The sequence below is a fragment of the Lepidochelys kempii genome, chromosome 7 (assembly GCF_965140285.1).
Source record: "Lepidochelys kempii isolate rLepKem1 chromosome 7, rLepKem1.hap1, whole genome shotgun sequence".
NCBI classification, from domain to species: domain Eukaryota; kingdom Metazoa; phylum Chordata; order Testudines; family Cheloniidae; genus Lepidochelys; species Lepidochelys kempii.
In genome coordinates, this window is record NC_136386.1 from 55,542,526 (window position 1) to 55,830,883 (window position 288,358).

The following is a 288,358-nucleotide window of genomic DNA, read 5'->3' on the forward strand; positions in this document are numbered from 1 at the left end:
GTGCCACTGACCCCCTCTGTGACCTTGGACGAGTCATTTATTCTCTCCGTGCCTCGATTTCCCATCTGTAAAACGGAGGGGAACAACACTTCCACAGTCTGCCTTGTCTGTTTAGACTGTAAACTCTTCAGGGCAGCAGCTACCTCTCACTAGGCATTTGTACAGCCCTTGCCACAAGTGAGATCGTGGCCTCTTGCCCCAAATAACAATAATCCCAAAAACAAAAAAGAAAAGGAGTACTAGTGGCACTTTAGAGACTAACCAATTTGTTTGAGCATAATAATCCCACAGGAAACTATTCCCTTTGTCCCCAACCCACAGGGAGCATCCTTCAAACACAATCCACAGACAGACAGAGCCAGTAACAATTAACTGGGTCAAAGCGATTTCTTTTCATTCATAATCCCCAGTCTCTTACATGGGTGTAAATCAGGAGCTCGGGTAAGAAAGGTGAGAATCAGGCCCTAAGTATTTATATTCTCCATTAACATGGGGACATATAGATGGCATTAGCAAAGCCCATTCTTGAGTCACGCCGATACCCCAGGTTGAACTAGAGAGGGAAAGAGACAGCTTTGTAGCTTGGAAAATAAAGAAATAGTAATAAAATAATGATAATAACAGACCCTTCATAGCAGGCTCTCAGAGCACATTACTTACCTTCATTCATTAAACTTCCCAACCCCCATGTGAGCTGGGTAAGTACCATTATCCCAATTAGAAGGGTTCGGCCCATCCCATACCCAGGACAGGTTGGATTTCCTATACAGGGAACTATAACCCTTCCCATTAGCTGGATAATAACATTTCCTCCTCACTGCGCAGCACAGTCTACCTCACATCACCGCCAGCCGTCTAGAACACACCTCCTTTCTGTGCCTGGGCTGCGGTCTGAACCTCTGGATGGGACACAGTCTCCAGGATGAGTCAGTGCTTGGAATACGCTGTGCTGGGAACTAGAAAAAGGGATGCAACTCTGTAAGCCAAAACCGGCTACCCAGCCCCACTCTTAGAGTAGTCTGCTTCAGAAGTAGCTAGTGTAACTGCATCCTTGGCATAGGCTCACCCATCACTGGGCTGTGTTATTGTCCGCATTCGAGAGAGGGGCGCTTTAGTGTGATTTTGTGGGAGATGGGCAGTATTTGGTGGGATGGGTTGATATCACTCAGGAATATTTGGTATGATACATCAGTGTCATGCAGGGTTTCTTTAGAAAGCTACTCTGAGTTGGACAGAGCTGGATGGGAAACGTTTTTGTGAAAACACACCAAAAAATGAGATTTCAGGAGTTTTCCCCATTCTGAATTGGGACGAAAAGTCAAATTTTTTCATAAACCAAAAAGCCCAAAAAAATCTTTTGTTTCACATCATTTGAAATCTTTCAGTTCAATAATTTCGAAATATTTTGTTCTGATTTTAACCATGTAAAACAATTTTAATTACACTTAAATTAGCTTAAATTTCAAGTAATTTCGAAACAGAAAACGGATATTTTTAATTTCAAAACTATCCAAACAAGACCTTTCAACAGATTAGTCATTTTATTTTTCCAAATTTCTTCAAGTTGAGACAGTCATCAGAATTGAACCTTTCCCATGAAAAGTTTCAGTTTAGCCAAACCTACATTGTTCTGGATAAAAACCAAAACCATTTTGTTGAAAAATGCCCAACTGATTCTCGTGCTGGTGTGCTATAGGGGGGACTGCGGGAAGGAGGTTGGCACCAAAGGTCAGGCTCTCTAGTAACGTACATTGGTGTGTACCAGGCTACTAGGGCCTGGTCTACACTGGGTGTGTGTGTGTGGGGGGGTCGATCTAAGTTATGCAGCGTTAGCTACATGAATAATTTTGCTGAAGTCGACATATTTAGATCTACTTACCATGGTGTCTTCACTGTGGTACGTCGTCTGCTGACGCTCCCATCGACTCGGCCTACGCTTCTCGCTCCAGTGGAGTACCGGAGTTGACGGGAGAGCGCTCGGCGGTCGATTTATCGCATCTTCACTAGATGCGATAAATCAACCCCTACTGGATCGATCGCTCCAGAGGTAAGTGTAGACATGCCCTAGATGAGCTATGCTATTATATTGGTGTATTGGATGAGCATGGCAGTGTTATGCCGGGGTACGTAATGAGACATATTACCATGGGGTGAGCCCTCAGTATCACAAGCAGGTATTAGATGAGATACATGGGGATCTGGTATGGTTTAAATAGCTGTTGTAAGATAAACATTTACAGCCCGATCCTCAGATGGCATAAATCAGCCTAGCTCCACTGAAATGAGTAGAGCTAGGCCCATTTACACCAGCTGTCTTCTCAGCATCCACAAGCTACAAACAGTTCTCGTCACAATTGCCTCCCTTCGCCCCCCACTCCCTAACATTATGGGAAGCAAAGGAGCAGGAGAGAAACTCAATGGGAAATTGTCTTGTTCTTTAGCAGTCCCTGGTTCATTGTGGGCAGACAGCTCCACTTGACAGCAAATTGAAAAAGAAGCTGTTTTGGGTTTGTTCTGTCTCCCCCCTTCCCTGCTTTTCCTCTCAAAAGTTCTTAAGTGAAATGTATCACAGATTTGTGTCCATAAAAATGGGCCTGGTTTGATTTTAATTTTGAGAACAATTTCAGTGCCCCTTCTGAGGGAGAGGAGGAGGAGGTGGGATGGGGTCATCCATCGTGCATGGCAGACAGAATTCCAGCTGCCAAGCTCTGAAATGAGAGACTAAATGTTGATGAAGTTGGAAGAGGAAGGAGCTCCACGGCGCTGCTGCGAGTGCGTTTTCGGCGGTTCTCCCGAGACAACGGGGAAAGAAGCAGGTCGGTGTCTCAGGGGAACCCACACCTCCCTCAATATTCAGAATAGTGAATATGAAATGCAGGCGGAGTTATCAATCTTACTTTGACGGCACAAGGAGCTTCATTTGTTAGTGCGGGACGTGAAGGGGGCCGCTCAGATGCATTCGCTGATTCTTCAAAACACATTTAAACAGGGTGGCTTTGCTACCGCTCATTTCACCGCAATATCAACTCAGCAAGAAGGGAAAGAGGCACGTGTCCACACAGCAGAAAGAGAGCAGGAGAGAGGCCTGGGTGGGCGGAAGCATGAAATATACTATTACAGTGGTATACACTTGGTGTACACAATTGCAAGCATACTGTACTGATCAGCAATACTTAGGGCCAGATCCTAGCTGGGGTAATGCAGAGTAAGCATCTCTGAAGCCAGTGGAGCTAGGGCAACTTACACCAAATGACCAGCTAACCCTTAGCATTCAACACAGTGAGCCAGAGTCTCATCTATTCTCTATAGATTCTTAAACTGCACTCACCACTGTAGTATCTGAGGCCCTGGAGCAGCTCATTTCCTCCTACAAATGGGCAGAGCTTTGCTGAAACCAGTCGAGCGGCACCGTTTATACCAGCAGAGGCTCTGGCCTATTTTTGTTTGGGTTCGGGGGGTTTTATTATCGTCAGCTAATTAATCCTCACCACACCCCCATGAGGATGATCACTACTGCCATTCTTCCTATTTTACACATGGGGAAACTGAGGCATGGAACGGTAACCAGCCTGTTTTTGCAGCAGGCTGTACCCCCACAGCTCTAACTGCAGCCAGCTGTCACCACAGGGGCTCAGCTCTTCTGAAAATCAGGCTCAAGGTGACTCAACCAAGGCTGCACAGCAAGTTGGTGGCACAGCTGGGATTTCCTCTTTAAATCAATGGAAAATAAAGATCCTGATCCAGGAACACAGAAGTCACTGGGGTCACCACCTAAAACCATATCATTGCTACAAATGATACTTGCAACACAGTCAGAGCAACAAGGAAGTTGGACAGAATGGCTGCTCTGTCAAGGTCTTCCTCCCCTTCCCAACCGGTGGTTAAATATAACAATGTTTCATGCTGGGGTCAGCCTTACAGCCTCTGGATTTGTCTTTATTCCATAGCACACAACCCACAATTGAGGAGTTGTGCCATTTATCCCTAATTCCACATCACAAACTGCACAAGCGTTAGCCCCAGAGTTTGGAGAAAGATCTCAGCTAGTCCCAAAGTCAGGCGTGTCCAGATGGGAGGTTTAGATTCAGGCCCTTCTCTAAGATGTGCATTGGGTTGATAGCTCTTTTTTGCTGAACACCACCACCGAACTAAACACCATAGGGCCTGGCATGCGGGCAGCTCCTTTAACGTCAGTGAGGGTACTTCCAGTTCACACTGGCTAAGTGAGAGGAGGATCAGAGCCCTTGTTTCAAACATTTGAATGATACAGTAGTTTATGTGCGACATACTGGCCAGAGAGTACAAGAGCTAGTAGTCAGGGGACAAAGATCATGAGGAAGACCTCGAGTTTGAGCTGCTGAAGGAAGACAAGACAAAGGGTGGTGTCAGCTTGAAAGATGCACTTGAAAGGGTGGTGTCAGCTTGAAAGATGCACTTGACAAGAACAGTTGACAATGAAGAACAAGAGCTATTGACCCCAACTGATGGAATAGGACAAAGAGAGAAGAAATAAGATACAGTGGTTTGTAACAGATCACACTCCCTAGCCAATGTGATAGCTCAAGAGTTCCAAAGCTGGGTGCTGAAGGCTGGGCTCCCAAATCCACACATTGGCACCTAAATAACAGTGGCCTGATCTCCAGAAGTTCTCTGAATCCAGCTCTCCCGCTGAAGTCAATGGGAGCTAGCAGATGTCAGCACCTTTGGAAACCAGGCCAATTTTATTTCAGTGCCTACATATTAATTTAACATCCTCAGCTGGTGTAAATCAGCATAACACCACTGAATTTGATGGATCAATGCTGTTTTACATCAGCTCAGGGTCTGCTCCAAAAAGATCCTAATTTTACTCAGCCAGGTTTGAAAATATTGTCCCTAACGACGAAGTTTCCCACTGACCTAGAACAGTGAAATTTGGTGTCCTCATTTAGGGTGGGCTGATGTCTACAGAAAATATCTCAGGTCTGTAACTTGACCTTTCAGAACTCACTGAAAAGTCATCAACGATTTCCTTTGACATCAACCAGTCAAGTGTCTTTACGTATGTATTAGGAGTAACAATTTACCAGTTATATTAATTTGTTAGTGCAAGCCAGTCATGCCAGGCACAAGACCTCCATTTCAGTCTGAACTCATGAACTGGATTTATCAGTTTTTAGCCCAGAGCATTTTCATAGCTATGTTTGTTGGATCAGTGATTATCAGAATTACATTAATTCCAGTGTTATATGCTGGTGTCCAGAGACAATGAGTCAGATCCTCAATTGTTCCTCAACTGGAGTAAATCAGCATGGGTCCACTGAAGTCATAGAATCATAGAATCATAGAATATCAGGGTTGGAAGGGACCCCAGGAGGTCATCTAGTCCAACCCCCTGCTCAAAGCAGGACTGATTCCCGACTAAATCATCCCAGCCAGGGCTTTGTCAAGCCTGACCTTAAAAACTTCTAGGGAAGGAGATTCCACCACCTCCCTAGGTAACGCATTCCAGTGTTTCACCACCCTCCTAGTGAAAAAGTTTTTCCTAATATCCAACCTAAATCTCCCCCACTGCAACTTGAGACCCTGTCAGTCTGCTGATTTACACCTGCTGAGGATCTGACCCAGTGTATTTACTCTTGGACTTGTTTGGCCCTGGGTTGATATTGGCGTGTCAGGCAAATGGAGCTGATTGAATAATACAAAAGTAATTGGTGAATATTCTCATTTGGGGGCTGTGATCCAGGGAGCCCCTCCATTCCAGCTGGCAGGAGACCCCCCCATACTGTAGCTCACATCAGGCCTGACACACGCAGTACCCTCAACACAATGTTGTCAGAATATGTATCTCAGAGGTGTCATGTAAGCTATTGTATGTAAACTGGTGACAAGATGGTCCAGAAAATTTTTGTGTGATGTATGTACGGGTGTGTAGAAGGAGATCTGTATGTGTGCTGGAAGTACGCTCTTAAAATGTGTTTGGGAGACAGCATACATACCAAGTCTTCCCTAGACAAAGGAATGTGGGTTACATGCCTGACCAGCTTGGTTACAGACAGAGAACAATGAAAGTGCATTTACATATAAGATAAACAAAGCCAACAAGCAGCAGAGGAGACAACCTAGTAAGTGTGCCAGGGGATGGAGTCTGCACCCCAGCAAGCCCTCCTGGCTCTTGAGGCAGAGACAATGGACTTTGGGAAATATAAGCAGAGCAACAGACATTTTAGTTATCCATCACTTTAGGGACAAGAGAGACCAGTGCTCTTGGAACATGTGGAAGGTGGATCCTTCACCCACATGGGTTGAAGATGCTGAGAACTTGATGTAAGAGAGAAAACTGCTTAGGCAAAGGTTGTGTCTGTAAGGGATGGGGGCACAGGCAGTCTGACCTAGCAATCACACCTGGGCTGGGGACTGCCCACCAGAGACAGTAATCACCAGGCAGGTGTTGGAGGAATCACAAGAGCCAGGTTCTATAACCAAGAGTCAGAGTCAGGCCGGGATCAGAGACTGGTGATAGTACCAGGTTAGAATTGAGAGGCAGGAATCAGGGTCAGAGTCAGGCTGGAGTTGGAGACTGGAGATCAAGCAAAGCCTGGCATGGCAGCAGACCAAAGTCCATAGGCAGAGCCATCCCTTTGGTACAGCAAATCGGGGCGACCGCTCCGGGCTCCGCGCTTTGCAGGGCCCCAAGGGCCAGTGACATTGGCCGGCGTGGTCGCTCCCGGAAGTGACGGATTCGTCACTTCCACACCAGGCACTGCACCCCCCTAAGGATGGCCCTGTCCATAGGATTGCCCAGACAACTTCCTGGGGCAACTCCTGGGGTTAAAGAGGGCACCTGGCCAATCAGAGGGCTCCAGGGTACTGTCACTCTGGGGCTCTTGGGCAGTACTTCCTACAGCGTGCTCCTTGGCCAGGGGTGCTGGAACAATGTGTATAGTGAGGGTGCTGAGAGCCATTGAACAAGACTGTAAATCCTGTATAATGGAGTTCACTTCAAGCCCTGGGTGTGGTAACACCCACAGCACCCTAGTTCCAGCACCTATGTCCCTAGTTGCATAGTTATATAGTGGAATCATGGAGCTATCAGCTGTCCCAGGCTCTTCTGACCTGGGTTCTAGTCACTGGGTCCTTGTATCAGCTTGCTAAAATTAAGTTTAGTCACTAGAAAGCATGTTTTATTTGTAACTAGCCCTGCTTCTTTTTATTTTGCTTAGTGTCACTTAAACCTCTGTTTTTTATTAATAAACTTATTCTTCGCTTTACTGTAAACCATTTCCATGCTGTGATGATGAAATTGAGTATGAGTCCTCAAAGAAACTAACAGACTGGTGCGTGCTCTGTCTCTTCGGAAGCAGATTTCCCTGTGAGTGCCCTGTGAGAGGGACTGGACATGGCAGGAAGACGTCTCTGGGGATCCTGGAAACTGGAGTTCACTGTATGTTACCTGCAAGGCAAGGTTTAGACCGGCAAAGACTCCAGGAGTTTGCTAGTGAAGCAGATAGACTGGGTGGCAGGGACCTGACACACAGTCTAGTCTCCACCAAAGCTCTCACTTGCTGACAGAGGGATAACACGATCGCTTACAGTACTGGGTGTCCTGAACAGAACGTCACAGGGGCCGGTACTGTCCATCACTATGTACATATACAGTGCCTAGCACAATGGGGTCCTGGTCTCAGCTGGGGCCTCTGCACTCTATTGTAATAATCATAAATGAATGTGATATGTATGTTGTTATGATACTACAATAACCTGCCCAGTGGGTTTTACAGAATAGTAAGGGATGCTGAATTTACACCATTCTATTTCCAGCATACATCTGAAGAATCGTAAGCAGTGTTAGCAGGAGGATGCTCACGCCATTCCAGCTCTCTTAGGCTGGATAAAAGGGCTAGGGGTCATAAAGCGGCCTCGGAGGAGCATTGCCCCGGAGCAGGCTCTGCGAGAGACAACCGTACCGCTGCCTCCCGAGGACTCCCTGGCAAGCCCCGATGTAGGATGCATGCAGGTGGTGGTGCTAATGGCAGGAGGGGCATATTGGTAGGTTCCAGGTAGCGCTTCAGCCAATAGCATGGCCCAGGGAGGCTGCCATAACAGACAGGCCCCCAGGGGGCCTCTCCAGGCCCTGGAGCTGCCCACTATTGCTAGGGTACAAAGGTGGTTTAAAGCCACCACAGCTTTCCCTCCTGCTGGGCTATGAGTTCTGTGCTGTGCCTCCTAGAGCCAGCAGTGCTTCCACCCCGTGTGCCCTCATGAATAAGGGTGAATGATCCAGGCAAAAGCTGCCTTTTAGCAATCACCATCTCTTCTCTTTGATTAAAATGATAAAATTAAATAATAGCACGGTGCTGGTGAAGCCAAGGTGAGTGAGTAGGACCCAGGCTTCGATAGCCACATCTAACCACAGGATGGTCCACTGTCAGCTAGTACATAGCTCCCAAGTCATTGTCACATGGCCAAGGTGCACCTCGATCGATGGTGTATTATTCATTTTCCTCCTCTCCCCCCGTGCACTTCAATGTGTCCATTTGTTTCCTGACAAAGAAAAATGTCATGTTCAGATCTGAATAATAAAGAAATAAAATGAATGTGTATGTAATTCTCACTCATGTTCAGACACAGTGGAAACTGCAGTTGGAGGTTCCTCATCAGTTTCAGCTCACAGAGATCTCAACAACATCCTTACCTACCTCTTGTTTCATGTGGTTCCTACAGGGTTTAGGGTCCATTCAGGCCTGATTTGGTGCAGGTTGGCGTGCCAATGAAGCAAAATCAGTAATGTTGCACTCAGTGCATGATTACAAGTTCATTAGGCTTCACTCGGTTTCATTTGAAACCAGAAGTGGGCATAACCTCTCTTTGGAGCTGCTCTTAAGCAAAAGAGTTTTGGTCTTTTCCCTTCAACTCTGAGACCAAGAAGTTTCCTTTTTAAAAAAATAATTAAAGTCAAGGTTTTCGCAAAGCAACATGACTCCAGGAGCTGGGGCTTTAAGAAAAACACTAACAATCACGAGACTTGCAATAAAATCATGACAGCAGGCCACCCTTTATACCCAGAGTCCACCTGGTCTGGGTCTGTCTTGTCTATTCAGATTGTCAACTCTCTGGGGGCAGAGATTGTCTCTTATTCCATGTCTGTACAGCGCAGAGCACAATGGATCCCTGATCTTACATGCGGTCTCTAGGCACAATTATTATACAAATAAATAATTTACAGTAAATAATAATAATACGAAATAACCAATTCACAGCATATGTCCTCAGCACAGGCCTGATTCTCATCTTACATCAGTGTGACTCCGTCAAAGTCAGTGGAACTATGCTGATTTACACGAGCAGAGGAGCTAGCCCACTGACTTCATTGGGATTCCTCCTGATTTACCCCAGTGGACGTGAGATCAGAATCAGTCCCTACCTATGCTCAGTGTCCCTGCTCAGAGTATCTCTCACAGGCCCACCCTCAGGGGATTTGCACACTGTACTTTAGCAGATTATCATTAGACTTTCTAGTGACTCTGGGAGAGCAAAGTAAATGGCAACTATGCAAATACAGCATGCCTGCAATATGGCAAAGCCTGGGTGAGGCTGACTGCAGAAGTAGCTGTATTATTTTTATGAAATTATTATTTACTATCCCAAGCAGGAGTGATGCTGCCTCCAGCAAGGTGCTGTACAAAGACACACAAAGATGTCATCCCCTGTGGCTTTGGCCACAGAGTAAATGACCTCTTCTCTGGTCGCTCGTTGCCTTCTCCCAGCTCCTTCCTGGTTAACAGAAAAGCAGAAGGAAAGTTAAAGAGCAGCAACAGCTGCTCCGGTATCTTCCCAGATGTTCAGCTACTTCCAGCCCATTAATGGTTTGAGAAATCATTCTTCAGCGCAGACTTCGCCCCCTCGCCAGCTTCGCTCAGAGCTAACATGATGCCAACAACAGAAGTGAATGGCCCTGCCACACTCAGCACCTAGAACCCTCCTGTAATTCCCTAGCCCCAAATGCAGTTAAGGTAAAAATATATATATATATATATATATATATATATATATATTTCACACCGTGAAATATAAACCTGCAAGGGCCTGGACATTCCTAGCGAGGGGGGGCAGGAGTATTAATGAGAACTTTTCTACCTTATTTGCATATTTAATAAATATGAAACATTAACTCAGTCCTTCTGGGTTTCATCTTCTAGCATATTGTAGTCCTGCCAGTATGACATTCTTCTGTGGATTATAACTCAATTACCGTTATGCTCCTCAGTTGACTGCCAGGGTCAGTAATAGGGAGAATTACAACAGCTTAGTGGCAATGTCCAGATCAGTGGTATGGCTAATATTAGGGCCAAGCAGACTGCCCCTGCTCAAAGCTACAGCAGGGCGAATGGTGGTAGCTAAAGGCCAGTTAAAACAGGTCAACATTAGGACTTCTTAATAACAGCCAGTATGGAGGAACTAGAACTAACCCAATTACAGGAGTTAATTGCAGGAGGCTATAGCCAGAAACAATTGCAAGTACTAAGAGCCAATTAAAATCACAGGGGCCAGTAAGAGGGCCAATATTAAGATTGTTAATGGGTCAGTATCAGGGACGATTTACATCAGCTGGCCCAGCAACTTTACTGTGTCCACGAAATGGCTCTCTTAGGGGGTGGCTTTGATGCTGCTGGGGATGCAGGGAATGGGACCTGGGGTGCAAGGAAGGTTTGGTTACTCTTCACGGTGGTGTTAACAGCCCTGTGTTTGTAAATGCCTGCGTGGAGTGGGGTGGGAGGAGGGTCTGCATGCTATACTTACAAAGGAGTCACTTCACATGTGAAATCTAGCCTTCCGCCTCCTTGCCTTTGGGGAGGATGATACTGGAGAGCCTAGCAGCCCTGGTTCTGATCCCTTTCCACGGTTAATTACTTGTCTTACTTGTCGATACAGTGGCACATTATGAAGAGTGTGTGAAAGCCCTTATCAGCTTGCTGAATAACCTCAGGGTTTTCACTCCATCTCTACAGCTCACACATTGTTCTTAGCACCTCGCCCCTGTTCCCAGCTAACCTGTGCGATTGCATCAGCTAGACAGACATCCGTCCCTCCCAGGCCAGGCCGCTTCTCGCACAGCAAGGTGGGCAGTGAGAGCCATCAGAGGAAGGGAAATGCTACCCCCATGAAAGCATGCAAAGCATGCCTCTGCCACACTTTGCCCTCTAAGCCAATTCAGAGGAGCATGTGGATGAGGAAGAGAGATTAGAGTACCAGACAATGCCACATGTGACCACAGATGGAGATTTCTCAATGGGGCAAACCTTGATTCTGTTAAAGTCAACATCAAAAATTCCATTGGCTTCAATGGGCCTGGGATTAGGACCCAAATTGTTAAGCTGCTCTGGATCATTTTATAGGAAGCTTGTTGGAAGGTGTAGAGGAGTGGTATATGCTCCATTCTCTATCTGTTTTGCTCACTCTTTGGATAGCTCGTTAGTGCCCTAGGTTAGACTCTGGAAAGTCTGGCACCCTGCCCCTCAGAAAATAACTATTACCCATTGGCATCACATACGTTTCAGCCAGTAGGATGTTGGGCAAACTGACCATACTGTATTCACAACCAGATCTGGGGTGAAGCACATGGCAGCTTGTAACAGCACTAATCAACGTGAAATATACATCTAATGCAACTGCAGCTCTTGGAGAGAGCGGACTTACCCGGAAGAGAGCATAGCTAGGACTCCAGACTAACAGTCATACATTGTCTACAATGCCATTGAGCCAGCCATTAGCATCACCCTGCACTTGAAAGGCAGCACAGTACCCCTAGCAGGGTGCTGTGGGAGGGGATCAATACCTCCTAGCACACCAATTCATCAGCACCACCTGCTTTTCTCTTGAAGATCTCCCCTCCAAGTTCTGGCCCATGGTAGCACCACTTAGCTAAGAGAGGCATACGGCGCAGGTTTGTATGGCCTTAGGTCCGTAAATTACCCTCCCCTTTCCTGGCTCTAAGACATTCCCCCGAATCCAAACTGCAAGTCCATCTCCATGATGAAACAGCCAGTCGAAATTCTGCCGGCTTTCCAGCACACCTCAAAGAGGCTGATGCAAATCCAAAGAGACACTGGCTTACCTGCCACAGAGCTACCTCCATGACTGCCAGCACGGCACAGGGACTGGTGAAAAATGCTGTAAATTAATTAACATCAGACCTCTTGTAGCTGTTCATTTCTGTAAACAAACATTTTAATATGCAGTAATTAATTATATCTGCCATGCTGTCCCCCTCCTCCCATTGATCTTTCTTCAGTTTTCTTCAGCGCTGCCTCATCTCTTTTCGCTTGGTAAAACAGATCACACAAGAGACACTGCGCTCCCATTAGCCTGCCAATTATGGCCTGCTTCAAAGGAGGTTGTTTTACTCTTCTTAATCAAACATTGCCTTAGTGCTTTCTGTGGCTGGCCTGGGTCCCCCATCCTTCTATCCATCCCATCCCCACCCCTTATCCCTCCATTTCTCTCTCTGCCTAATTCCCCTCCTAGCACCTGTGCAGGAGGGGAGGTCTGACCCAAAGGTTCAGTGAGGGTGGCACGTCACCCTCTTGCGTGCAAGGCCGGTGGAAAAGGAGCATGGCAGTGGGCATGGGATCTACAGGAAACCCAAATCCCAGAGCTCCATGGCCTCCCCATGCATAGCACCTAGCCCCTGTAAGCTGCACAGGACCCCGCGCTCCCTTCTGTGGCCATGCAGCTCCGCTCCCAGCCATGGCTCCACCCTCTCCAACGGGGTTTGTGTGGCTCGGGGGGATGGCAGCTGCCACGTGGCGCTCCGGGAACCTACACTACAAACTGCAGCTCAGGCACTGAGGCTTCGGGGGGGTTGCCTGTCATGGCACAATCCCTGCTTCCGTATCCCTCACCACGAGCAGGCCAGGCCCGGTGCAGGCGATTACACAGTGAGGGGGAGAACATACCCACTTACCGACTTGTCTCCCCTGCACGGATCCCAGACTGCACATTATTGTTGATTACTCTTGTTTTAGTATACACATATGCCTTAAATCTCCGAGCTGCTTTACAGAACACAGAGAACACCTGCTTTCTGCACGCCGGCCTTCTGCACAGTGTAGGGGAGTGGAATATGCTCCATTCTCTATCTGTTTTGCTCACTCTCTTTGGATAGCTAGCTAGATATAATTTTAGTCTCTCTCTCTTTTTTTTTTTTTTGTGTCATTGTTCATCTCCTGTCTGTCTGTCCATCCACCTCCCCTGTATCACAGCACCATAGAAAGGGCTGATTTGTCTCTTAGGGTCACAGTGATATAGCCGCAGAATGGCCTCTTGCTTTTTAAAATTCAGATCCTTTCCACAGAACAGTTTATCCCCTGCTCTCCCCTCTCCACTCTCTGAGCCCCTTACCCCCACTCTGCTCCCCATAACCGCTTCTCCTTGTTACACCTTCCTTTATTTGCCTATGTTTCTCTGTGCTCTGTTGTGAAACAAGGAGCCGCTGAGGCGAACCCACTGCCGTGCCTAACTGTGCAGGAGGAGCTCCAGGGAAAGCCGCCTTCCTGCCCGTCATGAAGGTCTTGGGAGATGTTCTCTTGGCCCCCATGGCTGTGTATGTCTGACATGTTTCCATGGGGCCGACCAGTCAGCTGGTCTCAGCGCCTTTCCCAGGAAGAGTTTGATTTAGCAGCAGCAGAGGGCCAGGCAGCTTGTCACTGCATGTCACTCTGACAAGCCCAACAGCTACCACCTACGGTCCCATCCTCTCCTCTCCAGCCCTGCTGGGCCAGCTCGGCTCCTGCCAGCTGGAGAACACAAATACGGCAGAAGTGCTCCACAGGAAACCTGAGGCCAGGTATCTGGCAGCACATTTAACAGGAGGATGCAAATTTTAGAGCAATGGCCCTGTCTCTGAGCACCCCCCACCATTCACCTCAAGGGCCCCCCTTCCTAGTAAATGGGGTTCCAAGCAATGCTCAAGCAGGGGCAGCCATTGGTAGCCCCTAGTGGAATGTGCCACTGTCCCAGCCAGTCTCCAGCATTGCAAGAAATGGCTACAAAAAGCTTCTGTGGAACTGGATCTTCCTATGGCAACAGAGTTAATGCACCAGGAGAGGAAAGGGCTCAAGATAATATTGATGATCTTTCTGCCAGGGAGATCCCAGCTCACACACGTGTGTGTGCTCACACCAACACACTTGCACAAACGCACACATACATGAATGATTACCCAGGAATTCACACACCCACACAAATACCTACACTCCAACTCCCAAATAGGGATTGGCGCATACACAAACACACACTCACGCATACCACACCATTAGCATAGGTAATCACACACATACATTTGCACACACATGCCCTATTACCCCAACACACACACACAAACATTCACCAACAACCTTTCACACACAACACACAAACATTTACAGATACACTCAGAGTCACCAACCCTGTAGCACCCACAACACACAGTCACAAATAACCAAATATACATCATCTGCAAATACACCTGTTTGTGTCCACACAAACATTCATACACACACCACACACACACGTGCACACACGCACACAGAGCTTTTCACAGATCCTCCCATATTCTCTCTCCCACACACAGACTCACACATCCACACACATTGTTAATTAGCAGCAGCCAAACATAGCAGGGCCTTTGATCTGTGTGTGAAGGGTTAAAAAGGAGAAGCAGGTTGTGGCAGGAGTGTCCCCATAGGGAAAAAACCATGGACCAATGGTGCTCTTAGGATGTAACTATTAATTATAGAGGTGGAAAGGGCATCAGAAGAGCAGCACTGGAGCGGAAGGGGTGAAAACAGAAAAATGAGACCCTCTCTTTCTGGTAACCTCCCATAATCTCTCTCCACTGCCAGCCCCAGTCAGTGTCACCCACTGAACCCACAGCCAGCCCAAGTGACAATGTAACAGAGGACAGGATTCCCCAGTGCTGAGCAGCCCAAGGCCCCCATGGAGGAGCCAGCTCCCCAGTCATGCCACCCGCTCAGTTCTGAGCGACACTGATGCTTTTCAGGTGCTTATCCCAGTGGAGCCTTTCGCAGGGGGCTCATGACAGATGAGTGCCACTCCAGGCCATCGGGCAGCAGATGGGAAACAAATAGGCTGGGGATCTCAGGAGACCTGAGCAGTGCTGCAGAGGGGATGGCCAATAAAGAGCTAAACAGTATTCGGGGGCAGAGGGGGTTACTTTAGCTCACTGGAGCTTGGCAGTAGGGCTGGGATTCCCTCCCTCAAATTACTCCAGCCGCCTCTGAGCCTGGCCAGAACACACAACATCAGCAGCCACGGGTTTGCCTCCTGGGCAGGGATCTGTCTAGGTACCACAGGCCAATGACAGATCCCCATTGACTTCAGTGGACTTCCAATCAGGCCCCTTTCACTCGCAAGGAGCGGTGCGGGGCCGGCGGAGTTGTAGGAAAGAGATCTCTAATGAGCAGGCCGAGAGGCCGGGGTTACGTGCTGAAGCTCTAGTCTGTGTGGTAGCAGCCTAGCCCCAGTGTCCATCCTTGTGCCCTCGGTATCATCCTGAACTAGGTCCCCCCAGCAATCTGGCCCTCTTCCTCCACTTCAGCTTGTCACGCGACAGCCGCAAGAGCCTTTCTCATTGCTGCTTCTTCACACTGACCTGAACATTCAGGCTTGGATTTTAATGGGGTCAAAAGGAGTTAGGACACTGGCAGCTGGGTGCCCCACTCCCTTTGGCTCATTTGTAACACGAGCCTGGGTTGCTTTCTAAGCAGACTCGGTGGTAAAGGTGAATGGGCCAGAGGCTGCTCTAAGTTACACCCCCGCAGCCCTCTGGACATCCAAGTGCGACAGGCAGAGAATGTCACCTGCTGCATCTGGTAAGCCCAAAGGCAATCTCAGGGTGTTCCAGGGATACCTTCTCTTGCCAGTGTCACAGTGACCAGATGCCCGGGTATAGCACAGGTTCCATGCAGCGTGCGCAGTGGCTGATTGTTATTCATCCAAGACGGAGTGGGGGCAGGGGGGGAAAGAGGGCTGTATAGGGTGTGGGATGGGGATTCATGTCTCCCCCAATGGGTTTTAATGTCAATAAGACTTTGCATTTCCATGGCACCTTCTATCCAAGGGCACTTTATAAACACTGGACTAAGTTCTACTCTCTGTGTCACCCCAGCGCACCTGTTAGTTTTGGTGGAGTGGGTTCAGTCTGAGCAGCAAGTAGTATTAATATCCACATTTACACCTGGGTAAATTGAGGTATGGAACGCTTTGCCTTCTTAGCCACAATCACCCAGGGAGTTAGTGGGGGCCAGGCAGAGACCCCAGGAATCCTGACTCCTAGGTCCCTTCTCTTACAGCTTGATAATAGTCTCATAGCCTCCTAAAGGATAGATTATCCTTATAACTAATGGATCCACTGCCAATATCTACCCTGTGCAAGAAAGAAGGCAAGGCTTATTTTATTACTCTGGGGCACTCTCCTATGGCTGACAAGCCGCTGGGGAGTGAGCATTGCTGCCCACCTTTGACAGGTGCTAGGGATGCTCTGGACCTTTCAAACTATGGGCCTGATCCTGAGTGGTGTCACCACTCAAGTCAATGGGAGTTGAGGACACGGCACGCCTCTCAGGATTGGGCCCCACATTTGCAGTTTTATTATCCATTTTTCTTTTAATGTCCTGCACACTTGAGAAACTCTCTACAAGAGCGAGGGAACAAGGGAGAAGGAGAAAGAGAGGGAGAGGGAGCTCATCACGCCCATAAAAGGGATGGATTCTGATTAGCTGAAGTTATAAAAATGATTTATACCCGCAAACATTATTTCTACTTGTATTGTTTGCCTGTGAGTGTTTGCATCATGTCACGGACACTGTAGCCAGCCTTGGCTGTCCCTGGAGACAGGACAGATGGCTAACATCCCATTTGGATCAAAGAAACCCCAAATGCAGAGTCGGGGTGACCAGAAGAAAGCCTGTCAGCAGCTTGGAGCCTCATAGCAAGGTTCAGCCCAGAACAGCTAGAGCAGAGACCTGGGCATCAGAAAAGGGATTCTGATGTCAATTTCTTTTCCTCTTGCAGGGCCAGGCTTTACATTTTCTGATCATGGGAAGCATGCTGAGTCCTGCCCATATTGTGTGCTTTCCCCGCCTCCCCGCCAGCCCAGATCTGGGTTTATTTCCTCATCCGTGATTATTGTAAAGAGGAGCAGAATGAAATGCAGATGCAAAACATGCTCGTAAGAATTTCCTCGCTCTCTCCCCCATCTGCCAGAGAATAGATTTTAATCTTTAATCCATGAGCAATCAGCGAACACTAGCGAATTGCAAATTACAGATGTTTTACTGTCTTTGGCATTTTTAGCTTCCCCACTGCCACTCAGTGTCTCTCTCACATCCTCCCCTCTTCTGCATTCATCGGATGCCACGCGCCATCACCAAAACCATATGACACTGTCATCATTTGGTAATTAAACCTTTACTCACTTTAAATACGCAAAGCTGGCTAGGGGAGCGGTACTTAACCCTTTCTTGACGAGCTCTGCCTGCCTGTTGGTGTCGGGGAGTGGGGCGGGAACGGAGAGGTTGAAGTCACAGCCATGTTTAGATTTGTTTCATTGAAAGCACTGGGACACCTGGAGACGCAAAAATAGGTGCTGATGGTCACTGTTCGCCTGTCAGGACTGGGGATGTGGGCAGTCAGGCCTAGCAGTCAGAGCTGGTGTCAGTGGCCAGGAACCGTGCTGAGGGTCAGAACCCAGAGTCAGGAACTGAGCAGGGCTGGGAACAAGGAGCGATGACAGAGGCAGGCAGAAGCATTGAGCAGCCAGCAACCTGCTAGCGCTGCTGGGCTCAAGAGCAGGCTGGCTGGCTCCCTGCAACCAATCAGGCAGTTCTGCTGTAGCCCATCTGGGCTCCGAAGTAGGCCTGGTGACTGAACTAGCTAGTCCCAGGTCCAGCCGCAGGCCCTCATTCCTGGCTGTCCCGGCCCACTCGCCTCCAATTGTTTCTCAGGCTTCACGCATGTGTAGCACCTCTGCCCAATACAGGCGCCTCAGACAACAGCCGAAGTGGCTGCTGGGAGACGTGGGAAGGCCCAGATGAAGGTCTCCAGGAATGTGCAGGACTAATGTAGCCTGCTGGTTCATGTGTCTTATGCAGCTGCTCGGTGCCGGCTCCACAGAGGCTGTGGGATTGACACAGCCCCCACCCCCTAGCAGCTCTCTCTTCAGCTCAAGCTCTTATGATGCCTGCTGTCAGCTGTAGAGGTCCCCGGTTCAATCCCCAGTATCAGCCAAAATGGCAGGCTGTCATGTTACCAGAGATGCTGCAAATGGATGTGCTTCTTCTGTTCATCTGCCCGGAATGGTGTTCCTAACTCCCCTTGGCAGACAGGGCATCTTCCAGCCATTAACACTCGAGGGGGGCAAGCTTACAGGTGTTACAAGCTGCCCTGCTGCCACCTCCAGCTGTGACCTGATCTGCTTTTCTGGGCTAAAATGGATCAGCATTATGGCTGCATAGACGGGAGAGTTCCAAGGAAAACCCAAGTGCTGCAGGAACAGGGATGGGCCACCTTATGGCAGCTCTGCAGCCAGAGAACAGTGGCTTTGCCCTTGGCGTCCCCAGGATCAGGGCAGTTGAGATGGCGTCTTAGAGCCACCCCCTGGTGCACCACACATGAGCTGAGCACAGCTGAGATCCTGGCACATATTCTAGTCCTTGCCTCCCCTGGCAACTGTCATTCTAAGCACGTAATAGGAGCCCGGGCTATGGAGAACTTCATAACTACTCCAACCCCCATCCCTTCGGTAGGAGCTGAGTGATGGTTTCGGAGGCAATGGCTCTGAGGAGCAGAACATTACTCCAGCAGAAGTCACTGCAGCACACTGTGAAGGAGCGTTATGGGCTCTGAGCTCCTTGACTCTACCAGCAGGAGTTGCTTCAGGAAAGCGTGTAGGAGGACTGGCTGTGTCGGGGGACCTCACAGCCACTCCAGTCCCAGCCTTTCCATGCTACGGGACGATGACACAGGAGGAGGCCACATCTCAGGGAGGCTCACTGCTCTGCCAACCCCTGCCTGTCCTAGTGGAAATCCCAGGGTGATGTGGAATACGTGATGGGTGTTTGCATTATCGCCCTGCTCTTGATGAATCTGGTCTTTTCCCAGCAGAGTTTGGCTTAGAGAAAGTTACATGTGGCGCGAGAGAGGGGACAGTAACCATTTTGCAGAGGATCGGCGGGCCTGTTTCCCTGTACGAAGGCTGCGACATTTGGGGAAAACATAAACAACAGCTGACAAGAGACGGCACCGCAGAGACAATAATTGTTTCACCTCTCTCCACTCCCCTCCCAAGAAACTACCTTTTCTATTTTAGCTGAGGGGCATCAGCGCAGGCCCCCTCCAGCCTGCAAATAGCTAGAGCTTAATCATTTTCTACAAGTTTGTCAATGTAACAAGTGTTTGCCCAAGGGGCACCTGCCTCCTTCTTTCCTTCCTGCCTTCCTTCCTTCCTTTGTTTGTTTGTTTGTTAGATGGAAGGTGCATTCCAGCCACACCCACCCACCTTCCCCTCCTATCAGTAGGCCGGGAGACTGATTCCAGTTCCGGATAAGCAGAGATGCAAACAGGATGCAGGTGTGGGGCATAGCTATGGCTGCCAGCATGTGGCTGATCAGAGCTCCGTGTTTGTGCCCTTCATAGATTAGGAAGTGGTGCTCTGTACTCCTCTCTCTGTCCTCTCCCTCCGCCCTAGGGGAGCTTAAGCCTGTGGCCACAAAGTGACAATTCTTCTCCTTCCTACTTACTCCGCTCAGCTTGTGCCATGCAGAGGGGAGGGAGCAGAAGGCCCTGGCTGTGCTGGAGTGAGCTGGTCACAGCCAGGACACAGAATCTGCTGCATTCTCCCTGCAAGGTCATGAAATGACTCCCAAGGACCTACAGAAAGCGTCAGGGACTCCAGGAGAGTGGTCGAAAAATTTTTAACAGAAAAATGCTTTTTTGTTGAAATCTAAATGTTCCACACAGATATGTCAATTTCATAAGAACATAAGAACAGCCATACTGGGTCAGACCAAAGGTCCATGTAGCCCAGTATCCTGTCTTCCGACAGTGGCCAATGCCAGATGCCCCAGAGGGAATGAACAGAACAGGTAATCATCAAGTGACCCATCCCCTGTCACCCATTCCCAACTTCTGGCAAACAGAGGCTAGGGACACCATCCCACAACATTTTTGACTGAAAAGTGTCAAAACCAATCATATCGACAGCCTCCTTTCGGTTTGATAATGTTGAAATGCTTCATTTTGATACGATAAAAATGTTTCAGTTCGACAATCTGGTTTTATTTCAACTTTGACGTGACACTCTAACATTAGTATTGCCTAGAGTATATGTTATATTTAAGACATTATATTACAATGTATCATGACCAAAATTAAACATTTTTATGTTTTTAGGTCAACATCTTTCAGAATTTCCAGGCCACAAAAAAATTCAAAATATCACCTCTCCGTTCCAGTTTGAAAAGAAAACAAATTTCCAAATGACCAGATTTCCCTTCAGATGGAAGTTCTGCTTTCCAGCCAGCTCTGATCTGGATTCTGCTGCAGGCCAATGAGCAGCTCTGTCACTCCTGGAACCCTGCACTGGGATACAGTTACAACCTCGGCAGTTCCATGGGCTGTTGCAGTTATTTGGGCCCCAATCCTGCTATGTGCTGAGCACTGTTTAGAGACACTGAGTGCCCTCAATTCCCATTGATTTTAACAGGAGATCTGAGTGCTCAGCACCTGGCAGGCTTAGGCCCTGTATGGGCCTGATCTCCATATTCAGAGCCATCAGCAGTGGGAGCTGCCAGTACCCATCACCTCTGGGTGCCAGGACCAAATGTCTCCTGGAACAAAACCTGCATGCAATAGATTGTCTAAGCGCAGGGCTGTCTAGCTGACATCCTCTCCCCCACAGTTATGCTGGGAATTCTTCACAGAGGGGGAGCCTGGAGTAAGAATTAGCAACCCACAAGTTTAATAACTGTCTGTACAACAAGGAAAGATGGAGAATTGAGGGATCCTGGTCAAGGTTCCCCCACAATTTGAAGCATTTGATGAAATCAGAGGAAGAACGTAGAGGATCCAGCAGTGTTACTGTTAGCCAGTGAAGACACACTGACATCAGCTGGAGAACATGCGGACCTCAGAGCTCTGAGAGCTTCCCAGTAAATTCAGAGCTTTCTACCACCAGCAGCACTGTTTGTCCTTGTTTATCCCAAGGATAAACAGAGCCCTGGAGGTTTCTGCTCAGGTAAGTCCTAGACAAAGCTGACCTGGAAAGGGCAGGAGAAACTTCCGCTTTGCATCAGAGGGTCCATGTTCTTTTCCCTGCACAAACTTTGGGTTTTGCAGATGGAAACAGGCCAGCGGTGAAGTTGGAACCTATTCAGTCGAATGAACAGTCAAAGCCAATGGAAATACACCTCTACCCCGATATAACGTGACCCGATATAACACAAATTTGGATATAACGCGGTAAAGCAGTGCTGGGGGGTGGGGGGGCTGCGTGCTCCGGTGGATCAAAGCAAGTTCAATATAACGCAGTTTCACCTATAACGCGGTAAGATTTTCTGGCTCCTGAGGACAACATTATATCAGGGTAGAGGTGTATTAGAGTAATCCTCTTCACGATATTTACCCAGTCCTCATCCCCATAGTAACTGAGCAACTCATAATCACTAATGAATTGATCCTCAGAGCACCCTGGGGGTTGAGAAGAATTATCCCATTTTACAGATGGGCAGCAGCAAAAGAAGGTAGATTAAATGATTTGGCCAAGAAAGTCTGTAGCCAAGCCAGGAATTGAATCTGGGTCTCGGCACAGTTCCCTGACCACTGCGTCTCGCTCTCATTACACACCATGCTTCTATCTGCGTGCGCCCTATGGGCCTTTTCAGTACTAGGGCCCTCACAGCTCACATCCTGACCATGTGCAATCCCATCCACAAATCAGGACTTCATCTCAAGGGACCGGCCAAAATGGGTTGCCGACGGCAGAACTGATTTTCAATTAAAGGTGAAACCAACGTGGACTTGTATCCTGGATAGATACGTAAGGAGGCTATTCAAAATGGGGAGAGGGTGGGTTTGATCTCTTGGAGGTGCAGCTTTTACTGCACAAAGAAGTTGCACAGTGAGCACAGGGCTGAGATCCACATGGTGGCCTGGCCTTATGGCCCCTGCCATCTACTGGGCAGCACAACTTCCGGATGCAATGCTCCCTCTTGGCTGCAGCCCCTGGCGTGAAGAGGAGGCAGTGGGGGTAAACGGGCTGCACCGCAGAGACTGTCATAGGCTCCAGCTTGGTCACAGCCAGCCACGGGTGTTAATAAAGGCTGAGAAAGTGCTGAGCATAACCCGAAATGTGGCTCCATTTCTGTATCGCCCTTCTCTCAGCAGGGCCGGTAAAGGTTTCTGCTCTTCCGTTTGCCGCTATCAGTCGAAATCTCCACGAGTTCCCCCGGCACCACGGCACTAGCTGCAGCTCAGCCAGATTGTAAATGACCCCGGTGAGCTGCTATTCACCAAGGGGAGAGACGCTCTTGATAACGTTGGCAGGTGTGGAATGCCCCAGTGAGCCTGCTTTGGCCCTGTCCATCTCCGTGTCAGATTGTAAACACACTGAGAGCTCGTCTGCTTCCATCTGAGTAGCTCTGGGCTCAGCTCCAGGGCCTTGTTTACAGTATGGGAAGTGGACTTTCCAGTTTCACTGCTGCATCAGGATGTGTGAGACAGAGCGTCCACTCCTGTCCTCCCTCCCCCCGTCAGCCCTAACGGTGATTAATAAGGACACATCTTTCTAGGGGTTTGCACCCATTTTTCTTAAAATACTGCCTGACAGTGGGAAGGAAGCAGAGACAACAAACCACCGCTTACATGCCGAAGGGCCCTGGGGCAGCGGGTCTTGGAAACGCTGTGATGGTGTTCCATACACAGATAGGGCACTGGGCTACTTCCAATGACAAATTCTGCTGTCAGCCTCGGATTTCCTCATGCAGTCGAAGGAAGGCACTGGAACGACTCCAGAAGCTCCTTGTGTCGTGGAACCATTGTTATTCACATGTGAAAACTTCTAGGAGATGCCAATCCGAGCAGCAGCTTCCATGGTCTTCTGGCATTCCCAAGAAACCCCTGAAGCTTCCAGCAGAGGGTCAAGAGGTGGCACAGGGAGGATTCCCTAGAAGATCTCTGGGGCAGGAATCCCATTTGTTCCTCAGGGGGCAGCCAAAACTATCCCAAGGGCAGCGCTATCTAGGGACACCTCTGTCAGTGCACCCTGAAGAGATTCCTGTCCCCGGGGCCCTTCCCAGGGACTTCATTGGCAGAGGGGTCCATCTGTCCCAGTGGTAACACTACCTAGTAATAACCTTATACTTACATTGTGACTTTTGTGCCAAGAGATGCCAAGGATATGTGCATAGTAATTTTTGTTTGTTTCCCTTAAATAAATGAAGGAGGCTCTGGCACAGAGGATTATCAAAGCGGGTGGCTGGATATGCGCAGTCACAAGCAATGGACTGCATCGTGGGTGTGTGGCCCTGGAGCAGAGGCAAAGCATGGGAGGGAATGCGGGGTCATGTGCCACTGGCCGACCTCCCCCAGATTTGCTGCTTGGCTTGTACTGAGCATGCTCAGTAACATCTGCTGAAGTTACTGCCCTCCCACTATGGGCAGGTACAAGTCACCTCTGCCCCGGGGACAGGCACTCACATCCTCTTTTCAGCATTCCACGGTGATCTCTGTCCAAGGGCTGAATCACCATCACAGATTCCTGGATTTCAAGGCCAGAAGGAACCACTGTGGTCATCTAGTCTAACCTCCTCTATGACACAAGCCAGGGAACTGCCCCAGAATAATTCCTAGGGCAGATCTTTTAGAAACACATCCATCTGGATTAGAAATTTTTTCAGTGATGAAGAATCCACCATGACCCTGGGTAAATTGTTCTAATGGTTAGTTACTCTCACTATTAAAAATATATGATTTATTTCCAGTCTGAATTTGTCTAGCTCCGACTTCCAGCCATTGGATCGTGTTCGATCTTTCTCTGGTCGATTGAAGAGCCCATTGTTAAATATTTGTTCCCAATGTAGATGTTTATAGACTGTAATTAAGTCAACCCTTAACCTCAGAGATGCTGGAACTAGGGGCGCTGGGGGTGCTGTTGCACTCCCTGGCTTGAAGTGGTTTCCATCATATCCAGGGTTTACAGTTTGGTTCGGTGGCCCCACCATACAAATTATTCCAGCACCCCTGATTAACCTTCTCTTTGTTAAGCTAAATAGATTGATCTCCTTGAGTCTATCACTGCAGTCTATCACCTCTCTGCCTGGTAGGTGCTTGACACCCCGACCCCCACCCCTGTACCACCTCTGGCCCCGCCCCACCCCCATTTCCCCCCTTCCCCAAAGTCCCCGCCCCACCCTGACTTTTCCCACCCCAGCCCCGCCCCCTTCCTGCCCCCATTCCACCTCCTTCCCCCAAGCCTCCGCCCCTGCCCTGCCTCTTCTCCGCCTCCTCCCCATCCCTCCCGGAAAGTCCTAAGCACCACCAAACAGCTGTTAGATGGCGGGCTGGAAGCACTGGGAGGGAGTGGGAGGAGCAAGGACGTGGTGCACTGCAGGGGGAGAGAAGGAGGAAAGGAGCGGGGAGCTTGACTGCCGGTGAGTGCAGAGCACCCGCTAATTTTTCCCTGTGGGGGCTCCAGTCCTGGAGCACCCATGGTGTCAGCGCCTATGACTAGAAGACATGTTTTCCAATCCTTTAATCATTCTTTTAGCTCTTCTCTGAACCCTCTCCAATTTATCAACATCCTTCTTGAATTGTGGACATCAGAACTGGACATGGGATTCCAGCAGCGGTCACATCAGTGCTTCGAGATTCCTCTGTTCTTGCATCCTGGGATCACATTAGGCTCTTTTGGCCACTGGGAGCTCATGTTCAGCTGATTCTCCACCATGACCCCCAAATCTCTCACAGAGTCACTGCTTCCCAGGATAGAGTCCCCCATCCTGGAAGTATGGCCTACATTCTTTGTTCCTAGATGTATACATTTACATGTAACTGTATTAAAACACATATTGTTTGCTTGTGCCCCCTGTACCAAGCTATCCAGATTGCTCTGTATTCGTCTGTTTCATTATTTACCACCCCCCGCAGGTTTTGTGTCCTCTTCCTCTCCACTAACCCTTTCACCGCCTGTATGAGGTAGACACCCCACCAGGGTCTCTCAGGCCATGCAAATTACTCAGAGGCCAGAAGGTATGAGCCAGGATTGACGGGGCAAGTAGTTTCCCATCACCCCTCTGCTGGTTACCCGGCCATCCAAAGAGGCAGCTGCGGAGGCACAATGGCATAAGTTCCTCGCTAGCAGATGTTTTCTCTGGTTGCTCACCAGTATGGTGTCCTGACCATTGGCCCCCTGGATGCACAGGCCTGCTGCTGCTCCCTTGAGCCTCGCCTAGATGACACCATTCTCCAGCTGCCCTTCACACGGAGGTCCTTCCTTTTCTTCACAGTCTCTTCCACCACCCTCCTGTGGCCCCCACTTTGATACCGGGGGCAATTACTTGCCACGTCCTTGCATAGGGACATAGAACTGGAAGGGACCTCCTGGGTCATCGAGTCCAGTTCCCTGCCAGGGCAGGCAGCTGACTCCTATAATCCCATTCCCAAACAAGCCATGCTTTCCTTCTGAGCCGCATTCATCCCGGTAGGGATTGGGGGAGGCAAGAGCACAGATTCCTGCACCCGCATTCCCACCTCTGGCTCTCTACCCTACTTCCCTGCATGGATCTCTGAACAGCTGGATGTGCCTTAACCCACCCTGCTGCTTGGCCTGCCGGTAGGAAACTGCTCTTTCCCCTTTTCTTTCTTTGGATTACAGGTGGGGCTCCAGCTTTGCAGCTCTAGCTCCTTTGAGGGCCGGGGAGCATCCTGCTCTAGAGAAGAACCCAGCAGGCTAGTGCTTGGAAGCATCTGATCCAGTTGGGCAGCAGCAAGTGATTGGGGTTGATGATTCCCAGCTCGGAGATACAAAGGAGGCCCCAGCCTACGGCCAGGAGAGGCTGGCCATGCACTCAGATGTGGCTGCAAGGGATGGTTGTGAGAGATCAAGCAGGCCCATAGACTGGGGCAGAACTGGACCAGTCAGCTACACGGGGCCAGAAGGCCCCACAATCCTGGTTGGGAACAGGACTGTTACTTGATGTAATAACATCTATGTTTCTTTTTCTTTGTGTTGAAGAATAAGCATGGCCCAGTAGCATGGGCAGCAGATTAAGCTGGGTGTGGGTCCCCCAACCCTACGTTCCTGTTCGGGGGAGTGCTGGCTCCAAAGTAAGCTAGGATCCTAGAGCAGAGAGACAGGGTGGGACAAGTGGGCCTAGGCACCCAGAAGACTTTCATCCAGACCTGAGTGAAAGCTTAATCGCAGGAGTCCTTCCAAAACTAGCCTGGCCAGAGCATGGGGGATGCGGAACATACCGCAAGCGATGAGCCAAAGGTGGGCTGGCAAGATGGGACTTCCAGGGAATTTCCAGCTCATATATTGGTGTCTATAAGTGTCCAACTTTAGCAGTCTTTGCTTCATCTCTGACTGGCCTCCTTCCCCCCTATGGAGGCGACAGGACAGCTCCTCACCACACTTCGCCTGAGGTCTGGCATTTCCATTCAGGTCCATTTGTGAACCATGCAGCTGGGGTGTGGGCGCCGCCCGGAAAGGCAGAGCACCCTCCCAGCCTGCACTGCTCTCTGACATGCCCTCCCTTACAGCACAGCTCCTTTGGGAACGGCAGGCAGGGAGCCAGCTGGGGAGAAGGGGCTGGGCCTTGAACTCCCTCAGGAGCACTGAAAAAACATATGGCATGGGAGGGCTGATAGGGCTTAACAAACAGAGAGACGCCAGGGGGTTAAGTGCTGAGGAGTCCTGGATCTCCAGCCACCTCCTTCCCTTTCACTGTCATGTGCAACCCACTCACTTGTCAACTTCAGTTACTCCCTTAGGGCCTGATCCAGCACCCAGCCCAATCACTGAAAAGACACCCTCCTATGGGTTCCAATGAGCTCTGGGCCAGGGCCTTACAGACAGTGTTTGCCAGGCACATTTCCATTGTGGAGAAGTGCTGGGGCGGGGGGGTGGGGGCGCAGAGTGGGAGATCAAGGGGAGGTGGCTGAACTTAATTATTTTAAGCAAGGTAGTGAGCTAGGGCAAGGGAGTGGAAAAGATGGGAGGGGGCACAGAACTCTGTAACCTCAAACCCTGTTCTGGGGTGGGTAACGGAGCAGGAGGAGAGGTGAAGAGCATAGTAACAATTAACAGATAGCCATTAATAATACAGATACTTAGTCCTGCCTTGAGTGCAAGGGGCCTGGACTAGATGACCTCTCGAGGTCCCTTCCAGTTCTATGATTCTATGATTAACAAGTCAGTAGGTGCCACCAATTACTCCTGTGTGGTAGCTGAGACATCTGCTTCCTCCTCCACTCTACCAGGCATTGGCTGGGGTTTCTCAGGTGGTACTACAAGGTAACCGTGCACAGTTCAATGGCGATTGCTGTACTTTGATGGGCACTTTTCATCAGCCAGGCACTTAGCAAATTGATATACCATTTGCACGTAAGGGTAGTTTCATCAGCCACTGAGATGCAGCCAGCTCTAGGGCAGTTAAAAGCACCCTGCATGGCAATGCTACAGGGTGGTTTGAAACAAGAACTGCTGTAATCTCAGAACCAAGCAACTGTGCAATGAGATGGTGCTGGAATAGCTGTTCACAGAAGACTGGGATAGCCTAGCTTGGGGAGCAAAGGATAGTCCTCTGGGGTGGTGCACAGCCTTTCTCAAGGCCATTGGGCCAGCATCTGACATAGACGCCTCTCCCAGACATCCACATACCATGTCCATTCAGTGCTCACCATAGGCTGCAAGATGAACCTCTATGCGGCCAACCCTGTAATCTTTATTAACAACATTTGCAAGGCAGAAAGGACAAGGTGAAGGAAACACCGTTCAGGTGGAATGCACCGTGACCTCAAAACACTCGAAGGAGAGCATGTAGCTTATCTCGCCATGTGCTTGGGAAATGGCACCTGCCAAGCAGTCTAATGGTGACTCATCCCAAAGTCCTGAGAAGACCCCATCATTTCACGCTTCGCTTTGCCAGCTGCTCCTTCCCCTGGGATGCAAGGTAGGGACCTTCACACCACTTCGCTTCAGCCCCTCACCTCTATTTCAGGGCAGTTCATTCAGATTTCTCTCTTTCAGACTCCAGGGTCAGATCCTCCCCAGTATAAGGTAGCAGAGCATCACTGAGGTCAATAGATGGCACCAGTTTATAGCAGCCGGTGATCTGGTCCCCTTGCCCCAGGGGCCTGCTTCTCCACTTCCTTATGGAGCCACATAAACCAGTGAAGGGTGGATGTCAAATACTATTAAGTCAGAATAGTGACACTTTTCACCTGCTTTGCCTTAGTATAAAAAACTTCACGCATGCCAAGGAGTGGGGAATCCGATCTATGCACTGAAATCTGCTCAGCTCTCGTTTCAAGTCTCAATTAATTTTAAAACGAAAGGAGAAACATAAGTTGCAAAGACCTATTGCATCACAATTTCCCTCGGGGTACGGGGACAGCCATCTCCAGAGAGTAGGAACCCACTTCCAGGCAGAGCTGACAGATCTTTCCTTCCTCCTGCAGAGCTGACAGATCTTACTTTCTTCCCCCACTGACAGTCGGTTTGTTCAGTACCCCTCCCTACTTGGCATGCTCCTGGGATCTGCGCTCCACGCGCCCCGCTGCTCGCACCTCCAAGCTTCAGGTTGAGTGCCATTGGTCCAGACAACAAGGGAACAATGGGGTTCTTGTTGCTGCAGATGTTGGTTTAAAAACAGAAGAGGAAGGGGAGACTTGGAAATATTAAACATAGCAGTGGGTGCAGGTGGCTCCCATCTGGGTGTGCTCCAGCAACTGATGTGACCATGGGCAACTCCCTTCTCCATTCTGTGCTCCTGTTTGCACTCCCAGCCTTTGTCTGTCTTATCCATTTAGATTGTAAGTTCTTCATGGCAGGGGCTGTCTCCTGGTATGTGTATGTACAGCGCCTAGCACTTCGGGCCCTTATATTGGTTGGGCTCTCTAGGGCTACTGTAATGCTAATAACAAATAACACCAGTAACCACTGCATGTCACTTGGGCGGAAAGTCATGGAGAACTGAGGAAACACTGGGACAGGCATGACCTTCAACAACCAGCAGAGAGACCAAATGTTCCTGTAGCTTTGTAGCGGCCCTTGGAAAAGCGTCTGGCAAAATCCCACTAGAAAAACAATGTCAGATCAACTTGGGTAGAAGCAGGATCATGTGGACTGAAAACAGACTGCTGGATCAGAAAGCAAGGGTCTGGTACACATTGGTGCACCGAGCTGAGGGAGACGCCCATTCGGGAACTTTAGGGTTTGGTGTTCAAATATTGAGAGGGAGTGGGAAAGGGAGTGAAAAGTGAAATGAATGAATGTGTGGATAATACTAAGAGGGGACAAGCTGCAAAAGCCAGAGAGGACAGATAAATAATGGGCTTGAAGACAATGGGAGCCCTACCGTTGACTCCAATAGGCTCAGTAAGCCAAAGCAGCCAGGAGGTTAGAAGCATGATCAAGAGATGGTCAGATGAAGTTAGAAACCTGTTCATGAAGAGTCTGCCAAGTGAGACAGTGGTTGTCAGTTTGGCCTGTTCGTATCCCTGTTATTTGCTGTTCATGGACCTTCGGGTAACCAGATACGGGCCAGCAGCTCCCAGAAAGTGGGTGTCAGGTGAGTCACCCAGATTCATGTGATCAGCAAACTAAATGAGCTGGGCTGCAGAGCTGGGATAGACACGGGGCAGTTACGAAGCAGGAAGAGAATGGGCCTTCCCTAGCAGAATGAACAAGAGCAACAAATAATGCCAGAGAGTCTTATAGGAGCAGTTCAGGAGGGCAAGTTACAAGAACTAAAGGGGCCCGATCCTGAGCTAGTGCAAACCAGCATAGTTTGGGTGACTTGTCGGCTGGCCAAGGGGGTATCAGGGAGGAAAGAGTCTCTGCAGGGCATCCAGCACAGTGAGGAGCCAGATGAGTTATTTAGGGTCTTCCACAGGGGTGACGCTAAGAGTGATGGGGCGGAAAGGAGCAAAGGGAAATTTGAGCTAAATATCAGGAGAAACTTCTTGGCAAAAAGTGAGATCTCTGTGGCCGTGGAACAGCCTCCCCATGGAAGCGGAGGAAGCCTCGGGGTTTGAGTCATTTACAACTCGACTGGACAAAGCACTGGAGCATATACTGAAAAGCGCAATCCAGCGGTGGCCCATGGGGAAGGGGGTGATAAAACAACCTACCAGGTCTTTTCCATCCCATTGGCAGATTAGGAGATAACAAGGTACAACTTACAAGGCGTGCAGCTCTACCACAGAGGGGAGCATTGCAGCGCATCCAAGCGAAAGCCAAACTAGTGATTAGGATGCCTGTCAGGACCCCCAGTCCTCGCCGAGAAGTTTGGCTCATCAGCCCACGATGTGAGTTCCTTCCTTTGCCCAAGCAGCCTGCTGATTAACTAGGAATTAAGCTGGCATGAGACAAGAGCTTGTTGATGTCTCTATAATGCTTCAGTTGATAGACAAAAATAACTTTTGTGACATCTATTCTGCTTCATCTTCTGCAAACATGTCCCACGCTGCTGGGCTGTCAGCCAAGGTCCTCCTGACAGTGCAGCATTATACTTGTACTGCAAAAGGAAGAGATGTGTACACTCACTCGCACATCCAGCCCTGCGTACTCCCACAGATAACGCACAAACATGTCCCCCTCCCACACCAAACATATATGCACACATTCACACGCAAAGACTGAGGCCCCCACACATTTGTGTGCAAATGCAGACTTACACACTACATGTGTGCGCATCAGTGTATGTCTGTGAATGTGCATGGTTGTGTACAGGGGTGTGGATTTGAATGTGCAGGTCCCTGTGGATTTGTATGTTCTGTGTGTGTTGGCCTGTGGATCTTTGCACACTCTAGCACCCACACATCGATGCACAAGTACATAGATAAACACACACACATGCATATGTGCAAAGATGCACAAACGTAAAGCTACACATTCCCACTCACACACACACTGGCCTATAAACATGTCTATGGATGCACACTAACACCACACATACTAAAGACATACAAACACATATATACCGGCAAAGATGCATAAGTATCTACACACAAACACACTCACATACGAACATATTTACCTACACGCACATGCAGGGACACACACACTACGTACATATTCAGACATGCCTGCACAGGCTCACAGCGTGCATGCAAACCCCTAGAGAGACTCTGGCATTTTCAGAGGCACACTTACATTCATGTACATGTCCGAATGAGGATGCGCTGGGAAATGAAGTGATTCCAGTCCCATGAGAGAGGGAACAGAACTTCCCTTGCTAGGAATCTGCTCCTTGCTGCATACCCCTTCAGAGCCAGATTATTGTGGCAGGAAGCTGGAGTAATTTTTTAATTGAAGGTTTTTCTCACCATATTAAGCAGCAAAGAATTTAATATGAGTGTGTCTAAAAGTGTTTTCTCTCCCACAAACCAACCTCTGGAAAAAGGTAGAAATGCCACCCTGTTCCTGGTACATGCTCCCTTTCCCACTGCTTCTCGCCTGCACCTCTGTGAGCAGTGCAGCATGACACCTTTCTCCCCTGGACCTGACACAGCACGCCACCCTGCACTTCTGGGCCTGACACTGCATGAGAGTAAATGACTGGTGTAAGCCCTGTTTTGCACCGGTGCAATAAGTCTGTTTGCACTGGTATAACTATGAATATAGTTCCCTCGTCTAGACAAAAGCATAAGGCTGCCAGGCCTAAAGGCCCAAGATTGCAAGTTCAAGTTCTTTTGCTGACAAATACCTAATTTTCTCTGTCACACAGCCTGTTCTCCATGGTTGGCTCAGTGACACAAATCCAGCCATCCTCTACAGATTCCATTTCCCCTCCACCGACTCCCTATTGCACACTGGGTTCTCTGCAAACTCTCTGATGCACACTCAGTTCACCACAGATGTTCCTATGCGTGTTTACTTCGCCACTGCGGTACCTGCTGCATATCTAGTTTTTCAGTCGCTGATGCAAACGCTGTTCCTCTCCAAAGTGGCTGCTTCATAACCACTCCATTCACATTAAAAGCTTTAATAACTTTTGAGTTGGAAAACAATTTCCTTCAAAAGTAGCCAATGCACCGGCTAGTAGGAAAATCTAAGAGCATGAAAAGTTCAAATTTATTAAACCCATCTGTGTTGGAATCAGGACACCCCAAAAATATGTGAGAAGCTAAGCGGAAGTCAAAAACAGGCTTCATTTTCACGAAACACAGGTGGGCACAACTGCTTCCCAATAGCCACAGGGATCATTCTCGGGCTTGGCACTAAGCCCCAGCCCTTTCAGGACAGGAGCAGTGGGTTTGGGAAGAAAAAGTAGAGTATAGAATGGAACAGTTCTTACCACTTTCATTGTGATTTGACTGTTCAATGAAAACTGAGGCTATCCCTAGAGATTGCATCCGAGTGAAGTATAGCCTAGGCTTTTAGGGTTTCCCCTTCAGCTGACCCCATTGTCCATGGCTTCTACCTTCACTTGGTACCCAACAGCAGCCGGCCAACTTCTTATTTTCTTTGAAACAGCTGAAAAAGCAGGTTGGCTGGTTCTCGTGGTAACTAGGAAACTAGTAACAGGACATAGAGTCTTGCATGATTTCATCGCCACCACTCTGAGTACAACCCAGATCTACAGAATGTGAAAACTGTTACCATCTCGTGTCTGCATTTCACTGGTCTCTGTGAAAAAGGTCTCCCTCCATGCTGGACAGGTGTCCTCATCACACAAACCAGCACTACTGATAGGCTTCCTCTTCCACGGTCTCTACAGCAAGGCCAAGGACTGAATGGGCCACCCTTACAGCTGGTCCTTCCAAGCCAGACTTCAGGACATGGATAGGGACAGCACAGGGAATTTTGCACAGTTTCTGCCTGTGGATAAATGAAAAGCATGTGCCTGCCTCATTACTGTGTTACTCCTGTTTTATGCCAATAGACAGTTATTATTTATTTGTGTTATTATTAATAATATCATAAGCAGCCAGCAGGCAAACTCTGAATATCAGCTCTGTGCCCCAAACAAACCCCACATAGAACTAGAACCCATGTTAGGTTCTGAGTTCAGTGCATTGGTTATTAGAGTCCGAGTTCAATGCTCCAAAGCCCATTGAAATGGGTGGAGAGATTCCCACTGACTACAATGGACTGTTCCTGAATATATCAGCAATCCCTTCCTGCATCATGTCCACCTTCCCCTCTTTCCTCCTCGAGGTGACTCTGGACTGAGTCCCTTTCTGAGATAACAGGAGTTGTTGGGGATCATATTCCTGCACACTCTCCTCCTCACCTTCTTCTTTCTCCAGCATCACCGTAATCTCTGCCAGTCTTGCCCCTTCCAGTGGTGCTTCCTGCAGCTGTCTGTCAATAGATCTATTCATCTGCTCGGTCTTTGGCTGACACGGTCACATCCCTTCATGCAGCAGAAGTCTTCTTTGGCTTCATAGCAGAACAGGATCCCAGTGCATCCTCTGCACTGGCCTGCCCTCATTCTGTTGCCCACTAGTCTGTCCTGGTATTGCTCAGCTTCGCCTTGTGGCTATGCTCCCTTTTATTTCTCCATGCCTTCCAGGAGTTATTGGGGCAGGAACTGTCTTTTTGTTCTGTATTTGTATAGCACCTGGCACAATGGGCTCCTAGGCCATGACCGGGGCTCCGAGGTTCTACCACAAAACAAATAATAAATGATACTCATAATGCGGCAACAGATACTTCTGCTCTTCTCTGTAAGGCCAGGGCACCCACCGGGGACAACCTGCAGGACTGGGGCCTTAATATGAACCTTCCACTGTAACTGAATTAGCAGCATCCCCTTTATGGCAACCAAGCCCTCTTGTCACCTTCTACTTTGCCCTCCTACTTTGTAACTCCAGGTTAACTATATCCCTATGTCCCTCTGCTAAACCCTCAGCCTTGTACTCTAAATACATATATTCACTGGGCTTGAGGGCAATAGCAATCAATTATTGGCCAGGGTTTAATTTAGCTTTGGTTGGGCTTTATTTATTTCACTTAAGAACATAAGAGCTCCTATATTGGGTCAGACCATGGCCCATCTTGCTCAGTATCCTGTCTCTGACAGCGGCCTGTACAGAGCTTCAGGGGGAGTGTACAGAGCAGGGCAATTATCAAGTGGTCCACCCCATCTTTCACTCCCAGCTTCTGGTAGGTAGAGGTTTAAGGTTGCCCTGAGCGTGGTTGTGTCCCTGACCATCTTGACTAATAGCCATTGATGGACCTACTCTTCATGAACTTATCCAGTTCTTTTTTGACTTGCTAGTAACAATAACTACAAGCCATTAGCCAAGAGAGAGTCATTAGCCATTGGAACAGCTTAGCAGGGCTGCCGGCCATTCTCTATCACTGCCCATTTGTAAATCAAGATTGGATTGTTTCTAAAAGCGACGTTCGAGTTCAAACAGGAATTATTGTGGGGGAGGTTTCTAGCCTGTGTTGTGCAGGTGTCAGACTTGATGGTCACAGTGATCCCTTGTGGCCTCAGAATACGTGAATCGATATTAAAATCACATTCGGACAAGGCGGGCTCAGCACCTTCCATTCAGGTTGCAAAACCACCAAACCACCAAGCAGCAAATCCAACTCTAACCCCAGCAATACCCCTATAACTTCATTCAGGATCACAGCTGCTATTTTCCACTTAGCTCTAAAACTAGAGGTAAAATCCCCTGTGTTAATAGGCTGGGCTATGGGCTCTACTGCACTAACAGTGTGATAATATACAGCCTCGCACCAGAGCCCTGAGATTTGGCCATCAGCACAGAACCAGCTCTAGGCACCAGCAAAGCAAGCCCCTGCTTGGGGCGGCACAATTCCAGGGGTGGCGTTCCGGCCTCCCCCCCCCCCTTTTTTTTTTTTTTTTTTTTGCTTGGGCAGTTGTGCTCTCGGAGCTTGGGGTGGCAAATTTTTTGCTTGGGACGGCAAAAAACCTAGAGCCAGCCCTGCATCAGCCTCTTCCGAAGATTGTAACTCCTTGGACTACCATTCCGGGGTGAGGAGATCTCTGACCTGTAACGCTGGGAATGTGAACCCTGGCACCAGATGCTGGTGTGGGGATCCTTCTGCACCCTCAGACTTGGCATTCTGGAAAGGCTCTTTCCTCTCCCCCCCTTCCCCTGCTGTGTGTGTGTGTGTGTGTGTGTGTGAACATCATGTTGAATTAGCACAGTAAGATCCACACTTGCTTAATTCTGAGGAGTGACTTTATTATTTGTATTGTTGCAAAGCCTAACAGACCAGGATGCCCAGGTGCCAGGCACTGGACAAACAGAACAAAAAGATAGTCCCTGCCCTAAAGAGCTGACAATCTCAGTGTGATGTTGTCACAGGCTGGCTGGCCCTTTACAGCAAGCTGGGCTCAGTCTTACCTCTGACCTACCAGCCAGCCCCCAGCTGATGGTGATATGGCAACTGAATGATAATTTGTGACCCACCTGTGAAAAAGTAGGGAAAAGACTATACAAACCCAGTGGAGAACTTGCTAGGAGGAGACCCAGGAGAGAGGAACTTGGTGGGTTCCCTGTCTAGGAAATGCCTGAGTACATCAGGCTGGAAGAGACCCATGGACAGTAGGTTTGGGTCCTGTAGGGGCAGGGAGACCCTGGAGGTGAAGTGCTGCAGCCTCCTGGGGAAGGGAGGCAGTGGGGGAATCCTGCTGGGGAAGAAGCAGTCTAGGAGGCATTCTGCAGGGCCCAAGGGTAGGGGCAAAGCAGTAGGCTTTAGAGCAGCCTGAGAGGGGCAGGAGAAATTATTAGCTTAGAGATTGATTTTGAACTAACAGTGGGACCTTTGTTACTCGCCAGGGGATTGAACTTGTAAGTGACCTAGCCAGAGGCCCAGGCCACAGAAGACCCATCAGAGACAGGCAAGGGTGGGGCCAAGGAAGTGGCCACCAAGGGCCATTAAAGACAAGGATCCCCTGCAACATCTTGCCATGCTCTGCAAGGACCCAGCCATAGCAGATGTATTCCTGACTAAAGTGCTCACAGGTGGTCTGAAATGGGGAGGGGGAAAAAATGCCTTGAGCCCTTTTGTTTTCTCTAGGATGGATAAAGATGGCCTGGAAAGCTTTTGACCACAAATAAATAAATCATCTTGGGGCTTGGCTTGTTTTTCAATTCATTACTAAAGCAGGTCTCCAATACCCTGGGAGAGTCTATGGCTTCTACATAATTAGTGAGACAATGACATCACAGGAAACTAAAAGCTGAGAGGGAGAAGGATTTTTCCTCAGACTATGTACAGTTCTTGGGTTTTGTGAACACCTATTGAACTCTGATGGCTATTGAACATGTGCGAGAAAGGACATCTTTGTTAAACATTCTACACTCCCTGTGTCTCCAAGTCAAGCTGCGACAGATCACCAAAACACTGGTGAGATCCCAAATAGTCCTCCGGCAGAACCAGACTTCCCCACCTTCAGGCCTTCTTTGTGCAGTATAAATCATCAAAAACTGGGGGAGGGGAGCCCTTCTGCATCAAATGTGCCCCTCGGCAGGCAGCAATTCTGTGCCTCTGGCAGTCGATCTTATAGACATGGAGGGGCTTCGTCAAAAAGGGGCAAGGCCAACCCAATACCCAATTCCTGCATAGCTTTCTGTGCAGAAGGTCACACCACATCGTGCATGCTAGTTTGGGCACTTCTTGAGGCAGAGTAGACAGGGCTCACACGAGCCCTTCGCTAATGTGGAGCTGGCAGGAGCCAACTGCCAGTGTATGTTTGTGCAAAGGCATTAGCTGCTGCAAAAAGCCTGATGCAAACTAGTGCATCCAGCAAACATGTTCTTGAGCTTCTTCTTTGTTTTATTTATTAACTCATTAACAGACTTTAAGGCCAAAAGGGACCATCATGATCATCTAGTCTGACTTCCTGCACATTGCAGGCCACAGAACCTCACCCACCCACTCCTGCAACAGCCCCATCATCACCTCTGGCTGAGTCACTGACGTCCTTAAATCTCCCCTCCTGATGCAATGGAAAAGTGGCCTGACCTTGCCCAGGGCACTTCCCAGACAATTAAGACATTTCATTTTATAATCCCTTATAAAATAGTAGGGCAAAAATCATGAAATCCAGCATGAGCACCTGACTAAGAAACCAGAGAGGGGTTTGATCCAAAGACCATTTAAGTCAATGAGAGCCATTCCACTGCTACGACTAGGCCCTTAGAAAGGAAGGATGGCCTTGTGACTTAGGCACTTGTCCACCCGGACTCAGGAGAGCTGAGCTAATTCCCAGCTCTGCCACTGACTTCCTATGTGACCTTGGGCAAATCACTTGACATCTTCTTTATGTCTCCGCTCCTCAGCAATAAAAAGGGGATAATACTCCCTTTTTATGCCTTCTCTGTTTAGACCCTGATTCAGGAAAGCCCTTAAGCACATGCTTAACTTTAAGCATATGCTAAGTTCTGTTGACTTCAATGGTGCTTAAAGTTAAGTAAAGCAAAACAAATGGTCTTAAAATGAATCACGTGCTTTCCTGCATGGGGATGTTTTCCTCAGTAAGGGTCTTGGACTGCAAGCTCTGCACAGAAAGGGATGTCTCTTATTAGGTGTTTGTGTGGTACCTAGAGCAACAGGGCCTTAATCTTAGATCAAGGTGCTACTGTAATACAAATAAATAATAATAATAATAATTTGGTTCCACTAAAAGATTATAAACCCTCTTGCTTTTTTAAAGAGAAATTTGCAGCTGTGCAATTCATTTGCTTTAAATTAAGAGCATGAAATAAATAACAAACACCTACACTGTTACAATTGGACTTGGAAAGATTAGATTTTTATTGGTAAATGTCGATTTTACTGCACACATACAAACCAACAAAAAAATATTTCCATTGATAATAGCAGAAATTTACAGATAGAGAAAGTAAGAACAATGCTGCTTGAGAATTTAGTAGGGTTTAATTTAAATCTATCTACTCTTGACATTTTAACACGTCATGTTGCCAACGGCTTTAAAGCTTTAACTTTTTGAAATCAACGTCGACTGTCTTTAAATATTTATTGTCTGATGCCTCCAATAATTTCCCCAACTGTGAAAATTTAAATTGATAAATAAATGTTTAAAAATAGACATCAGTATTATCTCTCAAAATTATAATAAAACCAAAATCTGCCAAACATAGTTATAATAAAAATAACAAAAATTAAAATGAGAAATCAGGAAAATTGTATATATAATTAAACTGCTTTTGCTTGTTTTGTTTTCATTTTCAGGTTATTCTTTAGACTCTGAACTTAAAACAAATTATGCATATGCATCAACTAATAGCATTCTAAATTACGGAAATTATCTTTGCCATTCAGATGACTGAAATGACCTGTTTTGTATTTGCAAAGAAGGTAGAAGCTGTCTTAATAACTCTATAGCAACATAGCCAACCCCAAGCATTCAGAAATAACACATCAGACCCCTGAAAAATCATGAAATTTGCTTATTGATTATGAAATGTTAAAAGAATAATAATAAAATTTGGATTCTTTTTATTTACCTTCTGGTTTTTGAGATTTTAGGTTCCATTTTGGGTTCCATTTTCAAGCTTTTTTCCTTTAACTAAAATGACAAGCAACACGCTTTTTAATATACAGGAGAGCTGGGATTCTCGCATAACCACTTGATACCAAGAGCTTTAAGAAAAACACCAAATATTGTGAGATTTGCAAGTTAGCTGCTCTAGGGGACCGCAGCCTGAGATATAGCCCTAGCTAGTAGCTGACTCCTATTCATGCCGCTGTCATGAATATGCAAGCAATGCCTATATTGCCATCTCAGCCACAGTCTAGGCTGAGTATCAGAACAAAGTTCTGAAAGACTAACAACCAAGGGAAATACAAACCATCTCATCAAGTTAGAAATACATTCAGAATTCCCCATTCACCAGGGGTGGGGGCATTCGGTCTGTTATTGGGATAGGATTCTTTTTCCTGTTGGGTGGCCATTTTCCATTGCAAGTCTAATTCATCATCATGGCACCAACAGCTTTTTGTCTGGGTAGGGTTTTATTCCTATTTAAATCTAAGGAAGTATGGGGGGGCAGTTAATATAATAGGTTTCAGCACATTATTAACTGAAAATTCACCTCTGCTAGGCTGGTATGGTTCTAGATCCTGTACCATCCAGCTCTACTGGTGTCTAGGGCTTGGGGTCCTCTGGGGGGCTCCCCAAAGGTACTTACACACCTAAGTCCTATATTTAGGCGCCACTGTGACCCACAAAACTCTCACTTAGCTGCCACCTACCCTGCAGGTGTCTAAACGTGCTCGTTGCCTAAACATTTGGAGTAAAAGGTCCCCAGGTGCCTGCGTTTCTGCCTCACTCTAGGTGTCCAGACACCTTTCTCTTACCTGTACTTCACAGCAAGTCACAAACCAGGGAAGATGAGCATTCAGCCACCTAACTCATGTGCAGAGCCAGGTCTGTTAGGCATGCCCAGAGGCCACCTATCAATCGGCCCCTGCGTACAGGTCACACAATACAGCTCTGAGGAAGAAGGGGCAGGAGGTGCTCGCTCCCTCATAACCATTAGCCTGGGGTCAGGGAACTGAACCAGATGTAGGAGGCCCCTAGTTCAAGTCTCCCCTCTGCCTGATGAGGACAAGGAATCTTCCACGTCTCCAGTGAGTGCCCTAACCACTGGGTTATAGAGTCCTCCTAATGCTTTCTCTGGCGCAATGACCAGTTAATTATTTAAATAAAACAGAACAACTTCCATGGGAGATGCATATCAGAATAGCCCCCAGCCATGTGCAAAAATGGCCCTACCCCAAAAAAATCCTGGAAGAGGCTCTATTGAGACCTGCCAACTTAAGACACTCAGCAGTGCAGGAGGATTAGCTGCTCTGTCCCTTTCCCCAGCAAATCAGGGTCAGGTGAACTGGATAGAGCTTGGATAGGGAAGGAAATGGGACTCCTTATTTCACACCCCATCATGTGGGGGAATAAACCAGATCTAACAGAGGCAGCACAAGAGACTGGGAGAATGGAGACTTCTGAATACCCCCCCCCCTTCTCCCTTCGAAGGGAAGCTGAAATAAAAGGCAGAGGGAGCCTTGTGTGTGTTTTTATTATTATTATTTCTGATTAAAGAGGAATTCATTTCATCTCTGCCTCCTGCCAGGGGCTGAGGTGCCACCATTGAGGTTAACGGTGCGGAAGAATACAAAAAAATTTCATTGAGGAGGATTATAAAAGTTACTAGCTGGAACATTAACAGAAGAGTAACTTGTAAAAAATGCAATATTACAATATTCACAAGGACGGTAGAGCGTGGTAAAGCCATAAAATTCAACATTAAAATCTTCTACAGCCTAGCTAACCTAGTTAACAAACATTGTATTGGAACTACTTTTCTGCAGGGCTGAGGGATACGCTTGGCCCAGGCTGGAGTGCTGGGACCAGTAGGGAGAGGAGGCAGCTGGTGGGATGGGTGCTGGGGCTGGGTGGCCAGTGGGGTCCTGGGAGGGACGCTGTGGGGTGGGGTCGGTGTTTCTAACAGTGCATGGGAAAGGCGAGAGGGTGGGAAATGGCCTGATCTATGGATCCCACTTGGGCCAGGGCTCCAGCCCCACGGCATGACCTCTAAGGCGTGGCATGCAGCGGGGTGCTCGGTGGAGGGCAGAGGGGCACTAAGGATGCCCCAATTGAACATCAGGGGGACCCATTCCCCAGTCCCTCCAGGGGGCTCCTTACCCCGCCGCGCAGCGCCTTCGGTCGCAACGTCTGCGACCCCCCCCCCCCCCCGTCTCTTTAAAGCCATTCCCCGGAGCTAATTGCATTTGTAGGGTTTGCCTAGCTCGCCCAATTTACGCCCCTCCCAAAGGTTACCCAGTGGTCCAAAGAAAACGTCCAGACGGCCAGTTCGCTTCTGGTGGCAGGGATTGGGGGGCGGGGATTGGGGGGCCGGTCGGGGTTGGGGTGGGTGTCTCCCGTCCCTTTGCAATGGGCTTTTCCCCTATCGAGGGTCCCTTTCCTCGGGGGATGATGCCAGCACCCAGGAGAAGGCTGGGGGGGCAGCGGCTCAAGGACGGGGAACCCCACTGTTCCCCCCGCTCCCGGCCTGCCCGCTTCGCCAGGGCCATGTCCCAGGCCCCTCGGGGTGCACGGATCTCCGGGCAGGGAGAACAAGGCACAGCTGTTGCAGGGGGGCGCGTGCCCGAGGAGGGTCGGGAGCCAGGTCTCGGCTGGAAAGGGTCATGGGAAGGGGGAAGAGGAGACGGAGATGCGGGAAGAGTAGGGGTGCGGGTGGGGCAGAGAAGGGGAGGAAACCAGCGTGCCAGGGGGTAGGAAGGTGAGGGTGGGATCTCTGCAGTGGGTCCCCGCACGACCCATATGTCAGCCTCCTCCCTGGAAATGGGACTGCAGCGATTACAAAGCCAGTGTCCACTGCACACGTGGAGTCGGGAACCATGGGGCTTGAGCCCCAGAGCCACAGGGCTCCAAGGTCTGGCAGGCAGGAGGGGCGAGCATCTGGGGATCCGGAAGTGGCACCAGGCCTGGCTATGCTCAGCCTTGAGTTATTTTGCTGGTGGCCACAGAGGGAATTATTATCTGAATGTGCTGGAAAGTTACTTTAAACCGTGAGGCCAGTTGTATCCGCCCTAATTGAATAGTTAGATCCACAGAAAGGTGGGATCTAGCCATTATAAAATGGATAGCCAAAGAAAGAAAGAGAAAAAGAAAGAAAAAGACAATGCAAATTGTATAGCGAAGGAAGAGGAGGGGGAGGGATAGCTCAGTGGTTTGAGCATTGGCCTGCTAAACCCACTTCCCACAGTATGCATCCGATGAAGTGAGCTGTAGCTCAGGAAAGCTCATGTTCAAATAAATTGGTTAGTCTCTAAGGTGCCACAAGTACTCCTTTTCTTTTTGCGAAATACAGACTAACAGGGCTGTTACTCTGAAACCCAGGGTGACTAGTTCAATCCTTGAGGGGGCCATTTGGGATCTGGGGCAGAAATTGGGGATTGGTCCTGCTTTGAGCAGGGGGGTTGGACTAGATGACCTCCTGAGATCCCTTCCAAGCCTGGTATTCTATGAAAAGCAGTAATGCGGGAGTGGAGTTAGCCCACCTGTGCATTATCTGATCAGCTAGGCGCATTAATGCCCTGGGTCACCCCAGTCCAATCTGCGCCTCTGGGTCATTTGGTTTCCCTCTTTGCGAGGAATATGGTCTTTACCCAACAATTCCTCGGGGGTTCAGTGGGGGCCCTGCACTGATGCGGAGCCGATGAACTTCTTGTCATTCGCGCGGCTTGGGCAGTGATTTGTCCGATCCAGAGCAGCAAACCCAAAGCATCGATTCGTTTGATTTGTCGCCAGCCCGATGTGCCCAGATAAACGGCAGCCAATATATTTTGCAGCGCCGACTGAATTTTTCACGCCAAAGCAGTCGCGGTGTTGTAAAGGTTGCACGGAGGAAAATCAGGTTATTCTATTATTGTGTTATTCTATTACTGACTTTATTAAGCGTTATAATAATAATAATAATAAATAATTAATTGAGAATTAATCGGGACAGTTCTGTTGTAAATACTCCCAATTAAAGGGAAAGTACTCCGGCTGCTTCCAAAACTGTTACTGACAGTTGTGTACTGTTACGGCATGAGGCGAAACTTACTTCTCTTGCAACGGGGGGGGGGGGGCTTTCCCTGTTGTCTGTCGTTTTAATGTTGCTTGTGGCTGCATCTCTCTCTCTTCTCCGCTCTCTCTCCATTCTCAAGGCTGTTGAGATGCAAGAAGCAGGGAGTGTGAAAGGGCCAGAAGAAAGACAGAGGAAGAAGGGGGGCGAGGGGGGAGGATGGAGAGAGAGAATTGCCATGAGCCGCTATGGAGTGAAATTCAGTTCCCTGGGGAGTTAGCAGACAGTTTGTGGAGATGTTACTCCAGAGTTTCAGACTATGATAAATATGATAATTTGTATAAAATTTGAATGGGTTCTTGTTTTCAGGGAGAATGCCTCTGATGATGAATGTTCATGATTTTCAGATAGATGGCTGATAAAAAGTGTATTGAATTGTTGAAAGCGATTTTAATTTTAATTCTCTACCTGCAGATGTCTGCTAATAATAATGTCTCCTACTAAAACAGGAAGGTGTCAGTTTAAGCAGCAGTATCTCGCTTCACTTCATCCTTCCTATCCCCAGACTGTGGCAACATTAACCTCTTCTTATAAAAAGGCACATAAAATTATTATAATTACAGAGTTATTAATTTTAAAAAGAGGGTTAGCAGGGTTTTTTATTATTATTAATAGAGCTCACACACTACCCCTCGAAGTAAATCCCTCTGTGAAATGATGGAACCGATTGCTAATTCTATTATTAGATATTGCCAAGGAATTGCCTTTCGGGTTTTTAATTAGAGCCCTTGAAACCCAAAGAGGGTGGGGCTAATTATTTTTACCCCCCCCCCAGCGTTTGTTGTTATTTAAAAGCCACTGATAATTCTCCTGCACTCAGATTTCCACCAAAGGGGAAATACGGTATGAAGATCGCTGCGTGTGTAGGTTTTTCTCCCAAGCAGCGTGTGGATTGCGTTAATTGGGTTCTGTGGGATCGCCTAGACAGGGGTAGTTGGGCCAGGGATGCCGCTTTGCACCCGCCTCCAAGGGCCTCTGATCTGGGCTGAAATTTCACGTCCAAAAGCCAACCAAACAAACAGGAAAAAAAAACAAAAAACCCACCACAGCTCCGGTAACATGAAATCAATGACCTGGCAGTTACACTCCAATTAGCGCCTCCTGCGAAGCAGCCCTGAGCCAGTGCAAGAAAATCAAACACAACACAGAACTGACATTCTTCAAAGGGTCCAGCCCCCTGTCTGGGCAGCCCAGACACAGCCAGAAACTCTTTGGGTTCCTTTCAAATAAGTTTGCGGGCAAAAAATGTATTTGCACACACACAAACACACAGAGAGACAGTATTCAGCGCTATCATATTTGGGGCTGTGGATTGAAAATGAATCCGTTTAAACCAGCAAAGCAAGAATCAAACCCACTCCGATCCCTGCGAGGTAGCCATCAAATAGACCACGATTGTCGTGTCCTTTGCAGGGCTATTCCCCCCACCCCGCCGAAATGCACAGACAAATGTTACATTCATCAGAGGCTGAAATGTGACGCTTGTGGTTAATTCAAAGTCGGATGATACAGGACAAGAGCTGGAGAAATTATTCAATATTGTGTATTAGTATTTAGGGTGACAAACCCCTGAAACAGGAGTTTCTTTGAGAAATAGGAGTGTTGTTTTAGCAACAACAAAATCATCTTGCGAAAGAGTAAAGAATTGTGCAGATCGTATCAATTCTTTATACGACGACATCAGGTTAATATTTTATATACACATGCCCAGAGAAAGCGATATCCATATAAACACACGGAGCTATATACACTTATGTCTATATACTTGTGTACCTTTCTGTATGTGTGTGTGTGAAATATTAACTTGGTGTCTTAAAAATAATTGGTTATCTCCGATAATACATTTACATATTAAATGTTTTATATTTTATAGAGAATTGGTTACTTATATATTTCACTGGACACATATATACAGGTCTATCCAGAGAATCAGAGAACTGGTATACAACGAGTTAGAATTGATAATATAAAGAACTGTCATAGATAGTCATATACAAAGAATTGGTAATATATATTATAGTGTATGTATGTATATATATATATATATATATATTCTCAATTCTTTATATGACTAAAATAATATCCACAGCGATGAACATATGTATATGTGTGTATGCCGGTATGATATATAAACACACGTGTATAGAAACATATGTCTTTATATAGATTCTCGAGTCTTTATATGACTATGTAGAACTATGTAGACAGGTTTCCACTCGGAATTAGAGCAGTTGTAGGTTTCTGACCACTGCGCCATCGAGGCAATTACCAGCAGGGTTCAGTTGTCTGGTCACCCCCAGCTCTGTATTCAGGGCAATTAGGGAGCAGATACCGCTTCAGAAAAATGGGTATGGTAAGGGGGAAAGGAGTTCAAATTATTGTAAAAAAAAAAATGCACATAAACGATCCCAACAAAGTAGGGAAGCAGAAGCAGCTTGGCGTGCAAGGTTTCATACTGGAGCTGCTTCTGCTTTAGACCTCGGGATTAATCAAAGAAATCGGTGCATATGATGAGGAGTTATTCCGCAGCTGAGCTCTGGAAAACTGCATCCCTGCTTTCTTTATACATTTTATTCTTTTCAATTGGGTTGAAAAATTAGGAGTGTTTAGAAAAAAGAAATACACATTTCTTCTTCCAGCGGACTGGAAAGCTTTTATTTATATTCCCCCTCTTCTTGCCTTTCCTTCCTTTTCTATTCCCCTGCCTCCCCCTTCTTCCCTGTTTGGGAGGTGGGGGTGAGGGGGGGGGATGCATTTGAGAATGCCAAAGAGTGGACTGGATGTTCATGTCCTAACTGATACTTGTTCCTGATTCTAGCCTCCCGCTCCAGCATTCCTTGTGCTGGTTTCGATTTAGAAGCCCAACTCTCTGCTTGGCCCCTCCATGCCAATGGGTGCCAGAGAGATGAAGGTGGCACACTTTGGGCTAAGCATGTCAGCTTCCTTTTAAGTTTCCTTAAACTTCTCTCTCTCTCTCTCTCTCTCTCTCTCTCTCTCTCTCTCTCTCTCTCTCTAAAGGCTCGGGCAATGTCTCTGTGTCGGGGTGGTGGGGAATCCCTCCACGACTCTGCAAAACTTTAGTCTCAGGGCTTGCCAGCAGATTGAACGCCTGGCCTGGCGACAAATTATCCCTGCAGCCAGCGGTGCCCATCACACACCGCCCTTAGCAACTTTCTCTGCTGAAATGTGCTTCCAGGGCTGGTAGCCGATGGGCGGGTTGCCTTCTTTTGCTAATGCAGCTGGTTGTTTGTGCGGGACCGCGCTCAGAAGCTGCCCCCCTCACTTGGCTGTGCTGGGGGTGCAGCAAAAGAGATCTTGGAAAGGGACACATGCCCAAGACCCGAGTCCTGTCTCGCAGTTGCTAAATTCTGTCCTTGCTTGCACAGGGATCGCTTCGGAAACAAGGGAGCTTTCCTACTGATTGGCTGGAGAAAAGCAAGGATTTTTTTCCCTTCCTGCTGCATGGGAGTGGGTGGAGATCTTGAGCCAATTTGTCAGTTATTAAAGGACCCTGCCTGGACCTGGAGAGCTCAGGGGCATTTCTCATCTCAGCTCCAAATAGGAGAGAAAAAAATGGCAGTCAGCTATCTGTGATCATTGACTCGAGGGCACATTTCACATCATCTCTCAAATCTGCATTTTGTATGAAGTGGCCAAAACGTGTGCTGGGTGCCTAATTTTCTCTCCCTTATAGACGTTAAGGAGACTAATGAGAAATCGGCTTGAAATTAGCTTGTTCCTTCCCCTGCAGCCTTTTCCCTCCCTGGGGGAGATTGGAACCCCCCCTTTATAGCAACTGGTTGAGAGCCGGCCGTAACAGGGTTAGGAGACAGACCTGCAACTTTCCTTTTCTCTGCAGCTCCCAGACCATAGCAGGGACACACGGTGCTGGTCCTGGGATAAGGTGGCAGGCCCAGGAGTTAAATCCCCCCCGCCTCTTCCAGTCTCTAGTGACGTTCTTAGCCTCCCCCTAAACACAAAAATCTTTGTCGCTCTCCGAATATGCAGAGAGAGGCTTCACACAGCAGAGCTCAGCCAGTCCGGAGCGGCGAGTGGGGGTATTATTACAATTATTTCTACTTATAATCATTTGTTTTCCTAGAGCATGTCTAATCCTCGTCCATTCAAAGCAGTCTGTCAGGGGAGAGTACACTGTATTTGGAACTTCTACAGTTCTCCACACTTCCAAATCCCCACACCTCCAAATCTTCTTTTCCCCCGCTGGGAGGGGAGAATGGATTCCAGGCTATTGAACCTGCAAGTGTGGTCACATAAACCACCGAGGGTGCAATCCCGGCTCCATTCAAACCAGCAGCGGGCCCGGATTTCATCCCTGCTCTTTTAGAAATCAGTTCCCTGTGGAAGGTGGCTGTTTATTCAGCTCTCTATTGGTTTTCAAACTGCTACCGCTACCAAGCTTATTTTTCCTCCTTGGGTGTGAGTCCCCTTGGGCAACTGAACTTGTAGTAGGAACGGTATCAGATGCGGGGATCTCTGTGTTAGCCACCCAGTTCTGGCTCCGGAGAGAGGCAAGCCACTGAGAAATACCAGACTGTGCCCCGCTATGTCCTCTGGGGGTTATATTCAAAAGCCGAAGGCTGTAATCGGCTCAGACCAAACTTCCTGGCAAAGTTTTCTGGGAAGTTCGATTATTGATTAGTATCTTGTATTATTGTTTCGTTGTGGAGGGTGGAAGAAGGGAAATGAACTGGCATAGATATAAATGGGATCTCCTGCGCCGCAGAAGGACAGGAGCAAGGCCCGATTCCCTAATCAAATCCCCAGCTCCACTAAGAACTGTCAGGGGGTCACTTTCTGGGAAAAAGGGAGCGTTAAACACTCTCTCTCTCTCTGTGTGTGTGTGTGTGTGTCCCAGGCGGGCGTGTGCACACACACACACACACACAAACTGAAAGAATCCTAAACCGAAGAATAAAAATTCAAGCTAAAAAAAAAAAAGTGTGGCAAAAAAAATCTTAAACTTGAAAAACAATTTAAAACAGCGATTTAGGGGCTTCATAAAATCCCAGTGTAAAAACCACCTCGTCACGATGTGTGATAAATGTTGCCGCTTTTTCTGTCTCATGCTAATATCCACCAAGAGTTTGACTTGCCCTTAAAAAATCTCATCATGTCTCTGCTTCCCTCCTTCCTTTCTCTCTCCCCTCATTCTCTTGGTTTGTCTAATTTTTTCTTACTAATAAAATACTATAATCTATCTATTCACCCTCTTTTTCATTTTCTCATTCAGTTTGCCCCCATTTTATTCTCTCCCTTTGTCTTTTGTTAGTAATATATAGATATATCTACATCCTGGTTTTTATCCTATCATTCACTTTTATCCTGCTCTTATGTTCTCCTTTTCCTTTCTTTTTCATGCTACTAAAATTTCCTCACTCTCTTTATATCTCTCCCTCCTCCTTTTGATTTTCTCTCTGTTTCCCCTTCCGTTTCTGCTAAGGACCTTAGCCCCAACAAATTCACACGGACAAATCCAGGCTATTAACTTTATAGTAGGTGTTTCCCTCCACCCATCCCAGGCTGTCCCTTACAGAGGGCAAACCCAGCCCACCCCAGCTGACAGCTCCTCACCTGGCAAACCCGATCTCTAGCGAGAAACTATTCAGAACCCACCCGGAAGAAAAGTAATAATAGTTCACCAAGCCATGTGCTTGCACCCTGCCCGCTTCCAGCAACTCCTCCACACTTTCGTGCTCTGAGCAGCTACCTAGGGGAGTTTGATTGCATCTCAGAGCCACTTCGCTGGGTTTTGTTCTCGGCTGGGTGGGGGCTCTGTGTGGGGAGCGGCTGGGAATGGATCTTGATTTATCGCTGAGCTGCAGGGGGTGTCCAAAAATATCGCCCACTCGTCCGTGCTCCAGAGGACCTGGCCTGGGGGAGACACCGCAGAAGAGAGCTGCAGCCTGCAGGAGTTTCTGGGTGGGGAGTAGCTCCCCGCCCCGGCCGGCTGCACTGCCCCCTCTGGTGAACGGATCTGCTCCCAGTGCAATGTCCGAGCGGAGTTACTGCGGGGGCTTTAGCCTGAAATAGCAACCGGCTAGGGCAAGCGTCCTCCTCCCAGTGCCTGGGTCAGAATCGACAGGCATCGGGTATTGCTTTCGGGAGGAAGTTTAACCCGCGGACGTTTCAGAAGGGAGAAAAGTCTCCCTTTAGCAAGGATGGATAGAGCCGCTCCAACTTTGTGTGTGTGTGTGTGTGTGTGTGTGTGTGTGTGTGTGTGTGAGAGAGAGAGAGAGAGAGAGAGAGAGAGAGAGAGAGAGAGAGAGAGAGAGAGAGAGAGAGAGATGGTTAAAATTCCCTTTTTGCGAGGGCAGGTGTTTGAATTGCACATGTTCTGAACAGTTTGGTTAATCATTTCCTGGAGCTCCAAACGATGATGCTAAAGATACCCCTCAGCCCAGTACTGCAGCCTGGGCTGAATCCGCTCTGCTGTGGCTTCCAAATGGCCCTGCCCCACACGCCCATTTACTCCGACTGCAACTTTAACCCCCGGCCCAGCCCGTTCGCTTTTTCGCTCCGCTGCGTCCCTGCCTTGCACCCAGCCATGTCACTTCACGTGTGTCCCATGCAAATCCTAGAATGACGCCCCTCAGAACTCCCAGACGCTCGGCTCAGCCCAGGTCCTGGCCCCAGGGGGTCTAGTCACTAATCCCTCAAGGAACAACGCACTGAAATCCCCACAGGCCAGGCCAGGCCAGGCCCGGCCCAGTTCACCCAGTAACCTGGCCTGCCTTGCCCACATCCTGGTCCTGCCCCATGGCAGCACCTCTACCTGTTCCCTAATCGCCCAGGTCCTGTGGGTCCCTATTCCCTGGCCTACCCCAACCCACATTGCAAACCACGTGCACCATCTCTGCATCTCCCTATAGCATCAGATGAGTATCCTCATCTACCCCACTCCTAAACCCAAGAGCCATCCTCTTGCCGACTCTCTACAGCCCCAAGCATCCCTGAACCCTAGCGTTCCCCGCCCCACTTCAGCCCAAACCTCTGGCTCAGTCCCAGCCCCGCAGCTAATTCCAACCCAGCCCAGTCCCGGCCAACCCAGCCCATGCATGAAGCCGGCCCAGCGCTAATCTCACAGCAAACCAGCTATAGTTGGATCCCAGCACAGTTTCACCCTCAACGGACTCCTCATCCAACCCCCCCCCCCCCATCCCACTCCTGCTCTAGGTGGGACCTACTGCAAACGTGGACCCCGTTCCCACCCGTTCCCTCTGCAGTGAATCCCGGGATCCAAGACAAAATCCCGCAGTTCTAGTCTGACAGTGCCCAGGAGCACCCCCTTCTTCCTTGCTACCCCCATCACACCAAACACCACCCCAGCGGCAGGTTCACACACAGCCCCTGAACCAGAGCGAATTCCAAACCACTCTGCTCCAGCAAGCCTTATTCCAGATGCAGGCTCCTCTCAATCTACCCCTTAGCCTGGGCGGTCAGTGCCCAACCCACCTTAAAGGATCAATGGCAACCCCAACACCCAGCTAACCTCCCTGCACCCCTGTACCAGCTCACCCCACTTCTAAACCCGGAGCCCATCCACTCCAGTCCCCTCGACCAGGCCAGCTCAAAGGCGCCTGTCCCAAGCCAGCGCTCACCCCCAGCTACCTTCCTCCTCCGACACTCCCTGCTCAGTGTCCGGGGAAAGTACCCGGAGGAGGTGGGGAGAGTGAGCCCTGGTTTGTGGAGCCTGGTTGCTAAAAGACATTGGACTAATCAGTAGGCAATGGCAGGAAAACGGAACGGTCTCGGCTTCCTGGCGATTCTCTACAGGAAAGCAGGCGAGAAGCCTGCATTTTCATTCTACACCAAAATGTACCAGCCCCACCCCAAGGAAGCCAGTTGCTTGTGACAGTGTTGCCCGTTGCAGTGAAATCTTTCTTGACCTATGGAGAAGGTGATTTGTGCCATCACCCCCCGTCTCCTCTATTTCTTTAAATGTTGGCTCCGTGATTTATTTCCTAAAACGACCAGAGTCAGCTGGTGATCTGAGCCCGGAACTAAGGAGCAGATTTCTCCAAGAGGGGGTTTTATGAACTGAATTATCGCAGTTATAGGAATGAGTGCCAGGTGCTCACACTTTGCAGGGGAGAGTCGCTTCTCTCTCGCTGCACTTCCCTGGGAACTTTCTCTTCTAGAGTTAACTATTAACTGCTGGAAAGCTAGCAATTTTCTTCGGAATGTAAACTATTTCCTTTATACGGGAGATAGACGGAGTGATTGATTAATCTGAAAATAGATATTAAAATTAAATCTGGCTAATACGTGTGTTCATTTTAGATATACCTCGCCCAGAGAAATACAAATATAGATCTATGCAGACCACAGGAAAAGAAATTAATTCATGCATTCAAAGTGATTCTCTCTTTTATTTGTGTTTGCAGGGCGGTATTTTAATTGTTTAATATGTGCACTTACTAATGTAATTATGTACTATAGGAGATTATGTACTGCATGCATGTTATGACTTTTAAACTAAACTTTGTACTTTGGGGTAATTTAAGCATTAGACCCAGATGTACAAACACTCTTTCCTTAACCTGTGTATTAGATCATTTTAACATTAGCTTTATATTTAAAACAATATACATTTAGATAGATAAATAGATGTTTATAATACATTTTTAAGAAAAAGACTGTATAAACGTATACAGAATATATGTGTGTGTACTGTTTGTTGCCTATAAAGGGATAAAATATAGAGAATATATATAGTTCGTGTGTCTTTTTCTAGCATCTAACTATATATTTACACGTATATCGATTTGAATGTAGATATATAGATATAGATATATACATTCAAATCGATATGCATATATATATAGATATACACACACACACATACACTATGTAGAAGTATATGCACGTGTATAGTCAATCTAACTAGATATTTACACACATATAGATGTGAATGTGCACAGCGTGTAAATATATATATAGTGTAAATATCTAGTTAGATTGTATATACACATGCATATACTTTTACTTACACGTACTATGCATAAATATATACGTGTGTACCCTGTTTGTCCATATAGGAAGAAAATAAATGATACAGCAGGTGTGTCTATATTTCTAGATTCCAATTATTGGTATATCCGTTTAGCAAATATAGCTGATATTTCTGTGTGTGTACATACATAGGTACACACACGTACACAGACGTGTCTGGCACTCAGGGATTTACGGAAATTATTTCGGTAAGCACTTTTGCTTTTTGTTTAAGAACAAAGGATCCGTGCCCCCTTGCCTGACCCCGATAGGAAATGTTACATCCCGGAAATCTGGGAAGAGAGCGATCAACATCAATCCGGATCCTTCCATGTGTTGCTTTTATCCCTCCGCCAATCCCGCTCTAATTAAATGGTGCCTATTTGAATGAAGAGGAAGAAGGGTTCTTTGCAGAGAAGCGCCCAGCCCCACGCTGCACCTGAGACACGCGCGGGGCTGTGCTCCCCGGTCCTTGCCCAGCAGCGAGCTGGGACTGCCCGGTATACAGCACAGCCCCACAGCCCCGGGCGTGCGGAGACACCGCACGGGTCTCCCTGCGATACTTGGAGCCCCTCTCTCCCCCAGCCAGGGTTGGCACAAGGACTCCCCCCCCCCGCCCCCCGCGCTTGTCGTCCCACTCTGCCTACCTTTCTCCATTGCTCACTCTCTGGTTCCCTCTCCCTCCTGTCCCACCCCTCGCTCTTCTCCTGCCCCCGTTCGCTGTGTCTCTCCCTCGCCCTTTTATTTTCTTTGCTCCCGCTATTTTTCTCTTTCATCGCCCTGATTTTCTCTTTCTCTCTGCCCTCGCCCTGGGATCTCCCCCTGCCCCTGTTAGCCTCTCTTTCTCTCCCCCTTTCTCTCTCTCATTCCCCACAGGCTCCCTTTCCCTTCCCCTGCGTTATTGCTGTTTCCCCATCTCCCCCCAAGTACCCCAACACACACCACACCCCCCCTCCCCGTTTGTTTGTCGGGGGGCCCGGGCAATGCCCGCGGTGAGCGAAGTTCTAACTGGTTTGTGTCAGGCAGTTCTTTCTCACTCCGATGTAGCCTGGCGTGACGGATTAAACATCAACTAGTTAAATAAAAATTAATATCAACTGCCTCCAAACTTCTAATGTCATGTTGTTTATAACTAATGAACTGATTAGGGGATAAACACATCAGGAAGACATTTCTGCTTCCCTGCTCTTTTGAGAGAGGTTTGCAGAACTCAAAGTAAATCTCCCAGGGTCCCTTTTGCTGTGTTTTCCCCCCACACTAGCTGGGGAGGGGTATCCTTCGGCGGCTGTTGGGGACGGGATTGGAGGAATCCGGGGTGCGCGTGTGTGTTGGGGGGAGGTATTTGGAATTATTTAACTATCTCCCCGTGGAGGCATGTTTCAAAGCAGCGATTCTGCTTTGCTCGGAGCAGGATTCTGCCCGGGTGAGGGAGCTGGTGAATTTCACTAGACAATAACACAAAGTAGCCTTTGTGATGATGACTTCGGAAAATAATCATTCCTGCCATCATTGACTTCTTATTGTCTCCTATTTTAATATTTAAAGGGCAACTTTTTTCTTTGCTTGAAGCTACAATCGATTATTTTTAACTGTGATGAAACCAGCGTCTCATTCCACCCCTGTATTTTATACAATCATCTACTTCGCTGCAATTGGTCCCCCTGTATCTGGTGTTAACATTTTCCTAAAGACTTTAGGGAAAAAACAACAACTCAGCCTCATTGTGGGGGAAAACAATCCCAAGCTTTTAAATACTGTTTGCCCAGTACTGTCGGCCCTGACAAGACAAAAATAACAGGGGAAGCTTTTTAAAACCAATTTAGCAAATGCAGAAATGCAATTTTAATGAAGAATCGATAGGAGAATGGTTCATTTTCCCTGGGACTCCTTGTTGGAGCTGAGAGAGATTTTCAATCAATGCAAGGATGGAGGGGGGAAGCGAAAGAGAGAAAGAAAAACATTCGCTCGGGGGTGTATTTACCCCTGGGGATTTTTCTTCACCGCGCTTAGGCTTTGAAACCGTGAGGTCTTTAGCAGGGCTTCCAACATGGGACAATCGGATATAGATAGATAGGTAGACGGGTGATTTAAAACCTCTCGCTGAAACACACAGCCAAAACTCCATCATATCACACAGAGACTTTACAAAACTGCCTGCATATGTACCCAAAGTGAGCTTCTCCCGCTAAACGAGCGAGCCCCGGGATGTCTGGAGACTGAAGGGGCAGGGTAGCCCCTCAGGCCAGCCTCCAGAGTTGGCCATCTGTTTAGATGAGCTGCATTGAACCCCGTCCTCCTTGTCCACTTCCCAGCCTCCCCACCCCCTTTCTCTCCGGCCGGGAAACCTGCCTGGCACCACGCCGCCTTCCCTTCGCTTGCACCCAGTTCTCTCCCCTCCCCCGCTGGCCCAGCACCTCCCTGTAAACTTCCAGGAAGTTCCTCCGCAGCCCTGCCTCACCTCGCGCCCCTGTCCCTGCCCAGCCCCGCTGCCGGGGTCAGGTGAGTCCCGCTGCACTTTGAGAAGCGGCAGCGCTGCATTGGCGTCGGTTGTTATTTGTCCCCCCCCCCCCCCCCGCGCCTGCCCCGGCTCAGTGGAGCGGCGGCTCTCTCTCCGGGGCTGGCTCTTTCTGTGTGTGCGCGGGGCGGCTGGGTGCGCGCTCTTATCGAAACCGTTTAGTTGTGGGTGGTTGCGCCTAGATCCTGCGAGTCCGCGGGGGAAAGCGGGACACCCAAGCGGGGAGGAGGCGCAGCAAGCCAAGGCCGCGGCGGATCTCCTGGGCTGCAGCCGTCCCGGGGAGACGGACCATTAGGCAAAGGATCCATGGCTCAGAGCTCAGGGAGAGCAGGTAAGGGGGCGGGGGCGAGAGGGTGCAGTGAGGGGGCGAGCCCTGAATATTCAGGAGGGAGGGGATGAGCCAGTCACCCCAACTCCCTCCCTTGGCAGGAGGCAGCCGCCTCACCGCCTGGGCCTCCTCTCCTCCACCAGGTCCCCCAACACTTCCATCCCACCTGCTAAATACCCCTCCCCCCGCACACTTCCTACAGCCTCCGCGCTTCAGACCACGTCAGGCTTGGTTTCTCACCTTGTTTAGAGTGGGTGCTTTGCAGGCAACCCCCAAGAGAACGTCCAGATGGGTGTGAGAGACATACACGCCTCCACTGTGTCTGTGTGTGTGACATGCATGCACTTTGTGTGTGTGTGTGTGTGAGAGAGAGAGAGAGATGCATGCATTGTGTGTGGCTGGCACACATGCACTCCGTGTGTGTGACATGCATGCACTGTTTGTGTGACATGCACTCTGTGTGTGTGAGTCTGTGACATGCAGTGCGTGTATGTGTGTGTGTGAGAGAGAGAGAGAGAGGGAGAGAGAGAGAGATGCATGCATTGTGTGTGGCTGGCACACATGCACTCCGTGTGTGTGACATGTATGTACTGTGTGTGTGTGATGCATGCACGCTGTGTATGTCTGTGACATGCATTGTGTGTGTGTGACTGTGCGTGCAAAATGTATGGATTGTGTGTGGCTGGCATGCATTCACTCTGTGTGTGTGTGACATGCATGCACTGTTTGTGGAACATGCACTCTGTGTTTGTGAGTCTGTGACATGCAGTGTGTGTGTGTGCTTGTGTGTGTGTGTGCTCAGCACACTGTCTGGACTCCTGGTATTTACCCTCACTCGCTCTCCCCTTCCCAGTCTAGCTGGCTGCGTCTGTAGCAAACTGAACCCCCGCCCTACCCAGTAAATAATTTTACTTCTGAAACTTCTACTTTTCCTAGCACGAGTTTTGTCCCCTCTGGAGAAGGTTAAAGTCACTGTATCCATCTCCTCTCGGACGCTTTTCCCGTGGGCTGCTTGGTGCGTGTGTTGGGTTTCCCGCGTGTGTTGCAGGTTGTTTGCGCCTTGCCAGTGGGAGTGTGGGGTGTGAGGAGCGAGCAGTTCTCGCGTGTGTGTGTTGTGAGCCCTGAGTGTGCTGAGCTTCTTGTGAGTCAGTGCATTGGTTTGGGGGAGCGGCATTGGAGAGTCCAGGTCTCAGCGCTGGGATCTGGAGCTCGGAACAGGGATTGAGAGGTTTACACTGGGAGCTAATGATTTGGCTTCATTTAGCTACTTCACATCCACCTCCTGCCCCCAAACCATGCCGTGACAGGGAAATCTTCTTTTCCCATTGACGGTTTTTTTTGTTTTTGTTTTTTGTTTGTTTGTTTATTTTTTTATTTTTTACTGATTTGCAAACAAAGCTTCAAACAACCCCTTCTGTGCAGGAGAATTTCCTCGGGGCTCCTGACCGGCTGATCACGGGCTAGGCGCACAATTGTGCAGTTTGATTCTTTCAAACTACATCTAGAGCTGGGGGTTTTAATTTCATTGTGAAAAACAGAACCCGAGTTGAGGTTTATGTGACAAACCTTGCTGTGCGCCAGAGCTGACTCGTTTGCTGTCTTAGCGTCTAGCTGCTGCTAAGAGCCAGGATTTGGGGGGGGGGGTGGGAGGGCTGGGGGGGGGGGGAGGATTCCATGTTACGTTTGGTAACTAATGTTTGTTGCTATGATTTTCTTTTGCCATTTCTGATCGAGTCATAAAATGCAATATCCAGGAGCTAGGAACCTGGGAATGCGGACGCGCATGTATACAGATCTAGGCAGAGAGATAGAGAGATACATATACATATATACATACATATGCACACACCCCTCTGGCAGGTCTATTACAGATATATGAGTAGGATTATATATATCCATAATATAGGTACGTTCATTGTGCATATATAGTGGATTTGATTGTGAATATATACCCTGTGTTCCTTTTCCCTTCTGTGTTTTTAAAGGGTCTGCCGAAGTCCCTTTGCATCTGAGGTTTAAGTAGGGAGATCAATAGCAAACAGTTGTAATGATCTAATTAATTATGGCAAAATTAAAAGCGAGTAGAAAATCAATCTCTGATGGTGTTGAAGATGGAATTAAATTGATAGTCCATCTGTTCACCTCCTAGACCGTATAAATATGCAACCCAAGGACGGAGCTAATGGGATCAGGCTGCCTGGGAGACTTTCTCTCTCTCTCTCTCTCAATCTCAATCTCTCTCTTCTTTTTTACTTCTCTCCTTTCTGAAGTGCAAACCTGTAAAATCAGCCTCCGCTGCGCTTGCCCCTCTGCTCTGTGTTGACACCGCACATTAGAGACTCGCAAAAGTGGCTTTTGCCCCACCACCAAAACCAGGACCAACGGCCACCGTCCCTGAGTGTAAAAAAATAAATCTCGATTTTCAGGGTGAAAGCACGTGCAATAATATGAATTTTCTCGTTCGCTCCCCTTTCTTAAGACAGGCGGCCGGGTTTTTGTTATTATTGTGTATTATTTCTTTATTTAGCTATTAGTAGCAGGTTTCTCGGGAACCTCGCGCTCTGTTTTAAGGGTCCTTTTGACTGGCTCAGCTTTGAGAAAAGTGATCAGTTCCTTTAGCACTATTAGTCTGAAATGGCATGTGAGTGCTTCCCTGGAGGGAGGCGAGGCTGGCAGGAAGGGACTATGCAGATAGTTGTTGTCTGATTTTGTTCTGGCCATATGGAGTAACCTGGAAATGTAGCCAGTTAGGGGGCTTCACCACCCATAACTGCCCCGTCACCCACCCTCTCCCACCTCCACCACATACCTGCACCTGTCCCAGCTCCGCCATCCTCCGCCAAAGGGGCCGCTCGCCTGGCTGGGAACTTCTTGTGGCTTCCTACAGCTACACAAATATTCACAACATTTGTTTTGTTTCGCATTAGCAGCGTCATTTCAAAGAAAGGAGACCCGATGTCACGGCTACATTACAGAGCGAGCATCAAAGTCCTACGACACAATCCCGTATGCTCTACGTTTACCCGTTTCTTTTAAAAAATAATAAAGCCACTATCCCCCCCCATTTCCCCTCCGATTTGTATATGTGGAGAGCGTAGCACCAGGAGAGAGAGCAACCAACCCACCTAGGATGGATTGCCAGCTTGGAGGAGTTTGGTAGCTTCCTGGCCTCCTTTTAATTATGAAAAATGAAACCTTGGGGCTGCCGTTCACTTTGAAATTAACCGAACAAAACCGATGATGTTTATTCCCCGGGTTAGAGTTGCGTGGCGTGGGGAAGGAGAGGGGGTGTAGTTTAAATAAGTGCAGGCTAAATATAAATAAAATAACGAGGGGAATTTACAGGCCCTGTTCTAATCGCGTGTGTATACACACACACACACACACTCACAAAATATTCGCCACTGAGCTATCTCACTAAAGTGTACTAATTTAACTACACGGGAGGCTTAGAGACTCATCCTGAAGGCTCCACTTCGGGAATTCTCTCTCCTTTTCATCACCCCCCCCCGTTTTCTTTCTTTCCCTTCCGTTCTTCTGTGTCCCCCTTTCTAACACCCGGCTTGTTTCCCACCGGCCAGGGCTTTATATTGGCTCCCCAAACCTTTGCCTCGCCTGAGATCTCATTCTGGTTTTGGCTGGGAGATCCTTGTACTTATTTTTAAGCTCAGGATCTGAATGCTTCTCAGGACATGCCTCGAGGAGGGGGGAAAGGGGTCTGGCTGCTATTTGAGGACAGTTTCCTTCTAACTTCGCCGTCCCCACTCACTTACCCACCCCCCCAGAGAGGTACCTTGGAAGCGCTGTCACCAATCGGATTTATTAATTGGTGTATTGAAAAGGATTGATTGGCATTTCCTAATGGAAAGTACAACCTAGTTTTCTGCCGGACGCTGCGCTCCCGGCTATCCCTTAATAAAGGAGCCCTGGAGGCGAAAGGTAGATTTTCATTTAAAGTGGCCCCGACCTCAATGTCACCGAGTAGATACATTTTAAACACACCAACACACACTCTAAATTAGTGCTAATTTAATTAGAAACCAAACCTTGGCATACATGTGTATTCTCCCCCAAAGAATGAATGCCACAGTCTTCCCCCTCAGCCTGGTCAATTAAAGATTTCTTTCGGTTAATCACAATTCATATAATTTTTTAAATTATTGATTCTGTATATTGTTAACAAAATCCACAGGGGCTGTTTTGTTTGCCCACTTTGGGGCGGCAAACCTGCGTGTCAGAAATTAACTGATCCCCTGCTGGTTGTTTCTCTCCCTCCCTCCCTCCCTCCCTCCCAGAGAAAGGATACGCTTACAAAGAAAAGTTTGCATAGAAGTAGAAGGTTGTAATTCTGAACTTACAGGTAGTGAACGAGTCGGGAGCGGCAGATTTGGGAGTCCGGCCGGTGAGGATCACACACACACACACACACACACACACACAAACACACACAGCGAGAGGCTTATCGATTGGTGACGTTTTGTTTGTAAACCTCAGAGAGAGGAGGACGGAGGGAAGGGAGCAGGGTGGCAAAGGAGAGGAGCGGCAGGCGAGGTGGGCAAAACCTTCCGCAGCTCAGTGGAGATCCTTTCTTCCTTTGCCTGGCTCTCTCTAGCCCGGGTGGTTTTTCCCCCGATGTCTCTCTCGCTTCTCTGATCCTGCAGAGGCAAAGGGGGGATGGAAAGGGTTGGTACCTGCTTACAGTTTAGATCTGGGGAGCCGGAGTCTGCCCCCCTCATCCTTCCCTGCCTGCTTTCATCCAGTAACTCCTTTTGGGGGGGGTTCGTTTCTCTTTCCTCTCTCTCTTTCCCCTTCCCCCCCCCCCCGCTCTGTAAATTCTCCTTCCCTTTCCCAGTGGCTCTGATTAAATCCGTTCTCGCCTGCTTCTCTCGACTCCCCTCTCTCACAGTCCTGTCCTCGGAGTCACTAGAACTGCGAGCCCGTTAGCAGCTGATGCTAAAGATGAATGACTCTCGCTGCCACTCTTTTTAATTAGGCGTCAGACTCGGGCTTTCGCTCTGACCGGTGGTGGGAATCGTCACCTTCAAAAAAATAAAGACGATCGAAAATCGCCATTTCTCGCTGCTTTCCCAGAAGGAAAGTGGGGGCTCCCCCAGAAACTTACGGCCCGTTTGTGCCCGGACCCTGAAAATGCCCCCATATGCAAATACACTCCCTAGACCGGAGCCCCTGACTGCTCCTGGCAAATTTCCCCAAGCCCTCTCCTCACCTGCGTCTCCCTCACTGGGGAGGGGGATCCCTTTGTTGGTTCGTTTTCATTCTTTGTTCAGTGGCGAAACTGGGCCTTCCTTCCCCAAAGAAACTCGCCCTCAGATCCCCTCTGGTTATAAACCCAGCCAGTTCCGAAACGGGACCGGGGAGGCGGGGGAGAAAAAGTGTGGAGGGGGGGTGGGGGAGCGGCAGGGTTACAAAGAGACTGGAAAGAGCTGCTAGAAATGCCACATTTTGAAACTTTCTTTCTTTCTGATGGATTCATTTACCTAAAGAATTGGCCTTTACGTAGCTAAGAAAGAAAGAAAGAAAGAAAGAAAGAAAGAAAGAAAGAAAGAAAGAAAGAAAGAAAGAAAGAAAGAAAGAAAGAAAGAAAGAAAGAAAGAAAGAGCAGTTACTGGGAAATATGTTACTTTCTTACGAGTGTGAAGAAGTCTCCACCAAACTTGCTCGCCTGGCCCTGTAACATGGGGAGCCGACTGTGGCGCCGGACGCAGTCGCTGCCTTTCTGTCCTCAGGTCTCTTTGTGCGATGATTTTTGGAAATGAATTCCAGGCAGTCATTACCCACCTCGGCCCCTGGGACTGCTGGAATTACCCTTTCCAGGGACTTTAATGGGAGAGCGAAGGGGTTTTCGCTGATCCGCAGCACTTTTCGCTCTCTCCCCGTTTTATGGGTGCATTATAGTGGGGTTATAGAAATGGGTTTGTGTGTGAGAGAACTGTAAATCCGAGCATTTGCAAATGCCCCTAAGGCAAACTAGCCTTGGACAGGCAGAGAGAGAACCAGAGACGAAGGGGAGAGAGGGAGGGTCTCCCCTTAACGCTGATTAGAAGGAGACTTTAAAAAGCGTCTAATTCAGTCATCTGGAGTTTTATGGAGAAATTAGAGGAGGACAAAAAATACCTCCAGCGGGGGAAAAAAATCCCAGGCCCTACCCCTACCTCCTGCCCGGAGCAAAGGGAAACCCAGCACAGGCTGGCTTTATGGCTCCCAGAGCTCCATACCAAAATCAAGATACATTTGGACCCAGTTTGTCTGGGACAGCCGAGCAGCGTCCACCTCTCTCTCTCCCCGCACATACTTATAAGAAGCACCCTCCGTCCTCCCTATATCCCCAGGGGAAGGAGAAATGAACTAGGATTTCAAATATTTTGATATTCAGGGGAAATATAAGAGATCCGGCAGGGTTTTATCCCTACATCTCCAGATGCCACAGCTTTGGGACTGTGGGTATGCTGTCTGCCTCTGCATGCATGTTTGCTGTATGTATGTGCAGCAAGGGGTCTGTCTAGATGCATGCAAGTTTGCAATCTGTTTGCAGGTATGTCTGGTATCTGTAAACATTTCACCGTAGTCATGATAAGTACACACAAGATCACAGTCAGCACCCCTCTCACATGCATGTGGTGTCTGCATGCATGTTTGCCATCTGTTCGTGTGCGGGTGTATTGGTGGTGTGTTTGCATGAAAGTTTGCAGTCCATCTGCGTGCATGCACCGTGACGAAGTGCACACATGCATGAATATTTACAGTCCGTCTGTGCACACGTATGTTTGGTGGTGTATGTGCATGGTGCTATTGTCTGCAGACTCTATGTTGATGGACGTTTGCAGCCTGTGTGTCTGTCTGCGCGTTGGCGGTGTGCCTGCATGCATGTATCTCTGCTCTCTAGATGCACGCTCAGTAGGGGGTTATATCCATGCACGCAAGTTTGCACTAAGGCTGTCCGTATGTCCATGGCCTGGGAGGCTACTTGCTGTGTTTTTTCAGCCCTGGCCAGGGTCTGCCTCCAGCTCTGGCCGGCCCAGTGCGTTAAGAGGTGGCTTTGTTGCAGAAGTGTCTCTCCACAATGTTGGCTCCCCCCACCCCCGCCCAATGAGGCTGTAAAAGGTCTCCGGCTTGTCTCGTTTTTGTGGCAAACGCTCTCTTGTAAAGAGGAGAGGTTAAAGTGTCGGTTACTGAATAAAAAGCAGCACACGTGGGCTATTACCATTCAGGGCAAACAAATGCAGAGAGGGGAAAGCCAACGGTAGCAGCGGCAGGCAGAGCAAAGGAGCAGAGCAAAGCCCCTTCCTTCCTTTTCTGCCCAGTGCCAGGATGCCCAAGGAGCCTGTCCCCCAGACATGGAACCCACCCATGAGTCACAAAAGAGAGAAAGAGAGAGGGGGTCTTAGATGGGAGGGGGGAAGAAAAAGAAAGAAAGTAGCTTTAGGGGGAATGTGCTGTGGAGTGTGAAATTGCAGCCCATGGTGCTCCATATTGTACCAGAAGCTCTCCAAAAAACTCATCCTCCAACGTGACCAGAGGTGCTTAGAGAGAGGGGGGCTCGGAGACACACGGGGGAAGGGCCGAGACAAATATTGGGCGTTTTTAATTGTTCGTTTGAAGCTAACATTATTTCAAAAGGGAAGGGGAAAAAGCAGTGGCCTCTTGTCTCCCCGATGCATCGATTTCGGGGTCTGAATGAGAGAGCGCCAGGGACTTTAACCAGCACCCCCCCCCATTCCTTTCCCAGGGCCCCTTCTCTGCTCCAGCTCCCCTGAAGTCCGGAGTCCTCCCTTTGAGCCGCCCTTAAATTTCGGAATTTCTTGAATGCAATCCTCTCCCTACCCCCACTCCCCCCAAAAAAAACCCCCCGAGGGCAGCTCCCTAGTTGCGTTGTTGCAAAGAAAGAGGAGAAAGCAGATAAACGAAAAGTTTTGGGTTTGGGAGTTCTCACACACCCCTCCCCAGCGTGTGTGAGGGGGATACGGGCCGGCGTGGGGGGTATCAAGGACAGATCCAAGGTGTATCCCCATCCCTACCCCTCTCAAATCAGACTCTAACTCGGGGGATCAAATCCAAGTAGCCACACAATGGTTCCATAAACCCTCAAACACTTCACCTTGAGGCAACCCCCTTCCTCCAAATTGACTCTCTCCCCAGAAGAAACCTACAGGATCGGGTTTTCTTCTTCCTTGGGAATAAGGTTCTTGACCCTCCTTTTCCCACTTGGGGTGAAAGGAGTTTGCAGAGTTTGGGAAGGGAGGGAGGGTAGTCAGGGTGGATTTTAATGTAAAATCATAAAGCGTGTGTGTGCGTAGGCCCCCCGAAATAAACCATCTAACAACGAAGGGTATTTACAATGACTCATTTCACAAGCCTGCAAAAACAAAAGTTGATTTTGTGGCGCTCGGGAGTTCGCAACATTTTTCGATAACATAAATATGAGAATTGTCCCCACAACAAGCCGATTCCGTAGCAGTAGATTCGGCGCCTTTCCAACCCTAGAGCCGTATATACAACGACGAGACAACATGGGTGCGGGCTATGGGTTTGGATGTAAGGATCCCAGTCAAAACTATTTTTTAAAATAGGCCCGAATCCTCAAGAGAACTGGACAAAAAGGCTCGGGTCATGAGTCCCACCCTCCTCGCTTTCAGATTCGCAAATCGCTTCCGCTCCCCACTTTTGCGGGACGGGGAAGAAGCGGTTGTCCAAACTAACGTTTCATTAACTCCCTTCCAAGAGAGACTACAAACCTGCCACCCTTGAGGAACAGCCCCAGAGCATTCAGCGAGAATTTTAGGGGAGCTGAGCAGGGCATTGGGGGGTGTGCGGGAAGGGGGGGGATGAGTGGGATCAATGGGAAAGATTTGGGCTTGATCAGTCGGCGAAAAGCAGCTAATGAAGCAAATCCAAAGATCGGTATCACTTCAACTCCTCCAAAAGTTTATTTTTCTTGAAATTTCCGCAGAGAGGCGGTCGCCTCTTTTGAAGTGTAAATGTTTCTAGCTGGGGGGGGGGGTTGGGTTAGGGGAAGGGGAGAGACTCTCTTTGGAATAAAAAAAAAAGAAAGAAAGAGACAGAAAGGTTCATTTAAAGTCGGACGGGGAAAAGCACCCAACCCTGACTGAATGGGAGCCCGGTTTGGGGGGGGTTTCACCTAAAAAGAAGAGTGGGAGCTCTCAACAGACCCTACAGTTCTGCATTGTTCCTGATCTCGAATTATTAAACGTGCGCGGGGAATATTCTCATAGATCCTCGTGGATATTCCCCCCCTCCCCCCGCAAATAGAAATTGTTCTGTGGATTTGAATGTTGACAAAGCAATTCTTCCAGGAAGCCGGGGGAGGGAAGGGGCACCAGGTGACGATGCGATATGGGCAGGGGTGTGTGTGGGGGGGGAGAGCTCTCTGAGATTATCTCCTCCCCTCTTGGGGAAGCAAAAGACTTCCTTGTCCAGATGGGAAAATTGACCCGATTTAACTGGATCAAACACTGGTTTCGTTAAACTGGGCGAGCCGCTGGCGCCGACGCGGCTCCGGAGTCATTGCTGGTTCCTGGACCCCTTTCTTAATGCGGGGACTGTAGTAGGGGAACAAGGTCAAAGTGACAACTCCCGCAGGCTCGGGGGGAAATTCGTCTGCTCCCCCCCCCCCGCCCCACCCGAGGAAAGTTGCTGTGTCCTTAACACACAGCCAGGAGTGATAACGCCCCAAGAGCATCTGCGTCGCGGAAGCTCCCACAAAGGACTCTCCGAAACGCTAATGTCCCACAGCAGCGGAGGCCTTTGGGGCGCGGTGATCAAGGAAAGGAGCTATCAGACAGGGAGGCAGCGGGCTAAAACTAGGACAGTTACTGGGTCTCCCAGTCCCCAATGCAAACCGAAGTTATTGGAGGGGGGAAGAGTTCATGGCAAATGTCTTTGTAATTGTGTGTTTATCAGTCTCCCTCCCTCCACCCCTTTCCCTTTCCTTCTGCCCAGCGCTGGCCGGTGAGTGTCAGAGGTTTGTCAGCCATTTGCTAATATTTGCTGCGGCTACTGGGTGGCAGATTAAGTTCAAATCCGGTTAGTCTGAAACTTTTCCCCTGCGATAGAAGTTGATGTGTATCAATTTGGAGCCGTAGAGAAAAAGCAAACCGGAGAGCGCCATCTACAGGCAGTGGGAGGGAAAGGAACGCCCTCCCCCTTCCCGCACACCTTACACGCGGGTTGATTCTGGGCAGCGAGGCCCGCTTCACCTGCAGCCGTCCAGTCCTGAACGCTGCCCCCTTCCTCCTCCCTGCCCGCCTCCCCCACATGCTCCGTGCGTGAGCGGGGAAAGGATTCCTCTTTGATCTACCACCTCAGCAGGGCGAGTGGAGAAAGGCAGCTAGCAAAGTAGGAGGCAATGAAAAGAGGGGAGGTTTAGGATGGATGGCAGGGGTGGGGGTTCAGCATGGGGAGGAGTGAGTTTGCCGGTGGCAGACTAGGGCTATGTGAGCTGCAGAGGGGAGAAATGAATTCTCCAGAAAGGGGCACAGATGCCCCCCTCCCCCAAACCAGAAGCAATAATGCTCAGTACGGAGTATTTCCCTACGCACACACAGGGGCTCTGAACCAGAACCTCTCACAAGCCTCTTCCAAACTTTGCACCTGGTGGAAATTCAGTCCTGGGATTTTTCTCCAAAAATCAGGGAGGGAAATCACAGTCATGCCGGGCTTGATAACAATAATAATGAGCATTCATAAAAATTAGCATTAATTGTAGCAGCAATAATAATTATTATTACCGATCCGACTACAAATACTCCAAACCCCCCATTAAAACAGAAGAAAAAAGTAGCCTTCGGAGGGGGTGTTTGGATATTTTGGATTCCGCTGGTTTAACCTTTTTCTTTCTTTTTTTTTTAAATGTACACACTGGAAAGAGGTATTGTTGTCTTTCTCTGCATTTAACCATATATAGTGTCGGAAAGATTTTTAAATCAGGCTTTGCAAACTCAGGGGAAAGAGAGAGATAAAACATCAGCTGAAGTGCCAACATGATTTATGAGACGGTGGAAAATATTTCATAAAGATCTCTGGGAGATTCTTTACTTAACCAGTTAGAAAACAAAGGGGGTATTTTGTGACAGATAAGCAAAGGGGTGGGGAAGGAGGGACCAAGAAAGGAAGAGGGGAAACGAACAGCGTTTCATATGATGATAATAAACACATATGGAAACAAACATTGAGCTCACTGCAAATTGCCCCATTTTCACGTGTGTGAATTTATTTATCCCGAGGTAGGCGTTTCTCTTCTGCTCTCTTGTTAGGTCAAAGCCGTCTCTTTTACTTCTCGACCCGTTTCCGAAATACTTTGTAAATCCTCTGCCTGAAAGGAAAAAAAAATAAACAAATAGTGGGGTGGGGGGAGACCCGGGATTGTTTTATTTTCCTTATTTTGAGACGCGCGCGCGCAAAACCAGAGAAACTTTGTAACCCCCGGATTTGTCATCTCCCAGTCCCAAATATGCCACTTCAAAGCGATACTACAGCAGGTTTTTTTTGTGGGTTTGTGTGTGTGTGTGTGGTTTTTTTGAAGTTAAACACCGAGAAAGCTTTGATGTGGATCAAATCCCAGCCGCTTCAGCTCGAGAGATCTCCTGGATCCGGAAGGCGGAAAGCACTTTCATCGGCGGGTGAGGGTGCAAAAAAAAAAAAGAAAAGAAAAGAAAAAAGAAAAAGACAGAAAGAAAGAAAAAAGAAAAAGAAAAAAGGCCGATGAAACTGACAAGCGCCGTGTATGCGTGGGGGAGAGAATGTGCTTAAATAGGGGAGTTGGAGGCGCCGGAAACAAAGCAGGGAATCAGGCAGTTTAAGCTCAGCGCACCCTCCCGTGTCCCCTCAATTTCTGATCCCCGTCCCCGCTGCAGCCCTTATCTGGAGTTTGTCTTATCCGCGAGTTTCGTTTTTCTCTGTAGTTTTGTCCCCCCCTCCCCGCCCCCCAGCGCCCCGGCACTCCCCCCTCCCCCTCTCCTCTGCCCGAGTGACAGAAGCACGGACCTCCTCGCCCGGGCTCCGTCTCCGCGCGCTGGCGAATCAGAGAGTGTTGGAATCTATTGCCTTTGTCTGACAAGTCATCCATCTCCCGGCAAAGGGGGAGGGCGAGGAGGGGTGGGGGTGGGGGGTGGGGGGGGAGAGATCTGGAGGGGGCTTTGCAGCTTTTAGAGAGACACACGCGGGGAGAGGAGGCTCCATTCTCCAGCCAAAGCTCCTCGCAAACACATCCCACCTTGCCAGAAAGTCTGCCAGGAGCGGGACCCTCTGCCTGGGGAGCAGAAGGAGGCGAGGGGGCGCAGGGAGGGGGCTGCCGGTGCTCAGAGATCCCGGGGATTTCTACTCCACTTTGAACTTAAATGAACTAGCCCCAGACTTGGCGGAGGAAGAGGAAGGAAGCCGCATCATCCTCTGCCGCTGCTGCTTCACCACCACCATCATCATCCTCACCTTGCTTCAGACGCGCCCAAGCCTCCAGCCCCTTGCTGACCCGGCTGCCAGGGATGATCTGACCCGAGCGCTCCAGCCATGACATCCACCTGCCCCCCGGCCGCTGCCTCTCGCTGCCCGCTGGGACCCTGCTGACCAGAACCATCAGGCTCCGCTTGCTCTGCCCCAGCTCGAGCCAGCTCCCCGTCCACGGCCCCCGGAAAGTTCTCCGCTCCCCGGGCAGGGCCGAGCGCCCGCCCCCCGCCTCCCCTCGCCCTGCTGGCTGCTTTTTTGTTTTCTCCCCTAAGTCTTGAAGTTGAGTTTTAGAGGCGACACGGCGGCTTCAGCCGACTTCTTCCCCTTCCTTTGCCTCCCCATGGATATGCACTGCAAGGCAGACCCCTTCTCAGCAATGCACCGTGAGTACCGGAGCCCAGCTCCTTCTCCTGCATCCCTCCATGCCTCCTTCCCCAACCCTTCTTCCTCACCTGATCCTCTTTCCAGGCCATCCTCCCAGCCGTCTGCCGCCTCCCCCAGCCAAGGTGGGCTCCGAAACCCCTGCCTTGCTTTGCCGTCACCGGCCACAGATGCTCCCTATCTCCTTCGGGGCTAAGATCCCCACCAAAGGGGATCCCGGAGCCTGGGAACCCCCCAAACTTACTGGAGGGAATTAGTGTGTGTGTGAACGGGAACAACAACAACAACAACAAAATCAGGTCTTGCTCCAAATCCACTTTGCAAATTTGTGCCTCCGAGGGGGAGTAGTTGATTCCGACGCGTGTGTCCACTTGTATTTTCGATCGTTTATATTTTATTCTGCGACGTGGGTCAAAGCTTTATTTTTTAAAATTTTAATACATATATATGTGTGGAACCACAGTTCTCCCTGCCATTTTTTGTTCTTTAAACTGAAGAGGGGGTAAATGTCATTTTTAAATGACTGGGAAGGTGATTGTTTGTTTTAAGGATGAATTAGAGGAAGAAAGAGGACAATTATATTGTTTGGAAATCCGGCATTTTCGAGGGTTATTAAGAAGTCACAATCCCCCTCTTTTTCTTTTTAATTTATTTATTTACCAGATCCCTCGGGTGCATTTTAAATGCATTATTGACATACAAGAAAGTGGATTTCTGATATGTTTTCAGTCTAGAATCTCATTTCAATCAAAGGAGGGGGGAAAGGAAAAAACAACAACCCATGACAATTATTGTAATAATGAAATTGCAATTCATTTGAGCTAACCGCAGGCAGGGAAAATAATTCAGGGATTTAAAAAGACAGAAGTAAAAATAAAAATCTGAGCTAGAGACCATACTGAGTCAGGAAATGAATAATTAAGAACAATTTGTAACTTTCCAGGCTAAACTTTTCAAGACGCTGCCCTGCCAGCTGTTAAAAATAACCCAATATTTAAAGGATACACAGTACAATATCTGGGGTTTTAAAAAATGATTTGCAAGAAGAAAAAGAGCAAACATATAAAGCCCACGAAGAGGGTTGGATGCACCTTTATTTCTTTTTCAAAATTGCTTCTTTCTGAGCGATTTTGTTAGGGGAAAAAAATATTGTTTCCCAAGTATATTCACTGAAAATACGCCCAGCGTTTGGAAATATTTTGTTTGCACGGCGGCGGCTTTCTTTTTAATTGATTGCAATACCTTTGCATTTAATTTAATTTGGAAAATGTATTTAATCGATAAAAATATTTCACAACCCAGCGGATGATTTAAAGAAAACCCAGGCAGATCTGGGAACGTTTTATTTTTGCTGCCGAATTTTGAAAAGAAAGCGTGATTCAGTTTGGGCCCTATATATAATCCGTATATGAGCGGGCAATTATAACACACATAAGCGCTGATTTCCTCACGCGCTCACACATGTATACAGACTCCAGACTGTGTTCTGTTCAAAGGGACAGATGTGTGTGTATATATAGAGAGAAAATAAGGTTTGAAAGGGACCGATCTAAACTAAAACAAGCCCGGGGATGGGGGGAACCACTGGGTGCAATAATTTGAATTATTAATTTTTTAATCTTTTTTGCATCTGCTGCCTTTTAATATTCTGTAATGCGAGTTATCCAAGGTGCCTTGAATTATTTATCAGCGAGGTGTGGAAGAAACGGCTGGCTTGTAACTTTAGAGGCAACATGTGCAAAAGGTGGTCTGGACGCATGGAGACAAAACCCACCCGCACCATTCCTGAAAGACCCAAAGGATCCCGGAGGTGGAGGGCAGGAAGAAATGCCCCACTACCACCACCCAATAATCCCAAGTATTTTTTTTTTCACAAAGGGGTTTTAAAAAAATCTAATCGGGCCGAAAAGAGCGGTCTAAAGAAACCATCCCGGGGTTAGGCTCATGGCATTTTGGAGGGTGTTTCTTGGGTGTTGATGGAGGGCACGGGGGGGCGGTTGTGAGAGATGAAAAAACTCTGTTTGTGAAGAAGGACTTGGATCGATCGCAGGGCAATGAGAGTTCCCACTAAGTTCAGAGCCAATGAGTCAGTGTCAAAAGCAGGAGAGAAAAAAAAACCCAGCAAAAATACAAACAGATCATTTTTCAGCCAACTGCAAAACCAGCTGAAGATCTCTGCAGCAGGTTAGCTCTGGGTGAAAGGAAGGCTCTAAACACAGTAGACACACACTCCCCAGTTCTATCGCTACAGACACCCAGGGATCGCGGCAAATGAAGATATACCTTCTCTAAATATTTATGGGCACACACACATATCCACGAATGCGCATTTGGACCTCTCGCGCACACACTTAGGTGCGAGCGTCACAAAGACAGCTCGTATTTTGCTAATATCCGAATGAAGAGATTTCCTCATTCCTGGCAGCCGCTTCCTGCCTGAAACATTTAGCAGGTGCAAAGCCCCATCCTTCCCGTATTCATCCAAATGATTACTGAAAAAAGGCAACTCGGGCACCCCATGGAAGACCGAGCTGGGTTTTTTTCTGAAGAGGGGCGAATGGGGAATTTTTATTTCCCCTTGAACAGAATCCTTGTTTAAAAAAAAAATCAAGGCGAGTTTTTTTTTCTGGCGGATTTTCCCCCCCTAAAAGACCGAAAGCTTATGAGAGAGAGAGAGAGAGAGAGAGAGAGAGAGAGAGAGAGAGAGAGAGAGAGAGGTTTTGTTTATATAAACTGTAATCGTTTGCGGGACACAAAGACTTCTTTCTTTCTTTCTTTCTTTCTTTCTTTCTTTCTTTCTTTCTTTCTTTCTTTCTTTCTTTCTTTCTTTCTTTCTTTCCCTTTCACCTTTAATTCAGAGCTATCCGAAAATAAATGGAGAAAACGAGCTATACCAGGTAAAAATTCTCCGGGGTGAGGGGTGCGGAAATAAAAGCAGCAGGCAATGTGATAGAAAATCATGGCACGGGAATGAAGTGAGAGGGGAAGGAGCCGCTGCAGGAAGAGGGCTCTGCCTGGAGCCTCTAGAAGGGAAACTCAAGCGTTTGGGAGAAAATCTCTTCCCAACTCGCCGAACCGGCACGAGCCTGGGGATCTATGCTCGTCCCCAGAATAATGACCCTGACATTCTGCTGCTCCATCAGAGATCCTGGGAATAAAGGGGCACAATCGCCGCAGGAAAGTAGCTGGGTGTGTGGAGAGAGGAAAGTGACATTCGTAGGAAATTCACTCCTCTGGGTTAGGGTGTGTTTAAGAGTCTTTCTTTCTTGCTTGCTTGCTTTCTTGCTTTCTTTCTTGTCCTTCCCCACACCCTTCTCCCCCTCCATCGCCTCCATTCATAGCTAGTCACTGGAGATGTTGCCCGCGGGTCGCTAACTATCCCCGACTAACGGTCTGTTTCTGGGGTGCGTGGGTTGTTGTGTTTTTTATTCTCTCTCCCCAGCAGGGCATGGGGGAGTGAACCAGCTCGGGGGGGTGTTTGTGAACGGCAGGCCCCTACCTGACGTGGTGAGACAAAGGATAGTCGAGCTGGCTCACCAGGGAGTGCGACCCTGTGACATCTCCAGGCAGCTGCGGGTCAGCCACGGTTGTGTCAGCAAGATCTTGGGCAGGTAAGGCTCGGGCGAGCAGCGGGTGCATCCCCTCCCCTCCTCCAAACTGCCTCCTCTCCCGTCCCCTTGGGTCCCCCTCTGCGCCCCCAGGTTGTCACGCAGCCCGAAAGGGGAGAAGAGCAATTTGCAGGACAAACAGCCCCCCTCCCCACCCCCAGCCACCTCTCCCTCCCCTTTGCCTGGGAAATAACCTGAAGCAGGAACATTTTGTGAGTAGGAAAGAAAAGGGAAAAAATCCCCACCCCACCCCCACTCTGCCGAGCAGCCTTAAAAAAACGGTCGCAACCAAATTTGGTGTGAAATCTCCCGGGAGGCAGCTCGGGTGGGGGAACCTGCCTCAGCCCGGCCTTGGGGTTCAGGAAACAGGCTGCCTGTGCCGGAACCTCCCGGCCATCCTCCGACCTGCCCTTTGCACAAGCGGTGTCCAAACCGTGCCGAGCTAGTGGCCATGCGGGGACGTGGGGGTGCCAGGGCCAGAGATGAGCGGAGAGGGCGGGGAGCCCCGAAATCCCCGCTGCGCACCCAGGCCAAGCAAACCGCTCTCCGCCTCCTGCGGCACAGCCAGGCACTTCCAGCGGGGGAGAGAAAATATGAGGGCTGGGGTGAGAATGGGGGGGCCAGGGAAGGAGGAGAAAACATCAGCGAAAAGGGGGGGGGGTGAGCTCAGCGATCGGCTGTGTCCCTGGGCCCCTCACTGGCCCCCATCCCTCTGCATTTTATCCGGGGGGCGGTTTCCGTTTTGTTTCCCCATCGCTGGCTAGGCCTGGAGTTCGGGTGGAAAAAGGAGCCGCCTCCCTCCACCCCCCCCCCACAACACACCCCGCTGCCCAAGGGCACAGCCCCACCTCCCCTGCCCCCGGGCTCCCCAGCACACCCCGCTGCCGCACAAGGGCACAGCCCCACCTCCACTGTCCAGGTCCCCCCGCCCCAGGGCAGCCGCCCAGGAGGCAGGCAATGGCGCCCCAGGCCCCAGGCGGGGGAGGCTCCGCTCGGCAGCAAGGGCAGATAGAGTTGCGGGGCGCGGGGGCGGCGCGGGGCCGCGGGAGGACAGGGCATGGCAGCCGGTGGCCAGGTGCGGGTGAGCTCGGGCAGGGGAGCGCAGGCCCCGGGCACTGACCGCGCTCTGCTCTGGAGCAGGTATTACGAGACGGGCAGCATCAAGCCCGGCGTGATCGGCGGCTCCAAGCCCAAAGTGGCGACCCCCAAAGTAGTGGATAAAATCGCCGAGTACAAGAGACAAAACCCGACCATGTTCGCCTGGGAGATCCGGGACCGGCTCCTGGCCGAGGGCATCTGCGACAACGACACGGTGCCCAGCGTCTCCTCCATCAACAGGTAAGGGCGCCCCTCGGCCCGGCACCCAGCGCCCTGCCCCAGGGGCCGGCCAGGCGCTCGCTGCCCCCGGGCCAGTCCCCGCTCCTCTGCGCCCAGCCCGACCCACCTTTCCCACAGCTCCCCTCCCCCCACGGCCACTTCCCTTTTATGGCCCCCATAAAGCTCTCCCAGCCGGCAGCCAGCCAGTTCCTTTCGCCTACGGGTTACCCGGGCCGGGGGGCTCTAACATTCCCCCCTCCAAGGCACCCGCCGCCTCTGCGGCCCTGGAGTTCCCCGCTCCCCCAGGCCCGGGGTGACCGGGCTAGTCCCTGGAGGCAGCGCGCCCCATCCGTGCCCCTGCCCCCGCGGCGAACCCCCAGCCCGGGGCGTTCCGCTCCTGGGGCCTGCTGGTGCTGGAAGCCTGCTCGGAGACGGCGCGCGGGGGCGGCCGCCGGAGGGGACCGGCTGGGCAGGGAGCTGGGTGAAATGACTGGGTGAAAGTGCGCGTCGCGGGGTGTTGCATGGCAGGGCTGGGAGTGCGAGGGTAGGCACCTGGCAGGAGACTTCCTTCCTTCCTTCCTTCCGTCCTGCTTCTCCAGCGCTCTTTGCCTCGTGTCAATGGATGCCAGTGTTTTCAGTAATTAAGACTGTGAGATTAAAAGCGCCCATATCTAAAGACAATCACAGCCCGCACTCCTGAGCCATTAAACCACCAAATGTTTGTTTATCTTAAACAAACAGATTTAGCTTCCCAAATGCGAGGCTCCTTCCCCCCACCCCCAGGGGCAGCTGCTAAGCCAGCAAGGACGCCTCTTCCGAAGGCAGGGAAGAGCTCCACGAGGCGTCTAGCTGCTGTTTCGAACCTGCACAGATCACAGCCCCTTGCAGAAGTTTTGATTGCAGCGGGATGGATGTAAAACAAACCACCCACCCCTCCCCACCCCTTAGGGAAAGAATCCCTTCTTTGGTGGCAAAAAGGATATATTCCAGGTGACAAAATGGGGAATGCTGCAAGATGTTGTGATGCATATAATCATGTATAAACAACACACACATGCATGAGAGTCACACATTGGCATCACACAGGTAGACACTTACAGGCGCATATACAAATATCACACCGACCCAGGTAGAATAACACAAAGATACAAACACACACAAGACTGTAGGTACTTACCCACACATATGCCACACTATTAGAAATATTGGAACACATATAGTCAGGCACTTACAAAAACATACACATTTATGCACTCAGATACAAATACCACTCCAATAGAATAATATATATATAATAATATATATACAGTCTACACACTCACAAAAATACACACACTACATGGAGTATATATACACATACCTTAGAGACACATGCACACTGACCAGCATGGTAGTATCTGGTGAGTGCATACATGCATATGCCTGTATATTTACACTTAGGTGTAGCCAGGATGTTGAAAAACCCTGTATGTTCACACCAACATCAGGAAAAATAAACACTGGGGAAACACTACAGTATTTTTTGTCTTGTGCTATCCATGGGAGATTTATCAAAATAAGTCTGATAACCCAGGCAGCATATATATCCCAAATTCACATCCTATATAAACAGCTTTACATATTTTGCAAATGATATGGAATTATTCCACATCATCTTGAAAACAGCAGGTAGAATTAGCTGGTAGAATGTACCTTGGCTAAAGAAGATTCCCTCAGACACACAGTCTCTGTAATATACTGCTAGGCTACCCCAGGAAATTATCCCTGTGTGTGCCATCTGTATTAAAATGGTTATTAAGTTATGAACAGGGTAACATAATACTGATCGAGTAATTATACACCCTCCTAAAAAACCTCCAGGTCCCTGTTACTCTCTCAGTCAGGTATTGAAATAATAAGAGTTTGACATTCAGACACCTTACAAGGCAGCTGTGGAAGGACAGCCAGATATCCCTGAAAGGAATTAAGCCAATGCCCCAGAAGTCCAGAGGAAGGGTTTTAGGTTCTTTGAAGGAACAGCACATTCTTTCAGAGAGGAGCAAAGATGCAGTCTGCTTAGCTGGAACATGCATGCTGGGTTAACTAGCCAAAAGCAAATTGACATCCAATAGCCACTGAAGGCAGGGACTTGTAACCTATTTGGGAAGAGTAACACATTGCAGCGGGCCGCACGGTGTCGTATTCATGCGCAAGACCAGAGCCACATGCTTTCCAGGTCTAATCATACCTTTGCTGCTGATTTATTGTGCTGCCTTGATGTTACTGTGCCTTAGTTTCCTCGCTTCTAAAATGAAGATAATAATACTGACATATCTCAGAGGGGTCGGGGACATTGTTCATTAGCTAACTACAACTCTTTGGGGATGTATATTGATTTATAAATGGTAAATATTATTATATCAGATAGGCCCAACTGTGATGCCCCAATTCTCACCACTGTGATATTTCAGTGTGAGATTGCCAAGGAAGAATGGGATCTTTTCAGTTTCTGCTGATTAAGACTCTCTTCAATCTCTTTCATAATGCAGGCCCAACCTCCTTCTTGTTCACCTATTAACTTTGTGTGGGGCTCCCAGAATCCCAGACTTGCAAGGAAATGATTCCTTTAATGGCTGCGGACAATGATACAAAAAGCACCATTTTAGGATGTGTGCTGGGGAGGAACACAGCAGTGTGTTGTGAGAGAACCACAGCAGAACAGGAAATAGAAAGAATACAAGGGCCCAATCCTGCTGCCATTAACAATGCAAGTTTCACCATTCACTCAGTGGGAACAACACTGAGAAGATAGTAGAAAGAGACAGGACTGCGTTTACAATTAAAATGCAAATTCTCATTCTCTTCCATTGTCGAAACAAACATTTTGAAATAACCAGATCATGTAGACATCGCATATGTGTGATAAATTGCCGAGTCATGTGACAAACTGCATTTATCATGCACCTGTGTCCACCTCACCTGCTCTCTGATCACCAATTTGGCCCTCCCTGGATTTACTCTAACATTCCAACTCCCTGAGCGGCTTCAGACAGACGCCATTTCTTAAAACCAGCCTGACACAAAAAACATTTCATTTCCCCTGCAATGTGGAATTTACCCCCAAAACTGTATTGGCCCAAAGTCCACCGCGGGCAGTTTTCAGACGTGCACTAATGACAAGTTTAAAGTCCAGTGTCTAGGGGCTCTAGAAATTAGATCTTTGCAGAAATGGCAGAAGCCCGGTTTTCTAGCAGGAAATGAGAATAGCGTTTGTCTCTGGAAAGACCAAATATATTAGACTTTAAAGCCATGTGTGACATTTGTATGTATTAAAAAAAAGCTCTTCTAGGGCATTTTAAGAGGTTCTGAAAATGTACTAATTACATTTTGATTTTGCTCTTTCTGAATTCTGTACAGCTGGACTAAGACTAACAAAGGCACATGAGTTTCTAGGTGCAAGGATACAAAAAATAGTCAACGTGAAATTTTTAAAATCTTCCTAAAACCGTTTTAAATCGATTTTCTGTTAAATTTGTGGCACCTACAGAATACATGTTGGACTGTAAAAGTTTGATCAGCATGCATTTGGGACAACACTTATAACTCACTCTCGGCTGGGCCACTTGTGACTAACACGATCATCCCAAACTTGTGCCGATGTAACCCCTATGCTGCAACATTGTATTTTAGCTCTTCATACAGAGTATATTGAAAAACCTATCGTAACCCTCAAGACATCAGCAAAAATCATTTGCCTACCAGTTGGTGGTCTTCTGTTAACGGTGGCGAATAAATATACACAATGCATTAGTCAATGGACAAAATAGACTTCAATTGGTAGACTCAAGATGGGTGGTTGTCTAATATGGGAGATTTCCAGTACACATTTCATATATTAAATAATATAAATTAGTGCAGGTTTAATGTATTATATACCTATAAGTCAGATATTGTATATCTATCATTGAGAAGCAATTAAGTGGCATAAAGTTCTAATTCCAGCAACATAGCAAACAATGAATGTTGATCTCAAATGACTAGAGAGATTTTCCATTATCACATGGAAGCAGGCTGGTTATCTCTGATCACTTAAATATGGACTATTTAAATTGGGTTTGCGTCCGCATTGCTGTTAGCAGAACAGTGGCGTTTCTAGTATGAATTGGGGTGTCAGATATCACTTCCCACTGGGACGAGGCTATCTGATGTCAATAGGGGTGTTGGCTTTGTTTTGCTGCTCTTGGAGAACCTTAAGAACCCAGGTTGTGCATGTTATGATAACCCACTGAGATCTGTACGAGTTATGCTGTGTGCTTTAGTAGGAACAGCACATCATGGAACCATGTTCAGAGTTCCGTAGTTAAGGATTCAACCCCCAATCTATTCTAAGCATTATTTTTTTACCTACCTCTAACACTCAATATATTGTACAGTCTCCCAAGTGTGGACCCGGCCCACAGACAAAGTGCCCCTCCATTCCAGTACTGAGGTAGCTTTCAGTACTGTTAGATTTGCAGTTTGGGAGAAACAGGCATGATCCCTATCTGAGGAATGCAGGAGTCATAGGCTTGTGGAATAATATTATAGTCAGTTTGCATGCTTATGGTTACTCTTTGGACTGTGTGTTTCTCTGATTCGTATAGCAGGGTGTGCAGTTTGCTGGACATGATAAACCTCAGCTGGGTTGTCACATGCTAGGTGGCAGGATAAAGCTTTTTCAGTCCCTCCCAAGAATCTGTGTCCCTAGTATATGTTCACTTCTAGAATTATGTGATTGGTTTTGGAAAATGTTTTCTGTTACGTTATTTAATAATTGGCCAATGATTCCTAGTTAGTGTAGATCTTCACACTGCCTCCTTTTATGAGGTTCTTTTATAAATACAAATGGAAAGACAGACACTGATTCAGGTGATATCATCCCTGGAATTGTGTTTGTTGTATTGTGAAATATTGAGCATGTGGCTATAAACCATCAGTGTCCACAGGCAGCCTTGTCTAGCAATCGGAGCAGGGGATTTCATGTCTGGAGACTTTGATTCTCTTGCCGAAGCTGCCACTGACTCAATATGTAATCTTGGGGAATTCACTTCATCTCTCTGTTCATTAGTTTCACCCTCTGTAAAATGGAAATGAGATACTTAGTTTCCTTTGTAAGCCACTGTTGAGCAGTCTTTGCCTAAAAGATCCCATATACCTCAAAGTAGAATTATTACAGATCCAATCCTGGAGCACTGCCGATTTACATCAGTCAAGGATTGATCCATCCATCCATCCATCATTTTATCTATCTGTCTAATCTCTATACACACCCATCTCTCTCTTCCTCTATAGGACACAACTTTTGTAATTCAATCTGTGAGTTTTCCCAAAAAAATCCCGTACCCATCTTTGTCACTTGTGGCTGAGTCCTGGAGTCTCTGCCACCTTCCTCATCCCGCTAAGTAGATGTGAAATCTGGAGGATGGATAATGATTTTTCTGAGGACTCTGGATTGCTGAGAGCATCTAATGTGAGCGAGGTCAATAACGACCGAAAGTAACAACTACTGGATGGTCTATATTAAACGAGTTGGTGCCTCTCAGTCCAGTTCCTAGTCAGCAGTCCACATCACATAAACATAGTGCCATAGCTGGTGCTAATCTGCCACTTTCTTGGTTGTTTTAGCAGAGCGGCCAGGGATTAACCTGCCCAGGTACAACGAACAAGCCTCTGACTCGAGGTGGGTTCTTGTAATCCAGTGACGGAGGGCAGGGGTGGGGAATGCTTGCCCTAATGCTGTATCTGCTGTCTGGATAAATAGGGGCCGTGGCTCTCAGGTCTCTTAATCTGGCACCTCTCCTCACACACAAAAGTAACTCTTTCTGGATCCCAGCAAGGGGCTGGCACCTTTTATGATCTCCCCATTGACCTAATGCTGGATACCAGGTTTCCATTCAATTTCCCACCCCAGGGAGAGCAGCTCCTATTCCCAATTGCTTTCAACTGAGCAGAGAATGTGATTGGGTCATGTAGGACTTCATTACATCCTCCTTTTAAACCCAGATTCCCCTAGTCACACACAAACCCAGTGTTACCTCCTTTCCATCATTCCAAATAAAGGACAGGCCCATAAAACTGAGGTCATACACAATGTTGCTTCAGTTAAAGGAGTATATTTTTGCTTGTGGCACCATTACTTGTCGTATTCCTCACATCTGGCCATTGGCAGTTTGTATCGTGATGCATGGACTGAGTTAATCATATTCCCTCTGATTTTCCTATCTGGCCCAATGAAGGGCTGGAAAGGAGAGATCTTAGCTCCTGGCATTTATCTTTCCTGCTCTGCAATGCTGTATGTTCAGAGACTGCATGTACCTTTTGCCTTTTAAAAGTCCACCCTTTCAGTCTAGGATGGACTAGGGTGTAGTACAGCAGCCATTTGCTATACGCAAAAACTTGCACAAGCTTAACTCGCAACAACAATGCATGGTTGTTGTGAGTTAAGCTTGTGCAAGTTTTTGTGTATGGTGAATGGCTGCTGTACTACACCCTAGAGGCAGCTGCATTTCAGTGTTGGGTGAATGAGTCCTATGCCGTCAAACCTCATTTATCAGAACCTCTGTTATCCGAAAAACTCATTTGACTTGGGGGAATGAGTAAAGTAATAAGTAGCTTGGCTAAGAGACAAATAAATAGGGGGACAAGATAATGATCTGCAAATATCTGAAGGGTTCAGACCCTCTGAGGGAGAAAAGGAGGTATTCAGGCTTGTACAAAGTGGTATACTAGGAGTAAAGGGATTAAATTAAGAAAGGAAACATTTAAATTAGTAGCAGAAGGAATTTCCTGGTAGTGAGATCTATTAGGCTGTGGAATTGTCTCTCACAGGAATTCTTCACTGTTTAGGAATATTTAAAACTAGATGGGATAAAAACAAGAGAAAATGTAGGGGACACTCCTGCCTTGGCTAGAGAAATGGACTGGATGATTTAATAGTCCATCTGTAACCTTTACAATAGGATAATATGATTGATTCAAAAGGAAGTCATGTAGCAAACACATGGAAAAGCCCCTGCTTCTCCATAACCCCATCTAATCAAATGACTTTCATGTTATAGCAAAAAAAAAAATCCAGGACTTGACTTTGAAAACATTTAAACTAGGCCAGATCTTGGCCTGAATTAAATTGGCATTGACTCCAAGAGAGGTGTGGCAGTGCTCAATCTGAGGGTCTGGCAGGCAGGGTTCAGTCAGCAAAGTACATGGGCATCCTTCTTGATGCAAGGGGCCACTTAAACATAAGTGCTCAGCATCGGCCTAACTGTGCCCTCACTGAGGTCAATGGGAGTTGACATCAATAGGAGCTGAGTTAGGCCAAGGATGAATGCTGTAGAAGACCCCACCCAGAGTATGGATGATTAGGGCTACTCAGAAAGGTTCTGCTTGGCTTTGTCAATCCATCATTGTTGAAACTGAAAAAGCTGATTAGAATGCGGGGGCGGGAGAGGGGATCTCACCCATCCCCAATTCCTTTGTCATATGCTATCAATCTACAGGCAGATTTGTCAAGCCCAGGTGCTCAGAAATCATGAGTCAGGGCCCAAAAGTCATGAGAGTGGCTTAAAAATCCTGAGTTTAAAAAATAATAATAATCCATTTAGGGGGTGTTTTTATTTGCCTTCTGGTTTCAGAGCCGTTGGGTCACACTTGGGTCACTTTTTCCAGCTTCTCTCAGGGCAGGTCTACACTTAAAACACTGCAGTTGCCCTGCTCTAACGCGCCAGTGAAGATGCTAGCTATGTCGGCAGGGGAAGCCCTCCCCTCTGCATAGCGCTGTGTACACCAGGGGTTAGCTTGATATAACTGTATCACTAAAGGGTGTGGGGGTTTCCTGAGCTATTTAGTTTTGCCGATGTACGTTTATAGCGTAGACCTGGCCTGTGCAACCACAAGGGCTAGCAACTCACTATTTTTTAAAAACTGAGAGCTGAGCATCTCATGTAATCAACTGACCCCAGGAGCTGGGGCTTTAAGAAGAACAGCAAATACCATGGCACCTCTGATAAAACACTACAGGGAGCGATTTTTCAGAGGCAACCTCCCATTTTCACAGTGCAAATATCTGGGAGCACATTTCATACCATGTAGACAGCCATCTTCCTGATTGCAACCTGCAAATCAGATCACAGGGCACCCAAGTGCTTCAGAATATGCCTGGAAACATTCGCACCCAGGAAATTTATGCTTGCAATTATTTGTGGGCTCCCAAATGTGGGTACCAACTCAGAGGCTGAGTTACTGTTGTTATTTATCATTTGAATTGCATCCCATTCACAGATCAAGACCCCATTGTGCTAGGCACTGTGCAAACTCTGCATTTGCGTGGGTCTGAGTTGAGGCTGTTCTGGAAAATCAGCAAGTGGACCTCAACATTCCTCTCGCTGGCAGTCCAGAAAAAGTCTAGCATTTTAAGGGTTAAACAAATATACATGGCTAGCTTCCGGTCAGATTTGCAGAATAAGGGAGCTGTTTGTGGCTAGGGCTCTCCCACGAAAGCATCATCAGCATCGGCCTATAAGGAAGAGCAAAATTGGAGGGGTCCCGTCCATTCCTGTTCCCCTAGGGCACATCTTAGAAAAAGATCAAAGGTGGACATTGGCTAGTGCTACAAAATAAATAAATAAATGGGGTCCTAACTGTGCTGAGAACTCAATAAAACAATCACATCAAATACGAGGCGGTATAAATCCACGTCTGCACAGGTAACCCACTCAATTGCTTTTATTATGGCTCAGCCTGGCTCCATTTATTACTATCCGCGGTCTGGGTGAAGGATGCTGGCGTGGAGGGTGGTCTCTTTGTGCAATCCTATCCCCGGAGCTGCAACAATCAGCCCACAGAGAGGTGGGTTTCAATGGGCGACCAGGACGGATCCATCTGTCTGCATGAAAACCAATCAATAACCCTGTAACTAGACCCCTTGTCACTGGGAAATGGACAACATGATAGTTCAATATCGGGGCCATGGAGGAGATTAGCTGTTGTTGTGGGTGAGGGAGAAAAAAGAAAAAGATCGTGTGTGATGTGTGGACAGCACATGTGCGTGTGTCCCTATAGATATGTGTGAGGAAGAGTGAATGAGTGTGTGTGTGTGTGTGCATGCAGATGGGTACATTAGTGTAGAGGTATATGTAAACTGTGGGTGAGTTTTTGGGGGTGTATGTCTGTTCTGTGAGCGGCATTGTGAGTATAGTGGACGTGTGTATAGGGACTGCATGTGGAGTGTGTTTGTGTTGATTGGATTATATGTGTGTATCTAAGTGTCTGTACGCAGGGAACATATAGTCATTGGGAGGTATATATACATACGTATGGGGAGAGGGAGTGCAAGTAAATTGACAGAAGTAAATACCTTGGCTATGTATGCTTGTGGGGAGTGTATATGTGGCTGGATGCGTGTATTCCTTGGGGCTTTCAGTGTATGTGTGTGTCTGAGGGTGGAGAACGTATGACTGATGTTGTAGGTAGTGTATGTGTGTGCAAAGCAAGAGGGAAGTATAACATGCTTGCAGGTATAACCCTGAGCTCGCAGGCTGTTACACAGAACATGCCATTCAGAAACATCGCCAATGAAATCTACCCAAAGCTCCGAGTGAAACTGGGGAAAACCAGAGAAAGTAGGTTCTCATCTCATGTAATCCCCCTGTCCAAAGACCAGAAATTTAACATTGCCTGCTCCTCTCATCCAATAGCAATGCCCTTCCCATAATCTCACTGGCTGTGGGCAGCACCTTCTCTTCAGGGCCCTTAGCAAGCCCCCCAACACACAAACACACTGGGGTTTGCCTCCATTAGTTGTGCTCTCTCTGGAGTCAATCATAGTCTTTACCTTGCACTCTCCCTGCCTTGTTCCTGGCCCCCACCTGAGCAGCTTTTCTTAATTTCTAAGGCTAAATTCCCTTCCCTCTCTGTAGACTGCAGGGCATAGGGTTAAACTTTCATCTCTGGCGGGGAAGCAAATCCCACCAAGGTTCGATGTGGGCCCAGGCCAAAACCCCAGAGCCAAACAGCCTCCAGCTTTGGCTGAGGGGGAAGGTGTCCAAACTTTGTTGATCAGGCTCACCTCTGATCAAGCTATAGAAGGAAAAGTGAATAATGCAACAGAAAAAGGGGAAGAAGGGACAAAATAAACAAGCGAGGCACAAAATGTGTTAACTTATTCCGTAGCAAGTTTGCGCGACACAAAATTCTGACTCTCTGATTTCAGTTGTTTAGCTTAGTCTGTCAACAACAAAATCCCCCCCCCCCTTTAATTAGAAGGATTAGCAGCTAGAACTGCTCAGAAAAAATTACTGAAACAGTTCTCCGTCAGAAATGCCATTGCTATGCGATTGATTTTTTTCCAAACTTGTATTGATTTGGGTGAAATTTTGTTTACTTCCAATTTTTTCAAAACATTTTAGCATTTTCAGAATGAAAAGTTCCATTTGTTTGTTTTTGTTTTGAAAACATTTTTCCATTGGCAATGTACTTCCTTTTATATTGGGAAAAATAAAAAAGGACTGAACTCAAAACGAAACGTTCTGATTGACCCAAACCAACAATTTTTCAGAATTTTGTTTTGTAAAAAAAAATTCAAAATTTTGGCTTTTTGTCCCAAACTCCGATGGAAAAACCCTTCAAAATGTCACCATTTTTTGTAGAATAGAAAACCCATTTTCTGACTGGTTCCATTAACATCCCAGTCCTTCGTTTGCTACAAAGAGCTGTAATTTTTGTGATGAACAATTAACAGACCTACTGTTTCCTTTGGCTGGGGCTGAGATACAATGCAGGGTGACCTCACGCAGGGTCTAACTGATTCTCCTATGTGGGGCGGGAAAGAATTTTCCCCCAGGTCAGACTGGCAGAGACCTTGGGGTGGGGTGTTTGCCTTCCTCTGCCACATGGAGTGCGGATCACTTGCCAGGATTATCTGGGTATGTCTCCATTTCTCTGCCATAGTAGGGCCTCAAGCCCCACTGCACCTCCGTCCCTCCTATTGTCTCTCTGTGGCACATAATAGTCTAGTCTCCTGTGGGCTGTAATATTTCGGTCTAATTTTAGTTGTGGGGTTTAGCTTGAGGGCGATGGGTGGTGGTAGTGGCCTGTGAGATATGGGAAGTCAGATTAGAGTTTAGATCATCTGGTGGGCCCTCCTGGCCTTATACTCTAAACTGATGTCCATTTCCAAGCTCTTTCTTTCAATTGCCATGGAACCTTCAGACATTAACATTTGGATGCCTTTTAAAGGGACCATCATCTTATAAAGAGCCATTGCTCTTCTAACAGATTTTTAAAGGATCGTTTCTGGCCAGTCTGCCTTTAGAAAACACTGCAGCCCAATGCAGCTGCATAATACTGTTTATGGCTAATATTTCCGAAGCATGGTGCCTGAAGCTAGGCTCTCAAATTCACATTTAGTTGCCTGAATACAGCTATAGAAGCCCAGCTTTAATTCTACACGACTGAAAGTGTTGACCTTTATTTATAAAACGACTGGGGAGGAAAATGATATAGGGGGGATGTGGAGGGGGTTATTTTTGCGTGAAGAAGGATTTGTCGGGGGAGGAGAGAGTGTGTTTGTGTATGCACTGTGTATACACAGGGACCACGCCTGTGGCAGTGGAGGGAGACTGGAATAGGAACAATGTGATGTAGGCCCTCCTCCCACTGATGAAACAGCAAATCAAAAGTTTGAAATAGACAAAGCATGTGGGGTTCTGTCCCTTTAAGAGCCGCTAAATTGAACGTTGGGGGTCTGACGGTTCTGTAGCAGGTGGGAGAAAGCAAAGGTGGCTGCTGGGTGGGACGGGCTGAGAGAAGAAAGAAGCATCTCATGAAGTCAAGGGGGTAGGAACAGAGTGAAAGACTGAGCAAGATTTGGCCAGATTATTATCACTGAACATAAATCTGGGGTGTTTGTACATAGCATTGCTGTGGCCACCATCCAGTTCCTCTCAGGGATGCGTGAGATGCGGAGAGGGAATGTGCAGTATTGGCAGATGGAATGTTGGTGCCTGAGGGTTCCCAGGCAGCTCTAAGTGGCAGGGCTGGTGGGGACAGTGACCCTGCAGCTCACAGGGTGTGTGTGCAGGGAAACGACCCCTGAGCCGGGTAGGCAGGGGCCAAAGTGATCCTTGGGAATGCAAAGGGTAAAGAAGCCCTGGAGAGCAAGAGTGGAAGGAAGAGGCGGGGGCATTCAGGCTAATCATCTGTATAACTCAAAAGACCACCTTTGCCAAAGAGAAAGCGCTGACTGCACCACTCATACATGCCACTGCGTACTTAGATGCACGCCGACTGATCTGTGTCAGTGTGTCTGTGTGATCTGTGTCAGGCTGACCTGTGGCGTGGGAACACAACAGACACATGCATTTTTGAGGGCTCACCCTGGGGCCTTTAATGTTTGATCAGATGTTCTTCCCTGTAATGGATATTTAGGTGAGGCATGACCTCTACACCACGACGTGTAAGAGAAAGGGTGCGTGTGGGTCTACGAGGAAATGTGTCTGTCTGGGCGTGTTATGTTTGTAACTAGAATGTGACTGTATGTATGAGGGGTCTATATGAGGAATGGGGAGGGTCGTATCTGTGAGACTGTATCATGCGTCTGTGGGCATATGCTAGGAGTCTGTGTTCATGTGGCGTGGGCATAGATACGTGCTAGGAGGATGGTTTTGTGGGGATCTGCTTGTGTTTCTGTCTGAGTATGTGTGTGATATCCTGTCACTTGGGCAGCAGTGTGAATGTACTTGAGGAGTTTGTTAGTGTCTGTTGTGCCACAATTGTGTGTTTGGGGACAGCACATGCATAGCAGTGTACAGTTAGTGCTGGCGGTGTTCGAGGTAGCCTCTGTGTGCGTTCGGGGACAGTGTGTGTTGTAATATGGAAATCACATCACATATATGTGTGAGGGGGGTAGTGGGTATAATGCAAGTGTGTATGTGTAGTAGTGTGTGCATTGCAGTGTGTGTACGTGGTGACATTGCCTGGGTGAATCTGCGCATGCTACTGGGCATGGTAGTGTGTGTATGTGAGAGAGACTGTATGGGTGTGCATGTGCTGAGATTGTATGGGTGAGCGGGTATGTATGCAGCCGTGAGCATGGTCGAGTGTGTGCATATTGAGATGAAGTGGATGGATAAGTGTGTATAGCCCAGCCGCTATGTATTTGTGGGATATTGTGCATGAGGGAGTGTGCGTGAGTGGTAGGGCCTAGGACAGAGTGGGCGTGTTAAGGCATTATGTTCGGAAGAGTGTATATGTGTGGTAAGGAATTCTTGTGTTGGTGGATTATTTGTGTATGAGGGGGAGTGTCTTGGTGTTTGCAGGGAGGGTACGAATGGGGGTAGGGGTGGTACAAGATATATCAGACTCAGCCCCCACTCTCCCCTCTCCTCTCACACTTTCCTCCTCATTACCCAGGTTATCTTGTTTGGGTTAAGAGGCCAGTCTCAATAGACTATAATTGAAGAGCGAAGAGAAGCTGATAAGATAAGGAAAGGACATCATTCCTCAAGGGACCAATAGAGGTTTCATATTCCCCCTTTCTCTGCTGCGTCCCTAACACTCTCTGTCTGTCCACAGGCCCGGTTTAATCACTCTGCGTGTCTGCAAGTCAGAGAGAAAGACATGGACGTGTCTGTGTGTGGGGTGGTGGGGTGGCTGCAAAGCCCCATCCATCACAGAATTGGGGCAGGAAAAGAGGAAGCGGGAGGGAACAGTCAAGAATATCTGTGGCAGGTGATAAAAGGCGATTGGACAGGTGTAGTACTCCTGGCTCCAGGAGGAGGCAGGGATGCGACAAGTGTGATTCTCTCCTGATGCTGGAGTGGGGCAGGGAGCATAGGTTCACACAGTACTTAGGACAGGTGGAAATCCTTGACCCTTTACCTCTGTGTCTTACTCTGTCAGGGGAAGGTACTAAGCAAGAGCAAAAAATCAGCTATCTGGCTGTTTCTCTACATTTCTAACGGGCCCATCACCGTGGTTTTTAGGATCATTCTTCTAGAATGCCTTCCATCAGAGGATTTCAAAGCACTTTACAAACATTGATGAATTTCACCTCACAGTGCCCCTCTGAATTAGGGAAGTGCAATTATTCCATTTACTAGAAATGGAGGCAGTAACTGGACTCCAATCTGGATTAGATTTAGGTTAGGGTTTGAGTTTCAGGCAAGAGGCTGAATCAGCCCTATGGGGTTGGGAATAGATTTAGTGTGCTGAAATCTCACAAGCTGTTCTGATCCAAAATCTCAGAAATCTCACGATGGAAGCTGCTCTAGAAATATCTAGAACCCAAACCACTGAGCCAGGCTCAGATCCAGAGATCTGGATCCAAGATCCCCTGAAATGCAAAGGGCTTTGGATATGAGAGTCCTTGTTTTGGCTCATTTCTCTTTTAAAAAAGCACCTGGGGAAACGGACTCAGAGAGCAACTCAGTCACACAGCTAGTGTGCGGCAGAACTGGGAATATAACCCTGATCCCCTGACAACCAGCACTGTGCTTTAACCACTAGACCATGCTCCTTCCAAGCCACCTTGAACTTGTCTTGGTATCTAGGGGCTGCTGAGCCTCTGAGGGCTGCAGTTTACCAAGCTGTCAGGAGTGTGCTCACTGGACCGCCTCACCAGAGACAGCCTTCCTCACACACGCTAAAAAAGTTGAAAAGAAATTCATTTCATGGACGGTGGTTGCTTAAAAAAGGCGACTCCAGCATATGTATGTGATAAATGTTAACCGTGCATTAATCGCATTAAAGAGGGCCCTATAAACTTTTCATTTCTAATTAAATTCCGGCCGGTGATTCTGGTGAAGCCGGCACACACTGGGCCTTTGTTTATGTGGAAAATTAAAATGCAAATATAATGGAATTTATTTCCATTACCCGAGTGATATTCTGCGTGTTAAACAGCCTCAACATTATTTTCAACCAGGTCTCTTCCCCCTGCCCACCCACCCCGATGCTGCTCCTCCTGAGTGGGGTGAGGGGTGTGTGTGTGTGTGTTTAATAGGAGGGAGGACTAAGGATAGAGTTGCATGTTCAAGGTCAAATGCAGAAGGGAGGCAGGGAGAGTAGAGGCGGAAGGGAAAGAGAGAGTGGGAGAGAATGAAGAGGAGAGAGGGAGGTAGCAGAGACAGTCACAAGGACTTAGCTAATGCAAGGAGGAGTTGCCCTGTGAAAAACTTCGTAGGGAAATATCAGCCAGACTTACTGGCCTGCTGAGTCCGTACACTGCAGATGGCTCCAGAGCAGGGTATAGGCCATCTTCCGGTGGGCTACCTCGGTGAAGGAAGAAATCCGAGAGCTCCCTCAAACAGTTTCCAGCCCTCTAATGCCCCTGTGATGACTTTGCTTCTAGGCCAAACCCTGATGGCACCAAAATGAATGGGAAACCTCAGTGTCAAACGCACTAGCAGTATGTAGCAAATAGACAAACAAAATAAAAACCCTCATCATCGACATAAAAATAAACCATGGAGATCACTCACTGATTTCCATGGGACCCGGATTTCAGCCCTGTCTGAGGCCAAGTTGTCATGGGACAATGGATCATAATATGTCTACAAAAGCGAAAACACATTGCACGCACACACACACACATATATCTACATTCACATATATTGCATCTTTTAAAACATACTAGTATATATACACATAAAGCACAGGCTTGCTGACTCAGAGACAGACACATGCATTCTTGCATATACCTATAGTCCTGTACACAAATTCATACATATAGTTGTATATGTGTGCAACAATCACACAATCACTCATGCCATGTAACACACGCATGAACACATATGCATTCATACATGTACACACAGAGAAATACATATGTACATGCACACACTGGGCCTAGAGACATGTACAGGCAGCCATACGGACCCACATATACACAAGACATACACACAATCATGCAGATGCACACAATTAAGTGACTTCACAATATTCAGTGAAGCAAGCAGCTGCAAGCCATGTCCTTTCTCACACACAATCCTATTTGTACACACATATGCAAGCTCTGTAGTCTGAGCACAGCCCAATAAAGAGGACAAGTTGGGTGCTGAGGAGACATTTATACTTCATGTGAGCACCTTAAAGAATCATCTAGTGTAAATTAGCCAACCCCAGCAGAGACATGGAAACAGGAGAAGGACACATTCACTCACAGCACTGAAACGAGGCCATTAGTCAGTCAAACAACAACACAAGCCCTGTCATCATTATTCAATACACAGGAGTGCTGAGATGCACACTAACTCAATCACGGAGACACACAATTACAAAATCATCCCGATCAAATCAATGAAACAGACATGCAGTCATACAAAGCGCACACCTGGGGATTAATACACAATAATGGCCGCCCAGCTGCCTAACGCGGAGCACAGCCATTCAAACACACAGTTCCAAACCGTGTGGGCTACATTTTAAAGGGAATCCTGAAGTGTGACCACAAAAGCCGACATAAGCACAGGGGCCTGTGGGTGAAAATTAGTGCCCTTGCAAAAGAAATACAAACAGTGACAGAGAGCCTGAGCCAGAAAGGTGTTGAGCACACACAACATAAACATATCACAGCTACACCGCTACATGACACAAAAACCATCCCTCACAACACAGTAACACAGACATCCCCATGCCGCTGTCTCCCCCATGCACCACATCGGAATGCAACGGGGCACCCCCACAAAACACGGTCACAATGACACAAGCCTACACTCCAACACAACAGCAGACCTCCCTCAAGCTCATCAGTGCTCCCCAACGCTAACACAACCGCACGGGTGCCCTGGCCAGCGCACACCAGTGCAACCACGTAACACAGAGTCAGCACATCCAGTCTTTGCAAGTCCTACGTGATCTTAGTGAGAGTGAGAGAAGGGAACCAGCCTCTGAGTCACTTTTCAGGCACTGGACACATCAGCTGTAACCAGTTTTTGTGCATAAAATGATTTTGCTGTTATTGGAGATGACAACAAGGACAGGGGAGGAGCGGATGCTGTCGGCTGTGTGCGTGTGTGTAGGAATTCCCCTTCCTCTACCAAATGCTTCTGTTCATAGCCATTAAAAAGCCCAGCTCCCAATGCTGGGTGTTCAGTGGGTATTGATTCAGTCTGCAAGCAATTTTAATATTTCTTCAGGGACTTTCCAGCAGCAGCACAAGTCATTAATTCACCCTCCCAAATTGCTTATTCAATAGCGGGAACATGGCTCCTGAATAAAGTCCCAGAATTTATGTGACTCGCCTGAGTCAGGAGGTCAAACAACTGTTATGGAGTGAAGTTAAAAATCCAAATAAAATATTGACACTTTTTTGGGGCGCTGGGGAGGCATGGGGGGAGGGAAAGCAAAGGTATTTAAAATAGGGCTGTGGTGCAATGCCCCCAGGATAAAGAATAGAAGGAGACTGAAGACAAGTTGCAGTTTGTAAAATCAATGGGATTTATTGCCTATCCGTTTGGCATTTAATAACTCTTTGATTGCCATCTCCCCTTGCCCTGCACATACGCATAGGGAGATAAACACCCGTACAAAGCTAGGAACACACACACACACACACACACACACAAGTGAACACATACACACATTCACTGGTTTGTGAGTGCATATGCACACAGAGATGATGATTATTATAATGCAATTACATTAGCACCTAGAGGCCCCAGTCAAGATCAGGGCTCCATTGTGCAAGGTGCTGCACACGTGCAGGGAGATTCAGACCATGCCCCAAAGATATTTGTCTAAATAGACAAAAGGTGGGAGGGGAACCAGAGGTGAAGTGATTTGCTCAAGGTCACACAATGGATCACCGGCAGAGCTGCACCTCCTGATTCCCAGTTCCGAGCCCTGTCCACTAGGCCATGCTGCCTCTCAGAGCTGTGAAGGGTACATACAAACACAGAGATTAATGCAGAAGATCCCCCCTCACAACAGAGACACAAACACACACCATCTATAAACCAGTAAATATAAGCACATCCAGATGCATCACACAAGCGCACACATATACAGCTATATATGCACACAGAGAGAGATGTACACAAATATATAAACGCAAACACTGCCATTATCCCTATTCATAAAACACAGAGGCAGATTCAATGCAGAGGTAGAAACATACATACAGATTGACACACAAACACAAATGGATGTGTATACAAATGCATATACAGATACAAATTAAATCTCTGTACATACAGATGTATATACACACAACTACACCCAGATGTTCATGCAAACACATGAAATGATTCAAATACATATTTTATTTATTGCTATTTCTGTTCCTCTAGATGCACGTGTAGCTATAGATATATTGTATATACATATATGAACACGATGGACCAGATCCTCAGCTGGTATAAATTGGAGGAGTTCTGTTGGTTTCAGTTTACACTACTCAGGATGTGGCCATTATACTGAGCCTGCAAAACACACAGTGATATAAATCCATAAGCACATACCCCTATAGAAACATAAGCATGTATAAACACAACAGATATGCACGAAGTTTCATAGCCCTGTAAATAGAGAGCACATGATGGTGTGGATGATACAAAGGGTAATCTTTTCAGCCAGAGTTCAGGATGGGTGCATTGCTCATGAATGAAACCGGTTGAAATTTTCTAGATTTTTTGATTTTTAATGAAATTTTTCACTACAGTTTTGAATTTTTGATGAATTCCCTCCAAAATCCCTCTACCAGTTTGACAGTTTTTTTCACGATTTGGTGGGTTTTGACCAGATGCAAAGGTGTTTTGTTTTTTTTAATTTCAAAAATCTCATGAAAAATTTCAAGAGTTTGATGGAAAAATATATTAAAAAGTGAAAATTTTGGCAAAAAAAAAAAGAAGTTTTCTTTGTATTTCCCAACCCGCTCTGCTCATGGTTGATTTTGCAATTCGTCTTTTAAAAGTGCAGGTAAAATCTTCATGCCACCCCAGACCTTCAAGTATTCTCTTGAAACCACATATTTTGCAGAAAAAAACAAATGTAGAAATAGCTTAGGGTGATTTTACAGATGTCTTTGCCCCTGTTCTTTTATATGTCTTTACCTACAAATCTATCTTCTCAAGGCCTGTCTACATGCTAAATGGACTAACTAACAAAATAACTAAATCAGTTCTCATTCACACCCGTAGTTATTTCAGTTCAATTCTGTGAGCAAACACTCATTTCAGAATAAGAGCACCCCATTTGGAAATAACTGCATTAGGTAAAAATGACCTAACCCAGGTCCTCTACAATGTCATGATTTTAAGAAGCAACTTCTTGCGACCTGTCGGGACTCAGAAACAAGTGCTGTATCCCACAGGCAATGGGGACATTTTCAGCTCTTTAGTAGTAAAAAGTTTACAAGTCAGATCTTCATCAGGGAGCCACTGCAGTCAAGATTTACACCTGTGAAGACTTAGACCCACTGAGCAGCCGGCCCATTATTTCTAGCCCTGGTGGCTTGTGACATATCAGACCTGATACCTGTTACAAGTCCAGCATTGAGTATTGCCTTTGTCATGCGTCTCAGACCAACGTCATGTTGGGGGAGAAATGCCACATTTTGGAGGAAGAAGGGGGGGAAGGAAACATTTTGGAGTATGTAATGGGGTGGCCTGGAGCTGACCAGCCCAGTCTAATTAGCCCTGCCCCCATATCTTGGGGGAAGTGTGGGGCTTAATTAATAGGAACTCCCCTATTCCAGCTGGGTGCTGGGGAAATGATTTCCCTATAAAGAGCAGCAGGAAGGTGCAAACCAGAGTAGCTGCTAGAAGTGTGTAAATCCTAATAAGGAAGCCTGTGGTACTGGGGGGAAATAAGAAAGGCTTTGCTGGGAGTGAGTAGGATGTAGGAGGGATCCCGAGGTGAGCAACAAGGATAATCAAAGGGATGGAGTGCAAGCCATATGAGCAAAGGCTGAAGGAACTGGGTATGTTTAGTTTGGAAAAGATGAGATTAAGGAGGAACATGATAGCAGTCTTCAAATACTTGAAAGGCTGCCATAAAAAAGATGGAGAAAAGTTGTGCTCTCTTGCCACAGAGGGCAGGACAACAGAAAATGGGTCCAAACTAAGCACTAGAATGGGTTACCAAGGGAGGTGGCAGAATCTCCATCCTTAGAGGTTTTTTAAGGCCCTGCTTGACAAAGCCCTGGCTGGGATGATTTAGCTGGTGTTGGTCCTGCTTTGAGTAGGGGATTGGACTAGATGACCTCCTGAGGTTTCTTCCAACCCTAATATTCTATGAGTCTATGATTCTACAGCACAGCAGATTTAGACTATACCTCAGGAAAAACTTCCTAGCTGTAAGAACAGTAGGACAATGGACCAAGCTGCCCAGGGAGGCTGTGGAAGCTCCTTCCCTGGAGGTTTTCAAAAGGAGGCTGGGCAGTCATCTGTCTTGGATGGTTTAGACCAGGGGCAGGCAAACTCTTTGGCCCGAGGGCCACATCTGGGTATGGAAATTGTATGGTGGGCCATGAATGCTCTTGAAGTTGGGGTGTGGGAGGGGGTGAGGGCTCTGGCTGGGGGGACAGGCTCTGGGGTGGGGCCAGAAATGAAGAGTTCAAGGTGTGGGATGGGGCTCTGGGCTGGGGCAGGGATGCGGGTGGGAGGGTGAGGGCTCTGGCTGGGGGTGTGGGCTCTAGGGTTTGGAGGGGGGACTGAGGGGTTTGGAGGGTTGGAAGTGGATCAGGGCTGGGGCAAGGGGTTGGGCTGTGGGAGGGGGTCAGGGGTGCAGGCTCTGGGCAGCGCTTACCTCAAGCAGCAGCATGTCCCCCCTCTGGTTCCTATGCAGAGGCATGGCCAGATGGCTCTGTGTGCTGCCCCATCTGCAGGTGCTGTTTGCTGGCCAATGAGAGTTGTGGGGGTAGTGCTTGGGGCGGGGGCAGCGTGCGGAGCCCCCTGGCTGCCCCTATGCATAGGAGCCAGAGGGGGGGACGTGCTGCTGCTTCCAGGAGCCATGCAGAGAAAGCCCCCAACCCCACTCCCCGGCAGGAGCTCGAGGGCTGGATTAAAACGTCTGAAGGGCCGGATGAAGCCCCCTGGGCAGTACTTTGCCCATCCCTGGTTTAGACCCAACAAATCCTGCATCTTGGCAGGGGGGTAGGCCTCAATGACTCTTGTGATCCCTTCTAATCCTATGGCTCTATGAGGCGAGAATCCTGAGCCTTCCTGGAAAAGGCTCAAGGCTGGGAGGGCCTGGGAGACTACCAGTAGAAGCACAGACTTGATGTAGCTCCCAGAACTTTATTTTTAGGAGTGAGTTTGTTTTAATAAATCCAGCCCTAAGGAGGAGTATTGCTGAACAAGGAGAGAGAGAGAGAACCTTGAAGAAGGGAAACTGAGGCAGGACTGCTGTATTGTGAGGCCATAAGGGGGTGCTCAGGGAGTTGGCCAGCCCTGTCACAAGGCGGGTTATTTTTATTTAAGTATGGCAACTGTTTGAAAGGTGTGCAGAAGTTTGGCATTTTAGAAGTAGTTTTTGGTAAGATGGCTGTGTTGGCAGAATGCAGTCTTGGACTGCAAACTCCTAGGGCAGGGACTATATTTGTACAATGGCTAGCACAATAGGGCCCAGATCCAAATTGGGCCCTCTAGCTTCTACTGCAACTGGAACAAGATGTGTTATAAACAATAGCACAGTTGTCCAAGGTGCAAGTTGTTATATGGTTCTGCAAATTAGCAGAAGGATGCGTTATATGGGCTTTTAAAAAAAATACAGAAATGTATGCTCACAAACGTGCACAAATATCAGACCTTCTATATTAAGATTCCATTTAGAGCTAGCACATAACATCCAAGTCATTTATTAGCCTTTTATCACCATGTTACAGACTTGAATTTCAAGTATTCTAGAGGGTTATAAGGACATATGTATAAACTGCTCTTGATGATTATAAGACATCCTGTTAGAAACAACCTATGGGCCTCTTGGACTCTGACAACTGAGCATTTAGTAAAGCATCTATTATCTGCAGTGTTGGTCCCAGGATATTAGAGGCAAGGTGGGCTTCTTATTGGACCGACTTCTGTTGGTGAGGGAGACGAGTTGGACTCAGACCAGAAGAAGAGTTCTGTGTAGTTCAAAAGCTTGTCTTCTAACAACAGAAGTTGATCCAATAAGAGAGATTATCTCACCCACCTTCTCTGTTTAACCCTTTATAAAGGCCAGGCCGGTCTGTTTACCTGCTGCGTCTGCACCAGTTTGTTTACCTCCCACGTCCGCAGGTTCGGCCGATCGCAGCTCCCAGTGGCCGTGGGTCGCTGCTCCAGGCCAATGGGAGCTGCTGGAAGCGGCTCAGGCCGAGGGACGTACTGGCTGCCACTTCTAGCAGCTCCCATTGGCCTGGAGCAGCGAACCGCGGCCACTGGGAGTCGCGATCGGCCGAACCTGCGGACGTGGCAGGTAAACAAACTGGCGCAGACGCGGCAGGTAAACAGACCGGCCTGGCCCTGCACAAGCGGCGGAACAAGTTTGGGAACCACTGCTCTAGGTGCTACAAATTGTTTATTAATTTGTTGCAGTATCTTTCCAGTTGTTGAAGTTAGGCTGGCTGGTCTATAATTCCCCAGGTCCTCTTTATTCCCCTTTTTTAAAGATAGGTATGGCGTGCCCTGTCTCAGTCCCTAGGACCTCACCCATCCACCATGAGCTGTCAAGGATAATTGTTAATGATTCCAAGCTGGCTCAAGCTAATTCCTTAATTACCCTAGGATGAATTTCATCAGGCCCTGCTGACTTGGATACATTTCACTTATCTAAATATTCTTTAACCTGCTCTTCCCCTATTTTAGTTTGTGTCTCCCCTCCCCCCCAGTTGTTAATATTAATTGTTGCATATCTAGTCATCACTAACCTTTTTAGTGAAGACTGAAACAAAATAGGCATTAAACAACACAGCCTTCTTGATGCCATCAGTTTATTAGCTCTCCTTCCCTGCTAAGTAGAGGGCCTACACTTTCTTCATTGTTCTTTTGTTCCTAATATATTAAGAACCTCTTCTTATTGCCTTTATGTCCCTTGCTAGGTATAACTTATTTTGTGCCTTAGCCTTTCTGACTTTGTTCCTACAGGCTTGTGCCATTCTTTTGTAAACATGTATGCACAGATACACACGCACCCATATACACTACATAAAACATACACTGGTTTTTCTCCCTATGTATTTCCATACACAAACACAGTGCATACTTCTCAACCTTCATTCCTACCGATGATTTCAATGGAGTGAGGCAGATTTCCATCAGCTCAGGATCTCTCCCACAGTTTAAAAAAACCCCAAACTAGTGCTGGTTAGAACTCAGAATTTCTGTTCTGTGGGAAATTCTGACATTTCAAAATTTGTTTTTTTCATTCTGAATCTGAATTTTTTTAAGTTTCCTGCCAAATGAAATTTTAAAATTGTTGGTTCAATCAAGATATTCTGTTTTAAGACTATCAAAATGTTTCCTTCTGTTTTTGACTTTTTAAGTATAATATAAAAATTTGAACTGACTTGGTTTTGAAATGAAGAATTGAAATGTTCTGTTCTGACAACAAGGTTGAGATCTTATCTAGATGCTTCATCTCAGTTTGTTTTTGTTCTCCAAAAAGCCTTAGGTTGAAAGCAACACATTCTGCATCAAACTTCTATTTTGATTTTGACAATGGCATTTTCTCACAGAAAAACATTTCATCAGAAAATCTTTGACCAAATCGATCAATACTCAGACACGCTCCTTTACATACACACAGAGATCCAACCAAATACAGAGATGGAGGTTACAAAACCAGCACATGATCCAACGTGCAAAAATACATCAACATTTATAATATATCCACTGCCATCTATTTATTACCTGCAGTGTTCCAAACCATAAGCATTCAAAAGTCACAAAATTGGCTTAGAAATCATGAGATTTTGAATAATAAAAATTAATTTGGGGTTCTCTATCTTTGCTGTCTGGTTTGAGCCAGTAGGGTACAATTATGTCACATTTTCAAGTTTTTCTTTACAACCATGAGGGCTGGACGTGTCTTTTCCTTTAATAATAATAAAAAAAACACCTCAGATTCACACAATCAGTCGCTTCCAGGGGCTGGGGCTTTATATAAAACACCGAATCGCGTGAGACTCCGAATAGAATTGCAAGAGTCGGTAGCACTTACCTGCTTCTTCCTCGTTCAGGACTCCCTTCGTAGCATGCACCTGTCTATTGTTAATCAAAATGAAATGTCCATGAGGAATTCAGCACTTTAAATGTGAACTTATTAACTGGAAATGGGTTGAAAGCAAAAATATTCAGGTAATGTTCCAAGGCTCCATACCAAGGCATTTGATTTTGGAATGCCTCAGAACATCTGCAAGTCTTCTAAACTCACCTGCTGGCACAGCTACTGTCTGACACTTCCAGGCTGTCAGACTCTCCCAAAAGGATTGACTCGTCATTCCTCAAAGACAAATCAGGAGCCAGCAAAGCCCATGTCATTTTTAAATATTTCCTCAGTTTCCTTTCTAGTAGGGATGCCAACCACTCAGCCTCATGGCTGAATGCAGCTTGCTTCCCATACTTTTGTGGCTTGCACAGCATTCTGTATGTTGTGAATATGGCCATTTACTTTTGTTTAATAGAAGTTTTCAGCATTCATGTTTGCAAAGAAAACTTCTCAAATGGAAACTGAATGTAATCAAAGCACTGACTGCCTGAGTCTGCAGCCAGCCTGAAATAATCACTTTGAGATGTGTGAACTCCCCTGCCCTCTATTGATCTCTGGAGTGTATCACCTCAAACCTAATCACAACACTAAATTAAACACAACATTTAAAAAAAATTTAACCGTTTACTATTTCACTGCTGGTACTGCTCACCAGGCAGTCGTGAGCTGAAGAGAAGGAAATGTAGACCAAAGAGCAGGGAAAATGTAGAGAGATGGGAGAGAGAGAAAACCAGCAAAAGGAACAGAGGGCAGAAACAGAGGGATTGAAAGGAGAGCATACTTTCCCACTGAGCAATACTAAAGGTACCAACCAAGCCAATAATAAGTAACGAGAGTAATTAAAAATTAAGTTCCTGTACAAAACCAAAATATTCTATCCTGGGTCTTTGTGTAAACTACTGATTGACCCCAGTGGGAATTCTGGGGTGGGTTGATGGACAGGGGTGGTCCTAAATGTACGTCCCAGCCCATACCTAAAATAATTAACCCATCCTTCTCCCCAGAGTGATTTTGACACCCTGCTTTGTCATCTGTCTTTCCCAGTAGTATCCCCCCGCATTGCCTGGATTCTCTAGCTATTCGGTGTGCCAAGTCCTGGATGCTTTATAATACCCCAATGCAAATAGAGGGGCTGCTGGGCTAGTGATTCCAAGGGCTTGGTGTAGGGTGGGTCCCTTTCCCAGCTCCTGGCACAGAAGTCACAGAAAATTAACCCAAAGCAAAACTACTCTGTAGGGCCAAGTAGAGCCAGGGGTATGGCCAGATAGGACCAGATCCTTGCTGGTGTAAATCAGCATAGATCCATTGACTTCAGTTAGTGGAGTTATGCCTGTGTTTACAGCTAAGCATCTGGCCTATTGAGTGTATAAATACAAACATACCGTGACCTGTCAGATAAAATAAAAAAAAAATAAAAAAAAAGTTGATGGCAGTTATGGTAGCGAGAGCCTGTTTCCCATAATATAACACAGCTGTCTATTCAGCCAGACTAGCGGCTACATGGTGCAACCTTTACATGGCTTATGCCATGTCTCCACTACGGGTGCTGTAGCGCAGAGGCTTCCTGTGTGGATGGAAGGGGGTTCTCCATCAATGTGGACAGGCTTGACAAAGCCCTGGCTGGGATGATTTAGTCGGGGATCGGTCCTGCTTTGAGCAGGGGGTTGGACTAGATGACCTCCTGAGGTCCCTTCCAACCCTGATATTCTATGATTCTATGATTCTATGAATGTGGTTAATACACCTCTCCAAGTGGTTGTAGCTAGGTTGATAGAATAATTTTTCCATTGACCAAGTTGCATCTAAATCAGGGGTTAGATCATCTTCACTATGCGGCTCAGGGGAGTGAATTTTCCCCCACCCCTGAGCAATGTAGCTAAATTGATCTAAATGTGAAGTGTTGCCCAAGTCTTATGCTAACTAGACCCACTAAAGCCAATGGGATGCACTTGGATCACTGTTCGCCCACATGAGTTAGAGCCCTCACAATCCAGCCCTACAGAATTGCTCCCCCCCACCCCCCGATCTGGCTGCTGCTCTTCCTTTCCTCCACCTGTCTTCTCTACTTGGGGACCACATAGCAGAGCCGGGATGGCCAAGGAGCTGCTACAAGCTGAGGTTAATGCTCTGCTCAAATGAAATGAAATAAAACCGGATGGTGTCATCACGGGTCACCAATTTAAAACAACAAAACTCCAGCCCCTCTAAGCCCTTCAGATGGTAAAACTGCCGAGGATTCTGCCTGTCTCCGGCATGCCAGGAGCCTTCTCAGTCTGGGGAAAATCTCGTCAGAGACTTGCGGGGGAAGGGAAGGGAAGGGATTGGGCTTCTCTCTTGCACATGGGTTGGGTTGAGGCTAAGTTGGGAGAGACTGGTTCCTTTTTCCCAGATCTTCAGTTGGTGTAAATCAGCATAGTTCCATTGAAGTCGGTGGGGTGACAGTGAATTACACCAGTCAGGGATCTGGCACCCAGAGCTTATCTACACATTATTGTTTGCCAAGCCAGGTTGTGACTCTTCAGCACACCAGCTTGCCATGTAGCAACGTTCTGTGTGGACACCGCCACAGTGCAGCATCTCAGAGTGCAGTTCAGTGCATGACTACTTGCAAGTGAAGTAGGACATGCTGCATGGCAGGACTTTCGCTGTCCATGTGGAATGCTGCACAGCAAGCTGGTGGGTGTAGATTCACACCTTGGCTTGCCGCACAGTAACTCACTGTGTAGACGTGCCCCTAGTGTGCAAAGCCGGACAGGCAGCACAGTTTGACTGATGTGGACAAGGAGAAGGTATGAAACTTGAGTGTGTTGATCAGAGACCACTACTGAATTCCTTCCCCACCCTCAATCACCTCAAAGCTTCAGAAAAATACATCCCCTCTGCCTGTCCTCCCAGATCTAGTAGTTACCCATTCCATGCTTACCACTACAGTATCTGAGCTCCCTTCTTGTCTCTCCCCACCTCAGCAGTAGGAAGAGGTGTATTTGTTTTTCATTGTCAGGGAAAGTTTGGGTGAATACACGGGTCTTGTGTTTCCTCCACAATCTGAACCCAGGGCAGGGCGTGCCATAGCCTCAGGCCAGCTACCAACTGTGTCTGCTGCTCCTATCAGCATCAACCACTGTTCCTTGGATCATGGGTGTCACGGTACATCTTAGCAGCAATGGGAGAGACTATTAGCCATGTCACACCATGGTGGAAAATACACTATGGCTATAGTACTTGGCCATGCTGCCATCTGGGCCCTCTTCTGTATTGCCCATGATGCAGTGGTGCAGACACATGCTAATTAAGCACTGAGACGAGGTAGGGTGCATGTTCCTCAGCCATTAACTCCTTCCTGGGGTGTGTTGTGGAGAATGAGGCCGAAGGCATCGCAACTTTAACCTCCCGAGAAGTGCTATAAATGCCCAGTAACCCACACCTTGAGGGCTTCTAATGGGCTGCTAATAGGAAGCCTTAATAATATTTTACATACATACTTTAAAAAATCAAAAATACTTTGTGCGCTCTGTTGAGTGTATCCTTCTGGCCTGAAAAATAGAGCATGGCGGAAGGGTCTGATGAAATGGGGGGGGACTTATTCGAGTCAGCAGCTCTGTAGAGACCTTTCTTTGGGTGGACGGGCACTCTACTCCTCTGCTGCCCCAGGGGATGCTACTTGGTTCTGGTAGGACCACAGGAATTGCCAAACTGGATCAGAACAGGGATCCATCTAATACAGTATCCTGTCTATTACAGTGGCCAGGACCAGAAAATTTGTCCATAGGGAAATTTCTCTCCTAAGCCCAATTGTCTAGTGGTTGCTTTATGCATAGAAGCACAAGGATCTATCTTTTCTGTCATCTTACCCTGACTAACATAACTGTGGATGTTTTCATTGTCTGTGTAAAAGTGCAAAGCATTTCTGAGTTCTTCCGTGAAGGAAAAGTCCTTACGGTCTACTTCCATAGAGGAGGGTCTCTGAGTGATGGCGATGGCTTAGTCTGCTGTGCATTGTGTTGTACACGCACCACACTGTTACGCCCACCCTGGTAATAAATGGGGGAGGGAGAATGTGTTTGGTTCATCCATTTTAAATCACCTGAAGGAAGGACGGGCGAGAGCTACGGTGACATAACATGGCCACACTGCATGGCGTGCGGATTTTAGAATATAAATAGCCTAGTAAATTACTTATTTAGGCCTCAGTTCATGCAAGGTGCAGAGCACTGGCCTCTCAAGCCCTTGTTTAAAATAAATAATACTAATAATCCATAGTTGAGCACCTAAATAAGTAAATTAATAAGCCGCTGAGCGTCTTTACTTCCCATGCAAGTAAATGGGAACGGTGGGTGCTCACTGCTGCAGTAACTCAGGCTATTTATGTAAATGCCTACATGAATGTAGATGCCTAGCTTTTGGCATCCAACTTTGAAAACATTGACCTTCAGTTTTGTAAAGAAAAAGACTCTGAAGCATACTGTAGAATGCGGCACAAGCTGCAGAAACCCTGAAATTCTGGACTCCACAGTTTTCTCCTGTGGCCAACGCTGTGTCAGTTTCTGGCAAGATTTGACTGTGTGTGTGTTTTCCACCGAGGCACTTACCCATTTCCTTTCACAAACCATCCCAAGCAGCAGTAAGATAGAAGTCCTAGGGCCTATCAGGCTGGGAAGTGAGAACATGTAATGATGTCACAAAAGGGGGTAGGGCCTTTCTTACAGTCGATCACAATCTTGGATTCTCACTGAACAGGAGGAATTTTTCAATCACTTGTTTATCGGGGGGAAGGGGGGACGGGAAATGCTCTGCAGACAAAGCATAAGTGCTACACTTGAGTGAGGATTATGGCCATGCGGCTGAACTTCACATTTTATCAATCGTTTTTGTTGTGTAGCCCCAATCAGATAAACCAGCTTAGCCGATTTATGCTTAATAACAGGAGAGGTGAATTTTTGTAACTCTCTGAACTAAAAAATTAGCCGAAGGGACATTCCAAAAATAAATTTAACCTCAACTTTAAACTTAAACTTTCCAAAAAAAAATAATCACCTCTGGGCAGAGGCCACGCATGGAAAATTTCAGTCCAAACGATGAATGTTTCAGGAAGTTATGAGCATTTGAAAACGGGGTTGGTTTCAGTGGAAACTATTTTGCAATATAAACTATAGAGGGTGATACCAGGAATCAACTACAATAACTCACAGGTTCCTGAAAGAGACACTATTTCACAGTGTGATGTCATGTCCTATAATGATGTAATATACCATCACTTAACATAATATTGCATCTTAAACTCAGTTGGCAAAATGAATTTCAGTTTCTTTATTGCCATCAAATGTTTTTAAATGTCCCAAAATTTAAAGCTTCAGAAGCTTATATATTAAATCTTGTCCATATTCTACTAAACTTGAAGGAGCCGTGTTTTCAAAGACCAGTGTCAGAGTTGCACCTGTGCAATTTGCACACTCACTGCTTGTGCAAAAGTCTCCCATTGGAAAATGAAAATGGGAATTTACAATAACTACCAATTTGCCCATGTACTGGTAGCCAGTTTGCCCTCAGTTAAACACAAATGACGTTACTACATCAGTCATTGACTATGAGGGGGTGAAACCAGGGATGGCTCTAGCCCAATGAGACACTGTCTCAATAAAAGAACTTTGAAAGGATTCACATGTACTGCAAGGAAGTTAACTGCATTGGCTGGGTGATAACCATTGATTTGAGTCATTGAGAATTGTGGCTTCTCCCCATTTTGGAAGGACTCAGGGAGTAGTTGTGCAAGAAGGTCAAAAGCGTGGCTGTTTCCAGCTTCTTGGCTAGGGAATGTCAATGTGTCAGCAGCAGCAGCAAGAGGTGAACTGGACTTCTGCTCTCCCGTAGCAGTAAGCCAGAAGGCTCAGGTTTCAGGGACACCTAGGGATCACATGTGGAAGAAGTTTCAAAGTTCAGAAAAACCCTGGTGTGTGAGGGTTGCATTGTTATGCTGTGTGGGTTGCTGCTATGGCCAGGATTGGGTCAACTCTGTTCAGCTTTCATCGGCTGTTTCCCTGGGGACCATGCTTCAGGTGTTCTTGTTCACACCGGGCTTACTTTACCTCTTAAAGTGACAGAAGTAGTAGTTAGTAGGGCTGGGCAAAATTTCTTCATAGAAAAATGCTGATTTGACAACACCAAACCATTTTGTGAATTTGTGTCCCGTCCCCCCCACAAAAAAGTGAAAAAAGGATACATTTCTTTATGTCATTTTCTAAGTGGAAGGTGTCAGTGTTTTGGTTCAAGACAACTTTTTGCTTTCAAATGTATTTCAATTTTATTAAAGGAACAATCAAAAATGTTAAAAAATGCTCCAAATCAAAACAAAACATTTTGTTTGAGCCATATTTTTTTTTACACTTTTCAAATGCACTGAAAATTATGGAAAAAATCGTTCAACCCGAGATGATATTTTCCTCCTGATTTTCCAGAATTGGCAGAAAACTGGAAAAAAATGAGTTCTTCACCCAGCACTAGTTGTTAGGGTGACTATTTAGCTCCATCCACAGATAGACTGCAAGGTAATGGAATGGCCACATCCTATATTCCAATTCAGAGTTCTAGTCAATCCCATCCAAAAGCTCCATTCTTTCTTTTCCAACAGCGTCGTACTGCAATATGAGGGTTCTTTCAGGGTTCCAGGCTGTTTTTAGCCATAGGAAATGTCTTCCATTCTGACACCTCTACTGGGTTTATCCCTGGTATGCCAATAATTACTACGTATGTAGCGTTGTTATAGCCATGTTGGTCCCAGGATATTAGACAGACAAGGTGGATGAGGTCATATCTTTAGTGGACCAACTTCTGTTAGTGAGAGAGACAAGCTTTGGAGCGGACACAGAGCTCTTCTCCAGGTCCTTCAGCACTGTGTCAGCTTGAAAGTTTGTCTCTCTTACCAATACCACCTTGTCTCTCTAAGAACTACTTGGATCAGATTTATTGGTGGGTTGCAAAAACACAACCTCAGTGCTTCTACCCACTTCCTCGTGAACCTGTGACACAAAACCAGCTTCATTCTTGAGATAGGAATGTTTTCTACAGAGCCGGTCACCTCCAGGTCACTGACTGAACTCTGGTCCTGGTTGGTAGTGACCAAAAATGATCAGCTGCTGGTGAGTCTAGATCCAGTTCCTAATGGACACATCTCAGCAACCTCCATCCCAACTGGGCCTACCTGGCAACCTTGTAATGGCATTTCCAGTGGAAAGTCCAAGGTGTGGGTGGATATGGAGACTGAGCTTCCCTTCTCACCCCTGCATGGGTTGGTGGGACATCGCGGGGGAATCTTGCATGGCTATTGTTCCTGTTTTGTGGATAAGGAGGCCTTTTGGCCCCTGGACTGTCAGTCCAAAATCTTTCACCGTGCTGAATTCACTAAAACCTCCCAGAGAGTGACATGAATACTACATGTCCAACCAAGCTATGAAGGATGGTGTGGTAGGGAGGGAAGGGTGTAGTTCTCTGGAGGCCTGAGTTCAATTCTCAGCTCTGCCATTGGCTTCCAGTGTGATTTTGGGTAAATCACTTTGTCTGTTTGTGGCTCAGTTTCCCCTCTGAGAATGGGGCTATAGCTTCCCTGCCTTCCAGGGGTGCTGTGAGGTTAAATATGCTAATGTTGTGAGGTACCCAGGTAATATGGTGGTGAGGGAGGGAGATAAGTTTCCCTGTAGGACAGCTTCCCACCCTGTGAGATCAGAGTTACTTCACTGGTATGTTAAATGCCTCATCCGCTCTTTAACTCTGCCCAGCTTTCATCAAGACTCTCTGGAGCAAGGTGAAAATCTTGGGAATCAAACTGAATAGAAAACCAACCATGTAATACCAAGAGTTGGTGAACAGAGCTTATGAGAGAGGCTGCCCTCAAATCAGAGGGGCTATGTCTTGTAACAGCAGGCCAGGATATTTCCGTTTTAAATTTAATTTGTTTATATTTCTCACTTCAAAAACGTCCTGCTGGCATCCCTGTGAATGGAAGCATTTCAAGTCACCTTAGTATGAATGAGGGCCTCTGATGTCACTCCAATGCTCTTCTAACTGTATTTAGGGTAAGACTCAAAAGAAATTGTTTTCACCTGTACAGAATAACTTTGTATAGTATGAGGTCATCTCAAAATATGAATGGGGATGTCTGATGTCATCTCCCTGCTAATAGGACTTTTTACGGTATGTCATCTAAGGCTGCAGGGGAATTCTTCTAACTCGCTCATTTCAATATAGTACAATACAATGTAACACAGTATAATGTGTAAGTTAACTCAGACCCCACCCGCGTCCCCCCCCACCACCCACCCGTGACAGAATTTGAATGGATGGATAGATGAACAGATACACATTTATACTAAGCATACATACATTATATCACTCTATTGATTTTTAAAAAGTTCCAGGTCTGCCTGGCTGTAATGAGATTTTTTGAACTTTGTGTTGCGATCAATGAGAGGAATATTATTGGCCTGGAGAATTGATATACCCGCTCTGTGTGGCTTGTTCTGCTCCCAGCCTGCCCCTGCCCCCTAGGTGTACGATTCCATCAGACACTTAACCTCTTTTACAGTGTCATCAGGCTAAAAGGAATCTAATAGTGACACGGGACTTGTGCTCAGCTCTCTGGCACTATTGCTTTCCTGTCACAAATAATTTATAGCTTTCTATTTCCAGCCCTGTGCCTGCACCCCAGCCCCACTTTCTGCTCTCTCTGGGCTGGACGGAATCAATAAACTCACACAAGCACAGTGGCACTTCAGGGTGCTTCGAGGGAATGGGGGAGAGGGGAGAAAGAAAGAAATTACAATACCTGCCCCTTCATGAGGCAGCTGGTGTAAATCAGCATAGCTTCAGGATCTGGCCCCATATGTACAAGGTCCTCAAATACCTCCTGACCAGATCCTCAATTGGTGTAAATCAGCACAGATCCATTGACATAAGTGGAGCTATACCAGCTGGGCCTCTTCAGATACAAACCTTTACATTACCTGCCTCCACATACATCCTCTGCAACACCTGCCCCTTCCAGTACACTTCAGGCTCCATCACCTGCAACGCCTAAACATCCTGATGTTTCTCAGGTGCTCAGCCCCACAATACCATTCTCTGGCCTGGGAACAGCCCCCATAATCTCGGCCTTACCTACACTATCCTGGCCCTGGCCCGGCCTCCCCTTAGCCCACACTGGGCCGTGCAACATGCCTTTTCTCTTTGAAGTGTGGCCAGCTTGTTCTGTAGAAGAGCTCTGCCACGTATGCACCTCCCACCTTAGGTGGAGCAGGGGAGGATGCCAGGCACCTTCAGTTGTTTGCTCTCACTTTTAGGAGGGACTTTAGGGCACGATTTAAAGTGAATTTAATACAGGATTGACAGTCCTGGAAACCAATCCCTGAACAGCATGGGCAGCCCTCGCGCAGCCCCCCACCCCCCACCCCATGGGTCAGCCCTGACCTGGAAAGACCCCCATTTAGGGTCTGAGGGGGATTCAGCCTTCATGGCCTCTCCAATTCTTGGTGGCTTTGCTGAGCTTGCCAGCAAGAGGGCTAATAGCACAGGCTAGGAACCTCTCCAGCCCTTTTCACCAGCAGCCATCAGGAGGTAACGATTTTCTTTCATCACTGACCTCAGCTGGATTTGAACCAGTGATCTAGTGGCGAAAAACTTCATGTAACAAGGACCGGAACATAAACTGAGCTTTAACTTTCCATCTTCATTCTGGGATGTCTCCTCTGCTCTGTCACATTCCCCAACACAACTTCTCTATGCTTCTGAGTTATGTTCATTCACTGCCCGATAAATGCCGAAGCCACATACTTGTGGGAGCTTTGTCTTTGCTTATGATCTATATCCCACTGCCAGTTCCTTCGGCTGCACTGTGCCCCCAGTCACTCACTTATCCAGGGAAACGCCCCTGGTAATACTTAATTGGTTAATAAGTGCTTTACTTTATTAAAAAAAAACAAAGTGCTTTGTATTTCTAGTCTCTTGCTCTCTTGGGTCAGAGCTTCTTGATCATGTAGTATGATGTTGACACCCAGATGGGTCATAATTACACATTATTGGGTTCAACACAGGGGAAAGTGGGTGAAATTCTATGATCTGTGACATACAGGAGGTCAGACTAGATGAATTAATGGTTCCTTCTGCCCTTTAACTCTATGAATCTATGTCCTTGGGCCCTTCACACGTATTTCCCTCTCATTCACACTACAGATCAGATCTGCACCACTCACACATTAAACAGTGATCCTGCGAGTTGCTAAGGCTGCCGGAGTCTGGCAACTGAGCTGGGTTCGTCCAGCCTCTCACAGCATCACCGGGAATAATGGTCCTGAACAGTCAGTACATCAATGATAACCTAGTTGCTGATACACAAGACAGGCTGCTACTCCTGGTGCTCGTTCTGAGCTGTGTTAGCTCTGCAGTGAAAACTCCCATCTGAGAAGGACTCAGAGGGACTCTCATTGACATGGCTGGCGAAACCCCCATGATCATGTTGTGGCCATGCTGAGTCAGAAGAAGCCATTGCACAGGGTTATTTCCTGCTCCGGGCTGCGCATTGACAGTAGATTGGGCCTCCTGTTTGGCAGTTGGGGTTGGTGAGGGCCGTGCCAGCATTTGATGGGCTCTGAGGGGCTGGAGGAGCTGTGGAAGGAACTGAGTTCTGACCCAGTTTCACTCTTTTACAGGATTATCAGAACCAAAGTTCAGCAGCCTTTCCACCCGACACCAGATGGGACTGGGACTGGAGTGACTGCACCTGGACACACGATCGGTAAGAAGGCCGCGGAGGGGCCGACACAGTCAGGGATGGGGCAGGTGGATCTAGACATAAGGGAATAAGGATGTGGGGGGGGGGGGGGGGAGAAGGGAAGAAAGACAGATACTAGGGCAGACTAGCGTGAGAGAGGCACCAAACAGCCAGCACAGCTAAAGGCAGAGGGACGAATTCTCCACCGGCCTCACTCCAGTGGGGTCAGTGGGTTATGTCCAACTCAGAATGCGACTCAGCAGGTAGACGGGGTTGGAATCTCATACAGTATTGAGTCACTCTTTATCCTTCTACCTCCCTTTGTCTGTCCTCTCTCTCCTTTCCCTCCCTGTATATAAAGTGTCCAAGCACATTTCTCCCTGTCCTTCCATTTTCCTGCCTCCTTCACACTCTTCCTCTTCTTTCACCTCTCTGTTTATCCATCTCTCCCATCCCTGGAATGAGCCCATTTCTCAGAGACAAGGATACGCATGTAGCAGGAAAAGACATTCCCGAGAGCTGGCCATTGAGTCCAGCAGTGCCGATATTTCACTGAGACGTTAATGGGAGATGGTTTGACTATGATGTGTGCAGGATTCTGAGCCTGTAATAATGTCTGCAGAGAGTTTGCTAGTCTATAGTGTTACCGAGTCTGTGCTAAGGGCGTCAAAGGCATTTTTTACTGTTGGCTCTGTGGTCTTGTCTGTATGTTCTGCTCCTGCGGGTACAGGGTGGGGTTGCTAATCTGTGCTGGAAGAACAGTGCTGTATGCTGGGGAAGTTGTGAAATGTGATGGCCTGTCTAGAGAGGGGTTGGTGGGTGTTTGTTCCTGGAAATCAAGCACTGTACGGGGATCTCTTGGGAAGTGCTGGGGTCTATACTGGACGGGGCTGGTGGGTTCTGTTCTGTACTGGAAGAAAAGTGCTGTGTCCTGCAATGTGATAGAATGCCTTGGCCTGTATGGAATGGTGTTGTGGGTACTGTCACTGGAAGTGTGATGCCATATTGGGCTGTACTGGTCTATACTAGATAGGGCTGGCAGAGTCTGTACTGTACTGAAAGGCTCCGAAAGACTCCTATTGCACAGAGGGGTGTTGACCACACCAGTACAATGTTTGTGGGGGTGGGGGCAGAGGTGTGCAGGGGAGGTTGCACAAGGGAGCACCGATGTATATCTGGGCTGGGCTGCTAATTGCTAGGACGCATACAGAAAGTGGTGGCATGCCTCCTGGAACGCAGTGTACTACCCTGCACACCTGCCCTCTTTCTTCTGAATGAGTTTTCTGAGCGGATACTGGGCTATACTGGAAACTGTTGAGAGATGATGGCCATGATTGGGTTGCAGTGGGAGACTTCTAGCCTATACTGGAAGATGGTCTGTACTGGGATGCACCACAATGGTGTTAATCTGTACTGGGATACGTACTGTGAGCTCTTGATCTGCACTGGGAGATTGTAGAAGGTGTTGGGTTGTACTGAGATGCACTGAAATGCTGTGCACCAGTGCTCGGCTGTATCCTGGAGGGGAGGCTGCACTGGGAGGATGTCTGGGATGTGATGCGACAGGTAGCTCTTGAACGGGGCATACTGGGAGAGTACGCTGTACACTGGGCTTTCCTGGGAGGCACTTGGCTGAACCTGGACAGACTGGGTGGCCATTAGCTTGTGTGGCACATGCAGACCTTGCCTTCCACTGGAAGGCATTTGGGGAGCTTCTGTTGCTCTAGACTGGGATCTACTGGCAGGTTGTAGCAGCTTGATGGTATGCACTGGGGTCTGTGGAGCTACTGTATGGTGAGATATGTGGCAAGACTGAGAGGCAGCAAGAGGCCGTGTCAGTCTATGGAATATCAGTCTATGGCTCCTTTGCTGACACAAACTGGGGTCTGTTTGGTGCCAGGGGCTTTCCTAGGAGAGCGCGGGGAGGGGTAGCTTTCGTCTGGGTGCTCCCTGAGTGCTGTGCTGCTCTCCTCATGGCCCTTTTCCCTTTTCCTTTTGTCCAGTTCCCAATACAGCATCCCCTCCCGTCTCCAGTGCCTCCAATGATCCAGTGGGTTCTTACTCCATTAACGGGATCCTGGGCATTCCTCGGTCGAATGGCGAGAAGAGGAAACGTGATGAAGGTAGGGGGAGGGGAGAGGCTCATCCTCCCCTTTTATATTCTTTGTCCCCATGCACAGGCTCCGATTTCAAACCAGGCCTTGCAGCTGCTCCAGGGCTAGATCAGTTTTAGCAGCAGCGGCCGATTCCCCGCACCGCCCTGCTGGCTTGGAATGTTCTTCTTCCGAGGCCTTTCGTGACAGGCTACATTCTCCAGACATCTGCTCGGCGGGCTGAGCAGCCGCTTCCATTCCTGGAGCTGATCCCAAGCCCATTCTCCGCTGGAAAGGGCTGGAACCCAACTCCCCAGGTGCCAGCAGGTGCCCGCGCTTTGAACTGCAGGGAAACCAGGTCATTCTGACTCACTTGCTTCCTAACCTGACGCCATCTCGGCTCAGCACCTGCAGTGGGGTGGGAGGAAATGTGACTCTCAGATTCTCCGTGCAAGCAGCCCTTTCTCTACAACGTGCCATCAGCCACGTATTTACAGTGACATTAAGGGCCCCAGTTTCAGCTGGCCTCCTTCATTGCGTCAAACAGACTTACTTGCACAGTACAGGAGACCTACTAAGTATTTGGCCCTGGGGTTGGCCACAGTACAGGAGACCTACCAAGTATTTGGCCCTACTATTAGGCCACAGTACAGGAGACCTACCAAGTATATGACCCCCACCCTCAAACCCACAGAAATTAGGGATTAAGATTGCTCCTTCTCTTCTCCCCTTCCCACACCGGGGTGGATTAATGGCTAAATAGATCTTGGAATGAGCAAAAAGCTGGAAAGCCAAGCCCACCCGCTGGTGTGTTTCCAGGTGGGCAGTGTAAGGAGTGGGAGTGGAGTCTCAGCATTCGGGGGGGAAGGAGGGGGGAAGGCTTGCATACTTGTTGCCTTAAATCTGCTCTTGTATTTGGATGCACTCAAAATTGGGGAGGGACTGTTCAAAGTGTGAGGCCTGAGTTGTTTGACCCGTTCAATTGTGCCTTAATTGAGTGGTTATCAACCTTTCCAGACTACTGTACCCCGTCAGGAGTCTGATTTCAGCCCTGGGCGGAGGGCTCAGGCTTTGGTATGTATCTTAGCTTTGTAGGGCCCCTGCTTGCCACTCCTAATGCCAGCCCTGCACTTGAGACTCCTCTAAACCCATCCCATGACTCTCTGTTGACACACCAGGTGGAGAAATGCTGGCATAGTAGATAGAGCAGTATAAACAAGTTGTCTGAATGAAATTTCAGTTTGTACTGACTTTGCTAGTGCTTTCTATGTAGACTGTTGTAAAACTAGGCGAATATCTAGATGAGTTGATGTACCCCCTAGAAGACCTCTGCAGACCCCAGGGATATGTGTATCCCTGATTGAGAACCACTGCCTTAATCTGTCACTTCCCACTCTTGTCTGTTGTGTGGATGGTGCCTCCTAGCAGTAGGAGACTGACTTGCCTACAACCCCCAGGCCAAATGGGGGTAAGTTAATGGGAGGGAGCCCGTGTTATCTGGTGGGCTGGGGGGAGGTGGAGGCTATATCTCAGTTGAAGAAGAAGAGCTGTATGGGGGGTTGTGCCAGCTACTTCCATGGCTTCGGTTCTCATAGGGTTCACGCACTCCTGAGTTTCACTTTGAGTGTCAGGTTCAAATGAACCCGGTAACCCCTAGCAAAACTTTGCTCCGGCAGCCTCATCCTGTCAGGTTACTGGTGAAAACCAGGGACCGCGTCATTTGGAACGCAGAGATTCAGACGCCATTAAAGCAAATGGGAAAACTCCCGCTGACTCCACTGGGAGTTGGATCAGGACCCAGGTGCAGATCCAGTCCCCAGACTGATGGCAGTGAGGTCCTGGGACAGTCTCACTATGGAAAGGGGTGGACATTAAGGGAGAGGTTAAGAACTACTGTCTCAAAGTTTGGGAGTGCTAGGATCCAGGGTTTTGGTTTTGACCTGTCGCTACTGGAATGCAAACCCTCCAGTAGTTTTCATGGTTACACCTAAAGCATAAATTGAGCTGGATTCACTTGAAATTGAGGGACCAGGTTCCCCTATAGATTTGCAAACCTCTAGGTACACCACGGCTGTGTTTGGCATTGTCAGGAAAACCCAGATTTGATAAGTTTCACCTGCAGTGGAGTTTTGCAGTGATCTGGCTCTTGGCAGGATCCCTTAGTACTCGGTATAATGCCAAGCAGATCATCTGGCATCAGTACTTTGCTCTTCCCAAACATCCCAAACATTACCCATGACAGACTGATCCACTCCCTAGATTTCAGTACAAGAATCTGAGCTGTTTGGCGCAGTACAATGAAAGTACCAAAAAAAAAAAAAAAAGGATCTGAAACCCAGACATACAGGGCAGCTTTTACTGGTTGTTCTGATTCCTCCCAGATTTGATTTATTAAGGAAAGGAGATTCTCTGCAGTCCCTGCTTCCAGCCAGAAGCCGGGTGAGTCGTCGGACGTTCCCTGTGTGGTGCTGAGCACCCTCAGCTTTCAGACCAGCCAGTGGCTGCTGCATCTTGTAGCGTGTGTTCCGTGCCTTCGAGGAATCTGCCCTTATATGTCTCCATCCTGCCCTCCCAAGGATACCCCGGCATCATGCCCCACCGACCAACAGTACTAACTGGAGGTCCCTCTGCTTCAGATCTCTTTTCCTGGCAGGAGCTCTCCCAAGGTGGTGTGTCTGCATCCAGCACCTTTCTCTTGTTCTCCAGCAGCGCTCTCCTAGTCTGGCAGGCTCCAGTTTGTCTTAGCTGCAAGGTGGAGCGGGGTGGGAGGCATGGGAGACTGGAGGGGGTGATTGTTGGCAAGCCGCTGGTATTTTGTACTGTAAGGAATCATCTTCCCGGTGTGTTCCGTGGGTGCTGAATGATGTCCATACCCGTGATCTACTTGCATCTGTTCCCAGCTGGGGCTTGCTTCTTGCATTTAAAGAGCAAGAGTTTGCTTTTGAAGGCAGATCTGCAGTCCCAGCCATGCTAGGGGGCAGGGAACAGCCCTGCCAATTCCTCCTCCCATCTATGGGGTAAGTGGGAGTGCTCTCTCGGGAAGTCCCAGTCAGAGCAGAGGGGACAAGCCAGGCTGCCCCTGGTTCTGAAAATGTCGTTAGCAGCATGCGGGGTGGCTTGGAGGGGAAAGAGAGCAGAGAGGAGCCTCCGCCCTTGTCCCCTGCCCCCCTCCCGCTCATCCTTGCGGCAGCTGGTGCCTGCATTAGACAGCGGTGCAGATGATTAAGAATAGGGGAGATAATTATGTGTCAGGATGATGTAGCCAAACTCCCGAGTCAGGCAGAGGTAGCCAGACGGCTGCATGCATTGGGCTATGTGAGGGACACTGACAGCCAGGTGTCCCTGTAGGGGAGGACTTTCAGGGGGCTGATGGGGGGCTAGGTGGAGGGGATCGCTTCGGGCTGTGGGAAGGGATGCTGTGTGCCCACTAATCAGAGTCAGGAAGGGGACAGTCCCTAAAGGCTGTGTAGGGATTGCAGGGTCTGTCCCCCTATGAGTACTTAGCACTTCTTGTCATTCCAGCCTCTTGTAGACATTCACAGGTGAATCCTAAGACTTTTTGGGGGTGCGGGGTGTGTGTGTCTACACTGCAATAAAAAACCTGAGACTCAGAGCCCAGGCCCGCTGACTTGGCCTCAGGCTGCGGGGTTATAAAATTGCAGTGTAGACGTTCGGTCTTGGGTTAGATCCTGGGCTCTGAAACCCACCCCTCTTGCAGGGTCCCAGAGGCCAGGCAGTCAGCTGACCCAGGCCAGCCATGGCCATGCCGTAGGGCAGATGTATCCATTGTTACCACCCAGCCGTCCCCAAGGAACCGGGCACAGAGAGGGGAATGGACCTGCTCAAGGCCACAGAGAGCCTTGTCCCCATATCACAGCCACAGTAGGATCCCTGGCCCTTACTCCTGTGGTCCCTGCCTTAGGCTGAGCCCCTCTCCCTGCTGCGCGCAGCAGGTCCAGCCGGGTATGGCAGCACTATGGCCGTGGGAGGGAAGACACGAAGGCCCCCAGTGACACGGTGGTGAGAGCGATTGGCTATTCCCCTCCTCCTCTCTCCCTCCTTTCAACAGGGTGAGAGAATGGGGAGACCCTGTTCAGACCCACCGATTCTAATAAAGAAATGAGTTCCACTCAGCTGCGATGGTGAGGGGGATTATATACAAACTAGATAGCTAGGTGGACACGTACGGGGATGGATGGATAGGTTCATATGGGGGAGATGGATGAATGAATAATCAAAGCACCATTCCCAGTGCCCTCTTGTACCCCTTGGCCTCTTCAGGCTCCCAGGAGGACTTTTGCTCCATACGATAGGCGAGACCACTGTGATTGTTAGAAAACCATCATGATTAAAGGCAGCTCTTTCTCTCAAGAGCAGGACGTGGGCAGATTTCTTTTATAGATCCAAATTCTCATTTTGGATTCCCGTTCCGGTGTTGATAATTCCTCCGCTGTAACAACGGCAGCGTTTATTCGTAGTGGCCCGCGACAATCACAGCAGTATTTGCTGGTGTTACTGGCAATCAGATCTGCGGTGCTGACAATGGCAGCGATATTATCCACAAGTACTGTCAGCATTAGCAGGGATCATATCGGCGGCATGTTATTGGCAGGAGCAGCCGTAATGTGTCTAGTATTATTATTATCAGCAGTAATAAAACCCACAGGGCTGTTAGCGTTATCAGCACTACTATCAGCAGTGGTTTTGTGGGAGAGGAGGTGGACGGGTGGTTGTTAGTATAAGTGGCAATAATACCCAGAGTGCTTCCAGTGTGATATCCCCAGGAGGAGAGAGGCTGAATGCAGTTCAGTGTTTTCCTTCTCTTTTGTAGTCTGACGTTTGGATGATTGGAATGATATACATCTAAGTGTGGGGCACAGGGCTGTGTCATCACAGGGGGTGCAATTGTGCTGATCCAGGTGGGGCGGTTCTGTCATTGCAGGGGGTGCAATTGTGTGGTTCAAAGTGGAACGGCTACGTCATTGCAGGGGGTGCAATTTTGTTGTTCAGGGTGGGTTGTGTCATTGCAGGTGGTGTGATTGTGTTGTTCAAGGTGCGCCCTGTCATTGCAGGTGGTGTGATTATGTTGTTCAAGGTGTGTCCTGTCATTGCGGCGGGAGGGAGGGTGTGATTGTGGTGTTCAAGGTGCGTCCTGTCATTGCGGCAGGGGGGGTGTGATTGTGATATTCAAGGTGCGTCCTGTCATTGCGGCGGGGGGTGTGTGTGATTCTGATATTCAAGGTGCGTCCTGTCATTGCATGTGGTATGATTGTGGTGTTCAAGGTGCGTCCTGTCATTTCAGGATGTGACTAACATCCATCACATGTGGTTCTTCCTCTCCCCAGGGGGAGAATCGTCGGTGTGGCGGAGTGGTTTGGTTTTGGAAAAGGATTTGTTTTGTTCAGTTGGGTTGGTTAGTTTGGTGACTGTTTTTTTTCCCATTAACATGGCTCCGTGTTTATGTGAGCAAAGGCCTCTTGAAGATATGCGCCTCGCTCTTAGAGTGGAAAGCAGGGAGGTTTGGGCTGGCCCTTAGCTCCTAGGGGAGTTCAGTCCACAGTCCAGAACTGGCAATCGCTGCACAGATGGGCTTTACCCTTATTGTTGAATTCCTCGGGGTCAAAGGAGTGGAATTGTCGACCACCATCTCCATCCAGGAGCTCTGGACTCTTACATACCCCAGGCCCATGCCGTGAAGATCAGGATGGAGACTTTTGCACAAGGACAGGTGTGATGTGAGTGCAGAAGCCTGTGCTTGTGATGTGCTTGAGCAGACTTGCTGCAGCTGGTTGTGTCATTGACGTTGTGGTACAATTGTATTGTTCGAGGCCACATGGTTATCTCACTAGCAGTGGTATGATTGTCACTACAGGTGATTTGCTTGTGTCTTTGCTGGCAGCATGGCCGTGGTGCTCATGTTGGGGGGCTCTACCATTACTGCTGGTGGGACGGTATAGCTGCATCATTGCTTGCAATTTTGCAGTATTGCAGCTGAAGCAATTGTGTTGTTCAAGGAGGCATGATTGAATCATTCCTAATGGTGTGTTTGTGTCACTGCAGGCAGTGAGGTTGTTCCATTGTAGGCATCATCAGTACATCATTGCGGGCAGTATTGTTGGGTCATTTCCATTGAGGATGTTGTGTCATTGCAACAGATGTTGTCATTGATTGCAGGTGGTAGGGTTGTACCATCTGGTTGTGTTATTGCAGTGCTGGGATGTCGTCATTTCAGGCAGTGTTATCATGTTGTACCATGTTTATTTTGGGGAGTGTAGTTGTGTTGCTCCATCTTCCATGATTATGGCATTACAGGTAGCGTATTTATGTTGTCTGTAGTGGGATTATCCCATTATCGGTAGTGTGGTTGCTTTTTGCTGGTTGTAGCAGCAAGAAGAGGAGTGTTTGTGTCATTACAGGGATATGCCTTTGTGCTTTTAAATGCAGTGCTGCAAAGAAGGTGCTTGTATTACGCCATGGGAGTGTATCGCTGCATCTGATGTGTGTTGGTGTGAGTGCAGTTGGATGAGTTTGTGTCATTCCGTGTGATTGTGTAAAAGACACCTGAGTGTGCGGGGTCACTGCAGGTAAAGCCTGGCAACATTGTCTGTGGTGTTGTTGTGTTGTTTCATGCTGTGCTTCAGTGTCACCCCAGAGGGGTGTTCACATTATTCTGTACGATTGCCCTGTTGCAGGTGAATGATTGTGTTTGTGGCACTGCAGATGGGTGTAGTTGTGTTGCCCCATGCGATAGCCATGTGTTCTTATTGTCGTAGGTGGGTGTTGGATGCGTCACTTTTGGCAAATCTGGTTGTGTGTGAGGTGTGGTTGTGTTGTTTCGTGCTGTGATTTTATCCCCCTTGCCCTACAATTGTGTTGTTTCAGGCAGCGTGGTTGTGCCTGACCATGGCCGTGTTGTATCCCTGTAAGCAGCAGCGTCTGTGCTGAACCTACAGCATGGCTGTGTCAATGCAGGCAGGTGTAGTTAACAGCTCCCTCATGCACCAGATGAAGTTGTAGCTCCAAGAGGCAGTTTATTGTCTGTGAAGCCCCCATAGTCCTGACGCTGGTGAGACTCCCAACAGCAAAAGATTAGAATGTAGAAATGAGCGACACCTGCCAGTTGCCCCGCACCTCTCTGAGCGAACTGCGGAAGGATGGCCAGAGAGGGCAGAGCGTGCGTGGAAGAAGAGAGGAGGAAGAGGTGATGGCAGAACAAGGCATAAGCAGCACAGCACTGATGAAAAAGGGCAGAATTAGCAGGTGCCAGCGTGACTGTGCCAGAAATATGGGTTGTGATTGCATGAGATCTGTCTGTAAGCAAAAGAGACAGCTCTGAAGCCAGCCTGAGTGTGTGTGTGTGTGTGTGTGTGTGCTAGGGATGGTGGGGAGGTGTGTGATGGATGTGCCTCTGCTGAGCAGAATTGTAGGTAAGACAGAGTTAAAAGAAGGCTGGTTAGGCACAACACATGCAAAGCTGGAGTTGCTGTTTAGTTTGCCATGGATCAGTAATACTGAGGACAAGCGGATCTGTCCTGGAGTGTGTTTGTGTGTGTGTGTGTGTGTACCTCTCTGCATTTGTATTTGTGGCTCCAAGAACATATGTGTATTTGTTTGTTATGTTTGTGTGTGTTAGTGTGACTGGTTTCCACTTGTCTGTACATCTGTCCTTGGCAGAGTGGAACGTGTGTATTTGGATTTTTGAGCATGTTGTGCGAGCAGTGTGCATATTCATTTGTGCATTGTGAGAAATGGCATGTTGTACACATCTCTGTGAATGCTGTGTATTTCTGTGAACACTGCATCTGTGTGCATATTTTGAGTGTATTTGTGTGAACAGTGTGAAGTTTTGTAGATTTGTGTGACTATTGTGCATTGTTGTGTGTAGCTGGATTTACGTTAGTGTTGTATATGAATATATATTTTGTGAATGGGGTGTGCTTGTGTGTATATTTTTATGTATGTGGGTAGGTGCTGTGTACGTGTATGTATTTGTATGTATATTAGCTATAGGTGTACTTGTGCAAGAGTTGGGCATTTGTGTGCATAGTTTGTGTGAGTGTTGTGTATTTGTGTGTTAACATCAGTGGATGTGCGTTCAGGTTGACAAGTTGCTGTCAGAGCCTTGCGCACGTTAAGGTATTACCCTAAAGAGAGCAGGCATTCTTTGTTGCCGTGAGCTGCAAGGTATACACAGTGCTTGAAGGGGCGAGGGGGCTGCAAGGGGTTGCAACCCTAACAAAAAGAGAAATTTAACAATCAAGCCAGCTTGCTGATGGGCTTTAGCTCAATCTTATCACAGCTGCAGCTCCCGGATTCTAACAGACCCCCCCATTTTTCAGACCACTTCCAGCCCTTTGTATACAGAAAGCTGGAGCTGGGGGTAGCAACTGGCTGTTGTGGAGTTGTGTTGGGTAGAGCCCAGGAGACCTGGACACAGGGGATTGCACGTGTCCATGGTGGAAGAACTCTGGAGATCCCCTCTGTCTGTGTCTCTGAAGGTGAGTTACTTTAGCTACCCAGTTCCCATTGACATGTCCAATGGGAATTACGCAGCTAAAACTCCTCGCAATGCTTCAGAAAAGCACCTTCCCGGGTCCACCGTGTGTGTCCTCTCTGTGTGTTTCATCCCAGATCTCTTGATGGACATCCATCTCTTGGGGTCTCAGGGTCTTTCTGCCTGTTGCAGTCCAGGTATTCACTGGTGCTGTCTGCATGCAAAGAGGTGGATGTTTGAATCTGTTCTGGACTTTAAGTGGGATGGGGGTCAGGGGTAACACGGTGGTTGGAGTCAGGGCTAAGAAGGTGAGGAGGGATGGGGGAGCACAGTGGTGGAAATGGGTGGTAGCATGGCAATGGGGTAACAGGGCAATGGGACGCCAGGCGATATTGTGACAAGGATCAGCAGTAACAAGGCAGTGCAATGCAGGGGTGATGTTGTATTGGGGATCAGGGGTTATATGGTAATACATGGCAGGATGATGCAATGAGATCAGGAGTAACATGGCAATGGGGGACCGGGGTAACATGGCAATGGGGCGCTGGGTGGTGATGTGACAAGGATTAGTGGTAACATGGCAATAGGGTGCAAGGGGGAGGCTGCGATGGGGCACAGGGCTAACATAATGATCGGCATGGGTGATGTTGTAACATGGCAATGGGGCACAGGGCTAACATGGCAATGGGGTGCAGGGGTGATGTTGTAACATGGCAATGCGGCACAGGGGTGAAGTTGTGATGGGATCAAGGGAACATGGCAGTGGGGATCGGGATGATATGGCAATGGGAATCAGAGGTTATGTTGCAATGAGGCAAATGAGAACATGGGGTAACATGGCGATGCCCCAGTTTGATGTAACATTACAGTACAGTCGGGGTAACAGCACGGAAGGTCAGTTTGACGTGGCAAAGGAGAACAGGAGTAACACAGTGATGAAACTCCTAGGTAACAAAACTGGATCTGTGTAACATGCCAATAGGAGCCAAATCTATGTAGTGACAGGCCCAAGTCACAGTGATGGGGATCTGTTGTAGCGTGGGATTATAAAATCAGGGTAGCCTAATGACTCGGATCCATGGTGTTAGAGCAAGGCTGGGCAAACTTTTTGGCCCGAGGGCCACATCGCGATTGCAAAACTGTATGGAGGGCCTGGTAGGGAAGGCTGTGTCTCCCCAAACAGCCTGGCCCCCACCCCCATTCGCCCCCTCCCACTTCCTACCCCCGACTGCCCCCCTCAGAACTCCTGACCCATCCAACTCCCTCTGCTCCTTGTCCCCTGACCGCCCCCTCCTGGGACCCCCCACCCCTAAACACCCCCCCAGGACTCCACCCCCTATCCAACCCCTCCTGCTCCCTGTCCCCTGACTGTCCCGAACCCTATCCACATCCCCACCCTCTGACAGGCCCCCTGGGACTCCCACATCTATCTAACCCCCCCGTCTCCTATCCCCTGACTGCCCTGACCCCTATCCACACCCCCACCCCCCAGGATCCCACCTCCTATCCAACCCTCCCTGTTCCCCATCCCCTGACTGCCCCCCGGAACCCCCTGCCCCTTATCCAACCCCCTCCCCGCCCCTTTACCATGCCACTCAGAGCGGCAGGACGGAGACAGCCATGTTGCCATGCTGCCTGGCAGGAGCGGCAGGCCAGAGCGCTGGCAGTGCAGTGAGGTGAGGCTGTGGGGTGGGGGGACAGCGGGGGAGGGGCTGGGGTGAGATTCTGTGTTAGAGAATCGGGGTAGCCGAGTGACTCAGATTGGTGGTGTTAGAGAATCGGGGTAGCCGAGTGACTCGGATTGGCTGTTATCACAGTGATGGGGGTTCAGTTGTATCATCGCGGTAGCATTGTAATGGGGACTGGTAGTTTCTCAGTGATGGGGAGCAGCAATACTATGGGCGAGGTGGGGAATCAGGAGTAACGGGGTTAACACCGTGATAACACCGGGGGTATCACCATGATGGAGGTCATGTACCTTGATGATGGGGCAGGTAGGGGCACTAGTACCAGCTGCTGGCAAAACAAACAACCTACCGGGCAATAAAACAAAAACAAAGGCAACTTGGAAGCACCTGACAGCGCCAATTCATCACAGCCCAAGTTTTTTTTTTTTTCATGTTCCCATTATATTTGTTTGTAAAAGTGGAAATCAATTTTGAAGGTAATTTTCTGGAAAGAATGGAAGGGAGGTGGGAGGGCCGGATAAGGCAGAGATGGCAAAAGGGAAAAAAAAATTTAGGCCAGGCACAGCCCAGGGGCAGCTCTTGGCAAGGTGAAAGAAAATTGCATATTCAATCTCCATCCATGAATCTCCCTCACTGCTGCCCGCCTCCTGCTCGAAAACAATGAAGGCTTTCTCCCCTACGCCATGCAGCGCCCAAGTACCCGCGCTCACTTTAACTTCAGGGTCATTAATTCACCTGATTATTGCAGGAGACGAGAGGGCTGCAGCAGCATCCGTTCTAAAGCCCTCCCTTAAAAACAATCATCCTTTGATTAGTCGGGGGTGGGGTGAGATAATGTGTTGTCTTGGACTAGAGCTGTACATGTTTGAAATGGAGCGTGAGGTGCAGCGGGCAAGCTGTCCGGGTTCTGGCCAGGATGGTTGGAGCGCGCAAGCCTGGTGGCACACCTTTGTTGTGGTGGGATTGCGAATTAAAAGTACCATGTTCCACTCTGCAGCTATCTTTTGGGGAGGGGAGGTGCACGGCAGTGTGTGTGTGTTGGGGGGTGGTGGTATGTGATCGCTGCTTCTTCAGCAGCCCAGCCGCAGTGTCACCGGGCGAGGTGACATTTGAATTTACAATTCTGCTGAGAAAAGCCATTAATTCACAAATTAACATTTCTCCCTCTCTCTCTAGCTCTCTCTCCCCCCCCCCCCTCTCTATCTCACATGGATGTGCAAGCAATTGAAAAGACAAAGGAAATAGCCTTAAGGAAGAGACTTTACTGCTAGTCTGTCTGTGCAGAGATTGCTACCACTGCTTCTAGACAGATAAACCAATTACCTGAGCTGCTCTGTGCATGGCAGCCTGCTATTACTTCCCTTTGTAGAGCTGAATCCTTTGCCGGATTACGCTCTGTGTATCTCATTAATGTAAACCAGCAAGACAGTGGGTACTGCCCCCTTCATTCTTTGCAGCTGGAGGGGGTAGGATGGGGAGTGAGGGGCAGGTAGGATGTATCTGGCAGCGGGTAGGGTCTGGGCCTCTGACTTTGCCGGCCTGGAGAAGGCTGAGTCTTGGGAGTGTATGTGAACAGCTATGGTCAGCCTATCACAGCCTCAGTCTCTGACTTGGACAGTCCGACCACACAAGAGACTGGGCTTGGCAGAAGTCAACTTTTATTTTTTTTATAATTTCAGTGGATAACTTCAATGTTTCTTTTTAAGCATTTTTTTCCATTTTGATCTATTTAAATTTCCACAGTTGCAGAAAATCGGGGAGGGGGGCAGATAATAATTATTTAATGACCATCAACATCACGTCAAAGTATACAAAGGAAATAGCCTTGACCTCTAAGAAGTTCGCAAGCAGCATTTCGCTTACTTTGCCTAGCTGTAGATTTCAGTTATCAGTGGAAATAATGTTTCATCAGTTTGCGCGTGTACAGTGACGTTAATGTCCATAGACCTTCACCAGTGAAAATGGAGCCCTTCCAAGCCTATATGTAACATACAATGGCAAAGGCTATTTACGTGAGTCCACTATCACTCTCTCGTCCCTGCAGGTCACACTCATTCGTGTGCACATTGTCACCCTTGCCTGCACACTTTCACACCTGTTGTGCATGCAATGCACACACACATGCGCCCACTCACGCCGGCACCCATGCTGCTTCTCTCGCACAAATGCTGGGGTGACCGTTACATTTTCAAGTCATGTCACTCCTCCCTACAGAAACTTTGCACCCTAGCCCAGCAGTCATGTCCCCTTGGGGGCGATGAATCTAGGAGCACACTGAGTTAGCTCAGCCCTTTATTCTCCTGTTCACACATATAGCTGTGTTGGGGCAGAGGACCGCCCTGCAATATGGTTTCTGTAGAGGCCTGCATATCTTTCCATGCTCTCCAACCTCTAAAGTCATGTACACAGAACTGGATGGAGCTCATGGCCAACAGTCCCCCTCTGCACCCTCGTAGGGCTTGGTAAATTTTAGTTCCCATCATTTCTGTAGAGGGTGGAGATGGGGGGTGGGGGGAGTTCAGAGATCTCCAAGCTGGGGAAAGGGGACCAGGGATGTTCAGTCCCCAGAGGGAGGTGAATATTGAAAGCATAATCTCCAGCTGGGGTGTCCTCAGAGTCATGGGATATGCATCTCTCTCCGCCTTCTCCCTGTGTGCGGAGAGTGTGCTGTGGGTCCCCCACTCTCTTTGACTTCGCTCTTGAAATGTGGCTGAAAACTCATCTCCTTTCTGGAGAGCTCCTGCCTCTCCCACATCCCTGTGCGTCCCCCGTTCCCCCCCTCACTGTGCATGGCACATAGGCGGGGAACGGCATCCCACGGCCAGGCGCTGGAAGACGGATCGCAATCAGCGAGGGAATCGGCAGGCAGCGCCGGTAATTCAAACCGTCCTGACCGTTCAGTGAACCCGAACCTGCTGACCTTGACAGCAGTAGACAACGGCGGCCTCAGAAATCCCAACCTTTATGGAGGCGTCGGTGGAGGATGGCTCGTGTTCTCTCTCCTCGACCACATCCAAGCGGCTCTGGGGCCTGACAGTCAATCCCCTGTGTGCCGATTCGCTCCTAATTTGGCCGTCTCTGTGCTCCCAAGCCAACGGTGGAGATGACGTAACATTAAGCGTTGTTTGTTGCCCGCAGATGGAAACCACCCCTCCAGAGGCAAGTCTTCGTCTGCTAAGGGAACACATTGAGCACCTTGTTCTTGGTCTGAGCCAGGGGAAATCCCCCGAAGTTGGGGATTTTAGAAAGGTTGTCCTTATTTGAAAGAAGAGCAGGAGCTCTTTGCTTGTCTGGGGACGGCATAAGATCCTCCAGCCGCATTTCCACTTGATCCCAGGGGAAGGTGGGGAGATCTCACCTAGCGATTAGTCCACTATGAGTGAAGCAGAGGGGGAAGGTGATTGGAGATGGGGAGAGAGAGAAGGCGCTCTGGCTGAATTGTGCCACGGGAACTTGCGTTCAAGAAAACACAGTTTATGAAGTTTTAATTCACCTCTCAGGGAACATTGGATCCCCTCCAAACTCCGGCATTGCTGCCAAATGGCTCCTAGAACAGACGCGCCCGCTGGCTGGGTCAGCCTGCCGAGGCTGGAGCGAGGTTATGATCCTGTGCATCGAGGACGTCTCCAGTAGTTGTAGGACCCTGGGGATGAATTACCTGCCTGTCTAATCTGCCTATAATTCTTTGAACCTCATTCTCATCTCTAGGAAAGCTCCTTGGCACTGCTCTGGCAGCTTCAAGTGGGTCCCAATGTAATTTTTGCCCACTTTAAGGCTGCCATAGTGGTGTAAAGGGAGGGGTCTTAGTGTCAAGGAGAATAAAGGCCTCAGTAATTGCCTCTGTCCACCTTCCTATTGATCTCTCTCGCTCTCCCTCCATAGCTCTCTGCCGAGATCTGTCGTGGCCAGCTCCATGGGCTGTATGGGTTAGTTCTTCCCCTTCCCCCAAGCCGGGCGGGAAGGAAAGAGCCTGCGGGGGCTGAGAGTGCGGAGGGTGTTGTTTGGTTCAGGGAGGCAGCCAGGCAGGGCTGAGGAGCTTCCCTTCTCCCCCTCGTGCTGTGTTTCTCAGCAGCTCACAGGTGTCATACAGCTGCTGAGGCAGAGAATTTCCATGGGCGCAGCTGGTGGGCCGAGCAAGGGGGTCTGCATGTCTCCCTGGGACAGGCTCCTAATGAAGTGTCTTCACTAGGCACTTAATTAAACTTTAACGTGACACCAATTGCACATGAAACAAGCACCAGGCTCTGGAGGACCTGCTAACCCTCCCGGAGACGCTTCTCCACAATCAATGCCATTGCAGGAGGTAGTGCAACATTTCCATAACCGGGCTCCCAGAGGGGTGAAGGCTTTTGTGGCTGGGGGGAACACTGGGCTGGGGGGGAGAAGGCAGGAAGTTCTAGAGAGATGGGCCCCAAGCACAGAGTTTGACCCTGCATTCAGATCTGAACTTTCCCAAATTTTGGAAGGATTTGGTTGAGTCCCATCTGCTTTCACCACTATGACACTGGGTGCATCTTAGCCTCCCAGTGGGAGAAATAAATATCCTGTAGGGCCTTAAAGGTCTTTCGGGTTCTTTTCTGCCCTGCTCCCTTTTGTGTATCTGGAACTGTTTTGCTAATGATGAGCAGGCCCCATATTGCTTTAAGGGACTGTTTTTCATCACTTTCATTTTACATTGATATGGCACCTTTCATTTAGGAGGATCCCAAAGTGCTTTCCCAGCTAGTTACAGGAGTTATAGGGAACTAGGGTACAGTGACACTCTGTTTACATGGTGCTGAAGTAGAGTGCACATCCCAGATAGTTGCAGTGTTTTATAGCATTGCATGCATGCAGTATTTCAGTGTGTTGCACTTTTCAGTGACCTTTCTGTCACAGTTCAGTTGCTTAGTGAGAGAAAAAAACAGGCTGTTTTGGAAAGTTTCACTGTATAGGAACCACTTTAGTCCTCGCTGAAATGCAGCTAAGTCTGGGGTGGAGCACAGATGTTACTGAACAGTGCAGAGCAATGACACAGCAGTTTAGGAAGGAGACTGCTGTGTCCAATTGAAACTGCACAGGGGATTTAGCTAGGCAGTGTGTAATCACTCAGGTTGGAATTTGTCAGGCCAGCCAGGTTAATGTCTGCACTCTTGCAAAAAGTGCCATGGGAATTTTAACAACTCAGAGTGATCAGAGCCTTTGTTTTATGGCACATCAAAAAGATGGCAGCCTCTAACAACACCCCCTCTGGGGCACTGGTTCACTGCTGACTCAGCAGAGTGTCCAATAAAATGATTCACTGGCACCTGACTCAGGACTGGAGTGTGCGTTTGCCCCTGCTGGTGTGTACGTGGGGGAAGGGGAGAATAATGGGAATGGGGCAAAAGGACGGGGACGTGTGGGTTATGTAGGGGGAATGGGGTTTGGGATTGAGAGAGAACAGAACGGAACAGAAAGGGGAGACGAAGTAAGGAGTATTTTATTGGGAGGAGAGAATGGGTGAGACCAATAAAATCTGGGGAGTGCATAGAGCTGCCTGGGGCTTGAGTCAGGTCAATTGAGCTCAGGCAGCCAATAGCTAAATCAGGCACCAGCGCCCTGACTGGGAACCCAAGCCTCTCAAGAAGCAGGGAGATGGGGTGGCAAGGGTACCACCGTCCCCTCCTCATCTTTATTGGTTCCGGTAATGGTGTTGATTTGCATGTCAGGCAAAGCACTGCTTGGGGAAAAAAAATCCCCTCTGAGCGTGGCGGTGTCAGCACTCGCTGTTGTTCGACAGTGTAAAATTAAATTAATAAAGCCCCCAACACAGGAAAACATAACAGGAAATTAATGGCCTTTACTGTCGATCTGATGCAGTCATTTGCAACCCTGCTTTCCGCACCAAGGGCTTCATAAATGCAAGCAGTTTCTCTAAACAAGCATAGTTAGGGCTGCATGCAGTGTAATTTTTTGCCTTGCTTGTGTCCTTTTGAGCTAACAAAAGCCACCATTTTTAATAAACTCACCAAGGGATCCGCAGCAGGTCCAGCACCACGACACACAGGCTCAAGATCTGAAGGGAAAGAGCTGTACCCCATGACAAAGCCAAGTAGGTCTTGTGTCCTGAGAGACAGAGCTGCAGTAGCCCTGTTTGCTCTGCATTAGCTGGGCAGCAGCATTCTCCCTGCCGGCTCCATGCTAGAGGAAATTATGCACCACCTGGGGAGAGGACTGGAGGGCCAGATCCTCAGCTGGCATAAATCAGCATCGCTCCATTGAAATGAATGGAGCTACACTGACTGATACCAGTCAGGGGTCTGGCCCATCGTGTAGTACCATTGCTACTGCTCCATTGATATAAACAAGGGAAGTACGCACACCGAGGACCACTGCATTTCTATCTTCTAAAGGGTCAAACCGAACACAGTTAGCAGGAGTTACTGGACCCTCATTCTGTTTTCTGTTACACTGGTATAAACCCAGAGTGACTCCACTGAGGTAACTGGAGTCATTGCAGGTTTACTACAGCAGAATTGAGAGCAGAATTTGCCCCGGGGGCTCCAAAACGGCACAGAGAGCCATCGAGCTGCACTGGATACACATAAGCCAGCCACCAGTACTCCCTACACTGAAATAGCACAGCCACAACCACCAACACTACACACCAGCACGTGCATGCTCGTTCAAACACAGCCATGTAGCATGGTTATACATGTGGCACATGTGCATACGGCAGTTGTGTGCACGCTGACACAAAAGTGCCTTTACTCATGCACACTGCAGCTGTATTCAGTGCAGATGAGCATGCTCTCTCACAGCCTCAGGCATACAACCAGACACAGAGACCGTGCTCAATACCTGTGGTGTCCCGCAAACCCTGTGCTGAATTTGAATTTGTACATTTGCAAATTGCATTGAATGCATTTTATTTGTGTATGCACACACCCACTTCATTAAATGCACATTTGCATGCTCCACAGGAATCCAATGCACATTTGCACACAGACCTTAATACATATGCATTTGCACACGTAAACACAGCGTTAACTGCATGCTCTTTGCATGCTCAGACTTCATCCAATGCACATTTGCACACTCACACAATATTAAATGCACCTTAGCCCCCACAATTAAGAGTATTTTTGCACCTCCTGTATTAAATGCCCAATGCACATACCATATTATCCATTCTGTACCCATGCACATTTGTGTATATGCAATCTTCCTCACTCATAGATTCATAATCCTAGCTGTATATTGATGCCAGAACACACAACCTTGCTGCCCTTCATCCCTCCACCTGTCCAGATACACAGCAAATGTGCTTAATTTGTATGCTGATTGGTGACAGAGATCCCTGGTTACAAACTGACATAGGTTTGTTGACCTGGCGTTTGCATAAAGAGGTTCAGACACATAGGTTTACCCGATGCATATGGACATGGGGGTTTGAACACATATTTGGTTCTTTTGAAGGCTAATATCCTTTTACCAAGGATAGGTAAAAGGATACCAACCCCCCCCACCACCACCACTATCCCTGCTTCCCTGCGAAACCTCCCACTACTGCAATATTCTTAACACACCCCTTCTCCACCTCATTACCCTCCCCAGCTTCCTGGCACCCTTCAAACATTGCTCCCATCCCCGTGAGCTCCTTCCCAGCTGAATTGTCAGCATACCTGAATCCCTGCCCTTCCCTTCCACCCCGTCTGCACCAATATCCTCAGTCAAAGCCCTGTGTGTTCTGGCAGCCCTGCTCGACATGGAATTGATTCACCCAGAGACGGTGATACCCTAAATGTAGGGCAGAGCCCTCTGGGGGGAGCTATGACCCCCATATTTCAGCCTCCCCTGCTGGATGGGCCCAGAGAACGGCACAGATAATATGCTTTCTGCCCCCTGCCACGGGTAAAGGCCTCCTCGGTGCCACAAAAGCTTAGTATTGATATAAGCATAGAGGGGCCAAACTGAGGTGTCTGGAAATGCAGGAGCTGTCAGACTGGATCAGGCTCCAGGCCCACCTCATCCAATATCCTGTCAGTGGCCAGCACCAGATGCATCAGAGGGAAGTGGAAGAACCCTGCAGTGAGCAGAGGTGGAGTGATATGCCCTGCTGTGTTTCTTCCTGGCGTCCCATATCAAAGACTAGCTTGAACCCTGAGCAGGAGGTTTAATCTCCCTTCCAGAGCTGGGGCTTTGGTTCCTCTCCAGGAGAGCTGCCCTAGGGCTTTGGAGCAAAGCTCCGTGGGCCTGTGCTGAATGCAGTGAGAGCAAGGGGGTGTGCAGGGCTGGCTGCCGTGAATGACAAGCGTTGCGTATTGATCGCGTTCTGAACTCGGCCCAGCCGATGGAAGGTAATTAATGACTCCATTTGCCTCAGTACCGAGGAGAACAATTGAGTTTGAAACTGCAACAACTGGCACTGCTGTGAAAGCCCCCTCAGGGGATGTCCAGGAAAGATACCTGACAGGCCCTGGCTGCACTGGGACCTGGCAACACATCAGAGGGGAGAAAAGAGAAGGGGAAAAGGAGGAAGGGAAAGAGCAGTGTTGCTGTAAGGGGAGAGATGTGTGTGTGTGTGTGGTTAGAACAGAGCTGAGGCAGCCGTCAGACAGAGGGCCAGGACAGGGAGACCGGACAGCAAGTGTGAAAAATTGGGACAGGGTGGAGGGTAATAGGTGCCTGGATAAGACAAAGTCCCAAATATTGGGACTGTCCCTATAAAATCAGGACATCTGGTCACCCTAGGCAGGGTAGCACTGGGACAGACAGATGGGAGGGGACCACCCCGAGGCTGACAAAGCTGGGGAAGAGGGACAGCGTTTCTGTCGCAGCTTCGCTTACCCAGATGCATTCCCCCTGCACTTCTGATGAGTGTTGCTGTGTCACCAGGCAGGTGTCCGCAGGTCAGATACATCCATTTTTGTTACGAGTGTGAATATTATTGGTAATGCCACCATGCTAAGCGCTACACAAACACACAGTGAGAGAGTCCCTGCTCCAAAGAGAGAGAGCACAGTGTGAGTGCTATGTCATTTGTATGGATGTTCTCGTGAGAGACGTAAGTGTTTCTGTGTCACCTGCAGGGCTGTTTCTATGATACAGGGGTGTCCCTGTGTCACCTGTAACATGGAAACACATTGAACTGTAGGGCTGTTTCTGTGACATCCTGGGGATGTCCCTGTGTCACCTGTCAACACGTTTCCATGCTACCTGTATGGCTGTTTCTGTGACATCCTGGGGATGTCCCTGTGTCACCTGTCAACACGTTTCCATGTTACCTGTATGGCTGTTTCTGCGATACCCATGGGTGTGTTTCTGTGTCACTTGGCAGTGTGTTTCCGTGTTACCAGTTGGGGTGTTTCTGTCACACACACAGGGGTGTTGATGTGTCTCTTGTCAGGCGGCTATGCCAGTTGTGCAATGGTTTTCGGGTTCTCCTGGCAGCCCGTTGGGAGCAGATGTGGTTCCCATTATGTGTGTAGGATTGATTCTGATTGTACTTACACCATTCACACACTGTTGTAAGAAAGATTGTGACTGTGGTCTGTGGTCCACCTCTCAAGCTGTTCGTGCAGGCCTTCCTAATCCAACATGGGGGCCCTGTGTCACTGGGCTGGTGGGGTCCCTGGGCCAGGCACGAATGGGGGATTCTCTTGCCAATCCCAAAAGTGTTGCCAAGTTACCTGTCTGGGCACTTTCTTGCCTGTCACCTGTCCAGTAAGCCTGCCTGCAGCCTCACTTCACCATAATAACGCCCTGCTCTGTCATTCCTTCCTTTCTACCAAACCTAACAGTGGTCCCTCCGTAGCTGAACCCTGTCTCCTCTCAGAATCTCCCGGCTTCCCGTGAGCCTTCCCCATGACCCTCGCCCTCCTCCATGAGCCCTCCCACCCACAGAAGCTCCTCTCGTCCCGTGAGCTCTTCTCTTTGCCCTTCCTCATTCTGAACAGCCCCAGGCTCTTTCTCCAGCATCCTCTACTCCTGAGCCATCCCTCGGACCTCCCTCTTACATCTCACTCTCTACAGTCTCCCCTGGCCCATCACGATGCCCATTCTCCACAGTATCTCCTCCCCTTTCCCACCCCATACTCTTTCCCCCAAATCCTCCCTTCACTCTGACCCAGGGTCCTCTGTCATCGTCCATCCCTTCTTCATAGTGTCTCTCTCCTCTGTTTCTCTCCCACCCATGATGCTGTTAACCCTGGGGATTTTATAACAATTCTCATGAAATTTGGTGTTTTCCCTATGGCCCCAGCTCCTGGAGTCATGTGATTAGGTGAGAATCTCAGCTCCCTTTTTTAAAAAACAGAAGTAAGTTTCTAGCCCTTGTGGTTGCAATTGAAAAGGAAACCTGACAGGGTCTGACGGCAGCAGGCAAACACAAATAATTATAGAACCTCCTTTACGTTCACTTTATTTTTGAAGGCCAAACTCATAATGGTGGAACTCTGTGAGCTGGCGACACTCCACCTGGAAACCCCCAAACCTTTGACCTTCCCTGCTCATAAGCCACCTCTCAGGGGCAGTGTAGGGAGCTCAAAGCACTGCACTGTAGCCCTGCTTCCTTGTGTGTATAATAAAAACACCTACCTCCTGGCAGTGGTAGATCTCAAAGCATGTGGCAAGTTTTTGAATGTATTTGTCCTGTGAAGCAGGGAGGTGGTATGATCTCCATTTTACAGATGGAAACTGAGACAAAGCAAGGCTTGATAACTTACCCCAGGTCATACAGAGCAGGGAATTAAACCCGGTTCTCCCAAGCCCTAGGCTACAGAACCATCCTTCTTACCCCGAGAGAGAGTTTAGGAGATGACCCTAGGCCAGACCAGCCTTCGCGCCTCCCTCCTGTGCTGTATTCCTCATCTTTCGTACATTTTAAGGTTAGCATGGGCCATTCTGATTGCCTACTCTGACCTCCGGTTTAGCCCAGGTCAGAGATCCTCACCCAGCGATTGTTGCATCAAGTCCATAACTCCTCTTTGAGCTAGAGCATTCCCTGTGTCTCTTTCTCTTTATAACTTTCCTTATGTCCCTGGCACAAATCCATTTCCCATCTAGTCCCTCCTCCTCTCTCTTGCTTTGGCCCTTCCCTCCCTTCCTCCCTCCCCCCATTCTCATCCTTTGCCCCGTCTCTCAGGGACTGTGCAGGCCCTGTCTTATCACCAGGTCTTGAGTTTACCAACAAAAATAATAAATAAATAAATTAAATAAATAAAAAGGTCAGTGAGCAGAGCAGCAATAACCCCTAAAAACAGTACTATCAGTGGGACATGATTGATCAATTGAATTCCATAGCGGCTGAAAAATGTGGGATTAAGTAGTGTATTATACGCACAATGAGTTGAGGCATGATGTTCATTTCAAGTTCATTTCGCCAGCCCTCTGCCACCAGATCAGGCAATCAATAGAGGCAGCAGATATCATATATCACCTCTCTCCGTGCTGGGGAGAGAGCACCATAATCTCTCGCAAATTTAGAGTGACAGATTTGTCAAGATCTGAAGGGCCCCTGAATAAATGAAGGAAAAGAGACTCCTGCAGCAACTTAAGAAAGCTCCTATACACACAAGCCTGGCCAGTGCCCGTGCACATACACACAGAGACGTTGGAAAAACACAAGCGCAGAACCATAGCAGATACACAGATGTACACGCATAAATTGCAAAAAGCACATGCACACAAAAGCATGTAAACTGCCAAGTAGAGAAACAGAGAGGGTGAAATCTGGCCCCACAGAAGTCAGTGAGAGCTTTGCCACCTAGATACGCCACGGATATGCAGACACACTGGCATGCAAACACACAAATAACTGAAATAACAGGTACACATATTGATGCAAGCCCTCATAGGCCTAGAATCACACATTTGTACCAGTACACACAGCACCCAGGTGGAGAGACACACACAGTGACATACGAGGTACCACACTCGTGCAGACATGCCCACTGACTCAGACACACCCCAAGAGATACACATCCTTCTCTCCAGAGAGATGGGGGTCTCTAGAGATGCAGACAGGTTGAGGCACACACATACATCAACACACACATGCTCCTCTTTCTCAGTGTGGATCCAGATTTTCCAAAGAGCTCCACACTGGCTTTCCTTGGGATCTGAACTGGCAGCCTGCATTTTCAAAAGAGCCTAACTGCTGCTTCGGCAACTGGAGAGATGATTTTCAAGCCCATTGAAAGCCACTGAGACTTGTGCTCCTTAATACCTGAGGTACTTTTGAACATCGCCCCCTGACATAACAGCCAGTTCACCCAAAGCTCACTGCACCCAGCACGCCTAGCTCTTCAACAGTCAAGTCTTGCACACTGAAATCCTTGCTTTGCCTGAATAAAGACTTCAGGACATAGCCCCATGGAATAAGATCAGAGAGAGGGGAAAAGGGCTTAGTGCCAGGAAATGCTGCCCCCCTCCCAGGCTGAGGAGGGAGAGAAAGAAAGGGCTGTTGCAGGGGAAGACTGCCAGCTGGGACAAATCAATATGTAATATTTTCTATGGTCGTGCAAGTGGCACTGTACTAGGTTACTGTATATAATGTACTATTGATTATATCATATCGTATAATCACCTATAAAGGGATATATCTTACAGCCAGGAGGGAACAGGCTGGGCTATTCCTCTGGGCCACTGCAGTCTGGTCTCAGGTTGGGGTAGGAACTATGCCAGGGAGGCAATCGCTCTAGGGCGGGAGGGTCAGACAAGAGACAGCAGGGCTCTAGGGGGCAAGGTGCCCATTGGGGCACCGTCCCTGCCACAAGCAGGCCACCATGACACGCAGCAGGGGGAGGCCAAAGTGGGTGCTTGCACCCTGCACCATGTCCTGAGGGATGAGTTTCACTTGGGAGCCTCACAGATTGGGCGGCTCAGAGAGAGCCTGGCATCCGGGGAGATGGCACAATCTCTGGAATGGGGGTGTAACAGAGAGGCCTGCCAGAGAGGGGTTAACAAACAGAGCTGAACGCAGACAGAGGGGGGGAAGGGGAAGTGAAAGAGGGAGATCCTGACCTTGGGCGGACGGGGGTTAGAACATAGACTGGCCTCAAGTGGTAAGGGGCTTAGAACGCGGACGGACTCGCCTCAGGCGGGATGTGGGGTTAGAACACGGACAGACTCGCCTCCCTTCGGGTGGGATGTGGGCTTAGAACGCGGACGGACTCGCCTCTGGCGGGAAGGGGGGTTAGAACGCCAACGGTCTCGCCTCTAGCAGGATGTGGGGTTAGAACGCGGACAGTCTCGTCTCTGGCGGGAAGGGGGGTTAGAACGCGGATGGACTCGCCTCCCTTCGGACGGGATGTGGGCTTAGAACGCAGACGGACTCGCCTCTAGCGGGATGTGGGGTTAGTACGCGGACGGACTCACCTCCCTTCGGGCAGGATGTGAGCTTAGAACGCGGACGGACTCGCCTCTAGCGGGATGTGGGGTTAGAACGCCGACGGTCTCGCCTCTAGCGGGATGTGGGGTTAGAACGCGGACAGTCTCGTCTCTGGTGGGAAGGGGGGTTAGAACGCCAACGGTCTCGCCTCTAGCAGGATGTGGGGTTAGAACGCGGACAGTCTCGTCTCTGGCGGGAAGGGGGGTTAGAACGCAGATGGACTCGCCTCCCTTCGGACGGGATGTGGGCTTAGAACGCAGACGGACTCGCCTCTAGCGGGATGTGGGGTTAGTACGCGGACGGACTCACCTCCCTTCGGGCAGGATGTGAGCTTAGAACGCGGACGGACTCGCCTCTAGCGGGATGTGGGGTTAGAACGCCGACGGTCTCGCCTCTAGCGGGATGTGGGGTTAGAACGCGGACAGTCTCGTCTCTGGTGGGAAGGGGGGTTAGAACGCGGATGGACTCGCCTCCCTTCGGACGGGATGTGGGCTTAGAACGCAGACGGACTCGCCTCTGGCGGGATGTGGGGTTAGTACGCGGACGGACTCACCTCCCTTCGGGCAGGATGTGAGCTTAGAACGCGGACGGACTCGCCTCTGGCGGGAAGGGGGGTTAGAACGCCGACGGACTCGCCTCCCTTCGGGCGCGATGTGGGCTAAGAACGCAGATGGACTCGCCTCAGGCGGGAAGTGGGGTTAGAACGCAGACGGAGTTGCTTCTAGCGGGAACAGAGATTAGAACGCGGACGGACTCGCCTCTTGCAGGAAGGGGGGGTAGAACGCAGATGGACTTGCCTCTGGCGGGATGTGGGATTAGTACGTGGACGGACTCACCTCCCTTCGGGCGGGATGTGGGCTTAGAACGCGGACGGACTCGCCTCAGGCGGGAAGGGGGGTTAGAACGCCGACGGACTCGCCTCCCTTCGGGCGCGATGTGGGCTAAGAACGCAGATGGACTCGCCTCAGGCGGGAAGTGGGGTTAGAAAGCAGACGGAGTTGCTTCTAGTGGGAACAGGGATTAGAACGTGGATGGACTCGCCTCAGGCGGGAAGAGTGGTTAGAACAGGGACGGACTCTTTTTGGATGGAACAGGCTGTTATAATACAGACAAACTTGCCACATCTTTTGATGCCGCACCACAGCACTCCCTAAATTCCAGATGTTTTTGGCATGCTGTGATTTGGCTACATGTCTCCACCCCTCAGGCCCATCATTTTGGCATGAGTTGCATCTCTGGTGGTCCCTAGCAATGCTAATCCCTGCGCTTTGCTCCCATTTTACGCTCCGCAATGGAGATTTGGCAATTTTTAACACTGCAAATCAGTGGAACTGAAACTCATCTCTGAGCTGAGTGCCATTCTCCATGGCCCCAAGCGTGCTGGGTGGGAGTACAGTAATGTTCCCCATGGAAGCCAGGGGTGAGGGCAGGGCACAGGAGCTCACCCCCAAGGCCTCTCAGCCTTCCCTTCCCACAGGCGCAGCTCCCTTGGAGTGGGGGGGGGGGCAGCAGGAGTGCTTCTTTCCTAGCCCGTTTGGGCCTTGCACTGCATCACGTGCTGATCTGAGCCAACAAACACCTCTCCTGAGGGACTGGGTGGAGCTAACTCCCTGTTCTCTCTGTCTGTGTCCCACAGATGTGTCTGAGGGCTCGGTTCCCAACGGAGACTCCCAGAGCAGCGTGGACAGTTTGCGGAAGCACCTTCGTGCCGACACTTTCACCCAGCAACAGCTGGAAGCTTTAGATCGAGTCTTTGAACGTCCTTCTTACCCTGATGTCTTTCAAACATCGGAGCACATCAAATCTGAGCAGGTGGGGGCTTTGCCTGGCAACATGGGTGCAAATGAGTTCTAATCAGGCACGTGGGGGACATGGCAGGGAGTGAGCTCCTTCACTCACCCATGCACCATTGACACCCACACCAGCTGCATGTATGCCTATCTTGGCACTTATGTATGTGTACACATACCACTTCATGGACAAATGCATGCTTATGCATCTCTCTCTGCTTGGACACACATGTACAGCTCTCTCCACATGGACACGTACATGCACCCCTCTGCATCTCCACATGCACACGTCATTGTATGGAAACATGTGCAACTTCAGAATGTACCAGTAACCAGGGAGCTACGAGCTTGTTCCAAAACCCATGGGCTTCTCTCTCACGGCCCAGCTCTGCTTTGTGCTTCAGCAGCGCCTGCCCCACACTCCGCCTTTTATCCTGAAAGCTGTTTGTCTTAATAAAATGAAAATCAAAAGTCTTTTTAAACCGCCCCAAGCCATAAACCAACAAAGGAAGGGAAGGAGAAGCTGGCTGTAGACTCCCTTCATCCCCGAGTCCCTGGCTTTATTACAATGAATAACCTTTATTTACTTTCATTAGACTATTAAACACCGACACAGTCATTTTTCCCCCTGAAACTCTGAGCAGGGCCCATAAAGCAAATCCAAAGCCTAATTGAGTTCATTTTAATTTCTCTCCGATCACAGTGAATTACTCTGGTGATAAATCAGGGGGCAGGCTCACCCCCAGTAGAAGGCCTAATTTGCAGCTAATTACAAAACTGATTTCTACAGGAAGATCAATACGAGAAGGAATTGGAAATGACTAGGCAATCGTGGCCGGACGGGGACAGGAGGGGGCAGAGAGGGGGCAACTTGCAGGCAGCATATGAGCGGGTAGATGGGTTGGGGAAGCGGATGGAAAAAAACAGAGCAGAAAGAGCAGAAAATCAGTTTTAATTTAACGTAATATTAATCAGAGCAACTTTTCTTGTGTTTTTGTAATCCCTCTGGTTTCTCTGGCTCTGCGTCTGGTCTGGAGGCTGCCACAATAAAAAGGCAATTACCAGAGCCTTTCGGACAGGACACCCTTTCAGATTCAGTGGCTCTCCCCTCCTACCCTTCTGTTAGCCATGTGGCTCTCCCCCCTCCCCAATTTCATACCCCGATGCACAAAGTGACAGAGGTGGGGGATGAGGCTTCTTTGTTTCTCAAGAGCCAGGAAAGAGGTGGGGGGAATCTCCGAGCAAACTGAGCTCAGATACAATGGCCACCGGCCTACAAGGCCCTATTTGCAGCAGAAATGTCCCGGCATCCCTGTTATTTCACTCTAACATCCTGCCCCAACCATGGGGACGTATGTGTTAGCCATGCCCCTACGTCTCCTTCACCAGAGAGGCTGCCACATCCCTTCTTGCTCCCCCTTGAGCTTCTATCCACAAACTTTCCCCCTCGCCCACAGGCCTGAAAGCTTGGCCACACCAGAGGGAATGGGCCACATTCTGTGCTCGGCCGCAGCAGAATAACTCCCATTGTTGGTCCCTCTCCATCACTGCTACCCAGATGGGGAAGGAGCCACTGCTCACAGCAGAAGTGAGGGTCTCGTCCACAGCTCCCTGCCCCCTGCCACCTTTTTCCTTCATCTGCTCTGTTTCCTCCTTTCCCATCTGTGCAGGGTTTGGCGTCGCTCCTCTTCCGCCCCCCATCTGTATGCTGTTCCCTTCCTCTCGGTGCATCAGTAGTGAGCTGTCTCTCTCCTCTCTTCCCCAGGGTAATGAGTACTCCCTCCCAGCTCTGACCCCTGGTCTTGATGAAGTCAAGTCAAGTCTATCTGCCTCTGCTAACCCAGACCTGGGGACCAACGTCTCAGGACCCCAGACGTACCCTGTGGTGACCGGTAAGCTTCCTGCCCAAATGGCACTCCTAAGACTTTCGTTTATTCCCAAGTCATCACCATTAGCTTCTGCTTTTTCTCCCGATGCAAGATGCAGCTCTGTGGCTAACACCAGAATAGACAGAGAGAGCAAGGGGGCCTGGGGAATATAAGAGGTAAAGACAAGGTTAAAATTCACAGCATTGGCAGCCAGGGGTATCATAGAATACCAGGGTTGGAAGGGACCTCAGGAGATCATCTAGTCCAACCCCCTGCTCAGGGCAGGACCAATCCCCAATTTTTGCCCTGATCCCAAATGGCCCCTTCAAGGATTGAACTCACAACCCTGGGTTTAGCAGGCCAATTCTCAAACCACTGAGCTATCCCTCCCCCCATACATACAGGTGTGCCCAGGTGTGTCTCAGGGACAGGTCTGCCCAGCTGTGAATTGGGATAGGACAGGCAGACAGAGAAGAGAACCTGTGTTGCTATGTCCTAGATTTCTCCTTCATGTTTGGAACAACAGACTCATTGCTCACACCTGGACTTCTCGGGGAGAACTAGCTATTTAGGTTTGTATTTGGCCCTAACATTTGGAAGGGATACTTGCAAGCTAGGACTCTCCTTTGCAAGCGAGGGCTGCTAAACTATCCTGGCTAAGTTCCCCCACCCCTCAGCACATGTGCCTCCTACAGCATCTGTCAAAATAGCTCAGCTCCCAGCTTTCCCTCTCCCTTATAGCAGGCACATTAAAATCAGGTGTTAGTGGGAAGCCAGAGGGAGGAAATGAAACCAAATGTGAGACAGCTGGGGGACCAGGGCACAAAGGAGCAACGGACAATTTCTGAGCTCTTTCATTGTTGCATCCTCATGCTGTGGATGGCTCAGAAGATGCTAGTGCTGGGGGTGGCACCCTTGTGCCGGAGTTAGACTGTCTAGATCCAGAGCAATGTAAGATGAGGAATGGCTAAGGGATGGCTTGATTAGTCTATACGTATCTACATGGGAAACAAGTACTCAATTAAGGGCTCTTCAGTCTAACAGAGAGAGATCTAACACCATCCAATGGCTGGAAGATGAAGCTAGACAAACTCAGGCTAGCAATAAGGCGTAAATGTTTGATAGTGAGGGTAACTAATCATAGGAACGATATACCAAGGGGCATGTTGGATTCCCCATCGCTAGCCATTTTTAAGTCATGGTGGGATGTTTTTCTAACAGATCTGCTCTAGGTATTATTTTTGGGGCAGTTCTCTGGCCTGTGCTATACAGGAGCTCCCAATCGCCCACGTATCTATGAATAGAACAAGCCAGGGTCTCAGGTCCTATCAGCAAGAGAAGTAGCTGACTCACGGCCATAGAACTGGCCTCAAATCATCCAACAGGAAAGGGGGCTGGCCCCAACTTCTCCTGGAGGCCTGTAGCCTGGTGCAGCTGCTTGCAGATAGACCTGGGGAAGTCTACCATGGGGGAAAGGCTATGTGCTAGAGAAAACTCCGGTAGGTGAAGCATTTGAGGCTCTAAGAGAAAGGGGCAGCTCCCCAGGAGACAGGAAGACTGAGAATGGCGGAAGATGCGGAGGTATCTCATGACTGAGTGAGGAATAGGGGAAGTACAGGGAGATACAATGACCTCAAGCACAATGGCACTAAGGACTGGTGGTAATGACAAAGGAAGTAAGGTGGAGCTGAGCCACCTTCCTCACTAGAGAAGCAGCTGGCTGGGATCTCAGGCTGGGCCCAGACACTCTTGCTGATCATTCAGAGGAAATGCTCCAGTGAGCCATGGGACATAGCCTGTCTTTAAGGGCCAGGGCACTGCTCTCCAGCCTTCAGAGGCAGCTGAGCCAGTGGGTGGATGGCTCTAGTACCCCAAATCTCCAAGATTACATTTGCCTAGGTGATTTGTTTGGGGAGTAGTCCCCTGAAATGGAAAAAGCTCTGTGGCCAGTCAGGGGACAGTTCCAGGGGAACCATATGCCCTCACTCATCCTTTGTAGGAGACTCCCACATTTCCTTGCAGCAGTCTTGCCTAGTAGCCCACTGGGTCAGTGTGGCTGGTGGCTGAATTGGGTATGGCTCCTAGGCAGCCGGCATGGCTGGCCCCAGCATCACTCAGCTTCCCCCAGAGTAGTCACTGACCACAGAGATTTTGTAGGATGCCATGTTAGGATCTGGAGACCTCTGACCGCCAGGTGGGATCCAGCAGCATAAGTGAGCGTCACCCATAGATACATGGGCTATTTGGCCAGAGGCCTGGAAAGGTTTACTGGGCACTGGGGCAAGGTCAGGGTCTCGGTTTGAGGGAGCCAAGCAATGTGAGTCCTGAGACTTCCTGGGGAATAGGTTTTGGTTTGGCTGATATCGGAGCCTGACCTGGGGTATGTAGGAGGCTGACCCAGCCCAGCACTACAGAGCTACTTAGACAGCTGGAATTTGTGGGACAACTGTGCCTCTCCTCCTTCCTTCTCAGATATATATGGCTGGAGATGCACCTCTGGGCACAGACCAGCTGAGGGGGCTGGACACACCTCTAACAGAGGGTACTTCCCTGACAAAGAGCACAGGATCTGGGGGACCTGACCTTGCTCACCTATGGGGCAGCGCCAGAGGAATAGGGCACCCTTATCTCTCTCACAAGAGGCACCTCTCTGACCCGGGGGGCAGGATCAGACACAGCACATCCCCTCTTCTTCCTTCCACTGGCCTGTGATGAGGGAGGGGAACAAAGATTCATGGCTGTTAAGGCCAGAAGGAACCATCAGATGATCTAGTCTGACCTCCTGCACAGCACAGGCCAGAGAAAGTCATCCACTGTGGGACTTGAGCAGAATCCCAGTAGGCCTGAGACTCTGCACACGTTTTGGATCTGACCCTCAGGAATGGATTGGAGGAGAGGGGGCTGTAAAAGAGGCCCTGAGCTGCTGCAGAAACTGAGCTCAGTGCCTCCCCCAGCCATCCACCCACCCTGCACCGTGGAACACTCCCAGCTCAGCTTGGGAACATCCCCGCCTGATCCATCTGGATCTGAGAGTGAGAAAAAGTTCATTTCAGGCCCAGCTTGACATTCCCAGGTGGCAACTTAGCACTAACATCTCAATCTGTATGCGACATTTCAATCAGGCACAGAGTAACAAAAGCAGAACCATTAACGTTGGGAGCTGTTTGCCAGCAGTAATGACGGGGAAATTCAGATACTGGAAATGAAAAGAGGATAAAACCCAACCCAGGAGGCGCGGGGAGGGGCAGAGAACAAGGGGTGGGGGATTATTCCTCTGCACTTGGGCCGGGATCCAACGTTTGGATTAATGGCGCCATTACCCGAGAAAAGGCTGCAGATAATGCTCATTCTTAAAATGTTTTTCCTGGCAATTAAACGGCTGCAGTTATTGATCTTCATTGATTTGATGTCCCCCCTGATTTGCATAAGCCATTAAAGATGAATGGTTCACAATGTGTTTTTTATGGGGACAGGCAGAGTTTTCTGGAGGGGCTGTCAAGGTGAGGAGCGGCGCATCACTTCCTGATCATCCACTGGCCAAGAGCTATGGGGGGGCAGGACCATGAGGGGTACTCTGTGGCAAAGCAGGTTCCCCTCCAGTAAAGGGACACTGGATGTGCCTGCCTGAAGTTCAGGGCTTTGGCTGCTCAGGGTGCTTGGAGGAGGCAGTGTGACATAGTGGATGCAGCACTGGACTGGGACTTAGGAAAACTGGGTTCTGGTCCTGGCTGTTTCTAACTTGGACTGAAATTCTGGCCCCGCTGCAGTTTTGCCATTGACTTCAGTGGAGCCAGAATTTCACTCTTGGTGTGTATCATTGGGCAAGTCATGTGACGTTTCAGTGTCTCAGTTTACCAGTGTGTTGCGTGGGGATGACCATCACAACTGAGCGCTAGGATGAGGGCCAAGTCTTATAAGGCTGGGAGATGAGATAAAGGGGCTTTGAGGTCACCCATACCTAAGGGACCCTTTTCTTCTGTACTGTTGGGGGTCTCTGTGACTCCCAGAAGCACGCCATCTCAGCTTGTGGAAAGGACGATGCCTCTGAACACTGGACATGCTACACTCTGAGACTGTAGAGTCCTGCCTATTGTCCAAGCTCTGGCCAGTTTAGGAGGGGGCTGGATGGGGGGAGAGGCTCTCCAGGGGCTCCAGCCAGCTCGGGCCAGAAGGAAGGGCTCTCTCTGAAGTCTCCAGAAAGAATAATATGGTGAGTGGCTTTACTTTGGCAGGGGTTGATAGTGTCTTTTCTGTCTGTGAAATCGGATTGGGAGGTGTGTAAATTAAATATTGCAGCCTGTAACCCCAGAGGGATTGCAGAGCATGGCTTGTGTTCCTCTGGTGTCCCATGCAAGGGCAGGTTCACCAGTGGGCTCCTTGATCCACAGAGTGCTCTAGGGAAATACTGAGAGCAAAGGGAAGTGTGTGGTGCTGAAAGTCAGGGCCACTGGTCACCGACACTACATGATGTTATTGGAAGCAAAGAAGACAGGGACCTCCCCACCATGAAGGGAAGAATCTGCCAAGAGCACTAGCAGCATATCCCAGTGCATATTCCAAGAGCAGCTGCAGTGGTGTGGTTACAAAAGGCAGAACCTTGCTTAGCACGGCCAACATTGAGGACTAACCTCCAAACAGTGAATCTGGAACACCTTTGATGATCTGTTTGCCCCGTCACCTCCTGAAGAGTCACCACCTGATGTCATTGGTTCACAGTGGAGTGGGCGGACCACCCTTACGCTTCCTCTGGAACATCGGCTGGCCGTTTCCTTCCCAAGCTGATGCCGTGCAGTTGTGTAGTGTGCTGCTGCTGTCCCCCAGGTGCCAGAGGATGGCCTCAGAACCGCTAGCAGCCACATTTCCTTCAGCTCATCTCCTGCGTGCGTAGGGGGATAGGGCAGGCTCCTTCATGCCAGCGAGCTGAGTGCTCGGGAGACGAAACTTGGGGCAAATCCCAGATCCTTGGGAACCGAACTGCTTTCTCAGAAACCAAGACCAAGCTTGGGGGCCTCAAGTTAGGCAGCTGCAGCCATATCTGAGAACCTAAGAAAGAGCGAGGACTGATTTTTAGAGGTGTTTTACACTGAAGCCAGTAGGAGCTGCAGGTGCTCAGCACCTCTGAAAATTGGGCCCCTGACCTAACTAGGAAGTAAGGTGCCTAATGTTGAGCCACCCACATGTGCCAATTTCTTTAGATTTCAAGGCCAGAAGGGACATTTTTGATCATTTAGTCTGACCTCCTGCATAACATAGGCCAGAGAATGTTTCCCAGTGATCCCTGCATCCAGCCCATATCTTGTGACTGAGCTAGAGCATTTATTTTAGCAAGAATTCCCATCTTGATTTAAAGACTTCAAGTGATGGAGAATCCATCACGTCCCTTGGTCATTTTGGCCCTTCTGTGTGTTTTGATAGTCCCCATAGACATGTGAGTGGAGAGGGTATGTAGTACTGGGAAAGCAAAGAGCAACACTAATGCGACAATATATACAGTGTGAGCTGATTTTCAGAGGTGCTCAGGGCTTGCAGTTCCCATAGACTTCTATAGGAGTGCAGCACCCCAAAAGTCTGAGAAATAATAACTCAGGAGCAGCCAAAGTGAAATGGTACAGAAAGTTCTTTACCTGTGGGTGACAACCAATAAGAATATTGTCCTCCATGGGGTTGTACACTATTCATGGGATTGATAACATAGTTGGAGCCTAACCCAAGTTTTGGGTCTCAATGCATGTGGATGGAGGAGTTGAGACCATGGGTGCAAGGACAGCCTGTCTCCCTTCTTTGTAACTACCAACCCAGAAGCAACAATTCTAAAAGCCAGTAGGCAGGGAGAAGAGATGAGTGTGCACCTGGAGGGGGAATGTAAACCCAAAAAACTTCAGCAGGTTGTTCTCATCCATCATCAGGGGCTTCACAGATCCCCATTCTTGGAAACTGACAAGTAGTTATCACACAGAAGGGAGCAGAGGAAAGCTGCATGTTTCCAGGAGTGCTGGTAATGAGATGTGGAACTTTTCAATGAAATAAGGAGGCTTAAAAAGGCTCTAGTTCTACCAAAACAAAAATTAAGGGCCCTCCTTTACATCCACCATATGGAGGAAAGTCTCCCCTTTTGGAATATGCACCTGAGAACAGAAGAGAATAGTGAGATGGAATTCTCAAGTGGCTTTCAGTAATAGCTTGTATCAGGATGGAGGTCCTTCAGTTCAATCAAGGAGGGTTAACCAACAGGATAGCCATCAGGAGGTGTGAGAAGGCCAATCTTGAGGAAAATAAAACCCAGTGAACACTCACAATTGGCTTGCAAGCTTATTTGAGAACATTCTATTTCGCAGGAGGTTGTATCTGAAGATGGCCCTTTGAGAAAAGTTTGTCTGTAGGCAAGGAAAAGAAAAAATTTCCCTCAGTTCGCTCCTAGAAAGGTGCAGTATCAGCTAAATGAACCTTAACTGCAGCCACCTGCAGTCCAGACTAAGCTATGATCCAAGCAAAGGGGCAAACAGGTACTTTAAAACACGTTGTGATCAACTGAAATGGAAAAGCACCTCCATTTGTCTTCTGACATGGAGGATTCCGAGATACTGCAGTGATCTGGTTAGCATGTATGGACAGAAGCAGGATAGTCTTCACATCATGGTTCTCACCAGCAAAGCCACCAGGTGCCAGGGCTCTCATGGAAAACCCTTCTCTCTCCCTGAGAAAGAAGGCCTGACCTTAGAGGAACAAATAGCATCCAGAGTGTCAAGGCCTGAGAACTAACCCATGATGTGCCCAAGCAGAGGCTACCAGAAATGTGCAAGTGCCCTAAAGTCTCACCTTCCTCAAGACCTTGTGCATCAGAGGAAAGGGAAAGAGGATTTCCTCATGGAGAAAGGATGGAATGAGTGTAATAAAGAACCTGATCCTGTTCCTTTCTGGAGCAAAACCACATGCATTTGAACTAGTTCCTGGAAGCACAGCAATGTGCTTGTGATGGTCCACATTTAAGAAAATAGAATTCACCACCTGTTGCAATGGTGACCTCCTCTATAGCAAACACCTTCAGCTGCTGTCTTTGCCACTCAAGCAAGCTGCAGTGAAACAGTTTAACAGTGAACTCCAGTTAGAAATAATCTCTCCAGTGGCACGGTGAGAGCCCCAGTGCTTTGGTGGACTGAACAAAGAACTTGAGACAGGGATTAAAATGAGGCAGAACACTCCCCCTCCTCTCCCTGGCTTGGGATAGAAGCAACCTCCCCTGCTCCTTGCTTGGGTTGGTGAGAATTCCCCTCTTGCTCCAATCTACTGTAACCACTGACTCTAGGGAACAATTCTGCTCAGGGATTGAGTTCCTCTGCAGTTAACTGCTGGTAGTTAGGAATTTGCTTCATAGATGGCAAAGGCTGGAGAAAGACAGACCTTAGAGCTTTTACAGGTCACTCTCTTGGCTGGAACTTCTTACACCAAACGCTCAGTCCTGCATACCCAGTGCCTCCACTGAATGGCAGTCACCAAGAGGCAAATGACAAATACACATGGTGCTGCTGCAAGCCCTAAGAAGATCACTTGTTACTGGGAATGATTCTGCTCTTCCAGCAGAATGGAGATACTTTCTGTTAGAAAGGACAGACTGCAGCATGGAAATATGTCAAATTAGGTCAAGTGCAAAGAGCCAGTGCAGATTAAGGAGGAAAGGGAAAACTGCATTGAGGATGAATATCCGCAACTGTATCCTTCCAAGATACCTGTTTAGATTTTGGAGAGCCAAGATGTAGCGTAAGCTCCTTCTCTATTTGGGATCAGACGATAGCAATAGATCTCACGGCACGTCTGCAGACAAGGAGTGACTTTCCAGCACCAGGAGAGATGTTATCTCCTTATCTTATCAGAAGAGGTGGGAAAGCAAAAGGCATCACTCCGCTCAATGACTTCCAGGACCAAATGGCCCAAGGTGATGGTTGGCCAGACAGCTTAGCAATAGCAGGGAGAGGACAGGAATCAGAGGAGCTAGTTCCAAGCTTTCAGGGGAAGGTTTATTGAGGATAATTGTGAAGGCACAGAGGAGGGAATAGACAAGGATTTTGAAGAGGAAGGACTTAGTGAATCTCAGGCTTGAATGAGCGTGAAAGGCAGATGGGCATGAAAAGCTGGATGTGGCTGCACCTGCAAGAAATGATGCCACATTTAAATTAATATTTAAGTTAGTTTGGTGCTAGAGATAGAGTGAATTGACATTCCTAGATCTGTTTGGCCTCAGTGCAGGTACGACCTTGCAATTGTGCCTCAACCCTGAACACAAGGGGCCACCTCTAGGAAAGAAGATGGTCCTCAGTCCTAGGCTTTTCTTAAGAGGCTGCCAATGAGCGCCTCTTGTGATGGCGATTTCTGTGACATGGACCCACCAATCTATTTTACATCAAAGTCAGTCAACAGCTATCATTAAATGGCAGTGAGTTTTCAGCTCCACCAACCTGGGCTATATTCAGGCAGGCCATCTGCCAGTAGAGTGGGAGCTACTCCTGCATGCTTTCAGAGAGCTGGATAGTGTGTGGAAGGCTCTGGCCTTCTCTCATCAGTGTAGAATTGGGGAGGGACTCTCCAGGAAAATTCATTGTGCCTCAGTATCAATAGAAGAATATCTCTACAGAGGAAAGACTGCACATGCCTAGGATGGCCCTGGAGTATACTGGAAACTGACATGTCTCCTGCTCTGACAGTATTTCTGAGCATACTTTGAAGGCACCTTCATTTAGTTGGCCACATTTAAGCCCCAGTGCAGCAGAGCACTTAAACACATGCTTCACTTTAAGCATGTGAATATTCTCATGTGAATGCAACATCCCAATGAACTAGGAGTCAACAAATGAGGCTGCACTGAATTAATGCGTTTGCCAAATTTACCAGGCACATCATTCGTTGTCCAGGTTTTAACAGTTATATCTGCAGATAAATGTTCCTAGAGCCATGTAGACTTGACTTCAATGGGGCTACACCAGTTGATTAACGTTAAGCGTGTTCTGACAGAATGCATGCATCCACCCAATATACTGGAAGCTTCATGCTGTACTGTATTTGAGGACTACAGAGCCTCAATTTTTCCAGCAGGTGAGGAGGTGGAGATAACATGTCAGTTTATTTATAGAGCTATTTTCGACCCCAAAAATGTAGATTTTATAAAATACAGTTTTAAAAAGGAAGGTGCAAGGGCATTACAAAACCTGATATAAACATCAATAAAATCACAACAGCTTTGACTTTCAAGAAAAACCAGGTTTGGGGTTGTTCCTTTGCATATGTATTTCAGCAATTCCCTGCACTGCTGAGAACTCAAATGACAGCATTGGGCTAAGGCTTGGAAAATGGTGAATGAATCGGAGCAGAAACAGAAACTAGCTTTGCACGGTCCGCTGTCCACCCAGAGTGCAGTGCAAACAGAAAGCAAGAGCAGTGGCCCTGAAAAGCAGATTAGGGTCTTCGCATCCTTTCCATTGTTATAACCAAGGGAATGTTAGCAACACAGGGAAAGGGAGAGAGAGTTTTAAATACAGTATGATTTTTAGCTGGAGCATAACAAAAGGAAGGTCAAGGAATGAGGAGTGGAAACAGCCACAGTGCGAGATACAGTATGTCACACCTGCAGGACTCATAAGACCTCTGGAGCCAGATCCTGACTATGGAAATTGGCACAGCTCTGTTGACTTTGGTGGAATTTCACCAATTTACAGCAACTCAGGATCTGGCCCTGCCAGTTTGCACTGGACAATCTGTTCTAAGTGAGGGGGAGTTGCCATGAGGAAGAAGTCTGGTTCGATGGTTAGGGCATTAGCATAGGACTTGTGAGAGCTGGGTTCAAGATCTGCACTGCTACAGATTTCCTGTGTGACCTTGGGTGAGTTACTTAGCCTCTCTGTGCCTCAGTTCTGTGACATGGACCCACCAATCTATTTTACATCAGAGTCAGTCAACAGCTATCATAATAGCTGATAATAGTGCTCCCTACCTCACAGGGGCAGTATGAGGATAAATGCACTAAAGATCAGGAAGTGCTCAAATACAATAGGAATGGGGGCCAGATAAGGACGTTAGATAGACCAGGGAAATGCTGAGGGACTCATAAATATTGGTAAGACAGTGTACAGGAGTGCATTAAAAGGGTGTGCCTAGTGACCCCTTGAGTGGGGACATGCCATCCAGGAATTCCCTTCCTTGTTTTGTGTAAAGAAAAGAAACCCTGAATGCAGCTAGTTTGTCCTCCAGGAAATCAGCACTGAAAAACAAGCAGCTTATCCCTCCTGAAAACCAACCCGCTTCCCCCACTCCCCCATCAGCCACAGAGAGGGCAATAAATGCCGAGATGAGTCTCCGAAGGAACCCAAAGCTGTGAATCTTCCTCTCGCTGTCTGGCCAAAATCGCGGGGGGAATTTAGGCCAGAGATCACCAATTCTGCCTGCCCGCCAGGATAACAGAGGAGAGTGTTAGGAGGGAAGGAAAACAGCCATAACTCAGCCAGTGCAGGGGGGAGAGAAGCACTGAAAGTGGGGAAGATATTTAGTTCTCTGCTGTTCTGTCACAGATGAGTGTCCAAGTAGCTACACCCCCTCACACCCTGGCCCCCCAAAACTTTCCCCAACATGACTCTGGGCAGCATCAGGACACTGAGTGCCCTTTACAATGTGTAGGGAGCCTAGGATGAAGCTCTCCACTTCTTCGGAGGGGTCACAAGCTGTTCCATTTCTGATTCAATTGCTGGTCAATTTCCATAGTAATAAGACATTGACAGATACCGCCAGGGTTCCCTAATGCAATCTTATCGAGGGACACCCCTCCCAGTGAGAAAGAGACAAGCCAGCGTGTTGCAGCACCACGGCGTCAGACTGATGCCACTGCCAGGATGTGTGTGCGTGGGGGGAGATGTGGGGAGAGGTCTGCCTTCCTTTACCTGAAATACCACAACATTAAAGAGCTACAGTGAAAATCAATGGAAAGGGCCGACGATCCAGACTGAATCTGCAACTGAAATTTGGGATGGGTTAAAATGAAAAATGGGTGTCTCTTCTAGGTGCTTAGGTGTGTGTGAGAGAGAGAGAGAGAGAGAGAGAGAGAGAGAGAGAGAGAGATTCTTAGGAGGATGAGATCGATTGATCAATCTTGTCTACATGGCACACTGAGTAGCTGTACTTCACTACCTGGGTAGCTCTACCAGTGGTAGAAATGGGGAAAGCTATGTTGCAGACAAACATAGGTGCTTTTACTCAGGACATGGTTAGATAACATGGTGGTAGACGTGTGTATGTGTTGTCCACCAGTGGAGTTGTGTTGCAAGTGAGTTACAACTATGCAGTTTCCTAGTGTAGAGTGACAGACAGATGCTCATCTTTGGCCCTCTGATGATTCACTCTTTGCCCACCAGAGGAAGGTCTTTGGTATATCTGCATCCCTGTTGCCCATGCCGTGTTGCTCTCCACCCCTATATCCCCCTCCATTGAGTACGAGGTGCTGCCTTTGAAAGGTGTGAGGAATTTTTCTTCCTAAGCCCTGATGTGTGCAAGTGGGGTCTGGGATCATCTCCACTGCAAGTCTGGCAGGGGCTTTAACCACCTCAAAACACTGGGACAAATAGCTTCTGGTCCCTTAACCCTACCCAGCTTTGCAAGGCAAGGCCTGGTGCTGTTGTTCCCATTGCGAGGGCTTTAGTCAGCCTTTCAAGCTGAAATCCTCTCTGTGGTGGCTGGGCAGAGAGGAAATCCAGGGGCTGGATCAGATTGGCCTAATGCTGCAGCAGCTTAAGCAGTCTGTTTTACCAGAGATTATGGTTTCACTTACACAGAGCGCCTGAAAAATGTTGCGGTTTAGAAGGGATTAGAGCTGAAAATTCAATGCTTTAAAAGAGAAATAAAGCAGAGGGGGGACTGGAAAAACTCCATGTGCCTGGGGGCTGTGCAAACAGGATTAACCTCTGCCCATACCACCCCTCACTCCTGCCCACCCACGATTCCCTCCACCAGCCCTGCTCTCTGCCCCCCTCTCCTTCTGGGTGCCAGCCATGCCTGCTGTGCTACGCTGGGATATAGAGACCTGCAAATGCCTGACGCTAATCTGTCCTGGGTTGGTTATTGAACCCCAGTTTGGAAGGGCAGCTTCTCTCCAGTTATGTGAGAGATGCTCAGCTTCTATGCTGCTGGGTTGTCATGCAAATCTCCAGGCTACAAAGGTAGGGAGTGATCACGCTTGACCACAGTGCACTTGGTACAGGTACCTGGGCACTAATTCACCACATTTGTCATTTTGCACTGAAATGTGTCATATACTTGTGTCCTCACTGCAGACAAACTTATTGCAAAGAGGTCCCAGTGCTCAGGGTTCCTTGCTGTCCATAAAGGTTCCAGAGCCCTGGAGGAGACCATACATAGCAAATTTGCCTTTTTGACTACCAGCAAACCTATTTGAGACAGATGTGCTGGAGGCAGACATGTTGGGGATCGTATGGTGCACTCAGAATAAGCAGCACTCAGAGATAGAAACTCTCCCCTCTCTCACCACTTAGGCGCTATAACCTAGCATCGATTCGGGCACCTGAAGTTGATGAGGCCCATCCAGGTGATGAGAGAGTCTGAAAGACTTTGCCATCTATCACATGCCTAACTGTACAAACCAAGGTCACCCAAGCTGACTCACCTATATGCCCCTGGCAATACCTACCATGATGGCAGAGTGATTCCATTCATTGACATGAGGGTAGATGGTTTGCCATGTCAAACTTGGATTGGGCCTGAGCCCATCATACAGTCTTCTCTTCCAGATTTTCTGACACTTGCCTCATTCTTGAGGGCACAAACGACCATGGGTGCTAGGCTATAGCCACATTTTAGATCTTTGAGCTGGGTGAGTCCCTGACAGAGACACCTAGGTTGGGAGCCCAGGGTATCTGTCTGGTAACCTACCTCCCTGAGAACTAGGTTCTACCTGGGTTTTCACTGAGTACTCTGTTGGTCAATTTGACCTGGCCCATTTCTGCCACATCTGGGTTTCCCATTCAGAAGTTTCTCAATGGAGATATACCATACTCCACCAAGGAACCCTAGCTTGGGTCTGAGATGACACAGCAGTGACTTCTCCTAGGGAAAAGGGTTTTGGCACCACATCGCCATGCACCCTGACCCCACAGAGAGGATGGAGGAGCAGGAAGGACAGTCCAGAAGCTTCAGAGCATCCTTCTCCCATCCCTGCCTCCTGCACTGCTTCCCCCCACACCCCATCCTCTCCTGATTGCCTCTTCTTGCATCCCACTCCCCGCACCCTCCTATGCATCCCTCTCGCATTTGGAAAGTGCCCAGTGCAAACAGTGCCACCTCTACCTTCTACTTCCTATGTTGTTGTTATTCCCTCTAACGCGCAGGTGGGCAAAGTACGGACCGCGGGCCACATCCAGCCCACGGGCCCGTCCTGCCTGGCCCTTGAGCTCCTGGCCAGGGAGGCTAGCCTCCGGCCCCTCCCCTGCTGTCCCCGCTACCCTGCAGCCACACCAGCAGTGCGGCTGGCTCCGGCCGGGCGGCGGGGCTGCGAGCTCCTGCTGCTCTGAGCTGCATGGTAAGGGGGTGGGGAGCGCGGGGGTTGGATAAGGGGCAGGAGGTCCCAGGGGGCAGTCAGGGGACAGGGAACAGGAGGGGTTGGATAGGGGGTGGGGTCCCGGGGGATGGTTAGGGGGCGGGGGTGTGTATAAGGGTCAGGGCAGTCACAGGACAGGGAGCAGGGGTGGTTGGATAGGGGGTGGGGTTCCAGGGAGGCAGTTAGGGGCGGGGGGTCCCGGGAGGGGGCAGTCAGAGGATAAGGAGTGGGGGGGTTGGATGGGTTGGAGGATTGAGGGGGGCAGATAGGGAGTGGGGGCCAGGCTGATTGGGGACGGACAGCCTTCCCTACCCAGCCCTCCATACAGTTTCATACCGCGATGTGGCCCTTGGGCCAAAAAGTTTGCTCACCCCTGCTCTAATGTCTCCCTTTTCATCAAGGTTTGCATTGTTAAAATCTCTATTCCTCATTTTCTGGCTCTTTTGAAGACCTCCCAGTAGGAGACCAGAGAGCAAAACAGTATTGTGAGCTCTCTTGGTCCAAGCTTTAATGCAGCCTCGTGGTGCTTCTGAGTTCTGTGTCTCTCCAAGCCCAAGCTATCTCCAGCAATGCTCCTCTAGTTGCACATTGGACAAGCAGCCTCTGGAGCAGAGCACGGTGAAATGTTTCAGGAGATGCAGGTTCCTTCAGTATCTCTCTGCCTTCAGGCCAGGCAGGGAACTGTAGATGGGAGAAAGCTCAAGGTTCCGCTCTCTAGCTCAGAGCCACAGTTGAGTCGAGGGCTCCGTTTTGATCACTCAGGAGGTTCCTGGGTTGCGGGAATGGCCTGGCAATGTGGGCTTGTCAGAAATCAGACAGCAATCTGACTTTGTCATTGACCTGTGAGCTCAGGTGGGTGATGAGCAGTGTTCCCTCTATTTTTTTACATCCATGTGCAGAATGAATTTTGTTCTGTGCACCAGTCTGGAGATGATGTGTGGTGGGGGTGGGGCTGAGGGGTTCAGAGTGTGGGAGGGGGCTCAGGGTTGGGGCAGAAGATTGGGATGTGTGGGCGTGAGGGCTCTGGCTCGGGGTGCAGGCTCTGGAGTGGGGCTGGGGATGAGGTGATTGGGGTGCTGGAGGCGGCTCAGGTCTGGGACAGAGGGTTGGGGTGTGTGTGGGGGGGTGCGGGCTCTGTGGTGCAGCTGGGAGTGAGGGGTTCAGGGCTGGGGAAGAGGTTTGGGGTGTGGGAGAGGGTGCGGGCTCCGGCTGGGGGTGTGGGCTCTGTGGTGAGGCCAGGGATGAGGGGTTTGGGATGCAGGCTGCCCCGAGGCTGTGGCAGTGAGAGAGGACTCCCCCCAGCCTTCTCTCGCCACAGCAGCTCGGGGCCAGGTAAGAGGTGCCTCTCCCCAGCCATGGCAGCTCTGGCAGGCCTGGGCTGGGCCAGACCAGGAGAGGGGCTCCTCTCCCCAGCAGGTCTGGCGGGCCTGGGCTGGGCCGGGCCGGGGGAGAGAAGGGGCTCCTCTCCCTGGCCGCTCCAGCGGGCCTGGGCTGGGCTGGGCTGGGCTGGGCCAGGCAACAGGCTCCCGCAGCTCTGATGGCATTGGGCTGGGCCGGGCCGGGTTGGCAGACGGGCTCCTCTCCCCGGAAGCTCCAGCGGCGCTGGGTTGCGCTGGGCTGGGCCGGGCCGGTGGATGGGCTCCTGCCCCCGGCAGCTCCTGCAGGCTTGCGCTGTGTCAAGCTGAGGGAGGGGCTCCTCTCCCTGGCAGCTCTGGCGAGCCTGGGCTGGGCTGGATGAGGGGTGCCTCTCCCTGCCTGCATAGCGGCCGTGCAGCTTACAGGGAACTTAGGTGATGAGCCTGTTTGCGCACTGACACTGGAAGCAGTTTGTATGCAGGGCATGCTCAGGGCTCCACTGCAGAACCCTTATTCCCCTTGCCGTTCTCTTTATTTGAGTAGTCCCACTGATGTCAGTGAGTGTTCACCACCCTGAAAAAAGGTTCCTCAATGGGGCCATTGATGTTTTTTGAGAGGCAACCAAAACACCATCTAAAGAACTAGGCAGCTTTATCCCCCGTGACCCCAGAGTGTCACAGGTTCTACCAATCTACAACCAAGTGAAACCCCAGCAAAGTAAAGCAGGGCCCCTATGTGATGTCAGCAGAGAAACCCACGGAGAAATGCTGATGTGTAATCTGGTCTGATTCCACCACAGCCAAGATGGTGGCACCGTCTGCATCACCACACTGACCGAGATGGAGGAGAGCTGTCACCTTCTTTTTCCAGGTTGGCACTGTTGAAGGAGTCTTAGGGAATTAGGTGTCCAACTCCCACTGTATTTTCCTCATCTGGGTGTGAATGTAGGCTGGGGGCTGTGCTTACATCTGGGTATGAATGTGAGGGTGGGGATGCCTATACTTGGATGTGAATCTGAAGGGGGTGTACCTAGATCTGGGTGTGCCTAGATCTGGGTGTGAATCTGAAGGGGGTGTACCTAGATCTGGGTGTGAATCTGAAGGGGGTGTACCTAGATCTGGGTGTGCCTAGATCTGGGTGTGAATCTGAAGGGGGTGTACCTAGATCTGGGTGTGCCTAGATCTGGGTGTGAATCTGAAGGGGGTGTACCTAGATCTGAGTGTGCCTAGATCTGGGTGTGAATCTGAAGGGGGTGTACCTAGATCTGGGTGTGCCTAGATCTGGGTGTGAATCTGAAGGGGGTGTACCTAGATCTGGGTGTGCCTAGATCTGGGTGTGAATCTGAAGGGGGTGTACCTAGATCTGAGTGTGCCTAGATCTGGGTGTGAATCTGAAGGGGGTGTACCTAGATCTGGGTGTGCATAGATCTGGGTGTGAATCTGAAGGGGGTGTACCTAGATCTGGGTGTGCCTAGATCTGGGTGTGAATATCTGAAGGGGGTGTACCTAGATCTGGGTGTGAATCTGAAGGGGGTGTACCTAGATCTGGGTGTGCCTAGATCTGGGTGTGAATCTGAAGGGGGTGTACCTAGATCTGGGTGTGTCTAGATCTGGGTGTGAATCTGAAGGGGGTGTACCTAGATCTGAGTGTGCCTAGATCTGGGTGTGAATCTGAAGGGGGTGTACCTAGATCTGGGTGTGCCTAGATCTGGTGTGATTTGTGTGCATGTGCCTGTGTGCCCACATCTGAGTAGGAATGTCAGCGTGTATGTCCTTCACCTGCCACGGCAGCATTTTAGTACAGGGATGTCAAGCCTAGAGTTCTCCACCATTTTTCAGTGACATTTTTCCCCACTTGACACCTGCTATAATGTGCCAGGCTGCTCAGCCTGGGAAAGCCCAGTGAGTCCGAAGCCTGGACGCTCCAGTGTACACACAATTCTCCCCCGAGGGAGAGGATGAAAAAATGAACAACCCACACATGACAGATGTTAGTTATGTTGCTTAATCATAGAATATCGGGTTGGAAGGGACCTCAGGAGGTCATCTAGTCCAACCCCGTGCTCAAAGCAGGACCAATCCCCAACTAAATCATCCCAGCCAGGGCTTTGTCAAGCCTGACCTTAAAAACTTCTAAGGAAGGAGATTCCACCACCTCCCTAGGTAACACATTCCAGTGTTTCACCACCCTCCTAGTGAAAAAGTTTTTCCTAATATCCAACCTAAACCTCCCCCACTGCAACTTGAGACCATTACTCCTCGTTCTGTCATCAGCTACCACTGAGAACAGTCTAGATCCATCCTCTTTGGAACCCTCTTTCAGGTAGTTGAAAGCAGCTATCAAATCTCCCATCAGTCTTCTCTTCCGCAGACTAAACAATCCCAGTTCCCTCAGCCTATCCTGATAAGTCATGTGTTCCAGTCCCCTAATCATTTTTGTTGCCCTCGGCTGGACGTTTTCCAATTTTTCCACATCCTTCTTGTAGTGTTGGGCCCAAAAGTGGACACAGTACTCCAGATGAGGCCTCACCAATATCGAATAGAGGGGAACAATCATGTCCCTCGATCTGCTGGCAATGCCCCTACTTATATATCCCAAAATGCCATTGGCCTTCTTGGCAACAAGGGCACACTGTTGACTCATATCCAGCTTCTCGTCCACTGTGACCCCTAGGTACTTTTCTGCCGAACTGCTGCCGAGCCATTTGGTCCCTAGTCTGTAGCGGTGCATTGGATTCTTCTGTCCTAAGTGCAGGACTCTGCACTTGTCCTTGTTGAACCTCATCAGATTTCTTTTGGCCCAATCCTCTAATTTGTCTAGGTCCCTCTGTATCCTATTCCTACCCTCCAGTGTATCTACCTCTCCTCCCAGTTTAGTGTCATCTGCAAAGTTGCTGAGGGTGCAATCCACACCATCCTCCAGATCATTTATGAAGATATTGAACAAAACCGGCCCGAGGACCAACCCTTGGGGCACTCCACTTGATACCGGCTGCCAACTAGACATGCAGCCATTGATCACTACCCGTTGAGCCTGACAATCTAGCCAACTTTCTATCCACCTTAAAGTCCATTCATCCAGCCCATACTTCTTTAACTTGCTGGCAAGAATACTGTGGGAGACCATGTCAAAAGCTTTGCTAAAGTCAAGGAATAACACGTCCACTGCTTTCCCCTCATCCACAGAGCCAGTTATCTCGTCATAATGCATGACTGGAAATCACTAGGGTACCACTAGGGTACCACCGTGATGAGGGTGGGATAAGAACCTATAGAATAGAAGAGAATAGAATGGCATGATGCACTCTTAGGCATCACCTCTGGGGGATGGACAGAGTGCAGCAGAACCAACACACCAATTCCCACCATCAAGGGTGAGGCGAGACGGCAATGGGTGAGGACCCTCTCAAGGGACAGACCAAGGTTTGCATTTCTTCTTATTTTAACCAGTCTGGTTCACCAATCACTAATCAAAGCCCAAAAGCTGTGACACTGATTCTACCCACCACACCCTAGAGAGAACTCACCCTCTGCTGGGAAGTAGGGTTCATTTCCTCTGAGTGCCGGGTGTAAGGCTGGTTCCAGGATCCAGTCCACAGATTTCACTTCTCCCATAAGCTGAGCTGAAACAGTGGGCCTGGTTTTCCTTACATTTACATACACCAGTGCTACTGTGTTGACTTCCGGGGAGGTTGCTGGTCCTGATTCACATGGGCACAGATGAAGGAGAATTGGGACCCAGATCTCCAAACAGAATAGAGAATGGATTTAACAAGGCAGCAGCCAACGGCACAAGCTCCATGGCAAGCTACAGCTCAGCAGAGGAATCTGGAGGGCTGGTGTGGGCTGTGGGCTCAGTAGGTAGCAGAGGAGGTTGAGCTGGTAAGATCCCAGCAGCTGTGGGGAAAGGATTGTCTTAATTTATTTAGAGGGATTTTTATTTTGGTTTTGGCTTGAAACTCCCAGCAGCTTCTGAGATGATTTTACTTCATTTAAATGCAATGAGCACTCACAGCAAAATTCCCTTCTTGCTGGCCCGCTTTCAGGCGAACCAATGAGGACATGCCTCTGGCAGCAAGCAAGGACCCCACAACTGCACCTACTCAGTGGTGAAAAATAAACCCCTATCATCTACTGGCCTATGCCCCTCTCCTCCTGCACCCATCCCCATGCCCATCCCCTGGAGGGGAAGGCGTCCTGACTCTGGGGCTTGCAAAAGAAACAGTGAAACTTGTATCTGTGACAGAAGTAAAGAGGGAATCAAATTAAAACCCCAGGTCCTATTTTTTATTTGTATGACAGCAGCACCTAGAGGGGCCCCATTGTGCTAGGTATTGTGCACGTGTGGGAAGAGATAGTCCCTGCCCCAAAGAGCTTATAGCCTAGACGGACAAATAGTGGGAGGGGAAACAGAGACACAGAGCAGTGAAGTGACTTGCCCAAGGATGCACAGTGGCAGAGCTAGGAATGGAAGATAGGTCTCCTGACAGCTCTAGGCACTGGACCATGCCACCTCTCTCTGCCTGCATCACGTGCAGGAGCTCAGCTACTCCAGTGATGAATGTGGTAGAACTTCCTATGCAGCTTAGATTTGCTTCGATTAGGTTAAATAGATCCAAGCTGCCCAAGAGGCTTCGGTGTCTACTATGGGACGAAATGAATAACTGAGCCTTGAAGAGGCTCCTTTTCATTGCCCTCTTTGCAGCTTGGACTCAAAAGCATCAAGGTCTCCAAAACAAAATCTTCGAATGAAAAGGAAAGTCAGAGGTTCCAGGCAGAGTGGTTTGCCCAAGAGGCTCCTGGCCACTTGGTGTGGACAAAGGAGACACCAGTTCTGTGCTGAAGGATCTCAGTTCAAGACACTGCTCATCCTCTGTCCCCACTTCCTTCTCTCTCCAGGTCGTGACATGGCGAGCACCACCTTGCCCGGTTACCCACCCCATGTCCCACCGACTGGACAGGGCAGCTACCCAACCTCAACTCTCGCAGGAATGGTACCTGGTAAGTCAATGACAAAAGCATTTGTGTTGTGCTTAGCCAGTGTATAGGCCTTGATCATTCTGCTCAGGCACTGGAGTGTTCTGCTAACGCTCTAAATCCCTTCCCATCAGTGTCTCTGCTGCCCTTAAAGCCCTGCCTGCTACCCATGGCTCACAGTCAAACATAATGCACTACCCACTGCCCATGAAAACTGATTCATCACAGCTAAGGGCAACTAGCTATCTATAACCTATGGTAATTAATTAATCTTAATATTCATTAACAATCATAGTTAACTTACAACTGTTAAATTAAATGTAAATTATTATCCACTATTCATGGCTCATAATAATTAACTACCCACCTGCCTAGGGTAACGAGCTATCTTTTTTCCAAGCCCAGGACAGCTAAGGACCAGATGCCAATGGTAACTTAATATCTACAGCCATGGGTGGCTACAGTGCTACAACCTAGACTCACTAAGAACCCGTTGCCCACATACCAGGAATAAGTAGCACAGTTCAAGGAAAACTACTTATTATAACAACCCAAGGGCTAACCAGCCACCCCCAGTCTGACTGCTCTTATCCACAGCCACTAACCACAGAATAAGGATATCTAGCTACCTGCTCCATGCATCCGAGAGACAAATGGCTCTCTGCTACCCATTGGCTAGGGATAAATATCTTCACTCAGCACATGCATGCCTAACTTGTACTGCCTGCTGCTCACAGAAAGGCCAACTAGCCACTGCCCAGACCCCAGGAATAGCTAGCTAAGGGGCTGATCTGGTAAACGTTATTGAGCATACTGCTAGTCATTGGGGCTACTCACAACATTGAGCACTATCACTGACAATAAATGTGTGCAGGTCTGAGCTCTAATACCCTTAATTGACTAATCCCTGATTATATCCCTAGAGGTACTGGCTAGTAGTAGTAGTCTTCTCTGCCTAGGGCTAACAAACTACCCACTGCTCTAAGATAACTGGGGATATACTTGTAAGATTATAGGATCAGGAAAAGTGATAGGGTCAGATTCTGGCTCCCACTCCAGCCCCTTTGCACCACTCCAGCAGCGCAGGGGGGCTGCAAAGTTTGCCCTGCCAGCTATCTGTGTGTTGAAATCTCCAAGTAGTTCAGAGCCAGCATCATTCAGAACAGCCCCAAACCTGCTCTAAGTTGTGCCAAGGGCTGGCTTGGCCCCCAGCTGGTTCGAGAGCGAGGGGAACACAAAGGTGATGTATAGCAGTCAAAAATCAGTCATAATGGGTGAATTCAGGTAACCACATATTTAAAGCTTATAACCAGTTTATGCTTAAAGCAGTGTTGCCGTGCCTTCTCTGCTATTTTAATCCAAATTAAGAACACACCTCTTTCTGCAGTGTAGACATACGCTTAGTAACCCACAGGAGTTTATTTAAGAAGTAATTCTCCTTGAGGCACTCGATACTAGTGACTACTGTATAATGAAGTTCATCATCTCCATTGCAGAGATCATACCAAAAACTAGCTCTGGGACAGTCCGCTTTAGAAAATGTGCATTTGACAACAATGAGGAAGCTAGTCAGAGAGACCCTTAAGTCAAGGGTAAGGGAATTCAGCTCATTCATATGACAACAGAGTTGACCCAGAGCATGCAGACACCCAAACAAAGAATGGAAGCAGGAAGGTAAGGGGAAAAAAACAGGCTAGTTAAATTACAATGTGTAAAACAGGTTTCAGAGTAGCAGCCATGTTAATCTGTATCCGCAAAAAGAAAAGGAGGACTTGTGGCACCTTAGAGACTAACAAATTTATTTGAGCATAAGCTTTCATGAGCTACAACTCACTTCATCAGAAATTATTCAAGCCAAATAGGTGTCCTTCTGAAAATGAAAATCCAACCATGTTGGGGCTTAAGCCAATCTGAGGGTTAGGAAGAAATTTTTCCTGGGACCTACTTGGACATGCCTCTCTATGAAGTGCCAGGTGCTGGCCACTTGCAGTCACAGGATACTGGACTGGATGGATGGACCACTGGTCTGGCAATTCCTGTATTCCAGTCCAACTGGAGCCAACATAACTGTGTTCCATAGAACATAAGATAGATGTTGATAGGCCTAATGGGGAATGTGAAGTGAAAACATCCAGAGACTTAGATAAATAGCAGGAACTCTTTAAGTGTATCAGAAACAGGCAGTGTGTAAGAGAAGGTTCCCTGCTGACCAATCAGAGAACATCTTTGTGGTATGTAATCAAATGTGCCGAAATGCCAGAGAGCTGCATCGTTCAGGTGCTTTGAACATCCACTCCACTGCAGGGATCTTGAGGCTAGGTCCTCACCACTGGAGCCTCTTTGGGTCCTCCCTGATTTACTGGTTCCTTGTTAAGCTGCCATGATGCAGATGTCAGAGCACAGATGTGACTCTGTGGTTGGACATGAAGTGCAGATGTATGGCCTAAACTTAGAAATGAATCATAAGAGACAACATAGACTTCTGCGAAGAAAGGTTCAGATTCAGTGGATTTCATTCAGGATCCAAAGGGACACACATGGAATTTCTGTCCTGCAGGAAATTCCAACATTTTAAAATTTGTTTTTATCTCAAATTGGGACAAAAAATCAAAATATTGAAATATTTGGTGGAACAAAATATTCCAAAATATTTTGATGCAGTAACATTGAAACAAAGCATTTTGATAATACCAAATTCTTAGTTTCAATAATATATGTCAAAGCAAAATAAAACAAAAGAAGAAAGTTAAACGAAAGAAGAAAGTTAAAATGAAATGAGAAAGTTGAAACAAAACAAGGAAGTCTAAACGAAATACTCAATTTTGAATCATTGTGAAACTTGTCTGTTGAAAATTTCATTGAAATCTACACATTCCTGTGAAATATTTCAAATTAGTTGAAGCAGCATTTTGAGAAGGAAAACTATTCCATCTAAAAATTTTTGACCAGCTCTAGCCAAATGTATCTCTGTTACATCAGTAAAACCCTGCTGACATCATTTGCACTGGTATAACAGAAGGGAGTTTGTCCCCCTTAAAGACACAGAGGCATGTGCAAAATGGGTAATCTGGGGTGCACGTATCCCTTTGGCTCATGATGTCCTGCATTCACAGTCACCTGTTTGCACACATTTCACAGCTGCAACTTAGGCTCACTGGCTCTAGAGATGTATGGAAGCTACTAGGTCACTGAGTGCATCTTCCTGCAAAGGGCAGGAATTGGTCAGTCAAAGGAGGATTAATCAGACATTACTTTAATGTTATGCTGGATCTGAGCATGTTCCAGGCTTGGGAGGCTTGTGCTCAAGTGACAGGACACCTTCGATCCCTGTCTCCCTTCCCCCTCTTTCTTAGAGAAGCTGTCAGCCCCAACCTCAATCCCTTTGCCTGCTGGAGTCACTCTGCAAACCCTCTAGAGGACTCTCCAAAAGGAGAAGGGGTTCAGAGAGAGCAGCATGGAGCCTGCAGAGGGCTGGTAGCAGCAACGGGGGGAGCATTAAACAGAATCCAATGCTGATGAGGAAATTACACTTGTTTCATTAGCAATCGGGAAAGGCAATAGCTCAGTTCTTCTTGGTCACAGTTGAGCTCAAAAGCTCATTATCCTGCTGCATGCATGCTTTCACTCCTCGTCAATAAACACCATTTCCAGTGGCTGCCCTCCATCCTCCCCAGCTCCCCATGGCTGCACCAAGGTGGGGCTCTTTCTCCACTACTTAACCTGTGGTTCAGGATCACAGTAACAGTTTAGGATGACAACAGAGGAGAGACAGAGAGAGAAGCCTTGAAATATCAGAATTTTGCTCTCCCCTGCAGCCATAGTGAGACATGGGCTAGCCAGCTCAGAGCAGAAATGCCTGTCTGGTTGGCCTTTTCCTTCTCTCTGAGCTAGGTTTCTCCCTGGTACAACTCTGCTGAGCAGCTCACTTCAGTGGTGTTACAGCAGGGCCATGCTCTCCCTCTGTGTAGTCTCCCTCTGCCTGCCCCCCATGGCATCCCGTGTTCTCTCTAGCAGGGATGTTGTGACTATCCCCCATCTATCCATCAGGGTTTCCAGGGCTGGATGTTTCTGGGTTGGAAGCACATTCAGTGGTTGCCATTATAAAGTCAACATTTGCCAACAGCTCCCACTTGGTAGAATCTGAGAATCTGAACTATTCCCCTATATTTAGGATCTGGTCTACACTAGAAAATTAGGGCATTTTAACTACATCAGTCAAGAGTGTGAAAAATCCACCTCCCTGAGCAGCACTGTTAAGCCGACCTAAGTCCCCGTGTAGACAGCACTAGGTTGATGGAAGAATTCTTCCATTGACTTAGCTACCACATCTCAAGGAGGTGGATTACCAATATTGACGGAAAAGCCCCTCCCATCGGCGTAGGTAGTGTCTACACTGAAGAGCTACAACAGTACAGCTGTTACATTTCAAGTGCAGACAAGCCCTCAGAGTAAGAACTACTGTAACTGCAGTACTTCAGATCCCAGAGATGGGAGGATGGAAGAGGGGTATAGCTCTTGACAAAAGTTGACCTTTTTATGGTGACTACTTTATGCTATTATTCTGAATTGCTTAGAAAACCCAATAGAACCTTATCAAGGGTAAATCATTGTAGCTGTGTTGACTCCATGGACTCAGTTTCCACCAGCAGAGAATATGGCCCATTGGCTCTAATGCTCCCGAGAAGGAAGCACTGGCAGAGATTAGAGAATAATGAATTGAAATCTCTTTGATAATTGTGTCCGAGGCATTCCATGTACTTTGCTTTATTGCCTTTAACCTCCATGCTATGGATCTCTATTAGAAGGTCTGGATGCTTTCTACACTGATTGTTTCTCTACCAAGGACTCTGGTCCCTACAGAGAATAGCTGGCAAGTTATTATCAGACTCTACAGACCAGGCACCATGGCCACTTTGTTCTTTTCCCACTGTCAAAGTTCAGACCTATGTTTAGTGTCATTTGAGTGCATTACATAGGCTCTCGGCTGGCATTGCTCTTTCCCAGCCTGCCTGCAGTTTCATTAAAGAGAGGTGATGATCAGACAAGTATCTATTTTAAAATGCCATCTCCTTACTCAACAGATTCATAGATTTTAAGATCAGAAGGGACCATTATGATCACCCAGTCTGACTTCAACATATGTCTTCCAGTCATATCTTCTCAGTTGCAAATTCATGAGCCCTGAAGAGCCCATATAGCTACGGGAGGTGCACTGGGTGCTCTTCTGAGGCGAAGCTGTAAAATTTGGATCCTGGTCCAGATTTCCAGCATTTCACAGAGTTCATAGTCATGTTGGTTTGGGCCCATCTTAGGCAAAGATGAAGAGACAAAGAGAACCCAGTTCACCTTTCAAACCCAAGCAGCATCCATTGCACTAGCAATTGGAAAAAGCACCTTTTGATTTGTAACCTGAGCAAGTTTTGTATGGAAGTCATAGAATCATAGGACTGGAATGGACCTTGAGAGGTCATCTAGTCCAGTGCCCTGCACTCATGGCAGGACTAAGTATTATCTAGACCATTCCTGACAGGCGTTTGTCTAACCTACTCTTAAAAATCTCCAATGATGAAGATTCCTAGACAATTTATTCCAGTGCTTAAGCACCCTGACAGTTAGGAATTTTTTCCTAATGTCCAACCTAAACCTCCCTTGCTGCAATTTAAGCCCATTGCTTCTTGTTCTATCCTCAGAGGTTAAGAAGAACAACTTTTCTCCCTCCTCCTTGTTACAACTTTTTATGTACTTGAGAGAGTCATTGAGAGAATGTCAATGGGGCGCCCATCACATCCGAGCCACTCTTGTGGCTTGGATGATGCTATGGAGGGGGGAGGAAAGAAAGGGCTGTGCATGCATATTCCACTCTGCAGTTCATATATAGCATTTCCCCTCACCTCCCTGTGAAGTGCTTCTGATGACCACCACCCATGATTTCCTCCTTAATAAACTTCCCCATTTCACAACCCCCAGCATCCTACTAAGAACAAAACTGACCAACGCGAGTTGCTATTGGCAGTGTTGCCAATTCCTGTGGTTTTATCATGAGTCTTGCAATATTTGGTGTTTCTTTTAAAGGCCCAGCTCCTGGAGCCATGGGATTAGGTGTGGCTCTTGGCTTTCATTTAAAAAAAAACCAGCAAGTTCCTATCCCTCATGGTTGCAGAGCGAAGCTTGAAAATATGACCCCCCTGTGCACCTGCAGATCTGGAAACCAGGTGACAAAGAAAAAGAAACCAATATTTTAAACATTTTAGAAAGATCTTGTGATTTTGAGGGCATGACTCATACTTTTTGACTGTCCAGGGTCAGCAGCATTGCACGGAACATTAAAGAATTGTATATCCTTAAATTGTACTTCCAGGTGGGTAAAGAAACTACATAAACTGGTATGGCCTGGGTCAGACGGACCTAAGGACCAGCTTGGGGGAAGGATAGAGACATCTCTTTCCCACTGTGTTTCACTTCCCACTTTGTTCCTTGCAGGGAGCGAGTTCTCGGGGAACCCTTACAGTCACCCTCAGTACACGACCTACAACGAGGCCTGGCGATTCAGCAACCCAGCGTTACTAAGTGAGTACCTGCCTGCCCACACACACACACACCCGCCTCGCGCTCCTTCTGTGCGTCTCTTTGTTTTCTTTTCTTTGTTTGTTCGTTTGTTTTCTGAAATGGTCTGCAAGTATCTGGCCAGGCTAAAGGTCTTTCCCTCACTTTCCAGTCTGGCCTCTCAGTGGGTATTTTCATGACATCTATTTTTTCTCCAGCCTGAGGCTGCTCCAAAACTCTACTTCAGATGGGGTCAGAAATCCATTTCAGGTTCTCCTTTCTCCATGGGTTGCACCCACAGTCCATTCCAGATTAGGTCAGAAATCCACTTCAGGTTCTTCTTTCCCCATGGGCTGCACCATTCCAAGGGTGGTCAGCAAGTTCTCCACCCAGGAGCAATGCCCACAATGCCTGGGTCAGTTTGGCTGAGTTTGTCGGTGGCTGGTGTAGTCTGTCCAGCAGGGCTGGAGCCCCACTGAACCTAATGTTCACAGAAAAACTAAAATTTGTCCCGGGTGGGGGGGGGGGGAGAAAAGCCCTAAAACTCTGACCTCTCACACAGCATTTCCTTGTATGGGAACTGGAGATTTATTGTATGTAAAATAAATAAGCTGTGATTATTAACTACATATTCACTAAGGTTTAACAACTGGGTAATAGATACACATTTTATTCCAGTGTTGTTAAACCTCAGCAAATGTGGTCTTAATAATCAATCACTGTTTAACTCCCATCCAATAACCGCCCGGAAGGCTTCTGTTCCAAGTGTGACCAAAATCCCAAGCAATGAAACAAAGGACAATTGTTTTGTTTCTCCCCCAGCTGCATTTGGAGATGGCTCGCAGCTCCATATCACATCTGTTCAGTCAATCCAACCCCTAGAGGCCTACTGCAGATGAATTGCTGCAGCTCAGGTACGGGGTGCTGCCAGAGTGATACTCACACACTGACCTCTCAGCCCCTGTGCAGAAGGGCAACAGCAACAGGTCCCAAATGTTTTGCCTGCACGCCCCCATTTGGAGACTTATTGATTCCTGCAATGCCAGACAGCAGCAAAGCAACCAAAGAATCCAGGGCCAGGTGCTCATTCTGCAGGGCCTCCACAGGGCCCCAGCAGAAATAGGTGTGCATGCAAGGTGCATGCAAGATCAAGCAGAGGGCGCCATTTGGCAGAGGCGTCATCATATTCAACTGGGATCGCAGTCTCATCTGCTGATGGCACAAACCCAAGTGGGGGCGGGGCCCAGAGCATGGGAACCGCTGGTCTACAGGAACGAGGATTTCCCAGCCCTGGAGAGACCAGCTCTGCTGGGAGCATGATGTGTGGCAATGTATCTTCAGAGAAATACAGCAGTTGGGTGGAAGTGTTGGCCCACCTGCTCCTGGCCACAGGTCTTCCCTTTGGTCCTTCTCCTTTTGTTCTTTACTTTTGTTTCATTTTCTTTTCTTCTTTTTTTTATTTTTATTTTTTTACTGTTTGTCCTTTCAACCAGTCCATTCTTCTCCTGTGTTAACTTTCAGGTTCCCCTTATTATTATAGTGCCACATCCCGAGGCGCTGCACCTCCCACTGCTGCCGCTGCCTATGACCGCCACTAGTTACCATGGAAACCACATGAAACTGCAGGGCGACAGCTTAGGCCTTCATATTGTACCTGTCTGATCAACTTTCTCCATCCCTGGGAAGAGTGAAGAGAACTTCTCCGTCCCCCTCCACACCCAGCTATCCTTTCCCTTCCCCGCAGAACGTGTTGGATTGAAGCGCTCACGACATCGGACTGAGAAATACGCGTCCCCTGCACTCTGTCCCTCGCCCCAACCTAACTACTTCCATGGGCAGCCGGAAAGGCCTGTGGCCAGCTCACCTGCTGCTGCAGTCCGTCAAACAATCCCAGGCACAGTTCAGCCACGCAAGGCCTCCCTGACTTTGAAGACTGAGGGGAATTCCAGCAATGCAACCTGCCACCCTCGTTTATACAGGACCCTGTTCTCCAGGGAGTGGTAGAGGCAGGGTGAAGCGGGGAGGAAGCCACCTGCAACAAAGTGTTCCCTCGAGAAACTTTCTTCCGTGGTAGAAGCTTCAAAATGCTAACCGACAAGCCTGTTTCAGAGGCCTGAGGGAATGGTCTGGCTAGCATGGGGATGGCAGCACAGAGAGGCAACCCATCTGGCAGTGAAGGAAAGGCCCAAGTGCAACACTCTCCATTCCCCCCCCACCTCCCGGGTCTCTCTGTGTGCTCCATCCCCACTCTTCCCTTCATGCCCTGGCTTCCTTCAACGTTCCATTTGAAGGACACACCCGGCATGCTGTGACCTCACAGGGCGGAGTTGGGTTGAAACACACACAAACACGATTTCTGTGACACACAATCAGCTCAGACAGGAGGATGGAGCGACATCAACCAACCGACCGATGAAATGAAGAAATATATAAATAGATATATAAATATAACTGTGTTTTTATGCTTTGTCATGAAGGTCTGTAAAAAGGAAAAAAAATGAACAAATCCCCAATTTTCTAAAAAAAAAAAAAAATCAACAAAAAAACAAAATAAAAAAAACCCTACAAAAATAAACCCAAATCCCCTCGCCCGAATGGCACACAAGTTCCTCTGATGTTTGATGCTCCCCATTCACTCTTGGGTTTCATTTCCTTTCTGTTTTGCACTAGAATGTGATGGTGGAGAGGATTGGAAGCCAGCTCTGCCCCATCACCTCCTCTTTTCCTAATCCCAATCCCATTCTTTGGGGAGCAGTGTGGACAATTCACATCTGGCAAAAAAGAAAATTACCAAACAAAACAGCCAACTAAACGCACCCCATGGGAAGTCAGCTTTTTCTGTGTCCATTGTCATCAAACAAAGAAAACAAACCCAGTCTCTTGCTCTAACTGCGCTTGTGGTAGAAAGGAACGTGTGGGGTTTCATGCAGGTCCATTAGATCTCCCTTCAGCCAGCAGTTCTGAGACAGACAAATTCAGAATTGGCTGGGATTGTTGCTTGGTTCCCTGTCACTTGGTTCCCATGTGCTTAACCTTGCACCTACTCCCTTCACCCATACCTGCCTCAGTCAGCCTTGACTCCTACACCTTAATGCCTGTGCCCTACACCGGTCCCCAAAAACCTACACCTTAATCTCTATAGCCCCATTACATGTTCTACTCTCAATTCCCAAGCCCCTACAGCCTTGCTATCTATGCCCTATCCCACTCCCACGGTCCCTTTACCCTAATCCCTACACTTAGTTATCTATGTTGTGCACCCTAACATCTATCCCCTATACCCTCATCCTTGCACCCTCAATCCTATATTTCACACCGTAATATTCACTCCCTGATTCCTGAATGCTCTTGTAATGATTCTGTAGTGATTCTCTGCTCTCTTTGGTTCCCCAGTGATTCCCAAGCACTGTTTTTCGAAAGGCTGATTGTCAGCGGAAATGCTTATTACTCCTGTATTGCTGACAACTTCAGCTGCTCCTGTTCTTTGGACTGACACTCCCAAAAAGCTAGTCAAAGAAAACATGAAGGCTAGAGCTGGTTTCATGGGCAGCAAGAGGTAGATTCTCATTGCTGGTTTAGAGAGGATTGGGATAAGATGAGTGCACCACTGTCCATGAATAAAGGCCGGATAGTGTCAACCCATTGAGGGTGGAAATGTGAACCATGGAGCAATTTCTGAAACTAGCATTTGTATAAAGCCCAGGGTTCCCAGCCCCTGAATGAAATGTGCGCATGGACTCAGCTTTGTCTCCAGGGTTAGCCTGAAGGCAAGAAAAGTCCATCATCAGCAACTGGCTGTAATGGTCCCAAAGACCCCACTCACCCAGAGCTCTTTTCAGCACTTGCACATCTCAGGCTGACTATATGGATGCGTTTTCTGCAATGGGATGGCCCAGAATGCTAAGAGGGAGTGTTTTTGTTTACACAGAAGATAAGGGCCTAAAATCTGTTCTGGTAAATCTTGAGTAACTCCAGTGAAGTCAACAGAGTTACTCCACTCCACTAAGTCAATGGCGTTGCTCCAGATTCATTACTGTGAACCCACTGAAGTCAATCGTTATTGGAATTTATCCAGATTTATGTCAATGTGACTGGGTTGAGAATTTTGCCTATTGTCTCAGTCTATCTCAAATGAAAAAAGAGACAACGGTTAATCATGTTTAAAAACTCACCCTCATCATCCCCTCGGTTTGTCCCCCACATACTAGATAAATGCTGGGCCATAAGCCATGATGTCCCCATTTGATTCTCTCAACAGTACCTTTGTTCTCCTTGTCCAAAATCCAGCTTCACTCAGCATGCAGTCAAGGCCAGAGGTATCTAATGCCAACCATGACAACTAGAATAACCCAAGGGGCTTGAAAACATGAGACTGACACACCTCAAACTGGACAACCTGCAGTTCAGGAAGACTGTTCCAAAGCAGCTAGCTGCTGAGAAAAGTCCACTCTTATGATGACATGTCACAGAGAGACAAGATAGGCTGAGAAGGCAGGATTTGGTTGGCTCAGTCATGGCTGGCTTAATTTGATGCTCAGAGAGCCAAATTCATAGTTGGTTTAACTCCACTGATGCAAGGGGATTTCCCCCACTCATTGATTTGGCCTGGAAAGTTTAGAAGAACAGCAAGTGGGTTTGATCAGGAAAACAGAAGGACAAAGTAATATGCAGAGGACCAGGCAGTCTTATCCTCTTCCATCACCTCCCCCCATAAAGCCCCATGCGAATGTACTGAATTACATTTGCCAAAGAGTTTCTTGTGTTGGTTGTTTTGAGTTACAGTCGATGGATGCATTGTAAAGCAGTATTATAGCTAAAGTCTAGTAGCTGACACGGGGATTTATGTGGTGATATTATGCAGAAGAAAACCATCAATATTCATATAGATTCCATTAGATTGGACTATGCAGGAAACACAGAAATTCTACCAATTATTTAAAATTATGTTATTTGCAAAAACAATTGCTGCTTTGTAGGAAGATAATGTGTGTAATGTGAAGGCAATTCCTCTTGTATATAAGTTCATCTCCATCTTCATCATGGTAGTTATTAAAACAGCCTCGTCTCATCCTGTACATAAGGAACGCGCTGTCTGTACTGTGCAAGTCTTGTTGTGCTCACTGAAAACAAAACTATCTGTTCAATAAAGCACAGCACAAACCCAGAACCTGAGGGAACAGCCAAATTGTGGAAGGGCTCCTTCCCCAGGAGCCTGGGAGTTGGTTTATTTTAGGTGGATTTTTTTTCATTTTTCTTAAAAAAAAATTACAACAAAAAACAAACAAAAAATAAAGTTTGGAAGGAAAAAAATCACTATGCAAAATCCAGCTAAATCTGTCGCTGTGTTTCACGTCTCTCCTCCATTCTGCTTTCTTTCCTTCCCTCGCTCTCCTTTATTTTCCTTTCCCTCCTTTCATTTCTTCTCTTTATCTCCCTCCTCAACACTCTTTATTTCTTTCTCCATTACGCCTTCATTTCTAGCCCACCATCACTTCTGGAGGGGGGATTGGTGTTTCCAGTGGTCAGAGAAGATGACAGAGATAGGACTCCTGAGTTTTCTTCTTGGCTCTGGGTAAACATTGTCAAGCCACATCATCTCTCTGCACCTCAGTCCCCTGCCTGTCAAATGAGTATGATAATACTTCCCTACTTTACAGAGGTGGGGTGAGGCTGAATTTGTTACATTCGCCAACTGCTTTGAGGTCCTTGGATAGATAGCTCAACAGAAGTGTAAAGTATTATTAGCAACAGCAATGATTTCCACTGCACTTCCCTCTCCTTTTCCTTTCCCCTTTCGCTCTCTCGCTCCTCTTTATTGTCGTTCTTTTCTTTACTCTTCTTGCTTGCTCTCCTTGTCTTTTCCATTCATTCTTTGCTCCATCGCCACGTTTTCTTTTTCTAACGGACCGAGCAGAAAGGTGGCACAACCCCTTTTTTTTCTCTTTCGGGGGAAAGAATCCCACAAGCTGTCGCAAATGACGTGCTTTGCTGGAAGGAACAGGAAGTGTGGCATTTGGAACCAGGTGGCACTTGAGGCCTGTTCTCTGAATTCCTGTGTCCTCTCATTAACTGACCTCTTGTTTAGCGGCCTTGCTGGGATGTGGGGGTAATGGGGGAGGGAAGGGGGGGAGAGACAATTCCATTAAAGCGACACCTTTTATGACCTGTAAATGTGGGGTTTTTTTACCTCGGGGTGCTGAAAGGGGCCATGTCTGCATGCTTTCTGACCCATCAATAGTGCTGAGTCAAATACAGAGCAAAGCTTCAGAACTAATCCCAACATGAATGTGAGGATATTACACAAACAAAACCCAAACAACCCTGCATCCATCTCTCCTTGCGAGTGTTATTCTGGATACATTCCCCACCCACCCCCCCACCCCCCCCCCCCGCAAAGGAATCTTGTTTTACTGAACTGTTGGAAAAAAAAAAAGACTTTTTTCACCCAAAGGATATGCAGTCCCCTAGGGAAAGAAACAACAGCCAGACCCGTCCTGCTCGGGATCGACTGGATGAGAGTTTCTGTAGGACCCACCCATGCTACTGCAATGTGATCCTCGCTCAGGTCTGGGAAGGTGACAAGATTTGAAAGGCAGGAAAAAGGGATCAAATAACAATTCTAGAACTGACAACACAATCAAACCAGAACCAGAACTAGCAGCGGCCACTGGGAGGATGCTGGGTGGGAGAGGAGGGCATCGTCAGGCGTAGGGTCATACCTGTTCTAGGCTGTTGCAGCCATTCTTGGCTTTTCCTCATTGCTTCAATTCTGTTTGAATCTTTTCTTCTTTCTTCTTCCTCCTCTTCTCTTTTGTGTGTGTGTGTGTGTGTGTGTGTGCGCGCACATGAGAAATAAAAACAATTTTTTTTTGTATGTCACCCTGGTGGCTCCTGGCTTTTTTCTCTTTCTCTCTCTCCAGTAGATTCACCCCGGGATTTCTGGGTTGTCACACTCCCCGCACCTACACCTTTGGGCACCCTGTAAACAATAAACACCACTACTTCTAACTGTCACACTGCCTGATAGAAGGCACCATATGCATTCTAGCAATGTGTCCTGCCTCTGTGAGCTTCCACTAACCTAGCTTCCCAGCCCTGTGAAGTGCCAGCAGAACTCCCTCTTCCACTGATCTCTCTCAATGGACTCCCAATGATACACTTACATTTGGTGTCTCCCAAGCAGTCCAGATGTTATTGGGTTAGCCATTGCGTTACAGTGACCTAGGGCAGCGGTCCCATTTCACCCCTCTCCCACCTCCTTGTAATCTCATTTGGGGGTTAGCATCACTTGCTCAAGGTGTCTTCCGGGCGTATTTTAACCTTCCAGAGTTAGTCCCAATTCTCAACCAAAGTGATTGGACAGAGTGGGTGTACTTTGCAAAGCCTCAACAGAAAGCAGGGTGATTGACAGCTGTCAGAGCTGACGCCTGCCACTCTGCTACACTAACAGACATATGCTTTCTTTCCATGAGTGGAATCCCTGTAACCAGGTGCTTTATCGCACCCTCCTCTCTATTCTGAATCATCCTGGTCAGCTGAGGGGCAAAACCTTATGCAACATCATTAATAGCCCAGTTACCAGCCTTAGTATTCATCCTCTGCATAAGAAATAGCCGTATGTTATTTTAAGGAGCACCATAAACCGGCCAGATCCTGACCTATTTACTCAATGTTTCCTCAAGCATCAGCTCAACATGAAGTCCAAGGAAGTTTAACTTAGTATGGGCCCAGTGAAACCCTAGCAAGGTGCTCGCAATTTGGCCAAACTAAGTTTGTATCCACATTTTTCATGCTTCTTTAAATTATTTTTACACAAAATCAATGGGCCAGATCCTCAGCAGATGTAAATTTGCATAGTTCCATTGACATCAAGAGACCAGATCCCCAGTTTATGTAAAGCAGCATAGCTCCTCTGAAGTCTGGACAGAAATGCTTCCATGAAATTGTTTTGGATTTGGTTTTTGTAATCAAAACGGTTCAAATTAAATTTTGCTTTCTCCAGAACATTTTTTCTTTCGGAGAATGCCGATTTGTCAAAATTGACGAAGTTGCAACAGAACCACTTGGTGGACTGCTTCAGAGCCAGAGACCCCAGTGCCTCCAGCCAGCATTCATGGCAGCTCCCCAAGGCAGGCAGGCCCAGAGCCACCAGTCCCTTTCACAAAGAATGTTGAAATGTTGGGGTTTGTTCCAAATGAGAATGAGACCAAATTTTGAAATATCAATATCTTCTATAAAACGAAACTACCTTTCTCTGCACAGCTGCAGGTGTTAGGAATCTGCCCAGGCATAGGTGAAGGAACTAGGGGCGCGGGGGGTGCTGCTGCATCCCCCGGCTTGAAGTGGCTTCCATCACATGCAGGTTTTACAGTTTGGTTCAGTGGCTCTCAGCATCCCCACTATACAAATTGTTCCAGCACCCTTGCACCCAGGACAGCAATGGGCTGATGTGTGAGAACTGGGAAGTGAACCGGATTACAAACAAAGGAAATTGACCAACCTACATTCACTGTCAGAGATGAGTATCTGACTAAGAATCAACAACCAGTGTCACTGGTGGAAAGGAAAATGGATTTTCAAATTTCATTCTGTTTTAATAACAGCTACATAGAATTTTAAGGCCAATCTGTTCGTCTAGTCTAATCTCCTGCGTAGCACAGGCCAGAAAATTTCACTCTAATTCCGGCCTTTAGGCCTGTAATTTGTGAACTACAACATAGTTTGAGAAAGACATCCAGTCTCAGGAGCTGTTATAGCCTGGAAAAAAGAAATAGTAGAAAGCACCAGATTCTGCCATCCCCTACTAATCCTACTGCAGCCCACAGCCATTCTCAAGGGCAAGGTACTATGCAATATGAGTAAGGGCATCAGAATCTGAGCCTCAACAAGGAAAGGGATGAAATAAGGGATTGCACAACAATGGCCGAAACAATGTACTCCTTTTTATAGCTACTGGGATAAGAAAAAGAGGCATTGGAAGTATTCTGACATGACGAAGGCCCTATAAAAAGAGATTTGAATAAGAAGCAGGTAACAGAACTCTTGGAAACCATGAGCGTGTATGGTCCCAGCCAACCTGTCCTGATGTATGTATCTAAAGATATTGAGTTAGCTAATGAATTCTGTCCCTCTGGCAATCAGTTCTGAAAAACCATGGCGACTGGGGAGGATGGAAGAAAAACAAATATGGTACCCATCTTCTAAAGAAAAGAAGAATGATCCTGCTAATTAACAGCTCACGTGTCTACATATTAGTCCTTCTATCCGGAGTAAAATACTGGGGAAATATGGGGGTGAGGGGAAGACTCATGGAACAGCTAGAGGCTAATGGAGACATGGACAATAAACTGCACAGATTTGTAAAGAACAAAAACTAGACTGAATTGGCATGGCAGCTGGGGGCAGTGTCTGGCCAAATAACTTCCCATGATTCAGCACAGAGGAGCTGCCCCTGCCCCCTGTGATGCATCATGGGAAGTTTGTCAAACCCTGGATTGCCAAGCCCAAGAGGAAGAGCTGCTGAGGAGGGCCACAGCATAGTGAGAGGAGCGGAGGATGGAGGGGGACAGACTCCTCAGCAGCTCTGCCTCTCCCCACCGTGGGCCCCTTCTTTCCCCCACCCAGTCTTCTGTCCCACTCACATTGTCCATCCACATTCTACGTGATTTTGCCATGCACATGGTCCCCATGTTTCTGCCCCTTTCCTCTCCCACTCTCCTGTCCACTCAAAGTTCCCCCTGCATCCACCATGGGTTCCTGAGGGTTTTTTTTCACTACAAAAAAATGCAGTTTGGGGTTGACCAAAATTGTTCATGAATTCGGGTTGAATTTGGCAAATAGCTTCAGCTGTAGAAAAAAATGGGGGAAAATTCTGAAAAAGTCACAATATTTTGTTTCGACATTTTCTGAATGAGATGGTGTGACTTTTCACCTCTCAATTTAGCCAGATTTAACGACAAACAAAAATGGTTAAAAATATTGAAAACAAAACATTTGGTTTCATGTGAAACAAAATCTTTCTTCAGCCTGAAACGATACATTTTGGGGAAAGAGTTATTATTATTTTGGTGAGAAATAAAGGAAAAATTGCTGTTTCGTGTCAAATAAAAAAAATTGTTTTTAGATATTTTGGTTTGACCATGAAACCAAAAAAAAAAAAAAATCAATGATTCGCCCAGCTCTAACTAAGAGTCCTACGTCACAGTATCCCTCCAGTCCCCTGGCTGGGTTCTGATGACTAGCCCACACTCTCAACCCCTGAACAAGGAATAAAACCTAGAAATCCAGATTCCCAGCATGCTAGAGTAGCAAATAGTTGTGTGTAAGTCACACCCCTGTCTAAGTGTGTAAATCACATCTCCCTAAGTGGCTTGTGCACAAAGAGGATAACAGCCTACTACTGCTATCAGCTAACAGCGTTATTCCTGTAGTTCAAGTGGTAATGGCTCTGTTGTTAAGCTGAAAGGCCTAGACTGATGCCCTAGGGGCAGGACCATTAAACTTGCACATGATGGCGATTTTTTATTTATTTTTGTGGTCTATGAAGTTCCATACAAAAAATGAAATTAAAATTAGGCTGTAAAACCAAGCACTCAAAAGTAAGCAGATGGCAGAATGAACAAGAGTGGATAGAAACCTAGACAATATCCTGTAAAGAACAGTCCAGCATTGGCAGGGAGATCAATTAAACCACTCTGTAGTTCTTTGCCATCTTTAACTTCAATGATTCTGTCAATAATGCAGCTCTGGATTACCTGAATTAGCAGGGAGAAAGGGATTAGCTGCCCTCAGGCTTGGGTCTCCACTGCCATGCATCTTTGTGCAGTCATGTACATCAATGCAAATGGATGCAAACGGCTAACAAAGCTGTGTTACACCGACTTAGCAGTCACTTTGCCCTGATGTAAATGACTGTGAAGGATCAGGCCATCTCTCTCCCTCTAGCACCCCTGATGCTCAGCTGATTCTAATTCAATTTCTCTGCCTATTGTTTATTTCACCACTCCCCTGTGAAGTGTCAAATGCTGATGTTCCATCAGCCTCGAACTGTCGTTTATATTTGTCATTCAGTCCTTGTTAAAAAATAAAACAGGACTGCGCCTGCCTTGGCGCGCTCTGCCTGGGAATTCCCTGTGGTAAAATTAGTCCATTTAGATGGAAAGTTTTGTGTCACTCCCCTGTCTAAACTGGCAGATCTGGCTCTTTTGCAAAAACCAATAAACTGTGAACCTTGATGCATCTGTCAATCAAACGCATCTTTTGCGAGCAAAGCCAGATGACAACAAAAGCTGAGCAGGCTCTTCCTATTGGCTCTTCTCATTTAGGCATATCAGGAGGCACCTGTCACTCCTCCGGTTCAGCCCTGTGCTCAGAGGGACTCTCTTCATGGAGCCTTGAATCCTTATTGGCGGCTGGGGCTTGGGAAGAGGGAGCGGGGAGTTTGCCTTTTTCAGTTTCAATAAAATCCGCAGCTCGTCTCTTTCCTCCTGGCCCTGGGAAAGGCCTGGGACCCCCATCGGTTTTGTTCTGTACATCATTTCTCATGTAGTGAATTAAAGCCGCGACCCCTCGGCGCAGGCAGATATCCCGATGACTGGAAAGGCGTTGCAAGACTGTTTGATCTGGCAGATTATGCCATCGGGATTCTGGGAGATGAGCAGGGAGGTGACACCACCAAAGTCCTTCCCTACACTTTTCTGAGCACCCCACCAAGGTCCAATTGCCCATCCAATGGAAGACACAGGGTCCTGCCAGCCAGGACCCTGGAGAAAGGAACTGTGCAAGACCCCGGATGTGAGAGGGAAGGAGTGTTTTAAGACGACACAGGAAGGAGAGGTTGGGTAGCAAGCAGCAATAATCTACTCCACGCTCTCCGTGGAAGTTAGAGCAGTGGGGCGGAGGTTGTTCCTCATGGAGGCTGGAGTCCAGGGAACTTCACACCCTGCCCACTGAAGCTATCACCTGTTTAGAGGGGATTTCAAATGACATCCAAACAGGCACCGTGAGGCTGGGCAGTGCTTGGGTCTGCCAGCAATGAGTGGCCTGGTATGGCCATAGGACTTAGTCATGGTTAGTGTGAAACTCACACTCTACGACAGCAAAATGGGGAGCCATGACCCAGCCTCCTCTCCACTTATGGTCCTGCTTTCTCTCCACTATGGCCCCACCTCTTCCCCACTGTTCTTTTGGCATTATGCTTCCAGGAGAAGAGCAAACATGAGCACTCCGCAGAGTTCAGGGCCTGCTGGTGTGGGGCAGTCCCCAGGCAGCTGCAGGAGAAGGGAAAGCCTTCTTGATCCCTACATCACCCCCCATGCAGCTGCAGATGGGCCACTCGCAGCTGTGTTGCCAGTTCTGATGGTGAGTCTAGTGATGTCTGATATTTCTCTTAGAGCCCCAGCTCCCGGAGTCTGGTAGTTACGTGGGAATCTCAAGTATTTAGACAAAAAGTTTGTAGCTCTCCTTAAAGGTTTCAAAACTAGATGGCAAATAAAAAGATCCCCACATTTGTTAGTTTGAATCTAATCTCAGAGTTTGTTTGCATGCCTGCATCCTGATCTTTGGACAGGCGGAGTTGGCTGCGCTGTCACAGTCTGGGCCATAGCGTGGCAGAAGGGCAATAGGCAGTTGAGGGCTTTCAGTATCAAGGGCACCCAACAGATGTCTGATGCTGCTGATCCCTTTCTGCCATCACTGGGTAAGGCTAAGTTTACTACACAGACCTTACAGCAGCACAGCTGTACCGCTGTAAGGTCTCCCGGACAGCCGCTCGATGCCAGTGGGAGAGAGCTCTCCGGCCGGTGTAATTAAACCACCCCCAACAAGCGGCAGTAGCTACGTTGGCAGGACAGTGTCTCCCACCGACGTAGCGCTGTCCACACTGGCACTTTTGTCGGTCAGGGGTGTGTTTTTTCCCATCACTGATTGACAAAAGTGCTCGTGTAGACAAAGCCCATCCCTTCCGTGCTGGGATCTTAGGCAGTGCAACAATCATGCCACTGATTGCACCTTGTTGTTGTTTGCTTTCAAACCTGTAACTAACTCATCTCTGCTTCCTTCCTGTTTAGTCTGCTATTGCAGATTCTCAGCAGCCAGCCCCTTTGAACTGCTCCCACCAGTTTCTGCTATAAGATTCTGTACTTTTCTCTGCTGCCCACAACAAAGATGTCTGGCACACGGTTCCTGGAAGCTTCTTTAGCCCTCAGCAAAGATGGCAACGGCAGCCCCTGCTCTGGAGCCTCTAGCACAGTTTGGGTGAAAGTTCTGAGAGTGTCCGAACTGGAATGTTCTCCTCACACTAACTCCTTGCCTTCCCAGGCAGCTTGTTCCCCCCGCCATGCTGCCATCTGACTGCAGATCTGCCTCTCAAGCCACCCCACAAACCCAGCCCCGCTCACTTTCTATTTTCTCTTTCCTTCTGTTATGTTTCCATCCCCCCTTTGTCTCTTGTACTGTCTAGTGGGTGCTGCTGCAATTTGCTTAGCACAGCTGCAGCTAGCCACTTCTCTCAGAAATTGATTGTGTGGAAGCGTTGCTAACTCGTACGCTTTGATCACAGGACTTGTAATATCTGGCACTTTAAACCTAGTTCCTGGAATCCTGGGATTAGGGGAGAATCTCATCTTTTAGCCCTCCAGGTTGTAGAGAAAAGCTTGAGAATGTAAATGTGACCTACAAGCACAAAACCCGCAAGGCAAAGGGAAAAAAAACATTAAAAAAAAGCTCATAATTTTTAAGCTGCTCTCAGGATTTGGGGAGTCTGACTCTTGATGTTTGGATGCTTGGACTTGGCAATATAACGCTTCTAGAACATATGACTTCAGGCAAGTGAGACATGCACCAGCTGAGACACTGGCTAGTTTCTATGCTAGATTGCGCCAGCTAACACTCACATGGAAGCTTGCTGGCGTGGCTCGTGAAATCAAGCTGCAAACTGTGCATCATGGTTCATTGGTCAAGCTCTGGAAAAGAGCTTGGAGAAAGTCAGCCCTTTTAGCAACCAGCACTGGGGTACTGGATGAGCCTAGAAAGTGGTGAAGTTACAGGTGCCAGGCATGGAAAACAACGTGCAATCTATGTGGATTCTTATTCATATTACAGGTTTCAGAGTAACAGCCATGTTAGTCTGTATTCGCAAAAAGAAAAGGAGTACTTGTGGCACCTTAGAGGCTAACCAATTTATTTATTCATATTACATATTCATATTACAGTAGCACCTATTCATATTACAGTAGCACCTGGAGACACCAGCTGAGATCAGGGCTCCATGTGCTAGGTGCTGTACAAACACAGCATGAGAGATAGTCCCTGCCCCAGAGATTTTATACACTAAATCAACATGATGGAGAGGGGAAGTGACTCAACCAAGGTTATTCAGCAGGTCAGTGGCAGTTCCAGGACTAGAACATAGCTCTCCAGACTCCCACAGTGGTGCCCTAGCCACTAGGTAATGCTGCCCCTTTATAAAGCCACACAAGTCTCCAGAAGAAAGACTAGATCTCTGACCACTCGCAGAAAGTCCAGAGGGTCACACCTCCAGCCTGGTGGACATTTGGAAAGGAGCACAGTCTGGGGCAGCTCCCTCTTAAGCATATAAAGAAGTGATCCGATTTTCATAAGAGGTCAGGACATTGGGTGCACGTTGGGTACTGAGCCCTTTTGACAACCCAGCCATAGGTGTCAACATGGGAGTTGCGGGGTGCTTTGGAAAATCTGGCCCTTCTTTTGGTGCCTAAATGAGAGCTGGGCATTTGGCTCCCCCCAAAACTCTGTCCTTGAATCCTTATGAAAAATCTGCCCCTAGTTCTCCAGCCAGCTGGGGTATACGGGACATTTCTGATGCTCCACCCAAGCTCTTTTTTGGTTCTGTAAGTTCCTGGGATGGGTTGTGTATCCCACACAGGTAATGCAAGAGTTAACTGGAGGTCACAGGCAATTAGTGCACCTGGTTGCACCTGGAGAGACGGCCTGGCCCAACTGGAGAGGAAGCCCAGCTGGGGGAGGAGCTGGTGGTGAGTATAAAGGGAGGGGATTGGCAAGGATGCTACAGTCCTGCTAGCTGCTAGGATGTGAAGGAAGGACCTAGAGAGAGGTGAATGTACAGCAGGCCCATAGAGGAGCTGTGGGAAAGAATCTAGACTCAGAGGCAGGTCAAGATAGGAAGGAGTTCAGGGACACAGTGAAAAGTCTGAGGGAGCAGGGCTTAGCTGCTTGCCATGAGGTCCCTGGGCTGCTCCCCTAGAAAAGCTGGTGCAGAAATACCCTGACACAAGGGGAAGATGGACTATTGTGTTTGGAGCTAGGCCCTGGAGCTGTAACCCCACACAGGAGTGGGAGGCAAGCCCTACAGAGCCTGGAAAGGGGTGAAGAGTTCAGCTGATCTGAGTTCAGTTTATTGCCTTCTTTGTTACCCCAGAAGGGGTGGGTCTAAAAGTGTCCAGCTGGAGGGCTGAGTCAGAAGAAGGGGCAGACCACTGCATGGCTGAAGAGGTTGTCAGCTGGGGGTGGTGAATGAGGAGAACTTGCCATGCCTGGCCATGAGAGGGAGTGCCAATGGTGTCACCTTTCTGTTGTTCCTAAAACACTTAAGCTTGTACAACATTGGGTACAGTGCTATACAATACTATCTGTTTCCTTGTGTTCCCATCTGCCTGCGATCCCTTGTCTTACTAAGATGGTAGCTAGCAGTGAGTGGTGGTCCCAGGATATTAGAGAGACAAGGTGGGTGAAGTAATATCTGTGATTGGATCAACTTTGGGAGTGAGACATTCTTTGGAGCTCCCCACAGCTCTTCTTCAGGTCTCAAGCTCTGTGTAGCTTGAAAGCTTGTTTCTCTCCAACAAAAGTTGGTCCTGTAAAAGATATCACCTCACCTGCCTTGTCTCTCACTAAGCTTGTAAATTGTTTGGGGCCAGGGACCATCTCTTTGTTCAGCCTGTACAGGGCCGAGCACCATGTGGCCTGGTCTATGACTGGGGCTCTGGGCAATACCATAGTAGAAATAACCACTTTTCACTTGGTGGAGAAGCTCCAAACCAAAAGTTCTGATCCTGTGGCTGGATAGAGCCCTAGTGAAGTCCTACACTTTTATTGCTTGAGAACAACTTTTCTGATTTTAGTCCCTTTCAAAATAAGGCTTTCCTGGCCTGAGAATCCACATGAGACGCTTTTGAGCCAAAAGAGGTGGGGGCTAGGGACACCCCGGGGTTGCGGGTATTACTGGCAGAAAGGCAGACCCTTAACTATGCAGCTGCCACTAGGGTCTCCATAATTATCCAGGGTGTCTTTCTGGTTTTTATCTCTGGGTTTGGATTGCAAGTTTGGACCTGTTGGTGGTTCATGTGTTTTACTATTTCTTACGTATTTTGCTTGGCTGATATAGCAAAAGCCAAAAATCAATGCTGTTGTGATTTGATTTGAGACCTCTTTGCCCCCAAGGCCAATAATAGATGTCACCTCCTGTGTTGGAGGAGAGGGAGATGCAGGGCATTTGGGGGCGGGGGTTGCAGGGGGAGGAGGAGGAGGCGGCTTGCATGGTTAAATGACAGGTCTGGAATTTCTCAGCTTTCTGCTCAAGCCAAAAGTGAATGGGGTGGCAGAGTATGTTTTGACCAATGTAGAACCAGCTACCCCTGTGGAGGTGTCAAACATCACCCAAGGAGCTGGATTTCTGTAGCCCTTGAGCTAAGAGGATAGAGAAGAAAGAGCTCCTTGTGCCAGCTTGCCCAGCCACCCAGAACAAAGTGCAATCAAGTTGGGAGTATATTTGTATCAGCTCTACAAGGCCTGCTCCAAAACTAATTGAAGTCTTTCCATGGGGCTTTGGATCACGCCAGAGGGTTGTGAAAAATTTCACGCACTCATAATTTTCCCAAATGTTGTCCCGCTAGAGTCATGCTCTCCCCACCCCATGTGATTCCTATTGTTGACAAAAGTCCCTGGTGGCCCTTCTGTGATATCTGAGCCAGGGGAGGATAGACCTTTGAGGTTGGGGGAAATTCCACGGATTTCCCCCTATGCTAATAACTCACAAATGGCTGAACTCAAATGGCCAGATTTAGCAGGTTTTCTGGTGCTCTTCATCTGGTGTTGTACAAAGCACTGTCATGATGGAGAAGAATGTTGTTGCCCCCATGTTACAGATGGGAACTGTAGCACAGAAGTGAAGGGACTTGCGCAAGGTCACATGACTGGTTTGAGATGAAGATGACAGCCAGGAATTTGGGCCCAGCTTTAAGTGGGCATAGCTCCTAGAGACTTGTGCCTGCTTATGCCAGGGGCTATATTGGTCTGAGGTGTGGGTGCAGGCATATGGAAGCATACATTTGTTCATTAGGTCTTTATTTGGAGGTCAGAAGAAGCTCAGGGGATTACCATGTAATGGTGGAGCCTTCCTTGGGGAAAGGAGGAGGCTACTTCCATGAAGCCCTTCTGACTGTCTGCTTTGCTCTGTGTGGGAGGGAGGTGCATGGTGTTTTGAGGAAAAATTACAGGTGGCCAAGTGTCCCCCTCTCCTTCCACTCCCATCAATATTCTCTTCCCTTGCCCATGAAGCATGCCCTGTGTCAGACTCCATAAAGGCCAGAGATGTGGCTTCTGGCTTTTAAATAAGTAAATAATTCAAAGAAAGAGAGGTAAAGGTATTGGATGGAGTTGGAGTTAGGATGAGCTGCAGTGGGAAGGGGCTGGAAAAGATCCACAATGACCCCTCATCTATAGTAGCGTGTGAGCTACTGAGTACAAAACGCAAACTGGAGTTATCCCCTGATGCTAGCCCCAGCCTTTGCCAGCTCCCATCAGGGTGGATTCTCCGTTACTTGCAGTATTGATGTACAATTGGGTGTCTTTCTAAAAGACAAGCTCTACACAAGAATATAAGAACGGCCATTCTGGGTCAGACCAAAGGTCCATCCAACCCAGTATCCTGTCTACCGACAGTGGCCCCAGAGGGAGTGAACCTAACAGGTAATGATCAAGTGATCTCTCTCCTGCCATCCAGCTCCACCCTCTGACAAACAGAGGCTAGGGACACCATTCCTTACCCATCCTGGCTAATAGCCATTAATGGACTTAACCTCCATGAATTTATCCAGTTCTCTTTTAAACCCTGTTATAGTCCTAGCCTTCACAACCTCCTCAGGCAAGGAGTTCCACAGGTTGACTGTGCACAAAGTGAAGAACTACTTCCTTTTATTGTTTTAAACCTGCTGCCCATTAATTTCATTTGGTGGCCCCTAGTTCTTACGTTATGGGAACAAGTAAATAACTTTTCCTTATTCGCTTTCTCCACACCACTCATGATTTTATAGACCTCTATCATATCCCCCCTTAGTCTCCTCTTTTCCAAGCTGAAAAGTCCTAGCCTCTTTAATCTCTCCTCATATGGGACCTGTTCCAAACTCCTAATCATTTTAGTTGCCCTTTTCTGAACCTTTTCTAATGCCAGCTTATCTTTTTTGAGTGGAGGGGACCACATCTGTATGCAGTATTCAAGATGTGGGCGTACCATGGATTTATATAAGGGCAATAAGATATTCTCAGTCTTATTCTCTATCCCCTTTTTTAATGATTCCTAACATCCCGTTTCCTTTTTTGACTGCCACTGCACACTGCATGGACGTCTTCAGAGAACTATCCACAATGGCTCCAAGATCTTTCTCCTGATTAGTTGTAGCTAAATTAGCCCCATCATATCGTATGTATAGTTGGGGTTATTTTTTCCAATGTGCATTACTTTACATTTATCCACATTAAATTTCATTTGCCATTTTGTTGCCCAATCGCTTAGTTTTGTGAGATCCTTTTGAAGTTCTTCACAATCTGCTTTGGTCTTAACTATCTTGAGCAGTTTAGTATCGTCTGCAAACTTTGCCACCTCACTGTTTACCCCTTTCTCCGGATCATTTATGAATAAGTTGAATAGGATTGGTCCTAGGACTGACCCTTGGGGAACGCCACTAGTTACCCCTCTCCATTCTGAAAATTTACCATTTATTCCTACCCTTTGTTCCCTGTCTTTTAACCGGTTCTCAATCCATGAAAGGATCTTCCTTCTTATCCCATGACAACTTAATTTACATAAGAGCCTTTGGTGAGAGACCTTGTCAAAGGCTTTCTGGAAATCTAAGTACATTATGTCCACTGGATCCCCCTTGTCCACATGCTTGTTGACCCTTTCAAAGAACTCTAATAGATTAGTAAGACACGATCTCCCTTTACAGAAACCATGTTGACTTTGCGCAACAGTTTATGTTCTTCTAGGTGTCTGACAATTCTATTCTTTACTATTGCCTCAACTAACTTGCCCGATACTGACATTAGACTTACCGGTCTGTAATTGCCAGGATCACCTCTAGAGCCCTTCTTAAATATTGGTGTTACATTAGCTATCTTCCAGTCACTGGGTACAGTAGCTGATTTAAAGGACGGTTACAAACCATAGTTAATAGTTCCGCAGTTTCACATTTGAGTTCTTTCAGAACTCTTGGGTGAATGCCATCTAGTCCCGGTGACTTGTTACTGTTCAGTTTCTCAATTCCAAAACCTCCTCTAGTGACACTTCAATCAGTGGCAATTCCTCAGATTTGTCACCTACAAAAAACAGCTCAGGTTTGGGAATCTCCCTAACATCCTCAGGTGGGAAGACTGAAGCAAAGAATTCATTTAGTTTCTCTGCAATAACTTTATCGTCTTTAAGTGCTCCTTTTGTATCTCAATTGTCCAGGGGGCCCACTGGTTGTTTAGCAGGCTTCCTGCTTCTGATGTATGTAAAAAACATTTTATCACCTTTTGAGTTTTGGCTAGCTGTTCTTCAAACTCCTTTTTGGCTTTTCTTATTACATTTTTACATTTAATTTGGCAGTGTTTATGCTCCTTTCTATTTACCTCACTAGGATTTGACTTCCACTTTTTAAAAGATGCCTTTTTATCTCTCACTGCTTCTTTTACATGGTTGTTAAGCCACAGTGGCTCTTTTTTAGTTTTTACTGTGTTTTTTAATTTGGGGTATACATTTAAGTTGAGCCTCTATTATTGTGTCTTCGAAATGTGTCCATGCAGCTTGCAGGGATTTCACTCTAGTCACTGTACCTTTTAATTTCTGTTTAACCTCCTCAATTTTTGCATAGTTCCCCTTTCTGAAATTAAATGCCACAGTGTTGGTCTGTTGAGGTGTTCTTCCCACCACAGGAATGTTAAATGTTTTTATATTATGGTCACTATTTCCAAGCGGTCCTGTTATAGTTACGTCTTGGACCAGATCCTGCGCTCCACTCAGGAGTAGATCGAGGAGTTGCCTGTCCCCTGTGGGTTCGTGTACCAGCTGCTCCAAGAAACAGTCATTTAAAGTATCGAGAAATTTTGTCTCTGCATTTCGTCCTCAGGTGACATGTACCCAGTCAGTATGGGGGTAATTGAAATCCCCCACTATTATTGAGTTTTTTATTTTGATAGCCTCTGTAATCTCCCTTAGCATTTCATCGTCACTATTACTGTCCTGGTCAGGTGGTCGATAACAGATCCCTACTGTTATATTCTTATTAGAGCATGGAATTACTATCCATAGAGATTCTATGGAACATGTGGATTCATTTAAGATTTTTATTTCATTTGATTCTACATTTTCTTTCACATATAGTGCCACTCCTCCCGCACGACCTGTTCTGTCCTTCCAATATATTTTGTACCTTGGAATGATTGTGGCCCATTGATTGTCCTCACTCCACCAGGTTTCTGTGATGCCTATTATATCAATATCCTCCTTTAACACGAGGCACTCTAGTTCACCCATCTTATTATTTAGACTTCTAGCATTTGTGTACAAGCACCTTTAAAAACTTCTGTTTATTTGTCTGCCTTTTTCTGATGTGTCAGATTCTTTATGTGAATGTTTCTCATCTGATCTGGCCCATACTTTATCCTCTTCCATCCTCTCCTCCTGACTAAAATCTAGTGAATCTCTATCAATAGACTGTCCTCTAAGATAAGTCTCTGTCCGATCCACGTGCGCCTCTGCAGCAATCGGCTTTCCCCCATCTCTTAACATTAAAAAGGTTGCAGAGCAGTTTTTAAACTAAGTGCCAGCCGTCTGGATCCACTTTGGTTTAGATGGAGCCCATCCTTCCTGTATAGGCTCCCCCACCCAAAAGTTTCCCCAGTTCATAATAAATCTAAACCCCTCCTCTCTACACCATCATCTCATCCACGTCTCATCCAGGCTCTGCCGGCCAACCTGGCCCTGTACGTGGAACTGGTAGCATTTCTGAGAATGCCACCGTAGGGGTCCCGGATTTCAGTCTTTTTCCTAGCCGCCTACATTTGGCCTCCAGGACGTCTCCCCTACCCTTCCCTATGTCATTGGTACCTACATGTACCATGATCACTGGCTCCTCCCCAGCACTACACACAAGTCTATCTAGATGCCTCGAGAGATCTGCAACCTTCTCACCAGGCAGGCAAGTCACCATGGTTCTCCCAGTCATCACAAACCCAGCTATCTATGTTTCTAATGATCCAATCTCCCATTACTAACACCTGCCTTTTCCTAATGACTGGAGTTCCCTCCCCTGGAGAGGTAACCTCAGTGCGAGAGGATACCCCAACATCATCTGGAAGGAGGGTCCCAACTATGGGAAGGTTTCCCTCTGTTCCTGTTGACTGCTCTCCTTCTCTGGGCCTTTCATCCTCCTTAACAGTGCAGGGGCTGTCTGACCGGAGGTGGGACAAATCTACAGTGTCCCAGAAAGCCTCATCAGCATACCTCTCTGCCTCCCTTAGCTCCTCCAGTTCTGCCACCCTGGCCTCCAAAGCCCATATACAGTCTCTAAAGACCAGGAGCCCCTTGCACCAAATGCACACACACGCCACCCGCTCACAGGGCAGGTAATCATACATGCTGCATTGAGTGCAATAAACAGGATAGCCCCCACTCTGCTGCTGGGCTTCTGCCTGCATTTTCTCCTACAGTTACCTAGGTTAATGATAGGGAGCTCTAGCTCAAGCAGAAGTCCTGGTTTGATGTAGAAGTTACTGGGGGAGGTTCTCTGCCCTATGTTATGCAGGAGGTCAGGCTTGATGATCAGAATGGGCCCTTTGGGTCTTAATCTATTCATGTGTCCTGCTGTATTGCTGCCTGTTTCATTGCCCTTCCCTGGACCTTTTCAATCTCTGTTGTGCTAAGCTTAAAGTGAGCTAACCAAAACAGGGTACAGTCCTCCAGTTGTGGGCAACCATCCATCGGTGTAAGGTCAGGATAATCTGTGTATTATCTCCTCCACCAAGCATCCCATTTACTTTAGCTGCCACTGCACCCTGGGCAGAAAGGATATCTGAACCATCCACAATGACTCCAGGGGGTCCCTTTTCAAAGTATCCTGAAAGTTCAGGGGCCATCAGTGTCTACAAGGACTTCAGCTCAGTTTTGCCTCAGAGCCATTCCCTTACCTCTAGCCGTGCCGCATTTCATCAGCCATTGAACTGGTTAAGCTATCTGCATAGCCCAAAGTCTCAGGGACATTCCCTGGCCAAGGAGGACTTATTTGACAAGCAGTACATGGTGCCTTATTCTCTAGAGGCTGAGCCTGCAGCCTCCTTAGCATTCCTAGGCCTGGCAAGTCACCAGAGCACAAGGAGACATTCAATGAATTTAAAGGGTAGCAAAATTCAAAACTGATCAAACTTTTTCATATAACACAACTAGACTGTGAAACTCACTGCCACAGGATGCCCTTGAGGACAAGAAGTTACCAGGACTAAAAAGGGATTGAATATGGATAACAAGAATATCCAGAATTGCCAGAATTAATGCCAACAAACTTTGGCAGGATCTTAAATCTTATGCTTTAGGGCTTAAGTCATAGAATCATAGAATCATAGAATATCAGGGTTGGAAGGGACCCCAGAAGGTCATCTAGTCCAACCCCCTGCTCAAAGCAGGACCAATTCCCAGTTAAATCATCCCAGCCAGGGCTTTGTCAAGCCTGACCTTAAAAACCTCTAAGGAAGGAGATTCTACCACCTCCCTAGGTAACGCATTCCAGTGTTTCACCACCCTCTTAGTGAAAAAGTTTTTCCTAATATCCAATCTAAACCTCCCCCACTGCAACTTGAGACCATTACTCCTCGTTCTGTCATCTGCTACCATTGAGAACAGTCTAGAGCCATCCTCTTTGGAACCCCCTTTCAGGTAGTTGAAAGCTGCTATCAAATCCCCCCTCATTCTTCTCTTCTGCAGGCTAAACAATCCCAGCTCCCTCAGCCTCTCCTCATAACTCATGTGTTCCAGTCCCCTAATCATTTTTGTTGCCCTTCGCTGGACTCTCTCCAATTTATCCACATCCTTCTTGAAGTGTGGGGCCCAAAACTGGACACAGTACTCCAGATGAGGCCTCACCAATGTCGAATAGAGGGGAACGATCACGTCCCTCGATCTGCTCGCTATGCCCCTACTTATACATCCCAAAATGCCATTGGCCTTCTTGGCAACAAGGGCACACTGCTGACTCATATCCAGCTTCTCGTCCACTGTCACCCCTAGGTCCTTTTCCGCAGAACTGCTGCCTAGCCATTCGGTCCCTAGTCTGTAGCTATTAGCAATCAATCTCTAGCTATTAGCAATGAGGAAGTGTCCTAATGCAGAAGGCAGGTTATTCCACATCAGCCTACTCTGGGGGTTCTTGCACCTTCCTCTGAAGCATCTGGTGCTGGCTACTGTTGGAGACAGAATAGTGGGCTAGATGGGCCTCAGGTCTCATCCCACCTGGCAATTCCTATGTTCCTAAATCCACAGTGTGAGGGAATGGGTGGAGATCTCACCAGCCCTCTTTCATTAAATGCTAACAACAATCAGTTCTCCAGCCCATGCAGATTGTGTTGAATAATTTGTTAATCTTCTGTCCTATTATCTTTGGCTATTTGTCCCTCATACTCTAGTTTCAATGTGCAGCTTACTTGGTATCTGTGCTATTAAAGCACAGATTTTAATGGATGTTTTTTTTCAACCCTAAAACTGACATTCATCTCCATTTCAAATTATAGGTTTTACTCACGACTTTAAGAACATGAGAACGGCCATACTGGATGAGACCGAAGATACATCTAGCCCAGTATTCTGTCTTGTAAAAGCAGCCAATTCCAGGTGCCCCAGAGGGAATTAACAGAAAGAGGCAATCACCAAGTGATCCATTCCCTGCCGCCCACTCCCAGCCTCTGGCAAACGGCACCATCCCTGCCCATCTTGGCTAATAGCCATTGATTTCTTAAAGGGACTTTTATTATGTATCTCATAAAAAATAGATGTTTATGACCCAATGGACCAAATTCTCATGTGGCTTAAATAGCTGTATTTCCATTGACTTCAGTGAAATAATGTCCTTTTACACCCAATGTTCTCCTGGCTGGTTCCATAAAGTCCTCTTCCTCAGAAGGCCTGATTCTCTTTCAACTTCCACCATGTAAATCAGGTATCTGAAGTCAGTGGAGTTATACTCATGTAAAAGGGGGCTACATGAGATTGGAATCTAGCTTAAACTTTTCAAATTCATTGCCACTGTTATCCCAGGGCAGATTCATAATCACTTCTTAAGGCCAGAAGGAACCACTGAGATCCTTTAGTCTAACACATGCCACAGGATTTCCCTGCATTAATTCCTGTTTCAATGGCTGTTTTTCTGAGATGTTCTAGTTCAACCACAGCCAATCTTGATTGTAAAAATCTCGAGTGATGGAGAATCCACTTGTGATGTTCCCCTCTGGTGTTATCCAGACGGGTGATCTGCTAGGTCACTCCAATCCTTGACTCTGGGAGCCAGCCTTACCCTGCTCTGCTGTGAGAACCCCCACTCCTGGGTTATTCACGCCCAGCCCCTGGCATGTAAGCTGTTCCTTGGATTGTACAATGGAATGACACAAGCCAATATCTCCGGTCCCAAACACAACCCTAGGAACCTCTGTCTTGCAGTGTCCAGTTATGCCCGCTGGATGCTGCAAGCTTATGAGTTCGTCAATTTAACAAAGAAATTGATATGTACCAGGCTTGTTATCCCAAGGGGAGTCTCTGACACGCTTCAAACCAAACACACTGCTTCAGGTAGAATAAACAGATTTATTAATACAAAGATAAATTTTAAGTGATTATAAATCAAAGCATAACAAGTCAGATTTAATCAAATGAAATAAAAGCAAAACCCATTCTAAGCTGATCTTAACACTTCCAGTGCCCTTACAAACTTAGATGCTTCTCACCACAGGCTGGCTGGTTGCCCTTCAGCCAGGCTCTCCCCTTTGATCAGCACTTCAGTCACTTGGTGTGGTGTCTATAGATGTAGATGGAAGAGAGGAAGAGCATGGCAAATGTCTCTCCCTTTTATCATGTCCTTTCTTCCCTCTTGGCTTTGCGCCCCCCCACCGCGTCCCCCCTACCCCCTTCAGAGTCAGGTGAGCATTACCTCATTGCAGTTCCAAACGGACCAACAGAAGGGGAGTGACTCACTCAAGAGTCCAACAGATCCATTTGTTGCTGCCTATGCCAGCGTCCTTTGTTCCTGTAAGGCTGGGCTGGATTTGTCCTGTGCCTGCCCTGATGACGTGTGAACTGCCTCTCTGCTCTTGGAGAGTTTTTGCCTGGGCTTATTTTAAGCCATGAAGACACATTTTCAGCCTCAAACTATATACATGAAATTATAACCGGTAACATCACTATAACAAAAATGCTCAGTGCATCATGAGCCTTCCGAAGACGCCCGAGATGTCAAACTTTGCATTGGATACCATACAATCATTTTACAAGGATGAACATGGGGGTGCTGGGTGTTCCCCCGAGGTACAGAGCGTAACACCTCCATCTCTTGGTAAGGTGTTCTGGTGCTTAGTTATCCCCACTGTTAACCACTTGGGCCTTATTTCCAGTCTGAACCTGTCTAGGTTCAACTTCCAGCCATTGGATCTTGTTATACCTTTGTCTGCTAGACTGAAGAGCCCTCAACTATCAAATTTCTGTTCCCCACATAAGTACCTATAGGCAATGATCAAGTCACCCCTTAACCTTCTTTAAGATAAATATCATAGAATCATAGAATCATAGAATATCAGGGTTGGAAGGGACCCCAGAAGGTCATCTAGTCCAACCCCCTGCTCGAAGCAGGACCAATTCCCAGTTAAATCATCCCAGCCAGGGCTTTGTCAAGCCTGACCTTAAAAACCTCTAAGGAAGGAGATTCTACCACCTCCCTAGGTAATGCATTCCAGTGTTTCACCACCCTCATAGTGAAAAAGTTTTTCCTAATATCCAATCTAAACCTCCCCCACTGCAACTTGAGACCATTACTCCTCGTTCTGTCATCTGCTACCATTGAGAACAGTATTGATCTGTATTCTGAGATCAAACCTATTTGACCACATTGGATCTCAGCTTCTGTACAAATGGCTGTGTATTATAGAAAACCATTAGGCAGGTATTTCTGTTACATGAAATTTGTAACCAGCTAGATTCCACCTTCAGACACCCCAGCCTGGAATGATCCCCTTTCTATATCTCTCTCATTTCCCAAGCTCAGTGTGCTTAACTTATCCTTCCTGTATAACTTGTAACAGGAAAACCTAGTGCCCCATTTGCTATTTATTATTATTGTTAGTACCTAGGCCCCATTGTGAGGTTCTGCACAAACAAATGCCGGGCCCTGAAGAGTTTACAATCTAAGTCCCATCAGCAATAATTGTTGATCTGTCCCCTTTGTAAGACAAGAGCCCCAAGTCTTCCACTGCATCTTGGACCTTCTAGCATTAGTAGAAATGTACCTGTATTTCATCCCAGGAGAGCTTTGTTAGCCCATTGCAGATGAATCCTGGCTGGTGCACTTCCTGTGTAACTTCAATGGTTCACCATCCTCAGTTGGCCCTGGCCACTGGAAATTCAGTGCCTCTCCTGGCTCCACTGGCCAAATGCAGGTCCCAGCAGAGTCCAGACTTTCAGAAGCAAACAGCATTGGCCTAACTCTGCTCCAATTGCGTCAACAGTAAAACTCCCACCCTCAAACTGACTTCAGCAGGAGCAGAGTAAGGCCAACAATGAGTGCTCTGGAAAGTCCGAGCTCCATTGTGGAGGGGAGAGCTAGGGCTGTGGCAGGGAGGTAGCATGCGGACAAAGGTGAAGATAATGTTTGGGGCTGCTACTGACACCCCAGAGACCTGGCTTCAGCACGGGGGTTTCCAGGCTGTGTCCTTAAGTTAGGCAAAGGCCTCCCAGCTGTCTGGAAGAGAGACCAGCGACTTGATCTAGATTATTTACCCAACTCGTTCTCTCTCTAGGTCCCAGTTCATTCCCTCATTGCTGAGGTTGGTTTTAACTCTTTGCATGCTGAGCCCATATCTCTCCCCATGTAAGTGTCCTAGAACCCGCGGCCAGAAAAGATACTTGTGGTCACCTAGCCTGACCTGCATAGCACAGATCAGACTGTCACCTGGAGATTCCTGTAGCGAGACCTATATATATGTATGTCCCTGAGCTACAGGAAGATGCCCCCCCCCCATGTTAAGTACAGTGACAATTCCCTTATTGTCCAAAACCTGGATGACCTGACATAATGCCAAGGTTGAGATTGTCAAAGGCCAATTCCCATTAAAACTAGTGGCACCCAAATCCCCTTGCTGGCTTTGATAACCGTGGCCAGCAGGGGAGTACTGTGGCTAAGCACACTATGAGGGTAACTCAGGTTGTGCCTTATTAGAGGGATGCCACTGGAGAAGCTGTCTGGGACATGATGGCATTATAAGGGTTAATCTGATTTGCCCTGTGATCCTGCTGGTGGTGCAGAAGTCTGGGGCTAAGCCTGGAGCTACCAGGAAAGTTATTTTGTCTTTGTTATTTGTCCGGCCAGTGGTGTGACTTTTGGCAAGGAGCCATCAGAAGGCAAACAGCCACCCCATTCTCGTATTCACAGCACCAGGCTGGGGCGGCGGAGGGAGCAAAAGATAAATAGAATTTTATTTCCCCCCCCAAAACAATCTCCTCCTTTCCCCTCCTCCTCTTTCTTCCACTCCTCCTCCTCCTCCTCATCTTCCTGTCCTCCACCCCCACCCTGTCCATCTCCCCTCATCCCACTCACCCCACCCCCCACCGCCACTCTCCAGCACTGTCAACCCAAACACATGATAAATTGCCCTGTCAACAGAATTCATTCAGGGACCAATTAATTCCACAGAAATGAACCAGGAGCCATCAGTTGCTGAAAAACTCCAAGTGCAGGGAGCGAGGAAGCTAGCTCTGTGAGTGAGAGAGAGAGAGAGAGGCTTGGGAAGTTAGTCTGACAGAAATTGGTCATTTAATGCTTAAGTGCACCGTAGACAGCCCTGTCATAGCAGCCGCCATGGCAAAAACTCCCCCAGTGCTTTATTTATTAATTATGTGGAGCAGCACGGCGGCCACTTCGCTGTCTCAGTACGGACTCATCAACTTTCCTTCTTGTCACTGGGAAGCGATCCCACAGCATGTGGGCAGAAGGGGTCGTTTCTGCACCCAGCCCCTTCCACTGCCCCAGCGTGATCAACCAAGGGGGCCAGCCAGCAAGACCAGTGCCGGTGCTCTGGGTAGAAGTGCCCTTCCCAGGCAGGGAAGAGTTAAAAGCCATGGGGGTGGGAGGCAAAGTGGCTGGAACGGGAGTTTGGCGATTTGTCCCTTCACTGTGTCTTTAAGGCTAGGAAGGACATGCTTGATGCTTCCCCTTTAAAGAATCTGCACAGGAACTGGAAGAGTCTCCTGACTACAGTCCTAGACAGGAGCATGCAACTGACTTGCAACCCTGTTTGACATTTGTCATGTACTGGTGCCTGCCAGGGGTTTACACATCAGCCATGTGCAACCCCTTATCTCCCATCTCTGGGTGGAAAACTCTGGGGGAAGCCTCCCTTGTTAGAATCTTGGAGTAGTCTAGTCCCTCCCTCACCACATTGACCAGCCCTCAGAGAGCCATTGTCCAGAATCTCTCTAGTGCCATCTATTGCACTACCTCCCTTGGTTGGCACCTTGCCCCATTCTCAACCTGTCTGTAGAGTCGCAGGCCAGGTCCTCAGCTGGCATAAACTGGTGTAGCTTCCATGGAGCAATGCCGATTTACACCAGCTAGGACTGTGGCCCCTAGAGATTTGTGAATTCATATTGCTGCACCTAAAGTCCCTTTTGCCTTGTTCTGTCCTCCTGGTCCACCAGTGTGCCTCGGGAGCAGGTCACCTGTGCTTAGCAAGCAACAGGAATAACCCCTAACCACTTTAGAATGACACTCTACATTGATTTAGCTTCTTTCATCCCCAAGGATCCCAAAGCATTTCACAAACATCAGTGTGTGCAAGGGTCACTTTAGTCACCCCTGAAACACGGCCACTTCTGGAGGGGAATGTAACGTGTTTAACAGCAAACAGCAGCACTGCTTGGATCACAAGACCATTATGCTGCCTATCCTATTTAGCTATGGTACTTGTAAGGCCCCATTGCCATGGTAACTGAGCACCTCGCTATCTTTAATGTGGTTATTCTCACAGCACCCCTGGGAGCTAGGGACATGTTATTATCCCCCGTTTCAGAAATGGGGAACTGAGGCACAGAGTAAGTGACATGACCAAGCTCATGCAGGAAGTCTGTGGCAGAACAGTGACCTAAACCCAGGTCTGCCAAGTCCTCAGTTACTGTCCTAACTACTGGATCTTTCCCCCTCTCTTCTGGCCCCCCTGTGCCCACACCCAGCTCTTACTCTACCCTGGGGAGATTTTTTTCCCAAAACCCTGGGATCACTTTTTTCATTTGCTCTCCCCTTCACTTTTTCCAGATTTGTCTCTTTAAAATGTGGTTCTCCAAACTGAACCCGCCTGGCTTGTCTGACATGCAGTGCATAAGGGTGAGTGTACTGAAAATTAGATTTGCCCAAGTACATGAATGATCTTCATGTTGTTCTCAGCTGATGAATAGTCGCCTAACCCACGAGCTGGGAGCAGAAGCAACTATGCCTTGCTCTCTGCCTGCCCCTAGAGCCTGCTCCTTCCCACCAGCCAAACACGGGGATGGGAGTTAGCAGATCCCCTGCAAGAAAGCTCTCAGTGCTCCCATCCATTTCCAGGACTCAGCAGGTGAAGGGAGAGAAGACCCTGATGTGCTCGCCTTGCTTCCTGCCCGCACAGGACCTACCTGAAGGGGAAGCAGAAGAACATATCAAGTCCTAGCAGCTGAAGGAGCCAGAAGACACTGGGTCAGCAGCCCCTACCATAGCCATCTCCCTTCACATGCCCCTCTGCACCACTTCCCCTTCGCTGTCAGATGTACACCCACCTGTTGTGTAAGTGAGCTCTAGACAGAGCCAGGTCTCTCTCACACCACTCCATGACATCCCCAGCCCTGTTTAAAGCCTTGAGGCCTGCAGTCAGAATTGATCCCCACTCAGCGCATGGTTTGGAGTAATCCTCAATTCTGACATAGTAGCTGTCCTTTATAAAGCACCTTGCCTTTCGGCGGAACCCGCAGCCTTATAACCATATATGGAGAGTGCCTCAACCACCACTGAGCTGCAGCCACCTCTGAGTGAAAAGTGGCAGCTGTTTAGCAGTACTACACAGCAGACAGGGAAGGACAAAAGCCCGTGGAGCTGAAACAATAGGTGGACTTGAGGGAGCCAGGATGTAATTGCTCAGACTGATCAGGATAGTAAGGCTAACACTTCTAGGAACGTAGGTATTGCCAGACCGGATCAGACCTGATGCCCATGTAGTCCAGTATCACTAACACTAATCAGCACCAGCTGCTTCAGAGGAAGGTGTAAGAACCAACAGAAGCACACATGAAATAATCTGTCCCCCATTAGGTCTCACCCTGGTCTCTAAAGGCTTGTCTACACTACTGCTATGAAAAAGCCATCCCCTGGAGCCATGTAATTTACATTAATTTAGCGCCGATGTGGACACCACTTTATGTCAGTGGGAGATGCTCCATCACTGACATAGGTTCTGCCTCTCATTTGAAGTGGAGTAATTATGCCGATGGGCTAAGTTCCCTCTAAGCTGTGCAGCTGCGCAGCTGCCTATTAAGTGCCACACAGGCGCTCAGGGCTGAGGCAGGGAGAGATGCTTCTCCCCAAGCCCCGACCCAGCCCAATGCGGAACCTGCTGTGGCCGGGGGACAGGCACCCCTCCCTGGCCCAGCCTGGCCTGGAGCTGCTGTGGCCGGGGGACAGGCACCCCTCCCTGGCCCAGCCTGGCCTGGAGCTGCTGCGGCTGGGGGACAGGCGCCCCTCCCTCAGCCCGAAACCAGCCTGGCCCCCGACCTGCTGCGGCTGAGGGACAGGCACCCTTCCCCCTGCCCTGCCCGGCCTGGACCTGCCACAGCGGGAAGAGGTGCCTTCCCCCCACAGCCCAGGTGCTGCTGCAGGGACAGAAAGCTGGGAGGGAGTCCTCTCCCCACTGTAGCCCCAGAGAGCCCCACTGCACTCCAAACCCCTCATCCCCGGCCCCACCCCAGAGCCTGCACCCCCAGCCAGAGCTCTCACCCCTCCAGAACCCCAACCCTCTGCCCTGAGCCCCCTCCCACACTCCAAACCCCCCAGCCCCACCCCAACACATGAATTTTATGTGCCTCAACATGAAGGGGATGTGTCACACATCCCCTCCATATTGGCGCACGTAACAAAATGCATTCTGCACATGGGTGAGACAAATTAGAGGGATCACTGCCAACGGGAAAGCACTCTCCCATCAGCGTAGCACATCTTCACCTTTGTGCAACAGCAATGCAGCTGTGCTGATGTAGCGCAGGAGTGTAGACTAGCCCTAATAGTCAGAGACTGGCTTAAGTCCTCAAGCAGGAGGTTTAATATCCCTTCCAGTATGTTTATAATTAATTTTGATGATAATTCTGGCTATTCTTATCCATATAAATGTCCAATCTCTTTTTGAATCGTGCTAAATTCTTTGCCTCAATGACTTCCTGTGACAGTGAGTTCCACAGCTGAGTGAAAAACTACAAGGTGTCCTTTCAGTTGTGAGTTTGCTGCCTTTCATTTTCCTTGGCTATCCCCTTGTTCTTGTATTACAAGACTGGGGGCCTCTGTTCTACCTGTCCACCTTCACTAGACCATTCATTAGTTTATATACTTTTATCTTATCCCATTTTATTCATCCCCTTTCTCAGGCAAACAATCCAAATCTCTCTTCCTCCAGAACCCAAATTTTCCTTGAAAGTTATCCACCCAAGTGCTTGCCAAATGCAACGCCGCTTAGCACTTCAGCTGTGACCTGAGCGCTGCCCAACGTGGCATGGCCTCTGTTAGTGTGTGAGGAGTTGATCTGGTTGAAAATTTTCTAATGACCATGTTTTTCAACAGAAAATGGTGGTTTTTAATTAAACAAATATTTTTGTGAGAAGTTTGCCTTCCACAGGAAATTTTGACACCCTCCCTTCCAAAAAAACCCCCGAACACCAGAAACCTGAAATATTTCGATTTGGAAATGCTGTCATAGTGCTTCATAGGAGAGGAAGTTTGGTCTAAGCTTCCCAGCTGTAGCCTACATCTCCCATGGTGCACCATGGCCAGGGAGTTCTCTGATGCACTGCCGCCCTTCTCCAAGAGGGGAAAGTGCGGTGCATCAAGAGAGGTGTAATTAACCAAGAAGCTCATGAGGCACCCCAACCTACAGCTCCATGGCACAATTTCTGGACTGAAGTATTTCAGGGTTTGGCTGAAACTTTTCACTATTTAAATTTTCATTTGAAAAAAAAAATCAATTTTCTGTGGAAGATTTAGAGCAGGGGTCGGCAACCTGTGGCCCGCGTGCCAAAGGCAGCCCACGAGCTGATTTTCAGTGGCACTCACGCTGCCCGGGTCCTGGCCACCGGTCCGGGGGGCTCTGCATTTTAATTTAATTTTAAATGAAGCTTCTGAAACATTTTAAAAACCTTGTTTACTTTACATACAACAATAGTTTAGTTATAGATTATGGATTTAGAGAAAGAGACCTTCTAAAAACGTTAAAATGTATTACTGGAACGCGAAACCTCAAATTAGAGTGAACAAATGAAGACTCGGCGCACCACTTCTGAAAGGTTGCTGACCCCTGATTTAGAGGGAAAAGATTTTTCTTCATCAAAAACTTCCAGGAAAAAGGCCACATTTTCCAGCCAGCTCCACCGGATAGAGACGATCTGTGGCTGGCTGCAGGGAGTCATCCCTAGTACTGGTACTTGAAGCCAGGCAGCACGGGTGAGTGCATAGCCTCATCAGCACTTACCTGTGGTGCAAGGCTTAGAGTACAGAAGGAAAGGGCATCACCTCACCTCTCCTTGTTGGGTCACTTCAGAGAGCCTTTGGGCCAGGGAAAGAAGCCATTTTTCCTCATGACAAATAATTAGATCTAAAATTTAAAAAAAAAAGTGACCTGTTTGTTATTAAAAAGTGTCTGGCTGTGGAAAGAGAGGTGTCATGGTGATGCTATTGTGCAAGTACCGACATGGAGAAACAGGGTAAACAAGTCTTCAGCCCATCCAAGAACTTGGGCTCCTCCCCTCTCTATAGCACACCAGAGCTGCACTTCTTCAGGGACCAAATTCATTCAAGACACTTCTCTGCAGCACCCTTGGAGTGTACTGGGAAAAATCTCATCTAGTCTATTGCTTTGGGCACCAGCCTCGCCCCACCAGCAAACAGTATCAGAAGCAGGGTCTTGCAGGTTGGCTCCCCACTGAATTAGAAACCAGTTACATGGAGTCGGGCAGTGTCTACACTTATATTTCGCTCCTGCCAATGTAACTGTCTGGCTATGCCAACTTAACTCCACCTCCATGAGCAGCATAGAGTCAAGGTCGATGTAGTTAGGTCAGCGCAGTGAGAGTGTAGACACTACGTTGCTGAGTTACTGGCTTTCAGGAGCCGTCCCACAATGCCCCACACTGACAGTGCAATAGATACACGCACCACCAACACCAGGAGCAAAGTGTAGACACACACAAGCGATGTAGTTACTGCAGCTGCTGTATGCCAACATAAATTAGGTCACGATTTTGGGGAGCCTGACTTTCAATTTTTGAATGCTTGGGGTTTGCCATATTATATGTCAGAGATGTAAGATTGATAGTACTGGAGACGTGAGTTATCTATTCCTCAACACAACTGACCCAACAGCAGTAATGTCAATGTAAAGTTCCCTGCATTGGCCTACTAATGCACCTTAGCCCATTTCTAGGAAAACTGCCTCTATGGGAAAGACAGTGGTTCCATCTCCCAATCCCGTGCAGTGTTTGGTCTCTCCTTGTCACTCCGAATAGCCCTGCACTGCTGCTGTGAACTTATACAGGGGCCATCACAGCATACCAGCACTGTCTTCTTGTGGTGTGTTTCTCAGAGCACTGTCCCCTTGCAGTGCATGGCAGCCTCCTTCCCTGGGTTGGTGTGTAGGTGATCAATTGGTTCCCAGTCCATGTGAGATGCTTCATAGTACTGCATCAAGTCACTTTAACAGCCACTGGGGAGTTACTTTGTAGTGTAGTTTATAGTTATTTGCAGTAACGCTGCAGCGTCCTTTGGGGTTTGCAGTGGATGCAGATGATATTGATTTGCAGCAGTATATTGCAAGGACACTGCACTGGGATGCAAGTGGTGCTGACAAGCTGTCAGGCAGCACAGATTACAACCCAGGGACACAGTGCACTGGGATGCAGATGACCCTGATACGCAGCAGGGCAGAATGCTGCAGTACATCTTCTCATTCTAGCAGACCAGTGGGGAAAGTGACTTCTATAGCCCAGATCCCCCCAGGAAGACCAGTCGCTCACATCTATAGGCTGATAGCATAAGCTGCTCAGCTGCGGCAGCAGACCATGGTGATGAGACATTTGACCAGTGAGTATTGTAGAAATCCATGTTTTCACACACAAGCATCATCCACATTTATAAGATTATTTTAGCATCATGACATTTTCAATAAATGTTGTGCGGGGAGGTTCTTTGCCTTCTGATTTCTGAACCCTTAGGGTGCACTGAGGACACATTTGCAAGCCTTTCCCTCAGCAACCAGAGCTAGAAATGTATCTGTCTTAAAGAAACAAAAGCTGAGGTGCTCATGCAATCACCTGACTCTGGGAGCTGGGCCTTTAAGAAAAACACCAACTGTTGTGAGACGAGTGATAACATCGGGAGAGTTAGCAGCATAAATGCCTGAGATTGTCAGACAAGGTGGGTGAGGTGATATCTTTCATTGGACCTATTCTGTTGGTGAGAGAGACAAGCTTTCAAACTTACACAGCACTCTTCTTACACAGAGAGGTCTGGGAAAGATACTGAGAGTTTCACAGCTAAATACAAGATCGAACAGATAATTTAGCGTTAGTAGTTAGCACATATTCTAAGGAACCATTCAAGGTGAAGTGACCTGTTAAGAGCCCTATAGTCACAGGACAAAAAGAGGGGTTAAGTGGGTTACAGATTGTCGTAATAAGCCATAAATCCAGTGTCTTTATTAAGACCATGATTTTTAGTATCTAGCAAAGTTATGAATTTAAGCTCCCAGGCTCATCTTTTGAAGGTATTGCGCAGGTTTCCTTTGAGGATGAGGACTGAGAGCTCAGATACAGAGTGATTGCTTTGTGAAAAGTCTGCACCCCCAGGTGGTGTGGTGTTTTTGTCTCAGCTTTGCTGTGTGAGTTCGTCTGAGAGCATAGTGATTGTCTGCTTTCACCCATATAGTTGCTATTGGGGCATTTAGTGCACTGGATGAGGTACACCACATGCTGTGATAGGCATGTGTAGGACCCATGGATCTTGAAAGGTGTGCTATGGGGGATGTTGATCATTGTAGCAGTGGAGATGTGTCTGCAGGTTTTGCATCTGTTGTTCTGGCAGGGTCTGGTGCTGCTTTGAGTTGGAGTGCCCTGGGCTGTGGGGAGCTTGCTTGTGATGATGAGTTTGGAGAGGTTGTGGGGTTGTTTGAAGGCCAGACGAGGAAGTTTAGGAAATATTTCTTTCAGGATGGGGTCCCCCCTGAGTATGGGTTGTAGTAGTTTGATACCCTTTATGGGTTCCAGTGTGGAGTGGTAGGTGACAGCTAAGGGTGTGCAATCGTAGCGGGTTTTATTTCTTAATTGAAGCAGGTTCTCTTGGATTATTTGGGTGACCCATTCCATGATGCAATATAATTTTCTGGTGGAGTGTCCTTATCTGGTGAAGGCGGTTTTGAATGTGTTAAGGTGTATATCCCAGACTTTCTCTTTGGAGCATATTTTGTGGTATCTGAGTACCTGGCTGTAGAAGACCAATTTCTTGTTGTGTTTGGGGCCGTTTACTAGATCTGTGAAGGTAGGTGTGGTGATCTGTGGGTTTCTTGTATGTAGTTGTCTGTAGGGGTCCATTGTTGAAACTGATCCTGGTGTGCAAAAAGTTGATGCTAGTGTGAGAGTGTTCCAGAAAGAGTTTATTGAAGTTGTGATGGAAATCTGAAGGAGTTTGCTGTCTGTCCAGAGGATGAAAATATCATCATATATCACAGATATATCATTGGTTCTGTGGCACATTTGTCCAGAAATTCTTCTTCAAAGTGACCCAGGAAGAGGTTGGTATACTGGGGAGCCATCCTAGTACCCAGGGCTGTTGCCAGGGTTTGGAAAAAGTGTTTGTTGAATATAAAATTGTTATGGGTGAGGATGAAAGGGATGAGTTTGACGATGTGTTTTTGGGGTGGAGAGATGAGACTTGTCCATTGTCTTGTAAATATTTGAATTTGCATGTCATCCTTGCGCAGGGGCAATGCAAATCTTCTCTGTATCGTCGCAATTTTATTATATGTGCTAGGCAGTCAGCAATGTTGTCCTTGTGAGAGATGTTGGTGTATAGGGAGATGACAACCATGGTGGCAAAGATAGTGTTCTGAGGGAGGTTGTTAATGTTGTGGTGTTTATGGAGGAAGCCAGTAGTGTCCTGGAAGAAGCTGGCTCTTTTTGTGGTGAGTGGCCTTGAGGATTGTTTCTGTGAGTCCTGACATTCTTTCAGTAAGATCGCTGTGGCCAGATATGGTCTGTCTGGGTTCCCTTGCTTGTGTATCTTGGGAAGCATGCAGAAGGTCCCTGGGGGGTGGCTTCTTGGCAGATGAGCTTGTAAAGTTTCTCTTGAAGTTGTTTGGGAAAAGATTTGATGATAAACTTAAATTCCTGGGTAAATTGTGGTGTGGAGTACTTCTTTGAGTACTTTTTGGTAGGTGGTGTCGGAGAGTCAACGATTGGCCTCATTAATATAGTCATTGCGGTTGAGGACTACAACCTTTATCTGTCTGGTGGTTAGATTTCAGGGACTGCATAACTGTCCTCTTGGCAGCGGAGAGACTGTGGTGGATGTGATGTTTGTTAAGGATTTCACAGTCAGTATTTTTTCTGAGACAATCAATGTAATGATCAAGTGTGTGACTTCATGCACTCTGTCCAGTCAGAAGATTCTTATTTCTTATGATTGTTTGTGGGGACATGGTAACTGTGAAATAGTTGTGAAAGAATTTTTTAGGTGGAGTCGGCAGAAGAATTCTCCACGTTAGTACAGTAAAAGGTTTTGTAGTGAGGCAGAAGTTCATTTCCCTTAGAGTACAGCTAATTCAGCTCCAGTTCGGGGTAGTCTTGATAAACTGATGTTCAGGTGTTGTGTAGTGTCCATGGGGTAGATACGGGTGCCATGGCTTCTCCCAGATATGGTGTTCTGTGGCTTGTGAAGTAGTTGTAGTTGGTTCCACTTTCTTTTTGTGTTGGATGGCTGTCATCAGGTTTTTTGGTAGCTGTTTTGGACTTCTCACATGATTTCCAGGTAAATTTCCTGATCCCCTCCCCCCCCCACCTTGCAATGTGTGGGAGCATGTGGTGATTTCTTGTTTGAGGTGGCCCCTTCTGAAGTATGTGAGATGCAGTAAGTGGTTCCTCAGTTTTTCTGAAGTCCGTCTGCAGAGCTGTTCAGCACATTTGGAGTTGTGTGTAGCGGTCAGAAGGTTATAGATGGTGAGACCTCTGGCAATGTTTTGTTTCTTGCATTTGCTCAGGAAGTAGATGTCATGAAATTTTGCTTCCTTTTTCTTCATTTTGTGGTGTTTCCATTTTATGTGGACAGTTCCAGGCTTGGCTGCACACACAAGGCTCAAACACAGGGTACATGTGTTGTGGGGACAGAACGTGGTCCCTCCTTGCAGGACAGCTGCATCTGCCAACATTGAGATGTCTCTGCTTGAGCGTAGCCTGTGGGTTGCTGTCCTCACACCTCACAAACGGGAATCGCCAGCAGTTGTTCATGGGTGGGGAGAGACCTGACCCCACTCCAGTTCCTTTTTCTAGGCTTTTAATCTGTGGTGCCTAAGTGGTGCAACTGTTAGGATTTCATTTTCTATGCCTGGGAGGCTGCTGTCACCGGAGGCAGCTGCCTGGGCATGGAGCAGGGCAAATGCAGCGTGGTGCTGATGGAGAGAGCACAGAGCACTCGCTCTCATGTAGGCTGCACTTTGGTGCCATCTTGTTTGCTCACCTTCAATGTAAAATAAAAGCCCTCCGGACCAAAATGACCGGAGAAACAGAATGCCATGAAAGGGGGTGTGCCAGAAGCTCCCTTAAACAAAAGGCGCCGATTTCCACAGGACTGAAGCACTATGGAGGCAGCACAAAGGATGCTGGGAAACATATCAGAGGTGACAGGTAGATGGGGGCATGCGGGGTCAGGTGCCCCACCCCAAGACTTGCTGCTTCGCTTGTACTGAGCATGCTCAGTAAGGCTGGTGAAGCCGGCTACCCGCACTCTGCCCCCCTCCCACCCTCTCAGCAGGCCCCAAGTTGTCTCTGGATCTGCAAAGCAGGGATGGGCTGTGAAATGGGCCTGATTTTATGCTGTTCTCCCTTGGAAGCTAATGAAAGTGGAAGGAGCACTGCACGTCACAGGGCCCTAGCCTAATTATGAGGCCTGGTGTGATGAAGGGGGAGAGCTCTCCTGCCACTGCTGTTGTGTGTGCAAAGGAGGAGTGAGACTTTGCCCTGCCACCTACGATGAGCACTTCGTTCCTAGCCAAACAGCTTTTCCTTGCCGCCGTAGGAGAGCTTTCCAGGGGCACCTGAATAATCCAAGATGCCTTTGATCGAGGTGCAGGTGGCTGCAAGCAGGAGCTGGTGCCCAAGGCAGCTGGGAAGCCGCTTCCCGGCACTGTGCCTTGGCACCTCCTGACACCCGATCCCAGGCCGGTGGCTCTCTTGGCTCCCATTGTAAGCAGCTCAGTGACATGATCCCTGGCTCTCCATAGAGCCCTGAATAGCTGCTGGCGCCCAGCTTTCTGAGCCACCTGAATTACTCAGCACTAGAGAGACCTGGTGGAGGCCTTGGACCATTCCACAGGCCACCTCTCCACGCCAGTTGGGATGTGGAAACCCCAGCACTTAATGCACATGGAGACTTGATTCGCCTTTGACCCCCCCAGTGAGGGCGATCTCTGAAGGCCAAGGTTGGGGTGTGGAAGGGAGTTTGGGGTGTGGGCTCCAGGAGGGAGTTTGGGTGCAGGAGGTGGCTCAGGGCTGGGGGTTGGGGTGCCAGGTGTGGGCTCCAGGAGGGAGTCTGGGTGTGGGAAGGGGCTCATGGCTGGGGGTTGGGGTGCGGGAGGGGTTGCAGGGTACAGGCTCCAGCTGGGCGGCACTTGCCTCGGGCGGCTCCCGGAAGCGGCCGGCATGTCTGACTCCGAGGCTCAGGGCAGCCAGATGGCTCTGTGAGCTGTCCCTGCCTGCAGGCACTGCCCCCCCAGCTCCCATTGGCTGTGATTCCCAGCCAATGGGAGCTGTGGAGTCAGCTCTCGAGGCAGGGGCAGCACGTAGAGACCCCCTGGCCACCCCTGCACTTAGGAGCTGAACATGCTGGCTGCTTCCGGGAGCCACACTGCGCCGCCCACTGGACTTTGGCCTATTAAAATCTCCCGGGTTGCCGTTAATAGTCACCGGGAGATTGAGGCTGGTTCTGGGAGACTCCCGGCCAATCCCGGAGGGTTGGCAACCCTACTATCTAGGAATGTCTACAGCTAGAGTCCCCCATCCTTATGCTGGTGAAAATGCAGAGGAACCCCACTGATGTCAGTGGGATCATCCATGACTTACACCAGTGCAGCTGAGAGCAGAATCTGGCCCATCCTGGGTAACGCCTGTCTTCTTAGGCCTGGTCTACCCTTGCAATGTAGGGAATGTGTAGCTACAGGCAGCAGTGAAAGGCTTCGGCAGCACAGAAGCATAGCCTAGCAGCGTAGATGGGCAAGGCACTACTTGGGCATGTAGAGAGCTGTGTAGGGTATACAGCCTGTGGGTTCAGGCCTGTCTGCCCTCCACTCGCCTAGGAAGTGCCTCACTGTGTACATTGCTATTTATACCTGGGCTAAGGGCATGCTCAGTGTCTGTATTCTGCATCCCACTGTAAAAGCAGACCATATCCTGTGACTTTATAAATGGTGACCTAAGGCAGCTTTGTGGGGCAATCACTGTCTGCTTGGTCTGTGTTTGGTTAGCACCTAGCACAATGGGCTCCTGGTCCATGACTAGGGGTCTTAGGTGCTACGGTAATACAGATCAATAATTGGGTGCTTGTACCACACCCACATCTTTGTGTCTGGGCAACTAGCACCTTGAAGAGCATCTTATGCCACTGAAGTCAATGGACCAATCACGGAGTCAGGTGCTACTCAGCATGATTTAGGGTCTGTCTCCAAGGCAGGAGAGGAATTACTGGCAGTGAGTCGGGGGTATAAAGAGGAGTAATGGGGTGGAATTAAAGGAGGAGAAATTCAGTGCCTGATGCTACAAACACTTATGCATGTAACTAACATTGCTCCCATGTGTAGGCCCATCTGAGTCAATGAGGCTATTCAGAGGAGTAGTTTGTGTTTGCTGTTCAGCCCGAGGGTCCGTCCTCCAGTGAGATCTAGTCAACTATGGAATGCTCTCCGAAGGGAAGCAGTGGCTGCCATAAGCACAGGGCTGTCCCTTCCCAGAGAAGCCAGCCTGCCAAGTGTGCCCCAGACTGCTAGGCTGTGAGGACGAAGCTGCCACCTGGCCAAAGTAGAAGTGTGTATGGATATATCTGGTCTACGTGTGGAAATTGACCAGAACATGTCTCCACATGGACACGCCATTCCAGAATAATTCTAGATTAATAATTCTTTATTCCGGAATATTAATGCACTTCCACAACATTGTTCTGGAATCAAGTCACTTTCATTCCAGAACAGTGTCCAAATAGGGAGCTATTCCAGTCACTTTCTCCATACCAGACAACCCTTAATTCATGAAAGAATAGAGAATTTCACGTACAGCAGAACTCGCAGTCCTGACCCTTCGGGAAACCACCACCACCCAGGGGGCTGCCTGCAGTGCTGCGTCTAGGGCTGCAACGCTGTCCTCTCCACGAACCCATCTGCTGGAATGATGGAACTTCCCATCATACAGGGGGCTCTTGTATTTGTTGATGACCCAGGGCTGGTAGCCTATGTGGGGTGGAAGGAACTTCACCTTGGGTGCTGGGGTCAGTGTTGATTTGTCTGGAAATGTCTTATTCATGGAATCTAAGTCTAAATCGTGGAGGTGCCAACCCATAACAAGAGGTGTGTTTCTTTACAACAAGACAGGAGACAGTCAGCCTCACCTCAGTCCCTGGAAAAATCATGGAGCAGGTCCTCAAAGAATCAATCCTGAAGCACTTGCATGAGAGGAAAGTGATCAGGAACAGCCAGCATGGATTCACCAAGGGAAGGTCATGCCTGACTAATCTAATCGCCTTTTATGATGAGATTACTGGTTCTGTGGATGAAGGGAAAGCAGTGGATGTATTGTTTCTTGACTTTAGCAAAGCTTTTGACACCGTCTCCCACAGTATTCTTGTCAGCAAGTTAAGGAAGTATGGGCTGGATGAATGCACTATAAGGTGGGTAGAAAGCTGGCTAGATAGTCGGGCTCAACGGGTAGTGATCAATGGCTCCATGTCTAGTTGGCAGCCGGTGTCAAGTGGAGTGCCCCAGGGGTCGGTCCTGGGGCCGGTTTTGTTCAATATCTTCATAAATGATCTGGAGGATGGTGTGGATTGCACTCTCAGCAAATTTGCGGATGATACTAAACTGGGAGGAGTGGTAGATACGCTGGAGGGGAGGGATAGGATACAGAAGGACCTAGACAAATTGGAGGATTGGGCCAAAAGAAATCTGATGAGGTTCAATAAGGATAAGTGCAGGGTCCTGCACTTAGGACGGAAGAATCCAATGCACCGCTACAGACTAGGGACCGAATGGCTAGGCAGCAGTTCTGCGGAAAAGGACCTAGGGGTGACAGTGGATGAGAAGCTGGATATGAGTCAGCAGTGTGCCCTTGTTGCCAAGAAGGCCAATGGCATTTTGGGATGTATAAGTAGGGGCATAGCGAGCAGATCGAGGGACGTGATCGTTCCCCTCTATTCGACATTGGTGAGGCCTCATCTGGAGTACTGTGTCCACTTTTGGGCCCCGCACTACAAGAAGGATGTGGATAAATTGGAGAGAGTCCAGCGAAGGGCAACAAAAATTATTAGGGGTCTGGAACACATGACTTATGAGGAGAGGCTGAGGGAGCTGGGATTGTTTAGTCTGCAGAAGAGAAGAATGAGAGGGGATTTGATAGCTGCTTTCAACTACCTGAAAGGGGGTTCCAAAGAGGATGGCTCTAGACTGTTCTCAATGGTAGCAGATGACAGAACGAGGAGTAATGGTCTCAAGTTGCAGTGGGGGAGGTTTAGATTGGATATTAGGAAAAACTTTTTCACTAAGAGGGTGGTGAAACACTGGAATGCGTTACCTAGGGAGGTGGTAGAATCTCCTTCCTTAGAAGTTTTTAAGGTCAGGCTTGACAAAGCCCTGGCTGGGATGATTTAATTGGGGATTGGTCCTGCTTTGAGCAGGGGGTTGGACTAGATGACCTTCTGGGGTCCCTTCCAACCCTGATATTCTATGATTCTATGAGAAATCTGAATGAGTGCTAACAGCACATGGGGAAAATAGAAGTGTGGAAATCCGTTAGTAGAAAGGTACAGTCTAAAGAGTGAACACAATGAGAGAGGGCAAGGTTAGATTGGAATATACAAAACAAGCTTGGAACTTGGACTGGGAGCCAGGAGACGTTGGTTCTATTCCTAGCTCTGTGACTGGGCAAGTCTTTTAACCCCAGAGGAATAAACAGAGGCCCAAACGCTGGAGGCCTTATTCAGCCCTTGCATGGGCAGCACTTCCACGGGAGTGCTGTCTGAGTGAGGATTGCAGGGCTGGACCAGAACACATCTGGGGAAGGTAAGGGGAGAGGCAGGGAAGAAAGGAAGGAAAGAGAGGGAGAAGAATATCACTAATGAAACGACATTAATGAGCACCAGAAGAGCAGGTGCCCTGGACAGTAGAGGCGGGTGGCAATGGAGTTCTGCCCCAGCCAGCACAGCCACCTATTGCAGTGGCGTAGGTTTAGCAATAAACCAGACTGGCTTAAAATTATGTTCACCCCGGTCATGGTGTGAGTGGAAGGAGGGACTCTGGAGATCTGTCTTTGCCGTAGACTCCTTGTGTCACCTGGCAGAGCCCAGTGCTCCTTTTGCCTGCTGGACAAGACGCAGACAGAAAATGGGTCACACGTTCTCTTAAGGTATGAGTAAACCCGGATAACGCCTGATGAACAGACGTCTTAATAAATGGCCAATCTGCTGTTACCGGTTGTTAGAGTCCAACAGTGGTTGCTTCTGACCATCCCAAACACCTTTTACTGCTGTGCTTGTGGCCATCGAAAACACATGCTCCTCATGCCTGTAACATGCCTATAACAGCTAGTAATCCTGTATTAACCCTCTATAAACCATGTATAGAGGGTATCATCTTATGAAGTGTATCCCGGGATGGTCTTTAACTGTGTGCATGCACAGTACCTAGCACCCAGGGGGCTCTGATCTCAGCTGAGAACCCAGGTGCCACCAGAATACAAAGAATGACCATAATTCCTTGCTGTGAATACAGTGACTGTGATGGCCACTTCTCTGTGTACCAGAGTATGGCATAAGGATGGCCATGGAGTTGGGGCACTGGCTTGAGACCTAGATTCAATTCCCTGCTCTGCCACAGATTTCCCATGTGATCTTGGGCAAGTCACTTAGGCCCAGGTCCACAAAGGTACTTATGTTTCTAACTTACATTGATTTAATGGCATATAGGAATCTAAATACCTTTGAGGATCTGAGCCTTAGTTGCTCTGTGCCTCAGTTTCCCCTCTGTAAAGTGGGTGATGATAGCACTGCCCTACCTGCCAGCACCGTGACATGGGTAAATACATTCATCCATGTGAGGTGCTCAGATGCCGTGGTAATGGGCTACAAAGGAGCTAAGATAGAACTTGTTTCTACAAGCAGATCCCTTTTAGTAACTGGGAATCCCTGAGCTGCCTTCAGACTCTCCAAAGAGAGAGAACCCAGCAGGCAGCTGACCCCCAGCACTGTCCAGGCTCAGTAGGACTCACCTGGCGTGGAGGAGGCAGAGAAATGTTTCACAGTTGCTCACGCTGCTACTTTAATCCTAGACCGTGAGGAGCCCGTCTTGTGCTTCAGGGACAGGACTGGGAGTCAGGAGGCTGCGAGTCTGTTCCCAGCCCAGACGCAGGGTGACATTGGGCAAGTTGAATCGCCCTGTGCCTCAGTTTCCCCAGATGTAAGATGACGATAATGATACTGACCTAGCTCCTGGGGCTGACATGAGGATGAACCAATTCATGTTTGTGATTCCTGCATGGAAAGTGCGAGGGGAATGTTGTTAATGGTGTATGTTGCCATGCTTTAAGCCCTGCTGTTGTACGGAAAGGTGCCCTGCCCCTTTAAGAAATTAGCTGTGCCAGGCTCTCTGCCTGGCTGCTAGGCTCCCCATAGGCTCTCAGCGAAGAAAGTCAGAGCCTGGGCTGCTGCAGTCTATTTTATCACAATTTACTTGGTAACAGGTTACAAATGTGGCCTGTGATGAAAATAATGAGGCTTGATGTCACTTAGTGCAGGGGGCTGTGTGTGTGTGGAATAGCAAAGGAGAGCCTGGCTGGCCTCCATGCTTCCACAGCAACCCCTTCTGCTGCTCTTCTTCCTCCATAGCGGGGCCTCCTGCCCCTAAGGGGTCTGGGCAGTGCCACCCCCTCACACAGGGCTCAGGGAACCAACTCTACTAGAGACCTATTAGAGCCCCTACTCCATCCCTGGAAGGGCCCAGTTCTCTGTAACTCCAGCACTCAGGGTCCCACTGCTTCCTGTGGGAGACCATATTGGGTGCTCCATTCCCTCTGTGCCACCCCACCAGAGTCATGGGCAGGATCTAGCCCACAGCCAGGAAACCTTCCCCTGATGGCCAGCCAGATCTCCCCATTGTCCTGGGGGGAGACTTTCAAAGACACCGAAAGCAGTTAGGTGCCAGCTCCCAGTGGCAACTGGATCCCCAACCCTGTTGAATCCCCCTCTCCTAGTTCAAGCCCTGGACTATCCCTAACAAGTCTTCCCATTCTTTTCACTCCCAGAAGCAGATCGCCCTGAGCCGCTCCTCATTAAATGCCATGCAGTTCCTGCACTGCACACAACTCCTCCCAGGCCTGAGCAAAGGGACAATAACTGGAGACACTCCACAGTTCCTGTCCCTGCCAGTGTCCTCCCTGACCCCGGTTTCCCTGCTCACTGGCACCCACCCAGCCACTTACTTGGCACTTTCCTGAGAAACAAGTGAAAATGCGCCTTCTACTCATGCCCGAATTAACGGTTGTGTCCACAATGAGTTTCCCGTGCATGTATTTTACTTCAAATGGCACTGAATTAGCTTCCGCTGGAGGAATGCGACAGGTGAAGCTATCACCACTGTTCAGTGGGACGGTCGGTGCATTAGTCTTAATTCCATACTGTGGCCCTTTAAACTGAAACACTGAACTTCTCTGGAAACATTGTGCTGGTGGGGGAGAATGGGGCGTGCAGGGCAACCTCAGTGCTTGGAAACTTGCTGCGAAGGATGGTCGAACTCTGGGCTAGTTTTGTTTGTTTGGGATCTAAACGTGGCTGCTGAGTCTCTGGGCCAGATTGCTCTTCACATGGGTTGTTAGTGAATTAATTCAAACAAGGCTTTTGACACAGTTCTACATGACATTCTCATGAGCAAACTAGGGAAATGGGGTCCAGATGAAATCATTATAAGGTGGGTGCACAACAGGTTGCAAAACCATACTCATCTGTCAAACTGGGAGGACATATCAAGGTCCCACAGGGGCCTGTCCTGGGTCTGGTACTAGTCATTATTTTCACTAACAACTTTGATGGACTGGAGAGTACACTTACAACATTTGCAGATCATACCAAGCTGGGAGGGGTTGCAAGCACTTTGGAGGACAGGATTAGAATTCGAAATGATCTTGGAGAATTGGTCTGAAATCAACAAGATGAAATTCAAAAAAGAGAGGTGCAAAGGATTCTACTTAGAAAGAAAAAATCAAATGCACAACTACAGAATGTGGAATAACTGGGTAGGTGGTACTGCTGCCAAAAAGGATCTGTGGATTATAGTGGATCACAAACTGAATATGAGCCAACGGTGTGATTCAGTTACAGAAAAGGCTCATATCATTCTGGGGTATGTTAACAGGAGTGTCATATGTAAGAAACCTGAGGTAATTGTCCCACTCTACTCAGTATTGGTGAAGCATCAGTTGCAGTATTATGTCCAGTTCTGGGTGCCACACTTTAAAAACGATGTGGACAAATTGGAGAAAGTCCGGAGGACAGCAACAAAAATTATAACCAGATTTAGAAAACACAACCTGTGAGGAAAGGTTGAAAGAACTGGGCATGTTTAGTCTCAAGAAGAGAAGGCTGAGGGGGGACCTAATAACAGTCTTCAAATATGTCAAATGTTCTTATAAAGAGAATGGTGATCATTTTTTCTTTGTGTCCACAGAGGGCAGGGCAAGAAGGAATCAGCTCAGTTTACAACATGGAAGATTTAGGTTGGATATTAGGAAAAACTTTCTAACTCTAAGGTTAGCTGAGCACTGGAACAGGTTACCAAGGGAGGTTGTGGAATCCCCATCACTGGAGAATAGGTTACACAGGCACCTGCCAGGGATTATCTAGGGTTATGTAAGCCTCCCTCAGTGTGGGGGGTGGAGTAGATGACCTTTCTGAGGACACTGCCAGCCTGACATTTCTATGATTCTGTGCTAAACAACTTGGGCACTATTACAAAGCCATGGATCACCCGTGCTACTCTTTCACCACATTGAACATTGACTAGTTACTCTTGGGTTTCGACTCCTTAGCCCATTTCTGATCCAGGACAGTACTTTGCCTCTCACCGCATGGCTACTTTCTTTCCTTAACATCTCCTGTAGGGGACTTTGTCAAAGGCTTTTTACAAGTTCAAGCCCTGGTCTACACTACGAGTTTAGGTTGAATTTAGCAGCGTTAGATCAATTTAACCCTGTGTACGACGAAGGGTAAATGGCCACACGACGAAGCCATTTACTTCGACTTAAAGGGCTCTTAAACTCTATTTCTGTACTCCTCCCCCGACGAGGGGATTAGCGCTGCAATCGACCTTGCCTGGTCGAATTTGGGGTAGTGTGGTCGCAATTCGATGGTATTGGCCTCCGGGAGCTATCCCAAAGTGCTCCATTGTGACCGCTCTGGACAGCAATCTCAACTCAGATGCACTGCCCAGGTAGACAGGAAAAGGCCTGCGAACTTTTGAATCTTATTTTCTGTTTGGCAAGTGTGGCAAGCTGCAGGTGAGTGCAGATCTCATCAGCAGAGGTGACCATGATGGAGTCTCAGAATCGCAAAAGAGCTCCAGCATGGACCGAACGGGAGGTATGCGATCTGATCGCTGTATGGGGAGACGAATCCGTGCTATCAGAACTCCATTCCAAAAGACGAAATGCCCAAACATTTGAAAAAATCTCCAAAGGCATGAAGGACAGAGGCTATAACAGGGACCTGCAGCATGAAACTTAAGGAGCTCAGGCAAGCCTACCAAAAAAACAGAGGCAAATGGCCACTCGGGGTCAGAGCCCCAACCATGCCGCTTCTATGATGAGCTGCATGCCATTCTAGGGGGTGTAGCCACCACTACCCCACCCCTGTGCTTTGACTCCATCAATGGATTATCATACAACAGGGATGTGCATTTTGGGGATGAGGAAGATGAGGAGGAGGAGGAGAAGGTTGAAGATAGTGCACAGCAAGCAAGTGGAGAAACTGAGAGCCAGGAACTGTTTCTCACCCTGGACCTGGAGCCAGGACCTGCTGAACCCACCCAAGGCGGGCTCCCGGACCCGCCAGGTGGAGAAGGGACCTCTGTATAGTGTACCATTGTAAATATAATACATGGTTTAAAAGCAAGCATGTTTAATGATTAATTTATGGCCAGTACAGCTACTGGAAAAATCTGTTAACGTGTCTGGGGATGGAGCGGGACATCTCCATAAAGCTCTCCTGGATGTACTCCCAAAGCCTTTGCAAAAGGTTTCTGGGGAAGGCAGCCTTATTCCATCCTCCATGGTTGAACACTTTACCACACCAGGCCAGTAGCACGGAGTTTGGAGTCACTGCATAACAAGGCATGGCAGCGTATGGTCCTGGTGTTTGCTGGCATTCAAGCAACATCCGTTCTTTATCTCTCTGTGTTATCCTCAGGAGAGTGATATCATTCATGGTCACCTGGTTGAAATAGGATAATTTTATTAAGGGGACATTCAGAGGTAGCCGTTCCTGCTGGGCTGTTTGCCTGTGGCTGAACAGAAATCTTCCCTGCTGTTAGCCATGCAGTGGGGGGAGGGGTGAAGTGATCATCCCAGAAAATTGTGGGGGGGGGGGGCGTTAGTTGGGTTTGTGCTGCACGTTAATCCAAAAACCGCAGCCCCTCCTTTTAAATTGCCAACCCATTTGAAATGGCCAACCCAATGGCTGTTTGGTATGGGAAATGAGGGCACTGCTGTTTGAAACCATTCCCACATGTTATGAAGGTTAAAGAAGCTAAAAGACTGTGGCTTACCATGGCTGCCTGAAAGCCAAATTCTGTTGCCCGGCCCTGCATGTGTGATCTCTCACACCAAACTGGCAGACCCTCAATATAAGAGGCAAAATGCGACCTTGTACCGAATGCACATGTGCTATGTAATGTTAACAGCAAGGTTCACCCTGAAAGAGTCTACCCATTGTTCTCTAAAATGTGTCTTTTAACTACTACTCTCCCTTTTTTTCCCCTCCCGCAGCTGCAAATGTTTCAACGCTCACACTATCATCTCCATCCCAGAGGCTAGTGAAGATTAGAAGGCGAAAAAATGCACTCGCGATGAAATGTTCTCTGAGCTCATGCAGTCCTCCCACACTGAAAGAGCCCAGCAGAATGTATGGAGGCAGACAATGTTAGAGTCCAGGAAAGCACAATATGAACGCGAGGACAGGTGGCGGGTTGAAGATAATAAGTGGCGGGTTGAAGATGATAGGTGGCATCAGCTTGCTGACAGAAGGCAGGACTCAATGCTGAGGCTACTGGAGGATCAAACTGATATGCTCCGGCATTTGGTGGAGGTGCAGGAAAAGCAGCATGAGCACAGACCGCCGCTACAGCCCCTGTGTAACCAACCGCCCTCCTCTGCAAGTTCCATAGCCTCCTCACCCAGACATCCAAGAACGTGGGGGCCCCCCCTCTGGAGAGGCAGAATGGCCCCCTCAAGGACTGAACTCAAAACCCTAGGTTTAGCAGGCCACTGCTCAAACCACTGAGCTATCCCTCTGCCAATATTCCAGGCAGGACTGAATCTCCATTAGACAAAACTTAAAGAAGAGAATGACCTGAGTCACTCCCATTTATGTCCATGCGCCCCTGACAGACCTCACCTGGATCTGCCAGGAGCACCCATGTCTGCCCAGACACCCCGACCGACCTCACCGAGGCCAGCCAAGAGCACCCAGGAGACGACAAGGATGGCTACCAGTCGTAATGCACCATCTGCTGCCACAAGGCAATGGGTTGCTGCTGCTGTGTAGCAGTGCAGTCCCACATCTGCCAGCACCCAGGAGACGTACGGTGATGGAGAGCTGAGCGGGCTCCATGCTTGCCGTGGTATGGTGTCTGCACGGCTAACCCAGGAAAAAAGGCGCAAAACGATTGTCTGCCATTGCTTTCACAGAGGGAGATGGGGGCCTGACGACATGTACCCAGAACCACCCACGACAATGTTTTTTGCCCCATCAGGCATTGGGATCTCAACCCAGAATTCCAATGGATGGCAGAGACTGCGGGAACTGTGGGATAGCTACCCACAGTGCAGCACTCCGGAAGTCGACGCTAGCCTTGGTACTGAGGACGCACTCCGCCGACTTAATGGTCTTAATGGTCTTAAGTGGGGACACACACAATCAACTGTATAAAATCAATTTCTAAAAAATCAACTTCTATAAATTCAACCTAATTTCGTAATGTAGACATAGCCCAAGTAAAATGATCTCAATCAATTCTCCTTTATCTCTGATTTTCTTGATACTCTCAGAGTTTTAGTAGACTGGAGAGGAAGGATTTTCTTTCACAGACACCAGCCTGGTTTCTCTTTATCTTGCTGTCCTGGGCTTCCACTTCCTCCATTAGATAGATCTCTGGTGAGTGGGGATGCAGGCGCTGCTGTGTGAGGGCCCTGGCCACATTAAAGCTGGTGGGATTGTTAAACCATGTGGTCTCACCTCCTTCCATTAGATACTGTTGATATTTCAATCGCATTTGCCTTTAATTCTTGTTTCAACCAATTTACCTAGTACTGAAGTAAAGGTTTTCAGGACTTCTCCACATCACCTCTAGCGCTATTTAAACGTGTAACATTTGCCCCCCTCTGATATAGTAGCTGATTTCAATGAGAGAGTCCATTTTTGTATCAAGAGCTCAGCCACTTCATTCTAAAGCTCCTTCAGAACTCTTGTGTGAAACCATCTACACCTGGGGGCTTGTTCTAATATACTTTTCTAACACCTCAGTCTCTGACAGTGCCTCACCTTTCTTGCCCGAACAGACTAGGTTCAGGGAAGGGATCTCCACAACATCATCTGCGGTGAAGATTGCCACAGCGAGATGGTTTTAGTTTCTCTGCAAGGTTCTGATCCCTCTCATAGCTCCTGCTGATTCTTTGCCAGGTGTTATGTTTCTGGGCTATGTAAAGGATGTCTGGCTATTTGTTGAATGTGGTTGGTTATTTTGCGAGACAAAGTTCTTCATCACCGCAACCTGCATCTTATGTTTCTCCCAGTATAATTGATGTTCCTTTCTCATGGTGTGGCTGTGACCAGATTTGATCTGAATAGCTTCTTGAGCCACTGGGCCATTAACCATATCATGCTTGGGTTCCCTGCCTCCATTGCCTTCCTGCTTCCATACGGACTTTGAAACTCCCCATCTGCCCCTTCTCTCAGCGAATGTTTCATGATCATGAATTGAAGCACAGAGGGTAAGATTTTAACAAGCCTTTAGGTGTTTAAAGCTGTAGATAAGGGGACTTCTAAATGCACATCAACACCTCAGTCGGTGGGATTCAATGAGAGTTAGGCAGCTAGGTGCTTATCTGCCTACTTAGGTTCCTAAATACTTAAGAATCTGGCCTTGAGTAAGGAATCAAACCCAGGGCTGCTAAGTCTCAGCCCTGGGCCTTACCCACAAGACCAACCTTCCTTGTAGGAAGCATGGTGACAAGTTTTCTGCCCCAGTGAGCTAACTGGGCACTGACTATCTTACACTCTGGAGTCCAGGACATTAGAGCAGGAGTTTAGAACTGCTACCATTGCTCCTCCCTCCCCAACAGCAGAACAAAGGCCAGCTCAACTTGGTGCACCCAAGGAGCAGTCGTTTCCATCTTCAAACGCTGCAAGCCCTGGGGCCTGCTGACTGCGACAGGCAGGAAAGCTCCCTGCAGCACAGAGGCTGCTGAAATGTTTTTTTTAATTATCTCTGGAAAGTATGGACTGTGTATCATCATTAACTGGCCTAAACACTGACGGTCAGTGAGTCAGGTACCAGTAAACGGTGCAATTAACAGCCAGAGGAGAGAAGTGTATTCAATCTGAAAGCTTTCTTTCTCAATCCATCTCCACTCATCATCCAAAGTGCTGAGTAGTGGACTTTTACTTTCAATTACATTAATCAGGTTAATTCCAAGTTAAAGTCAACATTTTAATCAAGAAGCAGCAAATTCAGGCAGGGGAGTGGAAGGCAGAGGGGGAAGAGAGAAGGGAAAGGAAGAGTGGAGGAAGAAGAGGAGGGGGGAAGGCAGGATATTAGGGTGATGGGCACACTCTAAAAGCTTCAGCTGTGACAAAAATAAGGCTGAGGTTCTACGTTGCACCTCCAAACAGAAGGAGGTAGCTTTAAGCCATTTTTGGCACCCTTGGGATGCTGGGCTATGCCAGGGATGAAATGGGTCCCCAGTGTAAATCAGAGCAGCCCCAGGAATGCTCTAATTCATGGCAGCCCCTTAAAGATTATCTACAGTCCACAGCAGCTCAATCTCTGTAGCAGTGTGAGTAACAGACCCATCCCACCATGGCCTCCCACCTCTGGTCCTGCTCCTGCCACCCTGCCTGTGCTGGGCTTTGTACCATGGCAATCAGTATAGGACTGCTGTGACTCCCCTGGCTCCCAAATATCCTGCCGGGGCAGCATAGAACGGCTGGAGGGGAGGACTGGGATTGGCCCCAAGGCTCCACAATGGAATCGCCTGCAGGAGGCTGGGTGATGAGGAGAGAAGAGCACCGCAGACAGCTGATCCAAAGGACTCTCCCTGACAAGTGAGGCTCAGGTAGGGTGGGGTAGCCCCTCCCATGCCTTCAGGTAACCTAGCGTAGTGCTTTGCAGATGGGGATCAATGACTCCCACAGACAGCTTCCCCAAGGCCTTGCTAGTGTATGTTGCCAGGCTTGGCAATGACCAGCCTGGCTCCCCTTCTCCAGCGTGACCGTGCAGGTCAGTCTGGCCAATTGCATGATCACTGGAGAGCAAGGCTGGACTTCAGGGTGCCTAGGTAATTGAGGCGCTCCAGTCCTATTGGGGCATGTGCTCCTTAGGCACTTAGGCACTTTAGAAAATCCCCCCCGCAGTCCATTAGGATCACAGCCTCAACATGAGCCAGCAATACAATGCTGGTGTGAAAAAAAGCAAATGCAGCTTTGGGTTGCATTAACAGAGGCAGAGCACGCAAGTCACGGGAGGTGACAGCACCGCTCTGCTTGGCACTGGTTAGGCCTCCGCTGGAGTACTGTGTCCAATTTTTGGTTACCACCATATAGAAAGGATGTAGAGAAACTGGAAAGGATCCAGAGGCAAGTGACAAGGATGATCAAAGGGATGGAGAGCAAGCCACGTGAGCAAAGGCTGAAGGAACTGGGTATGGTTAGTTTGGAAAAGAGGAGATTAACAGGGGGGATATATAATGGTCTTCAAATACTTGAAAGGCTGCCATAAAAAACATGGAGAAAAATTGTTCTGTCTTGCCACAGATGGCAGGACAAGAGGCAATGGGTTCAAACTACAACAGAGCAGATTTAGGTTGAATCTCAGGAAAAGCTTCCTAACTGTAAGACCAGTAGGATAGTGGAACAGATGCCTAGGGTGGTTGTGGAAGCTCCTTCACTGGAGATTGGGTAGCCATCTGTCTTGGATGGTTTAGACCCAACAACTCCTGCATCTTGGCAGGGGGTTAGACTAGATGACCTCTGTGGTCCCTTCTGACCCTATCGTTCTTTGATTCTGTGGTTCCAGGAGAGCAGTGAGGATGGGAAAACCTCGGAGGCTGGATTTCCAAAGCAGCCTAAGGGAGGTAATGTGTCAGGGCTTCCCAGAGTATGGAGGCAGGGCGCTGTGAGTCTCTTGTTGTGCACAGCTGGACCCAGAATACAGCAGAGCGCTCCCAAGCACCTTAAGCATGGGAGGGAGGTGCCCAACTCCCATTGGCTGTCAATAGGAATTGGGTGCCAACTTCATTCCGCTCCTTTGGGAATCCCAGCCCCCATGAATAAATATGATGGTGGGGTCTAGGCCTGGGTTGGGTGGGCACTTGGGGTCCACTGGGGGTGGGGGAGGAGGCTTAGGATTGGATGAACATGCAGACAGAGTTCACCCCCTCTTCCCAGGAGGAGCAAACCTCTCCAGCACTGGGTGGGGGGATGCAGGGGTGACTAGTCCTGTGTGGTGACAGAAAATCGTCAGCCTTGTCCTCACCTATCAGCTGTTCTACTTCCTGAACCCAAATACCTCCCCTCCCCACCCCTCCGCCCGGGCTGAAGAAATGCTGGTGTTCTAGGCCTGTGGGGGGCGCTTTTGCATTTGACATGCCTGAGCTATGACTATGACAGGGCGCAAACTGTGGGCAGGATCGTCAGGCGCACCCAGCACTGGCCTAGGGTAAAGGCTGAAGAGCCTGTTGATCTCCATGTGAGGGCAGAGTTGGCTCAAACTCTTGCCCTAACCCAGCCTCATCCCTGTCTCCATGCACCACCCCTGGCTGCTTGTTGTGACATGTCCAGTTTCTATAGGGGGAATGCAGGCGTGGTGTGCCACGCCCATGCCGGTCAGGAGTGCTGTAACAGCAGGACTGCCCCAGGGGAGGAATAAAGCAGATGTCTCCACTTCCATGAACAAATTATCAACCCCAGCCCAGGGTGGGGAGGCACAGTCCGAAGTTGGAGTGGCCCGTCCAAAATACTGATCTAGAGTTGCTACTGGAAACGACACTATAGTTGAAGGGCACTTTGGAAGTCCAGTTTGTGCAGCATGCCGCTGCCACTGGGAACATCCTGCGCCACAGGCCAGGTCCACCCTAGCTGAGGCCTTGGCCCATCATACCCATTCTTCAGTCACCACACTGGTTTACAATTCACAGGGGCAGTGCAAGGCACTGATTCTGGTTTACAGAGCCCTGTTCAGTGCTATCTGCCTTTGCTCTGCTGATGGAGACCAGCTGGCTGCTCAAGTTAACAGTCCTTGGATTGAAACATCATGGGGCTGACTGCTAGGAGCTCTCAGTGGAGAATCTTTGACTGTGGCATCTGCTTCCCCAGCCAGAAGCTTAGTTTATTACCTTTAGCGCATGGTGCATGGCCAATCTCTTCGCTCAGAGGTCTGCAGTGGGTGTGGGGACAGCTAGATGAGGAGACAATCCATTTTTCTAGGATGGCAGTGTAGTGCAGGGGATAGGTTACTGGCCTATCAGGAGCCTTGGGGTCTATTCCCAGTCCTGCCACTGCCTCACTACGTGCCCTTGGATGAGTCACTTTCCTCTCGGTCCCTCAGTGCTTCCATCTGCACAACGGGGCCCGTAATGCTGTTACTTTCCTAGAGCACTTGGACAAAGAGTGCTAAGCATTAGTGTTCCCTTGTTAAAGAGGGGATTGCATGTGATTTTAATTAGATCACGCACTAGTCCATGTTCCCTGAGCCACATGTGCAGGAGCATTTGACACCTCTAATAAATACAGAATAAATATCTGTGGTGTCTATAGCAGCGCAGCGAGCAGCAGCCAAGGGAAAGGCAGGCATAAATAGAGGAAGAACCCATGATGGGACGATATCTGCCTGTGTTACCTACGAAAATTCAAGCTTAGGGGCCTTTCAGATAGCAGCAGGCATTGCGGTTCCAGGCCCCTGCTTCTGAGGTTTGAGCACATAATGAGGAGCATGTGATCCGAGCGAGCAGAATGGTACCTGCCTTTGGAAGGGAGCGGGAATCAATGAAACATCGCCATCCGTTCCCAAAGCCATCAGGAGCAGAGCTCCAGGACTTTCTCCCCAGCGGGAGCCCAGCTCCAGCACTCCGGAATTTAAATTTTAAAAAGTTTCTCGCTGTTTCGCTCGAACGGGGAAACAAATGATGCAAAAATGGAAAGATTGGAGGAAATAAAACAAGAGCGAGCAGTTAATTAGCGGGTCTGATCAGAAATGCCCCGTCGTGCTCACTCCTCTTCCAGCGCCCCCCCACTCCCACCCCCTGTGCTGTGCTCCCTGGCTCAGACCAGCACTGCAGAACCACAGAAGTGGGCCTGTTTCCCTAGCCATTCCCTGGGCCCTACTCCCCAGGTCAGCCCTACTTTGCTCCATGTCAGGAGTTCTCCTGCTTGGTCTCTCCCCTCTCCCCTCACCTGGTCTCATCCCAGCACCACCCCCGCATCCCCATCTCCCCAGCAGTGTCCCAGGCTCAGCTTAACAAAGCAATCCCCAGCAAGACAGAAAGCCAACTCCTGGTGGGGGCAGGAAAGAGACAGATCTGTAGTGTGATCCAGAGGGAACACTATTGGCTCCGGACTCTGGAGTCTATTCCTGACTCTGCCACTGGGTGACCTTGGGCAAGACCCTTTGCCTCTCGCTCTCCTCCCACTGTTTGCCTGTCTTCTCTGCTTAGTTTATAAACTGTTGGAGGTAGGCTGGGCCTTTCCCACACTGTGTGTCTGGGCCGTGCCTTCCAGGTATTACGGCAATAGCGTGCCCTTCCAAAGCACCTCAAAGCACGTTGCCAATGTTCACACCCCCTCTGCACAGTAGTAGCATTGTACAGGCAGGGAAAACGAGGCACCAGGAAAGGTGATGCCCACAGCAAGCCTGTGCCAGAACCCAGATCTCTTGATTCCTGGTTCTGTGCCTGCCTCCTGCTTGTGCATTCTCAGAAACTTTAAGACCCAAAGGGACCGCTATGATCACCCAGTCTGAGAAATTTACCAGCACCCTTGTTTTTCCCTGAGGATTTGTACCCAGGCCCCTAGTCCCACTGAGACCAACGAGCTGCTTTGACTCTCCTCGGGAACCTGGAATCAGCCAAAAGTTGCTCGGTCACCTGCCACCTCCCACTGACCCCCTCACGCCAAGGAGAGGAGCAGAAAGAAGTGCTGTTGCTTCGGGGCCTTTTGGCTAGGATCTCGTTTCTAGGTGCTCTGCGGAACAGCTGTAAAGGAAAACCCCTGGGAGGTCAGGCTCTCTGCCCCCAGCATCCTGACCACACCGCACGCTCCAGGAACATTGTCGACCCTGCACCCCCCAACAATATAGCAGGTTGCGGGGAGTGAGAGTTGCTTTTCTTATCCACTTCCCGTCTGGACAGATCAGCTCTTCGAAGGACGGATTCTTTATTAATATCTCTTCAGCTTTGCCCGTGGCAGGAGGTCTGGGCCATGTGGAGTCTGACTCAATCATAATCACATTTGCATAATACATTTTACCTTTATCTCCTCTACTGTAGTTTTCTGAACTTGCCGAGTTGCAGGCTGACCCCGCCAGCCAAGGCGTGATTAAGTGAGAAATTCACAGCAGCGCCGCTTTAATCAAAGCGGACAGAGGTTACAACAGCTCAATATTAGTGATAACCAGCCTCTGATCCACAGAGCTAGGCCAAGCCAGGCGCAAGGAAATGCAGCGTCAGGGCTTTTGCTGGGAAATAATACCTTATTAACCCCTTCATCTAACCACCAGGGCTGAGCCGAGCTGGATTGCCAGGCAAGATTTCCCTCCCGGGACTTTAATTATAGACCACCAGGCTGCTGCTTTCTAAATCTCCACCCAAGGGTGTTGGGCTCTAGCCATGAGCTAGCTCTGTCTTCTAAGACTGAATTCTGGGTTCTAACTAAGCTTCTAACCACCCCAGTTTCTTATCTACACTGATCTCTGCCTTCCAGCTGAGGGAGGTGCTGTTAGAGAGACAATGTGGTCTAGTGCTTAGCTCAGTAGAGTAGGAGTCAGGAGACCTGAGTTCTGTTCCAGGCTCTGCTACCAACCAGCTGCACAGCTCAGCCTGTGCCTTAGTTTAAGGCCAGAAGGGACTTCCAGATCCACTAGTCTGACTCCCATATGTCACAGGCCCCTGCCTGCATGCTAAACCCAATGACTGGAATGAGACTGAAGTCATAGAATATCAGGGTTGGAAGGGACCTCAGGTATTACAGTCCTCAGGAGGCTACACTCTGGTGTACCACAGGCAGAGAACAGGAGGGCTTGAGCTGCCACTGATGCTCTTGTGATAGCAGGCGATTGATTGAGATGTGCCCAGATGATCCTACTACGTGACCTGCACGCTTGCTGGTTACTGAGAGTCCCTTGCTGCTCTGGGACACTTCACCCCTCTATGCCTTAGATTCCCCTTCCATGCTCTGTCTATTTAGATTGTCAGCCCTTTGGGGTCAAGGACTGTTTTTCTTTTTGTGTGCTTGTACCAGGGCCGATGAACAGGGAGCTGATTTAACCTCATCTCAGCCTGGCTTTTTGTGGAATAACTAATAATCCTCCTCAACTTCAGATTCTACCCAAAAGACTGATCCAGTGTAAATGACAAGCAAAAGCCCAGTACAAATGAGAGACATGTGAGAGTTAAACATCTAAAACTTGGACTATCAACTACTTTCAATGGCACCAGCCCTATAAACCAGTGATGGGATTATGCCCTGATGCTCTCAGGGGTTCATTCAAGAGCCCTGAATATCGGAGCTGTGCAGGAGCCAGAATTTCCATTTCATGGGAAATCCTTGTGATTTCTAAATTTGTTTCATTCCAAATTGGATTGGAAACCACACACTTCAAAATTTCCCATGAAACGACATTTCAGAAGATGTTTTGTCAGGGGGTAAATTGAAGAAAAAATCATTCTGATAAAATCAAAATGTTTAGTTTGGACACAGATGTTCCAATTTGTTTGTAAATTTCATATGGTAAAATAAAAACCATTGCTGAACGAAAACCTGTTTTGAAAAGGAAAATCACAACATTCCATTCCGAAAATGTCAAAAGAGAATGTTTCCACCTCATGGAAAGGCTTTTTTTCAGTGGGAGCCAAGGGGGGCAGGGAATTCAGAAACAAAATTTCATCAAAATTGACATGTTCCCTTGGGAAGTTTCAGATTTGACGAAACAACGTTTTCTGAGGGGAAAGCATTCCATCCAAAAACTGTCCACCAGCTCCATTGATTCTTTTAGTCTAATGTCCCACCAGGAAAGAGAATGTGCTTACTCACTGAACGGCTGGTCCTACCCAACCAAGTCTCATCAGCTTCCCTGGGGCAGGGTCCCTCCCTGAAGATCTGGGCTGGAATCTCACCTTTGCTGAGACTAAGAACAAAGCAGAACTTCTACGTTTAGCAAAACAAAGGCCTTTAACTGTAAAGTGAGGGAGTAACCTCCTTTCAGCACCCCACTGGGAGCCAGCAATGCTGAAGGGGTTACCATTCGGAAGCACTAAGAGAGAAGTGTGATGCTGGAATCCTATTTGGATCTGCCTGAGACATGCTTTCCAACACACCCCTGCCTTGATAGATCCCCGGTTCTGCCCCCCTCAACTTCCCCTCTACCTTCCTTAACACTTGGTGGTCCTTCCTCCTTCTCTCCCTTCCATTTCTCCTCTTCTCTTCCTCCTGTTGTTTCTGTCTCTTGTCCCGCCCTCCATCGACTATGTTCAAGGAAAGGGAAGGGGGAGCCCTGTTCCGATGTGGGGTGGAAATAAGAGGGTAAGGATTCACACAACTGCAGTTTTCTGCACCCCCACAAAAGAACACACAGCTCATCAGCGTCACCCATGATGTTACCAAGCCCTTCATCCCGCAAAGGGAGACCGCAGTCCAATGGCAGAAGTCATAACAAATATTATACCAATCTCACTGGCACAGTGACCTGCTGATAGGCCAGCCTGCGACATTGCTGTTCTTTCCCCAGCCCCCCCTTCATAGCCACCCATTAATTGATCCCCGATCGTCTCGGAAATACATTTCCTTGTTTCCCCAGGGCAGGTCCACCCCCTTTCCCCCCTTCCCTCCCATTGAGGTGGGTCTCACGTTGCGGTGCACAGCAGCACACGCACCGCTCCAAACACCTCGGGGCAGGCATATCATTTCCAATTGTGAGCAAATGCTGTTGGTTTTCATTAATCTGCAGACACTATATTTGCCAATTTCTCCGACTTTTCTTGCTCCCTCTCTCTTTCTGCTCCGAGGCAGGTGAGTGCATCAATTCTCTTCTCATCTGTGGCAGTTAAATTAAATGGAATCAGCCTGATTGCTGAGAATCAAAGAGAAGGCTGATAAAGCAATTAAATCCCTCTAATTCCTCCTCTTGAAAAGGTGCAGCTTGGCGCAGAAGCTAATTAACTTCATAATGAAAATCCTTCTCCATCCTTTTAGGCTTTCTTTCCTCCTGGTTTTTGGTAGAGGTGTTGGGTTGCCTGAGGAGTGAGGGTTCGCCGTAATGGTTAACATGGCTTCCTTCAACACAGGAGGGGATGGGACACATGGAGGTGTCTGATTCACCGATAGCATTACATCCCCCATCCTGGTGTGCCAATGAATATGCCTGGAAGAACTCCTGCATCCCACCAACCTGGGAACCACACACTCGAAGGATGCCAATTCTTGTCCCTCTCTGGCAACCCGCAGCCCTCATAACAGGCTACAGTAAGGGCACCCCCAAATTGTACCCATCCAAGGTCCACATTAGAAAATCAAAGTAATCCAACTTGTTTGTATCAAACGGAATGAAGTGCAGCCCTTTCCCAATCTTTAATGCAGAAAGATTGTCCACAGAGACTACCTGTCCCAGCACACACAGCTCCATCTTGCTCCAATCAGAAGACCTCTTGGATCAAGATGAGGAGCACCACGTGTAGAGACCAGCAACCTCCAACAGCCTCACCTCTGAGGGCAGCTGCAGTGGCATCCCCTTTCACATGCCACAGCTCTGCGACCCGTCTCTGAATCAGTAGTGTCAGTGTGATAGATGCTAAATCACACCCCTTGCTCCATGGTGCCTGCACCCGTAGGTATTTGCAGATGATCATATCCACTTTTGGGGCCCAGTCCTGGGAGGTGCTGAATGCATTCTGGTGGGGGACGGGTGTCCTCAACTCCTGCCAAAGCTAACAGGAGTTGAGAGTGTTCAGTGTTACCTTCTGGTGAGTGTAGGCTACAGGTCCCAAGCTGTATCCAATCCACCAAAGGTTGGACTTGGTGCTGGCTATAGCTGTGGTGCTTTATCCCAAGCTGTAGAAGCTTGTACTTTTAGCTCTGGAGGTCCCTGGTTCAATCCCCAGTGGGGTAGGCAAGATGATGGCCAACACCTCAATATCTTGTAGGATATATCTTGATCATTGCTAGGTCAAGCTGGACTTGCTTAGACGTTTATTCTCCTCTACTTAACGTTCAGTGGGAGTGAGGTGCTTCCCCCTTGGGTGAGGAGATGCCTTCCAGGTCTCTTAATCATTCCTCCTGAGTCACTCCCTCTGCACCCATCCTGCTCTTTGCTGTTCTCTGAACTCCCTCCACTTCGTCAAGGAATCTCTGGCAGTGAGATACCCAGAACGGAACACGATATTCTAGGTGCAAGCACACCGGAGTCATGTAAAGAGCGAACCCATCCCCTTCCTGTTCCATGATGTGATGCCTCAGACAGAGGGGTTAGGGTGACCAGATGTTCCGACTTTATAGAGACAGTCCCAATATTCGTGGCTTTGTCTTATATAAGCCCCTATTACCCCCCATCCCCTGTCCTGATTTTTCACACTTGCTGTCTGGTCACCCTAAGACGGGTCCAAAGCAAATGCAGTACTCCAAGGGGGTCTCACTAGAGCTGTATGCAGAGGGACAGCCATGTCTCTGCTCCATGGTGAGGTGCCTCTCCTAAACTCACACTGGGACTGATTCGCTATTGCCTTGCACCTCAGCAGTTAAAAACACCAGTGCAGTGCAGGTGTACAATGCTGCTAAAGCAGATCCACTTCACTCTTGCTTTGCACAGGTGTAAATGGCTTAAAAAGTGTTGGGGAAGGGAGAACCCGTCCCACGGCTTTATAGTTCCTGGCATATCCCAGGGTAAACTCATGTCTAAGTTACTGCTCACTCTCACAACTAGCTCTCTTTCAGCATTATTGCTTTCCAGGCTTATTCCTCTCAATGAATATTTATGCTTTCAGGAAGAATGTTGATACATTGAAGAGGGGTCAGAGAAGAGCCATAAATTAAAGGATTAGAAAGCATGCCTTATAGTGAGAAACTCAAGAAGCTCAATCTGTGTAGCTTAACAAAGAGGCAGTAAGGGGTTACTTGATTACAGTCTAGAAGTACCTACATGGGGAAGAACTATTTAATAATGGACTCTTCAGTCTAGCAGAGAAAGGCACAGCACGATCCAATGGCTGGATGTTGAAGCTAGACAAGTGCAGACTGGAAATAAGGTGTACAGAGAGACCAGTTAACCATCACAACAATTTACCAAGGATTGTGGTGGATTCTCCTTCACGGACTGGCAGTTAGACTAGATGACCATTGCGGTCCCTTCTAACCCTGTGATTCAATGACAATTTTCAAATCAAAATTGGATATTTGTCTAAAAGCTCTGCTCTAGGAATTATTCGGGGGCAGGTCTCTGGCCTGTGCTGTACAGGAGGTCAGATTAGATGTTCACAATGGTCCCTTCTGGCCTTGGAATCTATGAATATTCCCCCTGTGCATCAGGATCAGCTGTAGTTTTCCAGGGTAAGTCTCTCTTTGTTACTTCACGTAAACTTGTATTTTGTGTATTCTGTCCTTTACCGTCCATTGGAATTTGTCCCCTACATGGAATGGGGATGAACCCCCTTAATTCTAATGGCAATTACCATGTGGCCGCTAGGAGGAGGGAGCCATCAGCGTTCTTTTTCTCCCTCTGTAGTGCCTCTGGAAAGGCAAACGTATATTCAATCTGGTTGGAACTGAAGGGGGAATTTTAAGTCAGCTAAAAATAATTAACTGAGCGGGTCTCCTGACTGATTAAACTTGCCAGGAGATCTTTAATTACCACAAATTATCCGACCTGTGCTCTTATATTTATCCAAAGAACAGCTCCCTTTAAATAGGGCAGCATGCCCAGCAAAGCCCCCACAATCGTATTTTGGATATCTGCACCATGTATTCTGTGTCTTGTCTTGGCACTGCAAGTGGGCGGCGCCGCCTTTTGTGGGTGGAGTTTTTGTGGCCAACACTTGGGCAAGTACCATTATTCCAGTTTGATCCCTGCCAGGCTCCACCAGCACCAGGGAAAGACATTGGGTCAGTCCTGTCCCAGAGGGCAGACCTCCCCCTACCAAGTCACTAGCACTGCTTCCTCCAGCTCTAGACGTAGGATTCCTCATCAAGTCCTGGCTAGCCAAGTCCTGACTGAGTCACACCTTGCCCAGCTCATGAGATCTAAGCAGATCACCACCCAGGTTGGCCCAACCTCAAGTTGTTTGCATCCCTTCTTCCTCCTCTCTATGACAAATGGTATATTTTCGCTGTAGCAGGAAATCTGGCTGCCATTGTTTACCCTTCTATCTGTGCACTCGTCAGCAGGGACGTACATGGCTCCGCAAACCCTGACCTAACAAATGGCTGAGCACTCATTAATGCTTGCACTCTCTTTATTGGGAAGACCCCTGCTCCCATGCATTAGGGGACCTGCCGAACGAACTCCTGGCCCCAAGGGTGGGCAGGCAGGGGAGCTAGGACACTGACCCCTACCTCATCTGTAAATGGGGAGGAGATGGGACTTCTTAGAGGATTAGAACCCAAATCACCAAGCAAACCAGCAGCAGCTGTCCTATTGCCCTCCCGCAAGAACAGACCCTTTGGGTCTAGTCCAAACATCACCCCACTGATGATCTCAGCCTTGCTTTTAAAAGCCCCGGTGACACTTTTGTTAACCTAAGGAACATTTCTTCAGTGCCCCCAACTAATCATGGCCTTTAAAATGAATAGCCAGCTACAGTCAATTGTCACTGACAACAGTACTGTGATCTCCAGTTGCACCGTCATCCAGCAATTTCAAAGCACATTATAGCCATTAGCCTAGCAAACCTCAGAATGCCCCTGGAGGCACCTCAATATCCTTATCCCCTTTCTACAAATGAGGAAACTGAGGCACTGAGCTGTTCAGTGACTGACCCAAGGTCACACAAGAACTCAGTGGTTGAGCCAAGAATTAGGACCCAGGAGTCCTGACTCCCCATCCCCTGCTCTACCGAGAAGATGAACTGAATCCCCATTTAAGACCAGCCCATAAGATAAGCCACACACTGACAGGGGACAAGAGTTTTACATATGTAGCCAAGGCAGAGGTCATTGAGGATGGAGAACAGCTAGAGCCGTCTAAGTGCACCCCACTTGCAGCATCTGGGCCTGCTGTACAATCAATCAGACTCACTAGTACTGCCTATTCCTTCTCCTATTGATCTCAATGGGAAAGCTTCCACTGGCTTTGATAGCGAAGGGGCAGGACCTCCATATGTCATACTAAACCAGTGTGTGTTGTGTTTTGGAGGGTTGCACTTCTACGTTACCTTCCCCTGTATTTTTTTCCCCCTTAATTCCTTCTGAGTCATTCTTGATCTTCACCCAAAAGCCCCCTGGTTCCTTCCTGTGCCCCTCTGTTCTGGGCAGTGCAGGCGAAATGAACAAAGGCAGGCCTCAGTTGTTGATTTGTAAGGTCCCATCATAAAGAGGGGGAAATACCCAGCACAATGAGACTAGCATGCATGGACACCTGTGCAGACACATGAATACAGACACAAGTAGAGACACACAGACATTCACTTGCAGTCACTGGGAGACACACACACCATGCACATGCACTCACAGACTCACAACCAGAGATACACAAATGCTCACACACGCCCGTTGAAAGAGACACAGGCAGAGATACATGCTTGCACACATCCTTTGGCGGATACATAGACCCACACACGAACACAGAAACAGAGCTATACAAATACACACACCCATTGGAGACGCACAGATTTACACGCACACACAGACAGGCATATCAATGCACACGCATGCAGTAAGAGACACAGAAACACACAAAGCTGGAGACACATGGATTCATACACAACAGAAACATACATGGTCCTGAACAGAATGGGAGCCTTATGCATATGCACATAGGCACACAATCAGAGACTCATGCATATGCAGTGGTGGATTAGCCCCGGCCAACTGTGGGGGGCAGGGGGGCGCCCTGAAAAAAATCCACCGCCAGGCAGCAGAAGCCCAGAGTCCCAGCCTCCAGGCGGGCAGGGAGGGGGAGCTCCCCGGTGGTCCCCAACCCCGTCAGAAGCTGCGGGACAGGGGAAGCCACCCCAGCAGCCCCTGAACCTGTCCCTGGTAGAAGCCGTGAGATGGCAGGGGAAGCTCCTGCACCCGACCCCACTCTTCAGCAGAAGCAGCAGGCGGGTGGGGGGAAGCCCCAGCACCTGGACCCCCGCTGCAGCCCTGGGACTGGAGGAACTCTAACTCTCTGCTGCGCCCCGGGGCCGTGTCGCGGGGACCGAGCTTCTCCAGTCTTGTGGCTGCGAGGGAGGGTCAGAAAGGAGCAAAAAGGGTGGTGGGGCTGCAGTGGGGGTGGAATGAGGGGGTGGGATCCTGGGTAAAACAGGGGCAGAAGGCCTTGGGGAAGGGGCAGAAAGGGGTGGGGCTGTGAGCGGGGCTGCTGGCAAAAAGGGGGTTGGAGAGGCCCCCCCACTTGCTCTGGTCCAGGGCCCCAGGAAACCTGAATCTGCCTCTGTGCACACACACACCCCCCCACAGCTGGAGACACAGGCACATGTGGACACACGCATGCACACAACACAATCGGAGACACGTGCTCAGAAACAAAACCACATATATTCACACTCTGAACTGGGAGCACAGAGACACACACGTGTGCATACAGACCCGTACAGGCACTCGGACACACCTTGAGAGCACTATGGGGTTAGGGGCATCATGTTTGCTGAGGCCCCACTCCCTCCCGTTTCACTTTATTTACACAGCTGGTACAGACGGTTTGGGACACCCCTGAGCTCAGGGTCCTGCTACAATCCCCCCCCCCCCCACTTCAATCTCTCTCATCAGCCTCATACACACACACAGTTCAGGACTAAAGGCCATTCTCTCTTCCTCCGTTATCAGGAGCAGCGTTAGACACTGGACTCTTGCTGATGATGTGAAGGAGGAAGAAGACTGACTGTAGCAGGGCATCCTACAGCTAAGACTGTCTTATCCAGGGCACCTCTGGGTGGTTTGGGATCAGGGAATGAGGCTAAGCGGCTGGGGCAGGGGGAAGGAGTGTGTTTCAATAACCCAGGACCTCTTACACACTCTGAACTGAAGAGCTTTAAGCCTTGTTAAAAGCAATGGTGCAGCATTGTAACCGGAGGGGCCGTGTTGTCATACAAATGAGATGAGTTTATTTTCTGTGCTGTACCATTTGTTCTGACAGGCAGGGCGGCTGTAAAAGCTGGCGAGGGCACAGCGGGGGGCTCGGCTCTGCGCACAGCAAGAGACCGAGGCGAGGAGAGGCAGAGCTGCGCCAGAGTTTGGAGCCAGCCCAAGTCCCTGCCTCTACCTTCTGTAAGCAACAGCCTTGCATAGACAGAGAGCCTGAGAGAGATGAACCAGCCGGCTGTAATATCCTGGAACAAATGCATCCTAATGAGAAGCGCCTGGCTGCCCCCCGGGCACACACCTCACGTGTGCCCACCCCCTCCTGCCACCGACACCTCCTGGCTGGCTGCTTGGAGCTGCCTCATCTTTCTCCCAGCAGCCCAAGATGATGTATGACAGGATCAGCCACGCAGTGGGTGTCTTATCCCAGCCCAGTGCCAGCCTGGCTCGCCCTATGCCAACCTGCCACGAGATGGTTAATGCAGCAGCAGGAGGTACTGCGGTGCCACTTGTGCCCCCAAGGTGGAACGTGCCAGTGGGTCTCCTGGCCGGGGCCGTATGTCATTTGAGTTGTCGATGACCAGGGGAGGGTGTTTGCTTCATTTCCTGCCTGTCTCTCCCAGAGCTGGATTAACAATAGCAAGCACCTAGAAAGCACTTCCCCCAGCAGAGAACAAAGGGGATAGGACAAGCCCTGTTTTACAGCTGGGGAAACTGAGGCACATGAAGCCACGTGACCAACCCGAGATCTGACTGGGGGTCAGCAGCAGAGCCAGGCCTAGCCTGGTCCTAACTGCTGGATACCTAACTGCTTCCTCCCTTTGCAAACGTATGTCCGTTGAGCAGTCGTGGAGGTAGCACTGGGGCACTGCCAGCTAGGCCCCGGGAGATAAAGGCGTTGATGTGGCAGAGTGGTGACTGTAGATCGGTGATCAGTGGCAGGGTCTCATTTTCACATGTAGCATGTGATTGTATGGAAGAAGCTGTTGTCACTAATCACATGACACTGGCACCTGGGGGGTTGTGTCACTTCCTGCCCAAGTTTTCAGAGCAAAGGCCGGAGGAGAAAGCACCACGCCATGCCAGGAAAACCAAACCCATGCCAGCGTCTCTATGGCTTTGATTTCCCAGGCTGGCGGGAATGCAGAGAAACCAGCCCCTCCCAGCCGCAGAGAGCTGTGTGTTCACTGAAACACCCCCCAGCTTGGGAATGGAGAGCACCGTCTGTCCAGGAACTCCCACGTGACCTGTGTCTCCGTGGGCCACCCAGGCCCTAGCCTCCCTGTCCAGGGTGCCAACAGAGGTGCTGATTTTGTAGGAACCGAGCGGAGGCCCCTGCACAGCCATCAGAGAGGGGAGGATGTTTGCAGTCCGTCTGGTGACCTAGGGGTTGAAGGCTCCATCTCCCCCATGAGTTCCAGGGGTCCCACAGTGAGCCATGAACGAACCCCTGCAGGCCTGGAGATGCAGGATGGCTGGTTACTCCCCAAAGGACAGCTGTTTTCCTGGATTCTCTCAGTCGGTCTGGGAAGCTGACCTGCCCAGGCTTCATTGTGAGATTTCTCCCTCCACCCCCTGGCCACAAGCATGGGCCAAATCAATCCTAGGTGTACTACAGCGGGGTGAATTTGACCCCACAGGGCAGCCTCACATCTGGAATTTCTGCACTGGTGGTTTCAGCCTGGGGTATTGCTGAGCAATTGAAGGTCTTATCCAAACAATCCCCAACCTTCCCAGAAGTTGGGCTGAGGCTGGCTAAGGAGCCTAAGGGAATTAGAGACCTACTCCCTTAAGCTGCTTTGAAAGTCCCAGCTTTAGTTTCTAGAAATGGGCCTTATTTTTCCTGGTCCTGTTAACCCACCGCTACCTATGGTCAGTGGCACCTGATCTCGCCCCTGCCTATATCAGCTCCCCATGCACCTCCCACTCACAGCCGCTTAGTCTGCTGGCTGCAAAGCAAGCTCTCACTCCCGCTAGCACTGCAGAGCCACTACAGCCATGGGGCAATGCACTGGCTCTCCCGTGGCTTATGCAGTGGCTGCAGCTCCACCCCAGCTGCTGGCACACCCAGCAGTTTGGTTGAGGGTGGAAGTGGACCAGTTCTTGCAATTTCACTTGGTTTGCATTCAACTGACTTGAAATTCCAGGGGAATCTCCCCGCCTCCGACCCTTGGCTGGCGCACCCTCATGCTCCAAGGCCCCCTCCTGACCTTAGATGCTCCAGGGTTTGTTGGTGGGGGAAAGGGAGTGAGTGACAGGGAGAACAGAGGAGGTTCTCAATCATCCTAGGGTTTACAAGAGTGATGGCTGCCATCTTGGCCGACGCACCAGGGACTGAACTGGGGACCACCACAGCTAAAAGCGAGAGCTGCTCTAGCGTTCTAACAGCCTCTTAGCTTCTGTGGATCAGGCCTAGATGAGGACCCGTAACACACACACACCAGCAGGTTACACACACACCCTGCGTCCAGCTTGGCTGAGTGTTCCCACCAGGGGAAGAGGGTCATGCCTGCTCCAGGCCCCAAACTGAGGCTGAGCTGCAGCTAAGCCAGTGCTGAATATTTTGCAGGGCTCTATGGGTGAGCTGGAGCTCTCTGGGGGAGACAACTTAGCAGCACTGAAAGCCAGCAGCCCCAACCAGGAGTACAGCTCATTTTCAGGAGCGCCAAACCCCACATACTCCTGGGGGGCTATTTTCAAAGAGCGATAAACGATGCTTTTAATTAGCACCTCCCTCTTCACTTTCTGCCGCGGGGTCTTTGGAGCCTGCTCCTAGCTAGGGAAGAGGCCGAGAATCCTAGGGAAATCAATCTTAATTCAACTCAGTAATAAAACCCAGCACTCCGTGGGGTCTCCTCAGTGTAACTTCTCCTGCCTGACCTACGACCTCTGAATGTAGTGGGTGAGGGACAGACCCTTGGCAATGGGGTTTTTTCCCCTTTCATTCCATTTTGCTCCCCTTTTCATCTCTCTCCACAGGGAGGAAAGCAGAGGCCCAGGCCTGTAATAACTGTGGGTCAAAAACTCCCATTGATTTTGGGGGAGAACTAGCTGTGTGAAGAATGCAGGATCCAGCCCCACATCTCCAGGAGCTCCAATTTTGCCCAGAGGTGATGGAAAGTCTCCTCTCTCCTCTGCTAGGCATGGACCCTGCTCCATTCAGAGAGGTGCTGCTGGCTTGCATCAGGCTTGGGTTGGTGAAAAGATGGGTGAAACCTATTAGGAAAATAGAGATTTCTGCCTAAATCTGAAAACCCCCGTTTGGGTTTTAGGGCTGGATTTTTGGAAGAACTCAGCCCCCTGGGTGCACAGCTACTTTGGAAAAGCTATGGCTCTTAGGTGATCTCCATTACTGGAGCATCGAAGCAGGGTCTTCACTGCATTCACCATCCCAACAACCCTGGGAGGCAGGGCCGTGTTATCAGCCCCATTCTACAAGTGGAGAACTGAGGCGTGGAGAGATCCGGCGAACTTTCCCAGGGCCACACAAGCTGTCTGTGGCTGAGCAGGGAAACTGAGCCCTGTTCTCCCATGCCTGAGGCTAGTGCCCTAACCACTGAGCCATCCTGCCTCTGCTGGCCCGCAAGTGTCCCAACAGGAGCTGCCGGGCGTGGAGTATTTTTGAAAATCTGTCTCCTTGTCGCCCAAGCTGGGTGCTGGAACCCGGACACCTGAGCCAGCCTGAGGGAACTCAGAACCAGCCCACCATCCACATCTTCAGCCTTTGGCACAGTTCCCTCCAGGGGCCATGAGTTCTACACTCTGCCTATGTGCATCCTGCCTTCTCTATCCTCAATGCGACACACCGAGTACATCTCCAGCTAGCCCCAAGGGTTAGCTGGGAACCAAGGGCAGGAGAGGCTTGGAAGAAGGAATGCTTTCTACTAGCACAATGGAGGCACGAAGGCACAGCCCCTCCTCCCCGGACAGCTCCCCAGTGCTGGTGTCTGCCCACTAGCCAAGACTTTGAGGGGAGTCCCGTCAAACAGCAAATTACAAACCCCAACAAAAATCAGCAAACTAGACCCAGATGAGAGCAACAAACTTAGAGGAATCCACTTTCTTCACAGCTCGGTACTGGGGAAGCAACAGAGCAGAAAATACAGATGTTTCTTGCATTCAACTCCTTCATGATGGGCAGTGCCCTGTGGGCATGGGTGTAATCACTAATACGAATGGTTTAAAAGAAAGGGCTGCAATGACAGGAGAGCAGAGAGGATTCTGGGATTGGAACTGGGCGGTCTGCTCTTGTCACCAAAGTCTTTGGAAAAGGGGATGCCACAGTCTGCCAGAATGCTGGCTCCAGGCCCAAGCAGTAGGTGGGAGCTGCCACGGGCTCCCAGAATGCTGGCTCCAAACCCCACGCTGGGATGCCAGAATCCTGGCCAGACAACCTGCCACATGCTCACAGAAACCTGCTGCCCTAATTTGTTGCAAGCTTGTCGAGTTTTGTTTCAGGAACTCATTCTGGGCACTAGCCAGCAACTGGTGCAGATTCACCGAACCACAGGTGCAGGGTGTCCAGGAGATTATCCATCCCGTGTTTGGGAGCGGCCACAAGCTGATGGAATCCTGCTTCTAGAACCCAGTCTGGGCAGTGGTCAGAGCCCAGTCTGCTACACATCTGTAGAACCCTAATCCAAAACCCCTTTGGGCTCACAGAATCCTGCTCCAGAGCCCGCCATGGACTCACAGACTCATTTCTGGGACTCGTTGGGCACACTAGCCAGGAACAGCCAGGGACTCACAGAATTCTGGATCTGAAATCCACACCAGAACTTCTGGGAGCTTGTGAAATTCGGTTCCCTTCGTTCCCTCTGGGCTCTAGCCATGACCCCATAGCTTGGCAGGATTCCAGTTCTGGAACCCTTTCCCAGACACTCCCAAGAATCACCATGAGGTTGCAATGCACAGCCACACTGTCATTTATTTGGGTTTTTTACCCACAAAGTGGGGGTTTTTACCCACAAAAGCTTATGCCCAAATAAATCTGTTAGTCTTTAAGGACTCCTCCTCACTGCCATTTATTTATATGTTATTTATCATTAAAACGAAGTTGCAAAGCCCAGAGATTGTTCCTTCGGCCAGCTGAGGTCCAGAGGCGAGGCCCCCTGCTCACCACATAGTTATCTGCATCTGCCTCTTTAAATCCCATCGGCTTTCCTGGGCAGGCTCTAATCAACTCCTGCTCAGCCCAGCTGCTGTGGAAAGAGAGCAGCAGACAGCAGTGGCCTGGGACAGACTGGGCCGGTCAGTCCTTGGGGGCCTCTTCAATAGGCTTTAGAGGCCAAATGAGGTGTAAGTCTATTAAAAAAGAGTTTGTGCACAGATCTGAACTCCTCAGGGGCCAGTGGCCTGTCACTCTGGGGTGGTTAATTTCACTCTGATATGTGCACTGCGGTTGGGGGTGTGGGTCATGCTGATTATAAGAAAGAAAGGTTTCCCACTCAGTTCCTTTGTGGGGATCCTGCTATGCCCATCCCTCCAGCCCCAAACATGGAGTTGCCTCCCCCCCACCCCCACCCCACTGATCCCAAATCCCAGTCCTCCTGGCCCTATACCCGCTGCCTGCATCCTCTTTCTCCCATCATATGGCATGCAGACCAGGCCCACACCTCCAGCTGGGGAGAAGAGAAATGCTGGAAGGGCTGCTCCTGAGCCGGTGCTGCTGGCACTCTGTGGGGCTAGAGCGAGAGACAGCAATCACCACGCCCACTCGGCACGCCAGCGTGGCACCTCGGCTCTGACAGACGCTGTCACCTTCCCCTCCTGTTGTTTCCCCCAGCGCTTTGCTCTGTCCCGCTAGCTCTGAGGCAGCGGGTGTTAGACGCTGTTTTGAAGATGGCTGCGTGACATAGCTAGTGGTCCAGGCTAGGTGGGGAGTCTTCCCCAGGCCTTTCCACCTCTCTCCCTTCCTCTCTCCGGCTGCGTCTATACTCGCCTTTCTCCTCTAAAATTTCCCACTATTCTTCCCAAAGTTTCAGATCCTCCTACGGCAAGGCTCCCACCCCTTTTCACGGTGGGGTTTGCCTGGCCCTATCACAAGCAGCTGTAGACAACACAGTGTTTAAAAGACCAATCACTGCTGTGGTTGGCCAGAGGAAGGAGAATGTGGCCAGGGCATGACTCAGGGCTGGCTATCCCTGGGTGACACAATAACCTCTGGGGGCTGTAGGCAGAGCACAACAGTCCCGATTCAGGACAACTCCTGAGGTTTTGAGATTTGTTTTCATTCCACGTTGGAACACAACCAAAAACCTTTCAGCTGTTTTTCCAAAACGGAACTGTGTCCGAACGTCCATTTTCTGCATAGAAAGATTCAGGGTTGTGCTCGGTTCTGGTCTCTCTCTCTGGTCTCTCTCTCTCTGAACAGCGAGCCATGAGCCTAAGACACCTTCCCACCGAAAACTTGGCTGAAACCAGCACGTCTCCTTGAAACAAGTCTGAAGAAATTTCATTTTCTCTAAACAGCTGCGCCCAGTTCTAGCCATAGCCCGCCAAGCATTGGCTGGAGCAACCCTGAGGCTGCTCTAGATTACACTGGGATTGATCCAGTCCCAGGGCAGATCCAGGATTGAGGTGGGTAGAGCAAAAAAGGTGGCGTAAAGCTACCTTTTCGCCCCCACTCCCAAGCAGCACTGAACGTTGCCTGGACGCAACCCAGGATCAGGGCCCATCTTTCTCTCGCATCTCTCCCCATCCCTCGCTCTCTCTCTGGAAATCCCGGGTGGGGGGGCACATTTCCATGACAGAATACGCCTCTTTGTGCGGCGCGAAGGGAATGCACAGAGCTGCTAATAAGAACAAAACTGGAGAGCGAAACCTCGGGAAGAGACTTCCGCTGTGATCAGAGACTGGCGCAGAGATGCCAGCACCTTTGGCTGCAGCAGCTTTGTCAGCTTGCTGAGGGGTGGGGAGGGCTGTTTGTTGGGTGCCCCGCGCCCTCGGATCTCTCACGTGCCTGGCTGCTCGAACTTCCCTGCCTTTTGCAGGCAGGCGGCAGAGAAGGCAGCAGAACAGCCTTTATCATGCAAATAACAAGAGTAAATGGGCAAATTCCCCAGTGGGCACTTGAGTGAAATGCAGAGCTTCTGGCAGTGGGGCTGGGGCGGGGGGAGGCACGGGGAGTGGGGGCGCTTTATTTGCAGGTCTTCGTTCTCATTTAACTGAAATGGCAGTTAAAGGAGGCACCAGGGAGCCGCTCTCAGCCTCAGCACTTCCCGCTGCCTGCCAGGGGCGTGGGGAGAGAGATGGGGAACGAGAGGGGGAGGGAGGCGGGCTGCCCACAGTCACACAGGGCCCAGGGGTTGCAGCCTGGAGCTCCCAGCCAGAACACCGGCTGATGCCCCTTTGTGGTAATTCCTCTTAGTCGCCCTATCAATGATCCCCAGCCATGGGGCTGGTAGATAGTGGAGGAGGGCAGAGAAGAAGTGGGAGTGAGGGTCTTTGGGGGTGGGCTCTGAGCTGCTCTTTGCTAAGCCAGGTTTCTTTGAGCCACTCATTTGCTGGCTAAACATTGCTGCCCTCCTTGCCTGCTACGGTGGACCCAAGAGTGGCTGAGTCAGCAGTTCCAGGGCTGCAGCCAGCTGGCTGCTTGCTCTGATTCAGCAAAGGAGGGTGGAGATCAGCAGCCCTTACACTGTATGGGAACAAGAAAGCTAGACCAACAAGATGCTCCTATGGTTAGTACCTACAGCATCCTCCTCCTCCCCTGCTCAGGGCGTGGTATCTGGCTTAGCAGAACTGAGCAAGGAGGCAGAGGAGAGTCTGGGACCCAGGGTGCAGGATGCCTGGTGACCTCTCCCATCTGTTCCACAAGGAGGCCCCAGTTCTGCTGCAGAGGGAGAGCTATGCAGCAGTTAGCGTTGGGAAGAAGAAACCTCATCCCTGTTTCCAGCGCTGATTGATCCAGGACCCTGGGAAAGTCACTTTGAACCCCAGTTTCCCCTTCTGTACGTGGGGCAACACCACACTGCCCTCTCATGATGGGGAGGGAGGGCTGGGGAACCGGCTCCATCCATGTTTGCAGAGCACTTTGGGGTTGACTGGAGCACGTGGAGAATATCTGTTGTCTGAGTAAGGGGGACAGCCCCACTGCGGAGACAGAGGGCAGAGGCGGGGGAAGGGTAAGAGCCCGGAGTGAGGGAGCAACATGCACACAGAGCAAGAGAAGAGAGTGGACACAGAGAGAAGCAGCCCAGCTCCCTCCCACGAATAGCCAGAGATGGGCAAATCCAGGCCTGACTGGAGCTTCCCCAAAGTTATTGTGCCAGTGGCAGGTTGGAGCTTTCCAGACCCTCACTGAGAGGGGCCCATGCCCCACTCCCAAGGGTGCCCAAAGCCATGGGGAATAGGGTCAGATTCAGCTTCATCTCATCACACTTTGCAGGCGCCTAGTGCCATCCCAGCAACTCAAAGCACATTGCACGCCCCCCAAGGAACTCCGCACAGCCTCCCCAAGGAGAGGGACAGTCGCTGTTAGCGCCTGTGTCGGGGTGAGAAACTGAGGCACGCAGAAGCTAGGTGAATGAGCCAAGTCAAAGACAGACTTGAGATTTGAACTCAAGTCTCCCAGGCTTGTGCCACTCGTTGCCCAAGGCCCCAAACTCTCCTTCACAACGGCCAAGCTGCCAGGGATCCAAGACACCCCACCTTCAGTACTCAGAGCCGGGGGCCCAGTTACTCTGGGAGCTGCAAACCCTGGGCTTAACCAGCTCCGAAAGCCTCCCAGCTTCTCCCCTCTCCAGGACTGGAGTGAGAGGCTCAGCTTCGTCCTCTGAGCAGCAGTAGGTGAGACTCGGGGTCCCCCTCGCTGGCCTGGGTGGGCCTGGGGGCTGCGTGCCAGCCACGATTCATTTGGCATTCCGCGAGGCTGGCGAGCAGCATTCCCGTGCCAGCGGGGGGTAAATGAGAGCACAGACATGAGTTATGGGAGCACTTATGGTCCCAGATCCTCCCAAATGGCGGGAAAAGGACAAACTGTTTCCTTGTAAAAAGCCCGGGGGGGTGTGAACAGGGGAGGAGGGAGCTGTGTTAAACCAGCTTCTCAGAGCAGAGACTTTGAAATTGAACTCATAAAAGCTATGGGGTGGGGGGTGGGGGTGTGAACCAACCCTCCAGAGTGGATACAGGCAAGATCTATGGGACCCAAACACTAAGGTGGAGGAGCAGCTCAGGCCGCAGCTGACTACCTGCACTGGGAGGGCCGGGCTACGGCACATTTCCCTAAAAGCTCTGCTCTAGGAGTTATTGTGGGGCCAGTCTCTGGCCCGGGCTAGCCAGGAGGTCACACTAGACTGGGTCATGTTGGTCCCTTCTGGCCTTGGAAACTAGGAATCATTTGGGAGGAAGATCAAGAACTGGGCAGTGGCAGGAGGATGCGTTGGGGAATCTGGGAAGGCAAGTCCAAGGGGATGGGAGGGATTCCATCCTGAGGGATCTGTCTGTGGGGACCAGAGAGATTTTAGAGGGATCCAAATATTTTGGTGGATTTGGGCCTTTTTCAGCCTTAATTTATCCCAGCATACCCCACCCAATCAGTGATCTTCAGCCAGGGACATCAGAAGCAAGGCCAAGCCAGCTGCTAGAGAGGTGGTTGAGTCATATCCCTGGCTGCATCAAGTGGAAAGGCAGAAGGCTCAGTGCTGCCCAGCAGGGATCCCAGCCAGATCTAGCACCTGGTTCAGACTACGGGGTGGAAATTCCGGTCGCTGGGGAGGTTCCATTTGAAGATGTAGCATTTCCCATCAAACAACCATCAGCTTATGAGCAAGGAGAGCCCTGAAAGTCTATCTCTCCTGCATGCCAGTCTTCAGGCCCATGGGTCTGGTGCTAATGGGGTTCACACTAACCACTGGGGTGACCAGAGCCTGAGGGTGATCAGGGAGAGCAGGGTCCTCAATGGCTAGAGAAGAAGGTGGAAAGGATCCTGAAGAACAAGGCCTGAAAGGGGACAAGTTTAGAGATGTGGGAGAAAGCATGGCTTACCCAGAGCTTGGCCACCAGTTCTTTCATGATGCTGTGACTTTTGCTTAGCAGCACTATGTGTTAAGTCGTAATGATGCTGTACTGGCCCCAAAGATCTCCAAACCATGACAAGTCCCCATCCCCCGGGGATGCTCCCTATATGATTTTCCTCAGAGTTTTTGTCCAGTCTAATGTCATATCTTGGGCTGGGTTTGATGTCCCATTAGCAGGGCAGCCCTACTAAAAATCCTCTCATTCCATCTCACCTAAACTCCCTGCCTTCCTCAGCCCAGCTACCATCTAAGACACACACCCTACAGAATGGCACTGCAGTCCCACTGCTCCATTCCACCACTGGTGAGGCTGGCTCCGGCACCGAGCTGACATCGCTCAGGAGACCTTCTGCATGGCACTGCCTTTGAAAAGGTAATGTACAATCCTTAGCATGGACACTGCCCAGCCTCTAGCCCCATTGCACGAAGGAACTGCCCCTCCCGTTGACGGCTCTGAGAGTAGCAGGTGCAGGATCGGGCCCTAAGTGATGGGTTATCTGAACAGGTCCAAGCCAAAGGGCCAATCCCTTGGCTCATCATGCAGATCTGAGTGGAGACGGAGGGTGGGACCACCTCACTGACTGAGCTGCCTACCAGATGCTGTTCCCAGGCATCAGCAGCTGCAGGGATGACCCTGGACCGGGGACCATTAGCGAAGGTAAAGCAGTCTGGCACCAGGAGTTGCATGTCACCATCGCCAGCATACCCGTTCCTCAGGTGGGGCCACACCAGCAGTAGCACACTAGCCCCTCGCATTTCACCTGCAGGGTCCCCCTACTGTTCTGTTCCTGGGCCTTTCCCAGCTGGCCAAATGTCCTCTCTGGTTTCTTTCTAACTGTCTCCTTTGTTCCCATGTTTCCCAGCTCCTCATCCCTCACTCCTCCCCATCCACAAGCTGCACCCCTTTTCTCCTCTCACCCCTTCCCCCCAAAGCTGCTCCCCCGATTTCCTGTGCAGCCTCCCACTGCTGAGACTTGCCCTGATTCCCCTCTCAGCCTCTTCCCAAAGGAGCAGCTTCCCCTGTTCTGCGTGTATCACCCCTCCCTTCCCCATTTCATCCACCCCCCAAATCCACTCTTCACACCTCTCTCCCAGGAGCCCTCCTCCTCTCCGTCTCTGTCTCTCCCAGCACCCCCTGATCTCCCTCCCCCCCACCCTTCTGTACACATGCACCCCACCCTGCTTGCTCATTCATTTTCCATCTGCATCTCTCCTCCCGGATTCTTCCCTGAGTCGCAGTGATAAAAGTGCCAGATTGGAGTTGCTGTGTAAAGAGGGTTCATTTGCCATTTGCCACCATATGGGCCCAAAAGCAAAATCGTCAGCTAAGCGATTAAATCAAGTATGTCGAACAAAATGTTATGAACTGACATTATGGGTATATAATTTTACGCCATTTGTTGCCATCTGTTTAGCTAAACAGCCCCCATTCCACACAAACACACAGACGCCTCTGCCATGCTCACAGGGCTCTCGGCACAAGGGTCACAGTGCCTCTCTCGCTCAGTCTGGCCTCCCGTTCTCTCTGGCCGCATCCACCAGGGAGTCAGGCTTGGAGTCGGGCCATGGCTAGATCCTCCGCTCCACACCAGTACGGATTTAAAGGGAACCATCCCATAATAGTCAATGTTCCCCAGAAGAACAGGGGGTGTTCGCTTGCCTGCAACCTCTGTTGGGGTTCATTTCCCTAGCGGGGAGACAGGTGTGTCAGAGGAGCGGGGGCTGGGAGAGCTGGTCAGGAGAGCATCTGCAGAGGGGCTTTGGCCTTGGCTGTTGCTGAGCCGGACAGGGTTGGAGGGAGGCTGGGCTCATTCTTTGCTCTGTTGACCTTCCTCCCTTATTTCATCTCACTTTCACTTCATCTCCCAAGTGGGTCAAGTGCTCGTTAAAGGCCGGGACACGAAGGGAGCGAGATGCTAAGGGACCACATGAAGGCTTGTTTAAAACCTTACCTTGCATTGGCCTGGTGGTTCCTTGGGTCTCCTCCTGTCCTGCTTTAATGGATCATTTCAGGGCTTCAGTTAAGGTCCCATTCTCTAGCCAGGGTCGGGAGGTGTGAGCAAAGAGGGGGCTGGCACAGTCTCTCTGGCCTATGGACTGGATCAGTTTCTCAGCTATAGGGCTGGCTTTAGGGAGTGCTGTGGGGACCCAAAAAGCTGTTGCACAGCCAGAGATTGGGCCTTGCTCGTGGAGGGGGCAGAGCTCATCAGCCATCCAGCCTCCAGTATTGCTTTGTTCACCAGGAGGAGATGTAGTGCTGTGATTTCTGCTCGGCCCTGGCAGGAGAGGGCTCGTTCCTCCCCACTTCACATCGCAGCTGCAGTCAAACCCCCTCACCCAGGCCCCTCAGCTTGGCTGATGTCAGCATCCCTGCTGGTGATACATTGGGCCTCCAAGACAGCCATAGGACTAGGCCGCATGGGTTTTGGCTTGGCACATACAGGAACTGGGGCTGGAGATTGTGGGGTATTAACCACCCTTGAACCATGGGCAGATCATTGCTGCTGGGCTGAGGTCAGGGCGTACCCTTGGGACCAGTAGGGCCTCAGCATCCTATGAGGGGAAAATACTGTCCAACCACATACCTGCCCCACCTTGGCTGATGGCCTAGTAGGACATTATGATGGTCTTTTGTCCTTGAGCATTAATGGAGTGTTTCCTAGCTGTCTCCTCCCTGCATGCTCCCCTCACAGGTAGCCCTAGTGTAGCCAGGACCCATGACAGATCGAGCATTCTGGGAGAAGACCAGCATGCCAGCAGCGGTTATACTGCTGTGAGCCTGATTGGTGAGGATGCCCTGAGTTCTCCTTTCTCCTATCACAACATCCACAAAGTCGGTACCAGAGCAGCCTGTTTGCAGGTGGAGAGCAACCTAGTGAATTGAGGCTCGTAAATAGAACTGACCGTGGATTTCACCATCTGCCTCACAGGACCCTGGCCGGGTTGAATGCTCCTATGGGAGCAGTGTTGGAAGAGGACGCAACCGTTCCCACCAGCCAGGCTTAGGAGGAGTTTTGAAGGTGATGGGGGTTTGTAGGCTAAGAGCTGGGACATGAACACATGCCCCGTAGGTAAGTGAAAGTCGGGGACATGCGGGGTTATGTTTCACTTACTGATGGAGAGCAAGATCCCAGCCTCTCTCAAGTGACTTGTGGGTAGCTTTGCTCAGGAAGCCATTACTTGACCTCAGCAGTTTTCCCATGTACTACCTGCCCTTGAACCTTCACATCTGGTGAGTGAGAAGCAGTTGTGACATGGCAAGCCTAGCTCTATAGGGCATCCTCTAACTTTCTTGATCCTGGTGTTAGCCCTGGGATGTGGATGGAAATACATAGCTAGTGCTAAAGCATATCATGTGTTGCTATATTACCAGGTCTGGTCTGTGTGCAGTCCTGGTTGTCTGTTAGACATTCCCAGAATAAACTCACTATACTTAGAGTGCTGATGCTCTCTTCTATCTACGTCTATACCAGTTTGGCAACAAAGATGGCTGTTCCCCTACTTACACCTTCTCCTGCGTTACCCTATGTCTTTTGTTAACTGGTTTCCTGTGCTGAAAAACTATTATCCCCATTTTAGAAATGGGGAAACTGAGGTACGGAAAGAGTAAGTAATTTGCCAGGTCACACAGGAAGTCTGTGGTAAAGAAGGAATCCATCTCAGGTTTCTCAAGTCCTGGCCTAGTGTCCCAACCAGTGGACTATCTCTCCTGTCTAATCCGCTGTCTGATTATCAGATACTCCTGCAGTTGCAGCTTCACAGAACTGGTTCCTCCAATAGATTATTTTTGATCAGGGCAAGTGCTCCAGACTATTATCTTCCAATATTAATTCACAGCAAATTCACTGTTGACTGTGTTTAATTTCTGCAAATGTTCTAACAAGCTGCTGCACCAGCCGGAACATTCAAGAAAACGGTGCCTTTTAAGCAAGGAAGGCCCTGTATTTGCAGGAAGCAAATTCTGAATTTCTTAATACAAACATGCCTACTGGAACAGATGGGTTGAAGAGTGAGGCTCATCCAATCAGCGAACAGAAGCGATACCACAAGACCTGTGTGTTCCAATCCCTTCTTCTGTGGTGGCATGTATACCCCACATTGGCTCTAAAAGAGTTCATTGGAGCTGGCGAGCTCAGTTAGTTGAACCTGGAGGGTGGGCCAGGCCTAATGAAAGATGAGTTGCAGCTGAAGGAGCTACAGGGTGGTTACTATAAAGAGAGGAAGCCCAGAGCAGAAGGAGGGCTGTTGGGAGGGAGATACAGTCCATCTCTTGGCAGTAGAGCGGGGAGAAGCCCTGCAGGATTCAAGAGGTAGCCCAGAGGGAGAGCTGACCCTGGTCTCCTCTCCAGAGTGGAGAACTCTAGCAAGAGCCCAGGAGAGAGATACGGAAGCAGTGGGGTGGAGCAGGCTCCAGTGGGGAGCTTTGGAAGATGGGAGGTGTTCAGCTGAGGAATGGAGCTGGGGAAACATAAGAGGGATGAAGGTTCAAGTTGGGAGGTTCCTGGTGGAGGCCTCTGAGCTCCTCCCCTGGAAGGAGGGTGAACCTAGAGAGGCCATGGGGCCTGGGAAGACAGAGAGGGTGTGGAGCCTGGGAAGAACACAGGGATGCTGTGGGACCAGGAAGGAGCTGTGGGGAAGGCCTATACACAGGATGAGGTAGAAAGAAACCCAAGGAGCAAGCAGGGGCCAGGTCTGAAGTGACAGCTATTGCCTGCTCGCTACTGTGTCCCTAGGCTGGAACCCAGAGGAAAGGAAGGACCTGGTTCCCCTACCGGTCCACCAAAAAAGGTGGTGCAAAGACCCTGGAGCCCAGGGGTGCAGGGAATAGTGAGTCCAGGCTTGGCTCAGAGACTGGACGTGAGGCCATTGGGCTTTGGTTCGTTGGACTCTCTGTCCCACTGGAAGGCAGGGGGACTATAAAACAGCTGGCTGGAGGACTGAGTCATGAGAAGAAGCAACCTGCTGAAGGGCCAGAGTGGCTCTCAGCAGGGGGCGCTAGATGAGGCGAGCTTGCTGCACCATGCCCCGCCACAAGGGGGCACATGAGCAGTGAGTCCACCTATCATCTATCAAATATTCACTGTTGCAAAAAAGGTTCAGGCCATTGATTGATCACTTGATTACAAACCCCTTCTGATATTGGGGCTCCATGGTGCTAGGCAAACATAGAGACAGAGCTGGCCTTGAGGAGTTTGCCATCTAAATAGACGGGGAAAGTAAGTACTATTATTAGAGTGGGTCAGAAATTGTCCAGTGGAACAGTTTTCCCTTGAACCAAACGCTGGTTCCATGAATTGGAAATATTTTGCGGGAATGTATGGATTTTGTCAGCATTTTCACTGGAAATTATTGAAATATTTTGATTTTATCAAAACATTTTGACTTGATAAGGTCAAATATTACATTTTGAATGTTCTGCTATATCAATAAAATATAATATAAAAGTAAAAATGATAAATTCAAAATGAAATGTTTCCACCCTATTGGAAGGAAATGTTTGGAGAAGGGTTGAGATAAAATATTTTTGGAGTATTTCGACTTGAGAAAAATTCCGAGACTTGGATTTTATGGCCTGATTCAGGACAAACCAGTTACTAGGATGGAAATTCTGAATTTATCATGGCTGTAATTATTATCCCTATTTTAAAGGTGGGTGAACTACCCCTCAAAGCTAATTACCAGTGCCCCAAACACACACGCTTAGTTTTCCATGCGTTAATAGTGCCATTAGCTTCAGCAGAACTAGTCACATGTCTAATGTTAAGTGGGCGTGTGAGGGTCAAGGTCTAGGTGACTCGCTGAAGGTGACATGGAAAAGCTGTGGTAGAGCTAAGAATTAAAGCCTAGATCTCCAGGAAGCCAGCCCGGTGCCTTAGCTGCAAACCCACCTTTCTTCTCTTGGGGGTGCTTGTTTCTCTTGTCACGAAAAGGGTAGGGCTTCAGTAGGCCGCTGAAGTTCTAGCCGATGCCCACTGAGCAAGAGCAGAAACGACTTTTCAATAGGGAGCAACAGTACAATTTTAATTTCTCTCTCCCCTCCAAGAGAATCTGTGAGAACCCTCATTGCAAGCAGGGTCCTGGCTGAGGGTTACATTCAAACTTCAGGCCTTTTAGCTGTAGCCCTTTTAAAACCAAGTGTGGTGGTTCTTTTACCATGGGGCTAAGGTATCTTTCGCCACCTCCACAGCAACTTTTGAGTGCTGAAAGAGGGGATTTTGCTCAAACATTTACACACAAAATTCACCTTCAGGCAGAGCCGAGACATGGAAAAGCTCAAACCCCACACCCTCCCTGAATGTTCTGGTTAATCAAGCTTGTGGCTTAGAATTGCAAGTGTTTTCTGATTGTAACAGCAGCCGACTGTACCATACTCTGCCATAGCAATACTCACACCCAGGATCTACGCTCATTTCCCTGGTCATAGTAGAGATAGCTCCTGTGGGCAGAGTAAAGTATCTTGAGAAAGCGATCGCAGAGGGCTGTATCAACTCCCTCTGGGGAGTGCTTGTGCCCGACTTCTGTCAGAGCAGTCACTACTCAGTCTAGAGCAGGGGCTCTCCACTGGAGGGTAGGGACCCCTCCACAGGGATTCACAAAAAGCGGTCAAGGATCTCGACCGTCCTGCATTTCCCATGTTGCTGAATGGGAGGCTACAAGGGGCCTTCTGGGGGAAGTTAAAACCACTGATCTAGGGGTTCTTTTGGAGCCCTGCTGCCCCCAGGTCCCCAGAGAGCAACAGTAGCTACAAGCGATTGGCCAGCAGGTAGCAGCACCCTTTTCTCCTCAGCATGGTTGTCCACATCTCACTCACTGTGCTGAGTGCAAGGCAGCGCCCAGGGGAGCCAATGGGAATTTTTCAATTGATTTCAGTGGGTTTGGCTCTGACCCCAAACACTGTGCAGTGAACAAATGGTTAGGCTGTGCAGGAGGAGCAGAGCACCTCCTGTCGCGTTTGCCTGTCTCCCCTCATCCTCAGGGATGTGCAGCATTATCCAGGGGGCACTCAGCCTCCACCAGGATCAGGCCCTCTGAGCCCACCTCCCATGCAGGTCACACCTCAGACTTCTCTGATCCAGCCTGTGCTGAAGGGCTGCCTGCTGAGTGGCTGATAAAGCCTTGCAGCGTTTGTGTGGATGACTGTGCCTCCTTTCACTGGCAGAGAGATGGTGTGCTGTCCAAACGCAACCCAGAAAGATCCCTCAGGGGCCTGAGCCAGCGCAGACCGGAGAAGGCCCTGGGGCCTGCACCAGTTTCCCATCTGCTCCCAAGGGGTCTGAAGGGTTGTCTTTCATGGCCTGCCTAAGGGACTACCCCTGGCTGCTGCCGGCCGAGGCAGGGCTCTCAAAGCCCAGGAGCTGGGGAGGGCTTCAGCCATAGGACAGAGCCCCCAAGCACCCCTGTACAGCCCCATGGAGGTCACCAGCACCACTACTCTGAGCACCCAAGCATCTTCCATCCAGGGATTAGAGTACTGGGGGGCAGGGAAGGGCAACCCCCTTCATCTAGCTAAACATAGAGGCAATACTACCCCTCCTCCCTGGGGACACCAGAAGCACTCAGAGGAGCAGCATGCAGAGCGGGGTGGGATGGGTGAGTGTGCGAATGGGGGGGAGGCAAGTCAGTGTGGTAGCAGAGGGTGCATGGAAGGATCAGGGTGAGGGAGGGAATTGCTGAGTGTGGGTGAAGAGGTGGGGAGCATGAGTGAGGGTCGGGGATGAGGGTAGCTGGGGATAGAGGAGGGCAGGTGCTGGGCCATGACTGGGAGGACACAGTGTAAAGGGGGACCCTGGGAGATAAATACTGTCTTCTCCCACTCAGCCCTAGACCTGGAATGTGGGAGGGGGAAGAGGGGACCCTTTCTTCCTACCACCCCCCCCAAACTCCCTCCTCCCCCATCCCCTGCTGCCTTCCCCCTCCACTGTTCTAGTCTCCCACTCTGGAATTCTGGCCACAGTGCTGTGTGTCTGTCACTCAGACGGGCAGGGCCGGCTCTGAAAGTCTATTTAATGGTGAGATTTCCTCTGCCCATGGCACGCTGCTGGAGACAGTGGAGAAGTGCTGCTCCAACTGAACCCAAACTGGGGCTCAAATGGTTTCCCAGCACCTAGCACAGCACTGATGTCCACGAAGGTGAAACGACACAGAACCCAAGAAATATTTTGCTCGTTGACTTAGATCCTGAGCATCCCATGGAGAACAGGGTGTGCTGGGAAGAGCAGCCATATTCACAGGCTGCAAACCCCCCGACAGCATCTAGGAGATCCCACCCCTTTCCAGATGCTTTTCCCAAACTGGCAATGCACCTGAGCGCCGTTCAGGAGAACATCCGCTCACGACAGATTCCAGCGGGCTCTACAAGGGGACAGAAGGACTCACTGGAGCTGACATTAGGGTAGATCTGCTAGGGAAAGAAGAAATGTCAGTGGCTCCTGAGAGAATCATAAATGCTTAGCTGGACTCGGTGCAAGTACGTTCAGCTGCAACTCAACCCACATAAAATGCAGCTCAGAGTATCTCAGATATTGGGCTGATTGAAGGGGACCCCCCCATTGTAGCCACCCAATCCTGGGTCTGCTAAAATCATCAGAAGTACTAAATACCTTTGAGGCTCTGGGCCTGAGCCACTGGGTACTGGATCATGGGCTCTCACAGCACTGCCCCACCCTCATGCACATAAGATCTTGGAAGCCAAAGTTTGGGTGCACATTGTTATTCTCTAGTAGGGGCTCGATTGGGGCCTTCTCAGTCTAGGGCTGTACAGGGAGTGAGACAGAGAACCAAGGGAAACCTTTAAACCCTTGGGAATAAAAACAAATGGAAAGATTAAACAGAGCTCCCCAGTCTTCTGCCTTCAACCTTAAACCTTCATCATATGATAATCCATAGCATCACTCAGCCCGGGATTGCAGAGTGCTGATCTCCCCAGCAGTCACCCGTCACCCAGCTCCTTTTTACTGGCCTGATGCTGTCCCATGAAGTCAATAAGAAAACTCACATTGACTTCAACAGCAGCACGATCTATCCCTCTCCTCCCTCTTCGGGGGTAGTGGATGACACTGGGAAGATGAACCGTGTTGGTAAGGACAATATATTGCTGGGATTTGGCATGGAAATTGACTAGCTTCCCATCTCTTAGGAAGCAAGGGCCCTTTGTTTGCACAGCAGCAACTGGAAGGATAAGTCCAGCATGCAGAGACAGAGACATACAAACATTGAATTCAGGATGTTCCAGGGTGGGGCAAGACTAAAGTGATCCCAGAACAAGTGTTGCTTGCATAGATGGACAGCCAGAATGACAGCTAGACACCTCAGGGTGCAAACCGCCTCCCACAGATGAAGAGCTGTTTCCCATCCTGGTGGAAGACAGAATCCAGATGAGGAAGCCACTCCACCACAGCTGGACAAACGGACATTAGCACCCCTTCTCCCTCTGCAGGGAGAACAGAGCAGCAGCCAAGCTCTGCAGGACTCTTCCATGGAAGGAGCAAGGATCCAGCAGGACAGATGGATAAGCAGAGATGTCATTCCAGGGGGAAGCTGCTGTCATCCCATTAAAGAGGAGGTGAAAGGTAGTGGTGATGAAAGAGTGGGAGATATTTCACTTGAGGAAATGGAGTGGCACCGAGCTTTGAAATTGCCCTGCGTGAGAATATTAATAAAAAAGTTAATGACGCAATGTACTTTTTGCTCCACATTAATTACACTCTTACATTTCAGTTCTTAATGCATTTTACACTAGACTTTATTTTACATTCCAGGAAGGGGAAAATATAATTACAGCTTTAATTTCTATAGCCAAACCCTGATACAATCACAGCTGTGGAAATCTCGTAAAAAGCTTCAAATTAAGTTAAAAAAACAGTCCCCTTCTCTCCCCTCCTCCCCCACTTCTCTCCCTGCCTGAGATGGGCATCAAGAGGTTGTGAGAGAGTTGGGATAAGTCTGTACTGTTGCTCTCAGCTCCAGCTGGTTTGATAGAGGGGGGATTCGTCTGTCTTTCTCCTCCATATGAACTAGCATCTTGGCCGGTGACACACTCCTATGTGCAGTGGAATTAGCTGGCCATTATTGTTATACCAGCAGCCACCAGCCTCACTGGGGATCAGGCCCCATGGTGCTAGGTGCTGTACAAATGAAGATGCACTCTCTGCTCCAAAGAGCTCACAGTCCAAATGCAGCATCTCCAGTGTGCAGAGTGGAAACTGAGGCATGCTGAGGTAACACAGGCAAGCTGGGCTAGCGCCAGGAATCATAGCCAGCTCTCCTGAGGCCTAGCCCAGTGCCACCGACACAAGCCATCCCTCCCCACTCGCAGACTGAGTGGTTACAGTGAAACCCTGTGACAATGAAGTAGGCTGCCCAGCCCAGCGTGAGCCAGCTCCAGCACAGAGACCCTTCTTCCTGTTCCGTGAGCAACCTGAGCCCCCTAAAGGAACAAGTCCCTGTGGGTATGTCTGCGCTGCTTGTGGACGTGGTGTTTCCCAGCCCGCACGGGAGCATCCCCACTGCCTTGTAAATCTGGGCTTACATGTGGAGGACCCAGATCTCCCGTCATGTTAACATGTCCACACTGCTCTACACCCGCCTTCTGACTCAGGTCTGAGTCAGAACTGGACGCTTGAGCTGCGTCCACACTGCACAACGACAGGGCTTGGCCCTGAGTCCCAGTGGGACCGAAGGAATGTCTACAATGTGATAGCACAGCACCAAGTTTCAGAGCTCAGGTTGGCTGACTTGGGCTCACATTGCAAGGCTAAAAATTGCAGCATAGACATTTGGGCTTAGGCTGACGCCCAGGTTCCAAGACCCTCCCCCCTTGCAGGGTCTCCAAACCCGAGCTCCAACATTAGCTGTGCCCTGGGTCTTTCATTGCAGTGTAGCCATATCCTCCGGTGCTGAGTCCTAGGGTCCCCGGCCTGAGTGCTTGCTGACCCAAGTCAGACTGATTTGTGTGTGGACGGGAGTGGGGCTTGGGCTTAAACCTGAGTCAGAGCCCGGCTTAGTGTGCAGTGTAGCCAGACCCGCAGTGACTGTGCTCAGGGCTCACTCCCCAAGTGCCAGGGACAGTCCACCTGCCTTTGCCGCTGCCTCCCCTTTCCCAGGAAAGCTGCCAATGCCGCTGCCAGGTTGCAGCCCAGGCCTCATCAAACCCTCTGAATGAAACACTAAGATCTGGGTCGAGGCCTCACTTACAGCCGGACAGAAACTCCTCACCAGATCCACCTCTGTTGTCACCAGCAGCCTCTCACCAGTTATGAGAGCAGAGCAGCCTCTCCTCCCTCCAGAAGTTCATAGAAAGGAGAAGAAAACGCAATCTAGGGCGTTGTGTGTCCGAGGGGAGGGGGGATCAGAGAATCGCACCTCCAAAGCCTGTACCCGCTGAAGAAGAGGGTGAAGAAAGAATCACTGCTCCGGGAAGTCCTCAGCCCTGATTCTGCCCTCCCCGTCTCTTTGGGCTGAGCTCCGTGTGAGTGGATGGAATTACTCCCTCTTCACAGCTCTGTCCTGGAGAGCAGAATCCAGCCATGCGGGGGCTGTGTTATTTCTCCTGGGTGCCTACTTGTATGCAAGGAGCCTGATTTCACTCGAAAGAGAGAAAGAAACAGAGGCAGGGAGAAAGAGAGAAGAGAAGAGGAGAAATTGTGAGAAAGGGAGAGAGGTTCTAAAACCTCATTTTCCCGGTAATTTACTCTTCTATTCAGTTGAGTCCTGCTGCTCGTAAGCCTATTCCTGTTCCAATATTAGATATAAACAAGTAAACTGTGTAATGGATCACATTAAGCAGGCCCTGCATCTTGAGGCAGGATTTAATTTGCATGGCAGATTATCTTGTCTGCAGTAGGAGAGGCACCCTGGGGCACCGACTGCATTAATAGGATCCAGTCTCTTAAAATCCATTAAGTCAATTGAGTGGACCAGTCTATAATCTCATTTCAAATCCAGCGTGAAAATGCTTAAACACTAGCCCTATGACACCGACGGCGGCAAAGTGACTAAAGGGCCGCTGGAGACCGCGCTGTGCCATATTGCTTGCCTGCTGGGAGTGGGGAGGGGCGAGCCGGTTCATTCTCTCTTACAAACTCCATTCAGAAAGATGCTGACGGCAGGAAGCAGCAGGGACGAGGTGAGGCTGGGAGGCCGGGGCTGAGCAGGGGGAAAGAGTGCGGGGTTTCGTCCGACACGCTGGCAGTGGGTTGGTACCAATGTGAGCGGCAGCGTGAGCACCCAACCCCAGCGCTGTGGGGAGCACACTGCCGAGGTGTTGCAGTGCACAGGGCCTGGTCACAAGCGTGGGGCGTGCCAGTCTCCAGAGGGCACTGGGAGCACTCGCTTTCGGCTCTGGGGCTCTTCATGTTGCAGAAAAGGCTGCCCAAGGCGTGGAAAGCGCACTGGAGCAGGACTCAGAAGACCAGTCCTCTGCCTCAGTTTCCCCACCTGGGCAATGGGGATAATGCTACTGACCTCCTTTATAAAGCACGTTGAGCTCGCCAGCTGAAGAGAGCCATCTCAGAGTGGGATGGTGTTATGAAACGGGAACCCCAGGTGTGGGGAAGAATTGTTGATGTCACTGCATCCCAAGCGATATGCCCATTGTCCTCCCGTGACTCCGTGTAAGATGCCATTAGACCCAGCACCTCCTGACACAAACACCCCCATGCCAAGCACAATATGGGGGAGATTCAGCTTGTTGCCTCCTTGCCCAGCCCTGCAGGAAGCGCTCAGTACCGGGGGGGAATTGGATGGATGATCTGTTGCAGCCTCCGTGACTCCAGCCTCTCCCCCGGCTGTGCAGAAGGCGTTCACCATCTCCCTCCCAACCACTAGGGAGTGCAGAAAACCTCTGCTCTGGTGGGAAGAGAAAAGGGAATCTACTGCCTCGAAGTGCCCCCGTCCCTGGGCACCGCACTCAAACCGCTGGCAAAGATTCCCTCGGGCTGCCACTAGACAAATCTGTGCAGGCTTCAGCCCCACTCTGCACTGGCGTGTGCCGGCACAAACTGCAAGCCCAGAGGCAGAGACACACAACCATCCAGCCGCATGTGGGCAGCCCCGTACGTTCGTGCAGCGGCCCAGGTCTGCAGGAGCAGTCTCAGAAGCGTGTGCAAAGACTCAGGATTGCGCCTACAGCCCCAGATGCAGAGGCCCAGGGGTGTGTGTTCTCAGGCCCAGAGGTGTATGCACAGACCCAGATGTAGGGTTGCCAACTTTCTAGTCTCACAAAACTGAACACCCTAGCCCCGCCCCTTCCCCAAGTCCCTGCCCCTGCCCCGCCCCTTCCCCGAGGCCCCAGCCCCCACTCACTACATTCCCCCTCCCTCGGTGGCTCACTCTCCCCCACCCTCACTCACTTTCATTGGGCTGGGGCAGGGGGTTGGGGTGCAGGCCGGGGTGAGGGCTTCAGCTGTGGGTGCGGGTTCTGGGTGGGGCTGGGGATGAGGGGTTTGAGTTGCAGGAAGGAGCTCCAGGCTGGGGGATGGGGACAAGGGATTCGGAGTGCGGGAGGAGGCTGCGGGTTGAGGCAGGGGGTTGGGGTGCAGGAGGGGGTGAGGGCTCTGGGCTAGGGGTGCAGGTTCTGGGGTGGGCCAGGAATGAGGGGTTCAGGGTGTGGGAGGGAGCTCTGGGCTGGGGCAGGGGGTTGGGGCTCAGGGTTGGGGCATGGGCTTACCTCAGGTGGCTCCCAGTCAGCAGCGCAGTGGGGGGGCTAAGGCAGGCCAGCAGCAGGTCCAGCTCCTAGGTGGGGGAGCCATGAGGCTCCATGTGCTTCTCTTGCCCACAGGCACCTCCCGGCCAATGGGAGTGCAGAGCCGGTGCTCAGGGTGGGGGCGGCAGCACGCGGAGCCCCATGGCCCCCCTGCCTAGGAGCCGGACCTGCTGGCCGCTTCCAGGGTGTGACTTAGCGCCTCAGCACCGCCAACCGGACTTTTAAGTGGTGCTGACTGGAGCCGCCAAGTCACTTTTCAGGTGTTCCAGTGGAAAAGCGAATACCTGGTCACCCTACCCAGATGAGTCCCTAGTTGTATCCAGTCCACAAAGGGTGTGAGTTTGTAACTGCAGCAGCTACAGAGCCTGCCTGTACAGACTCGGATATTTCCCTCTGGAGGGCTCCAGGTCCAAGGTGGCTCAGCTATCACAGAAGTGGAGGATCCTCTGGCCGTGGCCTCTGGTGCTCACGGAGATCAGCCTCTGTCCACAGGAAGTAGTGATCCACTGGGTGTTATGTGTCCCACCCTGTGCCTGACCCAGGGAGGATGAGTGTGCTCCAGAAGGTGGCTTTTTAGCTCAACCAGTCAGATCTGGAGGTCCCCGGTTCAATCCATGATGAGGTGGCCGTTCTAGAGACATAACTCATGCTCCTTCAGCAACTACTAATTATTGTTTCAGAGTGGTAGCCATGTTAGTCTGTATCAGCAAAAAAAAAACGAGGAGTCCTTGTGGCACCTTAGAGACTAACAAATGTATTTTGGGATAAGTGGGTTTTAGCCCACGAAAGCTTATGTCCAAATAAGCTTTGTCCAAATCTCTAAGGTGCCACAAGTACTCCTCATTTAATTATTGTTTATATGTCAGCACCTTCCAGCTGATGATACACCAAAGCCCTTTGCAAAGATGGGTAAGCAGCTTGTAAACTCCTTTTACAAATGGAGAAAAGAAGGCACAGAGAGGTCTAATCCCACGTGACTAGTCCCAGGCCACACAATGTGAGAGTGGCAGAAACAGCAATCAAACCCAGCTTCCTGATTCCCAATTCCTCACTCTTGTCTTCCATTAGACAATGCTGTTGCACTCTTTCTATATTGAGAGATTAGACTGCTGGGTAATATGGGGATAGACATATTAGATGAGATTAAGAGATTACTGGGTAGTATAGGGATGGATAAATAGATTATTGGATAATATGAGTTTAGATTAGATTACTGGCTAATGGATGGATGGATGAATGGATGGATGGATGGATTACTGGCAATATGGGAATGGCTAGATAAAGAGAGAGAGATTTTCCAAAGCACTCACTGTGCCCAACTCTGCTCCCATTGAAGTCAATTTGAGTTTCCCCTTTGAGCATGGAACTTTTACCAGTAACTCCAGTGGGAGCAGAGCTAGGCCAACACTGAGCGCTTCTGGAAATCCCATGCATAAATTATTTGGGGCAGGGACCATCTTTCCGTTATATGTGTATGTACAATGCTTAGCACAAGGGGGCCCCAGTCTCGGATCAGGCCTTCTAGGTACAATCAGGATATGAATCGTAATCAATAAGGAGGAGTATACACAAAGCCAGCAAGCCAGCTAACGCGGCCTTGCCAGATATAGAGCCGTCAAAAAGGAAAACAAAATGATGGCACAACTTACAAAAGTGAAATTGTAGCAGCTCCTCACGACCAGATGGCCTTTATGCAAATGCTCTGAAGAAACTGATTTATAAAGGAGCTACTAACAAAAGTATGTAATTGATCATTAAAACCAGCTCCCTGCCCCCAGGGCTGGAGGGGCGCCAATGCTGTATGCTTCTTTGAAAAGCAGTGCTGAGGGCAAACACAGGAATGATAGACTCCATGAGCGTTGCGCAGGTACCAGGAAAAATAGCTGAGAAAATCATTAAAGACAATTATGAAGCACCAGGTGAGGTGAGTGGAAAGCCGAAGTAGCTGGGTTTCTGTGCGGTGGCTCCCTGACCTGTTGGAGTTCCTTGGGAATGTAACAGAACGGTGCTGTCTAGGAGCTACCTACATGTTTGACAGGCGCCCACAAAAAGACCTGCAGGAACTGGGCAGCTTGATCCCTCCAACCCCGAATCCCACAAGCCCTGGGAGGTATTTTCCATGGCAAACTCTGTCGGCCTAACTCTGCTTTGGAGGTTTGCCATTGACTTCAGTAGAAGCAGCATTAGGTCAGGTGACAGACCGTGGCCACATGCAGACAGATGCTCATTAGCAGGGATCAAACCTACCCCCCACAACACCAAGCCTCTTGTATGTTGCAGCCTATTCATGTTGCAGAGAGTGGCCACTGGAGGGCGACATGCACGCCTGCATGAGGCCTGATCCAATGCCCATTGACGTGAATGGGAGGCTGGGATCCAGCGTAGGGGCATGCTTGGAGCAGGCCTGGGGTGGGAGGGTCTGTGGCCAGGGCATACCTAATGCTGATGACTCCGCAGTGGCGGAGTGGCCCATACCTTCACCCCACCCCCAGCTAGCCAGGCCCCAAGCAAGTACAGGCCCAGCACTGCTTTACGCAAGCTGTCCACATGCCTCCCCTCCGCCCACTCCCACCTCGCCAGGGAACCCTCCGCTCCCTCCATTCCAACAATCACGCTCGCCAAGCACACACACCGCTGCCTGCAGGAGCAGCGATGGCCAAGTCTGTGGCATTAGCCAGGCGTGACGGAGCGGGTCGCTGGGCCCACGCCCTGCAAAACATCCCAGCCCTCACCTCCCTCTTCACCTGCCCCCTCTCCACAGCTCCTGCCCCACCTATCCCCACTGCCATGCTGCTGGGCAGGCTCCCTCTCCGGCACAACCCCAGACGCACGCCTCGCTCGTGTCTGGCTCTGGGGCAGCTCAAGGACCGGGCTGCACAGGAGCCAGGCACAATTACTGTGCTTCACAGCTCTGAGCCCTAGGGCTCGACCTGCCAGCACCATTAGCCACCCAAAGGGGTGGGGAGAAGGTCAGACCCCCCTCCCCAGACCAGCCAGTGGAGCTGGCTCAGAGATGGGGGAGCACATTCCGACGGTCTATAGGGTTGATGTAGCCGTTTGTGCCACCCAGAGCTCCTGCTAGGGCCATGCTGCCCACTCTGCCCCCACCCCGAGCCCACCACGGCTCCCCAAATATAAACTTTGAGACAAGCTGTTTACAACCTGCAGAGCAAACCACACATCCAGCCTGCTCCCCCATCACCCGCAATGCCCTGGTTACCACAGCTCCGTATCATCCCTGCACTGCGAAAGGAGCGGGGCGCCGGCGGCTGTTCGCAAACCACAACATCGTTTGACTCCCCCCAACAAACCGCAGACCACAGGCCTCTCATTCCAAACCACAGAGAGTCCCCAGGGAGAGAAGCGGCTTCTCAGTCCACATGGCACGAACGTGCTGGACTGTGCCGCCTCTGGGAGAGGGCGCCTCTTCCCTGCCACGCAGCCCTGCATAGGTCAGCCACACACCCGCCTCGTCATGGCCGGGCCCACCAGGCAGGGCACCATTCCAGCTGGGTGGCACGAGAGGAGAAGAGGCCAGCAGAGGTGCGACGTCTACGTGAGGCGCTGGCTCCTAGGGGATGCATTGGAGGCAGCAGAAAAGACGCGAGCTTCTTCTTTGTGCATCGGGAAAAGCAGGGCGATCCACACTAGTCTCTCCCCCCAGCTGTCCTGCTGTGCTCCACAATCCCAGGTTGCATTTGTTTTTTAAAAACAAGTCTCTAGCCCTCACGGCTGCGAAGAAAACTCCCAAAACACATCCTAAGTGTAACTGATGCAGCAATGTCTGCCTGGGTCTGCAGAGAGCCTGAAACAATAGCCTGGAGTGGGGTGACTTGCCCCACTCCTCCCAGGAGGCTGTTAACTCCGATGCCAATGGCAATACAATAAATGCCAACACTGATGACTATTTCACTGCTCACCGAAGCAAATAAGACCGGAGGGAGAGGACCGCAAGATGAACCCCTGCGCCGAGTGCTCCAAGGAACAGCTCACTGTGGTGTGAGAGCGTGGGTGGGATTGGGAGACTCCACCGCAGATTTTTGGGCCTCCAGTCAAGTCTAGTGAGCCTAGCAGGGTATCAACAGGGCTGGCCTTGGGGAAAATGGCACCCTGGGTGAACTTGTATTTTGGCACCCCTGGCCCTGCTGCCTCCCCTGGCCCCCCACACCTCCATCACCTCCAGGCCCTGCTGCCTCCCCCATTGTGCCAAGCTCCCTTCCACGACCTCACACCCCAAGTCTGCCCCACTTCTTACCTCTTGAACACCTCCCTCTCCCCCCGCCCCCGCCAATTACAGCACCCTGGGCAGTCGCCCATGTCACTCACCCTTAAGGCAGGCCTTGGGTATCAGGGTCCCACCAAGGGGGAGCCAAGCCCCAGGTGCCCCAGTGGAGCCCAGAGAGCAGCATGACCGTATTCTGAACCATCTACAGAGTGCAGCATCTCACTCTGACATGGCAGGCAGGGGAGGCTTATTTTGTGGGCAGACCTTGTAAGAGGATCAGTGATCTCTTTCCCCCTCCATTTGACCTCCGTTGAAGAGGGGTGGGGATTCAATGAGTCAGAGGGAGGGTGGCAGCCCAGCCCAGATAGCTGGTGCTGTGGCAATGGATTGCCCTCCCACTGAGCAGAGAGGAGAGGGTGGAGGAGACCTGGGCTGGCACAGCAAAGGGCATGGGTGAGTATGGGAGGAGGCACAGTATACTTGGGACTGATGGATTGATGGAGCACCTTCCATGCAAGGGTTTCCAAGAGCTTCATAAACCCAAGCAGGAGGCATCTTAATGGGGCAGGAGCCAGGAAAGGCCGATTAGTCCTTGAGGAGACAGGACGGCTGGTCTTCACCAGCTGAAGGGTTTTGTGGCCCCTTTAAGAGGCCTTGTCTCCTCTCCTAGAGATGGGGGAAACAAGTGTTGGCCGGGGCTACTAAGGGAGATCTGAACAGTATGTGGGGTCTGAGGCAGTACTTAAAGAGGTGCTGGGGCTCAAGCAATTTTTTTGCATCCATAACTGATGCAGCAAGCCCAGAGGTGCCAGGGCTCTGAATTGCCAGGCCCAAAGGTGCTGAGGCCCTGAACTGCCAGGCCCAGAGGTGCCGGGGCTCTGAACTGCCAGGCCCAGAGGAGCCGGGGCTACGAACTGCCAGGCCCAGAGGTGCCGGGGCTCTGAATTGCCAGGCCTGGAGGTGCCGGGGCTCTGAACTGCCACGCCCAGGGGTGCTGGGGCTCTGAACTGCCAGGCCTGGAGGTGCCGGGGCTATGAACTGCCAGGCCCAGTAGGATTGCCAGATGTTCGGTTTTTGACCGAAACACCCTGTAGAAAAGGGACTCTGGCGGCTCCGATCAGCACCACCGACCGGGCTGTTAAAGGTCCAGTCAGCGATGCTGCAGAGCTAAGGCAGGCTAGTCCCTTTCTGTCCTGGCACTGTGCTGCACTCCAGAAGAGGCCAACAGTCTGGCTCCTAGGTGGCAGGGCCAGGAGGCTCCGCGCACTGCCCTCGCCCTGAGCACCGACTCCACACTCCCATTGGCCAGGATCTGCGGGCAACGGGGGCTAGTGGAGGACTGTGCCTGCGGGCAAGAGCAGTGCACCGAGCCTCCTGGTCCCACCGCCGGGGAGCCGGACCTGCTGTTGGCTGCTTTCAGAGCGCAGCACAGAGCCAGAACTGGCAGGGAGCCTGCCTTAGCCTCACTGCACTGCTGACCAGGAGACACCCGAAGTAAGCCCATGCCCCAACCCCAAGCCCCAACCCTTTTGAATCCACACAATAGAAACCGCTCTTCCCCTGCCCAGATTGAAGGGCCCTGTTTCTCAGGACTGCCCCATGGAGGCAGCCATGCTGCGGTGTTTACGGCTCTCCACCCCTCCTTTAAGGGCAGTGGTAATGCCAGCTTGCTCACATGACTCCCAGCACTCGCCTTTCTACCCCACTGAATCAGACAGAATCGCAGTCAGAGCACAAGCTGCATCTGCTCTTGTCCACCCCAGCTGCAAGTGCAAATAAAGACTCCAGCCCACCAGGCTATAAAGAATCATCTCATCAGAGAGGCATGGGAGCACATTGGGCGCACCCAATGGCGGATGAGTGGGTTGTCTGGAGAGTCGCGAGCAGCAGTACGACCAGCCCAGAGATAGGCCTGAGCCGCCAGCAGCTCTCACAGCCCGAGGCTGGACCCAGGACCTCAGGCTGGCCCATTGTAGAAGCCAGAGGGGGAGAGGAGGGGCTGCAAAGCAGGGATGTCAACTTCCCCAGTGTTCAGTGGCGTTCGGATCGGGGCTGCTGGATCAGGCCATCAGGTGACACAGCCCATGCTACGGTGATAATACCAGTGTTGGCACCAACAGTACAGCCCCATGAGTGACACAGGAGCCCCTGTCGTGGCTCGGGACCCCACTGTGCCAGGTGCCACACACACAGCACAGAGACGGGCTCTGTCCCAAAACTTACAAGCTAAGTAATTTAGGCAGGTCTGGTGTCACCCTAGAATCCAGGTTCTGCAGGAGCTGGATTGTCGGTTCTGCCTGATACACACAGCGCAGGAACCATTGCACCATCTTGGCACCCCCTGATGCATCCAATGTTGCCTCCTAGCTCCTCGCACTGCTCTGCGAAGGGCAAGAAGTAAAAGAATTGGCCCCTTGAGGTCACCTCCTATAGGCTGGCCAGGGAAAGCACCTACACATAGTGATGGCTGGTGCCCTATAAAAAGCTGCATCACTAGGGCACTGGTACCAAATCTGGCAGCAAAGTCTTCAAGTGTCGCTGGGCCGGATCCAGCAAATGCATGGAAGGACTCCCCTTGACTCCAGTGGGCTCTGGCTCTGTAGTGCCTTGCAGGGGCTTTGTGGCCACATGTGTGGATATACCAGCTTGCAGTGGCTACAGAAAGTATTCAGAGGTCACATCAGAATGAGAATGGATAAGTGTTAGGAAACCTCAGTGGTGGACCCTTCTCTTTCACTGGCAGGATGCTGGCATGGGTCTCTTGTGGTCCCATGCCAACCCACCCATATGCGACCTCATCAGTAACCTGTCTAGCTCCATTCAGGTTCTGACTCACAGGGGGAAGAGGAAATGAGGATTCATGTTAATAATGATGCCTTGCTTCTATATACACACTCCATTGCTTCCCAGTCCACAATGGACAGCTTCTTTTCCCACCCCCAGAAATCAGGGTTGGGGGAACATAGCTCAGAGATTTAAAGCATGAGGACTGACCACCATTACTGCTCCCCTAGCTAGTGTAGCTGCAGGTGTCGTTTGATGTACTACATCCTATCTGAAACTGCTAAACTACATACCTCTATCCTGCAGCAGAGAGTCCCACAGATTACCGATATGGTACAATTTTAAAAAATGCTGCCTTTGAACTGTTCTGCACTGGCTGTCTCTTTAGTTCCGTTGAGCGTTCCCTTCCCTCTGGTTTCATGGAACAGACTAAATCAGAGCACATGATTGGTCAACTCTAGACACTTCATTCATTTTTTATATACTTTTGTTAGATCTTCCATTTCTGTGCAAAATAATTACAGGAGCAAACCTAAAAAGGACACCCAGTTTGGTTCCATTCACTATAACATGTTCCCATTTCAATCTGTTCCACCATATTCTCAATCTGAGGGGAAGCCAGGAGCACAGGGAATCTCAGACAATACCTCACTCCTGTGATATGAGGCTTTCAAGCCCAGTTTTGCAGATCCCAGAGCACCAGCCTTTCTAGTGCTTGGATGAACTCGGACCCTTTAGAGGTTTGCCTTTGGCTAGTTCTTAGTGCCTGTCTCTCTCAGCTCATTCCCTGACCCCACTGGTCTGCCAGTCCCTCTCTCCTTCTCCTCCCCTCCCCCGTTCCCTGTCCTCCCCACTTCCCAAGGACTATCGACCCGTAAATCCCTGGTGGTCCTGGTTTTCTGGGATTGCCACATGTGGAAGGTGGTTAATCCGGCTCTCTCCTTAATGCTGCAATAATCTCCCAGCTGATTTCTGAACTCATAGGTTCTAAGGGACCATTGGGATCACCTAATCTGACCTCCGGTATAACACGGACCAGAGAACGTCCCCACACTCATTCCTACAGCAGATCTTTTAGAAAGCATCCAGAAAGAAAAGACAAGGGGTGAGGTGCGGGACCCCATCTTTCAACAAGAGTTTGTGAGAGAGGAGGGCTTTTGGGTGGACCACCAAAATTGGCGTCTTTCATTGCCCCACCTCCCACCACGCCAAGGTGCACTGTTACCTCCTCCCCCCGTCGCCCCGACCCCCGGCCGAGGTATTCCCGGGCTCACATATAATGCGGGTTTTCATGGTGTGCCTGCTTATCAGGGCCCAAACTATGTGAGCCATGCATGCAGACAATGGGCCTGTCTCTCAGCCGCCGAGCACGCTGAAGGGATCCCTTTCAGCGCTCACAGATTGCTCTGTGTTCCCTTAATTGACAGACCCGGCCAAGTCTGACAGCAATGGCGCGCAGCTGGGGCTGGCTGCGCCGGCTCAGGTAGGCCACCTTTCAGCAGGGAAATTGCTTTCGATTGGCTTTGTCAGGGGCAGCTTCTCCTCTCAGGCAGGCAAAAAGCCTCCTGCGCTTAGTGCCTGATGGATGCTAACTGCCTTTCATTCAGGGCCCAGCCCTCTCCCCAGTGATCTCAACCCCACTCCCTGCCGGTGACCCCGACTCCCATGCCCTGTCACCCTCTGCAGGGATCGGAACCTCAGTCTAAGGGGTCATGGCCACCAAGGAGCTGAGGTTCTCTGGACCCCGCTCACCCCAGGCCTTCACCTTCCTTGGCCGGAGATCACAGGCCTTTGAAGGAACAAAGCAGTGGTGGGGGGAGACCCCAGAACAAGGACAGCAGAGGAGGTGGCAGCTGGGAACGAGATGAAGATCTTGGCTTGAAGGTGTACTCTAGAGCCGTGAAGCTGGGCCTTTCAAAGATGCCTAAGGGGGTGAAGTCAATGGGGACTGGGCATCTAACTCTGCGAGGGCCACTTTTAAATCCTGGCCTCGCTACTTCTGATGTCAATAACTTGCAGGGAGGGATGAGCCCAGGTCTATGTTGGACAGAGAGGAATCAGGCTGTGCCCCAGAAATGAAAGGCTAGTGAGAGCAATGGGTCCATCTCCCTGGTCAATAACATGGGGTTGACTGTCCCACAAGCTCATCCCTACGCCCTTAACAGCCCTCTCCACCTCCTCACAGTCTGGATCAATAACCCTTCCCCACATTCCCCTCCCTTCCACCATGGGTCCCAGTTCCCAGCTTCTCCTCTTACACAATCATCTGGCTGCAAAGGCTGCTCTCCCCATGTCACAGGAGCAGGGGCTGGGAGATGCCTGGGTCAAAGAAGGGTCTCATTCGCCTACCCAGGAGCCCTTCCCGCTGAGCCTGTCCTCAAGTACCAGCCCCTGCAGACTCACCTCCAGCTCGAGCCACGAAACACGCCCAGGCACTGTTGGCTCTAGGGCCTCTGGGTCCAGAGTGAACCCCCCACAGCACTGATCTGTCGCAGGGGGCTTGAGTCATTTCAAGTCAGAGTGGACCAAACCCTTGGGTTTCGCAGGTCAATCCCAGGCCAGGGACGAGGTGGCCTGACTAGCCCCTTCCATCTCTGATGCCAATGGCACAAAGAGGTGGCGCGGGGGGGTGCATGGGGTCTCTAGTGGTGCTGAAGGGATCTCTCTCTGCCACCTCCTGGTGCATGCCTGGGCTCATGCAGCACAGTGGAGAGTGGAATAGCCATCCCACCCCCTCTCAGTAGTGTTTCCTTTCCTGGGGCTTTGCCTGCACTCACCTTCTCTGCCTTGCCCCTGCATTTTGGGCTACAGCAGCCAGTGGGCATGGCACTCACGAGGTACCATACCTCTCGGTGTCAGAGATGGACATGCCCTGGGGACAGCACAGATGGCTCCCTGCACTAGACTCTGCAATGGGGCGCTGTTTGCCACTCTAGGGTTCGAGGGCTCATGTGCTGGGGCCAGCACTATGAAGTGGGGGGGAACACACTCTCTGAACGGCAGTGATTATTGGCTGCAAGGCCAATGGCTCCAGTTTGGCTCAGCCGTAGGAGCTGGGGAGTGGCAGCCACTCGCTCTGATTTAGGGAAGGCTGCATTAGAAACACACACATACACACACACATGATGTTGCTGCAACACAGTCACGCGCTCAGAAGGGAGCACTGGCTTGTTGACCTTCGGGAGACTGTGTAGCAGGGTGGCCTGCCCCTTTAAGGGCCAGGGGCTGGGCAGCAGCCAGTCCTGGTCTGGAGAGGGGCCCAGCAGGCAGGTGCTGGGAACCATCCGCCCCACCTGGGCAGCAGCCATGATGGGTCTGAGGCGATGCAGGTAGAGGATATAAAGGAGGGCTGCAACAGCCAGGGGGAGCCAGGGACCAGGAGTGGGCTGGCTGCAGTAGAAGGCTCTGTGGGCCCCTAGACTAGGAAGGGGCTGACCATTAAACTGATAGAAGCTTGAGGACCCCCAGAATCCAGGCTGGAAACAAGCCTGTCACTCATAGCTCTGCATTAACAGCACCTGGGGTAAGGGCTGCTAACAGCACTGCGGGTGGCTGTCTGTCTCAGGCTGGGGATCAGGTCCCCCAGCCTGGCCTCTGTGTCTGCTATTTCCTGAGCCCCCGTCTCTGGGCTGAAAGGTCAAGGGATGGCCCCACTAGGGCCCAGCAGAATGAACTCCCTCTTGCCTGAGTGTGTCTCTAGATGAAGGCTACTGCCCATTGGAGGAGCAGCACAGGGAAACCTTGTATCCCCTCTGCCCATGTTACTCCTCTGGGGAGAGAAAGGGTGGCTGAGTGGTAAAGACGCTGCACTGGGACTGGGAGATCTGGGTGTGGTTCCTAGCTGTGCCAAATACTCTGTAACCCTGAACCGAATGTTTCCAGGCAAGATGTGTCTGACATTTGTTGGTGGAGCCGTGTGGGTCGGATGCTGCTCCTGGGGATCTCCTGACAGCGGTACACCACCCCTCCAACTCCCCTCTCTAGGAGTGGAGTGGGGGGGAGCCTCCCATGTGGGATCCATGCCAGGAATGCAAACCGTGTCAGTGTAACAGAATCTCTTTGCCAATGTGCCCACCCTGGAACCGATCACTCTGAGGGCTTGCCGCTGGCTGACACCGCAGCTCCTGCCCGGTAACAGCAACAGCACTCGCAGGGTCCCCAGTGGGCTTTGTGGTGTCTCTGGCTCTCCTCCAAAGCGTCGCGTGGTATTTTGCTCTTATGGAACATGGCAGCTGGGGGGGAGGGGGTGTTTGGGTACAAGGGGGCATCTTATGATCTTGTGGGAAACAGGCCTTGTCAAAGGGGGATTGGTGGCATTTCCTAGAGAAGATCAGACTCTGAGCTCACCCAGTCTCCGGAGGCCTGATGCCCTGGGCTGAGAATTCTACGTCCCCAGTCCTTGGCGTATTTTGGCCTGGCCTTTGCACTCTGTATCGCCCCAGAGCAATGCAGCAGCCATGGCAGATCCTACATGAAAATTCAGCCTTCGGCATAGCTGGGACTGATCCCTTCCCCATGTGCCCTAAGAACTGAACCTAAGCAGAGCCTCCCTTGGTCAGATGTGCACTGCACTGCCACAGGTCATGCTCCGGATCCCTGGGCAGGCTGCAGACGCACTGGACGTAGGGGACAGACCCTGATGTCCCGTGAATGTCCCCGCGGGCACTAAATGCCCATAGAAGGAAGCAGGGTTTGTGCTGTGGGTCCCGATGTGCAGTATATGTCCGCTGGGCAGCCGCCACATTGCTCCGTATTCCACACGCTCCCTCTCTCCACCGAGGTGCCTTTGCTGAGCACGTGGGAACACTGCAGGTCAGAGGGATGATGCGTGCGCATCACTGGGCACTGGCTGTGGGTCCTGATGAATAATGCAGCCCTTGGATGCACGTAGGTTTTATGTGCTGATGTATGATGCAGGGTGCTTTCCCTGGTGCTGCACCCATGCTCACGGGTTCCAGCAGGTCACTCTCCCTGGGGCTGCAGGGACAAGCTAGAAAAGAGTGGCCACAAAAGCTCTGAGAAAGAGGCAACAGTGGCATGAATTCCCATTGAAGTGGGATGGATCTGAGAGCTCTTTTTCCCATGTGAAAGTGCCTCTCTGGGAAAGTCTCCAAGCTGCAGAGGAGAGGCCCAGAGGAAGGGAAGAGCAGGAGGCCCTGAGGACAGCTTGGGGGAAACCCTTTCGGCTACTCCAGGTGACATCTGGATAAAGAGGGAACGCTCCCAGCACCCTGTACCTCAGGCTGGAGGGACCTGCTGCCCTGCATCTGGATGGGCTTCAGAGACCTGCCCCTGTGCCACGCGCTCCCACCAACACAACCCAAACAGGCGTCTAGGCACAGATGGTCTATGCAGCTCTGGGGGGAGACCCAGGGCTCCAACGCTGAGGGGGAAAACCAAAGTCCCACAGATCTTGGGGCTCTCCCAGCTAGGAGGTGGGCACCCCTGCCATCAGTGGAGGGCTCCCATAGCCTGGGGGCATGACGGGTGGGAGCGCTGGGGTGCGAGACGTCCCAGGGCGGCTGCTAACAGACGTGGTTTGAACAGGTGTCAGCGAGCGGGACCCCGGGGTCCAGTCCGACGGCCTGGAGCTGCCGTGTCTGGGTACTGTCAGTTATTCCCGCTGAGGCGGAGGGGTGTGGGGAAGCCGTGGGGAAGGGAGGTGGGAGGGCAGCTCAGCTGCAGCAAAGCCACACAGAGTTGGTCTGTTTGGCTGCCTTTGTGGCACTGTGGTATTTATTGAAGGCAGCAGCAGTTTGTTCTGTCCTTTCAGTTACTGTACGGGACCCCATCGGGGACACAAAGCAGCCCTTGTTGTCGGTAATGTGACTCACATGTCAGCCTCTTATTTGCTGTCAGTGGCTTTATTAAAGTCTACAGTTTCAGACCCTAGAACCTTGCCTATTGTATCCCCTGGCCCCACAGCTTCTCCGAGGGAGCGCTCACAATTACCAGCTCTCTCACAAGAGCACACAAACACACTGAGCTGGCATAGCCAATGTGCACTCAGGGGTGATGCCCAGGCTAAAGACGAGCAGGGGCGCTTGGAATCCTTCAAGATAATCCACGGAGCAAGGCAGACCTGTGACAGAGCGAGGCGGCCAGGTCTGGCAAAGGGGCTCTCCTCCGAGATCACACGCGCCCATTCACGCGTCCACCTTATCATGGTCGTGCTCGCGCTCATACTCACCCACACACCTGTTCTCCTAATCGCTTCCCCCGCGCACTTGCCCGGCCTCGCCTTTGCGCGCACACGCTCCCAATGGCTGCCTTGGGAAAACTCGTGCCTAGTTCTGGGTGAAGTCATAGCGTGACTGCAGGGACCCGGACCGTGTCTCAGGCTGATCTTAGAGTCTGAGCCAGATTCTGATCTGTGTGAATTCAGAGCAATTCCTCTAACTTCAGTGGATTGGCACTGGTGTAGCTGAGATCACAATCCCCAGTCTCATGCAGGGCTGAAATGACCTTGCAGTGCACCGTGTTCTTTTCTTTTTTTTCTGGCAATGGTTCGCCATGTATACTCCACCCCAGACCTGGGAACCAAAAGCCCTGGCACCAGCACTGCTGGGCTGCAATTTAGGAGCTCCTTCTGGGCCAGCCATCTGCAGGTGCAACAAGGAAATGGGAGAGCAGGGCCCTGCATACCTGCTGGGAATAGAGCAAAGCAAAGGGCAGGTGGAGGAAGCTGGGCCAGGAACAGAAGAGGAGGCCAAGGGAGTATCTTGCCTGAAACCCCATCAAGATCTGAGGATCCACTTGGAAATGAGCTTGCAGGGATAATCATGGCAGGGATCCAGAGGCAGGGCCTGCTCTGATCCCGTCTGAGTCAATGGGAATCTTTCCCCTGACTTTGCAGAAGGATCACACTCTATCTCTGAAGAGACAGCCATGCAATAAGCCTCCCATGTGGCCCTTGCTCAGAAAAGTTCTTCACCCCCTGTTCAATGTGGTCCCTATTCAGAAAAGGGGTCGAGCCCAGGCTTAACTTGAACAGGACGCTGATTTCAATGGGATTCAAGCCGCTCCTTTCCTGAATGGGGGCCCCGCAAGGTAGGTCAACATCATAGTCTCCACGTTGGTTGGACAACAGAGGCAATTATTTGCCCAAGCTCACAGAGAGAATCTGGGGCAGAGCTGGCAATTAGAGCTAGCCCACCAGAGGCGCAAGCCGGTGTCTTATGCACAAGCCCAACCTTCATCCTACGCAAGACCCCATCCCACAAAGCCCAATAATGATCTGTTCTGCAATAGCCACTATGGCCGATTGTCGGCTGTGCAGCCCTCCTGCCACTCAGCGTCAGAACTGGGGTATTAGCCTCAGTGTATGGCCAACGTTCCAAGTCCGATCCTATTAGCCTGCTACCTAGACTACTCCTGCAGTTGTATTAGCTGCAGTATTTTTAACTTTCCTGCCTCTAAACTTGTGGAGTGTTCATAGATTCTGAGGCCAAACAGGACCACAACGATCGTCCAGTCAGACATCCTGCAAACTCCGCTCTGCATTGGCCAGGAATCAAACCCAGATCTGCCATGTAGGCAGTGAGCACTCAACCCCTGAAACACCATGCTCTGTGTTATTAAATAGCTGTTGCATCCCACCCCAGAGGAAGCTGCATTTCAGTGTGGGGGAGGGGAGTGAGAGAGCTGACTAGTGCTTTGGATCTGGCTGGAAAGGGCCACTGAAGAGCGTGCCTATTATGCCTTCTGGCTTTAAGTTGAGACCCCACTAGAGCAAAAATCCAATCAGTTTTTACAACATTTGCCCCCAGAACACCCCAGATTTATAGCTTCCAAAATGGAGGGAGCCAGTGGCCCCTCAAGAGCTCTCGCTAGCGGAGCACCAGGCCTGCGAAGCTCGGTGCATGTGCTTCACTCTACCCACGTAAGTTGTTCCCCTGAACTCCCACACATGAGTGTTTCAGGCTTGGGGCCTAGGAGCCGGTCCCAGGAACATGGGGCTCCAAGGGGGCTAGCTTCATGTAGAACCTGAGGCAAAGGCTTCCAACCCCTGCAATGATTCCCTTGGCTCTGAGTGCAGGGGGGAAGAGGGGTCTGTGGCTTCCGGGGTGAGAGCAGCTGTGAGCTGCCCCTTCTGATGGCCTGCATCCTTGCAACAATCTAGCCCTTTGAGTGTCAGCTTTTTGGGGAAGGGGAAGGAGAACCTTTTCTTCCAGTCTGTCTCCTAGTGCCTTAGCCCTGGGGAGAGGCAGTGCTCTCTAGTGGGCAGGGCATTGGCTTGGTAATAGGGAGGCTTACATTCTGTTCCTGACTTTGCTGCTATAGGCAAGTCATGTCTCCTCCGTGCCTCAGTTTCCCTGTCTGTAAAACAGGGGTAATGCTGTGCACCTAGCTCAGAGAGCCAGGGCCCTAAATGTAAAGTGCTGTGAATTAGAGAGCAGCTCTTACAGGCGAAACCCCCATTCACAAAAGGGAGCACGGCCAGTATTGGCCCAGGCCCAAATCTTTCCCTGAAGTTTTACTCCTCTGTCAAAAAGCTGATCACCTGAGGGCCTCTACTGGAGTTCTTAGACCTCCTCTGTGGAACCTGAGCACCCATGAAACCCACACCCCAGTGGAGTGGCACTCTGTCCCCCTCTGGTGGTGATGGGGCCACACACAGCAACCTTGGTAAAGAGAGGTGGCTTTTCTGAGCTCGCGCAGCAAAGATGTGTGCGTTAAGATACAAAGATCCCAGCTGTGATCCCCGCTGCTGATGGCCCACCCAGGAGTAGGGCATTACACTGGCAGTGTTTTTAAACCGGGCTTGCAGAGGTGGGAGAATGCTGGGACGTTAAAGTCACTGGCAGAATCTAATAAAATTCCCACTCTCCTGGGCGCACAGCCCCATCCAGCAGCCATTTGTGCCTAGAGCCTTGGCTCGTCCAGTGTACCCTAAGATCTTTCTCTTCTTCTTGCTGCTGGCATCATTTGCTGATAAATAGCTATATGTATATAGTAAAACCTGCACTAATAAAAATTGATATAGCCAGAAATCCGCTGCCAACAAGCAAAAAAAGAGCTATATTTCACTGCACTGCCATGGGAGAGCTATATCTGACTGAGCAAATGTTCATTTCCAAACACTGCGTTAATGCAGGAAAAAGTCACTGATGCCTCCTGGAAAACCACCGAGGGCCTGTCTCCACTGAAGGGAAGGTGTGGTCTTGCTCTTGGTGTTTTAGCATGGGTAGGCACAGCCACACTAGCCTGAATGTTGCTAGCACGAGTAAGAAGAGTAGTGTAGCTGAAGCAGCATGAGCTAGCAACCTGAGAATGTACCAAAGTTCTCTGGCAGGTTGTACACTGGTGGCTAGCCCATGCCACCATGTCTACGGTACTGGTGTCAGTTGTGCTTCCTAGAGTACAAGCTAGCACAGGTTTGCTTCCCTTGCAGTGTCGCCATACTCTGAGAAACAATTCTGCCTCTGGCGGCAGCTTTTTCCCCTCTTTTAAAGAATATTTTTAGGCCCATGTGAATAGACCAGGATCTTGGAGTTCTGCATTTGATCCCACTACATATCTCCACCCGCTCCTGGACACCACCTCGCCAGTCAATTGTGACATCTCATGCAAGGAGTGTTGAGCCTGGATTCTGGTTTTGCTGGTGTAAATCAGCAATAACCTCTTAAATGACACCACTGAAGTCACACTGATGCACGTGAAGTCAGTCTATCTCTTGTCTTTTTACTTATATTGTCAGCTCTTCGGGGCACCTTGACTTGGGCTGCTTAGTGCTACTGCAAACAAATAGTGGGTGCTAACAAGTATAACTTGCAGCTGGGAATTCAGCAGAGTTACTCCTGAATTCAACCAACGAAAGCAGACACAGATAATTTATATCTAAGGTAGACTGCATGTTCTTCCAGATAGGGTCAACCTCTTTGTACAGCACCTAGCACCTGGGTGCTACTCTAGGACAATTAAATCATAATAAGCAGGCGGAGTGGCAGGCCCTGTGTCCTCAAGTATCAGGAGCAGATGAATGCAGGAAAACAGATATTTTTTGCTTAAGCAAAGTCCGTGGGCACAATTCTGTAGTTTTACCAGCGGAGGTTATGCTCTTGTTGTATTCCATAAGCTCAGCAGGGTCAGGCCTGGCCCGTACTTGGAGGGGAGGCATAGGAAGAAATTCCAAGGGTGATTAGAAGGAGGTGGTTTTAGTGAGGCAGGAGGTGGTTCTCTTTCCTCTAAGCTAGTACTGAGGTAATGCCCGAGGAGCATTGTGTTTTCTGTCAGGTGAGACGTAAACCCAAGGTCTTTGTGGTGATCAAAGATGCTGTTGCACTTTTAAGAAGAGCAGCTAAATTCCAGCCCAGATTAACGTACTGTATTCTGAAATTCCTCCTCCAATATCTACTACTTACCGAATACTTCTCCACTTCCTATCCTAAACTCTCTTTAGTGTTACTGTGCACTCTTAAAGCGCTTCCACCTTCCACCCCAGAGCAGGCTGCACATGAGTGGTGATTTGCATAGGGATTGTTTATTATGGATACAGTGGTAGACGTGCACATGCCCTTGTGATCCAGGTTGAGTGAGTGGTGGGGGTACCTTCAGGATGAAGGGTTCTGTGTAATGTTAATATGTTGTCAGCGTTTATTCCAGCAGAGATGGACCCAGATTCTGCTTCCAGCCATGCTCGTGCCATCCTACAGGGCGTCCTCACCTGAAACTGAAAGCAAAGCCTGTGTCAGTGTTTCTAAATCAAGTGTTTCCTCGTTTCAGTGAGCCTTGCTGATGGGACATCCATAGCCCCCTGGGTCTCAGAGGGAGGGCAGGGAAAGGGGGGGAAAGAACCCCCTGGTAACAACAGGGTCCCCCACTCCCTGCCATCAAACCCCACTGCCTATTGCTATGCTAGATGTTGCCAGGGAGCCCCCCTCATCTGTTCAGAGGGGATAGAAAGCCCTGCCTGCACGGCCTCTCTGCCCAGGGCCTCATGATCAGTCTTTGCCCCGTCGTCTATGACTGATCCGTCCCTTCCTTCGACCCATCTCTGTCCCCTACGCCGGTGTGGTGGAGCCAGTCTGCTGCTTTCCAGGCCCTGCTCACCTGCTGGGGGTGTGTCTCACTATTAGTGAAAGCCCAACAGAGGATGAGCAGGAATCTCTCCCAGCTGAAGCCTTTAGATCCCCTTAGCAATACCCTAACATGAAGGCAGAAGGTGAAACAGGTATGGGATCCCCAGAGACCCCCTGAGGGGGCAGCGAAATGCGGAGTGGGGCTGAGAGCAGGAGATAACTGGTGCCCTCAGAGGAGGGTGAACTGAGGGGCTGCTGGCATCAGTAAAACAGGCCACATTTGCCCCTCTGCTTCGTGGGACTAAAGGATACTGGTGCCAGCTGAAATGGGGATAGGAAGCCAGTCAGATCCAGCAACTCACCATGCTCAGATCCAATCCCCTGAGATGCTGTGCTCTCTCCACCCCCATTGAAGGCTATGGGGAGGACACCATGTAAAATATAACTATATACCCCACTCTGGGCTCAATCCTGGGACGTGCCCCCCTCAACTCCCCTTGAAATCTGAAAGAATTGAGGGTGCCCAGCCCACCACAGGATCAAGCTCTCAATGCAGAGTGATCTGTGAAAAACCCCACAGCCAGGGCCAGACAATGGCATGGGACCCTGTCCATCCCCATGTTAGCAGTCTCGCAGCTCAAATCTCCAGTGACTGTGAGGAAGAAAGTGTCATGCCGCCCGATGCTGCTATAATATAAACAATCGTGAAAATATCCTGGCTGGACAGGTGCTGAGCAGTGCTCACGAAGCTTCAGCCTTCCCATCTGGGGAAGGAGAGAAGTGCCCCACATCAAAGAGTCAAGATTGTGTCCCATGCCTGAACATAATGCCACCAAGAAATACGTTTCACATCAACAAATGCTAATGAAAAATGTTCCCCGCTGCTCACGTGAGACTGTTATGCAGATGAAACATGTTTCCTGCCAATAACAACAAGTTACCTGCAGTTAAAACAGCAGCTAATCAGCCCTTTTGCCCATTAACGTGAAATGAACATGCTTCAAAGAGTGTGTGCGACATGGTAGAGCAAAATGGCCACCATGGTGACTTGGCTAAATCAAGTGATGGGTCCTCAGAGAGTTGTTTATGTACTGTGTACGCTGTAGTCTTTGCAGGCTGCTTTGTTAAACCACAGCACCATTAGCTGAGCTAGTGGAAGGAAAGGATTCATTGGATATGGGACGATTGAACTGCCCATGAACTGCTCTCACTTGCTCGCTCTCCAACTTTGCCCTGAATTTTCCTTCAGCTTGCTTTGCAATAACACCAAATGGCCACTAGGTGGCCCTATACCAAACACATGGTAGCCCCCAATCAGGATGCATATTAGAGCCAAGTCCCACATTTGAAAACCAATAGAGGCTTTTGCTGAGTGCCTAAATACATAAGCGTCCAACTCAGGGTCTTGGTTCAGCAGGTGGATACCTCAGGGGTAGCTGAGCAAAGTGTTTAAAAACAGATCACTCACATCATGATATTTCAGCCTGGAAAGACAGTTTTTTTATTGCCAAAATTGAGACTAGGAGTCCTGTATAAAATCTACTTCCCTGACTTAACGACTGTGTCACAAGCTCCCTGCTACACTGCAGGTCCCTAACAGCGTCACGGCTGTGAATTGTAGCTCTCCGAACGTGTAAAATGGACCGCAGGCAACCGTTCCCGTTGAAGCTGCCCATCACGCCAAGATGCATCATCCATTAACTCTAAGGGATAAATGTTGCCAAGCAGTGAATACAAATGGCTTGATGCGCCAGCGCTGTGATTTGGCCCAGTACAAAGTGAGGGTAAAACATTTGGTAACAGTTTACCCCCACTTGGCACTGGAGCAAATAATTGGAGGGCACGAGGGGATCCAGCTCAATGAAGAGTTCTAATGGGGACAGGAACATTTTTTGGGGGGGTGAAAAATATAAAATGCCAAAGGATTCATTTGGGGGTGGTTACTATTTCTGATTGGGCGGAAGGAGACCCGGATGTTCTCAGCACACCAGGGTTGAAGCCGGCCTAGCTGCAGGCCCAGAGAGCTGGGTATGCATCACAGAGCCAAAAGGGGTAAGAGTTCAGAAGAGGCAGATCAGTCATGTGACTGCCTCGGGGTTAGTGTCACCCTCTGTTAATTAGCTATAGTTTCTCCTCAGTTACAGAGCAGGGAGAGTAGGTCCCAGGCCTTCCTCTCTTCCTCCCCTAGCTCCCGGGAAAGGGGGCTCTGGCTTGGAGCCAGGTACAGCCACAGCACCTGGGATTGGTGCAGCTAATGGAGAGCGCCAGCAGAGACCTTGAGCCTTACACACCTACAACATGGTGCACCCCTACATCCCTCTCACACACAGTGTTACACACCTACATCCCACAGGCAGAGATACATATCCCTCAAGACCCGCACAGGCATATGAACACAGATATACACACCCTGCCCTATAGCTCCTCACACACATAGGTCCCTGATAGCGAGTTCACAGATACGTAATGACACACACAGCCTTGCTGACACAGATCTAGGCATATGGGGCCAGATCCTCCGCCTGGCATTAATCACATCGTTCCAACTGAAGTCCCTGGAGTTCCGTCAGTTCCCACCAGCTGAGGATCTACCCTATACAAGAGCACTTACATTCTTGAGTACATCTGTAGCCAAATGCATAACAGCCGCTCCCGACTCAGATTAGATAGGCGGCTCACCCAAATCAATGCAGTCCAATGCAATAATACGTTGTTGGCATGACCAGCTGCACAAGCGATGCCAGCACAGGAAAGAGATCAAGACCTCGGGTGCTTGCCAACAGGAGACAAAATACACCAAGCACGTACCCAGCATAGGGCTCCGTTTTGCTGCTTGGGGTGAACTTCTACGGGAAGTTCATGTTATGTTAATGATCAACTAACAAGTCTGAACAAGCCTTATTTATCTCCTTTAAAAGCCCCATTTGGGTTGGGCCAGCCCCCCTTAGCAGTCTCTGTGCATTTATTGCCAACCATCCATTAAAAGATCAACTTGAGCCTGACAGAAGGATCCCAATGGAAGGATGTCCCATACTTGATTTCTCCATGCTACTAATGTAAGAAAAGCCGTCCTTTCCTGAAAATGAGCTAGCACACGTCGGGCTGCTCGTAGTAGTTGTGTTATCAGTGGATCCTTCTCCTTCCTTTTGACCCCTAACATAATAGAATCAGGTCATGTCTACACTGTATACTGTCCCAGCAAAGTGCTCCTAGTGTGGACGCAGCTCATACCCATATAGCTGTGCTCCGAATGGGGATAGTAAAACCACCCAGCAGAGTGATCAAGCTATACCAGTAAAAGTATAGGTATGCACTAAGGAGTGGTTCTCAACCAGGGCTCTGGGGCCCTCTGGGGAGCCGTGAGCAGGTTTCAAGGGGACCGCCAAAGCAGGGCCGGCATTGGACTTGCTGGGGCCCCGGTGCAGAAAGCTGAAGCCCCACTGCATGGGGCTGAAGTCTAAGGTCCTGAGCTCCCACCACCAGGGGCTGAAGCTGAAGCCTGAGCAACTTAGCTTTGTGGGGCCCTCTGTGGCATGGGGCCCCAGGCAATTGCCCTGCTTGCTATCCCCTAATGCCGGCCCAGGCTTTTCTATGCAGAAGAACAGTTGTTGCGTAATAGGCGGGCTGTGGAGTTTTTATAGCATGTTGTGGGGGCCTCAGAAAGAAGAAAGTTGAGAACCCCTGCACTAAAGGCTTCTGCCAGCACAGCTGTGTTGGTCAAGGATCACATGTCTTCACACCCCCCCTGCCTGTAGTGTAGACCTGGCCTCACTCTGGGTCCTATGAGGGGTCGAACTGGAGTTCTGAAATGTCTGCTTATTATTTTCCTCCAAAATATTATCTCCTCCCCAGGGAGATTTGTCATTATTGTTCCTTCCTGATTTGGTTGCTATATAGCTTGATGTGCTCTATCTAGGCACCTCTATAGCTTTGGTCACCTGAGTACCTTACAGTCCTGCATGAATTTTATCCTCTGAGTGTCCTGGAAAGGTAAGTATCCTCTCCACTTTAGGGAGCAGTGGAAGGAACTTGCCTGAGGCTGCTCAGGAAGCCTGCGTCTGAACCAAGCATTGAACCCACATCTGTTGAGGCCACTAGCTAGCCCACCCTTCCTAGCCCTGTGCCCGGTCTGTGCCTCCTTCCTCACTCCCAGGGTCATGCAGCTCGGCTGCTGCTTCTTCCCTGGAAAGACCAATCATTTTAATCGTTCTGAGGCAGTTTCTTGCTCACACTCTGGATGCTGGAGTAGAAAGTATTCCCATGCGCCCATCTCTGCTCTGGCACGGGAGTTACGCCATCACCCCTCTTGCAGTTCGCACTATGCTCTGCCACCTGCTAGCTCCCTTCTCTAGGTTTTGGTCACTGCCTTTGGGGTTTGGCGTCGCTCTGCCTGCATGTTGTACGTTCCACTGTGGTGAGGCAGCTACCAGTGTTCTCTGCAGGGAGCCAGGACAGTCCGGCGGGTTGCTGGGCTAGATCTTTTCTTCCTAGCGACATACCTATTGGTGGTTTGGGTTTTGGCCTGGCGTGCTGAGCATTGATTGGTTTGGGACAAGGCTGTTTCTTTCCCTGCAGGTTGGTATGGCACGGCCCCGAAGGGTTGATGTTACCTGAGAAGGGATGATGGTTTTGTTGGAGGTTCTGGCCTACTAGTGCTGCGCAGTGGAGGTAGCGTGTGCTGCTTTGGCTGAGGCAGTTCCAGAAGCAGAGTGCCTTGATGTGGATGGAGACTTGCCCTGATTCTACCCTCCAGGAAGCACTGCAGTGAGCAGAGGGCTGGCAGATCTGTAGCTGCACAGTGCACCCGTTGGGGTGGTGCCTTCAATGGCACGGTGGAGTACTTAAGTTGGGCCCCAGACTTCCCTCCCACGGGACTTATTCCGTCACAGCTGTGGTATGGGGGAGGGGGACTGTGTTCATCGTGAGGCTTCTTCCCATGCGGTAGTTCAACTCGCCAGCCAGCCCAGGAGCAGAGCATTTCATGCACACCCATTTGCAGTACCTGCCTTTCCTGACTGAGCACAGAGCCCAGCTTGGCAAAACAAGGGCTATGGCGCCCCCTGCTGCACAGAGTTACCCTGTTCAAACCCAGTTGGTGTGCCTTTCCAAGTGCCTGGCCATCTCTGGTCATGGGGAGGGTCACGCCACCTCCCTGGGTGGCTTCAGAGCAGGTGGATGCCTGCGCCTCGCTCCCCTGAAAGCAGTCACTTCCTTCGTCTGGGCATCTCTGGCAAAGCTTTGCTGGGCATGAGAAAGGCAGATGTTCTAAAGCCACCTCGAATTTCATCTCATTCACTCCCACCATCCACTAAGAAATCTGTTTCTCTTTGTTCCAGACCCTCCCTGATCTGTAGCTCAGTGGCCTCAATTTCCTTAGATTCCCCATTTCTCCTGGGGCCATTGCCCTGTTGGGCAGTTTCACCTCCTTTGACAGGACCAGGCCACTCCTCCTCCTCCCCACCCGCTGCCCTCAGCGTGGGGGTTGGGGATTAGGATACAGACCCTACCCTGCCAACGCTTGGCCAGATGCACATTCATTTCTATTCCTTTTCATTCTTCACGGAACACGTTATAATCTTTGATCATCATTTGTTTAAATTGTATAAGTAATCTGCCCAGTTTTAATAGGATTTTTCTATGAATCGGCAACAAACCATGAAATGTGATATTTTCACCATGACCGACCCAGGAAATTAGTCAACTCTGTCCTTGATTTACATGGGGCCCTGCCAACTTCCCACAGACCAGAGAGGCAGTGCCTTGATGCCTGCTCTCCCTGCCTTTCCAATCAGCCTGCTTTCCTTTCCAAGCAACAATGTGTAAAGCATACCACCAAGAACACGGCTTGCAATCTCAGACAGACAGGACCTGAGTGAGCAGTGGCAGAGTGTCTGGTATAGCCAACCCCAAATATCCAAAAATCATGAATCAGGTCTACCAAAAAAACAAAATTGGCTTAAAAAGAATGAGATTAAAAAAAAAATACATGTAGGGTTCTTTCTTTGCCTGCTGGTTTTTGAGCCTTTCGGGTGCCCTGAGGTCACCTTTTCAAGCTTTTCTCTGCTACCATCGCAGCTAGAAACTCTTTTTGTAAAATGAAGGCTGAGAGTTTTAGGTAACCCCATGATTCCAGGAGATGGGGCTTTACAAAAAAAAGAAATATCCAGAGTCTCATGATAAAATTGCCAGAGTTGGCACTACTGGGTCTCCTATGGAATTTCTGTGACCAGGAGCAATTTCAATCCATCTGGCCATCCTTCTAGCCCATTTTTCATCCCAGCCTGAAGAAAAAATACCTGCATTCCTTTATAGGTTTGGGGGAGAGGAAGGTTACAGATTTACTTTTTCAACTGATCAGTGGCTGGGTGTGGCTGTGTATGCATAACCTATTGAGAGAATGCTAAGCCAGAACAATGAGATTGGTTTTTAGATCTGAATTCACTAAGATCCATCTTCATTTCTTGTGGCAGTGAATTCCACAGTCTAGGCTCAGTTCCTGGGAAAATTCCGTCTCCCACACTCTCAGACGCCCCATCCTGGTCAAGTTTAATGGTTCCACTAGAACGTAGCTGTTGTGGGAGGCTGTGGCTGTACAGAGAGAGGTGATCTCTCAGGTACCAAAGGGATAATCCCATAGATGGCTTTCCCAAAGAAATGTGGAGGAGAAGTGGTGGGGATCCTACTTGGGCAATAGCCCCAGGTTTACAAGAGCCTAGTGCTAGCTGCTTAAACGGGGCAAGAGAAGAAATCTGTGCTTCAAGCACTTCCTTTGTGCATCAAAGGGAGCAAACGGCCTTCACATATTGAGTGCCCATGGATGCATTGCCACATGTGATCCCTAGTCCTTTATACATCCACGGAGTGATCCCCACCAGAAGTGAACGTGTGTACACACACCACCACCATGGAGGGCCATATCTCCGCATGTGCAGGTGGACAAGTGAGAATGGGACTATGCCCCAAAGTCTGCCTGCCACTGCCCAGAGGAGCCTACCGCCTGTATGTCTCAGTGTTCACAGGCACTGCTGAGGCCGTGCTCTCTAACAGACTGGTGGAGCCCTGCCCATGGCCCAGGGGGGAGGCTGCGGGTCTGACACTCTCGCCCTCTTCTTGGTTTAGCTTATAAGTGCATTGGGGCAGGGACCATCTCTCGCTGTGTTTGTACAGCGCCCACCACAGCAGGGCCCAGGTTCAGTTGAGGCCTGTGGGTTCTCCTCTAATAGCTCCGCCAAATGGGCTGAGTAGGTGACAGCGACGCTGACCTGGGGCTCTCGTAGGCAAGCCCTTGCCTCTTGTGCCCACAAACAGCAGTAACTAAACCCCAACTGGCTGGGCTGCTGTCCCTTCTCTCCTGCTCCACCTCCAGTGACTGCTCCCCCAGGCAGCCACCGCAGGCATTCACGCCAGGCCCTCCCCGCTGTGTCCCCCTCTCTCAGCTCCCCAGCTGCCAGCGCTCCCTAAGGGTAGGTTTTATGTTTCAGCCCCTCCACTCACACCAAGTCAAACTTCACCCAAAGGAAAAAGCAAGCTGCGGGAGAGAAAGGAAGAAAGGAAGGCCCCAAGAGGCTCCGGCTACTCCAATCAGGTCACTGTTTCCCTACCAATTAGGACAGATGCAAAGCACGTTATTAAAAATAGGTCTGTGGGCCCATCTATGCCGATTATTGTCCTCTCTTTCCGTCCCCAGCCAACTCCATTAATTAATAAAGAAACTGCCAGAGAAAGGGGGAGGCAAGGATCTCCCTGACTGGAGCCTCCTGTTCAGAGAGTTCAAGAGAGAAATTGGACACTTGAGCCCCTCTGCCGGTTTCCATTGTGTGTGTTTTTGCTAATGAACGGTTTAGTGATGCGGGGCTGGAAGTCAGCTCTCCCCCACCCCCCACCTCTTCTTGTTAACCACCCCTCCTCCCCCCTTCGTTGAATGACCCACTAAGCTTAATGCTTAACCCTCTCGGGAAGAGGCAAATTGTCCTGGGACTGCCTTCCTTATCCAGCTGCCTCCAGGATCCTCTCAGGTTTTTTGAGAAGGGGGGGCCCCCTAGGCAGGGGTTGAGGATATAACCCCAGAGCAAGCCCCAGCCCAGGTGTGGGGCACCTAACTGAGGAGTTCCTAGCTTCATTGAGGTCCATAGCCATTTTGCCCTGGACTTCCATAGGGCCAGACTTTCACCCTGAGCCCGCGTTGTAATGAACAGGGGAGGGGAAGGAGAGAGGGCCCCGGAGTGGGTGCAGGGACTGTTGCTGGTCGCTGTGTCTGTATATGATTGGGAGGAGGAAGGGGCTGCACGTTGGTGATGTCTGGGGATAACGCTAGGCTGCTGCTGTCAGTGAAAGCTCAGGAGGGTTGTGAGAAACCTCAGCTGATAACTCATATTTGTAATAAAGAAAGTGCTCGTCCCCTCCCCATCCAGGCACCTCTGCAGGACTCCTCCCCAGCCAGGAACTAATTTATCCTCCTAACCTTTTCCCAGGAGACAGGGCAGTGTTATAACCCATCGTTTGCAGATAGGGAAACTGAGGCATAGAACAACCTACTTGCCTATGTGACAGAGTGAGTGAGCAGCAGAGCCTGGTGTCTGTGGCTTCCAGGCAGGTCCACCAGCTCCTAGGATGCCCCCTGCAGGCAGAGGGGAGGGGAGCCAATGAGGTTCGGTCATTGTTGTTAAGCTGAGTCGGGTGAAAGTTTATTTGGGATTGGGCCTAAATTGGCAAGGGAGCTTTCCCTTGGAGGAGCGTAAATCAGTGCATGCTGGTGAACCCCTCTTGGCACCTCGTCCGCCCTGCTGTGGGTTAGGCTCCAGGAGTCACTGTGGGCTCTTTAGGGGGCAGCACCCATTGGAAGAACCCAGCTAGGCATCATTTCCAAAGACTGTGAGGGCGTGATGGTGCGCCCCCTCCTGGGGCACTGCGTGCAGCGTGTGTGGATTGTTTCCCGTTAGGAAGCTGACACCAGAACAGGGCTTGATCTTGTCATAGTTCCCAGCAGGCCGAGCGCATCCGCTGACTAGCCCCATTTAAATCAATGGGAAGTACACCACTTGGCAGCACCAGCAGGATAGCAATTACCTAGCCCTGGGCTACACCTGGAAATTAGATTGACCGAGCTACATCACTCAGAGCTGTGAAAAAATCTGTGCCCTGGCCTACCTAGTTAGGTTGACCTAACCCCTGGTGTAAGTGCGGTGAGGTTGATGAAAGAAGTCTTCCATTGGCCTAGCTGTCGGAAGTGCCTATGCTACACTGCCAGCGCGACTGCCAGCTGGGCCGTGGCAGTGTAGACACGGCCCTAGTCGGGTTTAGATGGGAGGAGCTTGCAGATGAAGATGGGAGCTAGTTCTCGTTGCCGGGCGAGGAGAGAAGTTGAGGGGATGTACCACAGGAATAAGAACAGAGTGTCAGATGAACTCTGCCTTTCCTTTTCTGAACTGTCCACAAGCAGCGGAGGAAGCTCTCCAACCCAGTGCTCATGCCCCCTTGTGCGAAAGGTGAACAGCCCTAGCAATATCCCCAGGGCACGGATGGGGGCACAGGGGAGGTGAAGGCCTAACCGTTTGTGGGTGCCCAGCTTTGGAGAAGAGAGGCCTGGTTAGCGGAGGGGCAGCACCCCCCAGGGCCAGCTGGAGTCCATGGGAGCTCAACACCTCTGCAAAACCAGGTCCTGGAGTCTCAAGTGAAGCACCCCAAAATGAAGGCACCTTAGGGGACATTTTGGAAAAACTGAGGCCAAAGGTGACTCCCTGTCAGTAAGTCTGGACAGGACAAGAACAAGACCCAGGTCTCTTGACTGCCAGCCTGGGGCCTCAGTCACCAGGGCTCCTCAATCCCTCCTGTTCTCTGTCTGTGGCACCCAATCATTTAATCTGCTGAGGGCTGTAATAGGTTGGCCTAATGCCAGCTGTTGGGCATGGGGCGGAGGTGGCAGGGTGCCCTGTGGTATACAGGTCAGAAGAGAGGATTTGGTGTAGAGGGCTAATTTTTAAGCCTACCCCAGACCCATGCCCACCTGACCTGAGCCTGAGAGGGTTGAGTCGTTTTCCAACCTGACCCTTCCCCCACAACCCTGAATCAGTGCCCCCACTACCACCGCCTGCCCATGGGGTCAGCGAGGCAGCAGCTGTGTGCCCCACTCTCACCAGCTGCTGCCCCCTGCTGCGCCACGTGTGCTGGGCAGCAACAGGTGCTGTGACCCCTTGGCGCATCCACTCCCCAGCACAGTGAGGTGGCGGCAGGTGGCAGGACCAGAACACACGACCATGCCAGCCCTTGGGGCAGGAGGGGGAAGTTAACCTAAGCCCCAGAGGATTAGTTTGTTTCCTAACCCAACCCAAACCCGACACTTGTCCGGTTCAGGCTGGGTTACGGGGCTCTAATGAGGTGGCCCCTTCTGGCTTTAAACTCCACGACACGGCCATAGCACTGCGTGCTTTCCCTGCATGGTAAGGCCTCAACCGCTACAAAACTCAGCCTCTCTGCAACTTCCTCAAACTGCTGCCCCCCACTAGTCAGTAGTCATTTGCCACGGTTTAAACAACATGATCCTGAAGCAGGATCAGCCGCTAATCTGGGAGGAAGGCGGGGCTAGTGGGCTCTGGGCTGGGACTCCACAGATACAGATTCGATTCCTGGCTTTGCCACAGGCTTCCTGTGTGACCTTGATCAGATCACTTGATCTCTATGGACCTCGGTGCCCATTTGTAAAATGGGGATAAAAATCCTCCCTTCCTCCCACCCGCTTCGTCTGCCTTTTCTGTTTAGATTGGAAGTTCTAGGGGGCAGGGGCTGTTCTTTACTGGGTGTTCGTGCAGGACTCAATCCCGGATGTGTCTCTGTGTGCTGCTGTAATAATAACAAGCAGGGCACAGGCAAACGAGGCATGTGCCAAGGGCCCAGACTGGTGGAGGAGGGCAGCCTAAGTGGCACTGCAACCCTGTGCACCAGGTTGTAATGCCACTCACTCCAATTTGGCCCAGCCACCCCACCCCCTTATCATGACACAGGGCCAGCCAAGCCAAACCCGAGTGACACTGCGACCCTGTGTAGAAGATGGGGGCCCAGAAGGGTGTGTTTGCCTAGGGCCCAGTAATGGGTTAATCCGATCCGGATAACAAGCACTGAAATGTAACCACCTACAGGGCAGCGAACCAGCAGCCGTTTGGAAGAGCAACTGCAAGCAGGCAGGTGAAGTGTAGAACATCAGCCCAATACCCAGTTGCAGCGAGCTGGATGTGATCAGATGCAGAACACCAGCCACATTGTCCCATAACCCATCCTTTGTATGTGATTACATGTCAGATGTGTACATATATGTCAAGTGGGCTGTTCACCTGAGGATTTACTGCAATTTGCAATCATTTGCCACACATGCTATTTTGTTGTTAGAGCCAAGGATTTTGTTTTGCTTTTCCTAAGCTGAAATGTTCTATACTTGACACTTTCCAACCCATCACATGTTTATTTTATTTTTCACCAGAGCACTGGTGCAGAACATAATAAAAACTTGTGTAATGAGCCCTAGACAATCCGCTCCAGCTCTAGAAAGGCACAGAAAAGAGGTCTGGATAAAAAACAGGTTGTTGGTTTTTTTCCAGCCTGCACCTTTATGACATCCTCCACCCAGCTGATGGAATTGCTGGAGACATCCGACGATTGATTTAACACTGAGGTGCGATAACTTGTTTTCCAGTGCAGTAGGGCTGGCTTCTGCTGCAGTGTCTGGCTGCCGTGCGCTGGGCCTCATGGGTGAAGGTTGGTGTGTGCAGAGAATGGCTTCACCCCATTCTCCTGCCTCTGGCGCTGAGATGGAATTTTACAGGCTTCGAGGACAAATGGCAGCCTAGGGCCAGAGAACTCGGTGTGTGTCTGTGGTGTGCATGTGAAATACTCTGAGCTATGGAGAAAGAGACCTGGAGAGCCAGAAAGCAGGCAACACGCCGTCTTGATGGGGAAAAGTTCTGCCTGACCCTGAGGAGGCACGTCAGAGTCTGTATGTAGCAAACACGCTGGCTTAGCCACGAAGACAAGTGCCCTAGGAGATCCCCATCGGGAAGGCGGGGATGTCCTCTGACCCCATTAAACTGAAGATGTTGAGTTCTGACGCACTTTAGTGCCCTCCAGAGGCAGGAGCCATGTGCCAAGTGGGACAGCCGCCATCTTGGCTGACACATTGGGGATTGAATTGGGGACAACCAGAACCGCTACAGCTTGACTAAAGCTCCCCAGAGACTCCAGATCTCTGTGGATCAGAGCCAAGGGGACCTATAACATACTCACCAGTGGGCTATGCAAGCACAGCCACTCCTGTGCCCCATCTAATCCCCATCAGGGCCTTTGGCCAAGGCAGCCTCACTCCCCCCAGGCCTTTGAATCTGGGCTGGGCCTGAGCTGCAGTGGGTAGGAGGAAATCATGGACCTTTTCCTGTCCCTCCTGCTCTTGGGTTGCTATGTTTGCATTGCCCAGAGCAGCAGCAAATGGGGCTGGCTAGAAAACGGGCAGCTCCCTATGTTCCATTGAGGCCGTTCTTTCCTTTATCTTCCCTACCTGCACATGAGTGAGGACCCCCCCTCCCCTATGAGTAGGAGCCTCCTGCCTTCTCTGTCTGCAGGCTGCAATGCCATCTGTGTCAGCAAGGCAACTCCTCTTCCTGGGGAGTGCCCGGTGCCCCTCACGCTGTCTCGTTCCTCCTGAAACTGCCTGGAAGCAAGGGGAGCAGTAATCAAATCAATGGGCCACTCCATCAGCAGAGAGACAGCACAGTCTTGCCTTGCATGGATCCTCCATGGGGTTAGATAAACCACAGTCCATTTCAGAGGCACTTGACTTCTGAAGCACGCCCAGGCCCTGGCCATGGTCTGCTCAGAGCACACTCTGCTCTCCAGTTAAGCAAACACTGCTTTGTTTCCTCGGAGCCCTGGAGAGCTCTCACCTGCAGAGTCCCACAAGGGGAAAGGAGCAGACCCTCTTGTGTCCGTCCAGCGCTCCCACAAGAGGGGCTGCTAAACTAACTGGCCCCTGGACAGAAGAAACACAGGTTCTGACACAGGACAGGGCTTTGAGGCCATCTCACCCCTTCTCACTCCCTGTACCCATTCACATGGTGCTCCCCTCTTCCCGTGCCGGTAGGTGAGCAAATCTCCACTCTGATTGGACCACGCCCTTTGGCAGACGTCTCAAACTTTCCAAGAGGTATGGGGGTGGCTCCGGTGTTGGAGAGCCCTTAGCTCAGACTGAGAGCATCCGAGCAAGATGCATTAAAAAGGGCCCTTCACCCCGGAGAGAGCCCAGCTGTTCTCCAGTTGCTAAACAAACAGTGTGCTGGGCCCCAGGGGCCAGCTCGCCACCAATTGTAGTAACCAGTGGGAATTAGTCAGCAAAACCTCTCACCGTCAGAGGGGAGAGCCAGTATCGCTGAGGGCAGGGCAACACCAAAGAGGCAGAGTGCCACCATCAGCAAAGAATCAGTAGTGCTGATACAGACAGTGCCAAATCTGGCAACCAGTACCTGCAAAGACAGAACGTGCCAAAGCTAAAAAAAACCCAGAGCCACAAATCCAGCCAGCATCAAACCCAACAACCCGCCAGCCAGGAAATGGCCCAGTGGTTAAGGCACTAGCCTGGGACCTGGGTTCAAATCTTCGCTCCTCCACAGATGCCCTGTGTGACCTTGAGCAAGTCACTTAGTCTCTCTGGGCCTCAGTTCCGCTGCTGTAATGTGGGGATAATAGCACCAACCTACCTATGGGGGAGTGGTGTGAGAATAAATACATTAGAGATTGTGGGGCACTCAGATACCATGAGAGCCAGCTAAGTACCTAAACCACCAGCTTAGAGAAAGGATGGTTAAAACAAACATAAAGGAGGACAGAGAGAGATGTGTCCCCTTACCCGAAGCCCCTGCTAGTTGCTGCATCCCAGTAACAATGCCAGCTGCCAGACACGCTGCGTGCCCCCAGCAGGCACGGGTAATAGCTACAGTTCACCCTAAGGCCCAAAGACTCACCCCTTGCAAAATGTCCATGACAGCCCAAAGTAAATGGGAAGGCCCTTCCTAGCCAGGGGTTTTATTGGTTGAGATGTTTCAGGACTGACTCCTGAACTTATTTGAACATATAATTGAGTACAAACCTCTGCCTGTGGCAGGTGTCCCCATGCATGTGCTCAAGAGAGGTCAGCCCCCACAGAACCATTGCTGGTATGTCACAGAGCAGGCAGGCTGCCCCACTTAGCATGGCAATGGATTGTTTGGGCTCCTGATTCTCATTCTGCCACTTCTCCGTACAGTTAGAGCACTTTTTCCTGGCTGCAGTAGGCCTCTCTCTCTCTTAATAATACTTCTGAGGCAATTGAGCATGATTGGTCTTGTGGTGAGAATGCTGGATGGGGGCTTGGGAGATGGACGGTCTGACTCTGTTTGCCCTGGGCCAAGTCCCTTAGGCCCGGATGGGCAAAGGCATTTCGGTTTCGGTGCCAAACTCCCAGTAACTTCGGTGGGAGTTAGGTACCACAACCTTGGAGGATGTGGGCCTTGGGACTTGATCCGAAGCCCATTATGTCAATGGGAGTCTTTCCATGCGCTTCAGTGAATTACAGATCAGGCCTGCTCAGCGTCACAAGGCCTAACAGTTAGGCTCCTAGACAATCACAGGAGCACACTGCCTTCCACAGAGCCTGAGTGAGGCCCCAGGCTCCCTATACCGTGAACGGGGAGCGACAGGCACCTTCCAGTGAAATCCACGTAAGCCAGCACCAGCTAAGGTAGGCACTTGAAGGTACAGCCCACAGGGTGTGGGCCCAGCCCTGCCCCTCTCCCAGAGATAGGCACCTGTCTCTGCCAGCAATTCTCTGCTGAGGCCCCTCTGTGGAGTTAGGCATCCAAGGCATGTTTTGCAAGAAGCTTGGAAGAGGAAGAGTGGTTAGGGTACACACCTGGGGTGTGGGATTCCCCCCCCCATCTTAAGTCCCCCCCTTCCGCCACCTGATGAGGAGAAGAGATTTGAAAAGGGCTCTGCCCTGACCATTGGGCAATGGGCTACTCCAGTTTGGGGCTACTTCACTCTCTCCTGTTGAAGCTGTTGAACCCTGGATAAACAGTGGAAGTTTGGGCCAAAGAGAGAGAGAGCGAGAGCACACATGAGACTACATCGGAGGGGAGGGGGGGACGCGAATAGTAACCAGGGAGGGTGGAGAACTACTAAAGCTATCAGATGATGTTGGCCCCAGAACAAATGGGTATAAACTGGCCATGAACATATTCAGGCTGGAAATTCGACGGAGATTTCTAACCATCAGAGGGATGACATTCTGGAACCAGCCTCCCACTAGGAGTTGGGGACAAACTTAATTTATTTTTAAGAGAGACACATTTGTGAGTGCGATTGTGACAGGACGGTTTGTGATTGTGGGGGGCAGGGCTCAGTAGCCCTGGAGCTCACTTCCAGTTTGTCTTACGTTCCTGCAAGGTTTCAGCGGGCCACCTGCAAGGGTCAGGAGGGGATTCCTTCCACCCTCACCTGCCATGCATTCTGGGTTTGTTTGTTTTATCTTCTTCCTCTGAAGCATCAGGGATGGCCACGGCTGGAGATGGAACATTGGGCAGGGAGGCAAGGCTGTGAGGTGGCACCGAGCATTCTCCTTCTCAGGTGCTTGGCTAGCTGGTTCTCACTCACATGCGCAAGGTCTACGTGATCATCATATGTGGGGTCAGGAAGGAATTTTCCCCCAGGTCAGAATGGCAGCACCCTTGGAGGGGTTTCACCTTTCTCTGCAGCGGCAGGTGCAGGATATTTGCCAGGATTATCGGCGTAGATTATTTCCCTGTCACTGCAGGGGCCTCGAGCATTTCGGTCCCTCCTGTTCTCTGCCTGTGGCATGTAACAGTCTAATCTCCTGTGCACTGTAATACTGTGGTCTCATTTGGGCTGTTGGGTGTAGTGAGCGGGTAGGGGTGATGGTCTGTGTGATACAGAAGGTCAGGCTAGATGATCTGGTGATCCCTTCTGGCCTTAAACGCAGTGACTGTTGAAGAATGACTCCAGAGCCTGGAGATTAGCACCCTCACCCAGAATGTGGGAGACCATGGGGCCAGGCCCCCACTCCAGAGTGGGACAGCTTCAACAGGAGAGTGTGTGCGGACTTGAACTGGGGGTCCCCCAGGGGAGTTCCCACCCCACCCCCATTTTGTGTGAACTCACGGGCGAGGCCCAGCCCAATAGGCGGCCTCTGAGCATGCCTGCCAGACCAGGCCCTGCACATGGCTTAGGCGGCCCTGTGCCCATCTCCCCTGTTTGTGACGCGCACTGGGGTTCACGTGGGAGATGGGTGTCCAGGCGCCTAGAGAGAGGCAGCAGCGCAGGCCCAGGGGCAGAAACGCAGGCTCCAGGGGTACGTTTTACTCCACCACTTTAGGCTCCAAGTGATATTAGGCGCCTCTGGGTTCACCAGGGGTGTTGCAAATCTAGTGGGATCTAGGCGCCTCTGTACTTTGTGAATCTAGACCTAAGCTCTTAGGGCAAGGCCTGTCCCTTGATCTGTGTGTGTACAGCACCCAACACAACAGGGCCTCAAGCTTGGTTGCCACCTCTAGGGGCTGCTGATACAAATGAGAATCATAACATTCAGGGCCTGATCCTGCTTTCTCTTGCACACAATGGCTTCGTAGAGAGGTGACAGTCTATTGTATACAGTGAGCAAAATCCTGATTTGCAAAATCCTGATCTCCTAAGGGAGATTGGATCCACCTCCAGAGCATCTAGTCACTGACTGCTGCACAGCCTCCGCCAGACTCTTATCTCTCTGTTGGTAGATGGGGAGCAAGACACTCCAGAGAAGTGGGTGTCAGAGCGAGGGACAGAAGCCAGGCCCTCCTGGCTCCCACTCCTGTGCTCAGCCCACTAGAGTCGAGTGCTCTCTTGTGAGCAGCCCCAACCTAGCATTGTTGCCCAGAGGTCTGGAAAGGGCCTGGAGCTTCCATGACGTGCCAAAGGTCCCAATTCACTCTGTCCATGAAAACTCAGGTCCTTGGCTACCATGATCCGGACAAACAGAGCTACCAGACAATGCTGCCCCTGCAACCCCCAGCCACAGTCCAGGGATGCAAACAGTTGAGCTGGGAAGAAGCATTGCTCTGTATCTTGCCCGGGGACCCTCTGCCACTGTCCAGTGGTCCCACAGTGATTGT

The 288,358-nt window shown here is 49.5% G+C and overlaps 1 protein-coding gene, 1 long non-coding RNA gene and 1 other non-coding gene across 12 annotated transcripts; 1 reads left to right on the forward strand and 2 right to left on the reverse strand.

Annotated features, from left to right (window-relative positions):
* Positions 1 to 38,118: 38,118 nt before the first annotated feature.
* On the reverse strand, positions 38,119 to 60,072 carry LOC140914621 (uncharacterized). Its single transcript, XR_012159926.2, has 6 exons — positions 59,950 to 60,072; positions 59,081 to 59,377; positions 57,532 to 57,609; positions 42,847 to 42,950; positions 38,722 to 38,783; positions 38,119 to 38,262 (listed from the first exon to the last, which is right to left on the reverse strand). It is a non-coding gene; the product is annotated as an uncharacterized LOC140914621 (long non-coding RNA).
* On the forward strand, positions 54,479 to 187,631 carry PAX2 (paired box 2). 10 transcript variants are annotated; one of them, XM_073352923.2, is made up of 11 exons: positions 54,479 to 54,725; positions 71,026 to 71,194; positions 72,332 to 72,529; positions 107,404 to 107,489; positions 109,469 to 109,588; positions 134,731 to 134,906; positions 136,650 to 136,776; positions 156,592 to 156,693; positions 163,150 to 163,236; positions 178,115 to 178,223; positions 187,246 to 187,341. In XM_073352923.2, the coding sequence occupies exons 1-11, from the start codon at positions 54,701 to 54,703 to the stop codon at positions 187,262 to 187,264; spliced, it is 1,218 nt and encodes a 405-aa protein (XP_073209024.1). In that variant the 5' UTR covers positions 54,479 to 54,700; the 3' UTR covers positions 187,265 to 187,341. The 10 variants fall into 10 exon arrangements, with proteins under 10 accessions (XP_073209024.1, XP_073209019.1, XP_073209020.1 ...); XM_073352918.2 differs by lacking the exon at positions 54,479 to 54,725 and adding an exon at positions 66,896 to 67,585; XM_073352919.2 differs by lacking the exon at positions 54,479 to 54,725 and adding an exon at positions 66,896 to 67,585 and having other exon boundaries at positions 71,029 to 71,194.
* Positions 187,632 to 199,922: 12,291 nt separating this feature from the next.
* On the reverse strand, positions 199,923 to 200,029 carry LOC140915418 (U6 spliceosomal RNA). The gene has a single exon (XR_012160154.1). It is a non-coding gene; the product is annotated as a U6 spliceosomal RNA (small nuclear RNA).
* Between the last annotated feature and the right edge of the window lie 88,329 nt (positions 200,030 to 288,358).

Bases quoted from the DNA above. Each gene is read 5' to 3' on its own strand.
- PAX2 (XM_073352918.2), top strand. From the start codon at position 67,543: ATGGATATGCACTGCAAGGCAGACCCCTTCTCAGCAATGCACC. The intron at 71,195-72,331 runs GTAAGGCTCGGG...GCTCTGGAGCAG, and splicing joins GTCAGCAAGATCTTGGGCAG to GTATTACGAGACGGGCAGCA. The intron at 156,694-163,149 runs GTAAGTCAATGA...TGTTCCTTGCAG, and splicing joins TCTCGCAGGAATGGTACCTG to GGAGCGAGTTCTCGGGGAAC.